The sequence below is a fragment of the Corvus hawaiiensis genome, chromosome 23 (assembly GCF_020740725.1).
Source record: "Corvus hawaiiensis isolate bCorHaw1 chromosome 23, bCorHaw1.pri.cur, whole genome shotgun sequence".
In the NCBI taxonomy this organism is placed as follows: domain Eukaryota; kingdom Metazoa; phylum Chordata; class Aves; order Passeriformes; family Corvidae; genus Corvus; species Corvus hawaiiensis.
Genome location: NC_063235.1, coordinates 7,561,731 through 7,837,575, shown reverse-complemented (window position 1 = coordinate 7,837,575; position 275,845 = coordinate 7,561,731). Strand labels below are relative to the sequence as shown.

At 55.9% G+C, this 275,845-nt stretch overlaps 13 protein-coding genes, 2 long non-coding RNA genes and 1 other non-coding gene across 25 annotated transcripts; 9 read left to right on the top strand and 7 right to left on the bottom strand.

The window, feature by feature from the left end:
* Window positions 1-4,321: 4,321 nt before the first annotated feature.
* Window positions 4,322-6,164, top strand: ID3 (inhibitor of DNA binding 3, HLH protein). The gene is made up of 3 exons (XM_048327370.1): window positions 4,322-4,874; window positions 5,062-5,133; window positions 5,617-6,164. Exons 1-2 carry the CDS (start codon window positions 4,554-4,556, stop codon window positions 5,116-5,118), a joined length of 378 nt encoding a protein of 125 aa, XP_048183327.1. The 5' UTR covers window positions 4,322-4,553; the 3' UTR covers window positions 5,119-5,133; window positions 5,617-6,164.
* A 6,480-nt stretch (window positions 6,165-12,644) lies between these two features.
* On the top strand, window positions 12,645-21,190 carry LOC125337396 (transcription factor E2F2-like). 2 transcript variants are annotated; one of them, XM_048327090.1, is made up of 6 exons: window positions 12,645-13,251; window positions 18,198-18,285; window positions 18,644-18,863; window positions 18,976-19,134; window positions 19,290-19,404; window positions 19,643-21,190. In XM_048327090.1, the coding sequence occupies exons 1-6, from the start codon at window positions 12,967-12,969 to the stop codon at window positions 20,126-20,128; spliced, it is 1,353 nt and encodes a 450-aa protein (XP_048183047.1). In that variant the 5' UTR covers window positions 12,645-12,966; the 3' UTR covers window positions 20,129-21,190. The 2 variants fall into 2 exon arrangements, with proteins under 2 accessions (XP_048183047.1, XP_048183048.1); XM_048327091.1 differs by lacking the exon at window positions 12,645-13,251 and adding an exon at window positions 17,205-17,377.
* A 2,242-nt stretch (window positions 21,191-23,432) lies between these two features.
* ASAP3 (ArfGAP with SH3 domain, ankyrin repeat and PH domain 3) lies at window positions 23,433-41,159 on the top strand. Of its 2 annotated transcripts, none has more exons than XM_048327089.1 (26): window positions 23,433-23,617; window positions 27,506-27,578; window positions 28,135-28,280; window positions 29,797-29,871; window positions 30,156-30,205; window positions 30,463-30,589; window positions 32,607-32,692; window positions 33,476-33,551; window positions 33,682-33,768; window positions 34,028-34,137; window positions 34,380-34,449; window positions 35,050-35,137; window positions 35,667-35,715; window positions 35,804-35,991; window positions 36,106-36,239; window positions 36,637-36,731; window positions 36,998-37,178; window positions 37,552-37,637; window positions 37,748-37,863; window positions 37,952-38,019; window positions 38,186-38,293; window positions 38,486-38,657; window positions 38,745-39,018; window positions 39,505-39,649; window positions 39,799-39,921; window positions 40,198-41,159. In XM_048327089.1, exons 1-26 carry the CDS (start codon window positions 23,495-23,497, stop codon window positions 40,270-40,272), a joined length of 2,925 nt encoding a protein of 974 aa, XP_048183046.1. In that variant the 5' UTR covers window positions 23,433-23,494; the 3' UTR covers window positions 40,273-41,159. The 2 variants fall into 2 exon arrangements, with proteins under 2 accessions (XP_048183046.1, XP_048183045.1); XM_048327088.1 differs by having other exon boundaries at window positions 23,434-23,617; window positions 38,414-38,657.
* A 982-nt stretch (window positions 41,160-42,141) lies between these two features.
* TCEA3 (transcription elongation factor A3) lies at window positions 42,142-48,932 on the top strand. Of its 2 annotated transcripts, none has more exons than XM_048327092.1 (14): window positions 42,142-42,313; window positions 43,786-43,848; window positions 43,925-44,045; window positions 44,374-44,539; window positions 44,807-44,875; window positions 45,075-45,143; window positions 45,270-45,344; window positions 45,615-45,692; window positions 45,811-45,965; window positions 46,260-46,316; window positions 47,184-47,338; window positions 47,839-47,985; window positions 48,070-48,141; window positions 48,279-48,932. In XM_048327092.1, the coding sequence occupies exons 1-14, from the start codon at window positions 42,245-42,247 to the stop codon at window positions 48,285-48,287; spliced, it is 1,305 nt and encodes a 434-aa protein (XP_048183049.1). In that variant the 5' UTR covers window positions 42,142-42,244; the 3' UTR covers window positions 48,288-48,932. The 2 variants fall into 2 exon arrangements, with proteins under 2 accessions (XP_048183049.1, XP_048183050.1); XM_048327093.1 differs by having other exon boundaries at window positions 42,143-42,313; window positions 43,940-44,045.
* Window positions 48,933-64,441: 15,509 nt separating this feature from the next.
* On the top strand, window positions 64,442-76,872 carry OPRD1 (opioid receptor delta 1). The gene is made up of 3 exons (XM_048327288.1): window positions 64,442-64,829; window positions 71,698-72,047; window positions 72,767-76,872. The coding sequence occupies exons 1-3, from the start codon at window positions 64,576-64,578 to the stop codon at window positions 73,297-73,299; spliced, it is 1,137 nt and encodes a 378-aa protein (XP_048183245.1). The 5' UTR covers window positions 64,442-64,575; the 3' UTR covers window positions 73,300-76,872.
* Window positions 76,873-80,600: 3,728 nt separating this feature from the next.
* Window positions 80,601-91,215, bottom strand: RCC1 (regulator of chromosome condensation 1). 4 transcript variants are annotated; one of them, XM_048326900.1, is made up of 11 exons: window positions 91,186-91,215; window positions 90,826-90,884; window positions 85,710-85,787; window positions 85,420-85,607; window positions 84,697-84,876; window positions 84,519-84,615; window positions 83,820-83,942; window positions 83,475-83,630; window positions 83,108-83,227; window positions 82,561-82,713; window positions 80,601-82,004 (listed from the first exon to the last, which is right to left on the bottom strand). In XM_048326900.1, the coding sequence occupies exons 2-11, from the start codon at window positions 90,857-90,859 to the stop codon at window positions 81,829-81,831; spliced, it is 1,305 nt and encodes a 434-aa protein (XP_048182857.1). In that variant the 5' UTR covers window positions 90,860-90,884; window positions 91,186-91,215; the 3' UTR covers window positions 80,601-81,828. The 4 variants fall into 4 exon arrangements, with proteins under 4 accessions (XP_048182857.1, XP_048182858.1, XP_048182861.1 ...); XM_048326901.1 differs by lacking the exon at window positions 91,186-91,215 and having other exon boundaries at window positions 90,826-91,179; XM_048326904.1 differs by lacking the exons at window positions 90,826-90,884; window positions 91,186-91,215 and adding an exon at window positions 86,366-86,457.
* On the bottom strand, window positions 90,207-157,231 carry PHACTR4 (phosphatase and actin regulator 4). 4 transcript variants are annotated; one of them, XM_048326897.1, is made up of 17 exons: window positions 157,192-157,231; window positions 134,143-134,189; window positions 106,840-107,016; window positions 106,342-106,422; window positions 103,237-103,401; window positions 102,749-103,108; window positions 99,021-99,591; window positions 98,187-98,410; window positions 97,621-97,771; window positions 96,993-97,048; window positions 96,024-96,085; window positions 95,106-95,243; window positions 94,118-94,194; window positions 91,896-93,528; window positions 91,632-91,681; window positions 91,186-91,225; window positions 90,207-90,884 (listed from the first exon to the last, which is right to left on the bottom strand). In XM_048326897.1, the coding sequence occupies exons 2-14, from the start codon at window positions 134,156-134,158 to the stop codon at window positions 93,513-93,515; spliced, it is 2,094 nt and encodes a 697-aa protein (XP_048182854.1). In that variant the 5' UTR covers window positions 134,159-134,189; window positions 157,192-157,231; the 3' UTR covers window positions 90,207-90,884; window positions 91,186-91,225; window positions 91,632-91,681; window positions 91,896-93,512. The 4 variants fall into 4 exon arrangements, with proteins under 4 accessions (XP_048182854.1, XP_048182855.1, XP_048182856.1 ...); XM_048326898.1 differs by lacking the exon at window positions 157,192-157,231 and adding an exon at window positions 154,841-154,863; XM_048326899.1 differs by lacking the exons at window positions 134,143-134,189; window positions 157,192-157,231 and adding exons at window positions 131,852-131,950; window positions 132,230-132,285.
* LOC125337555 lies at window positions 91,330-91,534 on the bottom strand. Its single transcript, XR_007208088.1, has one exon. It is a non-coding gene; the product is annotated as a small nucleolar RNA SNORA73 family (small nucleolar RNA).
* A 1,037-nt stretch (window positions 157,232-158,268) lies between the features above and the next one.
* Window positions 158,269-163,404, top strand: LOC125337392. Its single transcript, XR_007208032.1, has 3 exons — window positions 158,269-159,285; window positions 162,563-162,923; window positions 163,115-163,404. It is a non-coding gene; the product is annotated as an uncharacterized LOC125337392 (long non-coding RNA).
* Window positions 161,031-188,181, bottom strand: LOC125337391 (sestrin-2-like). Its single transcript, XM_048327070.1, is given in 20 exon segments — window positions 161,031-162,072; window positions 162,151-162,295; window positions 162,711-162,901; window positions 163,673-163,788; window positions 163,958-164,108; window positions 164,857-165,066; window positions 165,344-165,526; window positions 165,894-166,088; window positions 166,227-166,411; window positions 166,414-166,460; window positions 166,889-166,953; window positions 177,140-177,241; window positions 177,695-177,830; window positions 182,859-182,990; window positions 183,747-183,833; window positions 184,235-184,392; window positions 185,308-185,460; window positions 186,026-186,080; window positions 186,886-186,950; window positions 188,068-188,181. Coding segments are annotated over 20 exon segments (2,544 nt in total). The 5' UTR covers window positions 188,149-188,181; the 3' UTR covers window positions 161,031-161,985.
* Window positions 188,182-194,384: 6,203 nt separating this feature from the next.
* On the bottom strand, window positions 194,385-200,183 carry LOC125337464 (digestive cysteine proteinase 1-like). The gene is made up of 11 exons (XM_048327205.1): window positions 200,010-200,183; window positions 198,895-198,954; window positions 198,557-198,649; window positions 198,296-198,468; window positions 197,332-197,575; window positions 197,068-197,260; window positions 196,776-196,969; window positions 196,074-196,165; window positions 195,828-195,989; window positions 195,062-195,251; window positions 194,385-194,752 (listed from the first exon to the last, which is right to left on the bottom strand). Exons 1-11 carry the CDS (start codon window positions 200,059-200,061, stop codon window positions 194,565-194,567), a joined length of 1,641 nt encoding a protein of 546 aa, XP_048183162.1. The 5' UTR covers window positions 200,062-200,183; the 3' UTR covers window positions 194,385-194,564.
* Window positions 200,184-201,123: 940 nt separating this feature from the next.
* FGR (FGR proto-oncogene, Src family tyrosine kinase) lies at window positions 201,124-210,768 on the top strand. Its single transcript, XM_048327206.1, is given in 16 exon segments — window positions 201,124-201,306; window positions 205,164-205,727; window positions 205,822-205,924; window positions 206,201-206,299; window positions 206,455-206,558; window positions 206,629-206,778; window positions 207,200-207,364; window positions 208,274-208,315; window positions 208,318-208,370; window positions 208,373-208,457; window positions 208,565-208,641; window positions 208,720-208,866; window positions 209,244-209,250; window positions 209,305-209,436; window positions 209,593-209,630; window positions 209,632-210,768. Coding segments are annotated over 15 exon segments (1,833 nt in total). The 5' UTR covers window positions 201,124-201,306; window positions 205,164-205,267; the 3' UTR covers window positions 209,803-210,768.
* Window positions 210,769-216,074: 5,306 nt separating this feature from the next.
* On the top strand, window positions 216,075-264,937 carry AHDC1 (AT-hook DNA binding motif containing 1). The gene is given in 7 exon segments (XM_048326942.1): window positions 216,075-216,194; window positions 216,691-216,811; window positions 258,192-258,354; window positions 259,122-259,162; window positions 259,649-262,230; window positions 262,232-264,707; window positions 264,817-264,937. Coding segments are annotated over 2 exon segments (4,938 nt in total). The 5' UTR covers window positions 216,075-216,194; window positions 216,691-216,811; window positions 258,192-258,354; window positions 259,122-259,162; window positions 259,649-259,725; the 3' UTR covers window positions 264,665-264,707; window positions 264,817-264,937.
* Window positions 229,544-230,990, bottom strand: LOC125337344. Its single transcript, XR_007208024.1, has 2 exons — window positions 230,023-230,990; window positions 229,544-229,921 (listed from the first exon to the last, which is right to left on the bottom strand). It is a non-coding gene; the product is annotated as an uncharacterized LOC125337344 (long non-coding RNA).
* On the bottom strand, window positions 231,039-233,282 carry LOC125337343. Its single transcript, XM_048326943.1, has 2 exons — window positions 232,240-233,282; window positions 231,039-231,460 (listed from the first exon to the last, which is right to left on the bottom strand). Exons 1-2 carry the CDS (start codon window positions 232,843-232,845, stop codon window positions 231,353-231,355), a joined length of 714 nt encoding a protein of 237 aa, XP_048182900.1. The 5' UTR covers window positions 232,846-233,282; the 3' UTR covers window positions 231,039-231,352.
* Window positions 264,938-264,998: 61 nt separating the features above from the next.
* LOC125337530 (basic proline-rich protein-like) lies at window positions 264,999-266,451 on the top strand. Its single transcript, XM_048327367.1, has 2 exons — window positions 264,999-265,482; window positions 266,064-266,451. The coding sequence occupies exons 1-2, from the start codon at window positions 265,036-265,038 to the stop codon at window positions 266,277-266,279; spliced, it is 663 nt and encodes a 220-aa protein (XP_048183324.1). The 5' UTR covers window positions 264,999-265,035; the 3' UTR covers window positions 266,280-266,451.
* Window positions 266,452-275,845: the final 9,394 nt, after the last annotated feature.

Genomic DNA, 275,845 nt, shown 5'->3' with positions numbered 1-275,845 from the left:
CTCCCCCAGATGCTCCCGTGAGATAGGGCAGCAGGAAGCAGCTGTGGGGAATCCCAGTGCTGGGAACAGCTGCTCCTGCCTGCCCAACACCGCCTGGGCCTGCGTGACCCCCAGCCCTGCTGTGTCCTCCTGCTCCGGGTAACTACCCGGAGATGTTCCAAGTGTCCCAGCCTCTCCTCTGCAGGGAATGGAGGTGTCCAGGGTTTGCCTTGAAGAAGCAGCTCTGACCCATCATGGGAATACGTGGTTCCTTCTGGCTCTGAAGGTGATGGAGACGTGGCTCTGCTCCTGACTGGGCTTCGTATGGGAGGAAATGTGGGGAAACTGAGATATAGGCAGTGACCGAGCAGCTTGGCCACAGCCAATGCCATGGTTCCTGGTTCCCCTCCAGAGGGATGAGAGTGTTCCTCTCCTTCCCCTGAGTACTCTGGAACAAGGTAATGCCTCATGGGGTTCACTCTGGTCCCTAACGATCACCAGCAGGGAGTGTCCTGGGTGCCGCCTCCAGGCTGGGTTGGGATGGGACACTCAGGCCGAGGTGGGGTCCCTGGGGCTAATCCCCTGCACAAACAGCCGCACATTCCCCAGGGCCGGATCAAGTCTCCTGGTGACAGGGGTGGGGGGGCACCTCACTACTGCTTTTTGGGTGCACATTTCCAGCGGTGCCACTCCGTTTCCCCCCCAATTCTCTGCGATTTGTCTGCTCATCCAGCCCCATTCATGGCCCATTATGGAACCTCCGGCATTGTCTGGCTCTAGCCTGTGGTGGGTGAGGGGGGTAAACTGAGTCACAGAGCAGATGGGTGGCTGGGGCCGGGCTCCTTTCTGCATGGGCTGCGGACGCTTCCATCCGTCCGTCCATCCAAGTCTGCCAGCTCCAATTTATAATCCCCATTGATCCTGAAACACCCCAAATCTGGGACATCACAGCTCAAGATACGGGTGTTACTGTGGCTACAGGGAGGGTTTGCCAAACTTCACGGGGACCTTTCAGCACATTCTCTGTGCGACCAATGCCCCAGCACGAATTGGGGTGTTGAGAGAGCTGCCACCCAGTGTTCAGCAGGATCACCAAATGCCACTGGGACTGCCTCCCCATGCCAAACATGGCCTTGGGAATAAGGTGGGAAAGAGATCTCAGAGCCCTTTTAAGAAGCTAGAATCCCTTTTTTCCCATTGAGCATCCATCTAGATTTCTTCTCCGGCACCAAAACTCCCTCGGATCACTGCTGTGCCATGCCATGTGGGTGCCCAGTCTGCAGGGCTGGCTTGAAGCATCTCCAAAAATCAATGAATTAATCTCTGAGCTCTTGTTCGCATGTTGTGCTGAGCCGGGGCACAGCCAGCCAGGTCCCCCAGCTTCCCTTGCTCTTGAAGGATCCTGAGGGTCTCCAAAGATCCCTGGTAAGTGGGATTTATACCTCAGCCCCATCTGAAAGTGAATCCAGATGACTCCTGGGGAAGAACCCTTCCCTTTGTAGCTGCCTTGGGCACCCTGCCACATCTCTGTTCCTCCCCTCTCCCATCCAATTCCCTTCCCCACAGCCAGCACTTCCAGGCAGCCTCCAGCTTCCAAAACTCACGAAATTCCCCCCAAAACGCTGGTGGTGTTTCCCTGGGACACAGGGACCCTCACGCTTGCCCTCCCTGCCCCGCAGCAGCCAGGCCGAATCTGGCCCTTTCCGCTCCATGTTACATCCTGCACATCCTGCCACCTGTACCGACTTATTTCAGGGGAAAAAAAATCAACCCAAGCCCAAGCGGTAGATTATTTAGGGGTGGGGGGAAGGAGCTGCTTGTGAGCCACCCCCGCAAGTTGCAAGGACCTCTGCAGGTATTTGCTGTGTGGGCAAATCCCCTGGGATTTACAGTCCGTTCCCAGGAAAGGGGGGAAGGTGGTGGGGAGCAATGGCTGAGCTGTAGGGGGGTACATGGTCACCCCTCCCCCAGGGGACTTGGGGAAGCTTTGTATCATTTTGGGGTGCTTGCCGAGGTGGATAATCTCAGGTCTTGCTTTTTCTCCTACTTGTTTTAGTTTTCGTTTTAATAAAACACCCAGTGTGGGCCCTTTCACCATGAAATCATCATGCTCCAGAGCATTCCCACTCCCTTCCTCCCCCATTTTCTCTCCTCCACGCCGAGAAATCCGCTCCCCCTGCAGCCGCTGCGTGAAGACACCCCAAACCCAGAGCTGCCAGTGTGACAGCACCCTAAAAGCGACCCCCCAGGTCAAAAGTGACCCATCCGGGGGGGTGGGGGGTCGTGACACAAACTTGGGGTGATCGGATAAAAACATCCCTGTGCTCCCAGCCCTCTCACACACTCGGGGTACCCAGGATTGGAATGAATCCCTCCGGAATATGGCGGCAGCGTGGCCGTGGTGGTGCGGGGGGGCGCGGGGGGAGGAGGTTGCCTTGGCCACGCATCCCTCTGTGAATGCATGACGTGCGCAGGGCTGGCGCCAGGCTGTCTGGGGCCGGGAGTTAGATCAACACAGCTGGAGGGCCCGGGCCACAGCTGGGCAAAGGCAGCGGGTCCCGCCGCCCAGGCAGAGCCTGTGGGAACCGCCGCCAACAAAACCCCCCTGCAAACAAAAGCTCCCCCCCGAGTCCCTCTGAAGCCTTTCAGGCGCCCCTAGCCCCCCCCCCATCCCTTGGGAAATGAGAGGGGGTGTATGGGAATAAGCAGAGGCTCTACGCTGCTGTTTTGTGTTGAGGGGAAGTTGTAAGAAGGATTCAGGTGGTGGTCTGAAAAGAGTTTTTAAATGTTTTGTAAGCATTTTTAAAATGTGCGTTAATTTCATTAAGTTTTACATTTATTATTTCTTTTTAAAAGATGTTTAATTATTTTTTAACTTTATTTTGTTCTTATTTTTTGGGGAGGGGGGTTTGGTTGTTGGCTCTTGCCCCAAAACAGGTTAATGAGAGCAATTATGCCTCTTCCCTAGCCGCCATCCTTTACACGGAGGTAGTTTCCCAGGAAATTCCTAATGGGGGGGGGGAGAAATAAAAGGTACAAAAATAATCCAACCTCAGAAAGTGTTGGACGCTGCTTTCAAGGTTTCTTGGGGGGGGGCTGTTGAGCAGCTCGTGGCTTGGGGGAGATGTGGGGAGGAGGGGTGTCCTCCAGCCTGCAGTCCCCAGACCCCTTTGAGGGCGTGGAAATAAACCCCAGCACTACCGAACCGGGATTTGGGCAGATCTAGAATAAATCGCTGCCGTGGGCAGGAGTAATTTGGTCCAGGTGCCGGTACCCCCACCCCCCTGCACCCCTCATTAGCTGGGACCCCCGGGCCGAGCAGGGTCCCAGGGTGCCCTCCCCCTCTCAGCTGTAGCATTCCCTTCCTGCACTTCCATAACTAAGCCCCAATAACACCCCCCATAACTAAATCCCATAGAAGTCAATATTTGGGGCAGAGAGATTTTTCCCCTTGGGCTCATACAGATTCACAATCTGGGTGTTGTGGGGCTGTCACTTCTGCGGGACCCCTCCATGTGGCACCCGCTACAGTGACACCCACTTGGGGACCCCAGATTGCTCCAGCTTTGGGCTTTTTCTATGGACGTTCTCTGATTCCGTAAGTTTTGAGGCAGCGATGGGTCGGGAAGGCAGTTTTCTTCATCCTCGCCCACCCCCCCCCCCCCCCCCCGCCCCCCCATCACTTCTACTGGGATAACCCCTTTGCCTATAAATCTCCTCTCCCCCCTCCAGAATAAAAAACCCTCCAGGCCTCTTGCAGGCGCTGACCTAAATCTGGTTTCTCCATCGTAACCTCAGTTTTACCGCAATTAATTTTTTTCTGCTGGTCACAAGATAATTCCTGACGCCAGAAAGTCTGGAGGTCAGATGAGAAGCGGATTGAGGAACAGGGCGGCACTAATTTCCTTAAAACAGGGAGGTGGGGAGGGGGGAAACCCCATCGTCCCGTCCAAAAATAGGGGGAATTCACTGCAAAAGGGAGAGGGGGGGGGGGGGGGGGAAGACAGTTTGGGGGTGCTGGGGTTGGGGTGTCGAAGGGGTTTAGGGGAGGATAGTCCCCAAGAGGTTTGGGGGTCCGGCCATGGGGCGGGGGACCTGCGCGGTCGTGTCATCCCCCGTCGGGCCGCTCTGGCCATCAAGGGTCAGTTTGGGGGGCTGGGGGGAGCGGGGGGGGCTGAGGTAGAGGGCGTTTAAGGCTTCATTTAGGTGTAGGGGCGGGGTTTGATGTTCATTCACGTTCGGGGGCGGGGTTTAGGGATTCGTTTACAGAAAAGGGACGAGATTAATGGTTATTTTACACAAAAGTGGGTTATGTAGTTCATAATTTGCATGCAGTGGGCGCGGTCAAGTAGCGCTGCCTATATAAAGCCGGCGCGGGGCCCCGTCGCCTCCCCAGTCTGCCAGCGAGGTCCGAAGGTTTGGCGTGTGAGGTGTGGCAGTCAAGGCTCTCAAGAGCTGCCCGCTTTGGCGGTGCTGGTGCTCGGAGGTCCCAGCAAGGCCCCCGGTGCCGCGATAGCCTCTGAGCCTCCTAGGCACCCCCTGTTCTGTATCTCCGGATCTGTTCTGAGCCCACCATGAAAGCTATCAGCCCGGTGCGCTCCGTCCGGAGCTGCTACGAGGCCGTTTGCTGCCTCTCGGAGCAGAGTTTGGCCATCGCCCGGGGCAGCCACAACAAGAGCCCGGCCTTGGAAGAGCCCATGAACTTGCTCTACGATATGAACGACTGCTATTCCAAATTGCGGGAGCTGGTGCCGGGCATCCCTCAAGGCACCAAGGTGAGCCAGGTGGAGATCCTGCAGCACGTCATAGACTACATTTTCGACCTCCAGATCGTGCTGGAGGAGGGGTCCAAGGGCCGCGACCCCTCCTCCGAGGCCACCCTACTCTCCCTCAAGGTAAGGGTTGCTTCGGGCTGGGGGGGGGGATAGGTACGTCGATTTGGGGAGGGTGTGTTAGGTTGGAGGTGATAATACGTCGAGATGGGGTTGCTGCAGGGTCCCCGAGTGTGTTGGTGCGGAATGGGGAGGAACGGGGACCAGCAGCCGCCGGGGTGATCTTAAGCCCTGTCCACTCTCTCCGCAGGCGGCTGAACTCGCCTCAGAGCTCCCCACCGAAGACGAGAGAAGTTTGTGTCACTAACGCCGCCGCCATCAGGTGAGTGTCGCCCCCAATCACCACCATCCACAGCCCGCTCCTCCCCATATGTCCGTACCCCAGGTGGCCTCCCGGGCCCCCCTCCCGCCCCTCAGCATCAAAATCCCCAGGGACCGATCCCCAGCAACCCATGCTCCCCTCTCCCCAATTCCCCCTCGCACCCCAATTTCTCACCACCCGCACCCCAGTCCACCTCCCCCAACCCACCACCGATACCGATCCCAATAACGCAAACGCGTGCTCCCTCTTTCTGCAATCCCCCCCCCAAGTCTCCCACCTGCACTCCAGTCCCCCACCAGCACCAACCCACCCCCAGTATCCCCAACCGGGGGCCACATACCGGCCCCGAGCAACTTTGTTTCCCGGCTCCCACCCCCTCTTCCCAAATGTCCATCCCCAACCCCACTTATCACCACACTAATTACCACTATTATTCTTTTTCCTCCCTCCCCCTCTCTTCTCTCCTCTCCCGGTGCCAATTAGCAAACAGGCAGCGAGTGTCGGTTCCTGGTTCGTTATCAGCCGGAGGTAAATAGCAGCTTCCTCCGTGGCGCCGGGCTGTCTGTGACCTACCGGCCCCGGCATCGCCTCCCCCGGGCCCGGGCACCGCGAGCGGGGAGCGGCTGGTTCCGACCCCCCCAGCCTTCCACCGCCAGCATCCCACCCACGGAGCTCAGCATCCCAGCTTTGGACCCGAACTCACATGAGATATTTTTAATGATAGACTGACGATGAAGAGAAGGTTGTCTGTATATTTTTGGATTATAGCAGCGAGTCCTTTTTTTTTAAAGGTGTTTAATGGAATGGTGGGGTGGGGATTAGGGGGTTTTGGGGAGGGGGGGACAAACATCCTCGAGTATGAACCAAACTCTCTGGGGCCGCGGCCTCGTGTATTGTGGAGCTCTATACTAGAGTATCTTTTTGTACCTTTTGTGCAGGAAGGTGAATTTCTGCGAATGTGCCTTGTACTTGCTTTATAAACTTTTTATAAAAGTTACCATTTTTACATAATAAAAATCAGATCATTTTGATTTTTTTTCCCTCATCAGTGGGGTGGAGGGAGTTGGGGTGCACCCCTGGGTGGGAAAACAAACCCCTGGGGGGTGGGAGCCTCCCAAACTCTGATGGGAACTTCTAGGGTTACTGTAGGAATCTCCGTAATTGTGTAATAGCGTTGAAATGTCAGCTCAGGTATGGGAGGAATTAACCCTGGGCTGCCGGCTCCTGGCCGAGGTGGCTGCCAGCTATTTTGGGTGCTGCTGTGCTTATCTGATGTGGAAGGAGTGAAGACGGTGCTGAGCCCCGGGGACCATCTGGAGGTGTAGCTGGAGCCCTGAAAAGGACGGGAAAACATGCTTTTTCCACTTTTAGCCTTGTGAAAATGGGCTACTGGGTGCCCTGAGGTTGGACTTGAGCTTCTACCGGGCTGGAAAGGGTGATGCTGCTCCCCCAGGATACACCCCATAGGAGTAGAGGTGTTTCTGGGCTGCTTCTGCTGCCCCAGGTGATATCCAGAGAGCAGTCCCTGCCTGGCCTGTTCTCCCTGGGGTCAACACCCCAGGAAAGGGGTGTTTGGAGCAGAAATGCTTTTCCCTCCCCTTGGGTAATGCTGCGGTTTCCCTTTGGCCCGGGAGCAGATATGACCCGCGGCTGGCTCAGCTGTGGAGCCAGATCATGCTCCCTGGGGAAGGTGCTGGCCTGCCTGGGATGAAGTTAAATTAACTTCACCCCCACCTGTAGCAGCATCCTCTTTATCCCCTGTAGCTGGGCTCTGGTTTTGCTGCCGTGGGCTTGGCCAGGCATGATGTGGGTCCTGCCCTGTGGCGTTGGGGTGTTCCCAGGGTGCTCCAGCATCTAGGGGAGCTGGGTTAGGGACTGCAAAGTGGGAAAAGGAAGAGGAGGAGGGAGAAGACACGGGGGTCTTGGAGCACAGAGTGATACAAACCTTCCCCCACGCACACCTGCTTCAGCCTCTATCCCCAGGACAGCCAACAGGAGCTTGGGGTGCAGCTGGCACCTGCCAAATGCCCCCTGTCCATGGGCATTTCCACAGGGAAAAGCAGCATGCGGAGCTTCCAAAAAGCATCACCTGGTCCAACTGGATCACCAGCCCCTGGGAACTTTCCTCCCTCCTCCCAGCTCGACGTCCCTGGGCTCCCCAGGGCAGGGTACCCTCAGGCACTCCCGGGTGGAGTGGGATGCAGCAACAGGGGCTGTCCAGGCACGGTGGGAGGCAGGTGATGGTGTCCCTCCGGAAACCACTGCATCTGGGAACGGAGCTGCTGTCATGCTGACAAGCTAAAAGTAGGCTTTTGCCATTTCCAATGGCTTTTGGCTCTGGAGGAAAAGGCAAAGGGTGGGTTAGGGGTGAGTGTCCCCACGTTCACCCCGGTGTCATGGTCCTCCAGCTGTGCCAGTGCTGATGTGCCAAAGGGATTTGAGTGGGACGGGTGGGAAAAGCACCCTGGGAATGAGCCAGGGGACGGGAATGTGTCTCGGTAGCTGGAAGGTGGGGCTTCTTGCAGTGTGAGCACTCCAGGTCCTAATGGGTCCCCCATCAGGGATGATGGTGGTGGAAATCCTGGACTCGTGGGAGCATTAATGAGCCTACTTTGGGGCTGGGGTTACTGGGAGAAGTGGGGCTAGGCACTGGTGGGGTGGGAGAAACCAGTCCTGCTGTGGCTTTTTGGATGGAAACAGCACTGGGGAGGTGGAGGGGGACTCCAGCCCCCGGGGAGTGGAGGTGACCCCTGTCCCGCCTCAGGGATGAGGGCAGGGGATTCCCGACGCCGGGGGCTGCGCCATTTGGCAGCGCGTAGGTTTGGCTCTAGCTCCCAGGAAGCCTCCCAGGGCCGTTACCTCCTCCTTCGTGGCGGATGGATCCCAGCACCTTGCCCGGAACAGCCACCCCGACATTCCCAGACTCTGGCACAAGCCTTGTTCAGACCCCACCGGCTCCCTGGACTGGGCTGTGGCTTGTTGCCAGTGCTTTCTTTGAAACCCCTGATTTAAAAATAAAAATTTTTTTAAAAAGAAAAAGATAGGGAAACCCTCACAACTAAAAGTAACTGCTGGGGCTTGGATTTACCTCGGGGGATTGATGGGATTTACCCCGGGGGGAAGATTTACCCCATGCAGCAGATTTACCCTGGCTGTTGTGGGATGCCGATGCTTTCCAGGAAAACCCTGATTTAAAAAAAATTAAAAATAAAGAAAACGGGGAAAACACACAGCTAAAAATAGCCGCCGGGGCCGAGATTTACCTCGGGGGGAACAGCTGGAACGAGAAAAATGCTCCTGGCCGAGCAAGCCCGGCTTTACTTTTACCACCCCAGCTACACTGCAGGGGTGCAGAAAAGAGGGTGAGGAGGGCAAAAACGAACACGGGGGGGAATGGTGAAGGTCGAGCGCGGCCCCGCCGCGGTGCCGGTGGCCCCTGGGCTGGCTCGTTCGCCTCTTGGCAAGCGCCGGAGTCTGATGCAATCGCTGCGCTGACGGAGGCGGCGGTTCCCACCTGTATTTGCCATTGTGTGCCCGGAGCTGTTTGCAGGTGTTTGCTGGCGCCGCGCTGTCTGAGCCGCACTTCCCTCCACCTCCTCCTCCTCCTCCTCCACCTCCTCCTCCTCCTCCCGCTGCTGCCCTGGCCAAGGCCTGGCCCCCCTCGGCCCCCCCGCCCGGCTCTCCGCCAGCCGCCGCTGACACAGATGCTGCGCGCACACGCGTGACCTTGGCCAGGCGCGCTCACGCGTGGAAGAAGGGGGTTCTGGCCGCTGACCGTGGGTGCATACACGCACATGTGTACTTACACACATGGCTACACCGACACGTGTGGTATGTGCATATTCACATGTGTGTGCATGTATGCACACATGGCTGTGTGCGTTTGCACACACCTGTGTGCACTTACACACGTGTTTACAAACTGACACACGTCTGTGCATGCTCACACGTGCAGATACGCATGCACGACTGTGTTCAGTTGCAAACACCTATGTGCACTCACACACGTGTATACAGACGCTGACACACGTGTCCGGGCACACTCACACGTGTGCATGCATTTACACCTGTGCCCATGTGTATTTACAACATGCCTCCAGGCACTGACACACGTCTGTGTCACACTTAAAATGCATGCACACTTACGTATGTGTGCATATATGCATGCATGCCTGTGTGCACTTAGACACCTATGTGTACTTACACACGTGCCTACACTGACATGTGTCTGTGCACACACACGCGTGCATGTATGCACAGGAGGGCTCATCCTACAAACCAACCTGTGTAGGGGCTCAGCACCCCCTTGGCTGGAACTCCCAGAGATGCTATGGAATTGGAGGAGGCTATTCCTGCCCCCTCCCCACCCCCATGGAGACTACCCTCTGTCGTGGAAGCCACCTCGCATGTTCCTGTCAGCCCTTGCCTTCCCTCTCCCACAGGTGACATCGGGGCTTTGTCCCATGGTGGGACAGAGGCTTCACACACGTCCCAAAATCTGCCGGGGACGATGTGGGGTGGAGCCGGAGCGGTGAGGGCTCCGCAGCCGCGGCTCGCTGCTGCCGTCTCCAGGGCAGAGGAAGAAGAGCCCGGCTCACCGGGAAGGTTCTCCCCTCGGGAAGAGCTGGGATTTCAGATTTCCTCTGCTGCAGCCTTGGAAACGACCAAGGCTTCCTCCGATGCCTACCCCGGGAAGAATTGGGATCTCCTCTGATGTTCCCCTTGGGAAGGACCAGGACCTTCTCTGGTGCCTTTCCAGAAAGGACTGGGACCTCCTCTGTTGCCCCCATTCCAGGCACAGGGATGTGTGGCATTGGGCCGTGGGGGCTGCTGGCCACCTGTGCTTGCCTAGTGGCCCATCGCATGCTCCCGGGACAGTTGTTCCCGCCACTCTGGGCAGAGCCATAGGCCACCAGCACCCCTTGTACCCCCTCTCTCCTGGGAATGTTCCTGGGGGAGGAACATTAGGGGATGTGGTCTCATTTGGGGCCCACAGCCCAGCTTCAGCCCCCTGCTTCTGGGATATAGTCAACCTCCTCCTTGTGCTCCGCATCATGATGAGGTCCCTCATCTCCAAGCTGAATATCCAAAAGATTTTCCAGATCCTGAGGTAAGCGAGGGTTGGGGTGCTGTACCCCAAAGCCTCTGGTGGTGCCATCTTGGTCTGAGCAGAAATGCAGTGGCCCAGGTGTGGTGCCACTATCTCATGTGCTGAATCTGCACTGGGAAAAGCAACATCATTGCTTGTTCTTCACCATCACCTCTTCACCCTGGTTTGGGAGTGCAGTTCAGACCCTCCCAAGACCCTCGGGGGGGAAGCTAGGAGGGGTCTCCTGGCTCCTCCCCCCCACCATGGCCAGCACAGTGATGGGATCTCTCATCTTGCCCCAGGGTGAGGGGGCTGGTCAAGGGGCTGGTTGGGATGCTTCAGGCCATCCACAAGGTCATCCCAGACCTCTGCAACATCACAGAACGAGATGATCTCTAAGGTCCTTTCCAATCCAAACCCCTCTGGCTTGTAGGGTGGAAGTTGGTGCATGGCCCACCCTTCTGGACACCTTGGTGTCACAGGAAGATACAAGTCTGTGTCTTCTGATATGGTAGAGGACTTTGCTGGTGGAAAGCCATGGCTGGAAAGCCTGTAAAAGGCTTATTGAGCAAATATTAGGTAGCGGAAAGATGCCCTTGACTCCTCCCTCAGCTGTTCCTCAGCACAGCTGAGGGGGTGAGAGCCAATAAGTTTTCCCACCTTCTGGGTCAACCCTTACCCCAGTGAGGTCACACTGATGACATGTGGGGACATCACCTCTGCTTTGTCCAAACCGCAGGAGTTGAGGACACAACCTGCCAGGCCCTTGCCATACCCTTATGTCCTTATCCCAAGGGTCACCCGCTGGAGTGAGCCCGAGGCAGCCAGTCGACACAGATTTATCCACCCTGCCAGGCACGGCCTTCTCTTTGTGCACTGGGATGGAGACGGCAGTTGTCTTCCTCCCACACAGGGGAAGAAGAAGGTCTAGGCGGGTTGATTTGCCAAGCTCAGCCACACTCCTGGCACAAGGGCCGCACCACCCAGCTGGGGTGGCATCACTGCTGCCAGGTCTTTTGTTCTGCCTCAAAGCTCTTGCACGGTGGGATGCAAATGTCTATCCTGGATCCGAGGCTCCTGGCACATTTCTGGGCGTCCCTCCCAGCTGAGTCAGAGTCTGGAGGTCTGGTGTCCTTCCTCATCCGCAGCAGAGGCTGTGCCCAGCATGTGTGTCCATCTGTCTGTATTCCAGGAGGCTTCTTTGCACAAAAGTCCATCTCTGCGCATGATTATCCTTATCCCAGACCTGGGCATGGAGTTGGCTCTTCCTGGAGAGGAGAATGATGGAGAGAAGAGCAATGAAGAGGAATGAATGGATGGAGGCAACCAGGTGATGGAGAGGAATCAGGGAATGGGGAGGAACCAGGGGATGGAGAAGAACCAGGGGATGGAGAGGAAGGACATGATGGAGAGGGACCAGGGGACGAAGAGGAACCAACCGCTGTGACTTGGTGGCCTCGGCAGGATTAAACCCTGGCTTGTCTCAGTGGCTGTGGTGGCCTTTTACTGGTGCCAGTGATGGTCAGAATTGCCCTCCCTCGGGTGTTTGCAATTGCCTCTGTGATTCCTGCTATTGCTGCACTCTGAAATATCCCATAGGCCAGCTTGGGTGCCCTTCATCCCCATCTTCTCTCTCCACTTTGCCAGAAAGACCTGATGCACTCCAAGGAAATGCGGGTGGGACGCATGGGGAACAATGGACGGCAGGTTGAATGAACTATGAGTGAACCAGGGGCCAAAACTCCTCATGCTGAGCCCCTCTGAGATCACTGCCCTCCCCCGACAGCACTGTCCCCTGTCTGCAGGGTGGGGAGGTGCCAGACAGCCTCTGACTGCTGGACCCCAAAATTTTGGTTTTAAATACATGCAGCCCCCTCTCCCCTGCCCTGGGTTGCTGTAACTGGGGATGGGGGAACGATGGGAAGGGTGGGATGAGGATGGGAAGATGAGGATTGGGCGTCGATGGAGATGAGAGGACGATCAGGAATGCGGGATGAGGGGGTTGGAGGGTCGAAGCCCCCAGGCTGGAGCCCACCAGATTGATTGGGGGGGGGGGGGGGGGGGTATTGTCTAAAAAATAAATAAATAGCGGAAAATGTGTGCTAGTCCCGATCCCCAACCCGAATGCCCTCCTCCCCCAAAACGAGCACCCCTCCCCCCAGCAAGTGGTCTCAGGAAGGCCCCTCCCCGTATTTGCATAAATGACCCCGCCCGCCGCGCGGCCGCTTTAAGGCCCCTCCCGGCGCGGCGCCACCGGCCGCAGAGAGGGGGCGGGACCACGGCAGCGGCAGCCAATCAGCGCGCGGCATTTTCCGCGGGAAATCCGAATTTCGCGGCACGGGTTTTGGCGCTTAAAAAAAAAAAAACCGGAAAAAAAAAAAAAAAAAAAAAAAAAAAAAGGAGCGCTCGGGGCCGGGCGCGATCGGGCGGGAGCGGAGCCGGGCGCGGGGGTCCCGGCCCAGGCGGGGCGGCGCTCCGGCCGCCCCGGCCCCATACGGCCCCAGTGCGGCCGATTTTTGGGGCCAAAAGCGATTTTTCCTACGGTTTTGGCGGCATCGCCGTCGCGTTCTTCTCTGCAGGTTTTTCAGGGGGAATTTGGGGACCGGCCGGTGGCATCGCCCGCCGGAACGCCTCCCCGCTCCCCCAAAATGCCACGGCTGAGATTGTGACCCCCTCCCGGCTACGGAATCGCGGGGTGCTCCTGCCCCCTCCCCCGGGCCGGGCTTCTCGGAAAGGACTTTGCAATGCTGCGGCTCCCCAGGGGAGTGTCCCCCGCCCCGGGGAGGGGGGGCACCGCCCTCCCGCACCCCCCTCCCCACCACCACCCGAAGAAGGCCATGTCGGTGATGGGCTCCTGTGATCCGGGGGCTTCCAGCTTGGGCAGCCCCCCGTTGTCCACCGGCTGTTTCTCCCAGGTCTACACGCCAGCGGCTGTCAGCGTTCCCGGTTCCCGGGGCGGGTCTTTCTGTGACACCCCCCAAGGCTCCGAGCTCAGGACCCTCTGCTCAGCCTCGGCGGGACGGCTGCCGGTAAGACGTCTGCATCCCATCTCTTCCTCGGGCATCGCTTCGGGGGCACGGGAGGCTGGGGATCGTGCTGGGTGGGGAGCAAGGAGTGGGTGACCCCAGCATGTACAGCCCCCTCCCTTCCAAATTTTGCAGTTTATATTGGAGTTTGCACCCTCTAATGCGTCTTTCTGGGGGTGGGGGAGGGTGAAATCAGAAGTCGCAGTGAAATGGCTCAGATGTTTCTCAACTTCCCCTCGCCCCTGCGTGCCCGCGGCTCCGGCTTCCGCTTCTCGGCCTTTTTCGGCCTTTTTTCCTCTCTTCAGCTTGCAAAAAGTCCCGGTTGCGCCTCAAAACCCGGTCAGCAATCCCAGGCCCTTTGAGAAGCCCTTTTTGTGGTGGGGAAATGAGGAATGGGTACAGGCAGAGCTCCTGCCTCCTCTGGGTGGGGGGCAGCAGCCCTGTCCCCTGGCTCTCCCCACTTTAAAGCTGTGACCCCTGGGGTGACCCGTCACTCGGGAGGTGGGGGGACAAGGGACAGGGGTGCTACAGCGTCGCTTTCCAAGCTTGGTTTCTGCCCGTGGTTACAGTGGGACTCGCAATGGCTGTTTTTTGCGGGGAGGGTCTCATCCTCCGTGGACCACTCCAAGGTTTTGTAGCTCGGACCCTGATGCTGGGAGTTGTGTAGGGGCTTGTTGTCCCGTATCTCTGCCGCCAAGCCGCGGGGTCACGGCTGTGTTTACAAAGCCCAGCACTAAGCTACAAAGCTACCTCTAAACAGAGAAACTGAGGAGCAAGTCGAGTGCTGGTCCCGCGCCCAGTGTCAGGGCACACAGGAGACTCTGCCCAGCCTGTCCCTGCTCCCGGAGGGCCCCCTCCGAGTCCCCGGCCCGTCGGCCCCGCTGGCAGCTGGCATTTAATTCCTGCCTGCTCCAGCCTGGGCACACATCCAGCCCTCACTGTGAGCCTCTGTTCTCCCGGGTCCTGGGAGGGATCCCAGACCCCGCTAACACCGATTTAGTTTTCCCAAAGCTTGATTTATTTATTTATTCCAGCCCCCGCCCCCTCTTTCCCCAATCCCTGATGCTTGGTGCCCGCTGGGGAGATTGCCGCGGCGGGGGGAGAGGGAGTGTCTTTGCTTCCCCCTTTATGCTGTGTCTGGGGGGCCGTTTCGAGTCCCATCCCGGGGGACTTCGGGACCACCTGTCTCCTCTCCAGCCTCTTTGTCTCTGAACCGCGTGAGATGCCACATCCTGCACTGCCGGGGGCTGTTGTTTAAAGAGACATCATCGTTGCTGCCCCCTCCCTTAAAAACACCCCACAAGACTCCCAGTACCATTTCCGTGGATCTGCAGAGCTGGTTTTGGGCTAATGGCCCCTTTGTCGTCATCATCATCATCATCATCACCCGCTCCAGGAGGTGCTCAGGGTACTCCTTCCTGCCACTTGTGTGACACTTGGGGACACAAAGTCCTTGTCCTTCAGTGACACCTGGGATCAAGAGGTTTTGGCCTAATGGCCTCTTTGTCATCACCACCACCATCATCATCATCATCATCACCCACACAAGGAGATATTCCGGGTGCTCCTGCCCACAGTTGTCCCTTGAACAGGGTCTGGGGGGCTCATGTGACAACTGGGGACATGACGTGCTCCTCCATTCCCCTTGGTGGCTTGCGAGAGGCGTGTCCCCCCCCCCCCATCCCCATCTCATTCCCTGATGCCACTATCCCATTCGCGGTGCTGAAGATACTATTTCCAGCCCCGGTGTGGCCCTTGCAGTCCTGACAGCTGGGGTTCCTGCTGCACACACCCTGTTCATGGCACAACCTTTGTGTGCAGAGCCGAGGGAATCAGATAATGAGCGTTTCCTCCCAATTCCCAAGCAGGGCAATTGCGGCCGCTCCCACCGGCTTTTTGCCACATGAGTGATCTGTGATCACACGGAGGAGCCTATCCCTCCGCGGGAAAGAAGGATGGGTTGTCTCTCATGGTCCAAAAAAGCCTTACATTTACCATACTCTCCAATTTGAGAGTTCTGGAGTAGTTAAATGAGTTTTCCTCCATGGAAAATGTGTATTTTGGAGTGGTTTTAGCACATGCCAATCCCATCGTCAGTGTTCGCCCATCTGTAGGATCTGTGGAGTCTCTATAGGGGCTTAGGGCTATGCAAGAGCACTGAAGAGAGAGGTGTTTCTGCTGTGGGACCCCAGCTCCCCACCCTGAACAAGGGCGTCCAGAGTCCGCTGTGGTTCTGTACGAGCTGGCAGGGCTGAGATGGCCGTGCAAAGAGCACCCAAGAGTGGCAGCCCCTGTGGGTGCTGGGTTGGCGGGAGAACCTGCTCGGCAGTACCCCAGATTCTACAGGGGTGACGTAATCCCATCCCACCCTGATCCCATCAAAGGGTTTTCTGCATGAGCAGAAGGGGGGATTTTTGCGGGAGGGATAGGTGGGGAAGTGGTGATTGTGCTGCTGCCCTTGGAGGGGCTTTTTTGGCTATGGCTTTTAAAGCCACCAACTCCTCTCTACTGGGGAACATCTCCTGGGATGGGGCTCTTGGAGGGGATGCAGATGTCGGCTGCACCTCAGAGTAGGGAGCAGTACCTGGGGTGAGGGTGCTGCCTTCCTCCTCAGCACAGGGTAGTCTCCCTGTCCCCCAAATCTGGGATCAGCCTCCGTTCCCCTGTCCCCATCTCGTGCCCTACTAGCCCTCAGCCACCCCAAGGCAGTGGGGGCTGCACCTAGGGGGTGCAGCAGCCCCTTGGCACAAGCAAGCAGCAGGATCCTGGAGTGCCCCTTGGCTCCCTGCGAGTTCCGAGTGCCCAGCTCCAGGCGCTGCGTTCCCACGCCCCCGTGGGGGCGGTGGGGCTGGCAAAAGGGGGAGCTGGGGGGAGCCTCATAAAGGGCCGGGCAGAGCCCGGGCAAGCCCGGAGAAGGCAGCGAATGCTGTTGAAAGGGAAGGTTGGCAGGAGAAGCCCCCCGCGGGGGGGCTGAGGGATGCTCTGATGCTTGGGCTGGGCGCAGGGTGTAGCCCCTGGCGCCAGGGTTGGGCTCAGGGCTGCTTGGCAGGCAGAGCTGGCAGGGGGCCCAGGCTGCCCCCTCACTGCCTTACACCCCCCTGAAATTTTGGGGTCAAGCCTCATTTCCCACCCCCGCCATCATATCGGGGTGTAGATGGTGTGTTCCCACATCCTGGGGAGCCATGGCTGGGGGCTGGCAAGTGGCATGGGGTGGTTCTGCCATGTCTTGGGGGGGGTCTTTGGGTTCGTTCCCTGCTCCCCTACCTGCTCTGGTTCATCCCACCCCCCCTCAGTGCTGGCAGGGTGCTGGGAGCCCCTCGCTGTGCCCCACTCAGCTGTTGTGTGCCTAATCCTGCCCGGCTGGGGGGATGGCAGCTGGGTCACAGGAGGGAGCCCCTTGTCCATTGTCCCTTCCTGGTGGGTCCCAGAACTCAGGGTCCTGCCCCTGTCTGAGCCCACCAAGCCCCTACCCCCCAAAACTGCACCTGGGTGAGCAGGGGTCCCTCTTTATCTCCTCCTGCACATGGGGAGGGGAGATTCGGGGGGTTTGGAGGTGTCTGGAAACACCAGGACCTGCTGTGGGTTGCTCTGTGCCTCAGTTTCCCCGTTGCTTGGGGCAGGTGGGGTGCAGCTGACCTCCCCAACAGTGACGGGAACATACATTGGCCATGGCCATCCATGCCGGAGAAGCAAGGGATACCAGTGCGGGGGGGCAGGGTGTTGGCCCCCCTCCCGTGCTGGCAGATGGATGGGGTCTTATCTGAGGCAGGTGTTTCCCATGTGCTCGGAATTAACCATTATCATGCCGGCAGCTCCGGGGCAGATCTGGGGGCACGAGGCTGGGATTGGAGGCATGTTCACTGGGAAAAACCTGCTCGGGGAAGGGCGGGAGGGAACAGATTCCCACAGGAGCTCGGGACCAACCTGGCTCCCTGGGGGGGCGGAAAACAGCCCCTGGCGCCTCTCCCGCCAGCCCGCTCGTGTGGGAGCTACGCCGAGGTGCCCAGCCCTTCCCCGCAAAGTGCATTGTGCTCCCGAGGGAGCCGCCATCGGAGCCGGCACAGGGACCTGGGCATCATGCGGGATGCGCTGGGGGGGGACCCTGTGGGACAGCCCGGCCTGGGAGCAGGTACTGGGGGAGGTCGGGATGGGGCTGGGGGGCTGCTTTCTACTGCCGAACCGAAACACCCTGTGCGTGTTTGTGGGTGTGGAAGGGTCCTGGGGGATTTGTTTGCATTGGTGGGGGGGTTGGTGACACCCTCCAGTTCTCCTCTGAATTTACTCTGCTGGGTCCCTTCTGCCCAAGTGCTGCTCGGGGCTCCTTGGGCGGGATTTCAAGGAGCTGCTTGCCTTGGTGAGAGGACAGCAGGTGCAGGGATGTTTGTCTCCCCTCCCCTCACCCCAGTTTCCCTCCAGCTGGGTGCATGTGTCCAGGGCACCCAGGGGCCCCGGGGGGGCTGAACCCGGCTGGTCCCAGGTGTGCTGGTGGCAGCTGGGTGCCCTCGGCTGCCTCAACCATGACCCGGGTGGAAGGGGGGGAAGTGAAATCCTGCACCCCCGTGAGCCAGCTGGCAGGATGGCAGGGTGAGGATCTGGCTTCGGAGCCACCGTGTTCCCAGGGGTCAGCTCCATTGAGCCCTGCCAGGAGCTGGGGGTGAGGGGAAATCCCGGTGGGTTGGTTCTCTGTGACTGCCGGGGTGGGCAGGAAGCCATGGGGCATGACGGGACCCCGCGTCTCCTCTCCGTCCGGTTCTCCCAGTGGCTTCTCACACTGCTTGGTGCTGCTGTGCCCCTTCCCAAAAGGGGTATTGCAACTGGATGAGCCTCTTGCAGGATTCCCCCACCCCAGGATGTGGCACCCAGGGCTCGGCTAATGACCCTGGGGGCTCTGGGGACCTCAGAGGGGTGTCTGGCTTGGCCACAATGCAGGGTTTTCTCTCGTGCTCCAGGCCAAGAGGAAGCTGGACCTGGAGGGCCCCGAATTTCGCACGCCCAAGGGGAAGGGCTGGACACTGGCACAGGTCCCCAGCCCCAGGAGTAAGTGATGGGGGGTGAGATGGGGCAGGGGAAGCTGGGGGGAGCAGACCCCACTTCTCTTCCCTCTTAGAACCATGTCCCCTCTAGCACTACCTCATGTCACCTTCATCCCACATCCTACACTAAGGAGAGGATGGGGGGAGTCTCTCATGTCCAGCCCAGTGATACCTCCGTCCCATGGCCCTGGCTAAGGAGAGGATGGGGAGGTCTCTTGTCTCCAACCCTGTGTAACCTCTGTCCCACATCCCACACTAAAGAAAGGAAAATGTGGTCTTTCATGTCTAGCCCCATGTCACCTCCATCCCACATCCCAAACTAAGAAGAGGATTGGGGGGGGGGGTCTCTTGTTTCCCCACAGCCCCCAAGTCTCCTGGGGAGAAGACTCGCTACGACACCTCACTGGGGCTGCTCACCAAAAAATTCATCCGTTTGCTGAACGAGTCTCCCGACGGTGTTGTGGATCTGAACCGGGCTGCCGAGGTGCTGGAGGTCCAGAAACGTCGCATCTACGACATCACCAACGTGCTAGAGGGCATCCAGCTCATCCGCAAGAAATCCAAGAACCACATCCAGTGGATGTAGGTGGTGCTGGGCAGCTGAAAATGGGACACAGAGCAGGGTGGGGGACAGGTGGCTTGGGGACACGTAGGGTGTGCTGTGCCATCGCTCAGATGCCATCTCCATTGGCAGGGGGACAGGGATCTTTGAGGACACAGCGATGATGGTGAAGCAACAAATGCTGCGGGGGGAACTCGCCGAACTGGCTAGGACAGAGAGGACACTGGACCAGCTTATGCAGGACTGCGCCGTGCAGATCCGGCAGATGGCTGACAACGAGACCAACCAGAGATATCCTTGCTGAGGGAGATGGGAGGGAGGGCAGGGTCTTGGGGACCCCTTCTCCTCCCGTTGGATTCCCTTGGGCTTGGGGGGTGTTTGGAGGGATGCAGGGGTTGATGTCCTGCTTGCAGCTCCTCCTTTTCCTATGCCTCGTTCCTGTCCACGCTGGCATACGTCACTTACCAGGACCTCCGTGCCATCAGCAGCTTCCAGGAGCAGACGGTGATTGCCGTGAAGGCTCCCCCTGAGACGCAGCTGGAGGTGCCAGACTTCAGCCAGGTGTGTGTCGCTGCTGCTGGACCCATGCCACACTTGATGGGTCCCTCTGGGGCGTCCCAAGGACACAGCCCAGCATGACCCTGGGTGGTTTCAGGGTGTCTCCACAGGGCTTTTTGACCCTGAGCTGGTCCTTCAAGAGTTGCAATGCCCCAACTGGATCTCTCATGGGTTGGGGGTAGTGGAGTGGGATATGGGTGACCTTCTGGATGCCCCCCTGAGCCTTACTCTGCCCTCCCAGGAGAACTTCCAGCTCCACCTGAAGAGCACCAATGGCCCCATCGAGGTGTACCTCTGCCCGGAGGAGATCACGGACGAAAGCCCCACCAAGGACCACCCTGTCCCCTCTGCTGCCACCTCCCTGCAGGACTGCCCCGTACCCCTTTCCCCGCCAAACAGCTCCCCTTCAGCCTCACAGCCACCCCACACCGTCTCCCAGAGCTGGGGAGGCACAGGAACTCCTCTCTCAGCCCCATCTCTACCTCTCCCCATCCCGGGGGGACCCAGCTCACTGCTGGAGGTGGAGCCTGGGCTCCTGGGCTCCCCCGCCCACCTTCTACAGCAGACGGAGGACCAGCTGCCCTGCACCCCCTCCCACCTGGACTTGGGACCCTTCGTCACCTTCTCGCCCCCCCTGGAACAGGATGACTATCTCTGGGGGCTTGAGGACGAGGGTGTCACAGACCTCTTTGAGACATATAACCTGGGGGACCTGCTGAAGCACTGAGTGTCCCCCCAGTCCCCATTGCCTTTGTCCCCTCTGGCCACTTGTGTCCTGAGCACACGGGGTCTGTGTGGGGTGACTGGAGAGAGTGGGGTGTGTTGGGGAGTGCTGGGTTTTCTGAGGATGGGGGGGAGGGGGGGGACTTGTGTTGCTCACCCAGTGTGGCTTCTCTGCACTCTCCTGGGTTGGTTGTCACCTCACTGGGCTCTGGGAATGCCCTGGGATCCATCCGGGACCCATCCCAGCATCCCCCCATAAATCCATGGGGCACTGATGCTTCCCACCATAACCCCCCACCACCCTGGGGATGCTGGTGGACTGGGAGTGCCTTTAGGTGCCCCAGATGGGTTGGGGGCACCCCTGGGTGGCAGAGAAACCTCTGCCTAGAATGGCCTGTGTCATGTTTCAGGGTCACTCCAGTTGCTCCCCAGTTAAACTGGTTCTTCATGGTCATGACAGGTCATTTCCAGTGGCATTTTCCCCACCATGGCTGGAATATCCTTGAAAAAACATGCAGGCAGCAAAGCTGAAGTCACCTTTGGGTGAGGGAAAGATGAAGCTCATGTGGCTCTGGCAAATCCCTGGCCAGGACACGGAGCCGCATTCCCTGAGGGGCTGCAGCCCCTCCGTCCCAGTCCACACCAGCTCCCTCCAGCCTCTTGGAGCTACTGGTACTGGGAGTATCAAAACTGGAATGTACTGGGAAGAGGTATGTCTGGAGGAGGCAATGTATTGCAGAGAGGGGCTTGGAAAACAGCTTGGGACAAGCCCTGGGACACAGGGTGGGATAGGGCTTTTAATTGTGCCATTCTTTGTGAAATATCTGTAATTATTGCACTGTATTTATCTGCGCACCACCCCCCCCCCCCTTTGGTGTGGGCCTGGCAGGGCCGGGAGGGGTTGGATTTGTCAGTGGGTGTATTTAAGTTGTCCTTCCTTGGGTTGTTGGTGCTTCTGTAGGTTGGCTCAGAGATGGTGTGGGTGAGAGTGTGTTTTGGCCCGGAAAAACTTGCGGCGCTTGGTGTTTTCTGCCCAGGAGGGGTTGAAATAAAATAAAATTTTGGAGTTGTAAAGGGCTGTTTTCCTCTAAGCAGCAAAATGCTGGAATGGTTTGGGAGGAGGGAGGAGCTGGGCTGGTTTTGCTCCTGTTTTCAGGGTAAAATAGCCTGTTTTGCGGCTTTTTAACGGGCCAGCGTGCTCTGTAGGCACTTGTGGAGAAGGGGTTTGAGATGATGCTTTGGCTGGAGTGAGGAGAACAGGTCTGACCTGTTTGGTCTCTGATTGGTGATTTCCAGCCCAAATCTGGCTGGGATGAGCCTTTGCCTGAGCTAGAGCCCCTTCAACCAGAAGTGTGGGAAAAGCCCCAGGGCTGGGGGTCAGCTCCCTATGGATCTTGGGGCTGGACAGGCTTGTGCACCCCGATTTGGGGGCTGCAGAGAAAGATCCTGGAGGAGCTGTGTCCATATAAGGTCCTTCCCCATGTGTTACCTGTCATGCTGTGACCTGGGGATGCCACCACTGCTGGACACGCAGGTGGTCGGTGGTACCAGCTGATGTCCTGTGGCATGTGGTGGTGGGGGGTGGTACCCAGTGATGGCTGGTGGTACCTGATCTTCATTGGGACCGAGTGATACCCGGTGGTACTCAGTGACGTCTGATCGTACCTGGTGGTGCCTGGCGGTACCTGGTGATGTCTCGTACCTGGGATCATGGCACATGTTGGCGTGGCATAGTTCGTCTGGTGATGTGGAGGAAGAGGAGGAGGAGGAGGAGGAGGAGGAGAGCCCCGGGCCAGGAGAGCCGGGCGAGGGGCACAGAGTCCCCCTCCCCCGTGGGGATGAGTGTCCGGCAGCAACGGGGCTGTGTCCCCGGGCCGTTTGCCTCCGCAGTCCCCAGGCCAGCCAGGAGGTGGCAGGGCCACACCAGCCAAGGGACCGGAGGGACCCCTCGGGGCAGCTGAGAGAAGCGGGAGTATCGGGGGATGCCTGTCTGCTGAGGGGCTCTTATCCCAAATCCCTCCTGCTCCAGTCCTACCTGGGCTGCAGCCTTTTTAACCCTCTGTCTGCCAGAGCCCTGCCGACGAGATGTCCCGGGAGCTCGGCAGATGTTGAGTCCCCCCAAACTGGGGGAGGTCACCCCAAACCGAGGGCTTCCCTGCCTGCCGGTGCCTGAGGGGTGGAACCTTTCAAGCGTAGTCGTTCACCCATGGCTTGTGATGGCTCTTCCTGTACCCCAGTCCCCCGCAGCATCCCAGTAACAGTGGGTTAGAGGAGGGCTTGGGCTGGCCCTGGTTAGGCGCAGACCTGAGTTTTAGTGAGCCCCACTCCTGGCTCAGTAAAAGGGTCAAGGGTCTGCCACCCCCTGATCCACCGTGGGTAAGGGATGCAAGGGGCATGGAGGGGGGTCTGCAAAGCCCCCTTGCACCATGTTGGCCGCTCTCATGGCAAACCAGCCCCAATGAGGCTGTTTGCCCCTTTCTGTTCCAGTTTGTCCACCAGCCCCAGCCCTGTAGTGGGACGTACTCAGTGTCTGTTCAACCTCATTGCTTGGTCCTGGGGTGTCCAAGCTCCCCCATCCTCCGGGAAGAGCAAATAAGCAGGAATGGCGCACCAAATTCCGTTTAAAGGTGGGACGAATGAGGGGACAGCAGAGGGAGCAAAGAGGTCGCCTCCAGCGGGACAAAAAGCCAAGGGCTCCAGTAATTATCCCCTGTCCAAGGATTGTCCCCTCGGGGTCCTAGGAAGGGCAGGCTGGGGGTGACCTCCAGTTCAACCGGTGTTTGGGGCGGACTGGGCATCATTGTGGGTGTCTCCATCTCCTACCAAGATGGGGAGGGGTGGTTGCTGGGGGTCCCTGGAAGAGGTGGGTACTGGAATGCTGGGCTGAGGTGGGTTCCGGGCTGAGGTGGGTGCTGGGGTCCCTGAGTGCTTGGGAAAGGTGGGTGTTGGCGTTAGGGGCGTGCTGGTGCCTGGAGAATGTGGGTATTGGGGTTAGGGAGACGCTGGGTGCCTGGAAAAGGTGGGTGCCAGGTATCGAGGCAAGGCTGGGGGCGCAGATCCAACCAGACCCTAGGGTTTTCCCTTCGTCCTACCACAGCACGGGGGAACCCCCGCACCCCCCACGTCCCCTTACTCTTGGGGAGTACCGCGGCTCTTCGCCTTTAACGCGGGGACGGGCGGGGCCGCCGCGTGACGGCGGAGGGGCGGAGGGGCGGGAGCGGCTCCCGGTGCGGCGCGGGGCGCTGAGCCGGGCCGAGCCGGGCCGAGCCGGGCCGAGCCGGCACCCCGGGGCGCTCCGCAAGGGAGGCCCCCGCGCTCCCCCTGCCCCCTCCCGGTGCCCCCTCCCGGTGCCCCCCCTGCCCCCCGCACCATGCCCGAGCAGCTCAGCGTGGCCGAGTTCTTGGCCGTGACCGGCGAGGATCTCAGTTCCCCGGCCGCCGCCTTCGCTTCCAAGATGCAGAAGTGCCGGGCGGCCGTGGGGGCTCTGGAGGAGGTGAGCGGGGCCGGGGGGGGGGTCGGGGGGTCAGGCTGCGCATCCAAGCTGGGAACATCCCACGCATCCCGCCTGGGAGCGCCTCTGCGCCAATAGGTGCTAGTCCCTTGGTGCTTGTGCCTCCCTCTGGCTTCTGTTTTTTGAGGCCCACCCTTTCACCCCGAGACTGCGCTGGTCATCCTAAGTGGGTGGTTTGGGACCCTCGGGTGGGGGGAGGGGGGGGGGGCGTTTGCATCTTCTGAGCAGCCCTAGCGTGGTTTTATGGGGGGCTAAGCCTGTGGAAATGGGCAAAGGCTTCTTTAAAGCCTGGTGTCCCCCGGGACCAGGACATACCCCCCAGGACCCCGAAGCCAGGGCGGCCTATTTCCCTATTTCTAGGGCCAGGACATCGCCACCTGCCCCTTCTGGAGATCAAGGCATCCCTCCCCGGGGCCAGGGCATCCTTCTTTCCCACCGGGACCAGCACACCACCCCTGTCCCAGGGCCCAGGACATGTCCCCAGAGAATCAGCCCCACGTTTCCATCCACTATCGAGCTCCTGTGCTGGAGCCAGCCCCGATGGAATGTGGTGTCCCTGGGGGGTCTCCTCCTTGATTAAAGCCAGGGGAGTATTTTTAGCCTCCCCCCAAAATCCTCGGCAGCTTTCGTGGGAAGGGCAGAGGTGGTGGGGTGCCTTCGTCCCCCTTCTCACGCCTGGAATAAAGGCAGTTTCCAGCTGGTCCTGTGGCCTTTGCCAACTCCTCTTAGCTCAGGAATGGCTTTGAAGGAGAGCCAGGGCTAGCAGGGAGTGGGGGGCCCCAGGTGCCAGAGCTGCTGGGATACCTGGGGGCAGTGGGATGGGTGTCCTGGGCCTGGAAATCTGGGAACACACCATGGAGCATCCTGGTCCCCATCAGCACATGCTGGTCACTGCCATGGATCTTCCTCCCAGTCGGAAAGGGGGAGGCAGCTCCAGCCAGGAGGGAGTAGCAGGAATTTTGTTTGGCTGCTTGGAGAGGCTGTGGTTAAGGGACGCAGGGATGGGGGGGAGACGCATCCCTTGGGAATGACAGGGGGGTCTCTGGGATTGGCTTAGTAAAGCTGCAGCAAGCACGAGACGGAGCTGGGAATCATGACTGCTGTTGTATGTGCCATGGAGGGCACAGGGCTGAACCCCCTATCCCACTGGAGGCTCTGGGGAGGGGGCCAAACCACTGCCAGACCTTTGGCATCCTTATGTCCCAGCGCAAGGGTAGGAGGGAAATCCAACCAAACCAGCTCCACGCTATCCTTGGAGCCCCAACGGGTTGATAGCATGAGGCAAGGGGGATAATCAGTGGCAGATTTGGGGATCACTGGGGCATGGGAGAGACACTCTGTGACCAAACCGAGCCATGGTCTTTCCTGTTACCACCCCACGTCCTGGGTGGTGGCTTGGCGAGCAGGAGGGAGCGAAGGATGCCAGTCGTACTAGCAGCAGTCAGTGACTGCTGGGTGGGAAGGGATGACTGTATCTCATCAGGACCCTGGGACAGAGCATGGCCACACGCACCCAAGGTGGGAGCAGGTCCCAAATTGGGGGCAGGAGCGAGCAGGGAGAGGACTGGAGATTGCTGCTCAACATTGAGGAGACATCCTGATGTTGGCCGGAGCTACTGTGTGCCTCAGTTTACCTCCTGAGATTCAAGAGGGCTCTCCCCTCCCACGGGGTTTGTGTGACTTCAGAGTCCTTGGGGCTGCTGTGGAGACAGAACCTGAGGTCTCTGGAGTGGGCTTGGAAGGTCAAATCCAGCCCTTGGTGGTTGATGCTGGGTGCTGTTGGAGGAGAGGGGGAGTGCATGATCCTCGCATGTCAGAGGGGACTGGGCACCTCTGGGCTGGGGAAGGGTGACGTGGCAGAGGCTGCCGGCAGATGAGCTCCCAGGTCACCCTGTCACCAGGGCAGTGCCACATCTTGCTCCTGGCCTGGCAGCTTGGCACCCCGGCTCTGGCACCCATGGTGGCTCCTTTGCTGGATAGCACAAGCTGGCAGCGGCGGGGAAGGTAGAAGAATGGCCTCCATTGAGCATCCTGCCTGGGGTCCCCAGGCTGCGAGTCTGGCTAGCTGTGGTGCAGGTGTGCATTCATCCCTTCCTCCGTCCCATGGGGAATTCCTCCTGCTCCTGTCTCTGTTGTGCTCAGCTGCCCCCTGACCAGAAGCCCTTGAGCTGGGCCTGGGGGATGATGGGTGCCACCGGGGGCTCCAGACATCTCTGCCCTTCTGCTGCTGAGCAGCCAAGGCTCCTGTTCCCGGCAGCCAGCCTGGTACATCGGGGACACAGCTGCAGGCAGCACCGGACAGTGATTCTCTCTGCATTTACCACCCACGTACTTGTCTCTGCTTGCCCTGTGCCCACTGGTCGACTCGTGGACCCCTTCCTGAAAGCCCTTGTGTCCTTCCCTGGATCATCCCTGCTCTGTACCAGCCCTGCATTCTGCATCCTGCAGCTGTGAGCTGGCACCAGGATGAGCTGCTCTGTCCTGGGCACTTGAAGGAGTTTCTTCCCACACTTGACCAGTGATGCTTTCAAAGCATCTCGTGCTGCCTCAGTTTCCCCTTCCCAAGATTCTGCCAGGGTTGCAAGCCTGGAGCATCCAGACATCCAGCCCTGGCTTCCCCCAGAGGCAGGGAATATCTCTGCTCTGGAGAGTTTGGTGCACCTGGATTTGACACAGAGAAGGGCCGTGGGGGGCTTTGGTGCACCCCTACGTTCTCCCCACCGTAGATGCATTGCAAGACTCCCCTGAGCAGGGGGTTTGGCTCCCACCTCAGCCCCAGTCCCCTCCCAGCCAGCTCATCCTGGCAGCATCCCATCCCACGAGGAGAGCAGTGCTGAAGCCAGGCTGACCCTGCTGTCAGGAAATCAGCCTTGACATAAGCCTGAAAACCTTCGACAGAGCTCAAGCAGAGAGAGAGTCTCTTTATTGTAATTCCTCCGAGGTTTCATCCCTGCCCTTTTTTGCTGTTCACGCCCTCTAAATATTTCCAGCCTGTTATCATGGCTCTGGTACCTGCAGCCAAGCCACCCTTAACCCTTTCCTGATGCTGGGGCTGGTGTGTGCTCAGATCCTCGGGCTGGGAGCACCCCAGCCCCCTGCCCTTGGGTTGAGTGGGGCTGAGTTTGTCGTAGTGCTTGGGTGGGGTAGAATTTGTCGTGGTGCTCAGTGGGCAAATCAGGGCTGTACAGGTAGGAAGAGATGGGGGGATGGGAAGAGCTCTAAACCAGAGCAGGATGTGGCCCATGGGGCTGCAGGGAGGCTCATGGTGTTGGGGACCATGGGTAAGACCCTGCATGAGCTGGGGGGGCTTTGAAAGCCACATTCCTCCTTGTGGGATTGTTGTGGTTTAGCACACAACCGGCACAAGGGTTTATGGGATTTAGGTCCCCATCAGCAGGAGGTGGGTCCTATCTTTGGCTCTGTGGGGAGCTGGGCACCCTCACACATCACGCCTGGTTCTGAGCCATGGGGATGGGCTGATGTGCTACGTGATGCTTCAACCCCTCCCTTGTTGAAAGTCCCTGCAAGAGCCAGCGAGGCATTTTCTGTGGTTAATGGAAGCTGCTGGGATCCAAAGAGCCTCTCACCTCCTGCTACTGTCTTGCTCAAACCCTCCTCCCTGGGGCCAGCCAAAGTCCTGCCTGGCAGCAAAGCCACGGGGACCACAGTCCTGGCAGGGGACCGGCTGGACGCTGTGGCTCCAGCATCCCCAGGATGCCTGCAGCTCCTTTCCCAGGCCTGGGAGCTTGGATGCTGCCCCACACATCTGCACAGCAGAGCTGCAGCCTTTCCAAGGGCCAGCTGGGCTGGGGGAGTGGCAGCCGTGCTTGGCTAATGAGCTCCATTTGTTTTCTCTCTTTGCTTTTGCAGAGCCTGGATGGGGACCAAGCTGTGCTCCAGAGGATCAGGAAATATGTGAAAGCTATTCACATCTCTGGGCTCAGTGAGTTGGGCTTTGGGAGGTGATGGGCATTCGCAGAGCATGGGGCTGGGGGGGTTGTGATGGTCCCATCTTCCACCAACAATGGTCACACGGGTAGCAGGGTGGCCATGGGTGCTGGTGAGCCTGGGGCTGCTTGCTACTTGGGTGCTACCAGCCAGCCAGCTGGGCAACATGCTAAGGTGCCAAAAATTGTCTTAAAATGATATAAAAAGGGAAATGGAGAGCCTTAGGAAGGTTGTTTTGGACATTCCAGTGCTGTCCTGCCGCAGGATCAGCCCAGCTTTGCTACAGAGGGATGGGGAGGTGGGCGCTGGCTGCTGATGGGACCTCATGATGTGACCTAGCAATGTACTTAGATGCCAAAAACTGTCTGAAATATATATAAAAAAGAAAATCGAGAACCTTAGGGAGGTTGTTTTGGGACACTGCTGCTGTCCTGCATCAGGATCAGCCCAGCTCTGTTACAAAGGGATGGAGAGATGGTGGGAGCTCACGGTGTGACCATGATGTGTCATGGCCATGACCCCGTGTCCCTCTCCGGTGTGTCCCCATACAGGCCACGTGGAGAACGAGGAGCAGTATAGCGAGGCCCTGGAGAACTTTGGCAACAACCACCTCTCCCAGAACAACCATGAGCTCTCCACCGGCTTCCTAAACCTGGCCGTCTTCACCCGCGAGGTCACTGCACTCTTCAAGAACCTGGTATGCTGTCCCAAATCTACTTGGATTTGGAATCCCCCACCAACCAGTGCAGCTCTCCTCCTTCCAGTTTAGCTGCCCTCCATCACATGCAGCAATTCCTACCTCCCACCCTGGGCTCAGAGACACATTCCCAGTGCTCTCAGACCATCTGATACCCCCGTTACTAGATTTATAGCTTGCTCCCAGCTCCCTGAGGCCATTGACTCTGGGATCTGATGGGAAGCTGGGGCTGCTATTTTCATTTTTTCCCTTTTTTCTCGCTTTCTGTTTTTTTCTCACATCAATTGCATCTCTGATCTCGCTTGCCAAGAGTAAATCAAAGCCACGCTGGGCTGCACAGTGGGGCCATGGGGAGCAGGCAGAGGCAGCTGTGAGCCGAGCCACGAATGGCTCAGATGGAAAACTCAGCTCATGAATGGAGCTGGGTCCATGCATGCCCAGCAGCAAGTCCCTGGGCGGTCCCATGTGGCCCCCTCTTTGTTCACTTTCAAATCCCCCTCTCCAAAGGGTGTTTTTGGCCCCTGTCTCTGCTTAAGGAGGAAATTGATTTCTGCTGCCCTTCCCCCAGCAAGAATTTCAGATTTTTGGCGTCTTCCTCTTCCAGTTACCCCAATCTGGGCCTCCCTGCTCCTCCCCTTCCCCATCCTGGCTGTCGTAGCCTGCTGGATTCCCGTGCTCCAGTAGGGCTCTGCAGAACTGTCCTGATGGAGGAGTTGGACAGCTCTGAGGGTCCCCACCTCCTGCCCCCCATGCTGCTGAGTGAGGTTCTGTGCCAAGACCCTCAACCAGATCCAAAAAGCTGTTTTTCCCCTCCTAGAGTCTCCCTGGTGCTCTCCCGTTATCCCTGGTTTGGGGGTGGTCCTGTGTCCTGGGGCTGGGTTTCTTTCCAGGTGCTGCGGAGGACTAAAACCCTTTAAAAGAAATCTGGGTGCACTGGGGAGGTCCCATGGGGGTGCTGGAGCTGTTCTCACAGCTCTAAAATGGGGTGCTGCTCCATGGGGTGCACGGAGGGATGCCAGGACAGCAGTGGCCTCCCATGTCCCCACCTCATGGACCCCTGCCCAACACTGGTAGGGATGGTGGTGGCTGCGTTGCTGTCCCCAAACCCCAGCAAAGGGAGACATTTTGGGAAGCCCCTTTTGGGAAGCCCCTTTGACATGGGTGAGCTCTTTGTATCACAGGACCGTGGAGGGGCTGGTCGTGTCGCTGGGTGCTGGGGACAGGGGTGGGGATAGGGACGAAGTGCCAATGGAGGGAGATAGCTTTGGTTTTGGCAGCTGTAGCGCTGATGTGGTTTGTGGGAAGGGCCACATTTGTCAGACATCTTGCAGCCAGCTCCAACAAGCCGCAGCCTGCCCTCTGCCAGGAGCCTGGATTCAGCCCTACTTCCAGCCTCTTTAACCCTTCCTGAGGCAGTGATAGAGTTGGGGGGAGGTCCCTGGCACTGAGAAGGACCTGGAGCTCCAGCTTCCTGACTTCCCCCACCATGGGGTGACCCTATCTCTACCTTCTACAGGTGCAGAACCTGAATAACATCGTGTCCTTCCCCCTGGACAGCCTGTTGAAGGGGCAGCTGAAGGATGGCCGCCTGGTGAGTCCTGTTCCCAGGGTCACTCATTTGGCAACGTTCTGCAGCGAGACCCCTGGTATGTACTCAGCTCATGCCTGTGGCCAGGAGAAGGAAGGAGCCAGTACCAGGGGCTGGAAGGAAGCAGTGAGGGTTGGGAGTGACAGAAATAAGGGGTGAAGACCTGGTAGGGACACCCCTCACCCCCAAGGGGTGCAGCAATGCAGAGCAAGACTCTCGGCCCCTTCAGTGCCACTGGCTCTTTCGCTTTCCCTGACAGCTGCCACCCCCTCTTTCCTTTGCCACAGGATTCAAAGAAGCAGATTGAAAAGGCCTGGAAGGATTATGAGACCAAAGTGTAAGGAACATGCTGCCTCTGGCAAAATCTACTTAATTCCACTCTGCACAAAGGTGTTTTGTCCCCGGGGTGGAGCCGGGCACTGATGGTGCCAGTTTGTCATGGGGCGGGTTCTGGTCCAGCTTTTCCCAAAGGGGAAAGGGAGAGGGGCTGGAGAGGGCCTGCAGATGTTTTTCCTGATCCCATCCCCACCGTAGCCTCCCACATGGGACACCCCTCAGAGCAAGGTCCCAACCCGCCACCATCCCATTCCACAGGGGGAAGATGGAGAAGGAGAAGGAGCGAGCCCGCTTGGCTGGGGTCGTCCAGGCCGAGCCAGCAGCCACGGAGGTGGCCGAGGACATGCAGAAGGAGCGGCGGCTCTTCCAGCTCCACATGTGCGAGGTGAGGGCTGTGCCAGGGGGATCGGGGACTGTTCCCCCCGGAACTGAGTCCCAGGGGGACGTGGGGGACCGCTCTGCTGAAAGTTGTGTAGGGGCATCGGAGCCTGTCCCCATATTCAACACCGAAGCAGCCCCACCTGTGTGCTGTGGAGGACCCTTGCCTGTCCCCATCCCATTGTGTCCCTGCATGGTCCCAGCTCAGGGATCCCCATCCCATCCCCATATTGCGGGCCCTGAGGGATGCGGCTCCAAATGACACCCATGGTGCCCCATGATGGTGGCCTGGGGGTTCCTTCCATGTGCCCCCAGCCCCGCTCCTACCCCTTCCTTGGGTGGCGTTTGGGTAAAAAGTGAGCTTTTTGGCTAACATCCCTGAGGCTGGCTTTGTGGTTTTCCCCCATCCTCAAAACTGCTCCTGGCTTTGGTGAGGGGGTCACGAGTCACCCCAGATCCTTGGCAGTTCTGGGTCCTTGCAGTCCATGCTCAGGAGGTGACGTGGGAATAAGCGAAGGACGGAGACTCAATTTCAGAGCCCTACAGCAAGGAGGAGCCCAGCTGTCCTGGCTCCAAACACTCAGCAGCCTCATACACCTCAAGGGTGACAGAGCAGGGAACAAGTCCATAGTGGGTTGTTGCAGAGGTCTCCCACGTTCCCTACGGCCAGATCCCGGTGCTGCCCCATGCCCGCCCAGCAAAGAACAGGGGTTCTGGGGAGGAGGCTGCGCCTGCCTCAGAGCTGGGACCCAGCCAGATGAGTCACTCCCTTGAATAGCTCCACAGCACACAGAGAGGTGGGAGCTGGAGCAGGGCATGTGCACCCGTGTTTCTGCATGCATGAGAGCTGCTGCTGACCCTGGAAACGAGGGGGACAGTCCTTCTGGGGAGCTGGGGGCCATGTGATGCACATGAGTTTCTAGGAAAGTGGGTTTTGCTGCTTCCTGGGCTGGGAGCAGGGTCCTGTTTGACCCCATTGGGTGGTTGGGTCTCCCCATCGTGGGCCATCTCACACCCTCAGGGCTATGGGAGCAGTTGGACATGGGCCATGGGGTGCTGGGAGCATCCCTTTGTTCATGGGTCCCAGCCAGCACTGGCTGGGACACTCTGCTGCCACTGTCACTGTGGGATGTGGGTGGCAGGGCAGGGACATCCCATGCGAGCCAGGCACATGTGGCCTTTTCTAGGTGGGACATGGTTCAGGGGTACAGTCGTGCTCCCTGACATTGACTTGGCATCTCCAGCTTGCACGGAGCAGTTTAACAACTCTCCCCAGCCCACTGACCCCTCAGGGTGTCCAGAGTGCCTGGGGCATGGGAAGACTCCATTCCAGGAGCTCTGTCCCACCCTGGAAAGCCCCCAGAGCTCAGGGCTGCTTCCCCCCTTCCCTCACTCCCCACTCAATACCATTCCAGCAGCTGGAGAGGAGCTTGCTGGGGGAAAAACTCTTCCCCTCCTTATTTTGCTTAGGGTGAGCGAGGCTCTGTGTCTATCCTTCCCTGCCTGCAGCTGATGGATGGGTTTGATGCATAAAGCTGAAATTCCCCATCCCACGGGGCATCTCAGCAGACCTCCGGTGCTGGTGTGCTGCAGGTGCTCACTTCTTAGAATCTGGTTTTTTGGGAATAAAAGGGCCATCTCTTAAAAAACATTTGGCCTTTTTTGTTGTGCTTTTTTTTTTCCTTCACAAGCTGCCTTGGAGTTTCGGTTATTTATTAACTCCAGAAGTAATGAGCAGCAGGAGGAGCATGCTTGGCTGGAAATCCTGGAGGCCTGCCTCAGTCCTTGAACTTTCCAGGTCTTGGAGGACTTCCAGAGCCAGGTTTTTTGAGGGTGGTCCCCAGCGAGCTGCCTTCAGATCCAACATCATGACTCGACTTCTTGAAACCCAGCCAGTGTTTTAACCTTCCTCCCCATGCTGGGAAAGGAAGCAAGTGCTGGGCAGGCTTTTGCTCTTTCCTCTGGGATATTTTCAATTGGTCCTTGTCTCTTGTCACCTAACCAGGTGTCTTCTCCCCCTCCAGTACCTGCTAAAAGCCACCGAGTCTCAGATGAAGCAGGGACCAGATGTCCTGCAGAGCCTCATCAAGTTTTTCCACGCTCAGCACAAGTAGGTGCCACCTTGGTCAAGATGGTTCATCCCTGGGGCTGGTTGTCACCCGTGGGTGACACGAGGGTCTGGGGTCTTCTACTCTCATCCCAGATCCATGAAGCTGTTGATGGAGATACTGGGCAGAGCCCATCACTTTCCAGTTTTCTCTGGGGAGTTGAAATGTGCTTTGTTGGCTAGAGGAGCTGTAAATGTGTCCATGGGGCTAGGGGAGGGACACTGGCTTGAGATATATCTGATGATTTGGTTTCTGGATAGATTTCCAGGGATGAGCTCAGCTGAGCAGCTCTGGCATTAGCCATGGGGCTCGTAACAAGGGTGTTTGGAGTGAGGATCACCATCCCCTTGTCTTTCCCGTTGCTCCGTGAGGCTGGAATAGCAGTGTGTGGGAGTCATCATCTCCTCCAGCTCTCAAGTGGGGAAACGGAGGCAGGTTGAGACAGTCACTCTGGTTAAAAGCATGTCTTTGACTGGGCCTGTGACCCAGGGACCCCCCAGATTGCAGCTTTTGGCAGCACTGCTCCCCAGTGAGTTGAGCTGGGATTGAACAAGAGGCCAATCCTGCATCCCAAACTCCCCAAATACTTGGGGTATCCAGACCCCATGGGCTGGGCTTGGCCTTTGCTGCGCTCTCTCCAGATCCCCGTAGCCAGGGAGCCACAAAGCAAGCGCAGCTTTCCAGGGAGGGGATCGCCATGATCTCCTGCCACGTTTTCTCTAAAACCCCTCTTTTTTCCTCCATCCTCCCCATCTGCATCTTAATCACCCTCAACAAACACCCAGTTTCTTCCAAGACGGCTGGAAAGCTGCCCAGAACCTCTACCCCTTCATTGAGAAGCTCGCTGTGTCCCTCCACGCGGTAAGGCCTTCACACTGCCATCCAATGCCCCTCAGACATGTCTCCCAGGGTGCCACCCCCCTGTCCCCGTGCCAGCCCCTGAGAACACCTGCGCTCAGCGCAGCAGTGAGGGCAGCTGCTCCCTTTCCAGCTCCACCAAGCACAGGAGGAGGAGGTGAAGCAGCTCACGCAGACCCGCGACTCCCTCCGCAACCTCCTGCAGCTGGAGAACAAGGAGGTGAGACCCCCAGGATGGGCAGGGTAGAGCTGAGAAGGAGCATGGGGAGGGTCCCCTAGGGTTAGTTCGGGGATGGGGAGCAGAAGGGAGAGGATAGCTGTGTTAACCTCTCCAGGGACCTGGTGACGTTTGGATGCTGTGAGGGCATGGGGGTGTCTGGCATCCTGCCAGGCACATGGCACCCACGTAAGGACAAGGTCGCTTGGGGCAGCAACCGCCTCTGTGCCTCTCACTTTGCTTTTTAATTGTCTTTTTTCAGGAAAACTTGAGCAGGAAGAACTCTGGTAGTGGCTACAGTATCCACCAGCACCAAGGCAACAAGCAGTACGGGACGGAGAAGTCAGGATTCCTGTACAAGAAGAGCGATGGGTGAGGATGAGAGTTATCCTGGAGAGCTCCCGGCTTCAACCCAATGTTGTTAATGCTCATGGGAGGCCCCAGAGCTGGAATCCAGCTCACAGGACATTTAGTGTTCTGTCAGTTAGAGAAAGCAAAACCCCATGTCCAGAACACCATGAGGCCTCTGCTGAGGGCTGCCATGGCTGGTTTGGGATGTGGATGTGGGTGATGGCAGCTGTGCAATCCTCACTCCTCCTCTTCCTCCTTCTCAGGATCCGCAAAGTGTGGCAGAAGAGGAAGTGTGGTGTGAAGTATGGCTGCCTGACCATCTCCCACAGCACGGTGGGGACCGTGGGGGCTGCAGCCCTGACCTTTCTTTGTGCACCCTTTGGGACTTGGTGTCCATTGGATTTCAGGTTTAGTTTTGCCCAAAGTGGTCACAAATCTGCCTGGCTTAAAATTCAATACAGGATGGGACTGGATGGTTTAAAGAAGGCCCCCCATGTCTGACAGGGGTCCAAAGGAGGTCCCCCATGTCTGATAGGGATCCATGGGAGAGGAGGGTGGGCTTGGTTGGGGCAGTGAGATGGATGATGAGGGTCCAGACAAGCCCAAAGGGGATGGGGCTGGTTGGGAGGAGAGGGATGCCCCCTGGTGTTGGAGGCTGGAAACTGCAGCAGGAACAGAGGGACATCTTGGATCCATGTTCTCCTGCAAAGTGTTCCTGTTCTTCTAAAATGGGTCAGACAGGGTCCTGTGGGAAGAGATGGGATGTCTCAATCGTTACAGGGTCTGATTTGCATGGTTATCCCAAGAGAAACCATCTGTGGTGGTGGTTGTACCGCCACAGTTTCCATTGGAGAGGGTGATGCCCATCCTTTGGTGATGCCCATCCCATCCCTTCCTGGTCCTTTAACCCACGTCGGTCCTCTCGCCCTGCAGATAAACCGTCCCCCTGTGAAGCTGAACCTTCTCACCTGCCAGGTGCGGCCCCATGCCGAGGAGAAGAAATGCTTTGACCTGGTGACACGTGAGTGCCTGCGGCGAGGTGCTGTGGCTGGGGTGAGGTGTTTGACCTGGAGGTGGAGGCTGTGGTGGGACCTCTCCCTTTTTGGAGTGGGTTTTCCCTCTGAAACACTTTGGCACCCTCTTGAAATGCTTTTAATCTGGTTCTGGGTGTCTTCCTGGCTGTCTTTGCAGATGAAGGACTGATCTCTCCAAGGAGATCTAGAAAGCTGAGACAAAAAGAGGGTGTGACAAGGCTCAGGTGATGGAAGAGTGATGCGCAGTGATTTAACTTGGAATTAAGCAGCTCCTTTGAAGAGATTTCAGCTGATTCCTGCTGTCCTGGGCATCCCTAGATCATAGAATACTAGAATGGTTTGGGTTGGAAGCAACCTTAAAGATTGTCTTGCTCCACCCCCCCACCATGGGCAGGGACACCTTCCACTAGACCAGATTGCTCCAAGCTCTGTCCAAGCTGGCTTGAACAATTCAAGGGATGTTGCAGACACAGCTTCTCCCCTTTCACCTTCTCTCCCCTCTCCCCATCCCTGCAGACAACAGGACGTATCACTTCCAAGCGGAGGATGAGCAGGAGTGTGTTGTGTAAGTGCCACAGCCCATCCCTCCTCCTTGACGTGCCAGATCCTGCTCTGCCTTCCCCATCCTCCTCTTCCTCCTCCGTCCTGCCCAGGTGGGTCTCAGTGCTGCAGAACAGCAAGGACGAAGCCCTGAGCAATGCCTTCAAGGGGGATGGGGGCGGTGGCGGGGCGGCGGCAGGCACCGGGGTGGACGGCGGCGTGCAGGAGCTCACCAGGTTGGTCATCAGTGAAGTGAAGAACATGCCAGGAAACAAGCAGTGTTGTGACTGTGGCGCCCCAGGTATGTTACGGCCTGGGGTGTCCCCCTGCCCTGGGTGTGGGTCAGCTGTCATGGGGGTCACAGCATCTTGGGAGGCTGGGTGTGGTGCTGAGGCCCTCACCGCTCCCACTGCAGATCCCACATGGCTCTCTACCAACCTTGGCATCCTGACGTGCATCGAGTGCTCGGGTATCCATCGGGAGCTGGGTGTGCATTATTCCCGTATCCAGTCCCTCACTCTGGATGTTCTCAGCACCTCTGAGCTGCTGGTAAGCTGCTCCCTGAGTCTGGAGGTCTCCTGGCCCCGGGAATCACCCTCTGCGTCTCCCAAACCTCCTGGGACACAGGGTTCATTCCTTCTCCTCCATCCCATCTGTCTCCAGTTTGCTCCAGGGCTCGCAAACTTGCCTCAGTTTCCCCAGCACAGTGATCTGGGCAAGGGAGGCTCTGCAAAGCCATTTGCTGAGCAGGGGGCTGCTGGCAGCTCCGCAGGATTTTCTCCCTCCTAAAACAGATTTCCCTCGCCACAAGAGAGCATCATCCTGGCAGAGATGCTGCTCTGGGAAAGTCCTGGGTGGATCCAATGGATTCCTTCCTTCTGGGATGGGATCTGGCTGGAGCAGGGTCAGTGTGGAGGGCTCGTGTCTCTCTGTTCTCTCTCCCTAGCTGGCTGTTAGCATCGGGAACACTCGCTTCAATGAGATCATGGAGGCCACGCTACCCACACAGGACTGTCCCAAGCCCTTGGCCAGCAGTAATATGTGAGTCGGGGACTTGGGTGTGCTGGGAAGAAGAGGAGGAGGCGGAATTGGAGTGCATGGTGTGCGCCCTGTCCTTGTCCCCATGCTGCCACTGCCCATAGGCTCTAAGACAGCCCTGGGATGAGGCATCCTGGTGTCACTGCCGGATTGTGGTGGGGATCTGCACCTCTTTGGAGGTTTACCCTTGATCCTGAGGCTTGAGGAGGAGGCAGGAGCACAGGGCTCCACCCCCAGCTCCATGCCCATCCAAGCCCCCCTTCCGGCAGGGCTGCACGCAAGGAATATATCATGGCCAAGTACATGGAGCGACGCTACGTGCAGAAAAGCGGCCGGGACAACCCCCACAGCCTCTGGGAAGCCATTCGAGCCCGTGACCTCTTGGCCCTTCTCCAGGCCTTTGCCGAGGGGCATGACCTGACCAAGCCCCTGGCCAGCCCTGAGGGTCAGGTGAGCCCTGCAGGGAATGGATTTTCCCTCTCTGGATGCCTGTGCTCAGGGTTTTCCTGGGGTTTGGGCAGGGGTGTGCTGGTGGGAAGATGAGCATCCTCAGGTCCAGCTTTCTTCTCTCCTACTTGTAGAAGATGAAGCATTGTTGAGGCCAGCTCTCCTCTCCCTTCCATATCTTGGGAGATGAAGCATCCTTGGGTTCAGCTCTCCTTTCCCTTCCATCTCGGGGGAGATGAGCATACATGTGTCCAGCACTCCTTTTCTCTCCATTCAGAGAGGAAGATGAGCATTCTTGGATCTGGTACTTCTTTTCACTTCTTCCTGAGGAAGATGAGCATTCTCAGGGTCATCTCTCCCTCCCATCTCTTGGCAGGATGCAGGCGAGCTGGCACTGCACGTGGCCGTGCGCCATGCCGACAGATCATCCCTTCCCTTGGTGGACTTCATCATCCAGAATGGGTGTGTCCCAAGTGCTCCCGGTGTTCCCTGCCCCTCTCCCTCACGGGAGGAATGTACAAGATGCTTGTGTGTTCTCGAGCCTTGACTTTCCTGCTGTTGGCCTTGCACAGGGGAACACTGGACCGGGTGACACAGGACGGGAACACGGCCTTGCACTATGGTGCGCTCTACAACCAGCCCAACTGCCTCAAGCTGCTCCTGAAGGGCAAAGCTGCCTTCACCATAGGTGTGAGGTTGGGATGGGGGTTTTGGTGTTCTTTGGTGGGATGGTAGGGCTGAAACCTGGATTTTTCCCCCTTTTGTCCCTTGGGCAGTGAACACGGCAGGCGAGACGGCTCTGGACGTGGCGAGGAGGCTGAAGCACAGTGAGTGTGAGGAGCTGGTAAGTGGGATGGAGGAATGGGAGAGAAGCTCAGCATGGGGAGAGGGGACCAAAGCGCCTGAGGAGGGCTGGCATGAAGGTGGGGGGCTTCTGGGATGTGTCCCTCCAGTGCCCTATGGGCTGCCCCATCCTGAGATTCCGCTGACCTGCCCCATCCCTCTGGCAGCTGGAGCAGGTGCAAGCAGGGAAGCTCTCCCTGCAAATCCATGTGGATTATGACTGGGAGCCCCCATCAGAGTTCCCCTATGACAGCGAGGATGAGCTGGAGGAGAAGGTACCTGTGGGATGGTGGTGGGGGCCCTCCACATCCCCAGTGAGGGGGCTGGGAGAGTGCAGACCCTTTTGGGGGGCTGGTGGCAGCGGGACATCCCTGGAGCTGTGTGTGTACCCCCAGGTGAGCCCCCTCCAGCGCTCCTTCAAGGGCACGTCACCACTGCCCGCCAACCCACTGCCCGCCTGCCCCCAGACCCGCTGGAGCTGCATGGGGATGGACATCACCAACAAGACCTACGAGAGCATCCTGGTGCCCTCACGCCCTGCACCCCGCCGGGCCCACAGCGAAGAGATCCCCCCGCCGTTGCCCCTCAAAAACCCTACGCGGGGTAGCTCTCGCCCCAAACCCAGCCACAGCCCCACCGGTAAGCCGGAGTGGGGGGTCATCATGGTGGGGCTGTGCCTTCCCCTGAAGACCAAGTTTATTGTCCCCATTGCATGTGTTCCCCCAGAGCGCCCTGAACTGCCCCGGCAGGCGTCAGAGCCCCACTTCTCTGGGGCAACAGAGGCACTGGCACCACGCAGCCTGCCTTGTGCCAGCAGCACGGGTGCCCTGGATGGCACCCCCAGCACCTGCAGCCCCACTGAGAGCCAGCGGGCAGCGTACTGGGAGACCCGCTCCGAGACGGACACTAGCAGCAGTCGGCGGGGGCCAGAGCTGAGTCCCCCACCCGGGCAGCTCCTGCCAGGCAACATGGCCCCCGACATCCCCCCTGTCAAGTTCAGGTAGGGACCCTGCTCCAGACAGGGGTTGCACTTGGTGTTGGGGGGCCATTGCATGGTGCTGGTGGGTTGGCTTCAACCCCTGCCACCCCCACGGGCATGAGGAATCCCTGTGGAGCAAAGGGGTCCCCACCCTCTGGGGTCTCCAGAGAAGTTGGTGGTGAGCCTGGGATGCAGGAGGAGACAAGGGCAGCTGAGGGGATGCTGGGTTGTCCTTGGAGATAATGATGCAGATTATTTGGGAGGACACCAAGATCCTCTGCAAGTTACCATATATATTTTTTCTTTCTTGGGAAACTGTGGTGGGATGGGCTCATTTGAGGGAGTTTGGGTGCTGGGGACCTTTTCCGTCAGCATCCGGGGGCTGTGGGTGGGATCCAGGTCCCATGGAGGAAGCCCTGACCCCCCTGAGACCTCGCAGGAAGGAGGACAGGGCGGAGGAAGGCACCTGCAGAGGGGGGGTGACACTGTTCCCCATGTCACCCACAGCTCAGAGAGCACCCGCTCGTACCGGCGCATCAGCGGCATGGTGGGCAAAGTGGGGTTGGCCGGGTCCCCCCAGAGCCCTGGTGGCCCCGAGGACCCTGCTCTCAGCAAGGTGCCCCCTGTGCCCATGCCCAGGAGATTTGCTCCGGTAGGTGCAAATCCTCCTCTCTGCATCCCCAAACATCCCAGCTCCTCTTATCATGGGGTGGCAGACGGAATGATCGGGGGTTGTATCCCTGTTGCTGCCCTTTGGGTGGCCTCGGGGGGTTCTGTCACCCCCTTTTCATCCCATTTCAGGCCAAGGGGAGGCAGAAGCGGGTGAAAGCAGTGGCTGACTGCAAGGGGGACAAGGCGCGAGATCTGACCTTCTCCAAGGGGGAGGTCATCGTGGTGACACGCGAGGAGGACGAGCAGATCTGGGTGAGTCACCATGGCACGGACAGGTGCTGGCATCCAAATCCTGGTCCTTTTCCCACTCCGGTTCTCTTCTGAAGGAGGCTGAGTTCTTCTGGGGGGGCATGGATGGGGGACTCCTGCCCCATGTGTGCATGGAGGACGGCTGGGAGGGCTCCACTGATGTGTCACCACAGCTTTGCCTCTCTAAGTCCCTGTTGGAATTGGGCAGGGGAGAAGTTTTGGGGCTGATATCTCGAGATAAGACTCCCACCCTCCTGAACCCTCTTTCTGCACCCCCAGGTCGGCTTCATCGAGGGCGATGGCTCCCGCACCGGCGTCTTCCCTGCCAGCTTCGTCCACCTCTTGCAAGACTGACCGGGTGGGGGTGGCCCATTTGTCACTGTCCCATTGGCTGGGACTAGAGGCAGCTCCCTGCTGGGGGCTTGCTAGAGCCAGGCCACAAGGGACATGTGCCCAGGATCCTGGCATGGGACCACTGCTCTCCAAGGGGGCCCAGAGACCCCCTGCATTGGGAAAACCATCCATGGATGGTGGCGGTGGGGAGCTGAGGGGCAGAGAACAGACATGCTCGCTGCACTGGTGGGCTGAGGTTTCTGTGCCAGCCCCTGCTCCCACTGCTCTTCTGTCCTTCCTGTGGACTCTGCCCATCCCTTGGGTTTTCTTCTTCCTTCTCTGCAAGGAATTTGGGATGGGGGAGCTGTATTCGGTGTCCCCTACCCTCTGCCAGGTAGTCATGAAGCGTCCTCCTCATCCTGGGGGCAGCCATGGACCCCCAGCCTCCTTCTGTACCCCAACTGTGAAGCCTTTGGGATGGGCAAGAAATGGGGGGGCGGGGGGGGAGTGGGGTGTGTTTGTGTCCATCCCCCACCCTGGCTTCCAGGAGCGGCCTGGACTGGTGGGGCTTGGGGATGCTCCAAAGCTTCTCCAAAACTGGTATCAAAATGCCATTCCCTGATTTGGAGGAGGATGGATGTTTCAGGTGGTACCACAGGGCCCCTGCCACGTCCTTCATCTGGGATGGGTGCTGGATCGCCGCCCCGGCACTGGGCGGGGCTCTCAGATGGGCTTTTGCAGCTTTTTCTAGGACCAGCATATGCCTGTACCAGTGTCCTTTGTGACTCGCCTGCCTCTATACCCCCTCAATTTACCCCTCTCATTTCTGTGTCAAATGTTTCATCTCAAAAAAGTCCTTTTTTTAATGTTTTCTGTCTCCAATTTATAATAAACCATCATTTTTTTAAGCACCTGGGAGTGTGTGGGGGGCACAGCCCCTGCCCTGGGACACAGCCCACAGCCCCTGGATGCTGCTGCTTTGTGTCCCTGAGGCTCCCAGTCACTGGCATCTGTGATCACCCTTGGGGCAGCCATGTGGGGCTGGGCTGGTACATGGGCATCTTCCCAGTGTGCTGGGATGGATCCAGAGCAGGATGCTTGTCCTACAGCCACCCCTTTTGGGTGCTGGAGCAGGGACAAGCAAGAATGGCAAGGTTGTTGTCACCTACACATCCCACTGGCCTGTGCCCCATTGCTGCCCATCCAGCCAGGCCTGAGGGGCTCCTGGCTCCCACCTCAGGCAGGCACACCATCAGCCAGCAAGGCTCTGCTGTGCTTCAAAGACTGCAGGACATGTTGGCATGTCATTTGTCATCGCACAATCATGGAATGTTGGAAGGGGCCTTAAAGATCATTCCTTCCATCCCCTGCCGTAGTGGGAACACCTTCCACTAGACCAGGTTGCTCCAAGCCTGTCCAACCTGACCTTGGACGTTTCCAGGGATGGGGTATTCAATGTATGGAGTACTCCAGTATAAGAGCTATTCCTATATACTGGAATCCCACGTATATTGGAATATTCCAATACATGGAGGATAAAAATTATTCCCCCAGGGGTCTTGCTGCTGCAGGACACCAACTTTGGGAAGAACAGAGCTTGCGACACACTGCACTGGACCCGTGCCCCCCAGGATTCCCTGTCTAAGCCATCCCGATGGCACAGCCCCATCCCGGGCCCCGTCCCTCGGCACGCCGGGCTCCCCGTGGCCGCCACAGCCGCGTGTCCCGGAGCGCCCCGACGCGCGCCTCCCCCGCTCCTGCAATCGTGGCTCTCGGCTATATTTAGCCCTCCCCCGTGCTATTTCGCTTTCCTGGCAGGAGTTTATAACTGGCCGGGACAGCCCCACCTCCTTTCTGCTTTCTCTCCCTTCCCTTCCCTTTCCCCCTTCTCCCCTCCTCTCTGCTCCCTCCCACCCGGCTGCCCAGGGCCCCCCATGCCAGCAGTGCCCAGCTGTGCCCGCAGCCACCATCCTGCTCCGCTGGAGCCCCCGGCATGGGGCCCGCTGAGGAGCTGGTCCGGATTGCCAAGAAATTGGATAAGATGGTGGCCAGGAAGAGCACGGTAAGGTGGCCGAGCTCCTCGGGGCATGTGTGCATATTTACACACATATGTATTTTCACATGTGCATATTTACACACATGCTTATTTACATGCATGTTTGAGTGTTGTTGCGTGGCTTGGGAAAAGGGGGGGGGGGTTTGCTCTTCACACTCCTCATGTTGTCCCTGGAGGGGCTGAGTGGGTTTAAGGGGTGCTGCCTATGTCCCCCAAGCCCAGCCTCAGGACATCATAGTCAGCACCCAGGGGATTTAATTTTGCCTCTAATTTGGGGCTCTCCTGCACCCCGTTGCTCCCAGACATTGGGATTTGGGGGTGGGGGGGCGGGTTTGTCCCATGGGTGGCAGCTCTAGACACCGCTCGGCAGTGCCGGACTGTGCGCAACAGGTGTTTGGCCCCCGGCCTGTCCACCAACACCCCATCAGTGCCAGGGCCAGAGGCTCGTATACAGGCAAGGAAAAGCTCTGGGGTGGGGGACATAACACCCCCAACGCCCCCAGCACAGCTGTGCCTGTTGCACAAGTGTTGCAAAGGGAGGGGAGGGCATCAGTTGCTGTTTCATGGGTGGTTTTGGTAGTTGTGTGCTGGGGGAAGCTGGGATCCAGCCCTGCCGCCCTTGTGCCAAGTGAGAATCCATCCGGGGATCCTGGTGAGCCAGTTACATGTGCCAAGCCCAGCCCTCAGAGTTAATATTTGACCGTTTCCACTGGCCTTTGCCCCGACAAGGTGCAGGCTCCTGGCTGGGGGGCAGCACTGCTGTCTCCCTGGATCTGGTGGCATTTTGGGATGCCAGTGCTTGGTATCAAACCAGATCCCATGGCTCTGCTTGCTGCCAGGAATTACCCAGGGGTCAAGGGACAGGGGTGCTCCACAGCTTTCCTGCTGCACTTTGGGATGGGACAGAGCCAGGATCCAGCTAGAGCACGGGAATGTCCCTGCACCCATCAAACCAGGGGGGTCTGATCCAGCCCCTCAAGGTGGGACTCCATGGAGCTGGGTCCCAGTGGCGGGGGATACCTGGGAGCTGGTGTCTGCTACTGGGGCTCTAAATATACCAAGGACGAGGAGGAGGAAGAGAGGGAGGAGGAGGAAGGCTCCATGCTGGACTATCTTTAGCCCAGCTGCTGCCGCAGGATGCAATGCTGGGGCTTGTGTCCCATGGACCTTCACACCCCTGGGTGGAGGACACTGGGGGGTCCCCCAGCTCTCCCTAGCTCCCACCAGCCCAGGTTTTTCTTGTGGATGGGGTTTTCCCAAGTTTTAAGAAAAGCTTCTGCTACCCGGCTGGAGATGTGACCTGGTGCTGGGATGGTCCAAGCAGGATTTGGGTGTGGGACTTTTCTATCCGTGTGTTGACACAGAGGGTCAGGCATTCCCAGGGAGCAGCCCAGGGCTGCTTTGGGTTCTCCTGTCATGCCTTTCCTGGTGCTGCCTGGAGCCTCCTCAAGGGCTCCTGTGGCTTCTCCCTGCTGCAGGAAGGGGCACTGGATCTGCTCAAATCCCTCACCGGCTACACCATGACCATCCAGCTGCTCCAGGTGAGGGGGTTTGGGTGGGGGGACACCCCATGGGGTAGTTCATCCTGTGTCCTGTGCCAGCCAGCACATCCCTAAGGACGTGTGTACCCAGACCACACGGATCGGAGTGGCTGTGAACTCAGTGCGGAAACACTGCTCAGATGAAGAGGTGGTGGCCTCAGCCAAAATCCTCATCAAAAACTGGAAGCGGCTTCTGGGTGAGTGATGCCGGGGGAAGGCAAGAACCCCCAAAAGCCTCAATCCTCCCTGGGCCATCCCCGCACCTCAAGCCCCAATGCTTTCTGGGGGGATGGAGTGGGATCAGTCCAGAGCTGGGATGTGCAGACTCCCATAACCTGTAACCCGGATGCATGGGTTTGGATTTTCCAAGGGCTTGTTTTCACTCTGGGATAGAGTGGTGTAAATCAGTGTGTGCCCCACCAAGGGCTGAGCATCTCCACAATCATTCCCCACCCCAGGATGCAGCTCTGCAGGTACCCTGTCCTGGTTTGGGCTGTGACTGTGACACCCAAATCCTTCCCCCAGAGTCTACCACCACAAAGAAGGAGAAGGACTCAGATGGGAAGAAGGAGAAGGACACAGATGGAGACAGGGAGAAGAAGAAGGGGCTGGATGTTTCCAGCTGCCCCAGTGAAGGGCTGAAGCACGGCAAGGATACGGCTGAGAAGCACAGGGAGAAGCACAAGGAGAGGTGAGGGCTCCTGCCTGCTGTCGGGGGGCACGAGATCAATGAGACCAACCTTTGCTTGGTCCTTAAGAATTTATCCATCTCTGCCTACCCATTGATGCTGGCAGCACCTCTGGAGACCAAACTGCCTCTGGGACAGCACCAGGGCAGTTTTTGGAGGAGGGAGAAGTGGCAGTTTTTTATTTTCCCTTCTCTAAAGCAAGCTAATTATTCCTTGGATGAGGTCAGTTTGGACAGTGCTCATCTGACCCCTGCTCCCTCTGTCCCTAGGAAGCCCAGCAAGCCTGACTTTCATGCCACTGCCACCCAGGGCCACTCTGCCGATTCCAACCTGGAGAGGTACCTGCCAAAGGCTGCCCTGCCCCTCACGCCAGGCTGTGCCAGGCACTGCCAGCCCAGGAGAGGCTTTGCTGGCAGCCTGGGGATGGTGGGCTTAGGGAAGGGGAATGCAGATGGACAGACTCCAGCTCACAAGTTGCCAGAGTATGCTGGGGTTGCTGAGAGCTTCTCTCCCTTCCTTTGGGCCTCCGTGGTGAAGAGAGTCCAGTGATGGCCAGAGCCCCATTGCATCCTCCAAGAAATCACCTCTGAATGGCAAGAAAGAGAGGTGGGTGCTGGGCTGGGTGAAGATGGGAGAGGCCAGACCCCAGCCCCTCACTGGACTGTGGTTGGGGGTGTGGACCCACCATCTGGTCCCAATCACTGCCCTCTGACATGGGGTTTGTCCTGCCAGGAGAGCCTCTGCTGACTCCAGGTCGTCAACCATCTCCTCCTCTTCCTCCCCACAGAAGAGACTGTCAGGGGAGAGGTAAGGAGGGGGTGTCCCTGGGCAGCCTGGGGATGCTTCTAGGGCCCCCTTGGGGATGCCCTGACCGTGGAGGGGGTGAGAAGAAGTGGCTGGGAGCCCTGATCCTGCCACAGCACTGGGATATTCCCTGGGAGAAGCAAATCCTCCCCTGGGGAGATTCCTGTTGGCTCCCAAGCGCTCTCATCGATGTGCTGGTGCCTGAGGTCCTGCCACCACTCCCTGCCCCCTCTCTGGTGTCATCCCCACTGTCCCGTTCTGTGCCACTCCCAGGAGAGCCTCTGTGGGCACCAGCCTCTCTCCAGCTCCCACTGGCTCCCAGAGAAACTCCGGTGACAGCAAGGAGGAAAGGTAGGAGAGAGGAGGAAAGGTAGGAGAGACCCACTCCATTTCCAAGGGACCCCGGCAGGTCCCTGTGGCTGTGCCAGGACCCTGCCACCTGCCCGTCCCTCTCCATGTGCCCCTGCAGAGCCAACAGCAGCAAGGCCAAACCTGAGATGCCACGAACCCCCACCAGCCCTTCCTTCTCTCCCAGCCCCTGCTTCCTGGCCCCCTGCTATCTCACGGGGGACTCGGTGCGGGACAAATGCATCGAGATGCTGACGGCTGCACTCCGCATGGATGGTGAGCAGTTCTGGGGGTGCTGGACCCCAGACTGGGCTGTCTCTCCTATGGGACAGTCCTAGCGGGAGCATTCAGCCCCAAAAGGAAAGAAAAGGAGGTTGGCAGGGTCTCTGATAAGGGGGATGGACATGAAAATGCATCTTTGTAAGGTTCCAGATGGATAAAAATAGGTATTTTAGGGATGGAGTGTCTGGGGCGAGTACAGTGGGAGAGGTGAGATTTTTTGGAGGAGGTACAGTGAGACCTGGCTGGTTTCACACCTGAAAGTCACCCCTTAACCTCTCTACTCTTTAGATGACTACAAGGAGTTCAGTGTCAACTGCGAGAAGATGGCATCGGAGATTGAAGACCATATCCTTTGGGGGGCTAGGGGTCCCCAGGCTCCATCTGCGGGGCGGGGGGGTCGTATGTGGGCTCAAGAGTGGTACTGGGGACCGGACAGGGTGACAGGGACAAGGACAGAAGGTGACAGGCTCTGCTGTGCTCGTTGCCTGCAGAGGGAGCCCAGACCACAGTTAGAGGATGCTGAGGCTGAGGCTGGAGCTGATGCTGAGCAAAGCATCCCCTGAGCACCCGCGGGGGTCTGTGTGTTCCCCCCAGGCCCCTCTGGTCGGGGACCTGCCTTCATTCCCGGGGAAATAAATCCAAACCCAGCCAAAGCTTTTTCCTTGAGCCTGCTGTAGGTGCCTGTATCTCCTGCCAGACCCAGTCTGTCACAACATCCAGGCTGTGCCATGCTGGCCAGGATGGAGCCACCTTTGCCTACCCCCAGCTCAAGGCTTGAGGTTCTCCTGGCAGCCCCCTGAGACTGGAACCAACCCCAGGGTGGTTCCCCTCCTGGGTGCACTTTTTGGTGCATCCCAGACTCTGTGCCCAAAGCTGCTACATCAACCTGTCCATATCCCTGTTCTTTGGGAGGAGGGAGTAGACCGAGTCCTCTGCACCGTGAACTTTTGTCCCAGCACAGGGCTTGGTGACAGTCCCTGAGGTGACAGCCTCACCTGGATGTTAGACATTCCAAGGCAATGCAAAGTCATTTTCCTCTCCACATCTCAAGCTGTGCTTCATCCTCCTAAAGCCAAGGATGAGGACGCTTCCCACAGGGAGGAAAAGCCCCACTGAGATCAGCCACCTCCACATGACCATTGGCCCTGGTGACAGCACCACCCAAGCTGGCATCTCCTCACCTTGCCCCCTTGATTCCTTGACAGACCCCACATATCTTCCAGGAGCTGAAGAGCACAGACATGAAGTATCGCAACCGGGTGCGGAGCAGGATCAGCAACCTGAAGGACCCCAAGAACCCTGGTCTGCGGAGGAACGTGCTGTGCGGGGCCATTGAGCCTGGCCTCATCGCCCGCATGACTGCTGAGGTGGGAAGTGAGGTGGTGGTGCCCATGGATCTCATCCATGCTGCCTCCGTGCTGCCCAAGTGCTGGGTCTTGGCTTGGTGCTGTCCACAGTGGGGTTGTCCCAGCACATCCCCGTCCCACCCCGGTGCTGGATGAGGCACAGAGAGCATTGGGAGAAAGCTGGCAGCACTGCCGGGTCCCCTCAGAGCCCTACAGACCCCCAGCGCATCACAGATCTGGCTGTGGGATGTCACACTGGCAGGAATCGGGCTGGAGAGTCCCCATTTGCCCTCCTCAACCAGGGTCCACAAATCGGGGTCCTCAGAAGCCCAGTTTCAGGGAGACAGATCCCTGGAGGTAGCAGTTTTAGTTTGAGGATGGAGTGATTTTTTTGCCTGGGTGGGTCTGAGCCCTCCAGCAAACAGAGAACAGGATTAATCCTGGTTTGGGAGAGGATGGGGTACTTGGCTGTGAGCAGAGCCATGGCCACACTGACCCATCCGGGCCAATGCCGGTGGCAGGAGATGGCCAGTGATGAGCTGAAGAAGCTGCGGAATGCCATGACCCAGGAGGCCATCCGGGAGCACCAGATGGCCAAGACAGGCGGCACCGTCACCGACCTCTTCCAGTGCGGCAAATGCAGGAAGAAGAACTGCACGTACAACCAGGTCAGGCCTGGTCCCCAGGGGACCCTGGTTTGGGGCACACCAGAAGGGTCTCTGCTGAGCTGGTGTGCTGCTGCTCCACCCCAGGTACAGACGCGCAGCGCCGACGAGCCCATGACAACATTCGTGCTGTGCAACGAGTGTGGGAACCGCTGGAAGGTCTGTAACCATCTGGGGAGAGGCTCTGGGCAACCCGACCCTTTCCTAGCCTTCAGAGGTGGCAGAGCCCCCTGAAGTCGGGCTTTGGGGACTGGGTGAGGGCTCACCACCTGCCCTGGGCTCTGCTTCTCCTGCAGTTCTGCTGACGCTGCCGGCGATTGGGCTGGAGGGAACGTGGTGCAAGACAAGATGCTGTGACACCATATTGGGCAGCTGGGGTGGGGAGGAGGGTGGCAGGGTGGCACCAGTCCCTAAACCCCAGCTCTTTGTTCCCTTGCATTGGGCTCCCTCGAACATCCTGGGGAGCCGGCCTCCTGCAAAGTCAAGTTGGCTCGAGAAGGTCCATGCGAATTCAGTGGTTCTTCCCTGCAAATACCTGCCCTTTGATTGGGGTGTGCTGGGATCCCACTGGGATCAGACTCATTCCTGGAAAGGGAGACTGGTACAACCTGGGCAGCATGTCCTTCCCTGAGAGAAATCTGGATGATTTGGGAGCAGGAGAGACACTGCCCCATGGACATGGGGCTATGCCTGGGAGCTGAGGGTGGGAGAGGGCCAGGTTTTAACCCAAACACCTTCTTCCTCACCTAAGTGCACACAGAGGGAGGACATGGAGGGGACAGGATGGTTGCTCCAGATGCTGTTGGGATGCCGCCGTGTCCCTCTGCTCTGTGACAAATGGACCATCATCCTGGCTTCAAGGCACTGTGTCCCAGAAAAAATAGGAAGGATGGCAGGGAGAGGAGTGAGGAAAAACCCCTCCAGCCAGAGTAATAAAGGTGTGAACTATCTCTGCAGCACAGACTGTTTCCTAAGGTGGGTCTGGGACCTCTGTCTCAAGTTTATAGCTCCCCAGCTCGAGCCTCCAGGTCCTCCAAGATCCCTCACCAAATTCCGACACGTATCTCAAATCCATCAGCCCCAGCCTGGGATATAATCATGGCTTGATGCTCATCTGTCACCTGACTGGTGATTAAAGACCTTAAGGCTGGAACAGTTCCCTGGCTTGGTCTGGATGCTGCAGGCTGCCCCATGGCAGGGCAGAACTTCCACCAACGGCTGGAAGGATTTTCCAGGTACAAGGCATCAGGGACCAGCTGGGAGACATCCCTTTGGCTACAGGAGTTCTGGGATGGAGCCTTGTGGCACCAAGCCCATCCCTCGTTACCACCAGCCTCTTCCAGTGGCAGTGAGGTCTGATGGGGACACCGGAAGGTCATGGTGACCATGGGTGACCATGGATGGGGATGAGGGTGCTGTTCTCATGCTTGTGTGAGCCAAAGTGTGAGAGCAGAGAAGGATGGTGAAGCTGTTAATTAACCTATCATTAATGTTTTAATCTTGGGCTGAGGTGTGAATTTTTTGACAGGCAGTGCATTTGCAGCCAGACTTGGGTGCTAAACCCTCTGTGTTTGGGGATCCTCACCACCCCTGAGCCCCCTGAGGGAGCTCTCTGGGCTGTGGTGCTCGTTAGAATGCTGAAGTGATTAATGAGCCTCCAAGGCAATTATTTATGCTTGTGACAGTGCGTGTGGCTGCAATTAAGGAATATAGCGGATTGTAGGGGATGAATAAAACATCAGTGTGACCTTGAGCTGTGAGGGGAGCACAGCAAGGGCAGGACTGGGACTCCCAGCTGCCCCCAGGGTGCCTCAGGGCACATTTGCCTGGGACAAGGTTGAAACGGGGGGATTTGGATCTATATTTTTTTGCAGTTCAGTCTAATAAAGGTGTTTAAGTGATACCAGAGGGAGCCGAACTCCAAACGTGTTACGATGGATCTCCTAGCATCCCTCTGTGTCCTTCTGTCCCCCTGTGGATGTCCCCAGAGAAAATGTCACCCTCTGCCCCCTCCCCAGGTTCCCTGGGAAATCCCAGAGGAGGAAGGGGAGAGGCCAACTGGGGAGCTGGGAGAGCAGAGGCTCCACTGACATCCATGAAAGGGTGTCCCCCCCACACCCAGGGAGAGCTTTTCCACTTGCCTGGGCTGGAGGAACTTATGGTCCTGAGGAATGCTCCAGCCTCTGGAGGGGTGCAGTGTGTGTCCCCCTGCAGCACAGTGGGTGCCACTGGGGCAGGGGACAGTGAGGGGCTCTCTGGTGTGCAGCTCTTTACAGGCTCCATTCCCCAGGCTGAGCCTCTGACCTGCTCCACAGGAAGGGCACAGACACGTGTGTGTGCGTGTGTGTGTGTGTGTGTGTGTGTATTTAAAAAATCCACTTCCCAAACTTTCAGTCCCAAACTGGGGACTGAGCCCCCCAGGATATCCTGCCATCCCCTCCCCACCCCTCAGCTCCAGAGGTCCCTGGAGCTTTCCCCTCTCTCCTCCCCAAATGATGGTCCCCTCCTCCCCTCCACATCCCCCAGCCTGGCAAGGAAGAGGAGCAGGGAAGATCCCTTGCAGCTGCCCCTCCTGCCAGCACTCAGCTCTCTCTTGAACTTTGGGGAAGTGGGCACTTCAGTTCTCATTTCTCATCAGTGCTGGAGAGGTGGAACCATGGCTGCACCAGCAAATGCTAATACTGGTTCCCCCCTGCTTTCTGCAGGCAGGAGGTTCAGACAAGAGCCCTCAGGGCCTCTGTCACAGCTCCAGCCCCACCTGGGGCTGGTCGTGACCATGCAACGATGGAGAGGCCCTTACGGTCCCTGCCAGGGGTTGATTTACCCACCCTGAAGCTTCAGGTTTGGATGCTCCAAAGCTTCACCAGAGGTTGGTGCCACTCCCTGCCTCTCCCTGCCTGTCTCTGCACGAATCACAGAATCATTTCAGTTGGAAAAGTCCCCCAAGATCATTGAGTCCAACTGCACTCCCACTACTGCCAAGCCTGCCACTAACCCCCTGTCCCCAGTGCCACATCGACACATCTTTTAAATCCCTCCAGGGATGGTGACTCCAGTGAGATGCTCAGTCTTCTATCTGATGGAGTTTTTATACTCAACCTCCAACCTGCAACACTTTAAATAACCCCACAGAGTGTCCAACCCCAGCCAGGCTTCCCCGTGAGAGGACAGCCACTACAGATGCCACCAGACCATATCCCTTCCCCAGGGACTGCCCTCAGCCACCTCAGGGACACCCTGTTCCACAGAATCTGGCACATGGCCAGTTTTACTTTGCAATCCTGGCTTGCCCAGGGGTCACCCCCCCATACTCCAGCCCCCCCAGCTCGCCCACAGCACAGGGCTTTGCCGCTGCCCTTCTCCCCCGCATTTTTCCAGCCTTGAGAAAAAAATCAGCACTTTGCTGTTCTGTGGTTTCCTTGGCAACCCCATTTCCCCATTCTCTCACTTTATGCATCTATAACTCCCCTGGCCCCGGTCACCAACCCCCAAAGCACAGTGGCAGGACTCTGTGCACAGGGATGGAGCGGAAGGTGGCGTATCCTGTCCATCACCAGGATGGCTGATCCTGGAGGGACCCTCAGCCAGGGATTCCCAAGCACTTGGGCTTCTTGGAAAGGAAGTAGCTGGTGGTGGTTCGTGTCTCTGAACTGAACTGAATTAAAGCAGTTTTGGAGCCGGTCTTTACCTCTCTGTGTGGGTCCCAGTGCTCCTGCTGTGCACAGGTTGCCCTGAGCAGCTGTGGCTGCCCCATCCCTGCAAGTGTCCAAGGCCAGCTTGGACAGGGCTTGGAGCAACCTGGGATAGTGGAAGGTGTCCCTGCCCGTGGCAAGGGGTGGAACTGGATGAGCTTTAAGGTCCCTTCCAACCCAAACCATTCCATGATTCCATGACTGGCAGCCTCTGTGACAAACTGAGCAGATTCCCCTGCCCATTCCCATGCTTACTTCCAATCAACAGGTAATGATCCCTTAGGCACAGGCGCTCGCTGCCTCCCCAGATCTCAAACCCACATGCAATACTTATCTGGTGAAAGCCACAGGCTCTCGACATGACTCACTTTGCTGTAGTCAGTAGACAGGATTCAGATCTCCTGGGAAAACTACCCATCACTCCCACCTCCACATCATGACTGCTCTCACGGGTGATGTCATGGGGTGATGCTCAGCATGGTGGGCACAGGGCAAGGAGACAGCCCTGCTCAGGAATTGGGATGACTTCCTTTAGAAAGCAGGAAAACACAGCACTGGGTGGTTTAGGGAAGGCAGAAATGATGCAGAGGGTGCTGTAGGGGTCAGGGGTAGTCCAGAAAACTCCCTGTCCCTTGGTGACCTGGGAAAGGTGCCCGATGTGCCTCCCAATACTTGGACTCCAACAGCTCTTCCCCAAATCCCAGAAGGCTGGTCAGTACCCCAAAAGCCAAGCAGATCCTGCACCAGCCTGGGACTTGATGTTAAGTGAAGGCAAGAGCTTATAGAACCTAAATTTTTTAGGGAAACCTCAGCTGCTGCACTTACTTTGAGCTGTGGCTCAGCCAAAGCCTTCCAAACTCTGAGCTTTTTATTCAGCTTTTTGTTTTAATAAACCCCTAAGCATTGGTTTTCCTAAGCACAAAGTGCTGCCTCTGCTACAGGAGCAGGGGAAGATGGGGGATGCAGGACTTTGGGTCTGGATTCCTTAGGGGCGGTTGTCAAAGGATGCAGTGGAGTGGTGGTCTCGAAACACCTGGAGGAACCAGGCAGGGGTATCTGGCAGGACACTCCAGGCACTGAATGACACACAAACAACACTGAAATAGGAGGAAAAAACTGCTGAGCCTCCCAGTTCTGGTTCCAGGCCCAGGCTGGGATACAAATGGAATTTCCTTTCTCTTTCATTGTTCTGCCTTGATGTGAGTGATTCAACTGCTTTGGAGCAGCTCTGAAAAAATTAGTGATTGCCCAGGACAGCCACATGATCCAGCCTGGATCTTCAAGCAAGCCAAAATACTCTGAGCAAAGCCATGGATTTGAGCTGACTGGGTATTTGCTTTGGTGTGTTTTTCCTGAAAAAAAAAAAAGGAAAATCAGTTTTCATCTGCAGTGTTTGCAGTCCATTGGAAGGAAATGATTTGTCAAGGTGTATGGCTGTGATTCTGCAGCCCAGGCATTGTGATGATTAAAAGCATCGAATGAGCCCAAACTGGACCCAAGCCTTTATTTCTAAAGTGAAATGTGTTGCGTGGAAAATTACAGAGTATACTTTTCCTAAAGAAAAACCCTGTGCCCTTTTGTTTCCTGGCCAGAGAGGTTTGCTGAGTCTGCAGAGCACTTTGATCTCAGCCTTCCTAAGATCACAGTGCTTGTCTTTAGCTGAATAGGCAGAGAACTGAGCAAAGATCCCCCATTAAAAGCAAAAATGTCTCCACGAAATACAATTTTTCCTCACTTTCAGCTGGAATCATGCACACTCTTCCCTCTTACAGACAGGATGGAGGAGACACCAGGGAAAAACTCCAATAAATGCTGTAAAACCCCCCAACTCCCTCAAACCGCACAAATTCCCATCCCCTGTGCTTCCCACATCAGTAGGTTGACCTAAATATTGCAGAGAAAAAAAAACACGTTGGCTTTTTTGCCTGACACTTTTTTTCCTCCCTGCCAGGAGCTCTCGGGCGCTCGGCAATTAGGAGCCGCAGATTAATCTTGAGTGATTTAATGAAGTGCCGGGTGGCTGGAGGACAGCGCTGGTGAGCAGGGAGGGTTTGCTCTACAGATTAACATGGTTTAGGACAGGTTTAGTGCAGGTAGAGCACCCAAGGTGATGGGAAGAGGAGGGGCCTGGGGGGCTCAATGGGATATTCAGGCTCATCCCCATTCCGTGATCCTCTGCATCCAAAGGCGTGGACTGGGCAGGGCTTGTGTTGCAGAGGAAAAATGTTCTTTGCACATTTTCTAACCCTGATTTGCTTGTAATGTCCCCAAGGTATCTTTCCACCTGCTTTGCACCATCCCAGAGTCTTCCAGCCCTATGTCAATTATTTATTGGGGAAAAATGCCCCAGGAGGGCAGGTTGGACAGGTCCCAAGCTCTTCCCCCAGCCATATCTGTGCCCCCTTCCACAGTCACAGAATCACAGAGTTGTTAGAGTGTGAGGGGACCTTAAAAGCTCATCCAGTTCCACTCCCTGCCATGGCAGGGACACCTTTTGCTAGACCAGGTTGCTCCAAGCCCTGTCCAACCTGGCCTTGGACACTTGCAGGGATGGGGCAGCCACAGCTGCTCTGGGCACCCTGTGCCAGGGCCTCCCCCCCCTCACAGGGAAGGATTTCTTCCCAATATCCCATCTAACCCTGCCCTCTGGCTGTGGAAAGCCATTCCCCCTTGTCCTGTCACTCCAGACCCTTGTAAATAGTCCCTCTCCACCTTTCTTGTCAGCTCCTTCAGGCACTGGAAGGCCACAACTAGGTGACCTCAAAGCCTCTTTTCCAGGCTGAACAATCCCAACTGTCTCAGCTCTTTGCCTTTTCTCCAAGGTCCCCGGAAGCCGAGGGCCACATTCTTCCAACAAACCGCCTTGTCTTTCCAAAATGGGGATATAAATAGCTCGTCCTGTAACGATACCATTACCCAGGAGCTGTGCCACCGCCAGCCACTCGCAGCAAGCCCATTACCCACAGCAGCCAATTTATTCCCGACTCTGGTAGGGTCAGCAACCATCAGGGAAGCAAATGCTAATTAATAGCACTGTGCAAAGCAGCCTGCCTGGGCATGGCATGTAATTAGTGAACCAACTGCACCCGCCACAGTGCTGAGGCTGTGGGGAAAGGGGCGACAGAGCAGCCATGGAGGAGGCACCTGCTGCAGCTCCTGGCTGTAACTCGGGATGAGGGCACTAATTGCACTGGGGAGATGCGTGTCATGCTGCCATCAGCGAGGCTGTGACGCTCCATGTGTCCTCGCATCCCTCTGATCCCTACACCACCCTCCCTGGTTCAGCACCCATCCCTGCTGTTCCCTCAACGTGCTCCCTCTGCCCAGCCATTTTGCAGGTAAATGTGACATTTCCTCGTGGCAGAAGAGATGTTTGGAATATAAAAACTCCTGGCGGTGGGAGATGCAGAGCCCAGGGAGGAATCGTGCTAATGCCCTGACATCTCTGCCGTGGTGAGTCATCCAGGCCCTCCGAGGGCTGTGCTTGGATACGGAGAAGGTAGAAGCACAAGGCAAGAGGAAAAATTGCTTCGCTCAGAAGACGTCTTGGTTACAGCAAGGAATAGAAATTGTCCCTTTGGCACCCACCCCCAGCTCTGGTCCCACAGCCTCAGGAAAGAGGGGATGTTGTTCTGTTGGGTGGGCAAGAAGGGCCTCATTTATGAGAGAAATGGGAACGTTTAGCCTAGAACACTCTAGTTGTTAATGGAGTGCAATTATTAGTAGAAGGGAGGAGGATGGGTCTTTCCGTCAGGCTGATGGGAAAAATCCACTCTGGGATTGGGAATTAGGTTGGACCATCACCTTGAAGGTGGTTACAGGCAAACACTGCCTTCCTTCATCCCTGGCAACATTGCTGCTCCAGTGCTCCCAGTCATCCTGCCACATCCATATGGATGTGTTGCTTCTCAGTGGGGACAGGAGGGCAGCTCCTGGGAACTGTGGGCACCCCCAAACAAGTTTTGCTCCCTACTGTGCCATGGGAGGGCAAGCCAAGAAGGGCAAGTTAAAAACCCAAAAAATAAAAAAAAATCCTTTAAATCAACAAAATTTTATCTAAGCCAACACCTCCCTGAGCCAGGGCTGCTCCTGACGTGGCTCTGCCTCTGCCAAACCTGACAGCAGGAAGGGATTTACACATCAAACATCCTCTCCCTCAAACTGCTGAAGCTGAAACCTTGAGAGAGAGGAAAAAATCTGTTTCCAGCTGTTTTCCTCTCCATATAAGCAAGTATCTATTGGCAGAGCATTTCCTTCTGCCTAAGGCTTTCATTGGACATCAGTTATTTAATATTGCTCTTTTAAATCCTTGTGTTTGGCTCCCAGCTGCTTCACCCATCTTGGAGCAGGGATGTTGGCACTTTGTGTTTAGAAAATATATATCTATATTTAGATAGGCAGACAGATAGCTGTGGAAGAAGAGCTGTTCCAATCATTAAATCACCGCTTTCAATTTTTCCTTATTACTAGTCTTCATTTAACCACAGGCCGGGCTGGCCAAGTGCTCCTTGGGGACAGCCCAGCTGAGCCCAGCAGGTTTGCAGCTCTAAAAGGGGTCTTAAGAAAAAAAAAATTACCTCAATCTGATAATCAGAGAGGAAATCTTCCCTGAAAATGTCTTCCCAAAGCAGAGGCATTCAGGAAGGAAACAATGACGTGGCTGGAGTCTGCCCTGGCTTCCTGCTAGGCAGGAAGAGTGGGAGAGGGTGGGAGGAAGATCCAGCACGTGTACAAGATACAGGGGGTGAAAGAGGGGGTTTTGTGCCTTTCAGAAGAAGAAAGAAAAGAGGGAGAGAAATCACCTTCTCTGATCAGCTGTCTGAGGTTCTGCAGGCTGGAGAGGCTGGAGGAGGAGGAGCTGCCTTTGAAGCTGGGAGAGGCTGAGCACAGCAGCCTTTGCTGTCGCTACTCCTCTTCCTCCAGCTCTTTCCTGTTCCCTGTCCTCATCCTGGATTGGGAGCCCAACCCCAGCATGGGCAAAGCATCCAACATTGGGGTGTCAGTGGCGCTCTCGTGGCAGGGTACAAACAGAGCCAGAGATTTCCTCTAAGACCCAGCACTGATGGGTTTCAACTCCTTTTCCTGATGCCTCTTGCTTTTCCCTGGGTAACACCATGACCGTGGAAGAGCTGTGCCATCCCACCTGCCCTCCAGAGGCTCCCAGTGCTGGTTGATGGACTGGGAATGCTGGCAGAGTTTCTGCCCCATGGCTTGGCATTGCCCCTGGCAGCAGGGAGGGAAGCAGGTGGCCTTGGAAAAATACAGCATTGGGCAGCCACCATCTGTGTCCCTGTGGATGGAGGGCATGCTGCCCTCCCTGGGTGCTCTCCTAGGAGCAGCCAGGACAGACGGGAGCAGGCACCTGATGGTATCATGCTGGGAACTGAAGCGAAGCAAGATCCCCAGTGCTGATAAAGGGCTGGAGGAGGAATCTCTGGAGGCAGCTGCATCAGGGGCGGCATCACCAGGAATGTCCATCACCAACAAACAAGTGATGCTGTTGGCTTTTCTGCTGGAGATCCAGCTCAGACAAGTCAGGGATGAGCTGGGTGTAAAGCAGGCAGCTGGTGACCAAAGAGCTTTGCTCTGTCTCTGGCCACAGCTGCATCCAGCCTGGCTCTGGCCGATCTCAGCTCCTGAGCCCTTCAGAGCTTGATCAAACTGTCAAGGAAAAATCCTGAGGTTTACTGAGCTTTTTGGAATGAGCCCTGCCCCAGTGCTGAACCGTCCATCACACCTCCTGACATCCAGGACCAAAGCCATGCAGGTGAGGGATGCTGCAGCCAGATTCCCTGAACAACTCCTGCCTTCAGGACCTGCTGAGCATCTTCAAAACCTCCCAGGATCCTGTTGTAAACCTGAGCGTCACTTCGGGACCTGCTGACTGTGAGCCCACACTGTGAGGGGACACGCTGGTCCCTGTGCTGCCCCACAGCCAGGCAGCTGCCCCGCCCAAACCAAGCACAGGATATGGAGAGCTCCAAGATAACCAGGAAATAGCCTTAATCACATGTTTAAAACACCCTGTAACCACTACTGCTCCCATGCCATTGCTTCCCTGGCCTCCACATCTTGGGTCCTGGCAGAGAATGACTGGCACAAAAACAAAAAGCTGGTGGGAGCTGATGCTCTTTCTGCAGCGCCTGATGCCTCCAGATCCGAATCAGTCAAATCTCAATCCTTCAGCCCCAAACCAAAACTGATTCAAACCTTCCTGTGATTTTCCACCAGGTTTCCACTGAAAGGAGGTTTCCTGTCCTCTCCCAGCCCCAAACCAAATCACCCCACGGACTTTTGCAGGAGCATGAAGAAGTGGAGGGAAGACCCGGGGTCTGAGTCCAGAGCAAGAGGCACATAAGCTGCGCTCTCCGATTTGGCACAGTTAGAGAGAAGCAGGATTGCAGCTGACCTGGATTCCCAACATCAAAGACAAGACCCGCTATCTCCCCAACATCTCCAGAGCCCTCCAAGGAGGTCAATCAAAAAGCTGAACAGCCACGTATCCATCCCATCCTGGCACTGGCACCCAGGCCTGTGGGTGATGGCAGGACCATCCCCCCTGCTCTGTGGCTTGGAGCTAAAAAGCTGCAGAAAATGTAACACTTACATGCTGAGAAGGAAACCTGTCTCCTCCATGAACAGGATGGTTGAAGGTGGCCCGAGGGGTTTAACCCCCATCTGGCATGGGTCTAACCCCCATCATGCTGGTACAGTAACAGACACTGGCAAATCTCCTGTCAGACTCACAGGAGACAGACAAACAGACCTTAACCCTTGGGAAACCCAGCCCTACCACTCCTCTCTGTCCCGTGGTAGTGCTACATGTGTGTCTGTCCATGTGCACAGGGTCCTTGGCCCCCCATCATGTCACGACCAGCCCCAGGCACCAGGACACATGGTCCCCATGTCTCAGTCTCAAAGGACCTGCTCCCAGGAAAACCCAGCCCCTCGGTGAGCCCAGGGGTCACATTGACACCAATTCCTTCCACCAGCAGCAAAAAGCTTTATTTTTGCAGCCCAATCCCGCCCTGGATCCCCCCCTTCCCACGATGGTTCATTTATGAGATGACTCACAGGCTGTTAATGCTCCCGACGCGCATCGGATGGAAGCAGCGCTGCCACCTCTGAGCGCCAGCTGAGGGGGGCACAGTTCAGGCTTCCAGCTCCCCAAAATCCAGGGAGACACTGCCAGTTCCCAATCAGTGCTCCACTGTCAGACAAAGGCAGCACAGAGGGGGGCAGTGGGGTGGTGAAAACACCTAAATAAGCAACAATCAGGGGAAAAGGCTCCCATGGGTATTGAGTTCCCTGGGGATGGGGTGTGATGCCCGTCCTTCCTTTGCTGCCAGCACAGCCTGGTGCCCACGAGCCATTCGCTATTGCTGTCCCCGTCCCTGTCACTGCCACGAGGCCAGGCACAAGCCTGAGTGAAGGAAAAGAGCTCATTAACCCCTCCAAATAAATAATCATCTTTTTGGAGGCATTTTTCATGGAAAAGGATGAACCAGCAGATGCATTCACCCTGTATTTGTAAGGAGCCCCGCTGCCCCCAGCCTTGGGTAGGAGCAGCGGGCATGGGGCAGGCTGGCACTGTCACCAGCTCGAGCCCAGCAGTGGGACAGCTCCTTTCATGTCCCAATAACATCTCAGGGATACTGGTGGCATCACTCTCAAGAGATCACCGACCTCTGGGAGAGGGATTGTTTCCTGCAAGGTGGTGAGCAGAGATTTTTCCATCCAGCCTCTGGACTCAACCCAGACTCTGGCCATCACAGTGTGCAAACACCCTGCCCTCAGAGACAGCCTCTCCACACACAATGCTGAGGAAATAAAGCTGCAAACCCCCCACCTCACATGCAGCCACGCAGAATGGTGAGGCAGAGAAGGATCTCATCTAATTTTAACTCCCCTGACGGATGGGCTTTGTTCTTTGCAACAGCTGCCCCGCAAGGTATGAAAACACTCAGATATGTTGACATGGGAAAACAAAACACACAAATCAGCCCATTTTCCTCTTCAAGGCCGATTTATCTGGAGCTGTCAGTGGAGGAAGGGAAAGTGATGAGCCCTGGGGAGATGGGGGAGCAGCCTGGACTTGCAGCTCGGTGGTTACCAGTGCAGTTGGGCTGATGCTCATCAAGCACCTGGTCCATTCTCTCCCAAGCCCCAAAACATCTCAGTTCTACAGAAAACAAAGTGACGTTTTCTGCTGCAATTCCCCAAGGTGTGATTCTGCACATGTCCTGGCTCATCCTTAAAAATGAGGGGAGCTAGATGCCAATGCCCCCCCCCCCAAAGTGGTTCATCACAAGCTGAGCTCCATCCTGGTGCCCCCATCGTGCTGACTACTTGGTTTTCTGAGTTGAGATGGGTGGGATCAGACCCTGGAGAATGGTGACAGCAGCTCAGGGGGAGGAGGGGAGGCTGGTAAATCCCTCTGCAAGGGTTGATGCATCACTTCTATAAGGGGAAGGATGGAAGGATGGCAGGATAGAAGGATGGATGGATGGACGGATGGATGGATGGATGGATGGACGGATGGATGGTGCAAACACAGCCCTGCTCTTTTCACATGTTGTTTTCTGGGAGGTGCAGCACTTGCCTGGATTTCCAGCTTTGTGGGAGCCTACATGCCATCTCCAGTTTCCCATCTTTGACCTGGAAAATCCCATCCGCTCAGCCTGATGAGACTCCACCTTTTTGCACTGGCTCTGCTCTGCCCAGGTCTCCCAGGTTAGCCCAGATCTCTCCCACACCATGATCCCTCTCCCAGTTCCTGTTACACATCCTCCTATGGACAACACTGGGACCAGGATGCAGCACTGATGGTGGCATTTCAGCCAATCCCCATCCCCAGGATTGATTGCAGATGCTGAGCTCCAGGTTTGCACAGTATTTGCTCTAAAAACAAAACCCTGCACAAAAAAAATCCTGCTTGTGTAGCATTGGGAGGCAAGAGAGCAGCACAGGGACTGCAAGGGAAGCAGGAGAGCCCACGGTCTGACACTGAGGGCTGCTCCTCTTGCCAAAAACCACCCTCACCCCAACTGAAAGCCAATGCACCTGGTGTTCCCAGCACTGCTTCTTCAGACTTGGGGCAAAAATCCATTAAAAATGGAACACTTTCGTCCCTGGAAGTGTCCAAGGCCTGGCTGGGTGGAGCTTGGAGCAACCTGGTCTAGTGGCAGGGAGTGGAATTAGACGGGTTTTAAGGTCCCTTCCCACCTAAATCGTTCCGTGATTCTATGAAGATAGACACTATGGAGGGGGAATAAGAAATGGAGTTTCCCCTCTCTGCATCACAACTCTGAAATGTCACAGGCAGGACTCAAGCTGGCTGCCAAACTGGAAATTATATCAAATTATCAAAATAGTTTTAGGTATTTGTATTTTAGATATCTGTATATTTCTATCATAGTTCTATACCTGGCAGAGCTGCCCTGGCTCCCACCTCAGCACAGGACACAGCCGTCCCAGCGCCATCAGAGCTCCAGTGCAAGGCTCTCCCTAACAGTATCACGGCAAGGTGAGGGGCACTTAGAGAGTCTCAGTGTCCTTCTGAATTCCCAAAAATATTCATGGAGAACTCATCTCCCCTGTTTCCTCCTCCATTAACCTCCAGAGATTGCCATGGATTTTGACTGGAGTCCCATCAGAGCAGATTCGCAGCACATGCACATTATTTTTATGTCCATTTTAATTAAAACAAATAAATTCCAGAGAAGAGGGTCTTCTCACCGTGAAATACACTGTCAAGTTTGCAGCTTCTGAGTAAATCAAAGCACCGCCGTTAGTGGCTCCAGCTGTAAATCCTCTTGGATGGACCTCAGCTCAGCAAGCAAAGGAGCAACATGAATTGTGCTCCTCGACAGCCTCAGCATTGCTCTCACCACCTCAGTTTGATATATTATTTCTTTTTCAGGGTGTGGGGGAGAAATTAAGAGCTAAGGCATTGCCACAGAGAATTTCCTAAGAGAAGCAATCCTCGCAGGAGAGCAGGACTTGATCCAAGATCACAGAATCACAAAGTGGTTTAGACTGGAAGGGAGCTTAAAGCTCATCCAGTTCCAACCCCTGCCATGAGTGGGGACACCTTCCACTATCCCTGGCTGCTCCAAGCTCCATCCACCCTGGCCTTGGACACTTCCAAGGATGGGGCAGCCACAGCTTCTCTGGGCACCCTGTGCCAGGGCCTCGCCACCCTCCCAGGGAAGATAAAGTGGCATCGATCAAACTCAGGATGCAGACAGAATTCCCAGCACCAGTTCTGGGGGTCAGGACCTGCCAGACCCACCAGGCTCCATACACTGCAACAGGGTGATGGTCTCCCCTCCAACATGCCTCCTCTGCCTCAGTTTCCCCAATTTTGAGAACTCCATCTATGGCAGCAGCTGGGCTTGGCAGCTGGAGCAGCAATAGCTGAGAGCAGGCAGATGAACACAGAAGCCCTTTAAAGATTTTCCATTTGTTTTATGTGTCCACTGGGTTTATTTTTAACATTCCAGCTGAAAAAAATTTATAAAGAAGTGCTGTAGCTGAGCTGAGAGGACGTGTTTGCTGGAACCTGCCAGGATGATGAGTCGTTTGCAGATAACCCATTGGAAAAGGGTCAGTGTGAGGGCTCTGGCCATGCCGGGAGCCAAGTGAAGGGATGAGTTCTCTTCCAGAGAGCTCCTCAGCCACGCTAAAAGCTATTTTACACTCCCCAACCTGATGTTTCCTTCCCGCTGGGAGAGATCAGCAGCCGGCCTGCGTCAGAGCTGGGCACAGCAGATACTCAACACCTTGCTCTGGGTCTGGGACACTGTTTTCAGCCAGGAAGGTGTTTAAATCCTGTATTCTGGACCACACACAGATGCAGGACATCCCCCTCTGTCCTGCCTGGGCTTGTAAAACCATTGCAGGAGTGGGAACACCCTCCAGGTAAGGAGACTGATGCATCTGAAACGCACGACCAAGATATTCTTATTAAATCTATCCCTGTGCTCCCAATTCCTGCCTTTACCCATCCCACCAGCCCTGTGGGACAAAGCCAGGACCATGGCCACCTCACACCATGAGGACAGAAACCCACAGCACATTGTTCCTGCCTCCCTGCTCAGGGGCCCTGGAGCTGGTTACCATCTGAACCACGGGATGAATGAAAAGCCATTAATTCCCTCCTGGGCGTTTTTATGAGGCTCTTGACGAAATGTCTGGATGCTTCAGCACTGCAGGAGTTTGATGCTGGCAGAGCTCTGCGCAGACTGAATACTCCATCTCCAGGATTGAACAAGCTGCTGGCCTCTCCTCCATGTCCTGTGTCCCCTGCTCAGTCCCTCTGGAGCCAAATGTACCCAAAATTGTAGCAAATCATCCTCTCTCTCTGAGCCACTTCTGTCCCAGGGCACAGGACAATGAATTAATCCATTCCCAAAGCAAATAGGAGCTGGGGACACCCCAAATGTGGGTACCCACAGCCTCCACATCCAGTGGGGCTCCAGGAAAAGTAAGGCTCCTGCCTCTCAGCTTTGCAGACCCTGAAAAGGGGGAGCCTTGCCAGAGGAAGGTGGTCCTGCCCCATGGCTGGCAAAGATCCTTGGAAAGGGGAGGGTGACCCTCAACATCCCACAAAGCCCAGCTCTGCTAAGCAGGTGCTGCTGCTGGGTCTGTGTTTGCATCTTCACTCTGCAGCATCTCCCTAAATCCCTTAGCCTGCAGCAGCATTCCTCTTAAGCCCCCCCGGAATCCTCTTCAGCACCACCCCCAGCATCCCTACTTATTCCCTCCCAAGAATTCCTCCTAAATCCCCCCAACATTGCTCCCCAAATCCCTCCTCAGCATTCCCGCATCTTTCTCCCCCCAGCACCCTGTCAATTCCTTCCCTCATCCCACAATATCCCTCTTGAATTGCCCTGCAACATCCTCCCAAGACATTCTCAGCACCCCCAAACCCATCCAGCACCCTCTAACCCGACAACACATGGTGGGGAGAGTGAAGGAGAGGAAGAAAAAGCAGAGGGCAAGAGGGAACTGGAGACACCCCGGCTTTGCTTTGTGGACAAGGGGGCTGTTTGTCCCCCTGCTTTCTTACAGACAAAGAAAACCCAAAACAGTCGTAGAGCCGGGATCGATCGCACTTCCCCTCCAGTTCGGGAACCCCCAGATGCTCGGGGCCGCCCCCGAAGCCTTTGCCGGCTCCGGGGATGGGCGACAGGCAGGGACGGGGGGGAGGCAGGAACCGGGAGGAGCTGGGGGGAGAGACAGGGATTGGGGGTTGGTAAGACAAGCAGGGAGGGGAGGTAGAGGCAGGCATGGGGGAGAGGGGGTGCAGGTAAGGAACTGGGTGCTAGGAAAGGAGGCAGCGACTGGGGAGAGCGCGGGTCAGGCAGGGGCTGAGAAGACAAGAACCGGGAAGGAAGGCTGGCAGGGATGGGGAGAGAGAGCGACAGGCTTGGGGGAGGGGAGGGGAGGGGAGGGGGGGGCGCAAGGAGGGATCTGTGGGGGAGGACGGGAGGAATGGAAGCATGGGATGAGGCAGGCAGGGATGGGGGGAAAAAGGGACCCTGGAGGGAAGACAAGGACCTGCCAAGTGTGGAAAGGCAGGCAGGGTTCGAGGTGGAGGAAGGCGGAGACGGGGGGGACAGGTAGGGAGCAAGGGGGAGAATAGCAGGCAGGGATCTGGGGAGCAGGCAGGGAGAGGGAGGGGTGCAGGCGGGGGGGGGGGGGGGGGGCTGGGGGCGGGCGGGCGAGCAGGGCCGCCCCCAGCCCCACGTGGCGTGGGGGACACGCGGGTTTATAAAGCGTTCCCGGCCCGCGCGGGTGCGGGAGGCGGCGGCGTCACCGGCCGGGAGCGGGGCTCGAACCCGCTGTGCTCGGATGTGCCCGGCGGTTCCAGCGGGGCCACGGCCGCCCGCGGGCCATGGAGCTGCCTACGGATGTGACCATGGATGTGCCCGCGGAACTGCCATCCGTGCTGCCCACGGCCACTGCCACCCCCTGGGGCAACGGCACCGCCTGGGTCCCCCTGCCCGAACACGGGGTCAACGGCACGGGCCCGCAGCGGGCCAAGAACGCTACATCCATCCTCATCGCCATCGTCATCACTGCGCTCTACTCCGTGGTGTGCGTGGTGGGGCTGCTGGGCAACGTCCTGGTCATGTACGGCATCGTCAGGTGAGAGCTGGGCACCCCGGCCGCTGCCCACGAGGGGTGGGGTGTGTGCAGGGAGCGAGGGGGCACTTGGGGTGAGTGGGCACCCAAGTGCGAGAGCACCGATGGAGCCAAGGTGTGCCAGGGGTGAGCGTGCAGCACATGGAAGGTGTGGGATGTAGCACTGAGTGAGTGTGCACCAGGAGTGGGTGTGCACCAGGATCGCCTGTGCACCAGGAGGGAGTTTGCACTAAGAGAAAGTGTGCCCAGGGGTGAGTGTGTGCCGTGTGCCAACCAGCAGAAGTAAGCGTGCACCAGGTATGAGTCTGCACTGGGTGTGAGTTTGCCCCAGGTGTGAGTGTGCTCCGAGAGTGAGCCAGCAGCAGGAGCAGGGTTGGGTATGCATCGGCTGCTTGTGCCCAGGCAGCATCGAGCCGGGTGTGATGTGTGTGGAGCAGTGCGTGTGCAAGCTGGGCAAGTGAGGGAGGGCAGGGAGGGGCCGCAGGTGCTGTGCGAGGGGTGAGAGCAGAGGCCATGTGTGCCTGGAGCAGCTCGGGTGGTGCAAGGGAGCTGTGTTTGGGGGGCACGGACAGACACAAGCGGGTGCCCCTTGTCTTTTGTGAGGAAGAGAAGCCGCAGGGCTGGTCACGCTGCGGGCTGGGAGCTGCCCTGTTTGCAGGGTGGGTCCAGACCCCCGCCTCAGCCAGGGGCTGGTGGGTTCCCACTGCTGCCACCCCACTCCATCAGTGGGAATTACCCACCCAGCCCATTCCCAGTTCCTTCTTGTGCCGGCACCTCCTGCAGCTGCCTGACGTCTGTTTTTCCCTAGCAAAGAGCAGAAACTGCATGTCCCAGCCCCATCTCCCACAACAGCTGAGCTGTCCTCTGGTCCCCTTAATGTGGGAGAGACCCACTTGGGCTCCATCCAAGACCTTGGCACCTGTGGTGAGGCTTTCCCTGGGCAGAGAGGGGGTCTGCGGGGTCTCTGCACCCCAAGACAAGCAATGTGACCCAAATATCCCCCATTTTAAAGATGGGGCATGGCAAGATGCTGCTGTATCCAGCCTGGCACTTGTGCTAAGGTACAAAATCTCATCAGTCCCTTTGTGTGAGACACTGGTTGGTCCTGCCTGGATAAGATGGGTTGACATGAAAAATGGGACTGATGCCTTTTCCTGGTCTTAAAATCAAGAGTCATACACGGTTAGAAGGGAAAAGGGATTTTACCTTGGTATTTATTTTAAGGATCCTCAGGTGCACACGTCCAGGTCAAATGCACCAAAATGCACACTGCAAAACGGACCCCTAAAAGATCTGGTATAACATAGATTTTACTAATTAGCATATCTATCAGAAATTCCCTAATGAGAGGCTCGAGTGAGCCCCCCTCCCCAAGGAGCCTTCCCCTGGATGGTTCTATCTGAGCTTACAGAATGTGTTCTGGAGAGGACCTTGGGCTCTGGGGCACACTGATCCCCGGCTACGAAGCTTCTAAAATGTTTAGTCTTGACAAACAAGTCCAAGAATGGAGGCAAAAAGCACTAAGAATACAGAAGTTGTAAAAAAGGTATAACAGGGGTATACAAGAAAAGGCAAAAAAATCTTCATGGCATCAGGGCCATGAAGTCAAATCTTGCAGAGCACAGGAGCAGTGCCAGCAGTGAGGGCTGACAGAGCCCCTCCACAGCCCTGCCAGCAGCAAAGGATGGAGCTGTACTCGCAGTCACACTCTGTGAGGGCACAGACCCCTACACCTCCCGCCTGGCAAGAGGGAGCAGAAGGGTCTCACTGCGTGCCTGGGCTTCGCAGCCACCCCCTCTGCACTGGAGGGGGCTTGATCCTGGTGGCCCAGAACTTGTGGGGTAATCCCAATTCCCATTGCCTCAGGTGGTGCTGTAACCCCAGCTTGGCCAAAACCCTGGAACCAAACCAGAGCTGGTGGCTGGATTTAAACAAACCCCCCAGAATTCACATTTTTTTAACCATTTCCACCCTCCTTTCCCCATGCCTTTCAGTCCATAGCTATTGTTACAGGAGGTCAGCACAGCCCGGCACTGTCTGTGCATAAATAATTATGGTGACTCACCGGAGGGAAGGAAACCATCCTGAAACCTGTCCATGAGCCACCCCGGAGTGCTCATCACCCTGGTATCAGGCTCTGCTGTCCCTGCTCCCCATTCTCTGCAGGGCTCTGCTGTGTGTTTTTAACCATCCAAGAGGGTGGGCAATGGGGAAGGGGATGGGGGAGTCACTCACGGACCCGACCTGACCCCTAATGGGATTTTTCATCCACTCAAAGTGGCATTAAAAATGAGCCCTGGTCTGAAAAAGCAAATGGAGGTAATTGCAGCAGAGACAGATGCCATGAGTGATGTCAGGGTGAGGGATGAGTGTTCTTAGACCCCCTCCAGGTGGTTCTGCTCAGAGAGGAGGGGGAAGGCATTTTAAAGAGAGTGATTTCATGTGCAAACAACATCCTCCCTATTATACTCCCTGCATAACCACACGTTAGCCAGGCTTTAGCAAGCCTGACAGATCCACAGATCCCATCACCACAGCTTCTAGCCCCCATTTTCCAGCTGATGATGGAATTAAGCACAGAATCACAGAGTGATTTGGGTTGGAAGTGACCTTATAGACCATCTTGTTCCACTATCCTGCCATAGGCAGGGGTGCTTTCCACTAGACCAGGTGGCTCCAAGCCCTATCCAAGCTGGCCTTGAACACTTCCAGGGATGGGGAATATCTCCCATGAAATGAGCAAATATCATCCTCCAAGCTCCTGGAACAGGAGGGGCTGCGGAGACATGTGCCTTCGCCCCTTCCATGGCCAGAGCCACATGGAGTTTCCCAGGGGTCCTTGTCAGAGTTCCTCCATGTCGTCAGGGTTTAGGCCAGGACTAGGGGAGACCTGTGTCCATGCAAGAAAGGACTGTGAGATGGGATTGGCTCGGATTTGGACATCACTGCCAGGGAGATTCTGGGTGTTTGCCTTGTGGTCTTCTCCCAGAGCCACCTCCCAGTGCTCTTGGGATCCAGGCAGTCTGCAAGAACAGCTGGAGCACATCCTAGGGGTCAGGGACCTCAGGGACTACACTGAGTTTGCCACAAAGTCCATGAGTGCCAGGAGCTGGCAAATGCAGACACAGGACCCTGGTACGTAGCTCTGTGAATGGGCACACCGCGAGCCGAGCACAGCCAAACCGCAAATAAATCCCTCTCCAGAGGAGCCAAACCCACCCGCACAGCACATCCAGCACCCACCCCACCTCAGCTCTGACCAGCACTGCCATTGCCACTGCATTCTCAGATGCTTTTAAAAATACCCATGGAAGTAATTTGCAGCTTTGAGCTCGGGGCTGCAAGTGCCCTCATGCCCACCAAGCCCATCAGCCCCCCACCAGCTCCCGCACAGGCTGCAAGGACACCTGGGCGCAGGCTTTGTCAAGCCAGGCTCTTTCAGGCAGCAGCTTTTAGCAGCTCCGGGAGTTTTTCTTTCACTTATTATTCACTTTTCTTTCACTTATTTATTTTCCAAGAGGTTTGGAGAGGGGGTCCCTACCTGGGAGTCGAGACTGGAATGCGGAGCTGCCCTGTGCTTGCCCCATCTCCTCCCATCTCTTCTCTCCATCAACACCTCCCACATTGTTCCGTTCAAGTGCATAACTTCCCAATCAAGGCACTCACTTAATTGCAATGGGTTTGGCAGCCTGGGGAGCTCCATCAGCAGCAGTGGATGGTTTGCTCTAATGTGGGCAATAAACCTCTCTCCTGGAGCAGCAGCTTCATTTGCAGCTCAGGAGGGTCATCAGGATGGACGCCCCACCCTGTGCAGGGGGTTGAAACCTCAGAACAAGCCTGGAGGGGGATGCATCTTGCCCAAAACCCCAGTGCTGGAGGCTAAATTGCCATCCTTATTATCCCAGTCATCCCCACCACCATCCCAAGTCATCCCCATTATCCCAGTCAACTCCATCATCCCAGTTATGTTCTTCATCATCCAAGTTATCCCCATCTTCATCCCAGTTATCCCCATCATTGCAGTCAAATGCATCATCAGAGTCAACCCATCATCCCAGACATTCACCCAACATCCCAGCCATTTCCATCATCATCCCAATCATCTCCTTTATCCCAGTCACTGCTTTGCCCTCACCAGCCCCATCCTGCCTGGGGATGGGTGACAGCTCCAGCCCTCCAGTCCCCCACCCCATGCACATCTCACAGGGGGTTGGGAAGTGCTTACCCAGCACAGTCAAGCACATCTGGCAGACTGTGGAAGGAATAACTGGTTTTTTACTCAAAAGACATGTGAATCTACCTGAACTGACTGTTTGTTCACATAGGAGAGGCAAAACCTGACAATACCACAAATTCTCAGCTTTTTGTTTAACCTGGAAGGAAACTTTTCTGCAAAAGCGCTTGGAAAATAACACTAAAGAGAACTGAAAAGGACTTTTCAAGGACAAGACATTTCTAATGCCATATTTAAATTTAAAGAAAAAAAAGCTCAGCTCGAATATTTCCGCCCTTGGGCAACGGGCTGCCATTTGCAGCCATGGTGAAGGAGACGGGAATGCTCTTGGAGCTGGGAGCTGGGTTAAACTGCTATTTTCTATTTTCTCCCAGAGAAAAATTAGTTTTTCAGCTCCAGTTCCCAGTTCTATCAACAGTGGTATCTGATGGGTCTCTGTCCCCACCAATACACTCTACTGACCCTGCTGAGATGGAGAAAGAATAAAGGGAAGAGATTGGGTACCACCAGCAATCCCAGGAGCCTCTTTCCCACACCAGCCTGCATTTCTGGACTCCAGCCAGGGCAGGCCCACCTGAGATGGGAGCTACTCAATCCCCCCACTTCAATTTGCTCCATGTAACCCTGACATGTAATGAGCTGTGCCAATTATCACAGAATCCTGGAATGGTTTAGATTGGAAGGGACCTTAAAGCCCGTCTAATTCCACCCCCTGCCATGGGCAGGGACACCTTCCACTAGACCAGCTTGCTCCAAGCCCCATCTCGCCTTGGACACTTGCAGGGATGGGGCAGCCACAGCCTCTCTGGGCAGCCTGTGCCAAGGCCTCACCACCCTCATATCTGATCTAAACCTGCCCTCTGTCAGTTTAAAACTGTCTCACCTCTATCACACACATTAGAAGTCACTTTCTATCTATTTCATAAGTACTCCAAGGAAAACAATCTTTTCATCCCAGCAACAAAGGGGTCATCTCCCTTCTCCGTGCCCTACCCCAGTGCTGCTACAGGCAGGTTAGCCATGCACAGAGAAGGTTCTGTGCAAACTGACCCTGTTATTAATTAATTAGGCTGCATCTAAAGAAACTTGGGGCTGGGGAGGATGCTCTGAGCAATGGAGATTCGCTGGAAGGGAGCCCAGGAAGAGTTGGAGCTGATAGTGTAGCCCTGCAAAGAGCAGGGTCTTCCACAGAGCTGCTCCCACCCCACACGTGTTGCCCTTTGGGGGTGCCCAGCAGATCCCTCAGTATCTATTTCAAAGCCACCACGCCATTCAAAGCATCCCTTTGACCAACACTTGCAGGACTGGATGCTCCTGGGACGGACACACACCCACACCCACACCCACACACATCCCTGCTGCTCTGGCATCCGCCGTAACTTTGCCTCATCCCTTCAGGAAAGGTTTGGACATGAGGGACCAGGCATTTCTCTTGCCATGGTGTGACAAGAACCAGAAGCAGAGCCAGCCCTTCCCAAATGCCCTGGGGGACACAGCCAGGCTTCCCCAAAGGCTCTGGAGCTCCAGGCTGGCTAATTGGGCTGCTTCCAGATGGCCTGTTTCCGGGCATAATCGATCCAATTTCTGCAAGCAAACTTGACAGGGAAGCAGGCTGGATAATCACAATTTACTGGGCAGAAAATCAGATGAAGGAGGGTTGAGGGGATAAAGGACATTTTGCAACTGGTTCAGAGAAATGGAGCAAATCAAACTCATTGGAGAATTGACTCCTCTGGAAAGTTCTTTATTCCTTTGAACAAAAGCAGGTGTGGAATGAGTGTCACCTCCCTGGTCAGGCGAAGGAAAACCACTGTGGCAGGGGGCAAGCCATGCTCTACAGGTCCCAGCACAGCACATACGAACGTCATCCCCTGCTCAGATACCAGGATGTGGTGTGTGGCTCCCTGCCCATGGCTGGCAAGTGGAATGAGATGAGCTTTAAGGTCCCTCCCAACCCAAATCACTTTGGGATTCTGTGATTTTATGAATTCAACACACAAGAACACAAGTATAGAATCATAGAATGGCTTGGGTTAAAAGGGACCTTAAAGCTCATCTCATTCCACCCCCTGCCATGGGCAGGGACACCTTCCGCTAGACCGGGTTGCTCCAAGCCCTGTCCAACCTGGCCTTGGACACTTGCAGGGATGGGGCAGCCACAGCTTCTCTGGGCACCCTGTGCCAGGGCCTCACCACCCTCACAGGGAAGGATTTCTTCCCAATATCCCATCTAATATCCTGTCACTCCAGGCTCTTGTAAAGAGTCTCTCCCCATGTTTCTGGTGAGGTCCTTCAGGGACTGGAAGGCCACAATTGGGCCACCTCGAAGCTTCTCTTCCCCAGGCTGAACAATCCCAATTCTCTCAGCCTTTCCTCATAGCAGAGGTGTTTCATCCCTCTAGCCATCTTGGTGGCCTCCCCTGGACTTGCTCCAACAGCTCCATGTCCTTCCTCAGTGTGCTCCCTGGTGCACCTGGAAAGTTGCTGAGCACATTGGTGCTGCAGAAAGGCGTGTCACAACACGTACTTTTGCCTACCAAGGCTGGTGTCACTTTGTGAGCAGCCAGGCTGTGCCCCCTCCTCATCACGTCAAGTGTCCTGACCACCTGTAACATCTCCCTTCTCGGCCACCCCCAGGTACACCAAGATGAAGACAGCCACCAACATCTACATCTTCAACCTGGCGCTGGCCGATGCACTGGCCACCAGCACACTGCCCTTCCAGAGCGCCAAGTACCTCATGGAGACCTGGCCCTTTGGGGAGCTGCTCTGCAAGGTTGTGCTCTCCATTGACTACTACAACATGTTCACCAGCATCTTCACCCTCACCATGATGAGCGTGGACCGCTACATCGCTGTGTGCCATCCAGTCAAGGCCCTGGACTTCCGCACGCCAGCCAAAGCCAAGATCATCAATGTCTGCATCTGGGTGCTTTCCTCCCTCATTGGGGTGCCCATCATGGTCATGGCAGTCACCAAGTCAAAAGGCAAGTGGCTTTGGGGACACATTCCCCTCCTCTCCCATTGGTCCATCCCAGGGGTGACCTGGCAAACTTGACCTCTGGTCCTGTAGCAGATTTGTGGTCAGTGGTGGGCACCTCTCCATGACACCATAAATGTTCCCTGTCTTGGAAAAAGCATTGTGGTGCTGTTTCCTGTCTTGGAAACTGTCCCAGAAATTGTCCTCCCCTCCCCTTAAGGGCAGGGATGCCAAAACTTTCCCCATCTCCAGTCCAACCAGTGCCTCTCCCCAGCTCCTGGAGTGCAAATCATCTGCCTATAAACACCCCCAGGGATGCTGCAAAGTTTCCAAGTGGCCCACACTAAGATCTGCAGCTCCTGTGTGGGGATGCTGGCCCTTGGCTGCTAGGGAAGGCTCTGGGCATCTTGAGGAAGCAGACAGATTTCAGTGGAGGGTGACATGGGGATGTGTCCACCATGGGGGCTGAGAGAAGGCAGGATTGGCCTTGAATGGCCCAGGAGGCTCTGCAGGGAAAAGGTTCCAGGGTCACTGCATCCACTGCATCCCCTCAGCGTCTTGTGGGCAGGGGTCTGATGGCACAGAGCTCCTGGGGAACCTCTGCCAAGAGCAGGCAGGTAAGAATGCATCTCCCTGGGGCTTTAACAAGTCATGACTGAGCAGAAGGCAGAATATTCTCAGCAGACACTCCACCAGCTCCCTCTTTGACCCTCCTCTCTCCTACAGATGGGATGGTCCTGTGTACTCTCCAGTTTCCTGATCCTCCCATATACTGGGACACCGTGACCAAGATCTGTGTCTTCATCTTTGCCTTCCTGGTCCCCATTTTGGTCATCACCATCTGCTACGGGCTGATGATTCTTCGCCTGAAGAGCGTCCGGCTCCTCTCAGGCTCTAAGGAGAAGGACCGCAACCTACGGCGCATCACGCGCATGGTGCTGGTGGTGGTGGCAGCCTTCATCATCTGCTGGACACCCATCCACATCTTTGTCATCATCTGGACGCTGGTGGACATAGACAAGAAGAACCCCTACGTGGTGGCCAGCCTGCACTTCTGCATCGCCCTGGGCTACACCAACAGCAGCCTCAACCCTGTCCTCTATGCTTTCCTGGATGAAAACTTCAAAAGGTGCTTCCGAGAGTTCTGCCTGCCTTTCCGAGCCCGTGTGGACCAGAACAGCTTCTCCCGTGCCAGGAACACCACGCGGGAGCATGTCTCCACCTGCACCCCTTCTGAAGCCCGCAACAAGCCAGCATGACTAGAAGTGGGCAGCCCCCAGTGGGGCTGCCGGGGACACGGAGGAGACGAGCTGCGCTCAGAAGTCACCCAGGTCACCACCACAGAGTTCTAGCAGAATGGTGGCCTGGCCGCTGCTCGGTAACACTGCTGGGTTTGCATACAGACTGACTGCAAAAACTTTTTTCGTCCTGGGAGAGTGGGAGAATTGGGACTCACCAAATGATGCAGGGAGAGGACCAGAAAAAGAGGCAACTTGGGCAAAGATGCTCCACTGCTGCTACCACCTCAACCAACAAAACCCAGCAAGGGCTGTCACCCTCCGACACGTGGCTCTTGGCAGAGCCCAGGGCACCAGGACTGCAATGTCCACATGCTTCTCCTCCTGAATGGGCCAGGATGACACCACAGCCCATGGCGAGAGTGGAAACACTCCCATGGCAGAAGGGAACTGTGCCAGGAAGTGATCACTGGATCACAGAATCATTCCGGTTGGAAAAGCCCTTCGAGATAGATCATCAAGTTCAACCGCTCTCCCACAACTACCAAGGCCACCACTAGCCCACGTCCCCGAGTGCCACATGCACACAGTGATGGTTAAATCCCTCCAGTGATGGTTACTCCACCACTGCCCTGGACAGCTGTGCCAGGGCTGGACAACCCTTTCAGTGAAGAAATGTTCCCTAATATCCAACCTAATCCTCCCCTGGAATGACTTGAGGCCATTTCCTCTACCGCATCATGGGACCTTATTCCATCCCACTCTGAGCTGTGTCCAAAAGATGACCAGAGATGGGAAGAGAAACTTATGCCACTTCAGAGATACTGTTTTCAAAAAGCTCCAGATCCATTGTAAAAATTCTCCCGGAGTCCTTCAAACTGGGACTGCTCCCGGAGAAAACTGTCTACTGTTAATGTCATTACTGTGTTATTTAGAGACCTCTGAGTGCAGCTAAGGCTGCCCTGGACATGGATGTGATGAATATGGATATGGGCAGGGTATGGAGCAGGCCACATCTGAAGCTGACCCCATATCCGTGTGCCAATACCAAATTCCCTATGCCCAGCATCCATCAGGGTGACAGGGAACTGATGAAGTCATTAAGCCCAAGAAGAACCTCATTAAGGGAGTAATTTGTAGGAACTGGAGTTGTTTCTTGCAGTGCTAAAGTAATTAGAATGGAATAACAGGCTGCACCAAGGACTTTCCCTCCCCTGCCCACCAGGGGAAGGATGAAGGACAGCACTGCCCAGCTTTCCATAGCAGAGACAAAAAGGATAGGATGGGGTTGCGGGGGTTTTTTTAGAAGATGACAAAGATTTCACCTCCCTTTCACAATTCCCCAAGCAGAGACAGAGGTTGTGCAGGCAACAAGGAAGCACCCACAAGAGGCAGAGATTTGGGTATTTCAACTCTCATCTGGATGGAACAGCGTCCCTCCAAAGGGATGGCTGAACTCCAACTCCCAATGCATCCTGCAAGAATCACTGTCCAGGGAGCTCTTGACCACATTATCTGCAGCTGAACAATGACTGGGGGGTTCTCCCACTCCCTGAATCTCCCCTCCAGCCCTGCACCACATTAATGAGCCACCACTTTTCCTTTCCCTCATCTTCCCGCTGTCATTCCCAGGCACTCAGACAGCCCAAGGAGAAGCATGCTTGGAGGAAGCAGTAATAGCATTGAGAGAACAAATTGATACAGCTGGAGGAAGCAGACAAGTACCCAGATGCACCTGGGGCTAACGGGCTGGATGCAGAGCTTGGCTTGTGTCTGGTTTCTCCAGTTGTATCAATTTAAGCTAATAAAAGCCATTACCTCTCCTCACCAGCCCCACCTTTCTCCAGAACTGTGGAAATTGCAGCCCTCCTCGTTAGAAAGACAGAGCCTGCAAGGCAGTCAAAACCAATTTCTCTTTCAAAGGAATCAAATAGGGCGAAATTGCCCATTAGGGTCTCAAATCAATTGCGCCGATGCACGTGAATGATCCTCCCCATCTGCCTGCACCGTGTCAATGTGCCACAAGCAAAAGCCTCTTGCTCAGTGCTGCATCCCCCCGGACATCTCCAGCTCATGACTGGGGCTCTTCAGAATCCCTTTGTAGGCATGAATGGAGTCCTGGACTACTGGCATGGCCGTGCTTGGGCTCCTCACCCCAGCTGCTCATGGAGCATCAGATAAGGGAAAGCACGATCAGTTCCAGGGCAGGAACTGGGGGAAATCCCTAGGGTTACATAAAGCTGAGCTTCAGCTCTGTGAGAAGAGGGACTAAGGTATCCAGAAGGAGTTGGAGACCATCCTTCAGCTCTCCACCTCTACCCACCCTGGGGCAGAACCCTCAGCAGCATGTGGTGGGTTTGGAGCTGGTTGATGACAGAGACCTGGCCACAGTCACACATTTCAGGGTGTCCCAGCAGGCTGGGTGCTCCTCCAGGGGTGGGATGTCCCATGCTGTGAAGCAGGACCTTTTGGAGTTCACTCCAAGCTCCAGCATGAAGCTGAATTCCAGCTTGATGTCTCAAGCTGTGGAGTACCCCTAAAACATGTGATGACCCCATAGCAGTGATGTCTTCAAGCTGTCTTAGCCAGTGCCTCAGTGTCCCGTGAAAACCAACCCCATGTTCAAGGCTGGGAATGGAACAACGGAGAGCAGTGTTTCCCACAGCAGCACAGGGAGGAATGGGGGACACAGGGGAAGTGAACCCCAGCATCAGGGATGGAGCATCCTTGCCCTGGCAGAGTCCCATCGAGGACGTGACATTGGGGGGGGGGGCAAGAATCCCCCCCCACCATGAGTGCTGGGAGCTGCAGGTTGACTTGGGGCTTCATGAGCAACTTGGTCACCCCACAAAGCTCAGCCCCTGCTTTTCCCGTCTCCACAGGGCCTTTGTTTTCATCTGCTGAATTCCCAGCCTGCTGGAAAGCGTGACTGCCATGGCCTTAAAGTGGGTTAGAAGGCTTCAAGTCATTAGTTTTTAAAATGCCACCATGCTTGGGCAGAGCTTGGAGCCCAGGGCACAGCAAAGAGTGTAGCTTTCCTGAGCTTCAGGTTTGCTGACTTAAAGAAAGATAGAATATTGCTGGGAAAAATAGGTGGCAAGCAGCATGCCAGAGCATATGGGGTGACATGGACCTTGATCATCCCACTCCAACAGCATCCCAGCAGGGATCTGGGGGATGATCCAGCTTCTTTCCACCTAAAAACCAGCTCCTCCAGCCCCTCATCTGGGCTGGGAAACTGGGGACAAATCCTAGTCCAGGGAAACAGCACTGGGAGATGCTGCCTGCCCAGACTGAGCCATGCTGTAGGCAGGATGCTCAGAGGGAACTCTCTGTGTACTTTTATAAATATATATGTATGTCTGTCTATAGCTGTATGAAATTAAGGTGACCCCAAGGCCTCCCATCATGCCTCCCACTATAGCAGCTGCTCCATGCGTGATGGAGCTGAATATGCCGGATCCACAGCACCTCACAAAGTACTTCAGCCACTATTTCCAGCTCCAGCCCTCGGGATTTTGGCCTTAGAATGGCATTTCTGTACAGGAACCCTGCTTTCTAAAACTTAAAATAATAAAGTAAAATAAAGTTGGAGTTAGGAAGCAGTTTCCAGCTGTCTTGTGATTCCCAGGCATTGAAAATGGGCAGGGTCTGGCTCAGGGTGGTCTGAGGACTGATGGAACTACCTCTAAATTTACTCTTCACTCTTCCCTGTGAGGGTGGTGAGGCCCTGGCACAGGGTGCCCAGAGAAGCTGTGGCTGCCCCATCCGTGCAAGTGTCCAAGGCCAGGTTGGACAGGGCTTGGAGCAACCTGGGGTAGTGGAAGGTGTCCCTGCCCATGGCAGGGGGTGGGACTGGATGATCTTTATGGTCCCTTCCAACCCAGGCCATTCCATGATTCTAAATTCAAGTTCTAAAAACTCACCTGGACTTGGAAAAACACCTTCGTGAACCCCCAAAGCCTTTTAGCTGAGATTGTTTGCAAGCCCTAGTCACCAAAAACCTCTTCTGCCACTGGTCATCAAGATAGAATTTTATTTTAAAAGTCTAGCAGCTCAAATTCTGGCCCAAATTACATTTGTAATTTAAATGTAAATGTGGATTTAGCAAAAAGCAACAGAAACAGGTGTTGGAGCCTGTAACTTTGCTCTGGCTTAATGAGACTTTGGATTTTAAGGTATTTATCACTTCTGCTGTGTAGGTTTCTGAGTTCCCAAAGAAGAGGAAACCATAAAAGAGCACAGAGTGGATGTGGAAACCAGATTTCCAGCCTGGGGGTGTTGTTTAGCCAGGGCATCACTGCTCCAGCACCACTTGAGGACCCCTCTCCATCACCCAGCACCCTGGGAAAACTGAGCCAGGCACTGACTCCAGTGATTTCACAGCCCAGTTAAACCAGCAGCCAGCCCAGATTAATTATGCAGCAACCTGTGCTGGCACATGGGAGCTGCCACACACCTACCAGCTATTTCCAGGGACCTTTGCAGCCCAAAAACCCGTGTTACTGAAGGAAACATGCTTTTCCCCATTTTTTTTTTTTAATCCACCAAATAATGAACCCTGATGTGTTGGGCTTTATTATTACATGTGTGATTAATTATGATGATGCCGGTTTCTTTGTCTGCAGGTTTAGGCTGACTTTGGAATTGCATTAATATGTGGATGGCGATGAATGGATCTGGCTTTCCTGGGGAGGACAGGAGCGATATCTCCCACCTTCCTCACCCCAGAGCAGCCTGAGGTGGATCCAGGCTCTCAGCCCTACAGAGATTCTTGTCTTGCAATTCATCATTTAACAGGGAAAAAAGAAATCACTATGAATTATTCCTAGAGGATTTGTTTTCTTCTTTCAGGGTTACAAATTCTACTTAATTTATACTGTTTTATTCTCTGAGCAAATGCGACCGGGAGAGACATGCAGGGAGGGGATGGGGGCTGGCTGGGACCCTGTGTGAGCGCTGGGGCTCATCCAGGCGAGGATAGAGCCAGGATCCCCTTCCCCAGCTCCCAGGAGTCGTGTGAGCCATGTGAGACTTTCCTTACTTTTGGCCTGTTGTAATGAGAGAGGAACCAAGACTTCAGCAGTTTGGGGAGGGGGCAGAGACACCTCCACATCACTATTTCAGCCCAATTCTCATCCCAAAGAGACCCAAGACACTCTTCTACCAGAGCATTGCACACGCCAGTTATCCTGGGATATACTGGCCAGGTACCAGCCTTAATGATGGGATTCAGGGAGAGACAGCACAGTGGAATGACCAAACTCTGTCACTTGCAGACCCATCATTAAACCCCGTCGCAGGCAGCTTGGCCATAATTAAGGCTCATTTCCTCTTACAGGCAGGAAAGGAAGAACAAGAAAACAATCTCAGTACCTTCCAAACCCTCCTGAAAGATGCAATCCCCTCCCTGCAGATCTTGCAGCACCACTGCATAGGCAGAATTTTTGTATCTAAAACAGCAACATGTTAAAAAACATGAAAAAAAAAATCCCTCACAAACACACAAACCCCGCAAACAACACTCAAAGTGCTTTTATTCTGGTCTCAAAAGAGCCTCACACCACCAGGCTTCATCCTCCATGGATGCTAAAGCCCTCAAATTCCACTTTCCCAGTTTTTGTCTGTAAATCAAAAGCCTTTTATGCACTTCCAATAGCAATGATGGAGACCACAGTGTGGGATTGGAGCTGCCAACTGGGGATGAGGGAGGGTCTGGAGGTGTCAGCACTGGAAAACCTCCACCGTGGACTGAGGCTGGATCCTGACATAGCCAGGAGTCCATCGGCTCTACAGGACCCAAATTCCTCCTTCCTCATCCTCAAAACGCCCCCAATTCACTCTGTGAGCACAAAAACTCGTTAATGAGACATTTCCCTTTCCTCAATTAAGCTGTTTTCCTTCGCCCACCCTCTCCCCCCTGTGTGGGGGCTCATCCTTCCCCCAGTTTCCAGCAGTTTCCCACTGAAGCGTCACTCTGGCTCCCAAGACAACGGTTGATTCATCAGTTCTGAATATTTTAAATCTTACTGTTCTCCCCCAGCCCTTTTCCCCCCGTTTCTTGAAAATACCAACCAGCTCCCCATTCACAAAGACATGTTTTCCCCTTTCCAGGAACAGGACCAGCCCCACAAGGATGGGTACAATCCCATCTCATTTGGGAGTGATCTGGGTTTTCTCTGCACCTGCAGGAGCTGGAGCAGGGAATTGCATTGGCTCCTGGCAGGATCTAACCCTGTGGTGACCACACAGTGGTGCCACCACTGATCCTGTTCCTGTTGCAAGGAATTGCCCAGATGTGGGAGATATAGATGTAAAAACCTGCCAGTGTTGGGGCTAGGGAGGAACTGGAAGCACCGAGATGTGGGGTCTTGGCTCCCAGCTCCCCGGCAGCTGAGGCTGTGTTTGGATAAATGTTGTTGCTGGGAATCAAGCCCAAGACAGGGAGCCGTTTCTCCATCGGTCTCCAGCAGGTCACATTTCACGGAAGAGCATCAGATGGTAGTGGTCCCCAGGGAGCAGAAGTAGCCATGGGATCAGGGAGCACTTGCCCTTGGCTCAGCCTGCAGTGATGGCAAAACACGGGCTCGATCCCTGGCAATACAACGTTCCCCGTGGGCCCACATCCCAACTTCACGCTTAGAGTCCTTTGCAAGCCCAGGACGGCAACCACCAACACAAACCCACCTGATGGGGGGTGGGTGCCCCCCAGCTAGTGCTGGACCTGCTGAGCCATCCCTGATTGTAAATCCAAGCTTGTCCCACATGGGAGCAGCAGAGCTGCCAACAGCCTGAGGCACTCCCAGTGCCCAAAGCCCATCTCTGCCCAGAGGCTCATTAAGGAACCTGCTCCTGCCCAATGAATTAAGTGTAAACAGGACCTGGGGCTCCAGTCACACCAGGATATGGAAATTTGCCCCATGGGTTCCAGTCTCCACACACGTCTGGCTCAGCTCCAGCTGGGAGCACCCAGCAGAGACACGCCAGGATCCTTCCAGCTGTGCCACGGCTTGGTTGTGTCCCTGGAGACCCAAAGACGCCGCGGTGCCCCAGCAGACAGGCAGGGAACCAAAGAGAGGGTGACAGAGACGACGGGGACCATCCCCTCTCCCTGTCCCGGTTCTCCCAGCCGCGTGGCCCAACAGCTGCCAGAGCATTCTCCTGCTGCCATCCCGTGGCCATGTCCCCCCCCTGCACAGAACACCCAGACACAGCTGGGACCGACAGCACCCCTAAACGCAGCCACCCATCCCGACTGTCCCGAAGAGCCACAGCAGGTCCCACGGGAGAAGTGTCCATCCAAAGCACAGGAAAAGCCTGGGTTTATCAAAACTCAGTTTATTCCAAATGTTAAAAGATGAGTTTTCTGTCCTTTCTGCCTTGATTTATCAACCAAAATACATTTTCTTTTTTAAAAAATCCAACCCCTTCTGAACCATTGTACAATCCCAGACCCCCCCCCTCCGCAGCCACAACCCCCACCTCCTATTGCTATAATTTAGCTCTTCACAGACCCCTCCTCACTCCAGGCACCTGGAAGGCACCTCCTGTAAGGAGAGGATGGGGCAGGCTGGGCGCAGGAAGCAAGACCAGTTGGATCAGGGAGGCGACGGGGAGGAGTTGTCCTGTTGTTTCCAGCGACTCCATGCATAGCTGAGGTCTTTGTCTGCTCAGCAAGGCCCTAACAGCAAATGAAGCTCCTTCCTCAGCAAGCGAAAGAGAAAAAAATTAAAGTAACAGTGTTCCCACCCGTGGGATGGATTTGGTTGGGTTTCCAAAGGCAATGGGAAAGAAGGATTGTCCAGGACTGCAAAAAGCAGTGCTGGAGATGGCTGCTCCAGGCCATGGGGAGTGAGGAACCTGCTCCTGGCCTCACTGCCTGGGGGGAGGGGGGTCAGCTAAGATACTTGATGGATGGGAGGCAGGAGCCTCCCTTCCCTTTTCCAGCAGTCACAGTGTGCTAGGCATCAACCAGCAGCATTCTTCCTCATCAGGCAGAATATCCCCGCAGCAGCCACAAGTTCTGGATTAGATAGAGCTCCCTGGGAACATTCCCGTTGGACTGAGATGCCCTTGGAATGGGCTCAGAGGGGTTTGGGGGGGCGGCAGCAGACAAATCCAGGCCAGAGAGGTGTAAGATACTTAGGTCAAGGGGGTGGAGGAGCATCCACGTCTGGGGAACAGTGGGACCTCAGGGAGACTGATACCCAAACCTGATTGCAGAGTGAAGAACAAGACCCTTGGCTTTGCTGGGCCGGGAAATGTTAAAAAACCAGACAAGAAGTGGAAATCCATCCAGGCACAGAACTGGGATCAGTTTAGGACCAAGCTGACCCGGGGAGCCGACAGAGCACCCAGAACCACAGGAAAACAGACAAACGCTTGCAGGGAGAACCCATGGGCACCCCTGTTCCAGCCACGCATGTGCTGCTGGGCCCAGCTCCACGAGCCTCCTGCCCTCCCCAGGAAATCGGCTCCCAAGCCAGGCAGAAGTTGTGGGGGGTCTGGGGATGCTGTGATCCTGCTGGGCTTGGCTGCGGCGTGGCTTCATCAGCTCTGCTCCTTGTCACTGACCAGCAGCACGGTGTGCTGCCCACCGCTGGACACAGCCAGTACCCGCCGGTTCTCCAGCTGCTTCCCCGTCATCTCCACGGGGCTCCAGACATCATCCTCCTCCCCAGTGCCCAGCTGGTAGTTAGTGCCCATTCCCCAGGCAAACGCTCGTCCTGCAACAGAGTTGAAGCAAGTTTTGAGTTCCAAGTGGATGCACAATGGGAAGCATTGTGGGAATGGGAAGGGGAGCCAGCACCCAAGGGGACCTCGCACCCAGGCAGTGAGTTTCTGTGTGTCAGAAACACAAGCAAGAGGAAGAGGAGGAGGACTTGCAACTCCAACAGATGTTCCATCACAGAGCCAAGGCACTTTTATCCTTTTTGGGGAGAGAACTAAACCCACAGCCCACTCCAAACCTTCCTTCCTGCAGACACTGCACACAGGCAAATGCAGCCCCAGAGCACAGAGGTCTGCCATCAGCAGAGTCAGAGAAGACACTGTCAGGCCACCAACCCCCTCCTGGTTAACACCACATGACCAACGCTGTTGCCACAGGCCCACAAACACATCTGAGCGGCCACTGCCCAGCTGCCCCCAGGTGATCAGCACCAGGACCTGGCTCCAGTCCCAACCCCGCTGGCAGTGTGTGGTGACGCTTTGCAGGGCTGGATGGAGGGATGAGGGGTGAGGAAGGTACAGAAGTCAGTATTCCCAAACCCGGGCACTCACCATCAGTGCTGACAGCATAACCGACTGACGCTCCGCAGGCCACCGAGGTGATGCTGGGGAGCTCCGGGATAACGGTGGGTGTACTCTTCTCCTCTGCCCCTGTCCCAAGGCCCAGCCGGCCATACTCCGCCCTGCCCAGGCTGTAGGCTTTACCTGGAGCACAGTGGATACATGGGAGAGGTGACTTGAGGGGGGCAGAAGCTGCAGCAGGGCCACAGCTGGACCCTCTTCCCAGGCCCGAGTCCTGAAGGAGTATCACTCCTCCATACCACACCCTGAGACCCAACCAGAAGGGGGAGGGTGGGATAGAGACCCTTGAGCTCCCCAAAATCAATAACGTGGATAGGTGCAAGAGCAGAGTTCACAACTGAGTTGAGGTTCCTGTAGTCAGCTTCCCTTTGCTGCCTTGTTGCCTTGAACACTGAAGGCTTGGAGGGCTCCAGCACATCACCCTAATCCCAACAGCTCCTTGGCCAGGATGAGAGCCATGGGATCTCCCCATCCTGCTCTGTGTGACTCCCAGCCCACCTGTCACACTGTTACTCACCCTCGGAGTCTACGCAGACTGTGTGGTGCTGCCCGCCAGAGAACCCAACCCAAGACTTGGTGGAGTTCTTGAAGCACGTGAGGTTCTGCGGGGAGAAGCAGGGCTCGGTGTCCTGGGTCCCTGCAGGGTGGGACGCACAAACCCGGGCGGATCAGGTCCACGGGCACGGACAGCCCAGGCCAAGCTTCGGCACTGAGCCATCCACCCTGGGGCTCACCCTGCCAGAGACCAATATAGCCCCTCCAGCCCCATTTCCAGCTCCAGTGTGTCTAGTGTTTAGAATTTGGGGCACCCCAGCAGCTTTCCCCACCAGACCAGGGCAGCACTAGACTGGCAGGAAATCTGAAGGGACACAGGTGAAGCTCACCCAGCTGGTGGTAGTTGGAGAGGCCAAATCCATAGATGTGTCCCTCACGCGTGACGGCGAAGGTGAAATACGCCCCACAGAAAGCGTCCTGGAAGCGCATTTTGCCTCTTCTCCCTTTGCCTCTGACAGGGACAAGCTGGGGTACCAGCAGCCGCTCTGGGAGCAGAAGACAAGGTGTTATACAAGGACTAAGGATTTACACCCTCTCCCTGCGTCTAAGGATCTGGCTCACTGCGTTTACATCACTGATTACACATGAGCATCAGGGACTGGGTCCCTTTGTTCCTCTGCAAAGGGCAGAACTAGAGCCAAAGGATGCACCTCAGAGAACCAAATCTAACTCACGCAGCCCTTTTCGTCCTCCTCGGTTGGCAAAGAATGCTGGCACTCTGCCCAGCTGGCCCTGTTCGCCGCAGCCGCACGTGAACAGGTCGCCGTCCACTGTCAGCATCACCAAGTGGTCATTCCCTGGGAGACGAAGGAAAGGGAAATGAGGGAGAAGTCTTCAGCAAGCCCTGGGGGCTGAGATCCCACAGGTAAACCCCAGTTGTCCCAGCTTGCGGGGTTTACTGCACCGGATACCCTGACACCAATTGTGCCACCACCTAAAACTCCAGGATCTCCCTCTTCCCAATTCCCAGGAATTCAAAGCAGTTTTTCTGGGAAGGTGTAAGGACACAGGTGTGCCCCAACTTCCCCTGGGCCCTGGACAAGCTCCCTGGCTGCTGTGCTCAGCCTCCCCAGGCCTCATTAGAGGGCAAGTGCTCTGGCCCCACGGGGTCACAGTTCAGGCCACTCTTGGAAGGCATTCCACATCAGACTGGTCAAATATTAACTCAGTATGTGAATCCGGTAGGGCTAAAACATCTGTTTGGACTAAAAGGTCTGTTCTCTGGAGAGTCAGAGATGAGCAAGTACATCCTTGTACTGGGCTCTGAGCAAGTCAAGGGGGAGGAAAAGGTCATGGATCTTCTGGCCCTTCCTCAAGGGTTGCAACAGCCTTGTGTACCTGCCTGACCCTGCACACCCCAGAGCCTTGCTCACCTGAAACTATTTTTACAACAGGTGCCTCGAGCTGGAGCAACAGAGGAATGGAGCTTGTCTTCATGGGCTCCAGCAAGCCAATCACTCCATTGTTATCCTGAGGGGAGAGAGACACAGGGATGAACCACAGGAGCAGCAGCCACCAGTGGAGCTTCCAGCATCTGAGGAATCAGCGTACCCGGAAGGAGCCCCAGACAAAGACCCTGCCATCCTCAGTCAGCGCGGCCGTGTGGCTGTCCCCTGCTGACACCTGCACCACCTTCTCCTGTAGCTCCACCGGCCCTGGAGAGGTCTCAGACCCTTCAGCCGAGGTGTCACGTCCCAGGGCACCTTCATCGTTGCAGCCAAAGGTGTAGATCTGCAGATAGAGTGCAAGTGGTCAGGATGGGGCCCAGGGGGGCAACAGGCTGAGTATGAAGTAAGGGGACAGAGACTCACCAGACTAAATTATCATAGAATGGTTTGGGTTGGAAGGGACCTTAAAGCTCATCTCAGTCCATCCCCTGCCAGGTATACCTTCCACTAGACCAGGTTGCTTGAAACACCATCCAACCTGGCCTGGTACGCTTCCAGGGATAGGGCAGCCACAGCTTCTCTGTGCCAGGGCCTCACAACCCTCACAAGGAAGAATTTCTTCCCAATATTGCACCTAAAATGGCAGTGTCGCCCATCTATTCTCTGCCAGTGTAAAGCCATTCCCCCTTGTCCTGTCACTCCATGCTCTTGTCCAAAGTCCCTCTCCAATTCTCTTGCAGGTTCCCTTCAGGTCCTCCTTTTGACCCCCTAAAATTTTGTGATCCATGTGAGACTATGCTCACTCCCAGAGCTGGAACAAGATGTAGGCAGAGCAGTGATTCCGACCCCCTGCTCCAGAACACACCCCAGAACTCCCTGCACTCACCTTTCCTGTCTGGCTGAGGCACACCGTGTGCATCCCTCCAGCTTCCACCTGCACCACCATCTCCGGCAGCGTGACCAGAGCTGGCTTCTTCCTCTCCATGATGTCCTCACCCAGGCCCAGCTGGCCGACATTACCCTGGCCCAGTGTCAGCACCAGCCCAGGCTGTGAGCAGTGTGATGGGTGGCTGACTGTGGGGTGGGAGGGGGAGAAAGAACATGTGGGGGTACAAGATTCCTGGTAAAGATCACCCCTGGGAAAGTGGAAGGAAAATTCCCAAGGCTTTTTCCTACCTTTAACCTTCTTCCTCTCAGGAGACTCTTCTTCTGGCACCGGGTTTTTTGCACTGCGTTTCCCCGGCATCTTGGAATCTAAACACCAAAAAGAGCCTGTCAGGAGTCACCCACTGGGCTGTCACTGTTTGGGGTGTCCCCTCGCACGTTAAAAAACCACCTGACGGAGTGGTGACTGAGTTGGTATTTAAACATCGATCCCTGCTCCTACTCTGGGAAAATGGAAAGTTTTCCCTTGTTTCATCCATGCTCCCTACCTCATGCGGACGTGAACCCCTCCAGATTTCAGGTCCAGGCAAGCGAGAGGGAAGGGAAAAAGAAAGGAGAAGAGGGAAAAGGGGGAAAGGAAAGGGAAGAATCCGAGCCGAGCCGCGTCCGCACTCCCCGTTCCACATGGCCCGAGCACCGCCCCCCGCCCCTTCCCGCCGTTCGAATTCCCCGCGGCGCCGCCTCACGTGGGGCCGCACAGGCCGCGGCTCCGACCGGCCGCTTCTCCCGCCGCCTGCAGCTGTCTCTGCGGGCCGCTCGGCTGCGCCGAGGGCGGCCCGGGGCTCGCCGGGACCGCCGCGCCCGCGTCCGTGTCCTCATCGCCCTCCCCCCAGTCCGGCCGATCCCTCCCGCCGCTTTCCCGAGCCGACCCCGCCGCGCTCCCTCACCGCCCGCCAGCGCCGCCACGCTCCGCTCTGCGCATGCGCGGGGGCGCGCGCAAGGGCTCCGCGTGGCGCAGCGCCCCCTGCCGGCCGGCGGCCCCCCGGCCAGGTCACTCCTCCCCGCAGGTAGGGCGGGACAGGGGGACAGGAGGGACAGGGGGACAGGAGGGACAGGAGGGACAGGAGGGACAGGGGGACAGGAGGGACAGGGGGACAGGAGGGACAGGGCGGGACAGGAGGGACAGGGCGGGACAGGAGGGACAGGGGGACAGGAGGGACAGGAGGGACAGGAGGGACAGGGGGACAGGAGGGACAGGGGGACAGGAGGGACAGGGCGGGACAGGAGGGACAGGGGGACAGGAGGGACAGGAGGGACAGGGCGGGACAGGAGGACAGGAGGGACAGGAGGGACAGGAGGGACAGGAGGGACAGGAGGACAGGGCGGGACAGGAGGACAGGACAGGGCGGGACAGGGGGACAGGCGGGACAGGGCGGGACAGGAGGACAGGGCGGGACAGGGGGACAGGCGGGACAGGGCGGGACAGGAGGGACAGGAGGGACAGGAGGACAGGAGGACAGGAGGGACAGGAGGGACAGGCGGGACAGGCGGGACAGGCGGGACAGGAGGACAGGAGGGACAGGCGGGACAGGCGGGACAGGGCGGGACAGGAGGGACAGGAGGGACAGGAGGGACAGGGGGACAGGAGGACAGGAGGACAGGAGGACAGGAAGGACAGGAGGGACAGGGCGGGACAGGAGGGACAGGAGGGACAGGAGGACAGGAGGGACAGGAGGGACAGGAGGGCAGGAGGGACAGGAGGGGCAGGAGGCACAAGGAGGGGCAGGAGGAGCAGCAGGGACAGGAGGGACAGGGCGGGACAGGGCGGGACAGGAGGGACAGGAGGACAGGAGGACAGGAGGGACAGGGCGGGACAGAGGGACAGGAGGGACAGGAGGGACAGGAGGGACAGGAGGGACAGGAGGGACAGGGGGACAGGAGGACAGGAGGGACAGGAGGGACAGGAGGGCAGGAGGGACAGGAGGGGCAGGAGGCACAAGGAGGGGCAGGAGGAGCAGCAGGGACAGGAGGGACAGGAGGGACAGGGCGGGACAGGGCGGGACAGGAGGGACAGGAGGGACAGGGCGGGACAGGAGGGACAGGAGGGACAGGAGGGACAGGAGGACAGGAGGGACAGGAGGACAGGAGGGACAGGGCGGGACAGGCGGGACAGGAGGGACAGGAGGGACAGGCGGGACAGGCGGGACAGGCGGGACAGGAGGGACAGGGCGGGACAGGGCGGGACAGGGCGGGACAGGAGGGACAGGAGGGACAGAAGGGACAGAAGGGACAGGAGGGACAGGGCGGGACAGGGCGGGACAGGAGGGACAGGGCGGGACAGGGCGGGACAGGAGGGACAGGAGGGACAGGAGGGACAGGAGGGACAGGGCGGGACAGGGCGGGACAGGGCGGGACAGGAGGACAGGGCGGGACAGGAGGGACAGGGCGGGACAGGAGGACAGGGCGGGACAGGGCAGGACAGGAGGGACAGGAGGGACAGGAGGGACAGGCGGGACAGGAGGACAGGAGGGACAGGAGGACAGGGCGGGACAGGAGGGACAGGAGGGACAGGAGGACAGGGCGAGACAGGAGGGACAGGAGGACAGGGCGGGACAGGAGGACAGGCGGACAGGAGGACAGGCGGGACAGGAGGACAGGAGGGACAGGAGGGACAGGAGGGACAGGGCGGGACAGGAGGGACAGGAGGACAGGAGGGACAGGAGGGACAGGAGGGACAGGAGGGACAGGAGGGACAGGGCGGGACAGGCGGGACAGGGCGGGACAGGAGGGACAGGGCGGGACAGGAGGGACAGGAGGGACAGGAGGACAGGGCAGGACAGGAGGACAGGGCGGGACAGGAGGACAGGGCGGGACAGGAGGACAGGGCGGGACAGGAGGGACAGGAGGGACAGGAGGGACAGGAGGGACAGGAGGGACAGGGCGGGACAGGGCGGGACAGGGCGGGACAGGAGGGACAGGAGGGACAGGAGGGACAGGAGGGACAGGGCGGGACAGGGCGGGACAGGGCGGGACAGGAGGACAGGGCGGGACAGGAGGGACAGGGCGGGACAGGAGGACAGGGCGGGACAGGGCAGGACAGGAGGGACAGGAGGGACAGGAGGGACAGGCGGGACAGGAGGACAGGAGGGACAGGAGGACAGGGCGGGACAGGAGGGACAGGAGGGACAGGAGGACAGGGCGAGACAGGAGGGACAGGAGGACAGGGCGGGACAGGAGGACAGGCGGACAGGAGGACAGGCGGGACAGGAGGACAGGAGGGACAGGAGGGACAGGAGGGACAGGGCGGGACAGGAGGGACAGGAGGACAGGAGGGACAGGAGGGACAGGAGGGACAGGAGGGACAGGAGGGACAGGAGGGACAGGGCGGGACAGGCGGGACAGGGCGGGACAGGAGGGACAGGGCGGGACAGGAGGGACAGGAGGGACAGGAGGGACAGGAGGACAGGGCAGGACAGGAGGACAGGGCGGGACAGGAGGACAGGGCGGGACAGGAGGACAGGGCGGGACAGGAGGGACAGGAGGACAGGGCGGGACAGGAGGGACAGGAGGGACAAGAGGGACAGGGCGGGACAGGAGGACAGGGCGGGACAGGAGGACAGGGCGGGACAGAACAGGCGAGGCAGGATGGAACAGGGACACAGGACAGCTAATGCAGAACAACGGGACAGAAAGACAGGACAGGCAACACAGGGCAGGGCTGACAGGTGCCACCCTTGGCCAGAACGCTGGCCCCCGGGCAATAAATCCGTGTCAGTAACTTGCCCTGCTGCTTTTAACATCCGGAGGTGCCTCCAGCCTGTAAGGCCGCAGCCAGCCGTGATGGAACAGAGCTGCTGCAAAAAAATGGCAATTTAACACACAGAATGATGATAACAGACTACTGCAATCCAGCAAGTCTGAGCTCCCACCTTTTCCAGAAATCTGCTGCTGCTTAATGTGGAAAATCCATTTCCTCTTGAAACAGGAACCAGACTGAACTTCTTGGATTAACTGGAGGTCAGTTAACTTCCGAGTTTGCCCTTCATTGCACGGGATGAATCGCCCTTATTCCACTGATTAATTCTGCTCCAGCTAACATGTAAATCCAGCCCCCAGGACGGTCCAGACCAGAGGATCGCATTTGGCCATAATGGCCCTAATTTACTCATAAAATCAAGCTCCTATTTGTATTTTGGTTGATACACCAGCCTCATCTGCTTATTTACAGACCCTGATCCCAAGGGGTCACCCACATCCCAGGTGATTGGAAAACCTTCCAGGAGAGGCACAACCATAGTGTGTTTATCCCAGGTTTGTGTTGGGACTTTTTTGATGAGCAGATACACATGCATCCCTTGATCCTGTCCCTGGGGAATTTTACGGTCAAGGACAGGACATCCCGTCAACTGCCAGTACCCATTTCACCCAATTCACACCAGAACCTCCCACAAACCCACCCATCAGCATCACTCCCCTTACAAAAAGGTGCCAACAAGGGATGTGTGATCCCTCGCCCTGCTTCCTCCCCAAGCCACACCCCAGCAGACTTCATTAACCCTTCTCACTTTAGAGAACATGAAGGGTTTTGTGCCATGACATAACCCAAACCTGAAGGTAGGTTCTGCTCCCAGTACAGCCCAGAGCGTCACAGTGCATTTCTACACCCTTCATTTCTTTGAGATGGGTCAGCGGCACACAAGAATCACACTGCTACACAAGGAAGAGGCACCACCAGGAGCATGAAGTTTTTCGTAATATTCCAATCACTCACCAAAAACACACACCAAGCCAAAGCAAATTCAGTTTATTGAGTTGTCTACTGTAGCCAGATACGGATTTAGATACCAACAGAAGAGTACGGCTGTATTTCAGGGCTTGAATACGAACTGCTGCTCCCACCCACGTCCTATAACCCATCCACTTTCAGTATCACCTCCCCTGTAACATCCTGGCCCCACGAGGTCGAACAGATGGGAAGGTTGTCAAGTTAGTCCACAGGAGAACACATGCCTTTATCCCCCTTCCCATGCATCCCCAGTTTCAAGCACCCCAAAAGCAGCTAGTTCTTGCTGGGCCAGCCAACCCCAAGTCTGCCCTTGACTTTCCAGGTGCCTTTCAACCAATCCCACATCCCATGGATTGGCTTTCCTTCCCATGCAGCTTACCAACAACGTACTCAACTCCAGGCCCTGCTCCAAAAAATCCAGGAGTGCACATCCCACCAAGGGAGCACGGACACACACAGCAGTTTCTCGTGTTCCCAACACAAGCTTTGAAAGGCCACTACATTCACGTAACCCCTGGTTCCATCCCGTTTTGATCCCTGTGACTAATTTTGATTACACACAGCGCACCAACAGGACTTAGGCAGCCACCTCATTTGGGCAGACTCTTTTAATATACTCACCCTCTCCCACTAAAGGCGCATTTTTCTTTGTCATTTTGTCCCAGCAGTTTCTGCAGTATCTTAGAAAAGAAAGATTTTTTTTTTAAATTATTTTCTCACATCCTACATTAAACAAATGAATAACTTTATTCAACTTAAAGCCCTATCTCCAGCAAGTTTTTTTTTCTTTGTGCTAAGATTCATGACCAGTTTTTTTTCCTCTTTAAAGATCACCTATATTATCTGGAGTAGTATCACTGAAAGCCGATTCAACTTTTTTATAAGCATCTTCGAATTGCAGATTTAACTTATTTGAAGTGTTTAGTTTTAAAGAAAAGAGTGAAACTACACACAATATTACATTTTAAACGCAGTTATTACCTTCAAAAATCCTGCTCCGCTCAAATTTTCAATTTTGGGACTGGAAATATAAAAAAAAAAGGTACTTTAAGGATTTGCTCAGGAGCTTCTCCTTTTCAGTCTCCCTCCCCGCTCCGCACGTGTCCCCCGTCCCACCCCGCGCGTCAGTGTTTCCTGCATGGTTTGTCTCCTCTGTCACGGCCCAAGGGCTCAGAGAAGCAGTAGGAATATGCAGGCTGCAGGCTCGGGGCCCGGCTTGTTTTCCAACGTCGTGGAAGGGGACTGTACGTCATGGGCCCGAGGGCCTGCGCTCCCGTGCGCCACACGGACAGAGCCGAGAGAGAGCGACTTCTCCGGATATCCACGTCGGACCTTGTTTAAAATAGTTTATAACCACCTCGACCGCCAAGCCCTCATGCGTCCCCGCTCCGCCGACCATACGGCGTGGCCACACAACGGATACTCACGGTGGATCGAGCTGGGCGAACCAAGGCAAACAAACAGGCTTTGGTGGAACCTGCAGGAAAAGCGAACGGCTGTGGGGGCGGCTGAGATGGCGTGGGGTGACCCCGCAAAGCCCACAGCCACGTGTAACCCACAGCATATTTTTTGCGTTAAAAGGGGGATGCAGCGGGCATCCTCCGACAGCGCCGCGCTGCGCGGCCACTAGAACCTCACGCCGCAGCAAGCTAAGGGGTAAAAAGGGTTCAAGTCGAGTGAGCTACACTTACCAGCTCCAGCGCTCCTCAGGGAGAAAGAGGCCCGGCTGCGCCGCGCGGCGGTATTTATAGAGCGCGGGGCGGTGCCAAAGTGCGCGTGCGCTGCCGGGTAAGGGGCGGGGCCAAACCTTCTATGGGCATGCGCGCCGGGGCTAACGCGCGGCGAAAGGGGCGGGGCCAGCAGCGCCTGCGCACTGGATGGCAGGGCGGTTGGCGCACGCGCAGTGGGAAAGGCGCGAAAAGCCGCGGCCTCAGGGGGGGTGGCGCCATGGCTGATCCGCCCCCCACCCCCTCAGGAGCCGCTGGTCCCGGCCCTACTGAGATCAGTTGATAGGACACGACCACACACGAGCAGGGTTTAAAAAAAAAAAAAAAGATCTAAAATACTTTTATTTAATAATTAAAATCTGTTGCTGAGGAGACTGATATACAATGTAATGGCGGCTGAACAGGGGATGCTGCGAGGGAAGAGCCCCCAGGGGGCGCCGGGCCAGGGCCCGCATGTTGCCACACTGGTCTATGAACAAGGCAAAGTTCTTCTCTCCCTTCCCCCCTCTCCCACCCCAGTGGCATGCTCACATGGTTTCGGTTTGGTGTATAATACAGCAGTGGCCCATACCAGATTTTTTTTTTAAAACCCACATTTAGGACGAATTTTTCTCTCAGAAGAGAAATACCATCTTTTTAAGGTCACTTCTTAAACCTATTCTTCCCCTCCTTTCAACCCACACAGTGAAATTTTCAAGTTTCCAGTAGGTTTAGCTGTAAAAATGAGAAAAAGGCAAGCTTCAACCCTGATTTGGGAGAGTAAAAAAGATCTGAGAGAAAGCCACAATAAAAAGGACTGACTACTCTCACACAGTTTTCTCAAATTAAAAAGCTTTTTAAAGGCAACAGTCATTTTTCCTGGTTCTGTAATTTGTTAAACAAGCCTAGATATCTCAAGATCTGTTATTAAGATCACAGCAAGTGTGAGAGAGTGCAGAGCAAATGTTTTATACATCTATTGTTTTTCTTTTTTTTTTTTTTTTTTTTTTACAAAAAGATGCAGCATATGTTAATATCTATACAATTCCCTTCCAGGACAACAAACTGTTGGTCAGTAGTGATTCAGGGCATTAAGGACATGACAGAAACAAGCAAACCCTCCCCCCAAAATAACGAGTCCCATGTCAGTTGTCTGCCAGGGTTCTCTGTACATAGCTAATATACACACACGTGCTTCCGAGCACACGCTCTCCTCAGCTTCCCAACACTAGAGCTGCCTTTTTTTTTTTTCTCCCTTCCTCATGGAAAGGAGAAGGAAATGAGGAATTGCACTCCCAAGACAAGTCTGTACAACTGGGGAAGGAAGGGGTCGTTCCCCTGGGCACAGTCTCCTGGCAGAGCCATATTGCTGAGCCACACGAGGTATAGTGTCAGTTCCAGCCTGATGGCATGAGAGATGTGTTTGTTCCAGTGAAATGCTACATTCAGACAGGATTCCCCTTCCCCGGCCGAAAGCCCTTTTCCAGATATGTTTGGAAGGCAAATCTTGGAAGAGCCGAGGTTCCACCCTCACTGTACTGCCTAGGACAGGAATGCAGAGTACTTCCAGGCCTCCCGGTTTCTTGCTCCCTCCTTGGAATATTAAGGTCGATGGTACCTGAAAGCCAAGTGAAAAATCTGAGTGTTATCCTTGGAACTCAGGTTAAATGGTTACTTGGGCACTACAGATGGCCAAAGAGAGTAAATTGAATTGTCTCAGAACTCTCAGCCCTCAGGGAAGCTGTTAACATCAAACAATTTCACCTCCTGTGCTCTGCACTCAACTTTGCCACATAGAGCTGGAAGAAAAAGAATCACTTGGGCCATGATCCAGAGGTGACTACACAGATAACATCCAAGGTAACTCATTAGCAAGGTGTTTCATGGCTGTGGCTGCAGCTCTCTAGCCCCAGAAAAGCTCACTCCAGCTGCAGCTTCACACTGGTTTCAGACACACCTCAAACCTGCCACTGGTCACTCTGACCAGTGGATGGAAGCCCCAGTTGAAGGAAAAACAACCCGCTTTGTTGTTGTGAAGCTACTGCTTCAGTCACCCCCCAGGACCGAGACAAAAAGGGGCATTCAATCTCCAACTGCCGCACAAATAATTCTTCTAAGGTTTTAGTGTTTTGCCCCTGAGCACTGTCCTTGCAGCACAGCTCTGACAGCTCCAACAAGACTGAAACTCTTAAGTAGCACATTCTCACCTGGTGAACTGCTTGCTCTCCTCATGCACTTCCATTTCACAGCTCTTAAACTCATTCAGCTCTTTCCTGATGGCCGCCTGCACAAAGAGGGAGATTTTTTTGTAAAGGAAGGGCTCATATTGCAGCAGCCACTCCAGCTTTCCGAGTCCATTAACACCAAGCTGAATTTAATCTGCCCCTCCACGATAAGGGCTGGGCAGTCCCCAGAGGGGGCTGGGGAGGACAAGGACAGATGGCTCCCTGCCAGCTTCTTGAGCTGGAACGGAACTGCATTGCTATGACCAACACCCAGTATCCTTGGTGTGTCCAGAAAAGGGAATGCGGCTGGGGAAGGGGCTGGAGTAGCAGGAGTGGCTGAGCTGGGGGGGCTCAGCCTGGAGAAAAGGAGGCTCCAGAGGACCTTCCTGCTCTCTACAACTCCCTGACAGGAAGGTCAAGACAGGTGGGGGTCAGTTGCTTCTCCCAGGTAACAAGTGACAGGACAAGGGGAAACAGCCTCAAGTTGAGCCACAGAAGTTTAGATGGCTCTAGTTTGCCCTTTTTAGGAAAAATTTCTTCATGGAAAGGGCTGTGGTAGAATCACCATCCCTGGAAGCGTTCAAAAATGCGCAGATGGGGCACGTGGGGACATGGCTTAGTGGTGATCATGGTGGTGCTGGGTAAACAGTTGGACTCCATGATCTTCAAGGGCTTTTCCAACCTTAACCTTAATTCCGTGATTTTATGATTCTTACATCACTCAGAAGCTGAGACAGAAGGCATGCTGGCCTTCAGACTGTGCCCACCTGGGCTCCACCTTGCCATGAGGCAGCAGGAAGCAGAGCTGGGACAGCGCATGCAGGTGAAGGGACACTGGTGGGGTGGCAGAGGGAAAGATGAAGAGGTGAAGCCGGAGGAACAGAGCAAATCTCCTTGGCTCACACCTTTTTGCATGGGACACCCTGGTCTGGCTCTCCTTGCCATCTGGGGACAGGACACTCTCAGTTACCTTGTCAGCTGGTGTCAGCTTTGTCCACGGCTTATCTGCTCGTCGGTCATAGTCTTGAGCATCTGTTACTTCCACATATTCATTAAACCTCAGGATCTTCCTGGCCTGCAGCTCTGCCACTGTAGGCCTTTGGCTAAGCTAAACACCAGCAAAAACAAAGGAGGTTAGCCTGAGCATTGTCCACAAAGCAGATCCAGGACTAAGCAAAACTGAAACCAGTTCCCTCACTGGGCCTTAACCACAGACACTACCAGATCCTGCTCGCAGCCTGCAAAGGAATAGGTAAACCTCTTACAGACTGGATACTCCCATTTGGATCACAAAGCCAGGCTAGGGCGCAATCTGGGCCACACTGCCGTAGAGAAGGACAGTGAGGGGTTTGGGAACAGCCACTACAAGGGTGAGCCCTGCGTGACACCCCTAAACACAGCTTCAGCAAGGGCAATACTCACGCTTCACACCCACAGGCCCCGGGGAAGCTTTTCCCAGCCATGAGTAACAATCACAAGCAACTTGGTCGTAACAGTGACAAGCAGCTGTTACTCTGCTCAGCTCCCACACTGCTGTTACTTTAGAAATGGATTTTAGGGAGCCTGGTGTGAAGTCGTGGCTGCTGAAGAGCTGTGTTAAAGCAGCCAGGCCAGCAAACCTTTCAAGTGTCAGGTGCCAAATTTAGTTCTCATCTCGCTTGTTACACTTTCTGCCAGCTCAGATCTGTCACTAACAAACATGGCCCTCGTGCCAACGGCTCACCGTGGGTGACAGTCCACATTCCAAAGTCACTGCACTCCGAGGGCACTGGGGACACTTACACAAGAGCCCTGTGACCTCCCCCACAGCACAGTACCTACAGCGTGGTCATTGCCACCATGCCCAGCAGCCCTGCCAGGTGGCCGTCACCGTGGGAGCCAGCAGTACCTTTCTGGTGAGCCGGCGCTTGATCTCGCGCTTCTCAGCTTGACGGTCAGCTTCATTTTTTGCTGCCAAGGGGAAAAAAAAAAAACCCCATTTTTCATGTAAGCATCAGGCTTTGAAAAGTGCTTTCTAGGCTTGAACAAAGGAGAGTATTGAGCTGGATCAGATTATCTACAGATCTAAAGGCTTAGGACAGGCAGAGAGTGCAATACAACTCAATATCCTGTGTCACCTCCTGAACTGGCAGGGGCAAATATGCCCCTTACACAGCACCAGTGAGTCATTCTCATGTCCAAGATTAATGGCCATATCGCCAAAATACATCCAAGCCACTGTGCAGCTCACTCCTTCCCAAGGCTATTATAGTTTAAAAGAAAATAACAGCACGGATAAATATTTTAAATGGAAACTTCCTGAACTGACATTCCCATTTCCTCGAGATGTTTATTTAAAACTTTTCCAGAACAAGATATGGCCAAGAGAAACAGTCCTGACTTTGTGATGCACTGCGGCTTTTGAGATCATGCAAGGCAACGCTGTAATGTCTGGAACACAAATGAAAGTCCAGCCCAAACAAAAACACCTTTAACAGTTCTTGCTGTGTAACAGCAGAGTCTGAACCAGCCCACACACTCTTCCCTGGCAGGCATGGGACTGCTATTCTGTCCATTATCATATGATCCCAGAATGGGTTTGGTTGGAAGAGACCTCAATGATCACCCTGTTCCACCCCCTGCCATGGGCAGGGACACCTACCACTATCCCAGGTTGCTCCAAACTCCATCCAACCTGGCCTTGGACACTTGCAGGGATGGGGCAGCCACAGCTTCTCTGGGAAACCTGTCCCAAGGACCTCACCACCCTTACAGGGAAGGATTTCTTCCTAACATCTAATCTAAATCTCTTTCAATTTAAAACCATCCCCACCTGATAAAGTAAGATGTTAAAGGCAAGATGTTAAAGGCTACTCACGCTGAAGAATGTTCCTCTGTTCCAGTTCTTCTGCAGTCGGTCTCTGACTCAGTCGCCTGAAGAAAAGTGTGACAAGTGCAGAATGTTGTATCTGGTCACTCATCAGTAGCAGATGAAGGATAAAACTGCCTGGTTTCAGTGCATTAGACAGCCTCCTCCACACTCCTCACTCACCACTGAGGACCACTGCTACCCTGTTTTACACTCTGCTTTTCTCAAACAGCTGCTTGGCCACTGGCAAGCTTTGGGAAGGGCTCTCCAGCTCAGAAGCAGCTTTGCAGGGAGCTCAGCAGAGCCTGGACTGTCACCAGCCCCAGCTTCATCCACCACCAGCACCCACCCTGCATCCATCCACACCTTTCTACACCATCTGTGTTTTACATGTCTGTAATCCTTGAGATCTTCCCCTCCCAGGTTTGGGATATAGTTCCAGCTCCAGGAGGAACTCCCAACCTTTCCAACAGAGGAGGAACAGCAACACTCAACCTCCCAGCCCTGCTCCAGCTGCTGTGCCCAACCACCCACCCTATTCCAGCACAAGCTGCTTGGACAAGGGACCAACTTTGCCCAGTCCCACCCCGCAGACACTTATGCCGGCAGCTCAGCTGAACATCATCATTATCTGTACCTGATCAGCGTTGTCCCAATCTGGTGACGGATTTCGTTCCACTCCTCCTTGCTCTTCCGAGGGAAGACGATCTTCTCCTCCTGTGGCGCAGTTGTGTTCCCCAGCTTTATAGCGAGTGTATCTTTCCTCTTCACTTTGTTGGCCAGCGTGCCTGTGGGGAGGGAGAGCAACGGGATGCAGCTCAAGGCTGCCGAGCCTGCCACAGCAGTCCCAGCCCTGTGCCCCTGGCAGTTGTGATCTCCCTGAGGGAGAGCTGTCCTCTCTCCTTGCTCTTCCCAAGCTCTGCACTGCACAGCAGCAGCAGCCAGCACTCTTGTGTAACACCACATGCTCACCTAATGCTGTCCTACCTGAAGGGCTGGGACAGCACAGGCTGGCACAGAAGCCATCTGCAACTGAAGGGGTGCACTCAGCAGGTTTGGCTGCAGAGCCTTGGAAAAAGCGAGGCAGAGGACATGTGCTACATCATGCAACCAAGAACCAGTGCTTTGATCCAGATCTCAGTGCTGCCAGGCATGAGTTCAGCAGAGTAATAAAAAAAGCCAGCTGTAATGTCAAAGCCTTACTGTTATGGCTTTCATCTTCTTCCTCATCCTCATCATCTTTATACAGGATGGGCCCCTCCGAGTCAGAGTCGCTCATCCCTTCGTCTCCTTCCTGCTCCTCCGGGAGGACCTGGGGTACCAGTTTGGGGATGACTGTGACAGATGGCACATCTCCAATATACACACGAGGACCTGAATTCTGCTCCTCTTCCTGGTCATCTTCTTCCTCTTCCTCATCGTCTGGACTAACAAGAAGCACACTATTACACCTCTGAATGAACACATGGCACAGGGGCTGGGGAATATCCCTAAAATCAATACCTCCTTATCTCTCTTCAGGGAAGTCCAGAAACCAGAGGTGCAAGAGCCACCACAGGATTCTGCACTGTCCCCTCTTTTCAAAGCACAGGGAGCTCTGGCCGAGGAAATGACAGAGGCAGGTTCTGCAGAACCAAACAGCCCTCTGACCCCACTACTTCGTGACATGGAGATTCAGCTCTGCTATAACACAAGACAGTCCTTTTCCCACTTATGTTTAGCAAAATGAAAGGCTAAGGAAGGCCACAGATGGATGGAATCTGGGACCTTGTTTGGTCTTGGTGCAGTTACAGACAGTCCAGGCCTGGATTCCTGGCATCAGCCTGTGCTTATAATCTGGAACTCATTTCCCTTTGTGAGCAATAAAATCCCAAACCCAGGGGTAATTTCATGGGGAAGATGCTCTGGCTCTCAAGAGGCTGAAACACAGATTTGGCCAATAGGGAAAATGGTTTCAGCAGAGACCTAAGCCCTGCTCAGAGCCATCCCCACCACCACAGCACTGCAGGAGTTGGGAGAGCCAGCACACATACTCACACTTTGAGCATCTCAATGGTGACAGGCAGGGACCTCGTCCTGCCCAGGGTGCTGTTGTCTTCTCCGAAGCCATCATTCTCAAAGAGCAGCGAGTGAGCCCTGTGGGACCCCTCGGGAGGTGGGGTGACAGGCAGAGGGCTGGCCAGAGCCTGCTGGATACGAATGTGCAGTGGGATTTGGGGCAGGCGAGGCAGCACGTGGGGTTCGCCAAACCCTTGCTCTGCTGTCCTCTTCGACACTTCCACGGACCTGAAGTCTTCAGGAGGGGGAGGAGTCTCCTTGGGCAGGTCCAGAGAGCACGGGGGGTCTAGGATAGGGGTGGAGGTGGGCAGGGCCACACGTGGAGGTTCAGGGGGTACATGGGTGGGCAGCGGCGGCGAGGGTGGTGGATAAGCTGAGGTCACGTGCAGTGGAAGCGGTGCGGGGCGATTCACTGTCGCTGTCCTGTCATTTGGGGGCTTGGATGTGACAGCCTCTGACACGTTGTTAGGCAGGAGGCCTCTCTTAGGGGGGAGAGGAGGGGAAGGCTTGGATAAGGCTGTACCACTGGTCATTACTTGGGAAAGTTCAGCTGAAAATAAAAACCACAAAAGCCACAATGTTTAACAGGGTATTTTTCCAGATATCCTTCACCAGTGTGGAAAAAGCACAGCAATGCACTCAAGAGCCTTGGACTAAGCAGTCTCTGCTGTTTTTTACTGGAATGTCATACCAGAAATACCCAGGTTGCAAGGCTCTAGTTTGCCCTTCCTGCAGCAAAGGTAAGACTTGGGGGAGCAGCCAAAAACAAGCAGGCTGAGACAGGTTTGTGCATCCTGCTGCTTCAGAGAAAGAGGAATGGCACCGGCCCTTGAATGACAGCACAGGAGCCTGCCTAGGAATGCAGTTATATGGGCACTTTATGGCTGTATTTACAGCATGAAAGGAATCCAAGACATCCAGGACACCCCAGATTCCAGTTGTGTTAACGGCTCCCCTGCACATTAAAGAACTTCTTGGGAATTCTCAGAAAGTCTTAAAGTCTTATTTTTTGCTTAGAGCTGCAGGCAGCAGTGTGCTCCCCCCACTACTGTTCCCCCATCAGACCCAATCTAAGAACACCCCACTGCCAGCAACTCCTCAGGATGAGGTTCTGCTTTACTGCCTCTGAACTCTGTTCCTTAAGCCCCATACAAACTCATCTGCCACTACAAAGTACCTAGAAAAACTTCCAAAAATACCTAAAACCATTTAGTCTAAATATTTGTTGCTTGATGGAGGAAAGAGAAAGAAATGGAGACATGAAAAATGCCTGCAGTGGGCAGTCACAGGATCTTCAAACCCCTCTGTTCCTAGGGAAATTGCACCAGTTAAGACTGCTCTTGCTTTAGGAGTTCTCAGCTTTTAACATCCATGTATCCATGGCTTCTGGGGCTGGTAGAGGCTTTGCTGCACATTTCCCTGGAGCGGGTGATGGTGACACATGGGTGTCTCCAGAATAGAGCTGGAGGAATCCACGGCGCAGACGCCACAAGAGGGTGCTGCAAGTGGGAGAGTTTTCAGAGATAAGGCCACATAACTGGAGAGAGGTGGGCACATTTTTGAGATGTTTAGCATTTTTAGACTTTCCCCTTGTAGATTAAGGGCCAGATTGTGCAAAACACAGAGTGCCCTCAGCTCCCGGGCAAGGGACTCCAGTGTCTCCTGAGCAGTGCTCCAAGCCTGGCAGGACCAGGCTTGAGGCACCTCTGGATAAGAGCAGAATTTGAAAGGGAGCGAGGAGCTGGCAGAAGGAAGAAAGAAAGGGCCTGGGTGGTGCTTGAAGCACCCTCCCGAGCCAGCCCGCTGCCCTCCAATGCAACAGGCCCAATTTCCAGGCTGGCACAGCCCTTGTGACATACGAGCATGGGTAGACCTGGTGCTCCCACACATGCTGTGTTGCCTGTGGCCCCTGAAACCTGCTGGAAGCACCAAGCCCCGAGGGTGCCACCAAGCTTTGGGAAAGCAGACAGCACGCTGTTCCCTCCTTGCTTGTTCAAGTTGATGCCGATTAAATTCCCACTCCCCAAATATTTCCTGAGATTTATTTTCAGCTGTTGCTTGAGGGGATAGACAAAGGGGTGACCTGCACCGTAATACCCTCCCCAGCCTCAGGCTGTAACAGCAGCACAAAAGGACACCCCTGCAGTCAGGGCAGGCATCAAAGACGGGTGGAGAGCTCACAAAGCCAATTCCACTCCTGCCACTCATCCACAGTGACAACACAAGGCTCACACAGCAACACCACAGCTCCAGCTCCATCCTACTGGACCAGAGGCCTGTGGAGCCTCCTCTAAATCTGCCTTCTTATCCAGGAGACAAAAGAGAACTGCCTGTTCTCTCCTCCCCCGCACACTCCACAGGTGCTCTGAGCCCAGCCCATGCTGTTGGGAAGAGGCAGGATGGCTCTGAACAGATGTTGGATACACTGCTGTTTCCAGCCACGTTTTTTTGTTCCACAAGTACCTCCTGCAATTAGCGCTGGGGCATTTCAAATGCCACCTGCACTGTGTGCAAGCAGCTTAAAGAAAACAAAAAAGTATTTTATGGAGTGATCAAGCATGGTCAGGCTAATCAAGCTGGTCTGACACACAGGGATTGTTAACACCATACCAAGGTCACTTGCAAAACCTGCCAGAACAAGGTGAGCCCCAAGCAGAGCAGAGCCATCCATCCACACTGAAAGCAGTGGCCCAGGCTACTTCAGATCCAGCACTTGCACATCCAGCACTGCCTCTCAAACCACACCTGGGTAACACCTCCAGTTTCTGTGATAACAGTGCAGACCTGTCAGACTGAGCTTCCCAGGAGCCTCCCTCCTGATCTGTGCTAACCTCTGCTAACCCTGTCCAAAGAGTAGGAGGTGTCTGTGCAAGAATTGCCTGAAACGCCAACAGGCCATCACTGCATGGAAGTCATCCCAACTCTCAATGTTGCATCTTTAAGATCCCCAGAACTCCCACAGAGAACAGAGACTAAATGAGCTTTAAGAAACTCTCACCAAATCTTCTGCTTAGAAAAGTTACAGAGATAAAAACATTGAATTCTCTAAATTGCAGGATTCAGTTCAAATTACAGTTGAGCTGATTTATCCATGGGACAAGACTCGTATGTCAATAGCCCAGCCACAGATCTTAGAGGAGGTGCCTGAGTATAACCACGGAAGTCTGAATTATCCCTGCCAGCTCCTGGTCTCTGCTGTAAGTGGAAACCACATGGCCTGGCAGTGACAGCCACGACAGACATTGTTTGGTGTGATGTGGATTTTTTGGGTTTGTTTGTTGGTTTCATTCTTTTTTTCCAAGAGCAGCTGAAAGAAGGAATCGTCACTAACCACAGTCTCACAAAGCAAAACCTCATCCATCATTCTCCAATCCCAGCTGAATCCCAGCCCCCAGTGAGGCATCAACATTCAGACACTGTCTTAGATTTGACAGAGAACAGGCAGGCAGGGATTCCTTCCTGCAGGTAGCTGTTGGGAACAGATTGGACAGCTCATGGCAGAAGACTCCAGCAATTACTATGTTCCCAGAATACGTGTGTCCTCACTAAACACTGGCAGATCTGAGTCCAAACTGGACTGTTTTCAGGAAAGATGGTCAGACATTCATGACGCAACTAAAAATCTTCCCTTATGAAGGGAAGAGTGTCTTGGAGCAGTGGCTCCAGAACATCTCAGGGTACAAAAACCAGCTTATGGGGTCACTTACCTATTAGTGAGTTGCTATTTCTGTTGACGGGTTTGGGAGGAGGGACGGGAGGCTGTTTGGCAGGAGCTGTGCTGGTTGTACTGGTGGGAACAGTAGTGTTGGCACTGGCAGGAGCAGGGAGCAGAGTCCTGGGGGCTGGGGAAGGGGCAGCTACAGAATTGACTGTCTTTGCTGCTGTGGGGGCTGTGCTGAAGGGGGCAGTTCTTGCAGTGCTGCTGGCAGGCGTTGTATCCTTTGCCTGTGCTTCGTTCGCCTCCTGGGAAGTGGAGGGAGGTCTTTTTGGAGGAAGTAGAGGTTGTCTGGGAACATGTGGCTCCTGAGGTGGTTCCAGTTCGGGCCCAGGGTGGCTGCTGGAGGAGCCTGCAAAGGGAGGCAGCTCAGTTTAAGGCACCGGAGGGCCTAGTGAAGATGGGAAGGATCAGATGAGAATTCAAAACTGATTCCAGGAGAATGTGAAGCCCTGATTTTGCGCACATCTGGTTTCTTACCTTGCCTCTTCTTTGGTTCCTCCACTGGAACAGGCTTCCTAAGGCTGGATGGCTTTGTGGCCTCTTCCTCCTGGCTGGGCAGGTCACAGACCCCAGGGCCCCCAATGGGGATGGTGTGGCCGTTCTTCAGTGCAGGTGGGTTCAGCTTCTCTGGCTCTTCACCGTCTGCAAGGGGACGGGAGGAGAGAAGCAAAGAGAAAACACTCAGAAGGCAGGAGAGAGGAGAGGTGGCTGAGCTGACTGAACCACCATGGAGCCACACCAGCTTCTCTCTGGCTTCTGAAACAGCTGGTCTTCAGTCACCTTCTGCACACGACAGCACAGCAACCCAAACAGCTGGAGCTCAGAGCCCTTGATGTCATTATCAATGAGTAAATCACACAGCACTGTATGCCATCAAGGGCTTTTCTTCTCCCTGTCCTGCCCTTCCTCCTGTGTTTCACATTAGTGTGCCCAGTGCTGTGCTGCAGCACAGGGAAGTTGTAACTGAAGTCATAAACCTCCAGCAGCTTTTGTATCCACCCTCCATCACGGAGCAGTCACCAACTCCCTGTTGCAATGCAGATTCCAACATGAGCCAAGTCATCTACTGCACATGCAATAATAGACTTTCATAAAGTCTTCAGATTAGTGGAAGCACCTCTGTTTTCCTTGTTTCTACCCTGAATTTGGCACAAAAACCACTGCTCGACCCAAAACATCAGTAAGGCAGATTTCCTCACTTTACCTTTGTTTTAATCAGATGTAATGACACAGCTCTAGAATTTGATGTAGCTCACTTTGACTATTTCTGCTTTACAAATTCTAGCATGGAGTTTCCCAGTGTTAGAAGCAAGATCTCTTTTTGGAAAAAACCCATCCAATCCAACCCATGCTTTTGAGGGTCCTTAAACTCCTAATCCCCATGAGGAAATACTCCACCATTCTCTGTAATTGCCCTGACAGGACAAATTTTTGATAGTATTACTCTCAAAAAAAGACTTGGCATATACCTATAAAGGGAAATTGCCCATTTTGACTGATTCTCAACTCAAGAAAACTCAAATAAATATATCACCCATTTGATTAAAAATCCTTTTCAGTTCAGTCTGCTGTCTCTGAAGGAATTGAAGTGTGTGGCACCCCAGGCCCTCCAGGTGCTAGACCCCAGCACACTCTGCTGCTCTGATTTTTGATAATTTATTCCATTGCCCTCCTCACCTTTCCTCTCCTAAGTATTAACCCCCCCTTCCCTAACCTGCTGTTATTCAGAAGCTTCCCAGGATTTCTTTTCCACAAGAAACAGCCTTGGCTCCTGTGAGCAGCTGGTAGACGGTGCTGCCTCACTCACTCACTGCCCTTCCCTGAAATGCAGGAGGCACCAACAGCAACAAGAGGGAGTTTCCTCCCTAGCCAGGGCTGAAACTCAAGGGACAAGCCAGAGATTTTTATGGCAGCAACTGCCTCTGGTTATCCAGAGTTTTCAGCAAGGGAGACAGGAACAGTATGATCCAGCTTTCATTACCACTCAACCTTGCCTGCACTTCTCTGGCAGGGAGCTGCAGCTCCTGATGGCCTCTCACACCACCTCACTATTCTCAACTTCAGCTCCAGTGACCTTCTTCAAGGTCAAGAGAATCCAATGCCACCTTCTTTCCTTACTCTGAGCCCAGTACCCACATCCTGGAGCCCACAGCCTGCTGACCCTGCCCCCCCCCCCCCAAGAACAGCAAAGCCTCCTCTCCCCGCTTCTCCTCCACTTACACCTCTTTCACCTCTACTCCTCTCTTCCTCATCTCAAAGGGTTTCCAGCATCTTTCCCCCTAAGAACTCACCTAAGAAAATTAACTGACCTTGTACAAGCAGGTTTTAAAACTGCAAACAAATACAATAACCCACCCTTGCATCTTATGACTGCCCAAGTATCTTAAACTCCCAGAGGGATTTAGATAATGCGCCTCTAATCTACCCCTCCTGCCAACACTGCTCACTCATGCCAGGGGTTTGCACTTTGTCCAGATTATACCCATCTTCCGTTTCTAAAACCAGAGCAGGTGTCTCAAAGAAGAAAATTCCACTTCTTAGCCAGGCTTCTGTTACACCTGTACAGCATGGAAGATCTCTGCCTCCTCTGCCCTTTCTAGTTGGAAGTTTGGTACCCAAAGTCTTTGATCTCTCTTCCAGTTTCACCCCTGTGACCTCCCACCCTTCTGTACCTGGTGAGCTCTGCAGTGAGGCACTGACACCCTCAGGCAGGTGTCGATGGCATCACTCCAGCACAGCTGTGTTAAGACTTTCTCTCAGTTTTGCCTTCAGTGGTTTGGTCTGAAGGCCACTTCTTCACCTCCAGTTTTCCACTTAGAATCAAACTTGTGCTAGGCCAAGACTGTCTCTGCAGTGTGTGTCCTGAGGTGCAGCTACACGTTGCTCTAAGCCAAGGGCCACACTCCCGCCCATGGGAGATGGGGGGGCTGCTATCTCCCCACACCTTCCTGCCCCCTCCCTTGGACCACATCACACAAATCCCAGCCAGGTGACTGGATGGTGATCTGACAACTTATTTTGGCAGCATGATCCCAACTTGGAGACATCAAAGATGAAAGAAAAGGGGATAAGACTTCTTAGACAGCACCACAAACTTTAATAAGCCTAGTGGTGACTATGACACCATACCAGGAAGCATCTCTTGGAAGAAATGCCCCTACCCAAGCAGCTCAGAATTCATCCATTTGTGATTCTTCTCCCAAACTGAGCCCCAGGGGCAGCACCTCTCCAATTTGGAACAGCAGGAGATGATGAGTGACAGTGTGACAGCAGAGGCTGGCAGGACAGCACAAGGGATCTGGAGCAGAACACAGAGAGGGACAGGATGGGAAGTGACCACAGCAGAGCCCTCCCTCCCTGCAGGAAGGTGTCCCAGATAGGCACTGCACTTCCTCCCTGAGCAGGCTGCCTTCCTCCCAGGTGGGAAAACAGACAAGAGAGAGCACTGAAAAGGGTAAGCCAGACAGGAACCATTTTAGCAGAAAGCCCTTAAATTTGTCTCCCAAGAGTGAGGTTTGGCCAGAGGAGGCCAGAGGAAGGATCAGCTACACAGACACAGGAGAAGTTCGTTTGCAGACTCACCCTGCTCAGGCTCTTCCAACAGAACCCCTCTTTTCACCAGCTCCTCTCTTGGCTTTCGCATAGAAATCTTTCGTTCTAAAACTGACATTAAATTGAAAAAAATCACTCAGAAAAAGGGAAGCTTGAAGTTCAAGAAGATTTTTTTTTTCTTTTAAAGAGATTCTCTTGAGGAAATAAAAGGGCTTCAAATTTCACTGGTTTTACATGGATTAAGAGAGAGGAGGAACTGCATGTTCAGACCTGCATTTCACACTGCACTGCTGATCATGGAGCAAATCCTCCCTCCTCACAGCTGCTTGGGGAGCTTCCTTGAAAGAAAGGAATTAATCTGTCTGAAACTACAGCTCCATGGAAAGATATTTCTGGAGAGATTGCAGGTGCCAACCCATCACCAAAGTCTCATTTTGGTTCTTAACACAGCAGGACTCAGGCTTGTGACAGCAAGCCCTTCTCAGATGGATGGAGGAAGGGATACCCACACAGCCCCTGTTACTTTACCTTCTGAAGTCTCCTTAAATTTGTCACTGCTTTTCTTTTTCCTCCACTTCCAGGGTTTGAAAATCTTGCCAAAGCTTGAGAACTTGCTTTTCCTCTTTGTTGGAGGTGTGGTGTCACCTGATTCCAAAACATCTACCCCCATGCTGGCATCACCTGGAGCGTGATCCACCTCTTCAGCTGCAAAGAAAAGAAGAATAAAGAATTACTTCTGTGCTGCAAGTAACAGCTCTCATCTCCCACCAACCCACCCCACACTGGGAAATGGTGGCACATGTTCATGCAAAGAAGGGAACAAGATTCTGTCTGTGGCTCCACTGAGCCCTCACATCAGCTTGGGGAGACACAAGTGGGGTTCCCAATATAAACAGGGCAAAGGGAAACTGATAAGGGCCTTCCTGATGAGACAAAGGTTACAGAATCCCAGAATCGTTAAGGCTGGAAAAGACCTCCAAGATGATTGAATCCAATCTGTGACCAATCCCCACCTTGTCACCAGCCCAGAGCACTGAGTGCCACATCCAGTCGTTCCTTGGACGCCTCCAGGGATGGAGGACTCCACCACTGCCCTGGACAGCCTGTGCCAGGGACTGACAACTCTTTCCATGAAGAAATTCCTCCTGATGTCCAACCTGAACCTTCCCTGGCACAACTTGACGCTGTTTCCTCCTGTTCTGTTCCTTGTGCTCTGGGGGCAGAGCCTGACCCACACCTGGCTGCACCTGCCTGTCAGGGAGTTGGGGAGAGTGAGAAGGTCCCCCTGAGCCGCCTCCTCGCCAGGCGGAGTCCCCCCTGTTCCCTCAGACACATATTAATTTAATTTTGCAGTGTCACAGCTTCACCCATGAACACAAAACACTTCCCTAAGTTTTCTCATCTTCATTTAGAAGCAACTGGTGCTGGACACAAGTCATTACATGAAACAAACACCTTCCAGCCCACTGAGCTGATGTTCACGACTGTCTGCACCCCAAAATCACCAGACCCATTCCAGCAGCTGGAAGTGCCAGATTTTCCCCTCTCTGATTTTCCATCTATAAATAAGGGCAGCAAAGCTGGCCAAGAGCAACAGCTCCACAGGAAAGCGACACAATACAGGCCTGTGCTCCACCTACTGCACTGGAGTCTCTGGAGAACAACACAAGAAGGACACGGAGGCGGGAAGGGACATGCACAAAAACCAAACCAAAGCAAAAAGCCCCACCCCCAACTCAAAGAAACCACTTTTGAAGCAGAACCAGAGCACAAAACATGAATCCAGGGTCTGTTGATCCTGCCTTGCCTGATGTTGCTGTTTTGGGGTATTTGATGGAACACAGAGGAGCACTTACAATGAGCATAATCTAGCACTGCCTGCAAAAAAATAAATCGGTGTGCATGAGCTAAGTGAAGCCAGCTGGTGCCCACTCCATTGCAGAATTTCCAGAGCCAGAATCCCTCAGCTTCAGGACTAGAGACAGAAGCACTGCAGAGCTCCATGGAAAAATCCTATGGAGAAGAGAGACATCCCCCAGCCCCCACCACGTCCAGCAGGCTGGAGTGTCCTGATACAAACGGCACTCAAGTGTCTTCTTTTGGAGCCCCCTAATCAGACATTGTGGAGCTTGGGAGCACAACAGACCTTTCAGTCAATCTCAGACAAGCCTGTGTGATATGCCTGCAGAACAGGCAAGGCCCCATAAGTAACAGGAAAGTTCAGCCAAGAATCCCATCTCCTGAGACAAAGAGATTGGGAAAAGAATTTTAGGGGAAAGCTGCTTCACACATAGGACAAAGAGCAAATAATGCATCTTCTGTATCCTACAAACCTCCACTGAGGATACAGGCCCTGATGTGAAAAAGTAGATTCCTGTCAGCATAGGGAAGAGCATGTTCAGGACACAGACGAAAAAACACAAAAAAATGCATTGTTTGATGCAGCTTCACCTGCAACCCTGTAGTGCTTCCCAGCATGAGATTTCAGATCCCAGGAAGCATGAAGCACAGGTAGCCACAGCCATGGGCTCCTGAGCAGCCTCAGGCCACGGGGCTGGGGACAGACTACCACTGTGTCACTGCAGGACAGACAGACCCCAGGTTTTCAGTCTGAGCACAAATGGAATGGAAGATCACTGAAACATAGGGAAGAAAAGAACAACAGAGGAAACCAGAGAGCGTTTGAGCCACTGTTTGGTTGTTGGATGTACTTTTGTTTAAATCAGCCCCATAACAGTAAGTCCCTCACTTTCTACCAGTCAAAACCTGATGTCAGCCAACATTTATTTGAAAAAGCAAGATCAATTCAGCATCTGAGATGCTTTTAAATAAAAAAAACAACAACCCTGACTTCATAACAGGAGATAAACTGGGTGGAAAATAACATATACCATGTCAGCACTGATCTGTGATTTTCTGCAGGGATGGAGGGAGGGATGGATGGAAGTGGGGCAGAGAGGGGGAGATGTGGAAGGCATTTCAAGCTCCCAGAAACCCAAGAGGAATTGTCTGCATGTTTAGAGGCACTTTCTTCAGAGACCAGAGCATTAGCCCTGGAGTTGTATATGCAATTTTAACAAGCAGTATTCACTGTGCTCAACAGAGCATTCCCAAACCTCACCAGGCAGGCACAAGCACTTGCCAAGTGCAGGCTGTAGACTGAATTTGAATCCCAAGTGTCATCAAAGGCATTTCCCTCACCTTTCCAAGGAGAACAGTGCTGAACGTAGCAGTACCAAGCTTGCCTTATATCTACCCTTTCCCCGAGCTGCTCTGAGGAATGTCACTTACGTGCTGCCTACCACCCAAGATGTCAGAGTGCTGCACTAAGCAAAGTAAGTTATTAAGAGAAAACCATCAGGTCCAGGGATTAATGAAGAGCCCTTAGCACGCTGAGATGTCTCCATTTCCAGTTAGAGGGAGAACAACAAGCATTCCCCTGCCACAGTCCCCTCCGAGCAGCCAGGGAGGAGCAGAGGACATGAACAGATGAGCCGCAACTGCAGGAGACACAGGATACCTCCAAAGGAGGAGCAGCTAACAGCAGAGAGGGTGGGGAGAGCCCACATGTGACTTTACTCCTGGCAGAACCTCCTCCAGCAGCCCAGGTCCAGCTGTCAAAGCAAATACCATCCCAGGGTGGAGTCTCACTGCCAGAACAGCAACCATGCAGGTGAACATAGGAGGTTTCACAAGACCTTCACATCAAGAGCAAATCACTCAGTCCTGCTTCTTCGCCTCACTGCTCCCTCGGCCGTGTTACAACTGCTCGTAGGATCCTGCCAAGAGTCAGGTGTTGTCCAACACAGAAACACTTGGTTTTGTTGGTTTATAATCAGTGTGATCAGTTCCGTGCCCAAAAACAGCCAGGCAAGAGGGGGAGACAGGCACACTAGAACACAAATCTGTCCAAATCCTTTCCACCACCTTTTTGCTCTGTGTAGAATAAAACTTGACATGTTACTATACATTCTGAGACCATTCCAGCCCACTGGTCACACTGATGCCAGGGAAGCAATTCCTTCCCTGATCCCCACTGGGATTCCTTCTGTCCTGTTGTGCAGATGACAGGAGAGCCTGTCCTACCTTTCCACAGCACTCTTCCTTTTCCCATCCCTAATTATCACAGGGACATAGACATTTAAAGCAGTCTGCTGTGAAGCAATTATGAAACTGAGGACTAATGAGCAGGTGGATCAGCAGCTGGAGGTGAGATTTACAGATCTGCATTCAAATAACCTTATTGTTCAGTGATTGTTCAAGTTAGATAGTGCTCACACTCCCTCCAAAATGAACCTTCCCTTCCATTCACAGCCCATTTCTAGCTCAAATCTCCACAAAATGCTACAGAGGACATTTCTTCCTTAGGAAGGCAGAGAATTCACCTTGCTGAGGCTGTGCCTCCTCCTGCTCTGCTCTACAAGGTACAGGAGGGTCCTTAAGCTGCTTTGCAATGCAAGGGGGAAACCCTTCCTTATCCGAGTCATGCACTGGGAAACCGGGAAAGAACCACAGCACAGTGCCCAGGGAACGAAATGGGGCAAAGAAAAGAGGAACCAAACTTTGAGGGAAGGGAGGGACGCATCAGGAATCTGATGCCTTCACCCGACCTGTCCCTTTCTCAGGAGCAGCAACAGACCAGCCTCACCCTCACCATGGTGCCAGGCTGGAAAACCCATTTTAAATACATGGAAAAGGTTAAATGAGGTTACACAGCCCTGGGTGAAGCCAGCAGAGTCCTCATGAGAAGGTAAAGAGATTCCCAGCTGGCAGGTCCCTAAAGTGACCCCATGCCAAAGCGGGGCCTTGTTTAACCCTTCTGGAAGTGGTAGTCCACGCTTTGGAAAAGTGACCCTGGAGGTGGGAGAGCCCCACAGAACCCACCCTGACAGCTGGATGCTGTGGCTTAATGTTCCAACAGAGCCCCAGCTGAGGAAAAACCAGGAATAAAATATCTGCTGCCACTTCAGCACGTTGCCTGATGCTCCCGGGGGAGATGGCCTGGAACACTTGGAGCTCAGAATCCAGCTGGTCCAGGGACAGCGTGATGCCCCAGCTGCTTCCCAGCCAGAGCCTCCTGCCATTTCAGATCCGCTCTCCCAAACACTTAAGCTGTTCTGATCTCATTTTATCCAAACAAGCAGGTGAATTTGAGCTGTTTAAAACAGCAGATTTGTGTTAACCCAAAATGTTTAGACTGAAATAATCTAGGGAAACGTCACAAAATTGGCACAGCCTGAACACACAAGAAGGCAAGAAAGCTCCAGCAGTGCCAAGCAGCTTGGGATGCAATTCTCTATCGGTTTGCCTGGCCAGCTGGTCCTTCCAACCCTCCCCTGCAGACATGTTTTTGCTCATGCCTTGCAGTTAAATATCATGCAGAAAAAAAGCTCTTTTCCCACTGCGTCTTGTGGAGTTGCACGACCCCAGTCTTTTTTTTTTCCAAAACAGAGAACCCACAATTGGTCTCTCACACCCTCAGCAAGTGGCTGTGGTGATGTGTCACCTTTTCCCAAAGGTCCTGTCAGGCTTGAGGCTGCCATTCCCATTAAACAGGGTGAAGCTTTCACTTCCACCACTGCTCTCAGTGGGTCAAACTGGCACAACCAGGATCCAGGGGGTCAATTAAAAACCCCACACGTAGTCACACCATGGCCACGCACACACGACACCCCAGCAGGCAGCTCCGAGCTGGCCCTTAGGAGCCCCACCTATAAATGTCACAGTTTAATGGTCACACCATGGGCCAGAGAGAGAAAGCCACCATGTGAGCAAGGAGAGTTAATCCCCATCTTCAGGGATCAAGCCCCAAAACACCCTTTTGTAGAGCCAAGCACTGCCAGCCTGGAAACAGGCACAGCAGGGACGTCAGGGACCAACAGGAATAACTAAAAAGCATTTCTTCCGTTAAGGATCATTTCTCATGTGGAAGATACCTGCAACGGTTACATGGAATAGTGGCACCTCTGATGCACAGCATTAAAGAATCAAACCCAACCTGGATCTAGTGCAGGGCATTCCAGAATTAATCCCGGTGAGTTTTTAAACTGTTTTAACTCAGGCCACACATCCTCAAAAGTCACCCTGGCTATGGAGAAATGTTGTTTTTAAGCTAAAAAATCACTTCAGATCCAAGTCTGAGACCACAACAAAGCAAGGCTGAAGGCTGTGAAGAAATCAAAGGATTGCATCTCAGATAATGACAGTTCGTATCATCTTGAATATACCTAGGAGAAACACTACTGATTTTCAATGTCCATGAGGAAAATGGCACAATCCTTTAAGGATGTAGGGTCAGTGAGCCCCAGAACAGGACCGTAGAACGGAGCTGCTTTTCTCCCCCAACCACTTCTGCAGACACCCAAAGGCTGGTGGTGCAGTCTAACTCTTAAGAGAAGCCAGGTATCACCCTCCTTGCACTACAGTGGGCTCTTTGCCCCAGGCCTTTTCTGAGATGGTAAATTCTGGTACACCTTCATGAAGAGACCTCTTCATGAGGAAACATCCCTATTTTGATGTGTAAACAGACTTGCACAGTGTGTAAATTGTGAGCTTGGGCCAGATTCCTTCCACAAACCAGAGTTCACCCGATCCATCTCTTCTTGTAGGAGTTACTACGGGATTTCCACAAATCCCAGGAGTTTCTGTTCATAAGGAGCTTGCTGGGCATTTCTGTCTTTGGGCAAATGAAGTACTTCAGTGCCACAGCAGCAACTCTGCTTAATCACCCTTATTTCCCTAGGGAACGCACCTCCCTGAAGTTCTGCCATCGAACAAGCCCACAAGGTGCATCGGGAAGTTCTACTGGGAATGTGGCTGCTCATTACACACCTCAGGTACCTGGAATACATCAGTACCTGTGGCTCCAGCGGGACCATGGCAGCCCTGAGCTAGCACCGAGGCACTGCCACAAACCTGCTCGTTGCCACCACAGTGTGGATGCACAGGCTGGAGAGCAACGCAACTCCCTCCTTTCCCACCCTGCTGTGTCCAGCAGGGCAGTCAAGAATCCCAGAAACTTCCAAATGGTAACAACTCAAAAAGCAAACACTCTTTTGAGGGAAATGCTGTTAAAAGGATCCAAAAAGCACTTCAGGTAAATGTTTCTAAGCTTCCCTAAAACAGCTTTAAAAACTTGGTGTGTGTTTTCCTGAATCATCCAGGGAAGACGTGAATCCTGATCTTAAAGGAATAAAAAGTTGTGGTCACAAAAGCCTCAAATAGTCCCAGCCCTTGGCTTCCCTGTGTTTTTTATGTTTCTAATCACCATAATCTTCACAGGACTCTCCTTAACAGCATCCTGCCACAGTTAACGCAAGAACCATCTCTTCAAGTTCCAGATTTAATCAGTAGGAACTGTGAGAGCGGTGCCATGAAAAAAGACTTCAGAGAGCAAATGAGCAGTTGAGGAAGCACCAGGTCTGCTGGCCCCAGTCTCCAGAAAGCACATCATTACACCAAGCCCACTTCCCTGGAAATTACCACTGTTCTTGGTGTTTGATGAAAGAGCCCAAGATTGACCAGGCCACCTTCTAACAGTGAATAAATCCAAGCAGAAGAACTTTTAATCTCCACTGTATGAAGACAACTGAAGTTTTACTTCTCCCTTCCACTCTCTCCATCACTTTACTTTTAGCAACTCTTGAACAAGACTAGCTGGAGTGAACTGGTGGTGAGGAAGAGAATCTCTGGTTTCATCTGAGCCCTTGGAAATGCTTGATAGGCTCAAAGATATAGAAGTGAAAAATAATGAAAATAATAGACTGTATCTTGAGGGTACTCTGTGTGCCAATGTCAATTTCTTCTCTAAAAATCAGGTAATTCCATTTTACAGATGAGGGTGAGCAACTGAGCCCAGCCAGCTGACAGCAAGTGGGAATGAGAGAAAGGCAACAGCGGGATGTGGGAAGTCTCCTCCTAGCCAGTGCCTCCCCAGTTCCAGTGCTGGGAACAGCACCCATGACAGACCTGGAATAACACTGACACACACAGAGTGCTCGGGAAGTGGGGCTGCACCTAGAGCTTAACACAGTTGTGCTGTCTCCAGCCTGTTACTGAGATACCTCACAGTGAAGAGGGAAAACAAACAGGGAGATGATTGCCAAGCCCTTCTTCCCCCAAAACTGCTATAGCTGCCCCAAAAGCTGGGTGACATCACACACAAGGAGGCAATTCTTGGTGGCTTTGGTCCAGGCTCACTCTCAGGGCTGACTCCTGCCCCATGCAGGTGAACTTTCCCACTATCCAAGTGCTTTGCTAAGGTAGTATCCCTGAATCCATGCCAGTCAGAGGCTGTCCCTTAAAACAGCAGCTTGGAGCCTGTCTGAAGATCAGAGAACACATTGCACAGCGATTGCATGGAAAATAAGTAAGAGAAAGGAAGGAAATGGAGTTATTTCTCTGGTTTCTCTCCCCAGCTGGGCACAGGTTACACAAGTCCCACATTCCACTCCTCCCAACTCCTCCGTTTCACCTGCAATGCTGCCCTGCCACAGCCCCGAAGTTCCCTCGTCTCCCCTGCCCTCCATTACTCACCAAAAGCACCCGGATTTACCGGCCTCGAGAAGTGCGGCTGCCCCATGAGATTCTGTTCAGAGCAGCTCTCCGGGAAGAGGCGGGAGGGGGAGAGAGGAAAAGTCTACGCTGAGAACACTTCAATCCTTTAAAACAATAAAGCCACACTTCGGATGAGGAAAGAGCCTGGCGAGTGAGGCAGCTCCCAACTCTCATGCCACGGCTCCGGTGTCTGATGGTCCAGCACAGGTCCTGCTCTCCCTGTCCCCCATGGCTGGGCACTTGGTTCTCATAAATAGGTGTCCGTGCCAGCTCCCTTCACGCAGGAATGCCTGTCATTCCAGAGCCGAGCTGGCTAGGGCCGAAGCTCAGGAAGGGGAGGAGACAGCCAGCCACGATCCAGCCACTTAGCTGCACAATCCAAATTATCAACACCCCTCGCTCCTTCCTCACATCCAGTTTAGCAAGAAGAGAGAAAAGCTGGGAGCGAGGACAAGGAGAGCAGTGTTATTCTCAGGGATGGGCTTGGAGAACCCATGCACGGCAACACACCAAGGGATTTCACCTCCCAAAATGGGATTAAGGAATTTACAGCCTACCTGTGCCAGCTAAACAAACCAAGGCAGTCAGGGATGAGACAGCCGTTCTCTAAGTGCTGTGGGAGCTGCACTACCCCTTCAAAGAGAGCCTGAGCTGATATGCATCTAGCCAAATATATAATAAAAATACAATTTCATAGCAATTCCCCTCTCTGCTAAAGTTACCAGGAAGCATGTCTTCTCGCTTAATTTAAATTTAACAAGGAAAGTAAAAGTTTAATTTCTATTCATGTGTCACAGCTTGATGGTTAAGGTAACAAACATCCCCCTCAATCATCTGCCTCACAATAAAAGATCTCCAAAGTTTAAATATGTCCACTTGGATTCCTTAATTTATCATTAAAATTTGGGTTAGGACTTCTGTGAACCTGCAGCTTGTTTTCTCTGTACACCCTACAAGAGAGGAGCAGGAAAATCTTTAAGCATCCAGAAGCTTAATCTTAGTTCAGGGAAAAAGGAAAATCAATTTTCAAAAATATACAGGAATTTCCTGCAGCATAAAAGGGATTAAAATCAGGAACCTGACCCCACATGACACATCTAGGTTGGTTTTTCCCCAGTGTAGGAGAAGTTTTAAACAACAGGATTTGCTGCAGCACTTGGTGTCCCTGTCCTTGTCGGGCCAACAACAGGAGGACTTCAATACGACTGAGTACTACCCAGGCAGCAACCCCAATAGGAAAATCTTCTATTCTGGGAAACAACCAGATCCAAGATTGTCGATTTGGGCTGGTGCAGATGGGAACAATCAATGCTGCACATTGCCCACAGCAAATGCCATGGGATTGCAGTTCCCAGCCCCATGGATGGGGGATGCAGCACTACAAAAACATATCCCAAAAACAGGGCAAGGGGTAGTTCTGAAGTTCTGTAACACCTCACCTGAGCCACAAACACACCACGAGGACCTTGGTGCTCTTGGTTCCCCCACTAACCTACTAAATGTACCACTGGGCAACTTGCAAATCCACTCCTCATTCAAAGCAGAGCCGTAAAAACATAGGAGGAAGGAGAACACTTGTGCACCTTCTCCACCTGCACTGTGCTTGCCCTCAGTTCCTGGTGCCAGGCAGGTGACCCTCATCCCACAGACAGCCAGAGCAGGTGGAGGAGCTGGAGATCAGCAGAGCTGTGGAGGAGGACAGCAAATACCACTGTCCTCCCTCACGCAGGGCACACGGACATTCCTGGAAGTGTTGCTCCTCCCCAACTCCCACCATGGACATCTCCATGCTCAGGCTCTCACTGTAGGCAATGAACATCCTGATTGCCAGGAATGCTCCTCCTCACTGAAGACTTTTGCTTTGAAGCAAGGAAAAAGCCATTTTTAAAGCCATTTATATTCACTGCCATCTGGTAGAGACCCATAAAGGTCAGAGATAAAGGCAGGAAGATTTCCCCATGTCTGTAAATCAACTGCCCAGCTTGGAAGGAGGTCTGGAAAAAACATCCCTGCATTTGGGAATGCTACAGAATGCTGCCTCTAGACCTGCCTGGCTTCTAAGGAATTAAAGTCACTGCCTTTTCTAAGGCATTTGCTGTGAATTCAGAGTGCACAAAAGCTCTGTTGCAGAACAAATGACATGTAGTAAATTGTTAAAGCACGGCAGCACAATCATATCCTGACCCTTTATTTCTACATTAGTAAAACATGAAACATTAGCCTAAATTTCAATAAAAGATATTTAAATAAATGGATTTAAATTCACAGCGGCTGCAGCCCGAGAGACGCATGACAGTTACTCAGGCACTGGTCCTGCACAAGGAACCCATGAGGCTGTGAAATAAAGTCCTTTACATTTCTGTATCCTTCATCAGGCCTCAAACACCAGCACAGAGACACTAACAAGATTTGGCAATGGTTGTACCAGAAGTGTTAATATTTCCTCCTGAAAGGCAGGGCTGTGGTGCCCAAGGAGCAAAGAGATATAAATCTGTGCTTCAAATTGCAACTAGCTGTGGACTTAGGCATCATTCAGGAGTACCAGCCACAACTCTCTCTTTTGGGGGAGAAAGCAAAACCCCACCAGAAAACAGCTGACAACGTGCACAAAAGAGCAGAAACCCAGAAGTAACACCAGCATCATTGTTTTCAAGGGTACTCCTGGCCAGGAAAACCTCTCAGTCCGTTCTTCAGCTCCACCTCTAGAAGGAAAGGTGCAAATTCTGTCCCAGGAAACAGAACTCCAAAGAATGTCTCTGCCTCAACTGCAGCCTGAGGTCAGAGCATGAGAACAGCTCCTAAGAAACCCTCTGCTTTCAGAGGGCTTTGTTTCACCACTGGGGAAAAATACAGGACAAAGGAACCCGCCCTTGTCCCACAGGACATCCAGGACAAAGGAAAACCCACATTTCAAGAAAGGAAGAGTAATAAATGCCAAAAATTCCCATAATAATGAGAAAGGCCATCTGACTTTGCCGTACAGCAACCAGAAGAAACCAGAGCAACTGTTTTACTCCTCAGGGACAGGTGAAGACCTTTCTAAGATTAAAAACTTGGAATAGCAAAGAGCTTTCTAAAGGAGAGCAAAATGGGAAACAGCTGATTGTCCCTTCAGCGTTTTCTTTTAAAATATAGTAACCAAGAAACCCCAGTTTCATGAAAATTTTACACGATTTCAGGAGAGGCAGATGGCTGAAATAAAAAAAGATAGGCAGCAAACACTCAAACATGGGGTACATGGCCTTCCTCTGAAGTTTCATTTCCTCTCCATCCAGCCCAGCATCCCATTAAACCCCTGGCATTTCCATGTTAATAATCTGTTTATATACATTGTAAAAGGAACTCTTCTGGATTGTTTCACTTTAAAATCTAATGAAAGCCACAATGAGCCCAATATTAGCTCCTCTAATAAAGCCAGTGTTGTTCACATTTCAGTTCACACCGACATGAAATGCTACATTCACCCGTGGTGACTCAGACATTTGTGTTCCATGATTCAGCCACAGGAACATTAAAAAGGACTCCAGCATTATCCCATCCCTGCCGACGACGGAGCTATTTAAAACCAGTGATACTGGGCGTTTTCCTTCAGAGTTCATCACCAAAAAGTCAGCAGGAGCTACAGGGCCTTTAAGGCTCTTTCACTGCAGGAGATGCACCCACTAAAATCCTCACGCGGGGACCACCTCACCAGGAGGGCTGGCAGGGAGGAGAAAAAGTGGCAGCACCACAACTCTGGAGGTGTTTCATTCCAATCATGGAATGGTGGTTTAAAGTCTATCTCATTCCACCCCCTGCCATGGGCAGGGACACCTTTCACTATCCCAGGTTGCTCCAAGCCCTGTCCAACCTGGCCAGGAACACGCTTCCAGGGAGAGGCAGCCACAGCTTCTCTGGGAAATCCATTCCATTCCCTCACCACTCTCACAGGGAAGAGCTTCTCCCCAATATCCGATCTAACCCTACTCTCTGTCAGTTTGAAGCCATTCCCCCTTGTCCTGTCACCCCAGGCCCTTGTAAATAGTTTCTCTCCACCTTTCCTGCAGGCTCCCTTCAGGTACTGAAAGGCCACAAGTAGGTCACCCTGAAGCGTCTCTCCTCCAGGCTGAACAACCCCAGCTCCCTCAGCCTTTCCTCACAGGAGAGGTACTCCAGCCCTCTAATCAACTTGGTTTCACCACAGTTTTTGTTTTCAGTTTTGGAAGAACAAGAAAATGAAAAAAATCTTGTATGTATGCATAACAGCTCTGGCTGCCTCCAGAGATGCCCCTTTTCTGAGCTGTGCTCCAACACTGAGCATGTGGAGCCATTAGCGAGGGCAGCAGAGCAGGGGGAACAGGCAGCAGAGGCCAGGGAGTCACTCTGAACAAACGAACACAATGTGACGCTTTTCCTCTCTCCTCACATGGAACGAAAAGCCGGTGTGGAAGTGGAAAATTGGTTATTTATAAGGCAGCTGGCATCACATTGTTTGGGCCCTGCAGACTTTGATGGTTCAGATGAGACAAACGTGAGCTAACTGCTCCTGCACCACATGATTTCCTTCATGCTTCCTGTGACATTTCCAAGAGGGAAACTCCTATTTCCCAGAGCATTCCAGTCCCCGTGTCCCCGCCAGTTAGTCAGCACGGTGCTCCACCTCAGACAGCAAAGGGCAGCAGGTCCAGCACATCAGGGACTCTTGGCACCACCATCAATGTGCTGGTGTCAGGGAAGGTGAGCGTGCCATGTCCCACAGCAGTCCAGATGTTGACCACAATGGAGCACAGCTGGAGGAAGAGATTGCTCTGCCAAGGAGCCGACTGACAGCACTTCCAGCCCCACCTTTGGGAAGGTGAGGCCATGCTCCTGGAAAGGCCTGCAGTCACAGTAGGTAGCAGGAACAAGGAATTGCTCCATTGTCACAGGGAATGGGCTTAAAAAATTGTAAATTAAACTGGGCTTTGGGCCCATAGGAGCTTAGGGCAAAAATATCCCCCAGCCTTGTTTTCCAGTGGAAATACAACTTCCATTGGAAGTAGGTTTTAGCCAGTACTGGAAAAGTCTCACCATCAATGCCTCCCCACCACTCCCTGCAATTACAACACAGGCCAAGTATTTTCTTGTTTACTAGTGAGGGAATGCTGAGGAATGTAATCTTGACAAAATTAAAGATTCAGTCACATCTTGGCTAACTTGACTAACCCTAACTTGATCACTATGGTGATTCATGGCTTTGCCATCTCCAGGCAAGGGAAACTCCAAAGCTGTTGAACAACTTTTTGGAGCACCTTGAAGCAGCATTAAAAGAAAGTCTGGTCAGAAGCCAAAGGAAGCATACATATAGGATACATTCCAACAAAGCATCAGGCATTAGCAAAGCATCAGCGTATTCCCAACAGGGAAGCATTCAGAGGCAGGATACCCATCTGCCACTTCCAGCTATATTATTAGGAACACGTGAAGCAAAAACACGGAGAAGAAAATTACATTAATTATTGCATTGTTTAGAGAAGAATCAGGAATGACATTTAGCTTAACTCTTGTTTAACCCTCTCCTGCAGCAAAAACGCAAGATACTCAGAGAAAAATGTATAAACTGACATCATCTGAGGCTCCCCACTTCCAAACATGAGGATGAAGAAAATCAAAATATATTCCCCTCCTTCCAAAGCACTGCCCAGCACAAGCTTTTAGGGCTGGCCCAGCACAGCACACAGTGCTCTTCCCAAGCAAGAGGCTGCTGCACAGTCACATCCACCACAAACAGCCTTACAGGACAAACCTAACTCATAAGACTTTACAGCTTTGTGCAGGCAATATCCAAAATAAACAAGTCCTCCAGCAGAGTAAGTACATCTATGCCACTTATAAAACCAATGGGACAAAGTTTGTTAAGCACAACACTGGAAACTGCAAGCTAACAGCAAGAATATCAGTAACTGTGAAACCTCTAAATTCAGATTAAATTGCAGTTAACCTTAAGGGGTAGAACTATATTTGACTCTAAGCCAGTCTTCAGTGTATAGGTCAAGGTCCACACACTCGTGATCCCAAATTTCTCTTCCTACCTCTAATCCTTCAAGATGCCAAACTTCAGCTGCAAGCCTCTCTGCCCACACAGTAACTGAAAAGAAAGGCAGCAAGATTTCTCTGTAAAAGTTGTTTCCTCTTTCAAACGTTTCACAAAAATCTTAGTAAACGCATTTGCTCTTCATACCCAAAGCTGACCACCTTTGTTCTGCCAACCCAATGGGCTTGCAGCAGCCGCACCACACCAATAATCCAAATTATCCTTCAACACCTCCAGCTCTCCAGTCTGATGTTACGTTTTTTCCAAATTACTGCACAAGCCAGGCAATGCCAGGGCATCCTACCACCCCTCACTCGCCTGGCTCTGGTCAGGGAGACTTACAAAAGCGCCTTGGTTTAGTTTTTGGGGAACACCCAATTTCCCCACCGCACCTGCTCTGCTTTAATTATTGACTAGGCGAGGAGCTCCTGATTAAAATGCAAGGCAAGCCTGGCACACAACCTCAGCTTCTGATCATCTCCCACAGATACAGTTGGAAGAGAAACCCAAATTCCCTGCCATAGTTCAGGAATCAAAACAAAGGGTGGATCAGTTTCAGTTGGGGCACTTAAATTCAGCAAGGAAAATACTTTTTGTGCCCTTGCAACTGAAAACTCTCATAAAATTTGAAATTTTAAACCACAGCTTTAGGTCCACACACAGAGAGAAGGTTTAAAAGCTTCCTTTCAATTGTACTGTGTTTTTACAAGCCATTTCTGCCAGAGTAAATCTAACAGGTAATTACAGGTCTGACCTCCTTCTGTTGCACAAATATGCCTTTGGAAACAATGTGGATAAATATTTGCCCAATACAAGAAGACAACTCCAAGAGGAACCATTCCAGTTTATCAACTCTGTGATTCATGTTGATACAAGCTTTATTCTCTATTTAAGGAACAAGATAACGCTTAGGAAGTGCATCTGGCCAAATTATGTTTCATAGATCTACCATGGGCCACCCTAAACAGTGGCACGGCCAGACCTCAGGTCACACCCAGACAAGAGCCATCAGCAAGACAGGGAGTGAACCTCAACCTCAACTCCAAATATTGACTCTTGCTCAACCACCAAGGTATCTCCGAGCAGCAGCAAGGCTGAAGATGGAAACATGATGAGTAAGGCATTGCTGCTAATGTGAATAAAGCAGTGCTGGGGTTGTGCTGTGTAACATCCCCTTCTTCCCCTTTGGAACTGGGGAGAGAATTATGGAGGCCCAGAGCAGCTGAAAGCAAAACAAGAGCACTCCACCAGCCTCCTTAGGCTCATCCGGAAATCCCAATCCCAGATGCTCCTGTTTTCTGCCAGTACCAAGAGAACTTGGGAAAACACGACGGTGGCAGCCACAGGCACAAAGAGCCGCCCAGGAACAAGGCACAAAAATCAGACAGGATGATTGTGTCCCAAACCATACCGACCTTGGGTCCCCAAACCAAACACTGTTTACACATCACACTGACTCACATGAGTGCAGGGACAATGCCATGGGAATTGTTTACAGTGTCAAGGTCGTTTCATATAATTAAAGGAAATGTCAAGAGATGAGATAACACCAACAGTTCTGATGGTACAGCTAATCCTAACCTTGTAGGAAGCTGTTTCTCCCCGAGTTGCTCCCCCTCTTGCAGACACAACCCTTCACAGATTCCCAGATTCCTCATTTCACCTCATTCCCTTCATCCTGTGTCTGTAGAGGACCTGCAGCGGCCTTATTTAGGAGCAAACAGCACCACACCAAAACAGCAGCTGAAAACCATTTGCAAGACTCTCAAATAATGCTCCCCCCTCTCCTCCCAGTGGCAGGGCTGGACGTGGGGCTGCAGTCGGAGCACTGCCACAGGCACTGCTGCCAGCAGGAAATGGGGTTCCATTCACAGAATCACAGAAGAGTTGGGGTTAGAAGGGACCTCTGGCTGGACCCAGTCCAACCCCCTGCCAAGGCAGGGTCACCCAAAGCAGGTAACAGAGGAATGCATACAGGTGGATTTGGAATGTTTCCAGAGAGGGAGACTCCTGGCCCTCCCTGGGCAGCTGTTCCAGGGCTCTGCCACTCTCATGGAAAGAAGTTCTTCTTCATGTTGGGGTGGAACTTGTGTTTTAGTTTATGGCCATTGCTCCTTGTTCTCTCCCTGGGCACCACTGAACAGAGTCTGGCACCATCCTCTGGCTCCCCTTGGAGATATTTCATAGACTCAGAATGTTAAGGGGTTGGAATGGACCTCAGAGATCATCTAGTCCCAATCCCCCTGCCCTGGGCAGGGACACCTCCCACTATCCCAGGTTGCTCATTGATGAGATGCCCTCTCAGCCTTCTCTTCTCGAGACTAACCAGGCCCAGCTCCTGCAGTCTCTGCTCATCAGAGGGATGCTCCAGACCACTTATATCTCTGCGGCCTCCGCTGGACCCTCTCCAGTAGCTTCTTGTCTTTCTCACACTGTGAGAACCAGAACCAAACACAATGAATTAAAGCAGGGCACCAAGAGCTGTGAGCACAGCCCAGCACAGCCACCACAGACCATCAAGGATGGGCTGTGAAACAGCAGCTCAAACCCACCCGTTGAACAGCCTCAAGCTCAGCAAGAATGAGCTCCTCAAATATTTACTCACCCTCCCAGACAAATTCTGCAGCATAAGAATTATAGCACAGGACTGTTTCAAGTATGTCAGCTAACAAGCTTCCAGCCAGCCTAATGGCAGCTGCAGTCCCACCTTCACTCAGATGCAGATAACTCACACACCAGCAGGATAGACAGAGGAGGATTCACCCCTTTCCTGCCCAGGGCAGTCTTTGGGAGCCTCACACCTGAGTTAAACACTTTGAGATACAGGCTGCAATCAAAGAATGATGTGATGGCAGAGATTAAGCAGCCAAAGAGCTCCACTCTACGTCCCATGGCTCCGTGAGACACTTCCCAGTGCTCAAAGAGGGAACACTGTTGATTAGGGAGAAAGATCTTAAAGGTAAGTATCAGTAAAAACTTCCCACCGTGGCATCCACCAAAATCTCCCTCCTCATAATCCAGAACACACCAGCCTGAGCAGCACCAAAACTCAGGTTCAAGGGTTTTCAGATTGCAGGAAGAATGAGCAAGATCTAGCAAGAAGTTCAAAGAGAAGTCACTGGGAAAACCAGTGGAAAACATCTGGATTAACTAATTTATCAAGGGTCTGTGCCTCCTCTATCAGCCTGTCTTCCAGGAATGAAAAGTGGCTCCAGTAAGTGTACTCTTCAAGAGCAGTTATAGCAAGGATACCTTAGAGCAAGCGTATGGTGTGCAAAAATTATGGTGTATAAACACAAATATTAAAACTGTTTTCCTGTGCACTTTAGGTTTGAAATCAGGAATTTTTTCTTGTGCTGAATTCCCATCTCAAAAAGCTTGTGGAAAGTGCTGACTCCTTCGCTGTAAGAATTACCCCCTGAGGTCCCTGGAATTACAGGCTAGTGTGATGCCATCTAAATCCATCACCTTATCAACAGCAGGGCTGGCTGGCCTCTGGGCACTTAAACTGGTCCAAAATCCCAGGTGGCCCCTTGGCTACACCAGCCCCCACATCCTCTGGCTGCCTTCTTTGAGACAGCCCAAACACTTTGTCATTAGCAACCCTGAAGCTCATTTCTGTAGTAAATGAGCTCCTTGGATCTTCCAGAACAATTCTCACCCTCCTCAAGGGAACAGAAAAGAATAAAATAAAACCTTTAATAACAGAAATTTCCTGTATTTATGGAAATTTCTGGTTTGGCACAAAAACATCTGCTCATTCAGTGGGTGTTATAAAAATCACTTCCATACTCTGGTGATGCTGAAACCAAGAGGCCTGATTTAGTGGTAATTGAGCAGAGAAAAACATTTTCCATGACTTTGAAACCCTGCAACAAATTCTAGTTCTCACTGGGATACAGAACTTCACCTCTCCACTGTACGTGGTCGTCTTGAATCCCTGTGCTTTGTGCTGCTGCAACCACTGCTGGAGCTTGACCTGGCAGTGACAACGCCACTGTTCCAGCTCATCCAAACCCTGCAGGGAAGTCAGGCCAGTACAACCTGGAGGTCTGTGCCCAACAGGAAAACAACCCCACCTGTAATGACCACAGCCAGTGACTGAACATGCACTACGGCTCTTCTCTCCTTCTTACAGGATCATTTTGGTTCCAGAGCTTTCCTGACACTGGACCTTGCAATTTATCCAACTCCTTAAAACCAAGCTCGAGATAATCCCTTTTAAGCACCCCACCAGCTACTTGCATTTAGAACAATCACCACAGGCTATCACAGATGCAAAATGAGACTTTCAAGCCAGAACTAATTATTCTCTGCAAATATGATGGCCCAGAACAGTCTCCATCACAGAAACTCACTCAATGGCAGATCGTTGATGCCAGGAATGTGTGACACAGAGAAGTCTCCTCATAAACTTGTCCTTGTTCTTCAGTTCTTTTCCTAAACATCTATTTACGGATGGGCTTAAGGGATTCTTGCTGTGGAGAAGTGAATGGCTTCAGAAGGCCACAGGGTGTTCATTATCAAACTCATTTAAAAAAAATAACCCATCAGTGCTGCAACAAACTGTCCCAGACACCACCTCCCAACATTAACTCTAGGAAGCTTGATCAATACTTTATCCTGAAAAGTAAGAAAAAGCCCTGAACAGGGCAAGGGTGCCACATAATCCCATTAGAGTTATCCAGAGCACTCAGTTTGCTCAGTATCTGAGAGATAACAGGATTAACTTCATGTTCAACATCATTTCAGCCTAATAATTGTGGAATCACTCCTACAGCTGTAAAATCATTGATTCAGCAGGGGATTCCCATCATCCCCCACCAGTTCCAGCCTTGAAAGCCCCTTCATTAGCGTCAGCATCTTAAGTTAATTACTTGGAGAGATTTTCCTTTCCTCTCCCAAAGCAAAATTTGACTTAACCCCTGCAACGTACAATGCTCAGGCAGAACAAACTCTTGCCTTCCCTGCAGGAAGGGACCCTGTTTACTTTCCTAATCACCACTTCAGTTTCCAAGATTTAATGTTAAGACCGAAGAGCTGGAAGGGGGGAGGGCAGGCTTTTCATCATTTTGGTTGAATTTCAACTAAAATCATGGCAGAGGCTGGTTATAGCCCTCTCAAAGATCAAGGTTCAGCCCCAGATCCCTGCCTAACTCTGTATTCCTGGGGAGAAGAGGTTGATCTGCTCTCTAAGAGCAGAGCTACGGCCAGCCAGGATCACCATGGAGCCTCCAGGAGTGATTTTCCTTGCCAAGCCATGACTTGCTGCTCACCTCACCTTGGAAACGAGTCCCTCAGTGCAGCAGGGCTGGGGAAGGAAAGGGAAAGCATACAAAGCAAACAGTACACAGAGCTGCTTCCGACCCCCCGGGGGAACACACTCAGGAACCAGGATGTGTTTCTATAGGGAATTTTTTTATGGAGTGCAGAACACTGTTAAATTCTACCTTTCAAGTGCAGCAGGAGGCTGTGCTACACCAATTAGGCCAGTGTTGTTATGCTGGCACTAAGCCCGACATGGTGCCAAATCAGACCCCACTGCACTGCCTGTGGAAGTCAATGTCCACAGCCACTGCTCGGCTGCACCGTCATGGGTTGTCTCTTTTACCCCCCCCAAAAAAGGGGAGAGAGGGGAGGGGGGAAAATCTCATACAGAAAAGCAATTCACAAAATTCTAGAATGGTTTGAGTTGAAAGGGACCTTCAAACTCATCTCATTCCACCCCCTGCCACAGTCCACTATCCCAGGTCGCTCCAAGCCCTGTCCAACCTGGCCTTGAAAACTTCCAGGGATCCAGGGGCAGCCACCGCTCTCTGAGAATTCCTTCCCAAGGTCCCATCCATCGCTGCCCGCTGGCACTGGGAGCCATTCCCGGTGTCCTGGCCCTCCAGGCCTTGTCCCCCGTCCCTCCGCAGCTCCTCCGGGAGCCCCTTTGACCCTGGCCCCCCCGCTCTCTGAGAATTCCTTCCCAAGGTCCCATCCATCGCTGCCCGCTGGCACTGGGAGCCATTCCCGGTGTCCTGGCCCTCCAGGCCTTGTCCCCCGTCCCTCCGCAGCTCCTCCGGGAGCCCCTTTGACCCTGGCCCCCCTCGGGCCGGGCCCGCGCGCCCTCTGGCGGCCCCGCGCAGCTCTGCGGCCCCTCGCGCTCCCCGGACATTCCGGGGGCTCCGGGGCGGTCGAGGCCGAACCTCGGACATGGAGGGGCTGCAGTGTGTCCAGAGACGGGAAACGGACCTGAGGAGGGGTCTGCAGTACCAGAAGCGGCTGAGGGGGCCTGGAGAAAAGGAGGCTCGGGGGGGATCTTCTTACTCTCTCCAACTTCCTGGCAGGAGGGCGCAGGCCAGGGGGGGGGTCAGGCTCTGCCCCCATAGAACAAGGAACAGAACAGGAGGAAACAGCGTCAAATTGTGCCAGGGAAGGTTTAGACTGGATATTGGGGAAAATTCTTCATCAAAGGGTTGTCGGTCCCTGGCACAGGCTGCCCAGGGCAGTGGTAGCGTCCCCATCCCTGCAGGGATTTAAAAGCCGTGTGGATGTGGCACTTGAGGACAAGGGTCAGCAGTGGCCTTGGCAGCACTGAGGGAATGGCTGGACTTGAGGATCTTGGCGGGCTTTTCCAAACTGAAGGATTTTGTGATTCTGTGGTAACAAAATTGCACAGCTGAGTTACACCAGTGCACAAAGCTCTACCTTACAGAGCCTTAAGACTAGAATCTGCAAAAATCAGCTCAGCACCTGCAGAGCCTGAGCACCCGCAGGCTCTGAACAGATCTATACATGGAATTTAGCAATTCCTACAAATGTTCTTCATGTGCCAGGGAATACAAATTTTCCATAACCCGGACAGTAAATCCTTTTGAAATCTTAAAATCTCTGCTTCACAAAATGAGACAAACCCAGGCTGGGTTGAAGAGCCATGTTCTCTCTAAGCAAGTCATGGTTATCCACTCATCCCATCACAGCTGGATGGGCCCAACCTGTAAAAAAGCCACCTCGAATCTCTGGTTTCCTGTTTGTTTCAGGAGACAAAAGACACCTTCAGCAATCAGAGCCAGGGCTCCTTTCCAAGACCAAGCAGATAAAGTGGTGATGTCAGCAGTGACAACATCCAAGTGTTCACACTGGGACTGCACCTCAGGACCAGCCTGAGGGCCTGGGAGTAGCTTTGTCCAGCCAACAGCTCAGCTAACATTATTTACAGCTCACAAAGGCAGCAAGATAATGAGAACATTCAGTATTTTGTTTTTAAAAGGCCGGGTTTGCCACTCAGCCTGGACACATTGCTGCTGTATGAAGAAACAGTAATAACAAAAATCACATTAATACTAAACCTGTTCATCTCTGGTTCCAGCTAGGCTCCTCTTCTACTCCCAACCCCAATAAAATCAGCTACTAAAATCCCTGGACAGAATTTACAGGCAACATTCCAGAAGCAAGGTGAATTTAAGGTCCAACAAGTTAAAAAAGAAAACTAGAAACTCTGGAAACCTACTGCCCTGCTCTACGCCCTACTTACTGAGCCACAGGAACTCCACACTCACTGTTTCACAGCAAGTCACCCTGAATTACCCAGAGGATTGATTGCATGTCTCCTATAAGGTCTTATCTCTTCGCACAAGAAATGATTGTTCAATTCTGTCATGAAGCACTTCAGCAAATGACACTTCTCACTCAACATCAACCTTTGCCACTATCTTGCTCCAACCAGCCTGGAGGCCAAAGCATCTCCATCCCAACACATCCACAGCTGAGCCAGGAAACCACAAAACCAGCAGAATTAACCTCTGCTTTCCCCCAGTCAGGGATATGGGTACAAACTACAAGACCACTTACCACAACAGCTTCAAAAGTCACTCAAAATGGGGTGTCACAGAATTATGAGGTATCTGGCAGGTCAGCAAATAATCTCTGTAAAACACTTGGCTTGCAGCTCAAGAGGGAAAGGCAGCAAGAGTTCAGACACTGCCTCAAGTTGTTCAGGGAGGAATTATCGGGTATTAATTTTCAGAAATGCCACGCTAACTAGATGGATGGCAGAGCTGAACCACTTGCAAATACAGCAGGCAGAAAAACAGTACCGACATGCCATCGAGTGCCCCAAGCACCCTGACAGCACTCAGTACATTAATTACACTAAGAACTAGAACAAATTTAAGAACAAAAGGCTGTCAGGATAATGTCCCAAAGTATTTTGCTAACCTGTCAAGTGCACTCGACTTCTTTACAGTAAATGCTCTCAGGTAGGTAAGGAAATGCTCTATGCTGCACCTTGTTTAAAAGTCGAATGGTCTCTGCTGAGATCAGTTCCAACCTCTGGTAACCTGCCTAAGGAATAGTAGGAATTTGCCTTTCTACCTGCTTGCAAATTAGTGCCCATCAACTGTAATTAAGGATTTGATCTCAGGCACTTTGGCCACTCCAGTTCTTCTGCTGTATCACACAGAGCAGTGTTAGTGCTGCACACACAACATGCAGCATCTGAGGGGAATCACAGCTTGTGTGTCTTCCCGGAAGAAAAACCCGTTCTTTTGTTCTGGAACAGACATTATGAAGATATTTCCATTGGCTACTTAGCAGCGACTGTTCTTCTCCAGCAGACCTGAGCTGGTGACAGCAAAGCTCCCAACCCCGCAGTGCTCCGCACATCAAACCCAGCGCACATTGCTGGCACTGACTGCCAGCTTCAGCAGCCTGGCTTAAATTGAGACCTTAGAGCCCCTTCCAGTGCCTAAAGGGGCTCCAAGAGAGCTGGAGAGGGACTTGGGACAAGAGCCTGGAGTGACAGAACAAGGGGGAATGGCTTCCCATTGACAGAGGGCAGGGTTAGATGGGATATGGGGAAGGAATTCTTTCCTGTGAGGGTGGTGAAGCCCTGGGGTGCCCAGAGCAGCTGTGGCTGCCCCATCCGTGCAAGAGTCCAAGGCCAGGTTGGACAGGGCTTGGAGCAACCTGGGATAGTGGAAGGTGTCCCTGCCCATGGCAGGGGGTGGAACGGGATGAGCTTTACAGTCCCTCCCAACTCAAACCATTCCATGATTCTATAATGGTTCCCATAATGGTTTTGAATCTCTGAGCATCTGAAGGTATAGCTCTGATTTTTTGGGGATAAAGATGGGAGTCAAGCAGCCAGCCATGCATCCTGCTGGGAAAAAGCAGCAGAGCAGGTGGGATAAGAACCAAGTATTCATGTTTTCAGCCCTTTGCTCTACTCAGACTATATTTGGAGTCCAAGCCTCCAGAAGCAGCACATTCATATCACACTGGTTTCTTTCTGAGGCATGTAACCCAAGAGTCAGCTTAGATGCTAAAACAAATTACTTCTGTGTTTGCACAAAGGTGAAGGACTTGAAGAGTATTTCCTATTTTTAGGAGGAAAAGAATTGGGAAAGAAGTAGCACAGCAGGAGATAAAGGGGATGAAAGTCTGCATGGAATAAAGCGGTAGCTGCAGAAGATTCTTAAAGCATCCATAAACTTAGTATTTCAGGAGCTTTCTAAAAAAGCAGCTTTGGGTAACAGCCTCTGTGTGCAAAGGCTACTTCACTAATTTCCCCAAATGTTTCACAGTTATCCCACAGACATTTAGACCTTTAAGGGACTTAAAGGTTCATATGTGAATACCTGCAGAGGAAGTGTGTAAGCATAGGCAGAAACTGTCAACAGAGTGCAAAGTACAGGAGGTCAAAGGACCCAACAGCAAACACTTTCCATGAAAAGGCATTCCATGCTCCCTCTGAACGTGTTCATTAATGATTGCTCGTTACTGGGCAAGTGAACTGCAGCTCTGCTCCCACCTTAGGTCGATCTAACATGGCAGCAGAGCTTTCAAGGAACCATGGGCATAAGGCGAGACTTGCCCTGCCAAGCACAAAGCTTCCACTTCAATATTTTGCTTTTTAGATCTCACAGACTTACAGACAGATGAAATACTAGATAGAACACAATCCCCTGACAAAGAAAAAAGTCCAGACCTAGCTCAGATCATGGTAAGGTGAGTGAGTGGTCTTTGGGAGGGGCCTGGGCAATGTCAGCACAGGCAGTAGATGAACAGCAAAAACAGGCTCCGAAAATAGAGTGAGTTCACCTGCGCCACAGGGAGGATCTGAAGAAGGGAAAGGTATTCCAGAGCCATTTCCCTTCAACAGATCACTTGTGTAGGTGGGACCTTGAGGAAGCTTGGCCTGGCAGCATGTGTATATTTAGATTTCATTTATTCCCCTCCCTAATCTCCATCCTCCCACCGGCACCTGCCCCGCCAGCTCCTCCGGGGCAGTGCTGTCCCTCCAGCAGGGACCACGCGGGGCTGGCGCAACACCTCTCATGTCCTCAGAACAGTGCAGGTTCCCCCACTTCAGAACCTCCTCCATCTCCATGTCACTGCAACCTGAGCAGTCTGTACATTCCTAAAGCAAATGCCAGTGACACAGGCACAGCCTACAGGGAAGGAATTCCGTTTTAAGTCCAGCATTAGTGACAAACAAGGACATGTGAGGCTGCCCTGGCAACAACACACACACCCCAAATTTACTGCAGAGAGCTGATCTAAAATTGTAGAATCCCAGAATGGTTTGGGTTGGAAGGGACCTTAAAGCTCACTCATTCAATTCCACTCCCCTCCAACAGGCAGGGACACCTTCCACTAGACCAGGTTGCTCCAAGCACCATCCAAATCGGCCTGGAACACTTCTAGGAGTGGGGTAGCCACAGCTTCTCTGGGAAATGCATTCCAGTCCCTCACCACCCTCACAGGGAAGAATTTCTTCCTAATATCCAATCCAAACCCATCCTCCTTCAGTTTAAGGTCACATGTGGCAACTTAACCTACAGTCACTTGCTCAGGGCCACATCCCAAGGTTTGCTGGAAGTTTCTGTGGATTCTTCTCTATACTTAACTCAAGGCAGGGTCATGAGCAAATTTTAAGCTGCATACCTGTTCTAGAATACCATGTATGGACAGCTCTGAAACTTCACTGCAGCTGCCTGGAGACCTGGCTTCCACTTGTCCTCAGGGATGAGCATGAATTAAAATCTGAAGACAACAGCAAATTTCATTTTTAATTAGCCAGGGCAGTCAGCCAAGGAAGGCTCCCCCACCCACCCATGGCTGGTGAAGCCTGACAGCTCAAAAGGATTTATGCTTCCCTGTGCATTCCCAGTGGCCATTCCAAGCACACCAGCTCAAACAAGTGCCAGCCATGCAGCATCGTGAGTGCAGTCAATATTCAACCAACGGAGGACAGCAATGCATCCAAAGCACCAGGCTTGAAGGGAACAAAGGACACGGACTTGGACTTCAGCTCCATCTTACCTCATCTCTGGGATCAACCCAGGAGTCCTGAGCTTAGCAGCACTTGGAGAATGAATATCCTTAAAAGCAAAGGAATTTTAAGGAAATTACAATAAAAGATTAATCGGTTTATTCTGTCTTTACTATGGGGCTCTTGGCTTCCAGCACGAAGGAGGTAACACGTAAAGCTTCACAACCAGCCATGGGGGGTGTCTGTGCATGCAAAGACCCAGTACAGATATTCCATCCTAAACTGGCACTGCTCAAGTTGTTCAGAGGGAAAGGGGAGGTAACTTTACTTAAGTTGGCAAAATGCAAACAGAACATACAGCTTTTGACATCCCAGGCCACCAGCATTCCTCAAATCAGGGGCTCTCAAACCCTCAACAGGCTCCAGCCCTGTGTCTCACTGATCTAGCCAAAAAATGGGGTTCAACTGCACATGAGAAGGGACACAAAGCTTTGTGATGTGAACAGAGGTGGCTGGTGGCAGTCCCAGCACAGGCTGAGTCCTGGTGAGTAAGCAGAGCTAACTGATCACAGAATGGTTTGGGATGGGGAGGGACCTTGAACATCTTGTTCCATTCCCTGCTGTGGGCAGGGACACATTCCACTAGACCAGGCTGCTCAGAGCCTCATCCAACTTGGCCTTGATGTTGCTCAAAGCCATCTCAGTAATTCAAGCTCTAGAGACTGAAAAATGGCCCTGGCTCCACTGTGCTCTGCCCCAGGGCTGAGTAGGAGCTGCCATCTCCACAGCCACTCCTCCAGCCTCAGCTGCCAGTGCCACACTCACTTCACCTTCCACCTCCTCCACAAGTCACCATTTGGAATTAATTTGCCATGAGCAAATCAGAAGGGAAAGCAAGCACCACAGATTAAATGTGCACCTTTACAGCCTGACAAAGAGAGGGCAACAGCAGTTCTTGCCACCAGGACTACAAGCACATTATGTTTCTATGCAGGAACTCTTGGCTCGCAGATGCCAGGTCACTGGGCTCCAACACACCAGCTCTGTATGAAGCCAAAAACTGGCCTTAATCTGCCTTACCAAGCACACTGCCCTGCTGACAAGTACATCCATTCCCAGAGTTTTCAGCATGGCATCACCTGACTGCATACAATAACCTAGAAATGTCATTTATGAGTTAGAAGTCACCAACTGCAGTATCACAGTCCAGAAGATGTGAGGTCAATATGCTGCATGGATAATGGTTTCCCACAGTGCAGGTAAGAGCTTTCATGCAAATCTCATGTCAATAGCAGGGAAAAAATGGGCATTTAACTCCTTTCTTGGAGCCATTTTAGGCAAACAGATAGAAGAGCTCTTCAAGGCAATCACTAAGCCAAAAATCCGTGCATTTTAGTTACAACCATATCCTTGCATCAGTTAAGCCTACCAGTGATGAATTTGCTTGCCTCAGGGCAAGCACTACACACTGCCTAAAGCAAGAGATTTAAATTTTAATTTAAAAAAATTTAATTAAAAAAAAATCCTCTATCTTCTGCAGGACAGAGCAGCCTAAAGGAATAAATACAGAACCACAGGAACAACCAGGAGCTGATCCTCCTTTATGCCTTGCCATGTGCCTTGTTCAAACCAGCGCATGGCTTCTGGCCTCTTCCCTATTAAGAAAGGGGATGTTACTCGTTTTTAAGAACTTGGGATAGCCAAGAGACCTGTATTACAGGTTTCACAGATGGGAGATTCCAAAAACGATCTTCCATATGAACAGAGCTTCAATTAGATCTGGTCCACACCACGGTACAAGTGCAGCTGATGCATCTGCAAAACTACATTATTTTCTTAGCACCTTCTACACTTGAAATGAAGACACCAAGTTTAAAGTAATCAGGTTTTTTATGATGCTTAATGACCAAGGAGGACAGGTCAGGTCCATAATCTGTGGCAAGATATCCAAGGCCGTACTCACCAGCGTTCTCTTCCATTCCTCTTGCACACCAGTGTCTGCAGTAATTCCTACAAAAACAGGAAACAAAGTCAACACACAAATTAAAATTCCAAGTGTGAACAAAGCTCAGATTTAGTTTCATTTCTCTATCAGCTCTGCTCAGCCTACACAAAACCAGCATGGAGGGAACCTAGAGCAGAACTCCTGCCCCAAACTAGGAAGAGTGAGACATTGTCACCCCTCTTTGAAGATATCAGAAGCTTCTAATCACACACATGCTGTGATGGAAAGAAAAGAGAAACAAAATTAAGGTGTCATAATCACAAAGCAGCAATATTTGTTCCCAGGGAAAACATTCCACATCTGCCTCTTCAGGAAGGGATGTGCCTGCTGTAAAAGGGAACAGCCTACTGCTTATCTAGCAAAGGCAGCACAGCACGTGCACAGGAAGTATTTCAGATGCCACACAGCATCTGAAAATGCTGAAAACTTTTGAACATATTGGGGGGGGGGGGGGGGGAGAGGGGAGGAGGAACCAGGATTTTAATAGAAAAGCCAGTTTTTCTCTGGAGAAAGTTCCGAAATGAAGTGCCAGAGGAACAAAGTTTGGGGAAATCATTATGTGTCCTGATTTTGACAGATTCCGTAGCACAGTAAAAACAGGCTCCATCTTTTAGAAAACGGGAGGTTCTGTCCTCAAAATCTTGCAGGTCAAACTTAGACAACCACAACTGGACATGTCAGCAGGAACAGGATGGGGTGACTGGGGAAGAACTAAAATAAGGTTGCTCCAGTACCAAGGAGTCAAAGCCAGCCTTTATCCATAGCCCACTTCAGCCTAGCCTTTTCCCCATGAAGCCCAGGCAAACTCATCACCTTTGCCCTCAGCAGCAAAGCACAGTTTGGTGGCTTTAATTTAACGTCAGATCAGCTGATCATCTTCATGTGACAACTTGCTGACTGTGCAGCATGTGCTCATGTTCAAGAGCACTGGAGCATCCCAGGGCTGCAGTGTCAGCGGAGACAACCACAACACACCATCCATGGAAGCTCTGGCCAGGGGGGCTTTTCAGCTTTGCTTTGCTCAGCTATGTGGGGAAAATGCTTCTTTGGATCAGACAACCACGCTCCAGGCTACTTCTCTCTGCTGTAGCTCAAATTCCATTGCAGTGATGTTCTTGGAATGGGGAGGGGGGGGGGGGGGAACACCTCAACAGAGCCACTAAACCCTCAAAGCATAATTGGTGATCACAGGTTCAAACGGCTCAGAAAAGGTAACAAGTATCTGTACAGGCTTCTGTGCAGCAAGTGAGTGGATCAAGATCAGAAGGTTTTGATTTCAGAGGTAGACAGCCACAAGTTGCTTATGAAACACCCTCAGAATCCCTACAGCCTGATCCATTAACACTGTTAAAACACAGCTTTCACACGCATTTGGATGCATGGTTTGGCGCATCCACGTGCTGCATCAAGGACACGGTTTGTGAGAACGTGAATGAATGAACTGCAGAATCACTTAGGCTAGAAAAGCCCCCTAAGATGACTGAGTCCAACCATTAACCAGCGCCGCCAAGGCAACCACTAACCCATGTCCCCAAGTGCCACATCCACATGTTTTTGAACACTTCGCTTCCAGGAATGGTGACTTCCAGAACGGTGACTAAGCAGCCTGTGCCATGGCTTGACAACCCTTTTGGTGAAGAAATTTTCCCTGATGTCCAACCTGAACCTCCCCTGGCACAACTTGAGGTTGTTTCCTCTTGTCCAGTCCCTTACTCCCTGGGAACAGAGCCTGACTCTCATCTGGCTCCAAACTCCTGTCAGGGAATGCTCCCCCACTGAAGGCAGAAGAGCCACCCTCCCTGCCTGCCGTTTCAGCAAGCCCTTCTGGGAAAGGAAAGCAGAAGGGAAACAGAAACAGCCAACTCAAAGCCTACTTGAACCTCAGCACAGATGACAGCAATGCTCCCACTCCCCCAGAGCCACCAGGGAGTTGGGTTTCATTTATCTTTCAAGGGCATTCCTGCACAGGCTGTGCTGAGCTTTGCATACTACAAGGGGCACATTTGTGCCTGGAATACTAATCCTGGCAGCCTGTCACTGCTGGACACTCACTGCGCACACTAGAGACATCTGTCACTGCCTGACAGCACAGCTGGAAGCACCTCAATCCGTGCTGGGAGGATCTTTCTGAGCAGAACACTAAATCCACAATATCTGGTTATTAACAGAACAAGCATATAAGGCACACTGGGGGAAAAAAAAAGCGATGCCAGGGTGGAGGAAGAAGGAGCAAAGTCCACACACTCCCGCAGCATTGCCACAGGCTGCCAAAGCAGGAGCGCACGGCTCTGCCTGCACGAAGGAACGGGCTCTTCTCACCAAAGAAATGGATTAAGCAGTGCAGATCCTGCTGCCAGCATTAACTAGGACTGGATAATTGGAAAGCTGTATTCTGGAATTGGTGGTTTGAGATAACCTACCCCACAGAACAGAAATTTGCTTTTATCCCCTGCTACCACAGGTTTCCCAGATACCTAATCCTGAGAAGACCTGGATTTTTCATTTCCTCTAGCATGACATGCCACAGTTCCTCTGAATATTCATGTCCTCTGAGTGTTCCCACATTCCCTGGGCCCGAGAGCTGTGTGAAATCCCTGTGTTTCTGAGAGCCCTGTTCCCGGCACAGCTGAGGAACTTTCAGCGCTCAGGACACTCCCCCGCCCCTCGCTACTCTGGCCATCCACAGCAGCAGAACCACGGTCTTTGTCTGCCTCGAGACTTCAAACACTTCACAGCTTTTCCCCCAGCTCTTTGTACCACTCTAAGAATATATTCCTGCTCCATTGACCCGGCTCTGAACTCCCGGCAGCAAGGTGATGGCTTTTTTCCAGCTAGGCAGCTAATCCACACACAATAGAAAACGACTGCTCTGCAGCCATGCTGGAGTATTTTCCACAGTTTTCCACCCTATTTCTTCAGTCTTAACACACTCCCTGCTGCACAGGGAATTTTGTCTTTCCCAGGTCTGCCCATGTGCTCAGCTCTGTCACATCCTCCCACTGCAACACAAACCAGCCCAATTCCAGCCTTTGGACCTCCTCCCATGCCTCCCACCCATTCCCTGCACCAGCACCGATCCAGCTGCTCTGGGAACAGTCAAAGCTGACCCAGATGCAGACCACACACGGCCAGAGGAGTGGGCTGGGAAGGACAGGACCTCGACAGCCCCAGTTCAAACTACCACGAAGCTGGCACACCAAGGTGCCGCTGTTTGTTCCAGCCTTGCATGGGCAATCCATGAGCTTTACTGATGATCCCTTTACAGCTTCCCCCTTTCCTCACGGTCTCATTTTCAGCAATCCTTCCCCGGACCTCTGCAACATTAAGCATTCAGCTTCCTTCAGAATGAAGCTCATTAGCTGGACCCCTCTGTCCTCACTGCTCATCTCCTCCAGTAACATGAACGACTTCCTTCAAAAAACTACAACATGCTTCCAAAAGTCCAGCTAACGCCTAAGCCAATGTTGGTTGTTTTTCCTCAACTGAACTAGAAAAATGACAATTCTTCCAAGCAGAAGTGGCACATTACTTCTCCACAGTGGCTACCAACAGGCATGCCTTAGGCATGGAAAGGCAGTTTCCATGCTGGCTCAGCTCTAAATCACCATTCCATAGGGACACGACAGCAGCTGGGCAGCTACTACAGGGCTTTTACTATAACGAGACAAAAAACCCAAGGCTGTCTTGGAAAAAAAAGCATGTGGGAGAGAGAAAGGATGCTCTTGTAACAGTTTGGAACTATAGCCATCAGCTGGAGGAAAAGGGAAGGGTTAACACACACCCATAGCTTGAGGAACATGGTCCTGCATTAATACAGACCATGACCCATGAAATTAAACAAGCTCACCTGACAACTCCCAGATGATTATTCATTTTGACCTCATATGGTGCTAGTAACAGCCAATAAACAAATATTATTATGCCACTTCAGCCCTTTGCTTTACACCACTTAAAAAATTACATTACTACAGCAGCACCCAGAAGGGTCCCGCTGGGGCAGATGACAAGAGGCATGCAAAGGGTTGATGCTGCCCACAACAGCTCACCATCATAACAAGAAAAAGCGGACACCAGGAATAAGGCCAGCTGAGAGACGTAGGCCAGGCACAGAGCAGCCTACTCTTCATCACACAGGGAATGTCCTGAGTCTTCCTTCCTGATTTGCCAAACACCGCTCTAATAGTTGATCCAAGCCATCACGACTCTCCCCAGCTGCAAATGTTTCTCAAGGGCCAGACTCACAAATGCTCCCCAACTGCCCCAGGGATCTGGCTGCCCTTTCCTTTTTATAAATGCAGTTTCAAAAATAAAATCAACATTTTATTCTCTCACCAATCAATTACTCCTTCCAGGAAGACAGATGAGCGGATTTTTGCAAAGCTCAGATAACTCCACCTAATGCCATGGGTCTGTTGGCCATGAAGCCCCATCAGGTCCTCTGGGGAAGGGCTAAAGAAACTCATTTTATCTGCCAGTGGTGAGATTAAGAGCATGGTAAACAGTATTAGAATTCTGTTCTACAAAGCAGAATACCTCCACAGCACCAAACTGTTCTCCCAAGGGACAGATTACAGCACCGGTGCACAACTGGAGTTTAAATACTACAAGGGAAATTCTTAAAAAGCCTAAACAGATCAACTGTGCCAAATGCCCTAGTACAGATTACAAGACAAGGTGTAAAGGTATAATTAACCTCTTGTTGGACAGAGTGGTACAAAAGGGAAGAGATGCACAAGCCCCTTTTCAAGTCAGTGGATGCCAAAAAGCTCATTTATTTTTCTGACTTTGTTTAAAAACAAACCAGTTCCACCTAAAAATCTTGGTTTGCTCATCTCCTTCAGTCATATGGTTTGAACATCATTTGCTGGTTTCTACAAATTGCTGGAACTACAAATGCTGGTTTCAAAATCCTCTGAGCAGCCTCAGCTGACCCAGTTTGTTCTGCATTAATCACACACTGAGCAGTGGAGAGGTCACTTGGAGGGAAATCAGAATATTCCCCCTCAATAAAACCACACAGATTAAACCCAGTTGTTCTGCAGCCTAATCTGGCAACGTGTCAATTAACGGGGTGCACCACTAATTAACAGCTAGGCAGTTTCCCTCTCTTTCCAAGGATCCCAACACTTCAGGCATTTTTGCACTGGTTGGGAAGCAATGACTTTGAGCAGGAACACAGCAGCTGGCTGGCACGAGGAATGGGTTTTGTGGAAGAAGTGGAAAAAATCAGACAACAGTATAACTCTACGTGCAATTTAAATAGAAACTGGAATAACCAGGATTGAAAACCTCAATACAGTTGATATGAAACCAGTGGCTTTTTGTCACAGATTTAACATTTGATAAGTGGCTCCCCATGCACACAGCAAATGTTTTCCAGCAGCTCAGCAGCTGCCTGTGGGTGGCACAGTAATATAACATTACCGGAGAGGAACTGGAAAGGGAAAGGAGCTGCATCTTCCGGGGCTGCGCCACGGGGAAGGTGAGTGGCTTTTTCCAACATTTGGGCAAAAGTAAACCTTAAAAACACTCACGGACATGCTGTGCAGAACACTGGAGTCAGACTCCAGACCCCACGCCATTACTGCTCTGCTACTGACCAGCAAAGAATCTCTGCGGTTGGAAAAGATCTCCAGGATCACTGAGTCCAACCTGTGACCAATCACCACCTTGTTAACCAGATCAGAGCACTGAGTGCCACATCCAGCTGTTCCTTGAGCACCTGCAGGGATGATGAACACTGGACAAGTAACGCAGTACTTGTGCAACAGACAAGGCCCTTTGTTTGTCTACACCTCAGTTTCCCCCTTCTTTGGTAAAGCAATTCAAACCCAAATTACAACTTGCGATACTCCATTTCCTATAAACTTTCACCTTATGTAGGCCTCCACAGTAGCACCTGGACACTTTATTCATCTCACAAACCAAACACAGTAAGTTCTTCCATACTTCTATTTGAAACAGACCATACGAAGTCTGAAAAAGCCACTCTAGCCTCTCCCAGGTGTTTCAGTTCACTGAAGGAGCCGTATTTACCAAACCTTGAACAAAAAGCCAGCAGCCTACAGGAAAGTGTAGCACATACGAACACAGCACGACATCTGCACCAGCCCCCAGTGACAAATGCTATTTCTATTTAGCTCTCAGTATGGGAAACACCTCTAATTCGCCTCCAGACCTGTTGACAGCTGATCCACCACTCTGGAGGTGCAGATACACGCAGGGCAAAAATTGCAGTACGAACAGAGCAAACCAGCTTCTCTCTTCACTGTCCTTGAAGCGGCTGAAGGGCTTGTCTGGGACCAAAATTATCTTCCTGATAAAAGCAGAGGGTAAAATTAAAGCAGAATGGTCCGTTCATGCAGGGGACAGATGCTCTTATTACTGTGGAAGCTGACATAGGAGTAGGAGGATCCAAAGGGAGGGAGCAAGGCATGGCTATTCCTTGATCAACTGCTTGATATAATGAAACCCAGGAGATTAAAGTAGTTCTGGACACCCGTAAGACCAACACACCCCACTTGATCTATTGATACATACGAATGCTCAAAACACATTAACAGATTCTTGTACTGAAGAATGCAATTCCTATAGCTCGCTGTTACCCAGAAAAGTTTGGGCACGGCAAATGAAGGGGAAAAGGAAGGGAACTGTAGAAAGTAGTTTCTATAGAGCATCCCAGTTATCCAGGACCCGACGCATTTTTGCACAATGGGGCTTAAGAAAAGGAACCAGCTCCACCAGCATCTGCTTCAGCAAAGCAAAAAACAATGAATATTTGAAGTTCAGAGCTAAATTGCCCAAAATCTAAGCTGTACTTTCTGTTTCTCCCTCTTTCCAAAACGCAGAAGATGACAAACTGAATTCTTGACTACACAAATCCGTATTAGGATAAACTTTATTGCTGCTGAAGCCACTGGGGCATCCCCAGTTAGTTACAAAAACACCAGCTGGGCCTCTGCAAACCCAGGCCACAGCCCAATCACAAGGCCTATATAAATTAATTAGTGCAGTAATTGAAAGCACAGGGGAGATGGGGAAATGCCTCCAGTACAATCCACCTTTCAGAGAAGGTTATATAAGTGTAAAGGGAAAACAACCAGGAGTGTGGTCCGTATTTCTCAGACCTATGAATGTTAAGAACAGGAAGTTTGGAGATGCCTTTTTTTCCTGTAAAGGTTACAAAACAGTGCACAACTTGTTAAACATTGAGCATCTAATATTCAAACCCAAAAATAAGCTTGAATGCCTTAACCGACCCAAAATGCTGGTCACCAGTAGAAGGGTTTCTCATCCAGATCCTTTCCAGCTTCTCATATTGCCAGAAAGAAATGAATACCAGGGTTTTTTTAAAAGAGAGAAAAAAAAAAAAAACACGTTAGACACAGAGCTGTAGAAGGTTCCCCTTCCAAAAGCAACTGAGATCAGCTTGCAGCCCTGTGAAATCCTAGCCCCAACAGCACCACACTGGTTTCAGCTCTGGAACTGGCACATTTCCCTCATGTCTTTCTGCACAACTGATTTCAGGACAATAGGGCTTGTCAGAAATTAAAATTCCTTTGTGGTCTGCAAATATCTGCTCACGCAACAGTGCACTCTCGTACCACACATCACAGGCAATTTCAATTCATGTGGCTGTCCCATCCCTGGAAGTATCCAAGGCCAGGTTGGACAAGGCTTGGAGCAACCTGGGGTAGTGGAAGGTGTCCCTTCCTGGGACAGGATGAGTTTTAAGATTCCTTCCAACCCAAACCATCCCAGAATTCTATGGTTTATACCTGATGAATGCTAAGCAAACACAAGCTCAGTCCTCTGCTTGTGCCTGTCTGCCATGAAGGATCCAAATGAGCTTGTTTGGATATATCCAAGCAAACCTCTCATCCTGGAACCACTGTTACGGGGAACAGCTGAGGACTGTGGGTTGCATGTATCATCTGGGCTATAACAGTCTGTGTCAGTTCTGTAACACACCCCCAAAAAGCACAAAATAACAGGGTTACTTATTTACCTCTGGCTTCTGGGGTAAAATTCAAACCATCTCTGCCTTCGTTTTGTGGTTTTCATTTTCATCAAACTTTGAATAAAAACTAAGCAGCTGAGTAAGTACTCATTCAGTGCTGTGGTCATGCCCCTGTAATTATGATTCGATAGACAATCTCATTTGCAACCACCATTTCCTCCCCCAAATGAGGCCACTTTTAGTCTCAGCCACTGCAGAGCCAGTTTGAAAAGTCTCTCTTTTCACCTCTACTTAAGAAGCGAGAGGAATGAGCTTAACCACCATCAAAGCACTAAAATGAATTTGTTAGAAAGCTCACCTGAACTCCCAAAAATTCTGCAGCAGCAGAGCTGAATTTGCAATCCTGCCATATGGGTCTTTCCCAAAGCACTCTGAATGCCCAACTGCTTCCTGGGATAAACAGCCCACAGGGTTTGTGCAATCAGATAAAACTCCATGCCTTCCCTGCTGCACGTTCCAGCACAAACCAGGCACCTCTAACCAAATTCCACACTCAAAGGCAATGCAAAGTTCCCACTTGAAAAAATGTGAGATGCAGGAAACCTGTGCTGTGTAGGTGTCATTATCAACTTACAGAGTCAACACTTTTTAACTGGGAACAGCTCAGCTATTTGAAATGAAAGCTCTTTCTGAATGGACACCCCAGAATTATATCACTGAGTCTATAGGAGCATTAAATTTCACCTTTTGAGGCAGATTTTGCCAAGCAGTTCAGGTGGTTTGAAATTCAGTTGTAGCGTTATTTTTTTCTTTCACAGACCCACTAGCATAATTGCTAATTATTTCTGATTAAGATATCAAATTTCCTCAAAGAGGTCTTCCCCAGGCAATTTTCTCAAAAAGCTCCAGCGTTAATAAAAAGGTGCCCAGGCTTTAACTAGGACAACAGAGAAATTAATTCCCATTACTGATCTGGCAAAGTCTTTTTAACATAAGCGCAGGCAGCAAGACATCCCCTTGTGAAAATAAGCCCATAAAGTTTCTGAATGAGAACATTTCCTTAAAAAAAAAAAAAAAAAAAAAACAGTATTTTATAGTTCTCATGGTTATGCACAAAGTTTATGAAGCAGCAACACTGATTGCCTGGGGATGGTGCTTAGTGCAGCCATCTGACCTACTGGGCCCCAAGTGGATTTTAATCTCAGGGGGAAGTTGTGCCTTTCCTAGTGCTCTTCCAAATGTTTTCAGATCGGGACACAGAATCATGGAATGGTTTGGGTCAGAAGGGCCTTTAAAGATCATCTAACTCCAACCTTCCTGCCACAGGCAGGCACACCTTCCACTAGACCAGGTTGCTCAGCACATGACCACTCATCTTTTAGGTTTTGGTCTGATAGATTCCTCCAAATGATCTTAAATTAAATCTTAAATGGGATAATCTTAAAGACAGTAATCTCCTGGAACTCCCCCAAGAACAGGAATGTTTCAGCTCTGTTCTCTTATCGCCACTCTAACTTTCCATTAGAAGTGACATTTTCCAGCCAACACATTTGAGCATTAAGAGCTCAACAAAACTATCAGGGCTTCTTTCCAGCCACAAAAGGACCTTCCACAGTAACAATGGTTAAAAAAAACACCCAACTGAAGCGACAAATCGCTCCTCATGCCCTGCAGGCAGGCGAGCTGACGTGGGCCAGGAAGGCAACCAGGGAAAACTGCTCTCCTCCAACTGCGCAAATTAAACCCGGGAAACCTTTGTAACACCAAGGAGCAGAGAGGACTTTAAAATTACAGAAAACATCAATGTCTCAAACATTCTCAAGGCACAGGAGCTGAGGAAATGCCTTGGGATGGGCTGTATTTAACAGGAAGGTTGCTGGAGCTGGCTCTGCATACCTGGCATGAGGAGCCCCTGGTTCACAAGCAGTGGATCCTCCACAAGACATACCTTAGACAGGAGCACTCCAGGTACATCCAGTAGCTCCCAGCCCTTCCCTGTACAGGAACCAGCACACCCGAGTGGTTTGATCACCTTGAATCAATCCACCTAAGAGCTATTGAGAATTACAAACACCTCCCAAAGTTATATAATAGGAATCCACTATGACAGAGCCTGCGAGGAGCTTCCGAAGAGAATTAAAATCCAATGACAAAAAAAAAAAAAAATCCTTAAAAAATAAGCAGCTTGAACTGTAAGCTGACACCTTCTGGTGACTTCTCTTGTATACCAGACTCAGCCTGTTGCATTCAGCTGCTGTGCCCTTGGACATCACAGCAGGTTTGTTTTGTGACCCCATTCCCCAGCACAGTTACTAACCAGCCAGGAACTGCTAGTTTGCTCAGCAAACAGGACCTTTTGATAGGTGCCAGAACCAAGAACAGTTAAAAATGTACCCCCCCCCCCCCCCACTCCCTCCACCTACATCAGCATTCCAGGTAAATTCTAAACAAGGTTTCTGGAAAGGGAATTAATTGTATCAGAGCAGTAAAACAGATGAAATATAGTCAAATTGAAGGAGAATGTAATCACAAAACGTAGTATGGAAAAGGCATATTAAGGAAAAACATTAAAACTAGCAGGACCTAAATTCATACTGAGCCATATAAACAAAACAAAAAGTACTTTGCAAGGTTTTTAAGACTTCAAAGGTAGCTGTGAGTGAGCCCAGGAGTTTGAAACCTGCACAGGTACCAGGCAAGCACTGGTATAACCCGACAGCATTTCTGGAAATGTAAAAATACACTGGAATCGGGGGGGTGTATTCTTACCTACACCTGGAAAACTTGCTCATTTTAAATGGAAAATCAGTCAGCAGTGACAGGTCTACTAAAGGGAAACTCGGGTCTGCAGTAAAAATGGTATTGAGGAATAGTTGTTTTGTTGTAAAAAGGAACTGAAGCTTGATCCAACCTGACCCAGCTTCACCCAGTAAATAATGATGCTTGCAGCAATCTGAAGGATTGAGAGGTGACCTTCCCCTCTGACATAACTCCAAGTTGGATGGATGATATCATTCATTTGAAGGCCACAGAGTGTATTTATCAGCCAGCCTTGGGGTTTGCCTATAAATGGAGATTTACTGACTTAATCTGAGGAATACTTCAATTCACAAAGAGGTGCCCACAAAACACAGGGTTTAGATACACAACATCTACCCCAGAGCACAGGAACTGTGAAACACCCACACACCAAACACAAACTACAGCAGCTTTCAGAGGGACTTCAGCCCACAGGTTTGCACCCTCCCATCCCAACAGCCAGGAGCGACACACAGAAGGCTGCAGGAGCTCTGCCAACTCTCAGGAATTTAATTCATTGCAAATTTATTTGCTGGAACCTGTACCTGCACCTCTCTGCAGCCTCTCCTGCTCTTCTGGATGGGTCAGGGAGCTCCAGGGAAAGGCAGCCCATGAACTCAGACCACTCAGCTGTAACACAGTCCTACTGCCATCCCAGTTTCAGCAGCCAAAGGGTCTGTGGTCATGCCCCTGTAATTATGACTTGATAAACAATTTCATTTGCAACCACCACCAAGACTGGTTTCAGCTGCCCTCTCCATCACTACAGCTTCCTTTCGGCTTTGGGTTAGGTCTGCTATTAACTATCCTGCTGCAGAGTCAGCTTTGAGTAGCTTTTACCACAGAAGTAACTAATGAGGTCTCCAATTGCTTTATTTCCAGCAAAGAGAGCCCACTACAAAGAACCAAAGCACCCCAACTTTCCCGATGTCTTGCAAAAATATAACTTTGTCGTGTATTTGGGATAAAAGTCAGCTTTTAATTAGGAAAAAGCAACCTGGTCTAATGGAAGGGGTCCCCCTGCAGGTGTCCAGCAGGCAGATTGAAACTAGATGGTCTTTAAGGTTCCTTCTATTCCAGGCCATTCCATCATTCTATGACCTATGTGAGCCAATGGAAAAAAAATAGTCTTCCCACAAAAATTAACAGGCCTGAAAGCCCCCAGTAACAAGCACCCCCAATCTCATCGAGCTCAGCACAGCCCTTCCACAACTGCAATGTCACAGCTCTTTCAGGTTAGTCTGACATGAAAACTAAACTGGAGAAACAGCTCATCCTGAAAATTTCCTCAAGGGAGCAATTCCGGGCAGGCACCAGGTGAGGGGATGGCAGGCATAGCAGCACCTGCACTAGAACCCCAAAATACCCCTGTGCAGAAGGCAATGAAAGCTGTGGTTCCACGGGCTCTGCCCTCCCTCCTCTCCACTGGCACCAGAGATCTCACGGAGCAGCTGACCCCAGCCAAAACCAGCCTGGTGCAGAAGCAGCTGGTTTGGATCCAGCTCAGTTCCTCAATTTGTTTGTCACATGGGCCACAACCAGTCGGTGGAGAATAAGGGAAGGGAGTGAATACACAGGACCTGCTAGGCAGCTACAGCACTTTTGGATGTTTACACAGCTGCAGCCCCACACACAGCTCCAGTGTCTGTCCTCACAGCCAAGGGCTAGGACTGGGCTTGGGAGGCAGAGTCAGGCTTCCCAGCACCCAACAGGCTTGAAAAATCTGACATGAATCATAGTTCTTGCCTCCTCTATTCCTTCTCCCATTGCAAACACCACAGGGAAGGTGCCACCCATATCTCTCCATGCTGGTTGAGCCAGGTTGATCACCAGGCCATGAGTACCTATCCTACATAATCTCAGAGTATCTGTGGCAAACCAAGATTGTTTACTCATATTTACAAGATTGAGTTCTCTGCTACAAAACTATCCTTAAACTCCTCCAATACACCTAGAAGCAAAAACCTAAAGCACCAACTGATCCCAAAGCACCAGGATTTGTCAGCCCTAGGTTTTGAAAAAAGCAGGACCTTGCTGATCATAACCCAAGGGCAGGCACTACCCAGGAATTCCAGTTTAACCAGTTCCACACTTTCTACCTCTCATTCCTCCTACTGTATTGGAACAACAGGCAGCAACAAAACCCTGCCCCTATCTATACCGGAATAAACAAATCACGGCAATGAAAAGCCACCTGCTCCCCCCACACAGTTAAAGGCATTTCCAAATTCCAGCTCTCTCTCAGCCAGCCCAGATGGACACACCAGGCACACAGACACCCGCTTGGCTTCCAGCACAGCCTTTGTGCTGCTGAGACACAAAGCCCGATGGCAGAGGCTGCCTCCACCAGAGCTGTTTTGTTAAAGGATCACGACATAAATCAGCAATCCTCCAGCCACAAAAACAGCTCAGACTCACTCCGAGCCCAATTAAATTGCAATCTGCTAAAACACACAAGTACACTCTGGCTTTTGGGGACCATGTCCACTGGCAGATCACATCCTGAGATCTGATTAATGCATCACTTGCCCCACATGTCCCCAGATGACTAAATTTAACATGCAATGGCTCAGTCATCACCAGAGATTTTCACTTTCTTGCACACCCTGCTCCCATCCAGGGCGATGCTGCAGGGAGGAAATAACCCCTTTGCAAAGGAAGTGATAGCCCTGAGAGCAGGCAATAAAACACTAAAATGGAGCCTGAATTCTGCCTTGCTCACTCCTGCCAGACCTGCCCTGTAATCCCTCAAGTGTGGTGGCATTTAAGGTGGCCTTAGATTCGCAGCAGGAACAGGACTGTTCTAGGCAAACGGAGGCCTGGCCACCAGAGACTGCTGAATACTCAGATACTGCTGCCTTTGCCAAGACAAAATCAGTGCAAGAGGCTGTTCCTGCAGTGCACACTGAGCTCCACGAGCACCAGACACCAACATCTCCTTCCCTGCTCCCCACTCCTTGTGGTTCCTGTGCTGTTTGGCAAGTCTGGCCATCTGCAGAACGCTTCCATTAGGAGCTGGCTACCCACAGGATGGATTCCTGCCGTGGTTAATCATTGCCCCAAGCACACCTAATGCAGATCTGGTGTCCCACAGCTCCTTGCCCCTGCAGGAGCTGTGGGCTGGCTCAGCCCTCCTATCCACACAGCACTGCCCTGGTGCAACCCCAAGCACAAGGGGAAGAGTTTCTGAGCACAGTGATCATGTTGCCCAAGACCAATTCTCCTCAAGTGTATGGGGATCTCTATCCACAAGATCCATTCATCCCATCAGAACAGCTCAGGAACTGCTTCTGTCAACTTTTGGCTTTCAACTTGGCTTTCTTTGAAGACAAATGCTAATATCCTTGAAAAAAAATCCAAATCTGATCCAGATTCATCACTGGTATGAATCACACAGCATTATTAATTCTCCTGCCCATCAAAAGAGAACTGTCTCACCTTGCGAAACAATTGTGGTGCTTGCCCAGGCTCACAGAAATCTGTCCCATCTGCTAAAAACCTGGGTGCACTAAATGAGACTATTTGACAAGCACTCCACTGAAAGGCAGCAAACATTTCACCCCACCATGGCTACTTCAAACCTAGACGGTGATTACAGGCAGCTCAGCTAGGTTCCTATCAGCCAGCACAAACACAGCCTCCCAAGAAAGAATTCTTTTTGAAGACAGAGCTTGTAGGGACACTAAATTCCAGGATCAAGCCTGCAACTGTGAGAAAGCTTCACAAAATCAAGCTTGGAAGATCTCGCACTCCAAACTGCTACAATCAAAAGCAGGGAACAAAGTGTTCCTGCCTTCAACACTAAAAGAAATGGCAAATAAACCAGGACTTCCACTTTACCTGCACACAGTGTGCCTAATATGCAAAGCTTCTCTGATCTCCAACACCAAGGGACACCCACAATAAAGCGGGAGCTACTTACTATGGAGGAGGAGACAGGAATAGCACCCGCAGAGCTGAGCAGTGCTGGCATCCACCAACCCCAGTTCCCCATGCACTACATTGCCAAATGCTTTAATGCTGCATTTTGAACAGCAGGTTAACCCCATACATGATTCACCTCAGGGACATGGGCAAAAGTCAGCCTTCTGCTGCTGCTGAGCCCCACGCACAGGAAGTTAAACACAACGATTTTTAGCCAACATCTCCAACAGACTCTCGGCAATGGACACGTTCCCCTCCTGTTTAGTGGAGATACAAATCCATTCCCAACAGATTCCTGTTTCAACTCCCCTAGTCGTCACAAGCAAGTCACACGCCACATCAGAACCAGAATTTTGGACGAGGAAGCTTTATTTGCTTTTAAAGTGCTCACGCTCAAAAGAGGGGAAGGATGAAGAGGGTATGATCAATGCAGGCAAGCATTAAACTGTCACTCTTCCCCAAAAGCAACCGTAACACCAGCTTCAGATGAGGTTTTATTGAAGCCAAACTCAGCAGCAGCACTGTCAGCCATCCCAAAGGACTCTCATCCCACTGAGGGACCCAACAGCTAGTGCCCTTCTCCAGGATTGGTGTTCTGTTCCAAGTTCAAGAACTCAACATATTTTATAGGACACCAGAGCAAGGTGACATGTGGCTCTAAATCCACACAAAACCACTACCCACCACATTATCAAACCCCTTGATGCTGGCATTAAGAATGAAAGCTGCTTCCTGCAGCAAAGTCACCTTGGAAATACCAAAGAATTTGAGCTTTCAGTCCAACAGGACTAAACCACAGTCGTAAAAAGTGTCCCAGTAACTTAGAGGCAACAGATAATATCAAACCCTGAGGGAAGGGTTTGTGGAGAACACAGGAAGACACAAGTCTACAATCACAGGTTCAATTATCTTAAATGATAATCAAAAGGTAGTAAGATAAGGAACATCGACATAAGGAATCCTACCCTGCATTTACTCAGCAGTGCAGCCACACATCACAGGACAAAGCAATGCTCATGCTCATAATATTAAAAACAGTAATACTATTAAAATGAAAGAGCTGTTTCAGTACTCATTACACGCACCAGAAACGCAGAATAGCCTTCAATATTATCCCCTATGAAACAACTCTGCTCAGCAGAACACAGGAATGAATCGGCCACAACATTCATGCGAACCCGCAATGGACTAAGAGCAAACTCCACCTGCTCATTAAAGATTTCACTGCTATAGAAACTATGATTAAATACACAGAGCCATGAATCAGCCACATGAAACAAAGGTACACCTCAGCAGGCACAGCAGCACCCAGCACACCGATATTTCAGCTGCCACCAGCCCCCCAAAACTGTGGCATTATGCAGAAAAACAGCTTTATCCAGACATTTCAGCTCCCACAAATATTTCATCTTTCTTACCTTTGGGGTTGGTTGTTTTAGGGGCTCTCTTGGTTTTGGCAGTGCTTAAAGCTGCACATGCCCCTTACAGGAACAGCAAACAGGCTCCAAATCCATTTTGCCACAACTGGATAAAGCACCTAAAACCAAAGCCCTGATGCCTCTGGACCAGCTGCGTCCCTGCACTGCAACTCCAATCAAGCCCACAGAAAAGCAGTAGGAAGATGGCAGGGCTTACCAGCAGTTCCTCAGTCTAGTCTCTGAACAAAGTGGATTTAAAAGAGGTTTAATTTTCCCAGAGGCTAATGCTCTCAAATCTAAATAAATCCTCCAAAAGAAGAGATTATCCATAAATTTACTAGTTAGAAATGTTAGTGTACCCAGTGTTTATGCAAGGACTGCTGCTCTCCATGCAAGAGTATCACCTATACAATTCCATATTAAAAGAGAAATGGATTTCTGGTAGTTTCTCCCCCACCTCCCTTTCCATGCTGAAATGTAGCACAGCAGCGTTACAAATCCCACTTCCCAAGAGCAGCAGAAATTTACTGCAGCATCAAGGCAAACTTTTTTCTATTTCACTGAAAAAAGCTCTTAAAAATCCCCCCTTGCAAAAGAACTTAATACAAAAAGCAAGATCCACAGGCAGAAAAGCCCAGCGCAAAACCTGAATAAGCATTTAAATTAAAAAACTGCAGAGTTAAAACTTAAAATTACACATTCACAAAATACAGGACAAGGTGAAAATCAAGAAACAACTCCTTGAACGCAGTTGATGCTGGACTTACCCAACATACCTGCTATTCAAACACTTCCTCCTGTTATTCATATTCCATTTACTAAAGGGCCCACCTACACACCATGCGACACGGAGCAGGATGGGACTAGACCAGTAGAACCTGGCTGCTAATTATGGCCCTTAAGGCTGAGATTAATTAATTTGTCCCTCTAGCTATAAACAGGAGGATGACTACACCCTCACTAAGCACAGGTAATTTTGGAGAGGATAGACAGAAGGATGAAACAAGGAAAAAGTGACTTGCCTGACATCAAACACCACAGCAGCAACATCGCTGGGAGCTAAAGCAGGCCTCCTGTCCACCTAAGCATCCTTATTTTCCCTGGACTCACAGTTGGTAAGGAGAGAGAACACAGTCATTAAAACACAGATTGAAGGCTTCATTTGGAGGCTAGAAGCAGATGTGGAATAATACTGATTAGTGTAATCACTAGTGTCACGTTGATTTTGGGGATCCAGCAGCCTCACAACAATCCATCCCACTTCCCCAGCCTGATGCACTCACACAGGTTTTGGCAGGTGACCAGACTGCAGCACATTCAGGATACCTCACACAGCCAGCTTAATAAATTCAACCTGAAAATTCCCCCCTTTCTTTCCTCCAGATGCATTTTGTGTAAGCCCACCAACACCCCCAGAGAAACTGGATACTTAACAATGCCAAATAACAGCCTTGCTGGCTGATGGACAGAAGAATCCAGCCTGACCTTAGGTATCAGCAACTGAGCAGTCCCTGCATGAACGAAGTTTTCCAGTCCAGGAAAGTTCTTCCCTGCAAACTGTTTATCCTCATAGTCAGGAAAAAAATCCTGTATTTATAAAAGACAAGTGAAATGGAATAATAATAGCAAAACCCCACTTTTTATAATGTTAGGTCCCAGGTAAGACTTTTTCTCAAGTTTCCCTTGCTGCTCTGGCACTGCTGGCCCTCTATTAACTGCCTTTACCTCGATCTGAACAGGTACAGAAAAGCCAAGTGGCCTGAAGCCATTACTAACTCCAAAACTGCTGGAAAACAGTATGAGCCAAGAGAACTGGACACACTCATCTGACAATTTCACCCAGAAGTAGATACTGCTTTAGGAAGGTGCAGTTGAGCCAGGAGAAATCCCATTTACAGACATCTGCAATCACAGGGCTTCTGTCCATAATTGTGGGTCTGTTAAAAACTGATTTGGAAGTACAAGATGAAAAATTCTATGACCTTGCCCCCCTCTGGCCCTGATCCACAGGCAGGAAGAACAGGATACAGAGCAAGTCAGGAGCAGGATATAAGCACTAATTTAACTCTTAGCACAAGGTAAATGAAGCTTCTGTGGCCCTACAGGGAACATGCCACTTCTCACCTGCTGCTAATCAAAAAATGTAAGTGAAGAAGACTTTGCTTCTAATTATTTGTTCTCCTCTGGCATCACACGAACACCCTTTACAAGGGAACAAATCTAGTGGGAGTTGGACTCCATGACCCTGATGGGTCCCTTCCAACTCAGCATATTCTGTGATTCTGTAACAGCTCTTTTCCTGCTTCTCCTGTTTCCCACATAGCAGTAAATTACACCTGGTTTGCAACAGACACTAAACTTAATATTGCCAAAAATAAAAGCCAAAATTTGCTAGCACAAATCTGACAGCTTGTCACCATTTCAGTAATTATCCTCCTTCTCAGTCTCAGCTGATAAAGATAACCTCATCAGCACAAGGTCATCCATCCAGGAACACGGAGCAAATATTCTGTGGATCCATCCAGATTTCCACTGTCAACATTGCAGCAGAGCAGCTTTAAAAATGCATTCCCACAGAACCTGAGGCAGCCAGCAAAGACCAGCTCAAACCCTCCTGACCTTGCTTCTATCCCTGCACAAACGCAGTCTCCCCTGCACTGGGATCCGAAGGCTGGCAGGTGTCAGCTGTACCTGCAAACCTGCTTCCTGCGGATCTTGGCACTGCAGCAAACCAGCAGAAACTTTTAGACAGCTCTGGAGAGGAGAGGAATCAATAACACACCACCAGCAGCACTTCTGTGCATCTGCAGGGGAGCTCTTGCCAACACAGAAATAACATTGACCAAATCCCCCTTCCAGGAGGCACAGTGAGAACAGCCAATCCCACCGACCTACAGCAGTGAGTTCAGTTGGTGACAGACATCCCTGATTTGATTTTGAGTAGGAGAGAAGGATTAGTCAAAAGAACACAGCCTTCAAAGGCATGTGAGTACAGCCAAAGTCCCCTGAAAACAGGCACAGTGACATGCTCTGTTTAAAGCTCAAATACTCCAAAGGCAACAACCTTTGGCTTTATCCCCCATCCATAAACACCTCTGGAAGCTTCGCCTCCATGAGCACAGCCTGAGACACAGCTTGTGATCCCAGCCCCAAGGCCACATCCAGCAATAACCTCTTTTTTTGCTAAGTCACCCTCTGCAACACAGTGTTCATGCACTGAGAAGTCTGAACATGGCCCACCACTAAACACTGTGCAGACACCAGCCAAGTCAGTGCCTCCCAAACTTGGATCAGAGTTTACAAATCAAGGCTTTTCTGTACGATTAGGGCCAAATTTTCTTTGTTTGCACCCATAAAAGCTAAGGGAGAGAACTGAGGCGAGAAAAGCACGTTAAGAGAGGTTCACCGTTCCCACAGACAAGTGTGAGGTGATGAAGGAAGCCCATATGGGGAAGCCTCTGGTTTAAATCAATGGTGGGGATTAATCTCGATGGATTTTGGACAACTAAGTCTGTGGCAACGCAGCTCTAATTAAGGGGTTAATTCTTGGGGATTGGTTAACTAAAGGAAAACCTTTAGGTACTGGCAGCCAAGAGATTCCTGCTTTTAGCAGCAGCTTTCTGGAGCTAAAAGCTCTAGAAAAGTGAAAAGGTTCAAACCCTCAGGTCTAACAGCACTTAAACTTTACCGAAGTCCAATGATCTTTCCCAAAAGTGTTTCAAAAGGACAGACTGTCTGTTTAGCACAGAAGTGCCAGGCTTGCACAAACCGACCTCATCAGTATGCACCTTGTTTTGCCCCATGACACTCAGCAGCTGTGGCTAATTAGTCCTTGATAATGAATTTCCCATCACGCCTGCCGAACTTCCCCATGCAGCTGGTAGGTGAGCAATTCCTAACTGTGCTTTGGAATCAGTATGCCAAAAGCACAAACACAAAAGAATAAAGTTAACAATCTGTTTACCCCTTCCCCCACTCCTCCAAAGCTGCTGCCAGCCAAAGGCTGGGGGAAAAGAAATAATAAATCTATTTTCAGGGGTCAGCAGAGAGAAACCATTCGGACTGCTCTCAATTTTCATATCTTTGCCACCAGTGCTTCGTGTTAGTTCTCTCAACTCATTCAAGTTAGGAGATGAGGCCTGTTCTTTTGGCTAATAGCATTTAAAGCCTCTCTCTGGAGATAATTAGTCCTCCCTCCCCCATCCCATCCTCAGCAGAAAGAGCAGAGAGTCACCAATAAACAAAGAAATTCAGGCAGCGACAACCAGGGTATAGCTGGGACCAAAGCTGCCTCTCACCTCCCTATCTCAGCACAGCTGAGAATCAAAAACAAGTGACACCACAAGCAGTAGAATGAACAACACAAGAATTTTCAGGTTAAGGGCTTTGTCATTTTGAAATCAGGAAAACAGCAATTCCTCATCTACAAGGAGCAAAATACCAATGTGTCACTGCTAGATGTTCTGCCTGGTCACCTTCCAACCCTGACGGATCGTCCTGAGTCATTCAAAACCAGCAGATAAGAGCAAGAATTGGGAAATCTGCAGCCCTTTACCTCTGATTCCAGGCCTGTCACCCAGCTACTGGCAAATCACAGCAACCTCCACACCTCAGCTCTTACTGAGGCACAGTAAGTCCTCCGGGGAGAGGAAAAAAAATTAAGGGCAGTCACCATTGGGAAAGCACCTCTGCTGAAGACTGACAAAATTCTGTATGTCTGTCTGCCAACTCCTCACGTGGAATCTGCCCTTGAATTCAGGGGCACAGTTTGGAAGGAGTTAACCTTCCAGCCATGGGGATGAGCAGCCATGCTGGCTGCTGCATTCCTTGCCTAACCATGACCCCACTGCGCAGGGAAGAACTGGGACTAGTTATCACCACAGCACTGACACGTCAGCAAGAGCGACTAATTAACTGATAAAAATAGATCTCTGAAACGACTTTTTTCCCCTCGACACAAAGCTGAGGCCCAACGCTGCCGCAGTTGCACATCCATTAGTCTTCCACGGGCTCCAAACTTGCCAGCAAAAAATAAAAGCATTCTCACACTCAGAAAAATAAACCCACATGGCACTTGTATGCCAAAAATCACTGTTAAAGAGAAGTAGGGAACTGATTATGAATTACCCAGGGCATCTCCACTCCCACCTTAATGGATGCTGGAGCAACATGACGTCTTTGCCCCCAACAGCCCTACCAGCTTCCCTGCAGCCCAGAGCTCCAGTTTTGCCTGAAAAATGACGTTTTGAGGTAATCCAAGTGATCCCAAGGATATTGGCAGCTTTCTTCACTCATTGCATCACTGAGACCAGCCAGAAAAACCCAGTTGTGCTTTAAGTCCCCCCACCCCCTGCCAGACACAGGTTTTGTACAGCTTGTAACTGAATATTCATCACCAGCTAATAAACCTGCAGGAACCACAGTCTCAGCGATTTTTAATACATATAATGCTCCAACACATGCCAAACACAATGAAATTTGATCAAAATAGAAGCCATTTGTTTAAATACAAATGATTTGGCTCTCAAAACTGTCATCAAATTAAACTGGAAATCAAATTAACCAGTGATTGAATGAAGTAGAAGGCTGTATAATCACAGATCACTGATCCAGCAGCATGGAAACAAGGATGCAATCACATTCCCCTTGTTTGTGGCACTGCCCTGTGCTCCCAACAGGACTCCTGCTCCACCTCCCAGGACCTGAGTATGCTCCGTGCCTCAGACACAGCTCATTTCTTGGTAATCCAGAAAGAAAACGTTCCTTGCAAAAACACTCTGATACATTATCAGATAAGAGCATCACCTGTGAAAGGACACACTGACACATTTGAAACCACCTTGACTTGGCACAGAACAGTACAGTCATTTCCAGCACTGTTTGCAAGAGCAGGTTTAAACCTACTCTGAATGAGAGAGGGGTTTTGTTGCCATCACTGTCCAGATACTCAGCTTCAGTTGTTGTAACTGTGCCAGCCTTGTCCCTCACAATCGGCCTCACTCTGGCTCTATTTTGCCCTTTTTTGCAGTCTTCACAAATAGGAATTTAAACCATCTAAGTTTACAATTTAGGTGTTGTTTACTCTTAAAAGCAATTTGGATTCATTTAAAAGGTCTGTTTGAAGAGCATCAGGCATTCCTGAGGAAATCACAGCAGCGAGAGGAATCTAATTACACCCCCTTGCCACTTCTATAGCACATGAAACGAACTCAGCTGAACATCCTTTACCCACCCCAAGAGTGGACTATGGAAACGTCATCAATCCCCTTACCTGATTCTGCCCAGGACTTGCTTTTGAAAAACGGGAACATTGGAAAACTTCAAGTTTAACACTCACTCCTGCACAATTCCAGGTTTCTTTAAGCAATAAAGAAGCAATTACAGGGAGAAGAGAAGGCTCCTGAGAGATCTCACTACAGCCTTCCAATACTTGAAAGAAGATTATAAAAAGGAGAGTGACTTTTTACGCAGGCAGAAAGCGATAGGACGAGGGGAACAGTTTTAAACTAAGCAAGGAAATTTGGATGGATATGGGGAAGAAATTCTTTCTTGTGAGGGTGGGGAGGCCCTGGCACAGGGTGCCCAGAGAAGCTGTAGCTGCCCCATCCCTGGAAATGTCCAAGGCCAGGCTGGATGGGGCTTGGAGCATCCTGGGAGATAGTGGAAGGTGTCCCTGCCCACGGCAGGGGGTGGTACAAGAGGAGCTTTAAAGTCCCTTCCAACCCAAGCCATTCTGGGATTCTTTGACTCCCATTTCTCTTTCTAGGCTTGTAGACGCAGCACTTAAATATTCTAAAGCTTAAGAAGCTTTATAGTTCATTTCATCCTCAGCTGAGCACCTTCTCACATCATTCACTTTTGTTGCAGTATTCCAACCCCAGAGAAGGGCACCAAGCCTTCACCTACCTCCACCTGGACAAACACAAGCCAATGCAAGGCACAGAGGTAAATAATTCATCTGCATGCAAACAGAGGGAAAGAACAATTAAGCCAGAAAGCACAGGGGGGACGTTTCAAATTTCAGTCAACATTAAGGCAGGAGAGAGCAAACAAAGAAATACCAACGGGCTGCCTCAGAGAGAACTTTGGGGAAGCTGGAAACACTCACAGCAAGGCACAGGACGGCAGCAGGGACAAAAAACCGAGTTTACTGTAGTCCCAGACCAAGCCGTTCAGAGTTTCCGAATTGTCCTTCGGAGGACAGCAGCGAACAGGGACGGGAACTCCGCTTGTTGCGTTCAGAACCGGCGTGCGCGGTGTGCTCGACCCGCGAGCCGGTTCCCGTGGAGCGTCCCCCGGGACGCCCCCGGCGCGGTCCGCCCGCAGCGCCCGCACAGCCCCAGCCCTTCCGCGGCATCCCCGGGTCCCCCGAGGTGCCCCCGGGTCCCCCCTAGTGACCACCCCCTCCCGCCCCCGTCCCAAAGCGCTGCCCCTGGGCGGGGGGCTCGGCAGGGCCCAGCCGGGGGTCTCCAGCCCCGTCCTTCCCCCGGCGGGGCTCCCCGGCCGTGCCGGCGCTCGCAGCCCCCGCCCGGCCTCACCTGCTGCTGCCGCCGCCGCCGCCGCCGCCGCCGCTCCCGGGCCGCCCCGCCGGAAGGCGCGCGTGGGACATGCCGGGAGATGTAGTGCGGCCGGGGGGACACGCCCCGGGCGGGCGGACACACCCCCCGGAAAAGGGAAGAGTGGACACGGGGGGTTTGGCGCTGTGGGGTCAAGGGACGAGAGGGGATTTGGGGAGGGGGATGATGGGGTGCTGGGCGAGGTTGGAGGGAGACTCTGAGGCCAAGGAATGACTGGTCGGGGGGGGTTGGGGTGAGGTTGCTGGGAGTGTGGGAGTGAGGCTTTGGGTTTGGAGATGGGGGGCTGTGGGGGCTTGCTCTAGGGGGTGATGGGGGTGTAGAAGTGGGGCTTTGGGGTCAGAGCGTGACAGGGGTCATGGAGAACTGGCATGGGGGTGATGGGGTGTTGGGAGGGCTGGGATGAAGTTTTGGGTTCGGGGTTTGCCCGCAGAAGCCTGAGATGATTCCCTGCGTTACGTCGGAGGTGGATTTAGCCTCTTAACACTCCGGGCAAGGAAAACCTCACCCTGAAGATCTCAGGGCTCCGGAGGGAGCGGCTGGCACGAACACACACACACACACACACACACCCCCCCACAGCCTAGTACAGGGGAAGGTGTCTCTGCCCAGGGCAGAGGTGGAACGAGATGAGCTTTCAGGTCCCTTCCAACCCAAACCATCCTGGGATTCCGGGATTCCAAGGTTCAGAGCGGGCATGCGGGGCAGGATCGTGGCGGGGCTGATTCCAGCGGCCGGTTCGCAGCTCCCGCCGACTCCCAGCGAGCGGCGCTGCCGAGCCGGGAAAGCCGTGGAGCGGCGGGGAGGAGGCGCTGGCGGGGCCGGGGGACACCGACGGGTCCCGAGCCCAGCCCCGGGCCGGTCCCGCCTGCCCGTTTTCGGAGTGGTTTGGGCTGTAAATCCGGGCAGCTCCGGGCTGTGGAGCCCGTCTGTGCCCTCGATTGTCTCAGCAAGTGTTGGGGACGCCCTTGCACCCACCGCGGTGCTCATCCCCCCGCTGTCTCAGAGCTGGGGGTGCGGGTTGGGCACCCCGATCCCGGGCGGTGACAGCAACTCGGGGACACATCCTGAATTATAGCTGGTCCCAGCCCTGGCCGCACCATCCCTGCTGCGTGGATGCTTCCAAGGACTTAAATGCTCCAGCAGCCATCTGAGGTGCCCAGAAACCCGCACATTCCCCGGGATAAGCCAAATTTATCCCCAGCGAGGACAGGTTGTTGGCTACATCATGACAGCCCCATTATCACCTTAAATCCAAAGCAATCAGCTTTTTACTTGCAAAGGGCTGGGAGCTTGTGGACCCCCACCCTGCCAAGCTCTTCTGCTGTGTCTGCAAGGACGGAGCTCGTTTTGGAGGGGCTTGTGGAGGGACCCCGATTCCCAGCCACCGCTGGCACTCCAAGGACCCCAAGGTGCCCACCAACAGGTAGGTTATGCCAGGGCTGGCACTGGGCACAGAGGGTGCCAGGGCATATTTTGGGTTCCATGGGCCAGATACTTTCTGCTCCTATGAGCTAAGGCAGTGACAGAACTGGGAGCTCTGGTGCTCAACTCTATCGCAGTCCGAGGTGACCACAGCAGAGGCTTTGCTGAGGTAGCTGCTCTCCACTGGGAAGTATGTGATCCCACGGAAACACAGGGCATTGATTGCCCACAGCAGACATGGACACCGGGAAGAGCTGGGACAGAGACCTGTGCCCACCCACCACTCACTTTAGCCAAACGTCCCCCCAGTTCTTGTGCAGCTGCTTTGTCTTAAGCCTCAGCTTATCCCCTCCCATGACAGGGGCTTGGAACAAGATGATCTTTAAGGTTCCCCCCCAACCCAAACCATTCCATGGCTCTATGATTATCCATCTCCAGCCCATGCAGTGGATCCAGGTATCTGCTTGCATCTGTAGGGAATGAGCTGTCCACACTCAGGGCACAGATATTTCTCCTCGTCTCCAGCCCCACATGAACCCCTGCACAGCGAGGGCAGCTCAGCCCCAGTAATGCCAATTTTGCAAAGCACATTGGGCCCCATCAGTCTTTAAGTGCTCCTTCAGCACAGATTATTATTATTACTACTATTATTATTATTTCCTGTTGCTTTGATGTGTTTTAAACACCACTCACACATTATGTTTTTAAATTGAGGGCAAGTGGAGTGAAAAACAAATAGCATCTGTTGGGATCACAACTATCAGTGACAGGTAGGGAGATTATTAGCACACCGGCCCTGCAAGATAACAGTGAAAGCTGCTGAGAAATTATACATATGTACACAAATTGCAGGCTTTGGTTATGCCCCAGATGAGGAATTTATTGGTTTATAATTGTGACCAACTGAAAAAACAAAGGGGGTTAAACTGATGCGATGACCCAGGCTATGAGCTAAAGGAGACCCCAGGACTGGCTCAGCTCCCCAAGCCCCCCAGGCCCCCACACAGTGTTCTCTGGTGCTACAGAGTGACACCCTAAAAGTACAGCTGTTATGTCCACCAGGAACTTTGGCACAACCAGCAAAGCCCAGGGAGCCCTGTCCTCCTGCATCAGTTTCCCAGAAAAAGCTGCCCTCAAACCTCTTTCTCCCAAAATAGAGACTCTGCCCTATACATCCCCAGCAAACCCTCACCACGCCTCCCTTCTAGCCCCACTGCCCTCCACATGCTTGCTCAGAGGGGCAGCACGGCAGGTCCTCCATGGCCACAGGGGCCAGAGGGTTCCAAGCAGCCCCAGAGCCAGGATCCTGCTCCTAAGGCACGCAGGGAAGCACCTCCCGTGCAGAGCTGGCCCCTCCTCAGGGATCTTATCAGCAGCTTCCAGGGGCTCCTGCCCACACCCTGATAAGCGCTGGGCTCCACATCATGGGGTTGGGGTGTCCGCAGTGCTGCTTCACCCACCCAGCACCACAGTGGAATGAGCGTCATGTCCAAATCCTGGCTTTCGAGGAAGATGTTACAGCCAGGAAAGACTGGAAACAATCACCACGGGGAGGGTTTACTGAAGCCAAACCCATCCCCCTCAGGCAAATGGGGAGTACTCAGGCCTCCCACATCCCCCCTTGGACAACTCAGGGATGCTCCCAGGCACTCCTGGAGCAGCAAGACTCCTGCCCTCTATACATGCCATACAGGATCAGCCCCTGGGCTGACCAAGGGGAAAGTGAAAAAGGAAGAAGAGAAAGAATAAAAAAAGAACTATTTTATTTTTTCAAACAAGATTCATAGCAAAGTTACAGAGGCATTTCCATGCCTAGCCAGGAGTTAATATACCCAAAAAATATAGAAATAACTTAACTGGAGCTATGATTCAACAGCCAAACCAAGGGTGGTGATGCTGCTGGCCCTGGATCCTGCTCCCCGACAAACACCTCCCAGGCAACCTGCGCTGCTGGGAATGCTCTTGCATATCCAGATAAAGCCTTGGTCACCCCATCCCACCCTGCCACCCTCACAGCAGGAGAGGGGCTGAGGGAGCCTCATGCCCCAGCACAGCTCCCCACCTCAGCCCCTAAAGCTGAGGCAGTGGAGATGTGCCAGTGGTTGGAAAACAATGCAAAAAGGTGTAAAACACACTCGGGTATTTCTACCCTTTCCCTGCTCCTGCCCTGGCACTTAGGTTAAAGGCACTTCACATCCCAAATCGCAGGGGATGAGGCAGAAAGGTGGGGAGGGTGTGCCTGGGCAGCACCCCCACCAGCAGCTGTCTCCCAGCACGGCAGGACCCAAAAAGCAGGGATGAAGCCCATTATATCCTCTGGCCATCTCTGGCAGGGGGACAGTCCTCTGCAGTGGCAGCCTTGGTGCCAGAACATGTCAGAGGGCTGCAACACCAGCACTACACCCACAGACATCCCAGTTTGGCTTCATTTGGGCTAACCCCAAAAAGGCACGGAGCAGTGGAGCACGCACAGCTCTGCCAAGCCCAGGGCAGCACTTTAGGGTCTTCCCAGCACTGAGAGCTTCTGGGGGGCTCCCCTTTCCTGGAAGAAAGCGCAGGGAAGCTCCCACTTTCCTTCCACAGCTCTAAGCCCATTAAGCAGGGAGACAATACTCCAGACGAATTCTCAGGGTACCAGCTGCCCCCTGGCCTTTCCCACACAGCCAGGGCAGGAGGAGGAGGAGGAGAGAGCAGAGGCAGCTCAGGTCATGTAGCGGGTGACGGCCCTGAGGGCGTAGAGCAGAGCCGCCTGCATCCGTGCCTCCAGTAGCAGCAGGTTGATGTGCACCTATGGCGAGAGCAGGGTAAGGGCACGGGGTCCGCACCCCCAAACACCGTGCCAGGAGGGGAAGGGACAGGGCAGCACCTTCTCCGAGTGTTTGAAGTGCCTCCAGAACTGTGTGTAGATCTGCTTGGTCGTCTTCTCCGGGTAGCAAGCCACTGTCTTGATGTAGATCTTCAAGTTGCGCTCCAGCAGCTGGTTCACCTCCCCGTAGTCGTAGTCGTCATAGCTGGAGAGAGGAGGATGTGTTATTCCAGCCACAAGCCTTGTGCACTCATAGAACCATGGAATGGTTTGTGTTGGAAGGGAGCTTAAAGCCCATCCAGTGCCACCCCCTGCCATGGGCAGGGACCCCTTCCACTATCCCAGGATGTTCCAAGCCCCATCCAACCTGGCCTTGGACACTTCCAGGGATGAGGATTCCACCACCTCTCTGGGCAAACTCTGCCAGAGCCTCACCACCTTTATATTTTCTTACTAAATTCTCCTTTCCCAGGGCTGTTCTGAACCTCAGCCAAGCCCACCAACAGCATCACTTTGCCTTGGGGAAGCAGCAGCAACACTCTAACCAAGACCAAATCACTGGACCTCCTCCTGGGCTCTTGCCAAGGCAAAGAAACTCCAGCCACGTTTTGGGGATGTACCGGATGCCAAAGACGCAGTGGACGTAGTTCCAGATGGCCCGGCGCAGCATGGAGGTGTCCACGCCGCAGTGCATGGCGATGGTGTTGTAGGTCAGGTTGTAAACCACCTGGAACTTCTCATCCAGGAGCTGCCCCACATCCGGGTACAGGCGGTTGATCAGCGAGTAGCCATGGTCCTCCCAGGTGTAATCCTGATGGAGAAAGGATGCTGGGGTAGGGGTCTGATGGGGAAAAGTGGGGTGCCTCTGTCCTGGTTTCAGGCAGAGTCAATTTCTTCTCAGCAGCTGTTCCAATGCTGGGTTTTGGATTTGGAATGAGAAGGGTGTTGGTAACACACTGATGGTTTGGGTTTTTTGCTAAGTTGGGTTTACCCTGGGTCAAGGACTTTATTCGTCTTGTTTCAGGCTCTGCCAGTGGGAGGAAGCATAGCCAGGACACGTGACCCAAACTGACCACAAAGATATTCCACACCAGAGAACGTCATGCCCAGTATATAAACTGGGGGGAGTTACCTGGAAGGGGCCAATCTGGGTTTGGGAAGACGGCTCTGGCATCGGTCAGCAGACACTGAGCAATTGCATTGTGCATCACTTGTTTTTTCCATTTTCATTGTCATTATTATCATTTACCATTATTATTGTATTTTACTTTATTTTCAATAATTAAACTGTTCTTACCTCAGCATACAAGTTTTATTTTGATTCTCCTCCCTGGGTTGGGGGGAAGAAAGTGGGGGCTGAGTGAGCAGCTGTGTCGTGGTTCATCTCCAGCTGGGCTTAAACCACGACACCCCCCAAAGCCAGGGACATAAGTGGGGGTCCCCCCCTAAGTTGACACCTCCCCCCAATTCTCAGCACCTGGTTGCTCAGCTCCAGCCCTTCACCCACTCTCCACAATCCTGGGAACAACCCTGAGATAAGCAGGAGCTACCCCCCAGACCTGAGCCACGGCTGAGCACCCACCTGTGCACGGAAGGTGGGGGGGGCCTGCTCCCCCCTCCGTGTGAAGTCCTTGTATCCAAATTCAGGGTCCTCCAGGAAGCAGCGGATGTTGGACTGCAGGGAGGGATCCAAAATATCTACAAGGCACCACCGCAGTGGCCGTGAGCCCAGACGGGAGCCAGCGCTGCACTGGAGAGCGGATCCTGCTCTCCCTCAGGCAGGTTCTGGTTCCTTCCCCCCTCCCCAGGCTCCCCTGGCCCATGGGGACCTCCTGCCCCCAGACAGTTGCCCCCTGCACCTCCTCACCTGAGGAAGGGACCAGCAAACTCTCTGTCTTCTCCAGCTCGAAGCGCGTTGCCATCTCCTCCTGTGTGACTCCTTCCTCCTCCCACTGGTTTTCCTGCAGCAGCTTCATCCTCTCCATCAGCACCTCCACCTCCTGCATGGTGTCCGTGCCCTGGGGAAGCACAGGGCAGGGTCAACCCTGCCCCTGGTCGACCAGAGGGGCCCCCAAGCCCAGATCTGCGGGCACTTGGGGGACCTGCATGGCTGCTCAAACGAGCATCTCCCTCTGTGTTTGTCCTGCCAAGATTCCAGCAGCTCCTATGACCCATCCCCGGGCCTGGGAGGAGGGGGAAGTCCTGTGTAGGACATGGAAGGTACTGCATGGCTCTAAAGCATCTGCTGTTCCCAGCAAAGGCCACAGAGCTGCTCCAAGAGCTGGGCCCCTCTGCTCTGAAGCCAGGCTGGGAGAGAGGGGGGTGTTCAGCCTGGAGAAGAGAAGGCTCTGGGGAAACCTTAGAGCCCCTTCCAGTGCCCAAAGGGGCTCCAGGAGAGCTGGAGAGGGACTTAGGCAAGAGCCTGGAGGGAAAGGATGAGGGGAAATGGCTTCCCACTGCCAGAGGGCAGGGATAGATGGGATACTGGGAAGGAATTCTTCCCTGTGAGGGTGGGGAAGCCCTGGCACAGGGTGCCCAGAGCAGCTGTGGCTGTCCCATCCCTGCAAGCGTTCAGGGCCAGGCTGGATGGGGCTTGGAGCAACCTGGGATAGTGGAAGGTGTCCCTGCCCATGGCAGGGGGTAGAACAAGATAGGCTCTAAGGTCCCTTCCAATCCAAACCATTCTGTGATTCCCAGGGGAAGCTCCATAAAGCATGCAGCACCCCACGGTGCACTCACACCCCTGCAAGGCAAAGCCCCTCTTACCCCAGAGCCCCCCATGCTGTCATCAGAGGCAGGACTGCTGTCGCTGTGGGGCGAGGGGGGCCAGCAGCTGTTCCCCACATCCTGGTCCTCCTCGGGTTTGATGCCGCAGCCGAAGACAAAGGATGCGAGCGAGTGGTAGTGGGTGAGGAGCACCAGCGCCTGCACCAGCTCCGCCAGCGACCAGCTGTCCTCCCCTGGCTTCAGCAGAGCCTGTGACACACAGCAGGAATTGGAGAGACCCCCCCAGCCCTCAGCTGTACCCTCACCACAGCCCAGTGCCAGGGCAAGCCAAGGGCAGGGATATAGGAGCATGTTTGGGAAGTGCCTCACCCATAGACCTGTTGGGGGCAAGTCGCCCCTTCCCATCCCACTGACTCCCTCAGCCCTGAAAGGGTTAAACCCCGGGAGCTGTGCAAGCAGGAATGTGGCCTGGGGTTAAACAGTGTGTTTTGGGGGGAGGATCTGTGCTGGCAGCATCAGCTCTCACCTCGATGTGCTCCTTGGTGATGAGCCAGGGCCGGTGCGCCAGCAGCTTGTTGATCTCACTGAGGTTCCGGAGTTTTTGGGGGGCACAGTGCAGCCCTTGCAGCCACACAGGGTTGCCCCCTACCTGCAGGAACTCCCCCATGTGCAACCCCACCAGGTAGGAGCACCGGTGCCGGGCTGCTGCCTGCAGGGAGAGCCAGCAGTCAGCCCCTGGCACTGGCCGGGGGACCCCCACCCTGCTCCAAGCCCTTGAAAAAGCCAAGGCAGGGAGCCCACTCCTCCCACATTGCTCCTGGAGGATTTTCCCTGGGGATACAAGTTCCAGACAGGAGGGATTTCCCCCCTCACTATCAATGCCAGTCCCCAGGGGTCCTGGAGGGAGGGTGTTGGGGTACCCTAGGTGGGCACCAACCCCAAAGGGGCTTCCAAGCTTTTGGGACGTCAGATCAGAGAGGGGCCCATCTGTGGAGTCCCAAGTGCCTCCCAAGCAGCAGTGCTGGGACCCCACATAGCCCCCTGTGTCCCCACACCCCAAGGGCCCCACTGCTCACCATGATGGCAATGTAGTGGCGCTTGTGGTAGGGCAGGGGCCCGTCCATGCGCAGCAGGAGGTACTGGGTCTTCCAGAAGCTGCTGAGGTACTGGGGGTGCAGCCCCATGACCATGGCGACGTGGTCCACCCTGCCTGCCGAGACGAAGGCCTCGAGGAGTTGGTGAAGGCTGTTCTCCCCACCTTCCTGCGGGATCTGTGGAATGAGGAGAGGAGGGAAGTGAAGGGCTGTGAGCTGTAGGCCCCTGCTCTTGCCAACATCCCCCTAACCTAAATGGAGACCCCCCAACAAGCAGGATCCAGGCACCCAAGAGCACCAAGATCAGATCCTCACCCCATTGGAAGTGCCCCGCCTCCGGAACGGACACCGCCGGCGGCCCCTGCTGCCCGTCTCCCTGTCCCCAGCCCCAGGGGGCAGGGGGTGTTTGGGGGTCTCCATGACAGATCCCACACAGCCCGTCCAGCTCAGCCCATGGGTTGGGTTGTTTGTCTGGGCTCTGGAGCGCAGGGGAGGAGATGGGGGTCAGCCCCCCCAGCGCGGTGACGAAACCACGGCGCTATCTCTGCCGGAGGAGGAACATCTGGGAGAGTGAACGTGGGTGCTCAGATAGGGCTCAGGTGCCCTGGGGATTTCAAGGTAGAATTTTGAGGGGGGCCTTGAGGCAAGGGTGGAGGTCTTTGCATCGCAGGAGAAACACAGATGTGTTTGGATGAGTGGGGAAACTGAGGCACAGGCAGGGTAGGCAAACACCAGGGTGAAACACAGCTGTTCCCCCAACCTCCAGAACGACTCCCCCACAATGCCACAAGGATCTGCCCGGGCTGGTGACCCCTCTCCACCTCTTCCTCCTTCCCCAGCATCCCACCCCCACCAGCCACTAAGAACTGGGGGGGGGTTGGGAATCCTTCCTGTCCCCCCACCCGCAGCAGGGAAGGGTGAAGGAGACCCCCAGCAGGGAGAAGACCCCCACCCACGTCCATCCCCATCGCTTTACCTCTCCCAGGGGAATGAAGGTGCTGGGGCCCGTTGCCTGTTCCCGGGGAGCCTTGATTCCTCTTTCCTAGGAAGGAAGGAAGGAAGGAGCAGCCGGGAGTCACCGGAGCCACGGAATGTCCCCGTCAGCGTCACCGGAAGGGGTGACTCAGGCAGAGACACCCGGCACGGGCCACGGGGCCATCGCCCCCACACCCCTCGCGTCAGGCCGGCAGCGCTGATGAAACCGCGCCGGGATGTTGCTCCGCTCCCGGGCGGGTGTGACACAGCGGGACAGCGGCCCCACGGGTCAGGAGCCGTGACACCACTCCCGAGCCGTGGTTTACCACCTCCGTGGGAAAACAGGGAGAAACGGGATGCGGGGGTCCCGGGCAGTGGGGATAAGGAGTAGCAAAGCCACAGCACTGTTCCTCCACAGGAACAGGTTACGATCACCAGCAAAGACACGGCGCCCGGGGGTCCCACTAACTGTCCCTGGGCACAAAATGCTACTAAATGTCACCATTTCCCCCCACCCCTCTCCAAATTAATTAACACAGTTAATCCAGAAATGAGCCCTTACTTACAGGGGCTCCCCCTGCTCCAAGCACGGGGTTCAGGTCCTTTCTGCCCCACACTCCTCAGGGCTGGAAGTGGGCAGCTGTGCTCCCACAGCACCCAGTTAGTTACTGGGTGAACTGGATGAGCTGCTCCCATAGACCCATAAAGAGGGACATAATGGCATAATTCAAACCCCTGTGGAGGCGGAAGGTGCAGCCTGGCACCCTCTCCTAAGCAGGAAAGGGGTGTAGGATGGCACGAAGTGACCAGAGCAGCTGTCAGTGCAGCCACGCGCTCCCCATGCGCCGGGCAGCGGGACACGGCACCGAGACAGAGCCAGGGCAAAGCCAGGAGTGCCCTCATCCAATGGCTCCCATGGGATGCTCCTGCCTTGAGTCACCATGGAAGCACTGGGGTGACAGCGGGATCAGGCTCCTGCTGCTGAGTTGGCTCCTTTGTTCCGTGCTGACTCAGGGTTTGAGGAGAAAGAGCTGTCTGACTGCCCAAGAGACTCCCTGGCAGGGGGACAGCAGCAGACCCTGGCAAGGCAAATCCATGGGACAGACAGCAGGACTTCCAGCCGGCTGGAATTCCAACCCCCCAGCCCAGCCACTGCTTTACAGTGGCATCTCAGGGTGACCTTGGAAGGTGCTTTTAATCATTCCTGCAAGAGGCTCCTAGTGTTTTGCTGAATTAAGGAATCCTTGGGGCGCTGTGCTTAACCCTTGCTGTGCCACCACCGGATAAGATATCCCCTCCTGCTTCCACCAATGGGGAATCAGAACCATGCAATAGTTCAGGTTGGAAAAGCCCTCTGAGACCGTAAAGTCCAGCTGTTACCCCAGCACTGGCAAAGCCACCACTAACCCTCGTCCCCAAATGCCACATCCACATGTCTTTTAAATCCCTCCAGGGATGTGGACGCCACAACTTCTCTGCGCAGCCTGTGCCAGGACTAGACAACCCTTTCAGTGAAGAACTTTAATATCCAACCTCAACCTTCTCTGGTGCAACTTGAGACTGTTTCCTCTTGTCCTATCAAACTGAGGGGAAACTGAGGCACTGAGATGCTGTGACTGGCACCAGACACACAACCTGCTCCCAGCTCCAGCTGGCACAAAGCAGGCTGAGGGTCTCGACAGAGGTACCAGGGGAACGAGATAATTCCCCGGGAGCAGGAAGATGGGTGTGCTGAGTACTAATCCCACTGGTGCCAGTGCTTAGTCAGGTGTGGGGAAACCATCCCAGATAAGGTGAGGTTAAATAAACACCATCAGAGCCACCCAGCAGAGTGGATTGTGCCTCCTAACCGTGTTCCTGCCAAAAACTGCTCCTGGGGACAATAGCAGCATCAGGGCCACCACCAGTTTCACCCCAGCCTGCTCCAAAGCACTGATTTCAGGCTTTGGCTCATGTCAGAACAGGTGCCAGAGTGAGTTCCCTGCTGTTCTCTGCTGCCTGGGGTCTGTTCCATCCACTGTCCCAGCATTTCTAGCTTCCAGCCCTCCTCTGGAGTAACCATCCTGCTGTGACAACTCCCTCCAAGCAAAGCCCCAAGCTGCAAAGCAATCCCGCTGTCACTAAGGAAATCTGGTGGAAGGGGAATGCAGGAGCAAGAGAAAAAAAAGCTTTTTTTTTTTTGAGGGGGGAAAAGAGGTCTTGCCAATAGAGGCAACTCCCAGCTTTTCAGGATACTCAGGATGTTGGTGGACTGATGTTGCAGACTGATCTGGTTGCTTGGGAAGGTCAAGGAGATCCTGCAAAACTCCATGGACACCCCAGGACCCCAGTTTTCCACACTGGACTTTTCCACACAATGCATAAGCCCTGGGCGACACCAGATGTTTTCCAGATGTCTTGGTTAACGGGGACATCCGAGATCCCATACCCAGCCTGGGAACAGCAGCACGAGCCAAACAACAGGACAGAGACCCTGAAGCACCCAACCTCCTGTCAGCCCCTCACCTACCCCGACAGGCACATCCCATCACACCCGTGCCTCACTTCTCTTTGTGCCCGGCCATTCCTGTAAGCTCTGCCCGGCTCCCACATACAGCCCAGCTCCTGGAAGCTTCGGAGACCCCAAGGTCTCCCCTTCCAGGCGCCCAAAGTTCCCCCTGCCTGCACAGGGCCGCCCCATGCCCAGGACACTGCAGGAGCTCCCAGCACCCAGCCTGCTCCTCAACACCCCTGGTTTTAGCCTCGCTGCAAAGTGGATGAGCCAAAGGATTGTTCCTGCACCCCGGCCGGTTTCTGGACATGTCCCGGCTTCTCCCCTCCCTGCAGCCAGCCGGGGCCGGGTGATCCCGGGCAGAGGGGAGACAGCGGCCGCGGGTCAAGGGCACACCCCCAGCGCTTCCCCGAGGGACTCCCGTGGGGGCTGCACCCCGCGTGCCCCGGGGATGGGGCGATGCAGCCCGGGAGCCCTTACCTGGCCGCCCCGCCGGGCCCCGCAGGCCCGGTGCTCCTCCGGCCCCGCGGGGCTGCACGGCGAGCCGGCCACCAGCATCACGGCGGGGCTGGGCGGTGGGGATAGCCCCGGGTACCGCCGGAGGCCCCGGACACCCCCGGACACCCCCGGACACCCCCGGACACCCCCGCGCTCCGCAGCAGCCCCGGGCCCGCGCCCGCCACGCTTACATAGCGCGGGGCGGTGGGACACGCCCCCGCCCGCCCCGGCCAATGGGAGCTCGCGGGCGTGACCACCACGCAACAATCCGACCAATGGCAGTGCGGGGGGGCGTGGTCAACACGCAGACATCAGGTCTACCCAGCGCCAGCCGCACTTTACCGACCATTGAACACTGGGAGTACTGGAAATATGTCCCCGGGCTAAAGGGAAAAGAAAGCTGAGGGAAACCCTCTCTGTTCCGCTCAGGTGAGGCCCCGCCTGCCGTGCGGGGCCAGCTTTGGGCCACCAATATCAAAAGGATACGGAGCTGCTGGAGCGACCCCAGAGGAGGCCACAGAGATGCTCCGAAGAGGGCTAGAACCCCTCTGCTCTGAAGCCAGGCTGGGAGAGCTGAGGGTGTTCAGCCTGGAGAAGGCTCTGGGGAAACCTCAGAGCCCCTTCCAGTGTCCAAAGGGGTTCCAAGAGAGCTGGAGAGGGACCTGGGACAAGGTCCTGAAGTGCCAGGTCAAGGGGGCATGGCTTCCCACTGCCAGAGAGCAGGGTTAGATGAGATATTGGGAAGGAATTCTTTCCTGTGAGAGTGAGGAGGCCCTGGCACAGGGTGCCCAGAGAAGCTGTGGCTGCCCCGTCCCTGGAGGTGTCCTAGGCCAGGCTGGATGGGGCTTGAAACAACCTGGGATAGTGGAAGGTGTCCCTGCCCATTGAAGGGGGGCAGAACGACATGAGCTTTAAGATTCCTTCCAACCAAAACGGTCTGGGATTCTGATTCTTTTGCTGGGTTTGGTGTTTCTCCAAAGGGACAGGAGAAAAAAAAAAGGTTGAAAAGAAGAAAAATAATAAAGAAAAAGAAAAAAAGGTGAAAAGAAGGGAAAAAACCCCACCCCCACAACCATGGGCTGTCCCAGACACAGAGCTGGTGCCAATCTGGTGCTGACTGACAGCCCGACATGGCAAAGTCCAACAAACAGGAGTCGCTGCACAAACAACTCAGGATTTGCCTGGCAACAGCCTCCTCTGGCTCCGGGCTGAGCTCCTGCCAGCGAAGGGAACGTCAGTGCTCCTTACCACTGCAAGGCCTCACAGCCCACGGCTGGAACAGCCACGATCAGCACAGCCCACAGCCCCAGCCTCTGCAGGGAGGGAGGACACAGCCAGTTTCAAACGTGCCTGGTCATTGCTCCTTGTCCCCTTCCTGGGGCTATTTTTAGAGTGTTTTGCAAACATGGCCCTGTGCTGAGGCTGTGGGGTCTGGGTGGCTCTGGCCACCTCAAGGTTTCTGCTTCTGTATTTCCATTTCTGTCATTTCAGAGGCACGGTTCGGGCGTTTAATTTCATCTGATCCAAGGGAACGTGGCCCCGCCCTGCCGTGGGGTCAGAGGTGCTGTTTAGTCTGTCACCCCAGTCCAGCTCCATCACCTGCTCCTTTGGCACTGTCACAGCCCACAGAGCTGCTGAACATGGGGCACGAGCAGAGGTGCTGCTGGTCACCAGCCAGCCCTGGGGCTGCCCAGAGAAGCTGTGGCTGCCCCATCCCTGCAAGTGTCCAAGGCCAGGTTGGATGGGGCTTGGAGCAACCTGGGATAGTGGAAGGTGACCCTGCCCATGGCAGGGGGTGGAACGAGATGAGCTTTAAGGTTTCTTCCAACCCAAACCATTCCATGATGATTCTACAATTCCACCCTGAGGCCATCAGCTCTGTGTTGGCTCTGGCTGAACACGTCAGCCTGGAGGGGAAAATCCATCTCTTCCTTTGCATCAGTGGAGGCAACACAGAGCAAGCAGAGGGCGGGGGGCAGAGGGAGGGGGGAAGGCTGTCTCTGTTCTTCCCTTTCTGCCCCCCTCAAAAAGCACTGGATATTAGAGGGACAGGGCTGTGGGTGTGCATCAGGCAATGATCCAGCTGGAGAGATGGGCTGGCGATGCTGCCAAATATTTAATACAAAAATATCCCATCAGAAGACACAAAGAGCTGTGCCAGGAGGACATTTGTCCCACAGATGACTCCTGCATGTTGAGCAGGGACAGAAGGGGCCAATCACGGCTAGCTGGGCAGAGAGCTCCAGGTTTCGGAGCAGCACAGGATCCCCCATCTGCTCCTCACCCCTCGTCAGCCCACCCGGCAAGTGCCAGGTAACCTGCAGTCCCAGCACTTTCCTGGCTGGCTCCTGATGCTCCTGCTCACGTAGCAGCCGGCTCGGGCTGTCAGCAGCATCTCCCTCCTCTCACAGCAGCCTGGTACAGGGAGTGTCCAGCCACCACAGCTGAGCTGCCAGGGGCTCAGACCCTCCCATGATGGGAGCCAGGAGCTGGCGATGCTGGGCAGTGCAAAACAGCTTCAGCATTCCATAGAATCATGGAATTGCTCAGTTCAGAAAAGCCCTCTAAGATCATCAAGTCTAACTATTAGCCCAGCACTGCCAAGGCCACCACTAACCCGTGTCCCCAAGTGTGCCACATCCACATGGCTTTTAACTCTCTCCAGGGATTTAAAAAACCGCAACAGTAGGCAATTATTTTGGAATTGACAGTGTCCTGGTTACCATCCTGCTGACTGGACAAGTCTGGTGCTCCAGGAAAGCTAAACAGCAAGGGAAGTCAAATTGGTCAAGGTGTGTTACCTCAGAGGAAGGTCGGCTGCGGACAACTCCTGCCTCTTTCACTAGCTGGTGGTTTTGGGCAGCCCAGATTCTGAGGACCAAGGGAAGCAGCACAGACCATACAGGGACACTCTGAGGGAACACCTGGGGCAGGTAAGACATGGAATATTGTTTCAGTGTTTCCTTTCCTTACATGCTCTGCTAGAAGATCAGGAGCTGGACTGTCACTGTGGCTGGTCACCCCATTACAGATTCCAGTGGGAAAACCCACTGGCATTAGGGCTTTGTGGGCTGGAAGAAGGAAGCCCAGAGCATTTGTGGGGTGGAGAAGGGAATTAGAATTATGGAATCATTTAGGTTGGAAAAGATCTTTAAGAGCATCGAGTCCAACTGTTCCCCCAGCGCTGGGGGCTACCACCTAACCCTCGTCCCCAAATGTCACATCCACATGGCTTTCAAATTCCTCCAGGGACGGGGACTCTACAACTTCCCTGGGCAGCCTGTGCCAGGGCTGGACAGCCCTTTCCATGGAAGAATTTTCCCTGATGTCCAATCTAAACCTTCCCTGGCACACCTTGAGGCTGTTTCCTCTCATTTCCTCTGCAGCTGAACTGTTTCAGAGGCGTGGAGGGAAGGTGACTCCCAAGGTGATCCTGGCCCACAGGAGCTGCCAGCGCTCCATCAGGATTTCTGCCCTGCAGGCAGATGGATGTGGCTTCAGCAACATAAACATTACAAACTATGGTTTCTACTGGTTTGTACTGGTCAGTGGTCCTCATTGCTCTGGGAGTAGCAGCAGGAGGGAGCTGCTATCCCCATGTGCTCCAGGAGCAGGAACTGGAGATGAGTAAGGGTCACAGCTAAAACCCCTTTGGACTCCCGGACCTCTGGAGATTTCTTTGGAAAAAGACAAGGGGCAGCTGAGCTTTCTTCATGGAAATCTCATGGGAAAAGGGAAAACCTCCATGCCAAAAGAGCAGGTCTCTCTCTCCCCTTGCCGAGATCAGGAATAAATCTTGTCGGATACAGCCGGATGGGTCCTGGGAAGCTGGATGTAACCAAGTAACCAGGATCCTAGCAACAGGCTTGATGGGAGGATTTAAAGATAGAAAGAAAAGTAGGAACAAAGCAAACAATGGGAAAATACCATCTCCTTCCCATAACTCCCAACCCCAGAGCAGGAGATAAATCAGCTCCAGGCAGGGAAAGGTGCTTTGGTTGTTTTGGTTTTTTCCCTTTTCAAAGCAAACAAAGTATCAGCCACAGATGAGGATTTTTAAAACCACTTTTACAGGTGTCATTTATACAAATCAAAGCATCCCTTGAAAATCTCATTATTACAAACATACAAAGAAACGATGTTGGTGCTACAAATCAGCTACGCGACGGCAGGAGCAATTTATCACGATTAAAAACCCAACTGAACAGTATTTACAGGGCCTTTCTCCCTCTTTTTATTTCTGTATGTTGAGGGAAGCAAAAAAAGCAAAAGCCCACAGTTAAAAAAACTCCCACCAATGCACTTCATTTTCTAAAAGTATAAAATTGGGTGAGTTTTTCCTGCTGCCACACTCAGGCAAAGTGTAACAATTTCTGATTTTGCTTGTTTTCACATCAAAAGTCCCTTAGAAAAGCCAAAAAGAAATGCATGGCAGTGTCAAATGAAACATGCTCCTTCCGTGCCAGAAGCCAACATCATCCCACGAAAGTGCCTTTGAGTAAAATCAACTTTAGAAACAAATAAGAAACAAAAGGATGAAAAAAATAATCACAAGCTCTAGTTAAAAGCTTCATCAAAGCCCTGACGGAGCAGCCATCCTGCAGCAAAAGCATGAGTTCTCTTACCTACCTTCAGCCCCTGCTTGGGGGTCTCCAAGCCCTGAGATGTTTCTCCACTCCCTGACCAGAGTTCGGGATGTCGAGGAGCTCCTGCCAGCCTGGAGTTGTGTGGTGCTCCCCCTCCAAGTGCTTTTATCCATCACCACCACCTCAAAAGAGGTGTTTGGGGGGACCTACCCCAGCTGGCCTGGCTGTAAGGGTCAGTGGTGGCCATGCTGTTTCAGGGCAGCACACCCCTGGTACAGGGAACGCTCATAGCCCTTTGATCCTGCTGGTTTGGAATCAGCAGTGAGAAAAATCCCTGGAGTGCCCCAAAAAACACTCCCTGGCTCAGGTCGCTGCCTGAGTAAGTGCTTTCCTGGAGCCAACCTGGCCCCTGCATCTGGAAGGGGCAGGGAAAGGGGGAAGAGAGGGAATATCCGAGCCTTGAACTCTTTGTGTAAAGAAATGGAGTAAGAGACACTTGATCACACCAAGCTGCAGAAATCATCGAAATCCCAGATGTCACCACGTAACCAGGGCACTGGGGGTGGAATTCTGGGTGGGTTGGGGGCTGTATCATTCCACTCTGGCTCCCAACTCAAAAGCTCTCATCAGAAAAACAAGGAAACACAAAACCAGGCAGTTTGGTTTGCCAAGTTGACAGAGAAAAGAAGAAAAAACAAAACATAAAAATTTTCCAAGATAAATACATGGCCCCCATTTTGGAAGCATCTTCAAAAAGCTGGATCAACCATTGTCAGCAGTGGCACAACCTTCCAGGAACATCTGTTGGGCTGGTGAGTTCGCAGCTCTCTTTTGAAGAGGAAACAGTTCAAGGAAAAAAAATCCAGCTCCCACCACACGCAGCTCCCATTTTATCTGCAGAACAACTGGCCACAGCAATTGCCACACAGCAGCAGGTTGGGAACCAGCAAGGAGCCACTAAGCAGCAGGTTCCTGTTTGCTCATGGAAAGGGCTGGCAGTGGTAGCAACTGGTTAGGAAAAGATTTCTTCCAGAAAACAGTACTTCAGGGGGGATTTAGGAAGGCTGGGACCTCTCCCCATGGATCGAAACCGGCCACGCTCAAGCATGCTGTCGGAAGTAACACCCATCAGGAATTCCCGTGGAGTCCACAGCACGGGGCTAGCGACAACACAGAGGGTTTGGCTTCCAGCGATCCAGCAGGCCTCCCAGACTCCTTGGCTAATGCTGAGGAAAGCTCCCAGGTTGGGGGTTTGGCTTTAAGGGGAGGTTATTGCTCCTGACTTCTCAGGCTTTTTGCCTTTTGACAGGGCAGCTGCTTGCTTCAGGAGTTCTCTGTTCTTGGCCTGGAAATGGGGAAAATGGGTATTTAACGGCATGGATCATCATTAGCTCTTGGGATCCCTGTGTAGGAGCTGCTGACATCCCACGCACAGGTGGAAAGGGGGGCAGATGCTGAGCTCACCTCAAACCACCTACAGAGGGCTCTCCCATCCCAGCCCCACAGGAAAAGACAAAGACAAAATAATAAAACCCATGAGCCCGCTCAAAAAATTAATCATATGAACAGTTCAAGGCACCTACAATACACTGAGAGATCTGAACTTTGATTTTGCAATCACTGAAGGTTTCCAAAGACTCAACCAATACCAGCAGAAATAAAATGTCTGGACACCAGAGAGATCAGGGCAGTCCCAGCCTGAGCTGAGCACAGACATGGAAAGCTGCAAGAGAGGGAGGTGGCTGGGGCACACCTGCTCCTGGATCTGATGCTCCTTTCCCTTCAGAAACAGCACATCCAGCCCTCTCCTCACCACATACCGACATTCCAGCCTTCAGAAGGATGTGCATTGTGAAGAGATTCTCACCGACACTCTGACAGCAGCTGGAGGCTCCAAACCTGCCCTCCACCGGGATACTTCCCTAGAGTGTGTGTGGATGGAGGAGGGGCTGTTTCCTCAGGGGCAATAGAAGCCTTTTGTCTCATCCCCTCCCGCCTCTCATTGCTGGGGCTTTAGATCTTTATATACCCAGAGTAATTAAAGGGTGCAAAGTTCATTTCTCTGTCTGATTTCTTCCCCTTTGACCTGATCCCTTCGGTGGCTCGAGCTATTAATGCTGATAGTCTACTGTGTTTCCACAGCCATGACAAGAATCCTGCTCTCCCTGCTTCTATCAGCTCAGGGACTTCTTTATTTGGACTAGAGATACAGGGCTAAAAGAACTGCCAATTGTTCCTTTGTTCTCTCTGGTTACTGCTCACACAAATCACAAGGAGGTGATTTAGAGGTGCAGAGAGCTGACAAAGGTTCTGCAGACTGGAGAAACAGGTTCAAACCTGATTTCGACAGTAAGTAAAATGAGTTTGATGGTTCCCATCTAGTCCATAAGGGATACAACATAGCACTTTACAACACAGTAAGTGTGAGCCTGAGTAGAGAGCAGCAAGATAGGTGTAAACAGTGGTTGGGATGCAGTGCAGAGCTGAGGAGGTGCTTGCCTGGCAGCACAGAGGCTGTAGGACAGGGCTGAGAAGCATTAGCAGGGCTCTGTGTGCAGGAGCTCACGGGGTGTTGTGATCAGGCGTGTCCTCAGTCCCTCCTGGACACAGCTCAGGAATGTCCTTGGTCACTCCTGGATACAGCACAGCTCAGCAAATTAAACCAAAAATGCTGTCACCTGTAACTGTTCCATGACCTCCTTGTGTGTCTTCTCCATTTGGTTCATCTTTGCCCTCATCTGTGATTCCTGGTACTGCAGGTCGGCTTTCAGCTCTGTGATCTGTGCAGAAACCAGGAAGGAGCAAGTGAGCTTGAAGAGGCAATGACTTCCCTCGCCACAGACCCCCCTGCCATGGAAAATGCCTCTAAAGAAGGTTGTGACCGCTGGCTGAGGTCACAGACATGCTGGGGGTGCTGGGGGACCGCAACGAGACCAGAACTGTGTCACTGAGAGCACAGAGCAACAGGAAGGGCCAGCACTGTATTTTCTCCAAGCAACAGCATGTTTATTCCCAGTCTTCCCCACACACAGAGGTCTCCAAGAGAGTGGTCAGGAAATGACCCCTTTCATGAGATCTCCTGGGTGGGTCCAGAGAACCTCTTTGGCTTTGGAAAGGAGGCAGCCTGGAAACACCCAGACATGTTAACTCCAAGATGAAAAGCCAGGCTGTGTCAGAGTGTGATCTGTGAGAACATGTCAGCCTGCTGGGGGGAAGCAAGCCAAGGACTGTACCTTCTTCTCCTTCTCCAAAATCATCTGATCCTTCTGGTGAAGCATCTTTTTTAAAGTAGCCACTTCCTCCTTCAGCTGGGCAATGATGACAAAGTGGTCAGTGCCAGGGGAGTCCAGGGCGAGGTCTGGAGAAAAACTGCAGCAAAGAACAGGGAGAGGCTCTCAACAAAACCCTCCTCTTCACTGAGGCAGGGAAACTCCCACGGATGCACTCAAAGGAGAATGGGAATCATTTCATGATCATTCATGATCCTTTTTCAAACCAAAGAGCTGAAGACAGCAATCAGAGAGATAATTAAACTTTATGCATCCCTTTGGAAATCTCTTTGCTCACAAGCAGTCCTTGGATGCACTGCAAAACTTCCCACTGAATGTAAACAAGCATTCTGGCAAGGAGGGGACATGAAAGAGAAACAAATAACCTCCAAGTTCAACAAACAGAGCGAAAACCAGATAAATTGTCCTGAGCAGGGAAAAGGGGTAAAAAACATACTGGACCTTGTAATAATTTGATTCTGCCACGATAAAGCAATTTAGGTAGAAGCTTCATTATTTCAGAGTAGGAAAAACTCTCCAGGAAAACAGAGAAATAGCTGAGCACATCACCTGTACACCACCAGGTATTCTAAATCTAAGCAAACATCTGCAGAGTTACCTGTGCATGAGTCACTGCTGCACTGGTAAATCACAAACCTCCCTACGAGACACCCAGTGACCCAGGCAGGCACGTGCAGTCCTGCGCTACAGGAATATGCCAGATCATAAGATACAACAAGCTACAGGCCCAGGGAGCCCACCCGATTTTTCCCTGCCTTCTGTTCCATCCCTAAAACTGATTTTTATCTCCTCATGCTAAGTGGGCAGCACCTCCCAGCCACACACACCTGCAACTGCTGTATAAAAACCGAACAGTAATAAGACAACAAAGCTTCACCTAGAAGAAGTCTGAACCCAAAATTCTGCTTCTCTCGAGGATGTTTCTACCTCTGAACTTCCGAGTCCCCCACCTGTACCCTAAGGCAGAGAGTACTTGCTGCTCACTTCACATGGGGTCTCCTCTAGCACCTGGAAATGATCCATTTTCTAATTAAAAGCACCACAGTCTGCTTTGACGGGACTCATTAGTAAGGATGTGGCAGGAGAAAAGGCTCTTTCCCCCACTGTGCTGGGGATCTACAGAGGGAAACTAAGCAGAGGCAGCTTCCCAGATCTGAGAGTCAGAGGATGGCCCTGAGGCACTGGGAGAGAAAACCCGGCAAAGGAAAACTCAGAACTGAGGGTCTGCAGGAGACCGCAGCAGAAGAGCCCTGCATGGCTAAAACATGCTGACAGCAGAGCCCACAGTAAGATGTGGCAGCTCTCTGGGCACACTGGATCCAGCTCTGTGCTAGGCAGAGAGGTTCATACCCACACACAAGCACAGAACAACTCCATTTTAAAACTTTCCCAAATAGTTTTCCCAAGTGGAGGCTGTGCAAGATGATGGTGGGTGCTCCAGCACCTTCCTGTGTGCAAGCACATTACTAACAGCAGCTTTAATTTCCCACTCAGTGCAAATATGCCGGGGAGGAGAGAAAGAAATTAAAAAAAAAAAAAAACAAACAGCCAACAGCCTCCACAGAGAAAAAAAGGCTTCCTCACTGATTCCCTCTGGCTGAAAACAATCCCTTGACACACCATTCCTTTGCCCAGGCACGCTTCCCTCCTGCCATGCCCCGGGGTGATAAAGAGTGCCAGGAGATGTCCCCATTTCCCAGAGCAGCTCCAGCAGGAAAAATTCCCTGCCTGGCAGCTCCTGCTGCCCAGCACATTGCAAAGCCAGGAAGGTGAGAGCCAGTCCTGCCACCCAGTGGGGAGAAGGAAGGGACAGGATGGTCCCCAGGGCTCCGAGGGTTCTGCATCTGCCAGCGGGGAACAGCCGGCTTGAGATCTCCTCCTGGGGGTATAAAATACCAGGCAGGTATTTTCCTGTTCAGTTGCTGCAAAATGCCCCCTCAAATGTATTAAGGTGCATTAAAGAAGCAGATTTTTTTTTTCTTCTTTTGTATTTTTAAAAAGACTGACAAATCAGCAATGAAAGGTTCCTCTGTCTTTAACCCCATGTTACAGAAGCAGCCTAAGACTCCAAAATTCGAAGGAAAACTGCCAAATGGAAGACATTCCTTTCCTTTAACAAACAGATCAAGAATTAAAACAACCAACCAAAAAAAAAAAAAAAGCCATTTCCTCTACAAATAAACTCAAGATCCAGCCCCTTGGGATAGGTCAGGGGGACATGAGCTCTCCATGTTTGAACAGCCTGAAATGCACACCGCTAATTAAAGGAAATTATGAGCTCCCGTTGTTTTCAGCAGAGACAGAGGACAAAAATGGAGCTGTTCCCAAGGCACTTGCCTCTCTCTATTGACTGGAACAGAAACCAAATGGACTGCCTTAAACTCCACACCTGTTAAATGGCTGAAATTAGGCAAAGCAAATGCCAAGCTTAAAGATTCTGCTGTTCAAGTCAGGCTGGTGTGAAGAGGCACAGACCAGGCACTGAATGACCATCCACATTTTACCTTAGACAAAAACCACCTGCAGAGCTGCCTCCAGCTCTGGGCCACCAACATCAGAAGGATACGGAGCTGCTGGAGCGACCCCAGAGGAGGCCACAGAGATGCTCCGAAGAGCTGGAACCCCTCTGCTCTGAAGCCAGGCTGGGAGAGCTGAGAATGTTCAGCCTGGAGAAGAGAAGGCTCTGGGGAAACCTTAGAGCCTGTTCCAGTGCCTAAAGGGGCTCCAAGAGAGCTGGAGACGGACCTGTAACAAGGGCCTGAAGTGCCAGGACAAGGTGGGGTGGTTTCCCACTGCCAGAGGGCAGGGTTAGATGGGATATTGGGAAGAAATTCTTTCCTGTGAGGGTGGGGAGGCTCTGGCACAGGGTGCCCAGAGCAGCTGTAGCTGCCCCGTCCCTGGAATTGTTCAAGGCCAGGTCAGACAGGGCTTGGAGCAACCTGGGATAGTGGAAGGTGTCCCTGCCCATTGGAGGGCGTGGAATGTGATGAGCTTTAAGGTCCCTTCCAATCCAAACCATTCTGAAATTCTATGAAAAACATCCTCCACACAGTGCAGTACAGCCCAAGTCACAGAGCTTTAAATTGTGCCAAGACTTTCCTATGCAAATGAGAATCTTTTTACAAATGAACTTTGCTGCTGAGCATCCTGAGGCACCGCTGCTCTCCCCCTGCCAGCAGTGCTGTCGCTGCCTGGTGTTACAAGCACAATTTAGCACCTTGTCTGCAGTGACAGGAGAAGGGACCGCAGTGCGCTCGTCTGCAGAGTCAGAACACTTCGCCAGCATTGGCACAAGAGGATGGGGACACCAAGACTGCCCAAATCAGGACCAGCCCAGCTCCAGGGGCTGGAGGTGAAGCCAGCATGCTGGGCAGCACAGGACCGAGGGGCACTGGCAGCACAGCAGGATTAATAAGGCCAGGTCTGCTGCAAGATGTGCTGCGAGTCACTGGGAGGGAAAACGACTCCCAGTGCAGCAGCACCAGAGCTGTTTGCTCCTCCCAGAACTCATCCAGAACAAACCATTCAACACCACCCTTTAAATGACTGTTGGAAATCATCCTGTCCACATATCATAGCCATTGTGAGCAACAACCACTCTGAAATACATAAACAAAAACACACAGAGGGAATTCAGTACGACACAGTAAAGGAATTTCTACCATATCCAAGAAGAAGCAATCATTTCAGATAAGCTGGACCCTGACTGAAGGTGTTGCCGAAGTAACTGAGCTCAGACATGCCCAAATTTTGCCCAGCTGAGGGCTACACCAGAGGTTTTGGCTGAAGCCAGGAGACAGAGTACAGGAAGTTGGGGTTGATCTCAGCAGAGAGGAGGTGCTGGTTGCGTCACTTTTACTCCAGACTCTGCTGCTGCTGCAAACACCCTTGTGCTGCAGCAGACCTTAACTCCATGCTCAGGCTGTGCCCCAGACACCAAGGTGACTCTGGGAGGGACAATCTGGTAGTTGTACAAAAGGGGAGGGTTTGGGGGGTTCACCCTCATAAAAGAACCCTCAGCAACTCCAAACCCACACTTAAGGAACCCCCATTATTATTCCACTCAAGACACGCAGTCATGCGTCTGTTTAAGGCAGCTGGAGCTTGCCTTTTCTGCTGCACGTCGCTGAAGCTCTTTAGTTGCTAAATTTACACTTGGTTTGTTACGGAATTCATCAAAAAAAGCCTGTGGCAAGGCCTACAGCCTTGTCAGGAGCCAGACTGGCAACATCTGACATGAGAGCAAAAGGAAGGCCCTTGATTCCTTCACTACATGCTCCTGTTTTCCAAACAAATGGCTGACCAACCCAGAGAACGGGACATTTTGCTTTTTGGGTATTTTCAAGCCAGCAGGGCTGTTACAATGAGGTGTGAGATCTCAGCCCAGGATTTACTGAGGAGATAAAAACACCTGGTACTGTCCTACAGCCCGGAGCAGCCGATTCTCTAGAGGGAAAGCTGTACCAGGTACTGATGGGCTGCACCAGTTCTACCAGGGCCCTGTTTCCATCCTCTCCTCTGGCTCCACCAGCACTCAAGGCAGCTGAATTCTAACCCCTCTGCACTCAGCCACAGCTCCTAAGTCACAATTAGTCCTTAAATTTTTCCAGCTTTTAATTGAAAATGCTGTTCAGATGATAAAAGGTCTTTCAGACCACTCTGTGGGAGCCACTGCCCTATAAAATTATTAAAGTTCTATTTCATAGAATCATAGAATCCCAGAATGGTTTGGGTTGGAAGGGACCTTAAAGCTCATGTTGTTCCGCCCCCTGCCATGGGCAGGGTCACCTTCCACTAGACCAGGCTGCCCCCAGCCCCATCCAACCTGGCCAAGAACACTTCCAGGGATGGGGCATTTCCCATGGGAGCACTTCACAGTTACAAGGTGTCAACAGTATCTGTAGGAGAGATCTGTGATCTCAGAGACATTCAAGGCAGGTAGTGAATAATTAATTACCAGTGGCTTTAATGAACCCTTTGGCACTAACTATGCTCTGGTCCATGCTCCCAAATCCCTGCTGTCTAGAAAGAGATCCATTGAGAGGGAGAGTGCCCGTGTATGAGGCAGTTCCCAGGGAGGGAGGGAGAAAACAACAGGTGATCTCACTTCAGGATGTCAATGCCTTGAGCAACAGGACAATGGTGGGCCCCGAGAGTCTGTTGGGAAGCAGCCCACTGCGCCAACGTGGACCGGGCCCTCTGGATAAGGGGGCAAAGCATCTCGGGAGAGGAAGGAACGCTGAGAATCAGAGAGGAAAGGCAGGAATGAAAATATGCATGTACAAGACCATAAAAATACAAATCCATCTCTATCTCCTGTTTCTGCTAGTGACTCCCATTCTGCTGCACAGGCGGCTGGCATCAATATGATTCAGCACCAAGTGTGACAGCAGAATGGGGCCAGATGCTTTCCTAAAATCAGAGAATCATGGAATGCTTTGGGCTGGAACGAATCTTAAAGACCATCTTGTTCCATCCCCCTGCCATGGGAGGGGACACCTTCCACTAAACCAAGTTACTCCATGCCCCATCCAACCTGGCCTTGGACACCTCCAGGATGGGGAGTCCACAGCCTTTCAAGCAAAGCTGTTTGATTGCTTGTCTCTCTTCTCCTGTCCTCTGAGGTTCTCCCTCTCCCTGCAGATCAGTCTGACAGACCTCAAAGCACAAAACCTGCAGACCTCACCAGCCCCTCTCTCCCTGTGACTGCAGAGAGAGGATAAAGTTGGTCTGGCTGCAGTTCTCCTGACTGTTGGGGAGTTCAGCCAAACATCAGTTTCCATTCGAGCAGGTACAGGTGCTCAGTACTCTTTTCCTCTTCAAACCTATGTCTAGATTCCAGGTAGCACTGGGCTGCCAGGTTCTAGGGCAGCCCCTTGAGGTCTCAAAGCCCAAGGCCCCTGCTCTAGCATAAGGTATTCACACACAACTCTGTCTTATATAAACTCAGCAAACAAAGCCACCCGCCCACAATTTCCCCATGTAACAGGCTCACCTGTCACCATTGGCAGATATGGCATCAAACTTGGCTTTCTTCTTTGGGATTTCGTTCTGAATGGAAGACGTGGATAAGGTTTTCTGGCTAGAAAAATGAGGAAATTGTATGTCAGAACCTGAATGACTTTCAGTCTAAGACAGAGAGGCAGATAAATATTCCCACCCACTTTGATCCTATTAAAACAGTATTTCCCAGGGCTAAAATGATAAAAAAATCATTCCTTGAAGAGTAGCTGGAGACTAAAAATAAACAGAAAACAATGAGTCAGAGCAGCACGTAGGTGAAGAACTCCTGCTTAAAATCTGCATTTTAATCATTAAATTTTACAAATGCAACTCTGCTTTCATTGTGTACAAGTTCAGTAAGTTGGATCACTAAGAAGCGCAAGGCTGCACCAAGCACAGTGAGGTTTGCAAACAAGCGAAGCGTGACTTAGCCAGATCCTCCTGAACTCAGACCCTGTCCAAAGCCCTCCCCAAGGTTACCTGTTATAGTGGCTGCCACTGCTGAGCCTACTGAACTGCTCCTTCTCCTGCAGACTGGCTCGAGAAGAACTGCTCAGGTGTTTGCACTGTTCTTTGGTCTTCTGCAGGACCCGTTTATAGGACAACGTGCACAACCAGCACAGCAGCTTTCCATCCACCTGGAAGGGGAGACAGAAAGAAGTTTTGGTCTTTCTTCCTGCCCACAAAGCAAATACAGAAAAGACAAGAAGCAGTTTCAAGGTTAGGGTCACATATGAACAAGCAGGGACTCAAAAAGAATCTTCTGAATGGACAGGCAGCCACTGGAGACCAAAACAGCAAGGGTGTCTGCTCCAGGAGGCTCAGCAGGGCAGGGATTATCAGTGTAGCATCCCAAACAACAGATCTTTACACTTTGCCTGGGAAAGACACACCTCCTACAGAGCACTCAGGGTGTTTAAGCAAAGGGTGTACAGAAGCCACAGAAGGCGTTTCCTGGTGGAGGTATGACACTTGTAGCTCCTCAGGCTATGGAACAAATATCACTCCCCATCCCTCTCCCCAAATAGCACCTCACACTTCATTCAGAGGTCTCTGCTCCTCTGCCAGCTCTTGGGCCAAAGTCAAGAGATCTTTCTCAGAAGGTCTGGCAGAGGCACATAGGGGTTCAAAGACCAAACAGCTCTAAACCAGGGCAAAGCTCAACTCTAGAAAAACACTTCATAACCAAGAGACATGGATCATGGAATGGTTTGGGTTGAAAAGGACCTTAAAGCTCACTTAGTCCCACCCCCTGCCATGGGCAGGGACACCTTCCACTATCCCAGGATGCTCCAAGCCCCGTCCAGCCTGGCCCTGAACACTTGCAGGGATAAGGCAGCTACAGCTTCTCTGGGCACCCTGTGCCAGGGCCTCACCACCCTCACAGGGAAGAATTTCTTCCCAATATCCCATCTAACCCTTGCCATCTGGCAGCAGGAAGCCATTCCCCCTTGTCCTATCAGAAATGCTGCAGAAGATGTAAAGAAGATGAACAGAGGATCACAGTGACCAGCCCTTTTAACTTTTCAGCCTTCTTTTACACAAATACTGACCTTCTTCCTGTCATCCTTCCGGTCAAATGCACACTGCTGCTTGCACTGCTCACACGAGTGAGGAGGGCCATACTTCTTCTCTGAGTTGGTGCAACGCTGGCACTTGTTTCCAATAAATGCTGCTATGATGTTGCAGTACTGGCAGGGTTTTGGCTTTAAAAAACAAGAACAACTGCTACAGCCTTCTAACTACAATAGTACACCGCTCCTTCCCATTCTCCCCATAATTTCAAACTTCTATTTCCTTATTCTAAGCAGAGTATAATGCTGATCCAGGACACAAAACTCCATTTGGATCCCTGGTCTCCAGCTAACTGTATTTAGCCATGGCACTCAGACCATTTATCAGGTGCTGTGAAATCTCTAGAAAAATGTCTAATACCAAAATAGAACCAATCAAAATCTCTATTTCAGATTTCAGGCAAGCAGGAAATAAAGATTTATCACTGCTTCCTGCAGCAATCTCAGTCTGTGTAAGCACACTCTTGTTTCTACTGGGTATCGAACAGATCATTTCCTGGCCTCAAACGATGCAAAGCTCTTTTTTGTGCTAAAAGAAGGAGAGAAAGTCAAAGCTTCAGCTTGAGTGACCCATATTATTGACCGGTCATGCTCTTACAGCCAAGCCAGTCCATAAATTGCTCTTGGATTTCAGCAGGATAAAGACAAGAGAGATGAAAGAAAAAGAGGGTGGAGAGGCTGAGCCCCGCTCACTTACTGTGCCATAGAGCTTCACATTCTGAGCACACTTCTTGCATATCGTGTTGGTTTTGCTGTTAAGAAGGACACATCATTTTATTAACGCATTCCAACAGATGAAACAAATGAAACCTTTGTTTAGGATGCCTGGTTCAGATCCCAGGATCCCTGGTTAGGATCCCAGCCTCCCCTCGGCTCTGTCTCTGGTGATGAGGCTGGATTCAACCTCCGTAGGGACTCAGATACCAAAGTGCTTTTCCTATCCCCATCTGACTGAGAATAAATGGCCAAAAAACAGCATGCCCAGATGACACCAGTTTTTTGTCCGTACATACACAGGATTTGATCACTGACTAACTGGCAGCACGAGTGATTCAGCATCAGGGCAGGCTCCATTCTGGAGGTCAAGGCAGGAGAGGACAGAAGTATATTTGTCCAACAAACACAGGAAGGAACACCCCACACAACGGCCACATACAGCTCTGGGACTAGCAATCCTCCCTCTGACAGTTACACAACTTGTCAAAATGCAAAAAGACAAGAGCCCAGCTAAAGGACACACAGCAGGAAATAAATGTTGGATACCAGACATCGGGTAAGAGGAAAACTCATGGGAAGATGAACCCAGATCCTTCCCTGGAAGATGAATCTGAGCTCTGACTGAAAAAAAACCCCAAGCAAAAGGTGTAATCCAAGTGCACTGCAGATACTCCAACTCGCCCAGCAGACCTTTGGAGGCGGCCAAAGGTCCCCCCAAGTCTTCCACAGCAACAATCTACAGGTTAAGGCTCAGTCACTGATGGTGTGGAAGCATTATCGTTCCCCAGGTGTGACTGTTCTACACGAAACATGGATCTCCCCATTTCAGCAAGCATTTACCTTTCCTGTTGGAATTCAGTCCTGCAGTAAGTGCATTTAACAATGGGATGAGCAATCCGGCACTCCTGCAACAACACAAGTGTTCCATGAGGTGCAGTGCTGCTCCCCAAATCCCAGATCTCCTGTTGTCCTCCACTCCCACCACATCCACATACATGCAAACACTTCCTCCCTGTACAGTCATGCTGAGAGAAGAGGAAAGGTGATGGGGATGGCATGTGTCACAGGTGAGCCAGGCATGAACTGAGATCCATCACCAGGGCTCATTTGTGCTTCACACCCACAGAGCAGGGTCAAGGGGTGGCCCCAGCTCCCGGGGCAGGAACACACAGCTTTGCCTCAGGTATTCACCAGTTTCCTGTACCTCTCGTCGCACTCCCATCCCAGCTTTGCCAACATTCACCTGCTTTGTCCCAGCTTCAGTGATCCCAGGCTACTCCAGTTCCTGCCCCTTGTTTCTTATTTCATCCCTGATCTTGTTCTTCCCCGTCCCCTCAGCCTGTCCCCAAAACCCACCTTACTCCTTCAAGATACCATCAGACCTCCCATAAATATGCCCAGATCCTCCCAGGTCTTTGCTCAGGAACAGCTCCCACCTCCCCTCTATTCCCCACAACAACCCCATGACTTCCACTCCAACACCCTCCAAATACCCCCAGCACCTCCAAACTGCCTCCAGTGCCTCAGGTACTCCTGACAAACAGCTTCCCTGAGAAGCCCTTCAACATACTCCCCTAACAGCCCCCAGGCTTTATCCCCGTGCCTCAGCCTCTCAAAACCCCCCCAAAGCTCCCAGGCCCTCATCCACACCCTCCCACTGCCCACCCACAGACCCCAAATAGACACCTCAAGGCCCCAGTCTTCATAAATACTCCCAGGATCTCCCCACAAACAGCCCCCCAATTATCTTCAGTCCTAAGAGCCCCCAGAGCCCCTAAAACAGTCCCTTGCTTGCCCTCCCTCACAAACAATGCTCCAGGAGGCCCTTTACCCCTCAGACACCCCCCAAATCCCCTCACAGCCCACGCCCTCAAATCTCCTCATAGATCACCCCCCATTTCCCTCACAGCCCCCCTCAGACTCCTCTCCCATCAGTCTCCTCCCAAACTGCCCCCCATAAGATCCTTCACAGACCTTCCCTCCTCGCCCCCTCACAACCCGCTCCCAGCCCCTCTCCTGGACCTTGCAGAGCTGCTGGCCCTGGCTGAGCGCCTCGAAGGGGAAGCGCTGGTGGCACTTGGTGCAGGCGTACAGCGCCGCCATCCCGCCGCCCCGCTGACAGGCGCGGCCCGCCGGCCCGCCCGCCCGGCCCGCGCGGCCCCGCCCCCTCCCGCCGTCCATTGGCGGCGCGCCACATCAGTCACGCCTCGGCCGCTTCTTATTGGCGAACGGGCCGTCACTCACAGCGGCGGGGCGGGGCGCGCCGGGGAAGCGTGAACGTCACGGGAGGGCCGCGGTGACGCAGCCGCTCGGCCCCGCGTGACGCGGCGCGCGGGGGAGGTCGCGCGAGATCGCGCGTGGAGACGATGGGGGGGAGGGGGCGGGGACTGGGAAAAGGGGCGGGGCTGGACTGGACAGGGCCGGACAGGACAGGGCCGGACAGGGCCGGACCGGACAGGACAGGGCAGGACTGGACAGGGCCGGACCGGACAGGACAGGACAGGGCCGGACAGGACAGGACAGGGCCGGACAGGGCCGGACAGGACAGGGCAGGACAGGGCAGGACAGGACAGGACAGGGCCGGACAGGGCCGGACAGGACCGGACAGGACAGGGCAGGACTGGACAGGGCCGGACCGGACAGGACAGGACAGGGCCGGACAGGACAGGACAGGACAGGGCAGGACAGGACAGGGCAGGACTGGACAGGGCCGGACCGGACAGGACAGGACAGGGCAGGACAGGGCCGGACAGGACAGGGCAGGACTGGACAGGGCCGGACCGGACAGGACAGGACAGGGCCGGACAGGGCCGGACCGGACAGGACAGGGCCGGGGGAACGGACAGGACAGGACAGGGCCGGACAGGACAGGACAGGACAGGACCAGACAGGGCCGGACAGGACAGGACAGGACAGGGCCGGATAGGATAGGACAGAGCAGGAGAGGACAGGACAGGGCAGGAGAGGACAGGGCAGGACAGGACTGGGCAGGGCCGGGGGAACGGACAGGACAGGACTGGGGGAACGGACAGGGCAGGACAGGACAGGACAGGACAGGACAGGGCCGGAAGGAGGCTGAGCTGGGTCGAGGAAAGAGCTGAGGGGAGGTTGAAGGGGGTGGTGGCAGGGCTGAACCAGGACAAGGTGAACAGGAGATCCATGGCTGGCCTATGTTAGGGGAGGGGAGTTGGATTAGGGCTGGGGAGGAGGAGGATGGGAGGCTGGATTAGGGCTGGGCTGGGGAGATGAGCTGCTGCAGGGAGGGAAGGTCTCTGTGGAGGTGGGTGAAGGAGGGTCAGGACTGGGGAAAGGAAGGAAGAGAGCAGAGGAGTGTGGGGAGGAGGAGGAGGTGTGTCCGCCTTGAGAATGGAGGTGAGGAGGAACAGAGCCACCTGCTCTGGGGAGGGCTGGAGACACCAGCAGGGCAGGGGCAGTGGGAGTATTGTGGCTGGAGGCTTGAGAGAAAGAGAATAGGAGGAAGAGGAAGGGAAAATGAGGCAGGAGGTTGTGTCTGCAGGGAAAGGAAAACCTTCACGTGAACCTGCTTCCCCTTTGCTCTGACTCCAGCAGCTGCTCATCCACAAGTCCCAGACACAGCCATGGCTGATTTCACGGGTGGATCGACCTCTAATGGGGAGCAGGGTCAGAGCAAACTGCAGCTCCCTGTGCTTACACTGCAGCCTGGGAGCAGCTCCAGGTGGGAACACAGGAAAGATTTGGCCCCGTTTCATTTTGGGAATGAGGTTGGACTCAAGTTGCTGCAGCAGGGACAGATCATACACTGTACACGTGCACTAATTGCTCCTTTTTTCATCAATTAGTTGTCATTTTGTACAACGTGACACAGAACAGGTGCTTTGAGAAATGGGGGAAATTAAGGCATTTTGGTGTTAAAAGTTCACTGTAAATCCAAGATGGAATGAGCAAAAGGCAGTAACTGCTCACAGTTGTGTGATCTGCTCCGTTTGCTTGACATTCCCGTGCTCCTGCACCCTTCCCTCTTTCTCAGACCTTAAGGGATACCTTGAAATCTTTGGGAAACTTCTATCCTTACCTTTTTTGCTACACCAGATGACAGAGTATTCCCACTCCTGGCTGGTGCAAGTGGTGAAGCTGAAATCTGAGCTGCTCAGGCTTTCCCAAGAAGGACCGGGGGAGTGTCTTGGGTTTTTAGCTTGGCTGCGTGGGTGTGCATAATGAACCGGAATTCTGCTGTGCTTGGCTACCTCGGGGACTCGTTCTAATCACCGGGCAAATGTGCTGTGTGTAGGAGAAATACTTAATTTCATGACATTAGTTGCATTGTGCTGGATGCTGGGTTGTGATTGGGAAATGTCCGTCGGTGGGAAGCAGGAGGCAGAGCTTGGCAGAGGCGGCGGATGGCTGGGAACAAACCCCTCCTCGCCGTTCAGGGGCTGCAGTGCTCCAGGGGAGGGTTTTGCGGGATGAGGAGGTGGAAGACTGGGGATGCTCAGATTTTGGGGCTTGACAGCGCACCTGGAGAAGGGAAACGCTGCCTGCAATCTGTTACAGTAAATCATGGAATCCTGAAATGGTTTGAGTTGGAAGGGACCTTAAAGCTCCTCTTGTCCCACCTCCTGCCATGGGCAGGGACACCTTCCGCTAGACCAGGTTGCTCCAAGCCTCGTCCAAGCTGGCCTTGGACACTTGCAGGGATGGGGCAGCCACAGCTTCTCTGGGCACCCTGTGCCAGGGCATAACCACCCTCACAGGGAAGAATTTCTTCCTAACATAAAATCTAACCCTGCCCTCTTTTAGTTTGAATCCATTCCCCTTTATCCTATCAATTAAAATCTACAAGTCAGGGTGTGGGGGGTACGGAGTGGCAAATACCTGGGGCTGAAGGAAAAGGAATGGTTCCGTTTGAGAACATGAGCAACAAACCTGCCAGAGCAGTCACGGGCGCCAAGGGAGAAACATTTGGCTGAGGAAGAGCATTTGTAAAGCTGCTACTGAAGGAAGTGTGAGAAGAAACGCTTGGAAAGCCACTGCCTCGGTGATTTTCCAGCAGAGACGCATTGGCAGCAAAGCAGTTTCAAGCCTTCAGAGTTTAGAAGGCTGTTCAGCTATATCAGATGCACCCTTTCACTATGGAATGGTTTGGGTTGGAAGGAATCGTAAAGGTTGTCTCGCCCTAATGCCCTGCCATGGGCAGGGACATCTTTTTGTGCCGCAAAAACCTCTGGTTACTGTGTAAGACAGCAAAAGCCTCCCCTGGGTCATGGTCTTCACCATCCTAAAATCTCAGGGTTTTATGTAAAGCATGTCCTTCCCCTTCATGGACCACCTGGTTCTGTCCTGGGGAGACCGAGACCCCCAGGAGCCCCTTCCCCCTGGCATAGGAGTACTACTGTGAGCTCTCCATCAGCCCCTCTGGGTCGCCTGGAGCGTTTGGGAGCCACGAGGTTGCCAAAGCAAGTTTGATTCAGCTGCTGTTCCTTGACACCGTCTGTGGTTCTCTGTAAATCACTAACAGATAATAATTTCATATTCTGGCTCTGCGTGTCCCCTGCTCGCTGAATAATTACCTTGTTTTGTGTGAGCCATGAGAGGTTTTCACAGATAATTCATCCAGCAGGGAAAGGCAGCCAGATTTTGGGCTGGAGCACATTTTCTGGCCACCTGGCATTGCTGCACAGAGGTCTGTGCCGGAGCGCAGCTGCCTCCGGAGGGAAATGCTGTATCCAGGACAGCCGAGGGCAGGGCGAAAACCCAAACCCAGATGAAATCCCAGCCGCCCTTCCTCGGAGAATAATTTAGCTTGGCAAACTCAGCCCACCCTGGGTTTCTGGATGTGTGGACAGATTGATCCCACAGATCTGGATGCTCTCACCCACAGAGGAGCTGTTTCACTGGAAACAGAATTCCTCCCAGGAGCTGTTTGTGGTGGTGAGCTTCATCTCACTCCCCATGTCCTGCCTGGCCTTGGGTGGGTGGGTTGGAGCCCAGCATGGACCTAAGATTGCCCCAAGGTTGCCATCCCTATCCCGGGGTTGAGTTGATGCAGGGCAGGAGGAGGAAGGGTCATCCCTGTGCCAGCTTATCTCGGCAGCTCCCAAACTCAGGGTACTTGCTGGCATTGCTGTGCTGAGGGGCTCCAGTCACAGAATCTCAGAATCACTGAGGTTGGAAAAGACCTCTGAGATCATTGAGTCCACCCTTTGACTGATCCCCACCTTGTCACACAGACCAGTGCCATGTCCAGTCATTCCTTGGACTCCTCCAGGGATGGGGTCTCCACCACATCCCTGGACAGCCTCTTCCAATGCCTGACCACCCTTTCAATGAAGAATGAGACGTCACAGCCCTGTCCTACAGCCTCCACAACCCTGATGGAGAGCAGTGTCCTTACCTTTAACATGGGTCATGAGGAGCATCAGCACCTCCATCTCGTCATAAACCGGGATATTGTTGAGGTAGAAGCCACAATTCCAGTCACTCACCTGGGTGGTGATGACTGACAACCATTTGGTGAGCATCTTCATGGATCAATTCCTAAAGAAGCATCAGGAGAGCATCAGGCTGGACTAACAAGCTGTTTGGAGGCTCAGGAAATCCTGGGAGGTGGCCAAGCAGGCTCCCACCTCCAGCATGAGCCACCACTGGCTTGGACAGCCTCGAAAGGGGTCAGTGTGCAGGCAGACATCACCTATGCCCAGCCTAAGTGCCCGAGCACCAAGCTCTTGGTTGGCAGATGCCAAAAAGGGGCAGCTGAACAAGGAGGAGGCCCTGAAGGAGAGGAGACCATGACAAACACCTAACAGAGGATGGGGGCAGGACTGGAAGCTGACCACTGAGGGCTACCACCAGTCCATCCCATAGACTAAGAGGGAGATGGGGTTCTCAAGGTGGGATATGGAAGGTGGGTCCCAAATCCTCTCAGCTTCCACCCTGAACAGTGCTCATTTCCTTAAACACCAACCTCAGCTGATGTTTCACCACCAAGGTATCAAATTTGGGGGGGTTTTCTGCAAGGTGTCTCTTCCAAAGGAAACCTTAAATGCAGAGCTTCAGGCCAGCTTTGCTTCCAATAAATAGCAGGGTTCAGAGTGGCTGTGCTTTGCTGTGCTCTGCAGAACTTGGAGCCACTCTGAGGTATGGGTGTCCAGGGAAGTCTGGAGGTCACAGCTCAGCCGGGCTGGGAGCCAGAGCCTACATCTGGCTCTGCAAACAGCAAACCTCCCTTCAGGTATGTCCTTTCTTATTTTTTCCTCTTTCAAATATAATAAACAGATATTTTTTTTTAAGTTCCCAGCCATCCAAACTACCCACACTCAGGACCGCAATATCCCTAATGCCATGAATGCAAAATTTCAGTAAATGCTTCCTGGGGATGCAAAACCTCCAACTCTCAAAGCCACCTTCGTGTTCAGCAGCAAATTCAGGACATCACCTATCCAAAGGGAGCCTGAAAGTCACGGTTCCCTGAAAGTCAAAGCATGTTTTATTGACTGCAGTCAAGAGAATCAAAGAGACCTGGACTCCCACGGAATAAACCACATTATTCCTGTGCGGTGATCATTCCTCTCCCAGACGTGAATTCCAGCCAGCCTCCCTGCCAGGAATGATTAAAGACCCCTTCAGCAATCAGCAAATTGTCAAATAAGCAGGTGAACAAGAGAAAGAAAACAAGGGAATATGATGACCTGCCACCACTGATGAGAGCAGTTGTATCACCTGGAGGGAAGTGCAGCTCCCTAAGTGCTGCCAGTGGTCTGCTGTACAAAATTGGGGTGTAGTCATGGGGGATGTCACTTCTCAACTATCAAAACCCCATTTTGGGGGAAGGTAGAGCCTGTGCAGATGCAGCTACAAGTCAGGGATGACTTTTCCCCTCTTCTAGGTTTCCCTTCCCACCCTGTTTTAGTATCCTCATGCACTGATCCTGCTCTCCAGGATGGCTTGAGCCCAAACTAAGAGCACACAGCTGAGCCACGGCCACGGTGTGAAAGGGGAGCACCCCCAGAGAGTGAAGGTGCCTGGCTGGTGGCATTGGCAAACACCCTGATGATGACGTCCCCACCTGCAGCCACAACAGGCACTTTGGCTGTGGGGCAGAGGGTGGAGGCCTTCCCCCTCCCCAACACTCCACGCCAGGAATTTCTCATCTCAGCAGAAATCCCTGGGGTTGTTTGTGCTCCACCTCAGAGCTGGAAAAGCTGCTCCCCTCGCCCCGGGTGTCTGGGACTGGCAGACTAGGATCCCACGGGACCAAGAAAACCAGCCTGGGGACAGGGACCTGTACAGGATGTGTCACTGGGGCACAGGGGCACAGCTGTGTGGGCAGCAATTGAATCCCTCCTGTAGAAGCCATCCAGTATTTTTCCAGCGTCTTTATTGGCAAGCCCAGTGCTGTGTCCCTGTCCTGCCCCATGTCCAGCACTGAATGGGCCTGTCCCATTGTGTCCCTGGCTTCCTGATGGTTCCACTGAAGGGGCTGATCCAGGGCTGAGTACCGAGAGTGTCACCCAGAGCCCTCCCTGCAGAGACAGGGTGGCTCAGGCCAGGATGGGGTAGGTGGCCTCAGTGGCCACACCACAATTGTTGTCCTTCATGGCCATGAGGATGTAGCCATCATTGCCCCAATACGTGGACCAGGAGTTCTTGATGAGCCAATAGGTCTCTCCCTGCAGGACTCCGTAGCCCACAGCCAGCACTGCGTGGTCCAGCGATCCCGGCGTGTTGTCTGCAGGGAATGACATGGGAGAGGGTTCACTTGAAGACCATCCCTGTCTGGAGACTATCCCTGTCTGGTGAGCATCCTTGTCCAGAGACCATGCCTTTCTGGAGACCACCCCTGTCTGGAGAAGATCCCTGTCCAGAGAACATCCCAGTCTGGACAGCATCCCTGTTCCCAGGGCTACTCTCAGTGCTGCAGAGGACTTCAGGGCTCATCCCCTCCACCCCTCCCTTGACCACAAGGATGGGACCTGGGTGCTCTGACATTTCCTTGGGCACCCAGGTCCTCCCGTGCCCCGCGTGCTGCTTGTCTCACCGCATTTGGGCTCGTAGTAGATGCCGTTGGAGTAGAAGGAGAAGGTCTTGTGCGAGGCATCGATGCTGACGGCCACGGGGCCGTGCTTGTAGATGGCAGCTTTGACTGCTGTGATGTTGCCCGAGGTGACATTGACGTAGCCCGTGATCTTGGCCAGCATCTCAGACTGGTTGTAGTGGCACAAGCCATTCTACAGAGCCAGGGGACACACAGTGTCACCAGGACCCCTAGGATCCCTCGCTGGGACCCCGCCCACTCTGCCTGACCCTGTGGATGCAGGGAGTGATCTGGAATTTGGGCTGTGAGAGCATCCTGGCTCTGACCCCGCTGTCCTCCCAAGCCCGGGGTGGTGGGCATGTTTTCCCAGTTGCTCAAGGACACAATGCGGAGGGCTGGCTCTGCACCCAAAGCCCTGGAGGGCTGTTGCCTGCATCTTGCTGTCACATCCCTGTCCCCAGGCGGCTTTGCTCCATCCCTGGGTAGCCCGGGGTATGGAGTGACCCATGGCACCACGCATGGGTGGAGGAGTCTTGTCCCTGTTTTGCAAGAAGAGAAACTGAGGGACGCGGTGACAAAACCACCTGGCCGAGCCCTGGGGCTTGACTTTGATGGTACTTTGAACCACAGAAGCCTGGTGCCTTGGGGACGAGGTGACATCCTCATCTCCAGAGCCTCTTTGTGCCTCTGACACATCCAGGTGGGTCTCACTATGTCTTAAAGCCACAAGATGTTGGGAAGGCCATCAGGGACAAGGGGCCACCCTCACCTGTCCCTTGTAGGTGCCATAGGACTCCGTGCTGGCGATGCCCCCGTGCTTTTTGATCCACTCGTACGCTCTCCACTCCTCGCCCCCGTCGCAGGCGTAGTTCCCAAAGCCCCAGGAGCAGTCAATGAGGACTTGTTGGGACAGGGGGGTCAGCACGCCGGTCTGCAGGGGGGACATGGTGAAGGGATGGGAATGGGCACCCTCCAGACGCCCCATCCATGCCGTGGGGCACAGCCCTGCTCCCACCTTGAGGAAGAGGGCACCTTCCATGGCTCCTGTTGTAGCGAAGCTCCAGCACGACCCGCAGACGGCCTGATCCTTCACGGGGGTGACAGCACCTGAGGACAATGGGGCAGGGGATGAGAAACCAGGTTGACACCGAGGGATGGTGGCAGGTGGAAGGGAAACTGAGGCAGGAGTTGAGTTCCAGAGGCAGCACAGCCAGGTCTTGAAGTGGGGGAATGCACCAGCAAACCTGGGACCCCTGCCCTTGGCTAGGGGCAAGCTTTGGGGGTTTCACTCCCAGCTGATGGAGACATGGGGGAAGCCAGATGTTGCTCCAGATATCACATCTGTCCCTGGGGCACCAGAGTGAATTCAGGGCCAAGTGCTGACTCAGCTGCCTTTAATCATAGAAACGCAGAATGGTTTGGGTTGGAAGGGAGCTCAAATACCTTCTCATTCCACCCCCTGCCATGGGCAGGTGACACCTTCCACTAGACCAGGTTGCTCCAAGCCCCATCCATCCTGGCCTTGGACAGCCCCAGATTCTCCATACAGCCTGTTCCAATGTCTCACCAACCTCATAGATGTGCAGGGACAGCACAGCCCCACAGGCTCCTCCGTGTAGTGATGGAGAGCAGGGGAGCTCTGTGGGACTCAGCGCTGGCCCTGGTGAGGAGCACTCACTCCCAAAGCCCCCCGGTGTCCCTCTGACCCCGCACGTACCGTACATGCGCCAGTCGAGGCTCTCGGGCAGGATGATGCCAGTGTAGAGCTCAGTGGGGAAGGGCAGCCCATTGTTGGGGATCCCGCTGTGACGGCGGCCCCGCAGGGCTGCCAGCTCCTGGGGCGTGCGGTCGGCCAGGTGGTTCAGGGACAGCGTGTAGGAGAGTGCGGCGCGGTTCCGCGAGTGCACAAACCTGCCACCACAGTGGGGACAGCCCCAGCTGGCACTGCCACCACCTCCTCGGTGTGAGCAGCACCCCCAGAGGGTCGTCATCCCCCCGCCTGCCTGTACCTCATGTTGTGCACGAAGATGCTCTGCCTGTGCTCCAGCTCCCGCACGGAGCTGTAGCGCCGCCCCATCTGCCGGCGGTAGTCATGGAAAACCTGGTGTGCCCAGGGCTGGTGCTGTCCCACCAGGTCCTCCATGGGGTTTGCCAGCACACGATGCTCTGCCACGTTCCCTGGCAGCACCCCACACTTGGTCTCTGGGGACCGAAGAGAGGACACCGTCAGCCCAAGCCCCGCGGGCAGGACGGGGGGACCCTCCCCGGCTCACCATTGATGGGGAGGTCGAAGACGGAGGGGGGGTAGCTGTTGTCGAAGTCAGTGTAGGCAATTTCGTATTTGTCGTAGTGGGAGCCCAGCAAGCTGTTGTACCCCCGCATTTCATAGTGCACGGGGGCCACCCCACAGCTGGAGTTGGTCACCCACAGGGTGTAGACGTTCTTCTTCTGTGCCCAGCGGGTGACATTCTGCCACACAGCGCAGTACCGGCCCTCGTAGTACTCCTCCCGCAGGAACTGGGGGGGGGGGACAGGGCCTCAGGGAGGGGACCCCAACCTCCCCCAGGCACCCTGCTGCCCATCCAGCCCCTTTGCACAGCCCAGTGCACACACCAGGCTCTCTGGCTGCATCCAGTGGCTCCATGGCCATTAGCACACAGCCATGCATGGGATGGAAACGGGGGCAAGGATTTGGGGTGCAACACAGGGCAGACCCCCCTGTCTGGCTCAGCAGTGCCCTGGGGACACTCCACTGTGCACAGCACTCTGTGCACCCATAGCAGGGGTTCTGGCTGCACTAATTTTCTCCAAAAACCTCAAACGATTCCAGGTTTTTCCTGCGTGTTTCCAAGCTCTTGCCATGCAGGCATGTGTCCAGCTCAGTGACAACCTGCTGTCCCCACTGCTCACGTGCTGTGCCCAGCCCTGACGCAGGCTGGGGCCGGCGGGAGCTGACCCGCCATGCAGGGACTTGCCCAATCCATGCCGAAACGCCAGCGTTTGTGTGGGATGTGACACGTCCCAACACGGCTGCTGGGGTTGGGAAAGGAGCCAGGAGTCTGGCCCCAAGCCGGGTGGGGAAGTGACCCTCCCTGCGCCCTGGGGTGTGGGCACGTGTCCTGGCCTGTCCCAGCACCCTGCAGCCCTCGGACAGAGAGGAGCATCTCCCAGCACCCTGTCCCACAGCCTGGAGATGCTTCGGGGGGCAAGTCAGTTCCAGGCTCTGATGCTTCCCACCTTAAAGCCCCTCATGCTGGGGAAGACGCTCTGAGCCATGACCACATCCTCCTTGGAGCCGGGCAGCTGGAAGCACTTCCTGGTGTTCACCTCCTTCTCGGTCGTCTCTGGTGTGATCTTGTACCTCATCCCATAGGGCTTCACTGCTGCCAGCTGGAAGGTTATCACCTGCCCTGTGCCAGGGAAAGGGAAACTGAGGCACAGGAGTCCTGCTGGTGCAGGGATGGACGCAGCTGAAGCAGCTGGGTGCCCACCTCCTACCTCCGTAGTACTGGATCCGGCTCTTGTTCCCTGTCAGGTTGTACCAGGCTTCAAAGGGCTCCTCGATCTCGGCGTAGGGCAGCTTAATGACCCCTGTGAGCCCCCGGCACAGGACACAGGTCAGCCCCAAAACCTCAGCACCCCAACATCCCTTCCTGAGCCCCCCAGAATTTGCGGACCCACAGCCAAGCAAGCCACTGCCCCCATGGGTGAAGGGTCAGGAAGAGGCACTCGGCTGTTGGAACTTGCCCCAACTTGGCACTGGGACAGCCTGGTCCTGCCCGGTGCTGAGCATCCTCTCCTCTCCCCCAGCACAGGGGGCTGCGGGATCCCATTACCTCGGACGTGGTAGATGGAGCCGAACTGAGGGGGTGGGCGGGAGAGCCCATAGTCCTGTCCTGAAAGGCAGAGAGGGGCAGGGTGAGGAGGGCTGTGTGTCCCCCCAGCTGAGATGGGGATGGGAGGCTGCTGGGCCAGTGCTCCCCTTCCTTGCAGCTGGGGGCTTCCCTGCTTGGCCAAAAGATCTTCCTGAGCTCATCCAAAGGCACATCCAAGGGACACCGAGGCACTGACACCCTCCCAGGGTCAGCACTGTTGCACCCCCAGGGAGCCTCAGTTCCCGGGTGACTGTTGGGGTAATGGTCCAGTGTCACCCCAAGCACTGGCCTTGGATGGTATTTCCAACGTGGGACTCAGCCAAGCTGTCCCCAACACACAGGCCATGGTTGAGGGGTGCCAGGGACCTGACTGGTTCCACCTGGCTTCTTTCAGTGACCTCCCCAACCTCCCTCCGGGCTCCCAGCTTATGCAACCTCACGCCAACACAACTGCTGAGAACGAGCCCTTCCCTCTCTCAGCATCTTCCTCCTTGCCCGGAACGACTGGCAGCACGTGCCCGGCCCCAGACAGCACCTGCCCAGCCCGGGACAGCCGGGAGCAGACCTGCCCCCCAACCCTCGGGGAGGCAGGGACGAGCAGACCCCCCCTGCACCCCAGGCTGTGCCAGGGGTACCCATCACACGCCGTCTCTCGGCACCCTCAGACGGTGTCAGGGTCCAGCAACGGGTCCAGCCACCTCCCAACCCTGCTCGGTTTTATGAGCGCCCAGAAAGGGGGTCCCACGGGGGCATGGTCGCCCTGCCACCCCCGTCCCCTCCCGCTTGGCTGCCCTGCCTGCTTGGGTTAAACCCCTTGAGTTAAAGCCTCAATTTAGTCTTATTTTCACGTCCCCAGCCCCACCAAGCCCTCAAGGCACATCCCCCCTGCCCACCCACCCCAGCTGTGTCTTGGAGGAACTGTAAATTTTGGGACCCGACAAGCAATAAAACCACTTCCCCAGTCTCCAACCTGCCCTGCAGTGCAGCGGGAGGAGATCTGGTGGGGTGCCGCCATCTCTCTCCCATGCCCGGGGTGTCCCCAGCAGGGACAGTGCTAGGGTGGGGGTCAGACTCACCCCGGACGGCGATGCAGAGTGCAGAGGCCACGAGCCAGCGGAGAACACCCATCCCGGCCGCCCCGGCTAGCCCGGCGCCGGCTGCTCAACTTTAAGCCGGAGCCAGCGGCGGCGAAACCCGGCGGAGCCAATGCCGAAGTTCGGGCCCTCCCTGGAGGAGGGAAAGAACCGGCATCATGTGGTGCCTGGCGGGGGAACGGGCACCCCGGGGTGCTCGGCTGGGAGAGCGAGTCTCGGCAGGGCCCCCGTGCAGGGAGATGGAGCAATGCCGGGTGCTGCGGGGGATGGGAGGTGCAGGATGAGCCCCAAAACGCCTCAAGCAGCATTTGGGTGGGTGCACCAGATGGATCTGTGGGGGACCCCCCCAAGCTGGGGTCAGCCAGACTTCCTTCCCTTTAAGGATGGGTTGTCACACCTGGTCTGCACCTGGAAGGGAGAAATGGGCAGTGGGGCATTCGGGGCTGTGTCTCTCCTCCTGGGGTGGGAGGGCAGAGCTCCTTGAGGTCTTTTCAAGCAGCCCCGATGCCGGGGTGATGGGCAGGAGGCAGCAGAGGGTCTACAGGGTGGCATTATCGAGCCAGATCCTGAGACTGGGAGCACTGGGAACTCTTTGCTGGGGGTCCGAGCCAGCCCTGGGGCACAGGGGGACGGCTGTGTGTGTCCTGCCACCAGATGGGCAACTTGTTCCTGTCCCTTGCAGGACCACAGCGCTCTGTGCCCAATTTGATGTCCCTTTGCTGTCCCCTGCCCGGGACTCTCCCTCGGGGAGCTCAGGGAGGCACTGTCAGGCTTTGGGGACGGGTGCAGGCAGCCCCCACCGTGGCACAGGCTGGATCCGCACACGCCCCGTAAATCCCAGCGGGCAGAGCCTGGGAATCCACGCCAGTGTCCCCTTGTGTTACTGGGGACCAGAGGCCCCCTGATGCCTGTTCCCCTCTGTACCACCTCCACGGGCAGGCTGTGGTCCCCAGCGAGCGTGCCGAGGTGATCCGAGGCTGGTCCGGAGGGTGATCCAGCAGCCACCCCGGCTGGGCTGGCTGGTACAATGAAGCGTTGCTGCGAGCGCGGGGAGGAAGGGGGGGCGAGGGGAGGGGAAGCTCTTGCTCGGCTGCCAGAGCCGCCGAAGAGACAGGGGAAGCTCACGGCCGGGCGCTCCCGCTCTCCCACGGCTCCCGCCCCGACACCCCCGGCGCTGGGCGAAGCGGGGGCTGCCGTGGCTGCCCAGCCGGTGGTCCCGCCGGGAGCCCCGTGGAGCGGGGGGTCCATGCCAGCCGGAGCAGGAGGGTGGCGGTAGGAGGTACGTGTGCGGTGTGTGGTGTAGGGTGGTGGGGGACTCACCCCTGTAATAGCGAGGGGGTCTCTTAATCCCTTTGCCGTGGTCTGCCGAGAGATGCCCCCTCCATGTCTGGGGTGGCTCTGGGTCCCAGATGGGACGGGCACTGAGCTGTGGGGACAGAGGGTCCCGTGACACTGGTGGGGTCTGTTGGGGGCCCTGCCCTCACTGCACCCTCACTGCTTCCCTGGGAAATGCCTGGGGGTGGGAGCAGACCCCCGTCCTCGCCATCCTGGGGGCAGCAGGTTAGCGGGGGGCTGCCGTGTGTGTGAAGATCTGGGGGCACCCACCGGCCGCAGCTCACCATCCCGGCACTGATCGGGGTGACACCATGTCGGGGACCCTGCGGAGCATGCGGTGCCCTCACCCGTGCCGGACCCACACGCTGGGGAGGGGACAGGCCACGGCACCCTGGGGGACACACACACACCTGTGCCCTCCGTCCCTGCAGGTGCCCATGGGGTGCCAGCCCACCCAGCGCTCCGGGGCAATGTTGGAGGCTCAGCTCTCCGTGGCTGGGGCTGGGGGGAGCTGTGGGGGGCTCAGGCCCTGGCCGGAGCGGATGCTCCCCCCACTCCCTGCAGCTCTGCTTCGTCCCTGATCCTTGGTGTGTCCCAAGGAGGGACAGGAACTCGCTGCTTCCTGCCCTGCACAATTCCCTCCCCACCCCGCTCCTCCCGGGACATTGTATTTGGAGCCCTGGCTGGCTCCCTCCCTCCGCCCCTGCAGCCCCTTGGATCCGGGAATTGCTCTTCTTCCAGCGGAAATCCTGCTTTCCCAACCAGCGATGGGGCTGGAAAGCTGGGGAAGGGGGGCTTCCTCTCTCCTGAGCATCTCCTGCCAGGGATGGGGGCGAGGGGACCCCCCTGTCATGGGCCTGGTGGCTGACCGGTGGGCTTGTGGAGAAGATCACTTTTGGGGGTGTCAGGTTCTTCATTTTTCAGCCCGGGGAATAGCCCTGCTTGTGGGCATGCGGGGTATGGGTGTCATCCCTCCTTGCGCCCCTTGTTCTCAAGGAACCTGCTCCCACTGGGAGCCACAGGGGACTCACCAGGCCCTGGGTGAGCTGGGAGGACTGGAACTCGAGCAGGGCTCCGTCTCCAGGTATCCTCTGGGTGGGCTTGGGGCTGGGGGCAGTGGGGAAGGGGCAGGTACACGCCACCATCTGCCACCGTGCTGGAACAAGGAGCAGACAGGGGAGACAGATGTGGCCTCTTATCCCCTCCCCAGGTCTGTGGGGTCCTGGGCATGGGATGGGGACACAGCTCCAGGTCCTGTCCCCTAGCGAGCCACCTTCCCCTTCTGCGCTGCAGCTGCCTCATGCCTCGGTTTTCCTGCTGGGACCAGGGAACTCCAGAGCGACAGGGTGACAGAGGAACCTCGGCGGCACCAGGCTGGGCTGTGCTGTGCAGCCCTCTCAGTTCCTCTTCCGAGGGAGTGGGAGCCAGATCACCACGGGGGAGTGCAGGGTGAGGGTGTGGGACAAGGCATGGGGGGATTCAGAATGGCCAGGGGGCTGCAGCCCTGCTGTGATCCCTGCCTGACCCTCCCAGCTGCCACTATCCCCAGGGCTTGAGGTCCTGTCAGTCCTGTCGCCCCTTGGTGGCCACAGCACCATCCTCTTCCTCCCCCTCTTGCCCCGCTCCGTGCTCCTGCTATTTCCTCTTCCCACTGCGTAGGTGCCGTGTGAGTTCCTCTGGTAGCTGCCTCCTGCCCAGGGGGTCATGGCCCCCTCAGCCTGGCAAATGCCACCGTGGCTTGTCTCCACGGCACAGGGTGTGACATTCCCAGCACCCCCATATTGCTCTGTGTGGCTGCATCCCCCCAGAGCCTGAGTTCTCCACTGCTATTGTTCCCATGAGGGGAATGAAGGCAGGGCATGGAGGTGACCCCAGGGGTACCTCAGCGCTGTAGATGACATGCGGGGTGACAATGGTGTGTGCAGGGGACATTGTGCCCTGCCTAGGAGCTGGGGACGGGGCTGAGGCTGAGCTGCCCCGTGTCCCAGGGGTCTGGGGAGCAGATGGATGGGCAGTCAGGGATGTGGCTGCTCCGTGCCCAGCCATGCCCGGAGGGATGGGGGTGATGAATTGGCCGGGTCTCAGTGCGGGGCGGGACCTGGCAGCTCGGCCAGGACTGGTGCTGGTGGAGCCAGGGCAGGAAGGGCTCAGTTGCCATCTGCTCCCCAGCTCCAGCAGCTCCTTTTTGGGAAAGCTGGAGCCAGACACCAGCGCGCAATCATCGGACACGGCACCGGCTGCGTCCCCTCCCCAAGGACGGTGTGAGGGATGGCTCTGGGCCACCCTGGGAGGAGCACAGGGGGCTTTTGGGTGTGCAGGGAAGGGGAAGCCTGGGTTCAGTGCTGCTGCACAGCACCTAAACCCTCAATGCTGTGATACTGGGAGGTTGCACTTGCCTGGAAGATGCTCCGTGCCATCCCCGTCCCCATCCCTTCTGGCATCTGTGGTATCTCCATTGCCTGCTCAGCACTGAAATTCAGCAAAATGGGAAGTTTCTGAATGTGGCGGGTGGGTGATTCTCACCCAGGTGGGACAGAGTTTGTGAGAGCCAGGGTTGTTCATCAGTTTAAATAGGCACCAATTATCATCAGGAATAAAATCCCCAACCAGCCGAGTTTGCTCAGGTTTGGCAATGCTACCCTGTCAGCAATGGCTGTGGCCTTGCCACACCACCAGTGTTGAAAGCAGAGGTGGAAGGGGAGAGCTGGGCTCTTTCCACCCCTACTGAGAGAGAGGAAAGGGAATCAATGACCATGATGGGGAAAACTTGCCCTGAAACATCTCATCCACCCCAAAACCTTTGCCTCCTCCTGCTCACTGGAGTGCAGAGGACAGGACACCTTCCTGCTCCTTCCCTCTGCTCTCAGCTGGAGACAGAGTGACCTCTGGCATATTGCAGACTGGATTGCTCTGCTCAGAGCAAACTGGGCAGACTGGTGTGGGTGGGTGCCCGGCAGCCAGGGCAATGACAGGGCTGGGGATGGACGTCTCCTTGCAGCCATGACAGGAGAGGTCCGATTTCCCCATCCTCCTCCTCCTCCTCTGTGACACCTTCTCGCCACAAGCGGCCGGAAGAGCCTGTCCTGACCACAGTGATGTGAGTGGGGACCTTCCACCCCAAAACACCCACTGCCGTCAAGCAGAGGGTGTGGGGATGGGGACGCTTCGGGGGCTCCTTCCCACCCGGCCTGGCTGTTCTTCAGCCTCGGGGACACAGATGCCCTGGAGGGATGTGAGCAGTGTGGTGAGGATGAAGTGAGAGAAAAACCCACTTGAGGATGTGGTTTCAGCCCCCACCGGGGTGTTGCAGCCCTGGGAGGAGTGTTGCAGCTTTGTGGGGGTGTTTCAGATCACGCAGATCATTTCAGCTCATGCAGGGGAGTTGCAGCCTGCGAGGGGGTGTTGTAGCCCATGCAGGGGTGTTACGGCTCATGCAGGGTATTACAGCCTGTGCATGGGTGCTTCAGTCTGTGCGGGGGTGTTGTAACTTGTGCAGGGGTGTTACAGCCGATGCAAGGGGTGTTGCAGTCCACGTCGTTGGTGTTGCAGCCTGTGCAGAGGTGTTATGGCCCATGGCAGGGGTGTTGCATCCTGTTACGGGGAGTTTCAACCTATTCAGGAGTATTTTAGCCCTTGGCAGAAGTGTTTCAGCATGTGCAGGGGTGTTCCAGCCCCGGAAGGGGTATTTCAGTCCACCCAGGGGTGTTGCAGCCTGTACAGCGGTATTTGATCCCATGGAGGGGTGTTACAGCCCATGCAAGAGTGTTGCCCCCCACCTGACATCCTCCCTGGTGTCCACAGGTGCCTCTTCTCCTCCCCGAAGTGACATGGAGCAGCTGAAGTGACCTGAGGAGCCGTCGCAGTGAGTGGAGCTGCCATGGAGCACCCACGGGTGCCGCGGGGACATGGGGAGCACAGCCCTCCTCGCAGTGGGTCCCCGCTACTGGCAGTGCCCATGGGGACCCCAGTGTCCAGTGTGGTCCAGCGTGCTGAGCTGGGGGGTGGCAGGACCTCCTGGGGCCAGAGGGGTGCACCCCAGTGCCTCTACCCATGTGTGCACACACGTGTGCCCTGCCGGGGGGCGTGGGGCTCACGGACCCTCTGTCCCACAGGCGGTGCCCAGGATGGGCTGTGTGCCCTGCAAAGAGAAGGGGGCTGGCAAAGGGCAGGCAGGGGGCGAGGGGGGCTCTCTCCAGCCCCCTGCCTCCCAGTACGACCCCGATCCCACGCAGCCAGAGGCCATCTTCACCCGCATCCCTGACTTCAACAACTTCCAGGGGCCAGCGGTGCCCTTGGCCCCGTCCTTCGCGGAGCCAGGGGGCTTCACCTCCAACGTGCTGCAGACGTGGAGCGGGGGCATCACAGGTCAGCAGGGTGGCTAGATGATGGGGAGGGGTGTCCAGCTGCACCCCTGGGCTGTGGACTCTGGGGTCACTTTGGTCCCCTCCATGTGCCACAGGCAGGGGGGTGACGCTGTTCATCGCCCTGTATGACTACGAGGCCAGGACGGAGGATGACCTGACATTCCAGAAAGGGGAGAAATTCCACATCATCAACAACACGTGAGCCTCCCCGGACCTCCTGCACCCCCAGCACCCACATACCACCCCGGGGAGGTGCCTTTGTGCTTGGGTACCCACCGCAGGACCCAGGCTGAGGAGCCTGGCTCTGCCTGGCTCCATTGCTCAGTACCAGGGCCACGAGTCATGGGTGGTTTCAGCAGAGATGGGTGGGGGAGAGTGGGGTCTGGCGGGGCCGTGTGCAGGGTGAGGAGGCACATGGTGGATGGGTCTGTCTATCTGTCCCTCCTCCTCCACATTCTCTGTTTCTCTGCCCAGGGAGGGGGACTGGTGGGAGGCCAGGTCGCTGAGCTCGGGTGCCACGGGCTACATCCCCAGCAACTATGTGGCCCCTGTGGACTCCATCCAGGCAGAAGAGTGAGTAGGGGGGGAAAGGGATGGAGACAAACCCCAACCCCACCTGCCTCAGGCCCAGGTGTCCTTGTGAGCCCCAGCAGTGCCACGGTGCTGGCAGGAGGTTCCATGGTCCCCTCGGCGGTGCCTTCGTGGTGCTGAGCCCATCACCATGGCAGGTGGTACTTCGGGAAGATCGGGCGCAAAGATGCAGAGCGGCAGCTCCTGTGCCACGGCAACTTCAGGGGCACCTTCCTCATTCGGGAGAGTGAGACGACGAAAGGTAGAGGGACAGGGGTGGAGACACTGGGGGTTGTGCCCCACATCCCTCCCTGACCAGTATCCCCTCGTAGGTGCCTACTCCCTCTCCATCCGGGACTGGGATGAGGCCAAGGGAGACCATGTGAAGCACTATAAGATTCGGAAACTGGACAACGGGGGGTACTACATCACCACCCGTGCCCAGTTCAGCACCGTCCAGCAGCTGGTCCAGCATTATATAGGTAGGGTGGGGTGGGGGCACAAGGGGGCAATAGGAGGGGTAGGGAAAGCTCAGAAGACCTTTTGGTAAGAGACTGGGCTGACGGGGTTGAACTGGGGAAGGAGGGGGCTGTTCTGGTGGTGGCATTGGGGGACTCCCTGAGGGTCTCCCCTTTTCCATGTCCAGGGTGCAGGGGGTTCCCACTGTCTCCAGTGGGTGGGCATCACCCACTCCCTGGGTGTAGCTGGGGGGACTAGGGGTCCAGCCCAGCCGAGGGGTTGTGGGGCTGTCCCTAGGGGAAGGTGGAGGGGGGTGCATTTATGTGTTGGGGGTGACTGGGTGATACAGGAGCCTTGGCAATGCCTGGGGTGGTGGGAGTGGGGCAAAGGGCTGGTGGGGGTCTGTGCCCACACTGACTCCTGTCCCCTTGCCCGGTGCTGCAGAGCGGGCAGCTGGGCTGTGCTGCCGCCTGGGCGTGCCGTGCCACAAGGGAACCCCCAAACTGGCCGACCTCTCAGTCAAAACCAAAGACGTGTGGGAGATCCCCCGCGAGTCCCTCCAGCTCCTCAAGAAGCTGGGAAATGGGCAGTTCGGGGAAGTCTGGATGGGTAGGGTCTGATGGGCAAGCCAGGGTGAGAGGCAGGGGGGGTGCGGGGGTACCCCCAGGCCTGGCACTCCACCAGGAAAAGCTCCTGCCTGCCAGGACAGGCTGAGAGACACCGATTTGCTGGCATGAGGAATTACCCCATGTCCTGCTCTGGGTTCACAAAGGGTACCCCAGATGCCCCATGTCACCTCTGCATGGGCAAGCAGACCCCCATTGCAGATGGGACCACAAGACCAGGCCAGGGGGTCCCACCTTCACCATCCTCTTCCTCTGGCGTCCCCTGCTTCCTCCACTCATGCATGCTGCCTTCATCCCATCACATCGCCTCCCTCCTCCTCCCTGCCTGCCCCCCATCCCCCGCAGAGTACAACGACGGGTTGTGCCATCTGCTCACCCACCCATGCCCTGCTGTGAAGCCCCAGACCCTGGGATTAGCTAAGGACGCCTGGGAGATAGCGCGGGAATCCATCACCCTCGACAAGAAACTTGGCATGGGATGTTTCGGAGACGTGTGGATGGGTAAGGTGGGGGAGCACAGGGGGCAGGAGAAGCCTTGTTCTGTCCTGGCAGGGAGCATCACAGAGTGGCAGGTGGTACCCACTTGTGTGGGGGAGATGGAAACTTGGCACAGAGTCCACGAAGGGTTTGGGAATGGGGTGAGGTTGGTCTTGGGAGAGGAGCTCACGGGTGCCTTGGGGTGAGGGGAACTCCTTGTCCTGGGTGGGACGCAGTGGGATCCTGATCCCCGCCAAGGGATCCCTTCCTTGCCCTGTCCTGATTTCTTGCCCATCCATCCATCCATCCATCCATTCACACAAGCATGCAAACAGGCACCCACACACCCCTCCATCCTGGCCCCACCAGGCTGGCTGTCCCCTGGGCTCGTGGTGACTCTGTGTCCCCAACCCAGGCACATGGAATGGCACCACGAAGGTGGCGGTGAAGACGCTGAAGCGGGGACCATGTCCCCTGAGGCCTTCCTGGAGGAGGCTCCAGATCATGAAGCGGGCTGCGCCATGATAAGCTGGTGCAGCTCTACGCTGTGGTGTCGGAGGAGCCCCATCTACTCATCGTCACCGAGTTCATGAGCCAGGGTGAGCGGGGGGCACCTGCTTGGGCATGGTGCCAGGGCAGGGGGGCTCACAGGGGAGGGCACCCTTGGGTTTTGGGGGTCTTTGATGGGGACCCCTTCTGCCTGCAGGCAGCTTGTTGGATTTCCTGAAGGATGGGGACGGTCGCTACCTGAAGCTGCCCCAGCTGGTGGACATGGCTGCCCAGGTACCGGGGGGCTGGTACAGGGTGGGGGGTGCCCCCCAGGGGTGTACTGGGGGTGTTCACTGCTCCATCCCCCCTCAGATTGCAGCGGGCATGGCGTACATTGAGCGGATGAACTACATCCACCGGGATCTCCGTGCTGCCAACATCCTGGTGGGAGACAACCTCGTGTGCAAGATCGCTGACTTCGGCCTCGCTCGCCTCATTGAGGACGACGAGTACACCGGCGCGGCAGGGTAGGAACCTCTGCACTGCGTCCTCCCTGTTGTGTCCCACCCTTAGCCTGGAGATGGTCACCCCCAAGGCTGGGTGACGTGGGCAGTGGGTGCCCCAAATTATGGTGCACCAGGGAATGATGGACACCCCAAATTATGGGTATTTTGAGTGACAGATGCCCCAGGTGATGGGTACCCCAGTGCAGGGTGCCTCGGGTGCTGGGTGTCCCAGGTGTGGGCTGCCCCAGGCAGAGGGTTTCATGGCTGCTGGGTCCCCCCTAGTGCAGGGTGCCCCCCGTTCAGGGTACCCTGGGTGCAGGATGCCCTCAGTACAGGGTGCTTCAGGTGACGGTCCCAGGTGTGGGATGTCCCCAGATGTGGGTGCCCCAGATGCAGGGTACCCTGGGTACAGGTGCAGCCCCAGCCGTGGCTCAGCTGACTCCCGTTGCAGGTGCCAAGTTCCCCATCAAGTGGACGGCTCCAGAGGCTGCCCTTTTCGGGAGGTTCACCATCAAGTCGGACGTCTGGTCCTTTGGCATCCTCCTGACCGAGCTGGTGACCAAAGGCCGGGTGCCCTACCCAGGTACGGCCCACTGGGGCAGGGGCACCCTTGGGGTGAGCCGGGCAGGGCACAGACAGGGGCTGACTCTCCTCAGCAAGGCTTGTCCCATGCCTCAGTTTCCCCACTGGCCTGTCCCGTGGGGGTGCTGTCGCTGAGCGGGAGGTCCTTGTCATACAGGGATGAACAACCGAGAGGTGCTGGAGCAGGTGGAGCGGGGGGTACCGCATGCAGTGCCCGGGGAGCTGCCCTCAGTCCCTGCATGAGGTGATGGTGCAGTGCTGGAAGAGGGAGCCCGAGGAACGCCCCACCTTCGAGTACCTCCAGTCCTTCCTCGAGGACTATTTCACTGCCACCGAGCCCCAGTACCAGCCTGGGGACAACCAGTGACCCAGCGCTGGCACCCCCAGGAAGCTCTGGGGTGGCTTTGGGGTGAATCTCCTCTTTTCTTTAGGAGGTTGTTGCTTCCTTCGTCTGTGCCCCTCCAAAAACGCCTGTGAGGGGTGCTCAGGGTGCCCAGGGAGGACACAGGGCTTTGCACAAGGTTGTTTGACTCAGAGAGGAGACAGAACTGTGCCCCCCAGCCCCGCCCTTCCCCCACTCCCTTTATTGCCTTCACACCCAGCTCTGAACCTGAGAAGGGCTTTGGCTGCAAGGAGGAGTGTGAGTAACCCCCGTGAATCCCCCAGACACCCCCAGACCCTCAGTAGCAGAGGGCTTGGGGGGAACTCCCCATGCCAACCCCAATCTCTTCTGGGAGCACAGCTGGGTGGGGTTCGGCCCCCCAAAATCCTGGCACTGACCTGTGGGAGGTCAACTCAACCCTCCCGCCCTTTATATCTCCTTTAATTTATAAGATTTTATATGCCTCCCCCCAGCAGCCACCGCCCCCACCAAGAGGTCCCTGTATTTGGGGGACCCCCTCGTCCTCTGCCTTATCTCCTCTGCTTTATAGAAGAGCCAAGTCCTGAAAGCCATACACCTCTGCGTGCACTGGGGGACAGGGGGGCCTGAGGGGGGCACACGAGGAGTCCTGGGGGGCCCAGGCAGGGTGGGGGCAGCTCTGCCCCAGGGGCTGTTCCCTCCTGCCCCGAGGGGGCAGGAGGAGGGTACGGGATGGGGTCAGCCCCACAGCGCTTGGGGTGGTCCCGGCTGCAGCAGGAATTAAGGGGGGTCTGGGGGGCACAGTCAGCGTGTCAGTGTGACTCTAATGGCTCTGGGGGCGGAGGGGGCCACCCTGTCTGCTGCCCCTCCAGGCACTCCCATTCTCGAGTCCCAGTCCTGTGCCCCATGGCCAGTAGCACCCCTGCACCCCCAGGGCAGGGCTGTGGGTGGACAGTGCCGGGGGGGGGCGGAAGGGAAGGGCAGGGGAGGGATTTGTTGTTTATTTTTTTTTAGTGAAGTCTGTAAATACAGAGAAATAAAACCTTTCTAACAAACTGGGGGCAGCCCAGGTCCTTCTGCCCCTGCCCCACCCCAAAAGAGACAGGCTGCCCCGGATGGGCATGAGCACTGGGGGGTGCTTAGAGCTGGGGGGACAACACTGAGTTACAGGATTTGGGGTGGGAGCACCCATCCCCATGGTGGGGGCTCCCAGGTTCAGCCAAGCCAGGACTGAGTTATGCCCCCTCGCCCGCTCCAGCCCCAGGGCATGGGTTTGGGGGGTCTCCTCAATGCGAGTGAGCAGAGAAAGTCCCCCCTGCCCCCAAGTCCATGTGGGGAGGGGACACACCAACTTCCTTTGTGACTAAAAGCCTGGAAACGCTGGGTCGGGAAGCATTTGGGTTTGCAAAGCTGCCCTCATGCAGAACACCCCGCAGCCCCCCAGCACTCCCCGAGAAGGGACTGTCCCTTCCTGCCACCTGTGACAGGGAGGGGTCCCGTGCTTGCAGGCTGGGGAGGAAGAGGTTAATTTTCCTTGCAGCTTGGCCTCCCCAGCAGGGCCCAGCTGTGCCGGTAATGAACTCCTCAGCACTGATGGGAAGGAGGGACTGGCCCCCACCCCAGCCAGGGGGGGCTCAGGCTGTGGGGAAGACGCTGGGCATGTGAGGAGGAGGGCACGGGGCCAATGCCAGTGGATGTGGGGACATACCAGGGGCTTAGGGGATATGCTGAGGTGTTTGGGGACATACCAGAGGCTTTGGGGACATACCAGGAGGCTTGGGAACATGCCACCATCCCTGGGTACCACCAGGCATCTTCACAGCTCCTGCTCCACCCCAGCCGAGGGCCCTGTCCCCAGCAGTGGTGGTGGCAGGAGTGGGTCAGGACCCATGTGGATTTGCCACGTTCTTTTCCACGTGGCTGTGCCACCATAATCCCTGTGACGCCATGGTCACCAGAGGGTGTCCCCCATTTTGCTGTCATGACTGTGTCAGCTCTCGGGGATAGAGAGTGGGGCCTGAGGCTGCAGGTACCTGTGTGAAGGGGCTGAAGGGAGGAAGGGGAGACCGCTGTCCTGGTTCCCATCCTTCTGTCCTCTCCCAGCACTGGTGCCGGCAGAAGGGGTGAGGGGCTTAAAGGATTTTGCTGCGGGGTGACCACAGGCTGGGTAGGGGAGGGACATCGATTTTATGTTAATGCTGGGCGGTATTGATCAGGGGTGGAGGGACAACTGCGGGTTGGCACAGCCACCCCCCGCGCCCGGGGTCACCCCTCACAGAGCTCCTGCAGCTCCTAGCAGGGTCCACCCTGGGGCCAGAAGAGATGGGGAGGTGGGGAAAGAGGTTGGGACCCCTCCAAAGGTGCTGCAGGCTCATTTTTGCTTCAGAGCTTGGGTTGGGGGCTTGCAGGGAAGAGCAAAGCTCAGAGCTGGGGGCTCTGCTCTGGCCCCTTCCCCTCCCGGCTGGTTGCTCCCTGCAGCACCACAGGCAGCGCTGCAGCTGCAGCAGCTCCAGAGGGGAGAGGGAGCAGCTCAGCACCGCTTCCCCTGCCCTGCACCCGAGGGTTAATCCACCGCCATCAGCTCTCCCCGATGCTCCGCAGCACCCGCGTCCCCATGGTGCCGAGCCCTGCTCGCCCCGCTCCTGCCCGCACACCCTGCCCAGCCCATGTGGCCCCGCTCTGGCTGGCTGCTCTGCCAGCGCCGGGCCAGCCCGGGCCACGCGTGGCGGGGGGGTCTGGAGCCAGCGAGCCCACCCGGTGCCGGGACACAGCAGTGGGGATGCTGCAGATGGCCGGCGCTGCAGACCCTGGCACGAAGCACCCGCAGCGCTCCCACTCTGCCCGGGGGCCCCCCTCGCCCCGAGCTGCTGCTGGGGACCCCCGTGACCGGGAAGGAGCCATCCCCACCCACAGCAGGGCGGGGGTTTGTCCCTGTGGCCCCTGGCCTCAGCTCCCCAGGGACTGGCAGAACCTGCAGAGCTCCTGGGTCGTGGATCGGAGCCACGTTTCCGAGGCAGCAACGGCCAGACAACAGTGGAAAATGGCCAAAAATGTGGATTTAGACTTGACCAAGCTTGAGCCTGCTGGTCCAGGCCTTCAGGCACTGTCCCCTCAGAGGGCAAACTGAGGCACAGATGGATTTATCTGCAATCACCCAGCAGCTCAGCACCAGTCACTGTGAGGGGACACCTTTTTCCATGGAAAAACAACAGATAATTGGGAAGAGCTGTGCACTGACAACAGCAGCATCTGTGACAGCAACGAGGGAGCAGCAGGATTTGGGGACGGAGGTTTTCTGGGCGTGGGAATGGTCAGGTGACAGCGCAAACACAGGCGATGGGGAGGGGGCACAGTGGGAGCCTTGCTCTGCTGGCCACAGGGCTGCTCGGAAGTGGTTTTATTGGGAGAAATCGGGAATTGTTTTGCTGCTGCTCCGGGGCAGCCCGGTGCTGGAATTCGGGGATGGATTGGGCTCTTCTGCCGCAGTTACTTTTATGGAGGCAAAATCTGAGTGCCCTAACTCTCCACAGCCGTTGCAGGGGCAGGATCCTCTCTCCCCTCTCCCCCGCCCCCCAACCCCATCAGGGCCTCTGGACTGCGCTCTCCGCAACGGCAACTCCCAGTATGCCAGCAAAGCATCAAACACCTTTCTCTGCCCTCCTCGCCCCTCTATCCCCATGCCCCCAGATCTCCCCCACAGCACCCCACTGCCTCCTAATCCCCTGCTCCCACCCCGGGGAGCTGGTGGCTTTCGGGGTGTCAGCTGCCACCACCCCCCCCAGCCCAGCCAGCCACAGCTTTCCGGGGACAAACCCAGGCAGGTCACCCTCGTCCTGGTCACAGGGGTGGCTTCGACCCCCGGGTTTGGGGAGGGGGGGCGGGTTGCGGGGACACGGACTGAGCCGGGGACAGCGGTGGCAAAGCAGCCACTAGATGGTAGCGTAAGTCCACGCCAACGCTGCTGACACAGCACTTGGCTGGGAGACGGAACAAGGGTGCCCGGGTGACCCGGGTGGCCCCGGGGACCCGCCTCCACCACCCACCCCCCCAGCTGAAAAGAAATCCTGGCAGGGCTGAGCACTCGCAGAGCTGTGACGCGAGTGGCATGGGCACAGCTCACCCGCCCCAGTGTCCACTGCCATGGCTGGGAGCCACCTGTACCCACGGGGACAAGTGGGGGACCCCGCTCCCAAACCCACCGCATCCATCTCTAGCCCAAACCCAGACTCCAAACACAACCCCCAAACCACCACAGGGCACAAGCCTGACTTGAGAGGGAACAAACCCAGGCCTGGGGACAATCAGGATGACCCGCAAGATGCCCAGTTTAGCATGGGGGTGTGGAGCACCCACGGAAGTCTGCCAGGGCCGGGTGGGGGTGTCCATCCCACTGTGAAGTGCCTCATTTAACTCCTCCTCCTCCTCCAGCCCTGCCTGGGGCTCCACGCCAGACTGATATATATATTTTATGATAACTATAGAGATGCACTTCAAACCTGACAAAGGACTTTGACAGTTTTAAGCATCTCTTTGATTAATACATGACCTTTTAATGCTTTGGATTAAATTAATAAATATTTTACATTCTAACCCATTCTGCTTGCCATGTCATGCTTTTTGCACGACCTCTCTCTCTTCCTTGCCCTGTCCCTCTGTCCCTCTCCCCCCCCCCCCCCGTCCCTGCACAGGTACAGTGATCCACAGCCTTGCAATATTCATGGGGCGCAGAGCCCTGCAAAGCAAGAAGGGAGGGATCCTCCTCGGTGGCTTTTTTTTGGAAATGTCCCTAAAAATAGCAAGAAAATTCAAAGCTGACATTCAGGCCGAGGGGACGAGGAAGCCTGCAAAGTTGCTCACTCAGCCACCAGCAATTGCAGTGATCCTGTCTGCGTGTGCAGATTCCTCTGCTGACCGGGCTGGAGCCCAGGCCTCCACTCTGCTCTGCTTCCAGGGGCGATGCATCCTTATCCGGGCTCTGCAGAGTCCAGCCAGTCCCACACCCAGCCCTTCTGATCCCGATGGGGTGCGTGGAGGGGACAGATCTGACACCTTTCCAGCTGCAATAGGTCCCAGCTGAAAGACAACTCCCAGCATGACCCCAGCTCACCAGTTCATCCCAGTTTAGCAGCGAAGCTGGGGTGACCAGCGTGTATCTGGAGTTCAGATTCCTTCCTTGCTTCCTGTTGATCCAAAAACACATGAAACCCCAACCTGCCCCACACAGGCGAGGCAAAGGGCTGCTGTAAAGCCAGGTGCTGTGTCTCTCCCTGCACCCATGTGTTATTCCATCTATGACTCACGTGTTATTAGCAGCCAAGCAATATTCCCAATTCCCTGGAGTTAACCCTTCACTCGTCACTCACAAAAACACGATGTCATAACAAACATCACCGGTATTATCTACTTTAATTATATTGTATCTACCCTGCTCCGGGAACATTAACAGCGACGGCGACTTGGTTCTGGGGAGATGCTCCGTGGAGCTGTGGGGAGGGAGGTTACGAGGTGCTCAGGAAGTTGGAGAGCAGCTCCCTGCTCTGCCACCACTGTCCCGAGGGGCCTTGTTCACCACCTTCCCTCCTGGCATTCCCTTTGGGACATGGCCAAGAGGGGACGCAAAAAAATTGGAGGAGCAGGGTGTCAGCAAACAGAAGGGATATTTCCAGGCCTCAGATAGAGCTTTTGATTAAAAAAAAAAAAAAAAAAAATAGTTAAAAGTGGGGGGGAAAGGAAAAAAGGACATGCTTGGCTCCATGGGCACACTTGGCTCCATGGGCATACTTGGCTCCATGGGGGTTTTGAGGGCGCAGGGGTGCTGAGTTGGAGAGAGTGACGAAGTGCACCCCAGATTGTCGGGGGGGGGGGCTGCAGAGGGGGGTGTGTGTCCCCAAATCCTGCATCCCTAAGGAGGGGGTGCGCAGTGCGGGTGCAACCCGGGAGAGGGCAGCAATGCCCCGCGCATCCCACTGGGACCTCGGGGAGGGGGGGCAGCCTGGGGGGGGGGGGGGGTTTACCCTCCCCCCGGGATATCCCCCCCAAAACATCCCCTCTCTGGAAGTGTCCCCCCCCCTCCCAGGGCGGCGCTCAACGGCCGCGCGCCCGTTGCGCCCCTCCCTGCGCGCTTCGCAGCGACTGGGAGGAGAAAAAAGGGGGGGGGAAGGAAGGAGGGGAAAAAAAAAGAGGGGGGGAAAGGAAGGACTACAAGGCCCGGCATGCCCCGGCGGTGCTGCACGGCTCCCCGGGGTGCCGGATGCTGGCCGTGCCGCTGACAGCGGAGAGAAGCGGAGCCGCGGTCCCCGCCGCGCACGGAGAGAGGAGCGAGGGGCTGGGCGCGCCTGGCCGCCGGCTCTGCTCCCCCCCTTTTATCCCAGCCCCCACAAAGCCGGGAGCGGCAGAAGGCAAGAGAGAGGGAGGAGGTGGTGGAGGAGGAGGAGGAGGAGGAGGAGGAGGAGGAGGAGGGAGGAGGAGGAGGAGGAAGGGGGGAGGCAGCGGCAAGCCAGGGCTCTGCTGCGCTGTGTCTTTCTTTGCTTTCCGCAGGCGGCGAGCGGCGGAGGCGCAGAGGGGAGGTCGGTTCCCCTCCGCCTCCCGCTCCGCTGCCTTTTGTGTGTGTGTGAGAGGCGAAGGGGGGGGGAGAAAAAAGAGGAGGAAAAAAAAAAGGGGGAAAAAAGGTGAAAAAAAGGGGGAGAAAAAAAAAAAAGGAGAAAAAAGGGAGAAAAATAAGCTAAGCGGTAGAGGGGAGAGAAAATCCCGGAAAAAATAAAATAGAGGGGTGGAGGGGGGGGGAGAGGGAAGGAGGAAAGAGCAGGCAGGGGACGGAGGAGGGGGCGGGCTGGCAGGAGCGGAGTTGCCTGGGGAGAATGTGAGCAGGAGGCGCTGGAAATGCTCTCGTTGAAGGTGGCGAGCGGTGCCGAGGGCTCCGGGACCCCCGCGGCCGGTCAGGACGCAGCCCCGGCGGGCGGCAGGAGCCTCCCCAAGCGGGCGGGCTCCGAGGGGCGCGGAGCGCAGGAGCCGGCGGGTGAGTACCGGGGACCCCCGCCTTTGTGTGGGACTGGGAGGGGGGAGGACACACGGGACACCCCCTTTGGGCAGAGCGGGGTGGGGGGGGGAGGAGGCGGCGTGTCGCGTGTATGTGTCCCCCCCTCGCCGTCCCCTCCGCTGAAGTTGCGCGGCGAGTTGGTGCCAAATTGCCGGAGTTTAATGGCACTTGTGGTGGGGAGGGGCGTGCGGGCGTGGGGGGGGCCCGGGGCGAGCCCCCCATGGCGGGGGGCTGCCATCTCCACGAGTTCGGCCGCGTCCCCCCTGGACACCCCCCCACCTCTACCCCCCCGGGTGCGAGCGGTGAGTGACAGCTGTCAGAGCCGGCTCCGGCCACTAGAAGGCAGAGCCTGTCAACAGCGCGGGGGGCTAGGGGGGCTCCCCGGGGAACGTGGGGGACCCCCCGGGGCACAGCATCCCACCCCTTCCTCTGGCAGGCTGTCTCCGGGGAGCGGTGGGCCGCCCCGCGGGGGCACTCCCGGGAGGGTGCGGGGTGAGGGGCGTGCGGGAGGCTTCCCCCAGCCCCGCCGGTGAAGTTGCGTGGTCCGTGGCGCGGGGCTCGGCGAGCGGTTGTTACTCCGGTGCCTGTCATCCCCCCTCTGATTTGTTTTTATCGATCAGCTGATTTAAAAACCCCCCCGCGCGGCCCCTCGGTGCTTGCGACAGGGACCGCGGGGGACCGCGATGGCTTTGGCGGGGGCTGGAGTCACCCCACGGGGTCACGCTGACGCCAGACTCTCTGTGTTTGGTGTCCCCAAGGCCGACGCAGGTGGAGACACCTGAGTCCCCGCTTGTTTACGTGCTGGGGGGACGACGTGGCTGTGCCCAGGACCAGGTGGCCTCGTGCATCCAGCCCCTCTGCCCGTGGCTGCCAGGAGAGCCCCCCAAAAGCAGCGGGGTGAGCTCATTGTGTGCCACAGCGCGCGGTGGAGTCACTCCAGATTTATCCTGGCGTGACAGAGAGCAGAAGCGAACCCCCGGGGTGACGGGCACGGATCCTGCCCCCGCTCGCTTTCCCACCCTGGTGCCGGCGTGGTCTGAGTCGGGGGCGCGTGGTCCAAATTGGGGCCCCGTGGTCTGAATTGGGGCCCCCCTCCCAAGCCTCTCCCCCTTTCCTCGCCCCCCCAGGTGTCCCCTTACACTGGCTTCTCCTGCTGGGCTGTGGAATTTGCAGGGGAGGGTGGTGGTGGTGGTGGTGGTGGGGAGCGGGGGGGTGGAAGAGGAGGGCGGAGGGGGGGGCTGGAGAAGGGATGGCGCGGCGCCAAATTCCGCTCTGCCATGTCTCTGTAACCTGAATAGGCCAACTCCATCCCCGGTGCGAGTCCCCCGGGGCTCTGCCGCGCTCCGATGCAGTCAGGCGGGAGGTGGCTTTCGCTCGGCTGTTGGCGTGTCCCCCCCTCTACACCCCGCCAGCCCCAGTCCGGTTCCCTCCCGGACAGCGGCCGGAGCCACCGCGCGCCCGCCGGGAGCCGGTCGGGCAGGAGGTGGAGATGGTTTGGGGGAGAGGGGTTGGCACTGTGGCGGGGACGGGGTAGCCAAGGACATGCCGGGAGCGGGGCGGCCGGCGGAGGAGAAGCCATGGAAGCCCATGGAAGGTTACGGGAAGCCTGGGCGGGGGGGGGGGGCCGGCGCTGCCCTGGCCTCCTTAGAGGAGGCAGCAGAGACCCGGGGCAGGCTATTTCTGCTGAGATCCCGAGGAAAGCTCTGGGAGAATTGTGGGCTTCTATAAATAGTGTGTGTCAGCCGAGTGGAAACAGGGCCTTGAAATGCTCCTGCTATTCTCCCGAGTGCTTGGAACCAGCTCTTGGTAAACAGGGCAGCGGTGGGGAGGGCTGTTTCCTTCTTCCGGGCTCGGTAACAGGAGCGGGAGGGATGGGGGGGGATTTTTGCCTGGTGATATGGCAGCGTTCCCCCCCTGGGGCCAGCCGGCTGGATGCTGGGCTGTGGCCGGGCTGCCCGGATGCGGGATGGCCCCTGAATGCGTCGCAGATGTGTGTCCTCCCCCCGCTGCCGTCCCCCTCCCCAGCCCCACCGCCCGCCAAACTTCGTGGCTGGGATGTGCCGTGTGGTCCGGACATGGTCCTTGGGGAGCCAGTGATGCTGGGGGAGGTTTGTGGGATGTGAGGGCTCAGCTGGCCAGGAGATGCTCAGCACACCCCCTCTGGCCGGCATAGAGGTGCCTGGGGTCACAGCCCCATTCCCTCTCTCCCCACCGCGTGTCCATCCATCCGTCCATCCCGGCTGGACTTGTTCCCGCTCTGCCTCAGGGCACATGCTGAGCGATGCCTTGGCCCCGTGTGCGTGCTGGAGGGCAAGGATTTGATCCCGTGGGACCTTCCCAGGCATGTCTGGACACACAGGGTGCTGGGGACTTTGTTCCTCAGGGGGCTCTGCATGTGGAGGGGACATGGTGACATGTTCCCAGCGTGTTTGCTTGGCTCTGGGGCACATCCTGGCAGCCCCAGTGCTGTGGTGAGTGTTCAGCTTCCCACGAGGACCCTAGCATCATGCTCTTGTCATCTCCCCTCGCACCCACACCCCAGTATTCACCCTGTGCTGCAGACAGTGGCTCGAAAGCTGCCTTGTTATTATTTTCCTTAAAAATAACACAAAAGGGAAATAACTGGGCTGTGCTCACCTCCCCATTGGGAGTTTTTAGGGTGATGTACAGTGGGCTGCATGGTGGGAGGGATCCAGTGCACTTCTGGTGGGATTTGGTGTTGGATTCGGAGTTCACCAGGGTGTCACAGGGCTGGGGGGCCCACCCTGTCCCTATGTGCTGCCTGCCCGGGTGCTCGGTGCCGGCACAGTGGAGTGTGTTCTCGGCGTGGGTGGGAAGGGGCGAGCGCCAGTCCGGTGGGGTTTTTTTCCTTCTCCATCTTTCTTTTTTTTTTTTTCTTTCCTTTTTTTCTTTCTTTTTTTTCCCTCCCTCTCTGTGGGTTGAGCGTTGGGGCGACAGACAGGGAAAGTCTGAGCAATGGTCTCCGTGCTGGTGCTGTCTTCAATCACCGCGTCCCAGAATCCCTCGCTCTGGGCCTTCTAGGCACAAGGGCTTACAGCGAAAATCGGCAGCTGCAGCTGCGAGTGAAAGCACAAGAGCCCGGCTGGGTCTTTGGCATCGGCAGGAGAGCAAAAAAAAAAGCTGGGGGAGGCGAGGAGGGAAGGGAAAAGGCGGGGGGAAATGTGCCCTGTGGTTTTTTTCCAGGCTTGCCACCGAGGGTTGTGTTTCAGAGCACCGGTTCCCGGGTGCGGGAAGAGGCGGGAGGATGGGGGGTGCGGAGCGATGCCTCCGGGGAGCTCATTAAAATCTGTCGGCTCCCCCCTTTCGCCGGCCGAGAGAGGCTGGATATGGAGGGAAGGAGGGAGGGACGTGCTGGGAAGGAACATGCCGGCAAACCGGCTGCCCGGTGGGGACAGTTGCCGGCCCAGGCAGGAACGCTGCCCCGGGGGCTCACCTGTCGGAGCACGTCGGCCGCGGCGTGCCAGCGAGGCCGTGACAGGGGCTGGCGTGTGCCGGGGACTCCCTCGGGGCTGCGAGAAACCCCCTGGATGCTGCGCCAGGCTCAGAGGGGTGATGAGCTGTCCTGGTGCCGGGGTGGTGGTGGGTAGGTTATGGGTATTCAGGCGATACCGGGGGTCAGTGGGGTGCAAGCAGGAAGGGGTGTGTGAGTGGGAGGTGTCAGCACGTGCATGGGCAGCATTTAGAGTGTTGGCTGTGCAGGCAGGGTTTGATGTGCGGGTAGGGTGTGCGGACAGGGTTTGGTGCACAGGCAGAGACTGGCATGCAGGAAGGGTTTGGTGTGCAGGTAGAGTTTGGTGTGCAGGCAGGGTTTGGTGTGCAGGTAGAGTTTGGTGTGCGGGCAGGGTTTGGTGTGCAGGTAGTTTGGTGTACAAGACAGAGGGTGCAGGCAGGGATTGGTGTACTGGCAGGGTTTGGTGTGCACAGGTAGGGTTTGGTGTGCTCGCAGAGATTGATGTATTGGGATGAGGTTGGCTTGGACATCCTGAGTGCTAAGGTGGGTCTGGGTAGGTGTTGGCAGGGGACATGCCACCCTGGCAGAAACACCTCCTTCCCCTCCCCAGTGAAGGGGACTGACAGTGTTGGGGATCCTCCTTCCCATTCCAAATCCCATGGCTTGCCGGAGGGAGAGTGTTGGTGCAGCCTGGCCTGGCACAGTGTGGGGAGACAAGGAAGAGGCAGAATGTGGTATTGATCCTCTCAGAGGGAGAGTGAAGCAGTTCTGGCATCCTCCAGCTCCAATCCTCTGCCCTTCCCACAGCTCAACAAGCTCCAGGCAGAGAGAGCAGCATGCCATGCCATGCCATGCCATGCCATGCCATGCCATGCCATGCCATCCCATCCCATCCCATCCCATCCCATCCCATCCCATCCCCGTGCTGCCGCCTCCAGGGCCCCAAGCCCCACGCACACTCTCCCTTCTTCTCTCTTCCCTCTTTCCTCTTCCCTCTTCGCCTCCTGCTGACTTCAGCGCATCGGCTTGGGCTCAGCGCCTGAACATTCCTCGCAAAACCTGGGCCTAAAATATCTGGAGGAGGATGGAGCGCCTTGGGCGAGGGAGATGAGCTCCTCAGCTGCAGGAAAGAGGGAGGCTGCCGGGCTGGAGGCAGCAGGGACGCTCTGCTCCCTGCCAGCTGCCAGCCCCGCTGGCCCCCCGGGAAAACGCCAGGAATAAATCTTGCCTGGTGAAGTCAGTGGTTTGGTTTGGTTTGGTTTGGTTTGGTTTGGTTTGGTTTGGTTTGGTTTGGATGTGCCCGGGCAGAAGCAGGGGCAGTGGGGAGCACGGCACTCTGTGGAGCACCAGATGAGTGTCACAGGGAGCAGGGATGGCGTTGGGAGTGGGGTGACAGAAGGGCAGGGTGTCATGGAGTGTGGTGACAAAAAACCAGCGTGACAGGGAGAGCAGGATCACAGGGGAACAGGGTAGCAGGGTGACAGTGGATCAGGGTGGCAGGGAATGGGATGAAGGGGGAACAGGAGAACAGGGTGCCATGGGAGAGCAGTGGCAGAGAGCAGGGTGGCAGGGAATTAGGGTGACAGCGGAGCAGGGTGACAGTGGAGCAGGGTGATAGAGGAGCAAGGTGGCAGTGGAACGGGACGGAAAGGTGACAAGGGAGCAGGGTGGCAGGAGAGTGAGCTGGGCTGGGGTGGCTGAGGAGGGACAATAACTGCTGGGAGGGAGGTGCTACGCGGGAGCTGTGTGAGAACCAGTTTGCGAGGTCCAGATTGGCAGCAGATCCTGAACCAGGAGGAGCTGAGCATCCATACGGCCCCTGCCGAGATCAGACGCGACGACAGCGACTCGGTTTGGGGGAAGAAATTGGAGGCGGGGGAAGCTTTTTTGCTGAAATGAAATTTGAACCCCGAAGTGGGAGGGAAGTGGAGGTGGGGGGCACGGCTCTCTCCACATGGTTATTACTGCTGTTTTCCACCCAGCTGAAAGGAGAATGTAGCTTAATATGGACCCACGGGGAGGAGAAGCACTCGGGAACGGGGATTTGGCAGGAGGGAGCTGGGAAACAGCGAGAGGAACGTAGAGGTGAGAGTGGCCAGGGCTTTGCCCAGGGAGGAGAGGACAGAGCCGGGCTGGAACAAGGCGCTATTGTTCTTGGCGAGCAGGGGGCCGGCCGCGGCCCCCCCAGACCCGCAGAGCTGGCGCGGATGTGGGGAAGGTTTTTGGGACCGGTTTTTCCCGGCGGATTGCTGGCTGGGGAGTGGGAAGAGCTCACTGTGCTGGGGTGCACCGAAGGGAGCTCGCAAAACACCCAGGGAGGCAAAGGGAGACTCTCGCGTTTGATGGGGAGGTGACAGCAGGTGAGAGGACGGGGTGAGGAGGGGGAATTTTGGATCAGTGAGCGGGAGTGGGGGTGGTGGGGCAGGGGCTTGGTGGCCAGAGGACAGTGTGGGGATGGAGCAAAACCCGGTGTCCTTCATTTTGCCAGCACAGCAGCTCCTCCTTGATGTGTGTGTGGGGCTGGGGAGGTCAAAATGGAGGGTCTGGGGACCTTGCTGGCCTGGGGACCTCTGTCACCCCATGATTCACGTCCTGCCACGATCCCCTCTTGGCTGTTGGCATCTCTCCAGTGGTCCCCACTGAGCCCTGCTATCCCACATGTCCCTTTGGTCCCTTGCCCCAGCACCCGACATCGCCGCCTTCGGCACTTCGCCGCTGCTGTTGATGTCATGTGCCACGTTGCCACAGCCACCGGCTGTCCCCTGGGCCATGACAGTGCTTGGGGACACCCCAGGGTGCCAGTGAGCAGGAATGTGGGGAACCAGCAAGCTCATGGGGCTAGAGGAAGAGGAGGAGGAGGAGCGGAATGGAGGGATGTGCAATCCCATGGGCTCTGGGAGCTGTGGCCGGGGAGGGGACGACGAGGCAGGGGCCAGGCTCAGGGCAAAGCTGAGCTTACCCCAGCCCTTCCTGGGCTCCCCATGCCTTGGCCCTCCCAGCCCAGCTGGAAAAGAAAGACCCCCCTGCAGCACATCCCTGGCATTTGCTCCCCATCCCCCCAGTTCCCACCTCTCTGATGCTTCCAACGCAGTGATGCCCTAAAGGCAGCAGAAGCACCTTCGCAAGTGCACACTAAATATTTGAACACGCTTGGGTGCTCTGGCACTGCTGCTGCTCTCGCTCTTCCCCGTGCTCTTCCCTGGTCTCGCTGGACTCCCCAAATTTAGTGGGTACCCCTCCTTTCCTTTGGTGGGGGCTCCTCCTTTCCTTCCAGAGAGGGGTGTGATATTTGCTCGGCAGCTCTTGCTCAGAATTATTTGCTCCAACCAAGGCAGTGCTTGGCATCACCGTGTCACCCCGGGTGTGTGTCATCGCGTGTCCCCCCCTCCCCAGCCCACCCGCTGCCAGCCCTGGCTGCACGTGGTGGTACCACAGTATCCGCGCGACGCCCGCCTCCCCATCCTTCATCCCTCCTCTTCCTCCCAGCCTCAGCACCCTGCAGCCGGGCTGGGTGCCCAATGGGGCGGGAAGGGGGGGAGCAGTGTTCCCCTCCCCTCCCCGGCATTCCTTGGGAGTGAAACACAAGAGCTGGCAGGGCACTCCTGCTTTCTCTGGCCTCCGCTCCTCCGGTGCCTGAACAAAGCCCTCCTGCCTCTCCCAGGAACCTGGGGTTTGAAACAGGAGAGACGGCTGGTGCTGCGTGGCAATGCCCTCCTCGCGTGTATTTTGGGTTCTGTGGTGGGTGGGGGACAGAGGTGGGCAGAGTCCCCATGGGGGGCAGCTCTGGACAAGGTACCCCAGGGTGCCCACAAGCACTATGCCTGCCTTAAGAACTGTTGGCATCCTCCCCAACCTGGGTTTTGCTTCCCCACCATCTCACTGCCATCATATTGCCATGGAAACTGAGCCCTGAGGAGTACCAGTTCAACTCCAGTTTGCCCCCAGTTTGGTCCTAGTTTGGCCCCAGCTCTCTTCCCAACCCATCCGTGACAACACGAGTTGGTGTATCCTTCATCCCACCATCCAGGATGATGTATCCCACAGGGAATGTGCGCTCCGTCCCCCTTCCTAATGTCCAACACGCCCCCCTCCTCACCACGCAAAGCCCCCCCCACCCTCCCCACCACCCCCGGTGAAACAGGCCCCTGTTGGAGCGCAGTCCCCGACAGCGAAGGTTATTTTAATGGATGCATTACTTTAAACGAACCCTCCGCCATCTGTTCCACCCCCTAATTACGCATGCAAAAAAAAGCCCATCTCACAGCCAGCGCAGGAGAAAGTAAAGATATAAGTGATTTAAATGCATGTATCCACAGCTCCGCCAGCAGCTGGGCTGGGCTGCGCTCCTCGGCTGCCTGGCGAGCTGGGCAACTTGGAGGCAAGAAGGCAAAAGGGATGGTTCTCCTGGATCTGGCAGCGCCAACAGCTCAGGAGGGCAGCCATGGTGCTGGGTGGATGGTGTGTGCAGCAGGCTTTGGAGCACGGTGGCTGTATCCATCCATCCCTCCATCCATCCCTCCATCCATCCCTCCCTCCATCCTGCCATGGCCTCTCCCCATCACCCCCTGAAGGTTAGCGCTGCCCGCCGGCTGCCAGCCTCGGTGTGGCGGCGGCTGAGCCTTCAAAGCGCGGGGACACGCGACCGTCCCCAGGCTGCCGCTGTGCATGGCGGGGGCTTGGGGGGGAGCACCCCCCAGCTTGGCCAGGCTCCTTGTCCTGACGCTGTTCGGAGGTGACTGAAGGGGCAGGGGGTCCCATGGGGATGAGGATGGGTGTGCCTGGCCTCCGGGTGACACTGGGTGCTTGTTCTCTGGGAGAGAGGCTGAGGAGGGAGGCTTTTCCCCCACGCTGTTTTTCCCAAGCAGTAGCTCTGTTTCTATGAGCCATCCCAAGATCCAGGGGATCTTGGGCCCTGAGTGCTCCCAGATGATGTTCAACCCTGGGGGCCTGTCCTTTGGGACAGCAGAAGGTGAGAGTGGAGTGGGGGGTCTGAATGAGACCCGCTTGGAGGGGCAGAGCTCATAGGTGATGAAAAAAACCCGGTTTTACATCAATCTCCTGCTTTGCAGAGTCCCAGCAGGGACAGGGAGGTGACAACAGTTTAGGTGGCTGCGTCCATCCCCTGTCCAGGGCGAAACAGGGGGGAACCCTGTATCCAGGGCTGCCCCACTGTGACTCAGTTTCCCCCATCCCCAGTACAAACCACCCACAGGGATGGGATGGGTGACTGGCGTGGCTTTGGGTGACCCCACGGTGACAACGCAGGACCATGACCACCACAGCAGGGCCACCGCCTGGCGCCGGAGCCAACAGCAGTCCTGGGTGCCCGTTGTCCCCCCCTCTCCCTCCGTCTCCTTCTCTCCGTGCCTGACTGCAGCAGATGCGCCAGCTCTGCAGGAAGAGGGAATTAAGTTGGGCTGGAGGAATTTTAAAGATTGCTGCAGGCCTGAGGGTCTTAGATCCCCCCGCGGAGATGGGCAGTCATGCAGAATTAATCCTATCGGCAGCCTGGCTCGGCTTCAGCCGGTGCAGAGCTCCGGGAGAGCGCGCGGGAGCGCGGGGGGCGATGCTGGGGGCGGCTGAGCCAGCCCCGGCGCCTCTCAGCGTCGATGGGAAATTAATAATGAAAAATTAAAAGCCCCAATTCAGCCTTTCACCCCCCCTCCTTCCTTCTCCCCATCAGCCTGGAGGTGGGACTCGTAGGGGGGAAGGAGGTGGGTGGATTCTGCAAAGCTTAAGGAAAACCTGTTTGCCGTAGCCAACAGAGCCCGTGGTGGGAGAAAATGCTGGGGCCACATCCTGCTCCCGGTGCACGGAGCTGTGGCACAGCTGGGGCTCAGCCGTGCGCCACAGGGGGCTGGCTGGGCCTGGCATGGGGACAGCCCTTTGCTGCCATCGCCCAGCTCCATCTGCAGTGAGGTCACGCAGAGGCAGGAGCAGGCTGGGGTGACAGCGGGCACGTTGGGGTGACAAGAAGGAGGTTGAGGTGGCAAGAGGGAGGTGGGGTTGCAGGAGGGAGGTTGTGACAGGAGCAGGTTGGAGTGGCAGTAGGAAGGTTGAGGTGGCAGGAGGCAGGATGGGAAGGTAAGAGCAGGTTGAAGTGGCAGGAGGCAGGTTGGGGTGCTGTGCCAGCGCAGGGGACACAGGGACACACCAGACATCCCCACGTGCTGCACCAGCTGCCCGCCACATCCAAGGGGACGCCAGGGTGACATCTGGGTGCCCCGTGGCTCTGCCAGCCCCACAGGCAGCCTTGTCCCTATCGTCCCTCCTGGCTGCCGGGGCCGTGGTGCCACCGTGCCAGTGGGCTCGGTGGCTTCGTGACGCCGGGCAGGGCGGCCCGCAAGGGCTCTGCAGCTGCTGCCGAACCCTCTGCTCCTCCAGTTTATAAATAATGCAGCACCGAGGCGTGTTGGCAGTGCCCGCACACGCCTGCAGCCCTGGCATGGCGGCGGCGCTTTGGGGGTGAGCGACGGGTGCTCTCACCCCGGCTGGGCGACACCGAGCCATGCCATCCCGGCGGGGAGGTGGCAAACCCTGGTGGGTCCCCCGCTCCCCTTGCTCCCCAGCCTGTCCCCCAGCCCCACATGTCCGGGGTGGGTGGTGGCGGTGGTGGGTGCCCGCGGTGACCCCACGCGTGGGGACGTCCCCAAGCCTCACGACAGTGGCGCGGAAGGCGACGCGCAGCTTGCGGGGTTGCCATGGCGATGTGCTGGCGCTAACGAACCCGAGTAAACATTAACGAGGGAGAGCCCCACGCGGGTGGGTGCGAGCGTGGGGACCCAGGCGTCCTGCGGGGCTGGGTGCTGGCGTGGGGACACATCGTCCCCGTGTGGGGTGCACCGGGAGATTCTCCCCAGGTGGTCCCTTCCAGGTGCTGTGTGAGGCTGTGGTTTAATCGTCAGCTGGGACCTACTGGGAGCTCTGGGTGCTGGGTGAGGTCCTTGGGGGCAGGATGTCAGTCCCCTTCTCACTTCGGGGGCACCCAGAGTGGGAAGGTCCCCACCTTGAGGTCTCAGGGGTCCTGCCGTGTCCCGGCACTGCTACCCCGCTCTGGCCACCGTCACCCTCTTTGCAGCGCCCGTGGGTGCTGGCTCGGAAGGGGATGAGTCCCCAGGGTGCCCCCGGGCGCTGGTGGGGACCTCGGGGTATTCCTGGCAGCAGCTGCCACCGCTGTTGCAGTTGTCACCGTGACTCAACTCCCCGCGTTCCTCCTTCCCCATGGCCACGCCGGCACAGGGACCCACACCGTACTTTGGGTGGGGGTCAGGGTGGGGGCAGCCCCCGCGCCGGCACCTCTACCGTGCCCGAGGTCCCCTCCAACATTTAATGGTGCTGCAGCTCATTAAACGGAGGTGCAGGTGCCCCCGGTACCTTCATCCTCCCGGAGGGCTCTTAATGAGCGGCTGCTAACGAGCGCCCGCGCTCCCCTTCCAGCCCCGGCAAGAGGCTGATTGGCGAGAGGCACCCGCGGGCTCCTTTCAGGGGCTTCGAGGGGTCCAGCGACCCCTTTGCCGTGCTGTAGACGTGGCCTTTGCACCGTGCACGAGGGTCCCACGTCACCGACACTGCACAGGTGTCACACCTGTCCTCAGCTTCTCAGTGTGTGCATCATGGGCACCTGGTGCCCTGTGCCTCAGTTCCCGACCCCCTCTCGCCCCATCCCCGGGACACAGGGCCTTGGGGATGGGCACCAGTGCTCACAGACGTGCAGAGGTGTGGGTTGAGGCTGCTGTTGGTCCTGCCAGCCCCATTTTTGTCCCCAGAGTCACACTGTACAAAGCCACCCAACCCCTGGGAAGACCTGCTTGGGTCTGTCTGCACGGGGGACTCCAGGGGGTTTGGCAGAGGGGCTGTGAGGGTCCTGTGCGCCCCAGAAACAACCCAGTGGCACTGAGGGTGCTGGGCAGTGGGTGCTCAGAGGAGGCGGGCTGGGGGATGCCTGGCTCAGGGGGACTCTTAAGCTCGTCCCCCTCTTTTGGAGGCTGTAGTGGGGAGAGCCCATCCTGCAAAGAGCCATCGACCCACACCAGGGCTGGGTCCCCCAGCTCCCCACCGAAGGGAGCCCTAATCCTCGGTGACACGGTGCCCAGCTCCATGGTGGCTAATTGCAGTGTCCCCAGCTGAGGATTACAGTTTAAAGCAGGAAAGGAGCAGCAGGAGCAGATGAGCTCCTGAGCAACAAAGCTCCTGTTCCCCTGCAAAGCGACTTTTATTAGGGGTATAATTAAAAGCTGACGGGAGGGGAAAATCATGGGGACGGTCAGGGTGAGGGATGAAGCCACCTGAAGGTCCCTGTGTCCCCCCAGGCGTCCCACTCGCCAGCTGCCCTCTCTGACCACAGCGTTTCTGGCAGGACAGGAGGCAGCGAGGTGCTGGGCTGGCAGAGGAAATCCAAACTCGGCCCCTATGAAAGGGGCTTTGTGTGCCCAAGAAGGAGCAGCCCTCCTCCTTCTTCTCCTTCTCCTCCTCCTTCTTCTCCTCCTCCTCCTCTTCTTCCTCCTCCTCTTCTCCTGGCCACGGGGCCACTTTCCTGCTTGGGGGTGGCCTCAACATGGGTGCCAGAGGAAAACTGAGGCACAGGGCAGCATGGCGACCCTGTGGCCTCCTGCCCTGCTCAGACTCCTGAGATTTTCCCCATTACTTGTACCCATAGCTGGGGGTGAGGAAGTCCCTGGGGATGTGCTGGGGACCCCCATGGGTGCCCCAACTGGTGCCATCCCTGCAGAGTCCCTCGGATAGGTGCTCTGTACCAGGGCTGGCCAAGGCACTGGCAGTGGAGGAGGAGCTGCAGGGACAGACAGACACGAGGACAGAGGGACATCTTCCCCTGTCCCCTTAATGCCACCTGGACTGCCCTTTCCCAACAGCACCACCTACCTCAGTTTCCCTTTCCCCCCTCATGAGTACTGTGCCTGCCCTCTGGCACGACAGGACCCCAGATCACCCGGGGGGAGTTGAACCCTCCTTGGTGACCCCAGCTGCCCCCGCAGACATGGCTGATGTCCCCTGGGAAGGGAACACTTTGTGGCACCCAGTGTTTGGCACCTTTCTGGGTTTCCACTCGCAGGAACATCGCTCCGGTGCCAGTCCGGTCCTGTGGCAGGGAGGAGGGTGGGTGCAGGCAGGGACCCCCAGCTGGGAGCTGGGCACCGGCCACCTTGGCCTGGCCCAGCCCCAGCCCCAGTGGGCAGTGGGGGGCTTGTTCTTTGCCTGGACAGGAAGATGAATGAATTCCATTATGGGATCGCGATTTTATTCCACGTGTCAGGGAGCCTGAGATTAACTTGCTCACCAGGCTGTGACAAACCCAGACACCCGCGTGCGCACACTCAGGCGCGGGGGCTTCGCACACTTGCCGGGCACGGAGCTGCTGAGACCCTGCCATGCCCACCCGGGGCAAGCAAAGCTGTGCCCATCCACACTGATTCCAGCTGGGAGCCCTTTGGCAGCTGGGGAGGTGGCAAAGACCAAGGCAGGGATCTGGCAGTGCCACTGTGTTCTCCCATGTCCTAAAGGTCCTTTGGCCGCCCAAGGACCTGTATTTTGCAGACAGGCGAGGGGCGAAGCATGATCCCAGCACAGCTCTGGGAGGCCATGTGCTGCCAAGTGACAGGCTGGGAGGGAGGAAGGAAGTGGGACATGGGGGTTTGGGGGCCTTCACGATAGCTGATGACACTGGGGACTTGACAAGACCAATGGGCTGCTCTTATCTCACCTCAGCCAGGTGGTTGCCCACTTTAGGAGGACATGAGGGCTGCGCAGTTGTGTCAGGGCTGGGCTGTGCTGTGCTGTGCTGTGCTGTGCTGTGCTGTGCTGTGCCGTGCTGTGCCGTGCTGTGGCGCGGGGCCGGCTGCTCTCCCCTCACCACCCCCCTGCGCGGGCGCAGGCAGCTGGCTCTGTTTGCTGGAGGCTTTGCACATTCCAGTTCGTGGGTCACTCGCCTTCGAAACCTCTCCAGGGACAGAGGCAGTTGGGAGCCGTAACAAACAACCCAAGGGCTCCAGTGACGCCCGCGCCCGACGCTGCCTGCCAGCTCTGGGGTGGGGGGGCTCAGGAGACGGCCCCCTGCTCCCCTGGGGTGCTGGAAGGCAGCTCTGGGGTGGTGCTGGGAGGTCCCAGTACAAGCAACCAGGAAGGAGGGACACGCCGAGCAGGTTTCCTTGCAGGAGGTGGGAGTGGTCACTTTTTGGGGAGCAGTGGAGAGCGCAGGAGGAATGCTGTGGTCACCTCTGCATTGGGGATGGGGGTATGGCAGTGGGGCATCATCCGTGATCCATATGGGAAGGGGTGGTGGAGTTGGCCAGGCACGGTACGGGCAACATGGGCAGCAAGCATGAGGTGGCTCAGGGCTGGTTGTGGTGTCCTGGAATGTGCATTGGAGCCATCCCGAGGAGTTCCTGGGTCCGGTGGGGTGGTGGGAGTGTGGTGGGAGCGCAGCGTGGCTTGGGGAGGCTGGGCGGTGCAGGGAAGGTCAGCCTTGGCCAGATGCAGCCACTCCACCCTCCTCCAGTGCTTTGCACATTAATGCAAATGCACTGGCCTGAGTGGTTCATTAGCAGCATGTGGAATGGAATAATGCATCCGCATCCCATTAGCCTAATGAAAAAAAGGGAGCCGGCACCTGGAACAAAGCTGCCGACTCTTGGCTAGTGCTCTGGCTCGGCCATGCTGGGCCGTGGGGGCCCCCCTTCCCCTCCCCTCTCCTCCCCTCCCTTCCCGTCCCTTCCCCTCCCTTCCCTCTGCCGCCCCAGCCATCGCCTGCCCAGCCCTCTGAGCATCCCTGTGCCCAGCGCTGCCGAAGGGGACCCCATCCCCAGGGTGTCACCATGGATCCCATTCCCAGGATGTCACCACGGCAGGGTGCAGCCCCAGGAGGACTTCAGGGTGGTCCCAGCATCACCCCTCAGCATCCCAGGGTGGGAGAGGGATCCAAGCCAGTAGTGCCACAGAGGTGTCCACACAGATGTCCCCACGTCCCTGGGGCTGGCAGTGCAGAGCCTGAAGGATTCGGGTGCACCCCAGGGTGGGCAGAGCCGGTCGCAGCATCATCCTTCTGCATCCCCGGGTGGGAGGGGGTCCAAGCTGGGAGTGCCGCAGTGGCGCTGGCCGGGTGTCGAGATGTCCCCATGTCCCTGGGGCCGGGAGCGCGGAGCCTGAAGGATTAGAGGAAACATTGCCAAACAAACCAGGCTGTGCCGGAACCAATTAGCCTCCAGCAGGCAGAGTTTCAGATGCTGTTATTTCTGCCTCTTCTCTTTTCTCTCCCTCCTTCTGTCTCCCTCTTTCCCCCTCCCCGGCCCTCCCCAGCCCCTCCTGCCCGCCCCCAGCATCCCTGCTCTCGCCATTCCTCTCCGTGTCGGAGCTTGTTTTGGGCACTGGCTCTGGAGTGAGTCATGCCGCGCGTAGGGGATTTTAAAAGCTTTCTGCTGTCGCTGGGAAGCCGGTTTGGGCTGCTCCGACACTGGGGGTGGAGCGCCATGCCTCGCAGACAATCCTCGTCTGGGGAACCCAAAAAAATCCCCCACCCCGATGCCCCGAACCCCTGGGATCCCAGGGCCCCCCCTTTGCGGGGGTCGGCTCGGTCACCCCAGCCAGCCAGCGGTTGAGTCACAGGCGAAACTTTCGAGCCGTTGGAGCTTCCTCCGCCGGGCCCCTCTCCGAGGAAGTGGTCTGCCGGGGCGTCGAGCCCGGCGGGGCGGTTGCCCCGTCCCGGTGGGTGCAGCACGCAGGCGCGGGCGGCCGGCGCTGGAGCTCGAAGCGTGGGAGATTTTTTTTTCCACCCCCCGTTTCCCTCCCTCCTTCCCTCCACTGCCGCCTCCGCCGGCCCTGATGCCAAACCCGGGGTGGGGGCCCTCCGGCACGACCCTCCCGCCAGTCCGCAGCTGGCCGCGGTCCCCCCCTTCATCCTCCTCCTCCTCCTCCTCCTCCTTGCCTTGAGCTGTGCTGCTGAGGGACTGCAGCTCCCGTGGATCAGGAGGAGATTTAGGTCAAGCGCTCGACTGAGTCGAAACAGCCATCTGTGTGCGGAGGAAACCGGCCACCCAGAGCCCCCGGCGCGGCTGGCCCGGCATCGCCCAGGGTCCCGGCACCGCCGGCACCCCCGGACCCTGCGCCTGGGCACACAGCCTGCCTTTGTCTCCAGCAAGGGAAAAAACCCACCCAACGAATAAATAAATGGGGAAAAAAATCCCCCTTCCTGCCGATCCGTCACCCCCGGCTGGGCCGTGGGCACCGCCGGGAAGTTTGGCACGGAGCGGCCGCGGCAGCGCTCCAAGGTCGCCCTGACACGCGGTGGGAAGGTGTGTGCCGGCGTGAACCGGGCAGGGATGCGGGAGCGAGGGCCGGAGCCGGCTGCGGGCGCCCGCGGAGCAGGCAGGGCGGGAGGTGCAGGCAGGAGGGAGGCCCTGGCTGCCTGCCCGGAGCCCGGACTCCTGGGTTCCTGCAGGAACAGGGTGGAGCGGGAGGAGGATGGGGAGCTGGTGTCATCCCGGCCGCGGCGGGAGCGTTTCCCTCCCCGGGAGAGCGGGGCGCTCCGCATGAAGCTGCGGCCGCCGTGCCTCAGTTTCCCCGGATGATGAAGTGGAGCAGCCCAGTGCTGGCAGTGCAGCCGGGCACCCCGGCCAGGTGGGGACCCCTAGATGCCCCCTGGCACCCCGCACCGGGGCGGAGGTGACCGCGGCCCCTCCTGCTCTCCACCTGCCGGCTTCGCCTTGCTTTCTCCATTTCCTTCCGGAGCCTTTTCTCGCCCGCCGGTGTCTGTGCCGCTGCGCCTGTGCGCACGCTGGGCGCAGGGAGAGGAAACGCCGCCGGTGCCGTGGGAGGGCTGGCCCCGGATGGGCCTCCCAGGCCCGGGCGGTTTGGCACACCCCAGCCGTATGACGAGTTGTGCCTGGTCTTAGGCCGGAGGCCGGCCGGGCGCGGGGATGCTCCCCGGCACCTCGCCCTGCTCGCTGCCCGCCCGGAGCCGGGCCCGCGCCCCGCCGGGCCCCTCGGGAGCCCATCGATCCGCCCGCCGGGCCTGGTAAGGAGCTTTGTCCGGCTGCGCAGCCACTTTGCACAGTAATCCCGCCTTGGTCGGGGGGATTATGCGTGGGGTGAGCTGTGGGGGGCCCGGAGCACCCAGGCAGACGGGGTTTGGAGGTCAAGGTTTCCCGTGGTGCAGTGGGTTCTGGCCAGGAGAGTGACGGGGACATCCTTGTGCTCAAGCGGGTCACACAGGGACCACAACGTTTGCCCCCAGCCACGGGGCAAAGCAGGCAGGAGCTCGGCGTCCCTGCAGAGCCCTGTGCCAAGCCAAGCCAAGCCAGAGCTGTGGCCGGTGCTTCCCTCTGGGATGGTGTGGAGCATGCCTGCATCCTTCTCCAGCATCCTTCCCTCCCAGTGTGGCAGCAGCAGGCATGTGCAGGCAGCGGCGAGGCAAGAGCTGCCAGGAGGTGCGGGTCTCATCCTGGGTCCCTTCCCAAGGTCCCATTCCAGGGTCCCATCCCAGCTTCCCCACAGCGCTGGGTCCCTGGGCAGGCTCGGAGGGGGCTGATGGATGCTGGGAGCTCAGCGGTTCTTTATGGTCTCAGAGGGCTCCATTAATTCTTTAAATATCCAGCCTTTCCAGGTGGGTTTTGTTGAAAATTAATTTCCGGAGCTATTTTAATTTTGCTGTATTTAATTTGCTGTTTATTTTAATTAATTAACGCCGGGAAAATCTCTTCTCCCCAGCATACTGCAGCCGTCTGGGGTGGCTGCACCCGGGAGGTGAGAGCAAGGGGGTGTCATGGGTGTGAGGGGCACTGACAGGGAGGGTGCCCAGCCGCCACGGTGCCCACCTGGCTCCATCCCACCTGCCCCAGGTGATAGGGTTGGCATGGGAAGGCAGCGAGCCGGGTCTCTTCCCAGCTCCATCCCTACTCCTGGGCACATCACAGGGTTTGCTGCTGGCTCCGTGGGATGTTTGTCACATCTCCTGGTGGGAGATGGCTCAGGTGGTGCTTGCAACCACCTTTCTCCTCCTCCTCCCACCGATGGCCAGGGACCTGAGGGGGTGCATCCATGAGGATACAGTGCCATGCTGTGCCATGCCATGTGCCAAGCAGGACAGTCTTGGTTTAATAGCCCAGCATGGAGCTGTTCAGAACCACACCCGCACAGAGCAATGCGGGGCTGAGCCCAACCTCCCGCTCCCATCCCCGCATCCCTCCCAGTGCTCCATCCTCGATGCTGGCCAGACCCCAGCGAGGGGGTCCCTGTGGGGCAGGCGGGCAAGGAGAGAGGGAAGGGATGGAGCCGCCTTCCTCCAGATCAAGGCCTCTGGTCTCTCGCATGTCTAGACGCTGCCACACACACCTAATGTGGTTCTTGGCAGGAGCCGCGGCTGCTCTCTCGAGGTTAATTGCTGCGCACGGAGCTCTGCAGACAGATAACCCGGCTCCATGCTGCCCCCGGACCCCTGCCTCAGCCAGCCCTGCCTTGGCTGCAGTCCCCAGATGATGCTCGGATTCCCCCAGGATGCTCACACCCCCCCAGGGAGCGGCAGACCGGGGGTGCAGAGGGGGTGATGCTGTGATGCTGTGCCCAGGGGGTGGTTTGGGCTGCAGCACTGAGCAATGGGGGGGGGGGGGGGGGGGGGGGTTCCCGGTTTTGGGGAGCAGGCAGGGATGGAGGAGAGGTTCTTGGCAAGGGGTGACAGTGGCCACGGGGGCTTTGGGACGGGAGAAGGAGAAGAGAAGGGCCCCACCAGCCCCGGGCTGCCGCCATCCTCTGCCTGCTCTTGGCAAAGCGTCTGGGCCAGATAAGGAAAGCACGGCGGGGGGAGCCGGACAAAGGCTCAGCCTTATTCAGCCTGCGTGGCCAGACCCAGGCTCTGGAACGGGAGCTGGAGAGAGATGCGGCGAGGACTGGGGTGGGAAGAGCCATTTCATCCTCCAGCCCCAACATCTGGTGAAAAGAGGGGATGGGAGAAGAGAATGCTGGGCAGGCTGCAGGGGTGAGCCCCAGGGCTCGGCCACATCCGGACTCCCTGGGATGGGCTGGATGAGGCCATTCCCAGCAACTCCTCTTGCAGAGCACCTTCCTGGGAGCAAACACTGCCGTAATGATATGCTTGGAGCCACTGGCACCCCAATCCTCATCCCTGCTTGGGCCCATCCATAGGGACCAGCTTCCCTGTGGATAAATTTGTGCTTTGCCAGGGCTGGTGCCGGCTCCCAGGTGCCATCACCAAGGCAGGGTGGTGTAGAGCAGGGCTGGTAAGTGGTACATTCCAAGGCTGGAATCACATCGGGTCCCTGGAGGGATCCCCAAAGCACGACATCCCCTCACCTCACACATGGCTGGGGCTGGCGATGGGGTCTGGGCTCGGTCCCATGTCCCAGGGCTGTGTGGGGGTGATCCCCAGCCCTGGGACCAGCCCCACACGGGATCCACGGGGAACTGGGTGAAGATTTCAGTCCAAGCTGTGTTTTGGTTTGGGGTTTCGTCATGATTTCATGGCAGGGAATTTCCGCTCGTAACCAAAGACAAGAACAAAAAAAAAAGGAAAAAGCTGAAACCAAAGAAAAAAACCCCAACCCTGCCTTGAATTTTTGCCAGCAAAATGGGATGTTTCCATTCTTGTTTTGGCTTTTGGCAGCCCCAAACTGCAGCCAGTGGAAGAAAATATCCATGTGGAAATGCTGCTGGCCTCCTCCAGCAGTGCAACGGCCAGGCTGGAGCTCCTGCCCCGTGGCCATGCCGTGTTGGGGGATTTTGGGTGCAGAGGGAGGAGAAGGAGCATGGCCCCTCCAGAGCATGTCACCGTGCTCCCTTCCCTGTGCTCTTTGCAGAGGACATTGCCATGAGAACGGGCTTGTTGTTTTGTGGGGAGCATTGAGACAGAGCAGGCGAGCGTTTGCAAGGACACCAGTGGCACGCCGAGCTCGCGCTTCCCACTTGTCCTTGCAGCGGGTCGCTCTCTCCTCCTCAGCTGGCAGCAGAGCCATGTTCGGCTCCAGCATGTGCTGTGCCATGCCATCCTCCCTCCGGGCATTGCCTTCCCTCCCGGCATCACCCAGCCTCCTCCCGCTTCACCCCTTAGGTTTTGGGGGACCCTCTGTGGGGCTACAATGCTGTGGATGCCAGGGAAGAGAGGAGCGGCCACTGCAATGCTTAAATGAGGTTGAGTTTTTTTCCACACATCCCCCCTTCCATCCATGCTAGGAAGAATTACAGTCGCCCAGGCATCTGTTCTGGCAGAGTCGAGCTAAAGAGCTTGTCCTGGGCTTGGCAAACCAGCCGGCGCAGCCGACAGCTTTTCCAAGGGCAGCCTTGGATGTGGAGCAGCAGGTTGACATTGCAGGGAGAGGAGTCTTGTGCTGCAGGCACCGGTGCTGTGCCCCTCAGCTCCTGCTTGGATGGGTTTTGGCAGGGAGTTCTGCAGGGAGGACGCTGAAAACCCCCTTCCCAAAAGGCAGCATCCCCCAGCAGGTCTTTGTCTGGAGCCGGGAAGAGGGCGAATGGTGCCAGCACATCCCAGGGTCCTCGTCCCTGCACAGGGAGGACAGCAAGTGTCACCCTGCAAGGGACCACCGCCAAAAAAAGCCCTTCTAAATTCTTGAAGCTGGAGAGGCTCCTCTGTGTCCCCAGGCTGTGCAGCATCCCTGACACTGCCACCCCTCCCCATTTGCCACACCTTGAATATCACCCACAGTCCTCCAGAACACCGTGGATGGTTTCAGTGGTGGCACCAGGAGATGCCAGGAGCGTGGCTGCCCCCTGTGCCAGCAGCACCGGGCACAGGCCGTATCCATGCCCTGAACCATCAGCAGTCGAGGCAGGGGGAGGCGAGCTGGAGAGGCTTGGCAGGGAGGTGTGGGAGCCCTGCCGGAACGCTGGGCTCGGAGCTGGAGCGTGTCAGGCACAGATGGGATCGTTAGTGGTGGTAAAAATTATCCAGCCCCTCTTAAAAACCCAGGCACAGCAACCTGACCCTGCAGCTCCAGTGGTGGCAATTCCCACTGGAGCAGTGCCGGTGTTTGCTTCCCCTGCCATTACCATCCATCCCTGAGATCTGGGGCCACAGCTGCCCATCACATGCCGCATGTTCCCAATGCCCCGTCCCCCCTGCAGTGCCAGGGTGATGGATCTCTCCTTCCCCCTGCCCCAGGGACAAGCACCCTGACCTCACACCCACCCCAGTGCCACCGCTGCTGGGCAAACCCCATCCCTGCGGGTGCTCCCACCCTTTATGCCATTTCCTATTTCTTTTTTAATGCACCCAGGTCTCCTGTTTGCTTTTTTAACTGCAGTAACCACAAGAGGGAAGTTTCAGAGCAGTACAAGCCTGTCTCCACCAGGAAGGGAGAGCCACCACCACTCTGTGCCCATCACCACAGCACTGCGCCCGGGGGCTTCGCCGCCATGGTCCAGCGGCTGGTGGCTGTTGTGCTTTCCATCCCCCTCTTTCTGCCGCTCATCCCCAGCTCCTTTTCTCTTGGAAGTGAGGAATTTGAGGCTGGTCTGGCGTTGCCAAAGGGCCTCAGGCCCCCCCAGCGCCAATCGATCGCTCCGCGCGCTCCTGCTCCCTGTTTTTTCTGTTTGTTTGCAGCCGCTTGAGGGCTCTTGTGATGAATCCAGCCTGGACAGAATTCAACAACAGCTGAAACGCAGCCCGGGGTGGGGGTGGGAGTGGGAGGGCAGCAGGGCCGGCCCACACTGGAATGTGAAATGGGGCAGCAGGCAGTGCTGGGATGGCAGGATGGGATTGCTCCAGATCCCACTCCAGGGGTGCGGAGGGACAGGGAGCACTGCCAGCACCGTTCCAAAACTGGGGGTGCTGTAGGTTGGCAGCGTGGGGACCTGCTCGGTTGAGCGGGGTGAGCAAGTGGGGTGTCTTCCCGTGTCTCCCTGCTGCCCATGGCTGCTGCTGGGAGCTGGGCAGCAGGGAGAAGGGCTGGTCCCACTGGTTGGGCTGCGGGATCACACCTGTGAGGGGCCAGGCATCTGTGCCAGCTCCACCGCCCACCCTGCCATGCCAGGTGCTGTCCATCCCTGAGCATCCACAGGGACTGGCCACCTGGCCTACCCGCCATCACTGTAAAATGGCGGATTTTAATAAAAAAGGAAACATTCCCCAAAACTCCAGTGCAAGGAGGGGGGTGAGCACCACCCTGTGCCCCCAGCACGCTGCTGCCAGCTTTGCCAGGGAGCCATGTCAGCAAAGTGGGGGGCGCAGGCACATGGGGGGCGCAGGAGAGGAAGAGGAGTCTCAGAGGGAATCTTCCCCGGCCAGGATGATGCCGGTTGGCGTGGCCGCCGTGGTGCTCGGTGCCGGGGTTGGCTGTGATTTTGCAGCTGTGGCTCCAGGAGGGAACAGGACGCGGCTGCGCCGGCGTGCGAGGGTGCGCGCAGGCGGGAGGGATAATTAGTTCCTACTATAGCACTTCTCAGTCAAAGTGCTTTTTAAAAGCCTCCATTCATTAGTCTTCACGGCTCCCCCGAGGTGTCGTGTCCTGGTTCTCTTCCCCCCTCCAACTCCCCACCTTCCCTGGAGTGATTGGGGATCCTGGGCTGGGGAAGGGGAGGTTGATGTTGCTGTCGAGGCTGGGTCCTTGTAAAACCTGCAGATGGGGTGTCAGTAGTGGGGACCGTCTCAGTGTCCCCCTTCCCAGTGGGCTGGTGGGGTCTCATGGCCGCATGAGCATTGTTGGGAAGTTTCCATGGAGGCTGAGCTGTGCCGGGTTTGCAGCACCAGGGAAGAGAGTGGGGTAGCAGGGAAGGGCTGTGGGTCCAGTGGGTGCCACCGCCAACCCGCCACCTTCACCAGCATGCCAGGGAGCAGCGCGGTGGTCCCAGTTCCCAAATTACCCAGTGTGTGCTGGGCTCCCAGGGGTCACCAGCTGGAAGGACAGAGGGTGGTGGAAGATGCCAGGGGGTGCCAGTGCTGCTCAGCCCCCAAACCTGAGCATCCCATGGGTGCAGGCATGGGGGTACCCAGACGTGTGCCCCCGGTGAGGTGGCAGGGCCGGAGGGGCGCAGAGGCAGGCAGGCTGGCAGTGGGCCTCCGCTGCAAACCCTAACCTTATTTTCCGAGGTCCGACGCCAGTTTCCATGGAAACAGCCGGGAGCAGAAATGGGAACCAGAATCCAGAAATGCGAAGCCTTGAGCTCCAGTTCGCCTTCCTGGATTCCTGCTCCCTGTGACCCCAGCTGGGTGCTGGCACCCACACTGCTCCCACTGTGTGTCGGGGTGCAGGGCTGCCCCGTCTGGGCACCCCCTGGGGTTGGGGTGCTCCTCTGTCCTTGCATGCTGCAGCATCTGTGGGCATGGTGTGTGGGGATGGGCATGGTGTTCCAGCAGGGATGTGCAGGGGGCACTGTGGGAAGGGGACATTGCAGGCAGGGGACATTGCTGGCAGCCCCATGCACAGACAAGTTCAAACAACACCTGCACACATCTGTGTGTCAAGGGGGTGCACAGGGGTGGGCGTGATAAGCCCACAAGCTCTTGCATGCACATGCACTTTATAGGTGTAGGGGGGCTGTAGGCACAGTATGGATCAATATGTGGTCTCTGTATTACTGGTTAGCACTGGGAAGACCCCAGTCCCGGGGTGTTCACCTGCCCTGGTGTCTCCATCCCCAGGATGCAGAGGGGACAGGGGACCCCACAGCCTGGAGAGGGGCAGCACCAGCTGTCGTTGCACGCAGGGGCCTGGGTGCTGCCCCAATTCCGGGTGTATGTGCGCGACTGTGGGGGAGCCCTGCTCAGCCTCCTGGGGCTGGGAGTCCCCTGGGCTCTTCCGGGCAGCTCCTGCCAAAGTGGAGCCTCATGGGACACATCTGTGTCCTGCAAAATCAAGCTCCGAGCCCTGTGCTGTGCTGTGTCCATCCATCCTGTGCCATGCCGTGTCCATCCAACCTGTGCCAGTTCCTCGTGCCATGTCCATCCAACCCGTGCCATGCGTTGCTGATCTATCCTGCACCTTCCCTGCTACCCACTGGCCTCCTGCAGTCCCTCAGGTGTGCAGTGACGTGTCCCATTCCTTTGTGAGCTTGTAGCAGCCACCATCAGTTTCCACAGCATGGGACATCGGTGTGCCCTGGCACCTCCTGGCCAGTGACAGGGATCACTCAGTGCCATCCCAGTGCCAGCTGGCCCCATCCTCCCCGCAGCACCCCGCCGCTCCCCACGTGCCCATTTCACCAAGGTGCCAGCAGGCTGGGATACACTGGAGCAGCTCACGGCTACCAGATCCTGTCCCCATCCCTCTGTCCTGTCCCCCGTCCCCATGCCACACCTCGGGGGTGATGGTGGCACCGCCGTGACGCCTGTCCCCCCTCGGCAGCGCGTGGAGCCAGGGGCGCGGATGCTCTGTAATACATCATTTACCGACGGACAGGTATTAAGATACATTATGGATAACTCACGGAGAGAGACGCTATTAATAATACAGACACATACAGAGGGAAGAAAGTGCACACTTGATTTCCATGTTGCTACCAGGAGTTGTGAGGCTGGCTCTGGCTGCCTCTTCCCACACGTGACTGCAACACAGTGGGTAGCTGACAGCCCAGAGAGCCTGGCTTGGGGCCAGGAAAAAGCAGAAAACACAATGTCTGTGCATATCCTCTCTCTTAAAATAACACTCCAACACCGTCTGAGACGAATTAAAATAAGATCAGGAGCGGTCTCGCGAAGAGAGGAAGACGAAGAGGGAAAAGCCAGGCAGGGGAATGGCCGGAGCTGGGCGGCTTCAGTCCTTGGCGCAGATGGAGACGGGGTGTTTCGGAGGGTTAGAGTTGAAAATAATTGAAGGGGGGAAAAAAAACAAAAACAAAGGAGAAAGAGAAGGCGAAGAGGGAGAAGTAAATCCCGTTTTTGGGAGGGGAGCGATGGCGGCGGTGCTGGCTGTCCGGCACATGGCTGTCCTTTGGAGGGGAGCCGGGCAGGGCGGGGGATGCAAGCGCAGGCTGCATGATGGAGAGCATCAGGAATTTCCTGCAGCTGAGGAACACACCAAATACCAGAATGCAAGAGCGAGCAGAGGAGAGCAGGGTGCCGGGAGGGAAAGGGGAGGAGGAGGAGGGGGGATGCAGAGGGCTGGAGATAACCCGTGGGGAGAGCAGTAAGGGCAGGGGGCAGCGTGTGGGGCTGACCTGGGGCTTTGGGGCTTTTTCCAGCTCTTTCCCTGGATTTTTTTGCTGCTTGTCTGCACCACATGGTGCCTCATGTGCGTGAGCGGGTGTTTGGGGCATTTGGGGAGTTTTATGTCTTTCCTCCCTTCTTTCCCCCCTTCTTCCCCCTGGTTATCTGTAATCAGTGATAGCTGGACACAGGGGTCCCACAGCCCTCTGCCTGCCCCCTGGGGCAGGATCCGGGCTCGGGGAGCCAAGAGCAGCCTGGAGAACAGGCACATCCCTGAAGAACGGTGTCCCAGGAGCGCGGGGGCCCTTTGGGGGGACCCTCCGTGTAGGCAGCGAGGCCGAAGGCTGCCCCAGGAACCACGGCGGCACCTCCCACACGCACAGCGAGTTTGCCAGGGACTCTGTGACCATGCTCCTGCTTTTCCCTGGGCCAGGCTGGGTTAAACACAACAACCCAAGCCTCCTGAGGCTGGTCTTGCATCCAGGTGCAGCCCGACCTCTCCCTCCTCCTCCTCCTCCTCGGCCACCCCCAGCTCCCCCCTGCATCCCGCTCCTGGCTGCATCCAGCCCCGGCTCCCCCGGGGATACTAGGGGGCCGGAGGGGAGGGGGGATCAGAGGGGGCATCTTGCAGTGCTGGATCCAGGTAGCCAGAAGGTCGCACTGAAAATCTGGAAGTGGAGTTTGGAGCTCAGCAGAGCGGTGAAATCCGTCTGGCTTTAGGGCAGACAGGAGGAGGAGGAGGAGGGTGGAAGATGCAGCGAAAGGAGCAGGAGGGAGAGGGGCTGCGTGCCGCCATTTGGGGTGCGGGGTGTCCCCAGGTTAGTGCCGTGTCCCAGCTGGGGCTGTGCCAACATCACTGCGGAGCAGATTGGGGATATTTGGGAGACAGAGGGTGATGAAGAGGAGGCAGAAGAGCCTGAGTGAGTGCTGGAGCCCATCCAGCCGAAGCCGAAGTCTTTGCAGCCCCTCACCGGGTGCCTCCCGTTTCCACCGATCCAGACCACGGAGTCCCTGCCATCGCGGGGTGAGCGGTGACCCACACCTGCCGGGGCCACCCGGGACCGGGATGCTGGGAAAGGGCCGAGCTCATTAGCAGGCTCCAACCTCCCCGCACAGGGGGTCAGGGAGCAGCAGCCGGGGGCACGGGGAGAGGCTGGAGTGGCTTTGTGTGGGCTGGCGGCTCCCACCATCCTGCTCAATGGACCCCGGGAGCTATTCCAGTTCCTGGGAGTCTGGGGGTGCAGTGCTGTCCAAAGGGGATCTGACAGGAGGGTGCTGGGGGCTCCTCCCACCCAGTGTTGCACCCACTGTGTTTGTTCCTTCCCCTCCCCGCCAAATCCCCCTATTGCCTTCACTGCAGACCGGGCCATCCCCGGCCACTGCCCTGTCCCTCCCTGCCCACGTGGAGCAGGGTCTCTCGGCCGGTTTCGTGCCAGGAATCCCTCCAGCATCCCTTTGATCTCCAGCCTGGAGGGGTGAGAGGGCACGAGAGACCCTGCCGAGGTGCAGAGACAGGACTGCAGCCCGGGGGGGGCTCTGGCACCCTGGGACCCCTCCCTGGGCAATGAACCTGGGGACAAGGGGCTGTCATGCCCAGTGTCAACCTGCCTGGGTGGGAGATGCAAAGCCTGTGCTCCCCCCAAAGGTGGGCCATTTCTTCTTAGGCATCAGCTAATTGCCCCTCTCTGCAATCAAGGGGAGGGGGGAGATCCTTTCTCCAGGTGTGTCCCCCAAATCTTCCAGGTGTGCCTGCCCGGCATGGGGCAGGGTCCCCCATCATTTTGGGTGGGTGCTCACAGGCGTCACGGCATCTTCACTTGCACCACGGGTCCAGGGTTGGGGGTCGAGGGGCCCCAAATCTGCCCTGGCAGGAGACACTCAGGGTGCTGGTACCTCAGGGTGGGGACAAGGTGGCATTTCGCCTCCCAGCAGATCGCAGGGTGTCCCACTCCCCCCATGTCCCTCTGCCCAGCCTGCCCCCCCCTCCCTGCACATGCCTTTGCGCGGGGGCTGGAGGCAGGCAGTGGGGGGGGGGGGTGGGAATACTGGCTGGAGCGAGTCTGAACCTGGCATCTGTCGAATGTCACCTTACCCAGACAGTCTGTGCTTCCCTGTCTCCATATCAACCGTTCTGCTCCAGCCACCTGCGGGGGGGTGGCAGGGAGCGTCTTTGGGAGGAGGAGATCTCGCCACTCCCCTCACTCCCTGCAGCCTCCCTTTCCTTCGCTGCTGCCCCCGGGATGCCAGAGCCTGGGCTATAAATCATGGGCGATGCTCGTCCAGCCTGGGAGCTGGGGGTGACCCCGGCGCTCGCGGCTTAGTGACCCCACATCGCACTGTCTGGTTCCATCGTGCCTCAGTTTCCCCTCCCCGGTGCAGCTGCAGCGCAGGAGGGATGCTGAGGCTTGTTCCACCCCAGCCGCGGCGGTGAGGGCCTCTTCCAAGGGCTCGGCATTTTCCTTGGACTTGTCCCTCTTCCCTGCGACCAGATGTTCTCACCCTCCTCCCTGCAGCGGGGTCCGGGCCAGAGCTGGGACGGCAACCGCCTGCCAGCACCCCCGCTCCTGCCCCGCACCTGGACAGCGGCTGGGGACAGGGGACAAGGGACACTTCATAGCGTCCTCCCATGGCTGTGTCTCGGCTCCCAGGGGTCCTTAGTACCAATCCTGCCCGCCCCAGCTGAGTTGTGGCAGTGCCAAAGGCAGCGGGGAGCTGAGCCCAATGTGGGGCAGTGTGTGGGGCAGGGGGTAGTGGCACCAGGGCTTGGTGTTGTGGGGATGCTGGAGCCTTTGGGGGATGCTGGAATGTTTGGGGAGATGCTGGAGTATTTGGGGGGATTTTGGAGTATTTGGGGGGATGCTGGAACATTGGAGGGATGTTGGAGTACGTGGGGTGGGGATACTGAAGTATTGGATTGATGCTGGAGGACTTGGAGAAATGCTGGAGCATTAAAGAGACTGCTGGAACTTTTGGGGTGGTGCTTTAGCATTTGGAGCGTGGGGGCGGTGCTGGAGCATTTTAGGGGGTGCTGGAGCATTTGGGGAGGTGTTGGAGGACGCAGGGAGATGCTGGAGCATTGAGATCAGGGCTGGGCACCCGTGTGCGGGCAGGGCCCTCGCGGTGCGTGGCGTGTGCCGAGACACGGGATGGGATGCCAGGGTGTACGGGTGGCGTTTGTGGGGCTGCATGGGTGCTTCCATGGGGTTCATGGATGCTGCTCCTGGGCCATGTGGATGCTGCTCATGGTCGCGGTGCCTTGGGAAGGCTCGGGGCATACAGCAGGCGGGGCGGATACACAGCAGCCGACGACGGACACAAGCACCGCTCCCTCCTCTCCCAGCCATGCGCAGCGGCTCCTGCAAGTGTGTAATTTCACCACAGTGCCTAAACGAGGGACAGAAGTAAATTGACCTTTTCACCCGTTTTCCTACCAGGGGGATTATAGCCTGTTTCCTGTTAAATCTCTCCAAGAACTGGCTCCATCCTGCTCATGGAGTGGGGCGGGGAGGGAGGGACAGACACCCAGCCAAAGTGGGGGCTTTAATTTCCCTCCTCATCCCCCTGCACCGCGCCTTTTCCACCCCATCCCATCGCTCCACCACCTCTCATCTCATTAAAGTCTTCGGGGTGATTTCACCAACCCCGGGCTAAACCAACGTGGAAAAAATTGCTGGGAGGAAGGAACCGAAGGCGGAGAGTGATAAATATTGAAAGGGTGGGATTTCGATGTAGGCTGCAACAGCTGTGCCGGTTACAGTGTCACACTATCTCTCCACAGGTTTACTGACCCATTTCCATTCACACGGCTGCCAGTATCTTAGCAACTGCAACAGTCCCCCAAGAACAGGCATATTGCCTGCTATTAGTGACTGCTGCAACTGTGTCAAGGTTAGCTCTCTCCCTCCAAGCCCTGCCGGGTTTGTTTTTTGCCCAAAGCCAGCACAGTCTGTTCGGTGACATGTCCCCCGGCAACCATCCTGGGTGTTGGGTGTTCATCCCTGCCATGGAAAATGCCAGTGGGCCTGGAGCGGTTGGTGGGATGGTGATTGTGCAGTTGGGTGATGGATGGGATGAGGGGTTAGGTGATGCGATGGTTCAGGATGTGGGTTTGGGTGGTGGGATGCAGCAGAATGTGGGGTAGGGTGCACTGGGAGATGCTGCAGGGTGTCGGTGATGGGGTGGGGTGCATTATGTGTCCCCAAAAATAGAAGTGTTGCCATCTGGTTGGGTGTCACTGTCACCCCTGTGCAACTCTGAGCCCTGAGAAATCATCTGGAGAGGGTTGGGGGCTGCGCTGATCCTGCTTGGGGTGTCACCCTGCCAGGTTTGCTTTTCACCCAAAGCCAGCATGGGCTCTTTGGTGACATTCCCCTGGCAACTGTCCTGAGTGTTGGGTGTTCATCCCTGCCATGAAAAATTATGGATGGGATGTGGGGTGGGGTGGTGGGGGGGATGGAATGGTGGAGCTCAGCATGCTGGGGGATGCTGCAGGCTGTTGGGGATGGTGCAGGGGCACAGTGTGTCCCCAGAAGTAGGAGTCTTGTCATCCAGCTGAGTGTCAGTATCATCCCAGCCTCGGGAAGTCACCCAGAGGGGGTTGGGGGCTGCACTGATCCCGCTTGAGTGTCACAAGCTGGATTGGCCTCATCCTGTGCCCTCAGGGGCTCAGGCCTTGGCTGGGCATGGGCAGGGGATGGCACGTGTCCCTGGGGTCCGCGGTGGCACCAGGGGCTCGGAGGATGAGACTCGTCTGTCCTGGCGAGGCCAGGCACCACCAGGCTGGCACAGCAGTGCCACACAGGTGACATCCACTGTCACCATCTCTGTTCCCACAGCACCCGGCCCTGAGGGGAGGTGCAAGTGGGAGAAGGGATTTGTGGTCCCTTGGTGTCCCCAAAAATGTGCGATATTGGGGTGACTGAACCCACACAGCAGGGAGAGGGCGAGCAGCTGGTGCATCCCCAAAACACTCCATGCAGGGAGGGAAACTGAGGCATGGAGCCCCCACCCCGGCAGGCAGAGCCCCCCTCACCCAGCTCCCGGGGGCTGAGGAGCAGCGGGGCGGGTGCTGGGGTGGGCAGGGTGCATCCCGATGCCCCATCCCGGCCATCTCCCCCGGCAGCGCTGCAGACAGCAGGCTCCACACCGGCACGGCCGCGGGGACGGCTGCGAGGGAAGCCACAAAAATGATTTAAGGGGCTGGCGGGATTGATTTATTAAGAACAATTAAAAGCGCTAAATACGCTTAGCTCAGCCAGACACCGAGCAGGGAGCCTGGGGGGGAGAGACCTGTCTGCCGGATCCAGAGGGCGCGGCTGGCAGCAGGATACTGGTGGCAGTGGTGGAGGACGGGGTGGCATTGGGCTGGGCTGGGACAGCTGGGGAAGGAGAGGGGTGCTGGTGGAGAGGCGATGGAGTGGGGTGCAGCACCCTGGGGCTGGGTTTGCGTCCAGGGTGGATTTGGGCTCAGGGATGGGTTTGCATCTAGGGATAAATTATCACTCCAGGGTGGATTTTCACCCAGGTGTGGGTTTGCACCCTGCAGTGGGATGAATTTGCACCCGGGGATGGGTTTGCATCCAGGGATGAATAGTCACCCAGGGAGGTTTGTATCTAGGCGTGGGTTTGTATCTGGGGATGGGTTTGTATCTGGGGGGGGGGGGGTTCACCATGCTATGGGTATGCACCCTGCAGTGGAATGAATTTGCATCCAGGGGAGTGTTTGCACCCCAGCTGCAAGGGATGGAAGGGATGTCAGGGACCGGAAGGACCCCAGGCAGTGCTGCACTGAGGAGCTGTTTAGAGCCAGGGCCAGCTGCAGGGTGCCCCGGAGGAGCAGCGAGCCATTCTGGGCAGGGTGTTGCTGTCCCAGTCTGGCAGTGCTGCCCTGGGAGCTTTGGCAAAGGGGTTCCCCACCAATGGGCACCCACGAGGCTGACACGTGTGTGGGTCCAAGGAGCTCATGGAGCAGAAATCCCGGGGTGTTGTGACATCTGCAGACCTGCATCCCTCACAGGAAATCCCAGCCGAAAGTCCTTGGAGGCTGGGAGAGTCCTTGGACGTGTCCAGACCTGCCCAGCCCAGCTCCTCCCGGGCACCAGCGGCGGCTGTGAGGGGACGGGGAGAGCTGGGGTCTCTCCTGGGCTCCCCGGTGCTGTCACCCTGCAGGATGAGCTTCAGCCAGCAGTTCTGTGTCCCTGTGTGCTGCTGGGGCGTTGGGATACCAAGAACGGGGGCAGGGCTGTGCCCTGCATTCTTCCAGCCCCAGTGGCTGCCTGCAGTGGGAGCACTGGTTTTGTACCCATCTTCCAGCACCGTGCAGGATCCATCCCCTTCACTGGGCTCGACAGGCTGGCTGTGCTTTGGGATGGCAGTGGGGATCATGGGGATGGCTCAGGGACACTGGGATGACGAGCCATGCTGCCTCCCTCCCCTTAACCCCTCCCAGGGCTGTCAGGGAGGTGGGGGTCAGGTTTTCAGGTTTGGGTTCAGATCCCCCACACAGACCCCCCCACAACCTCCTCCAGTCTCCCCACCTTGGGGCTGGATGTGCCCACGTCCCCATCAACATTTGGGTCCCTGTGCCATGAGCCACGCTGGGCACATCCTGCTCACCAAAACCCACAGTACCGGAGGGGGCCCCTGCCCTGGCCCCCCGGATGGGAGCCCCGGGAGTCAGGAGGTGCTGGGAAAGGTGCTGAATGGGAACAAAAGGTCCGCGGAGCGGCTGGCAGGGGCGAGCGGAGCCGGAGGCTTTCTGCTGACCCCGCTCCGGCGGCCCCGGCCCCGGCCTCCCCCCGCCACCCCCACCCGCTCCTGCCGACGTCAGCGCTTCCCGGCAGCGCTCCCAGGTCTACCTGGAGCTGGCTGAGAGGTGGAAAAGCCATTTCTGCCTCTGCCCCGGTGCTTACGCCTCTGCCAGCCCTGGCCAAAGCCTCCCGGGGCAGGGTGGGTGCTCATGCCTTGTGCCCAAGCGTCACCGTGGGGCCATGTGTCCTTTTCCCATGAGGATGGAGCCGTGGTGAGGTGTGGAGTGTGGTCTGAGTTGGGTGGTGGCCGTGGTATGGGTGCGGGGTACCCCTCTGTACCCCACTGTGCTCGCTGGGTGTGCCTGTGGGGACAGTGGCTGGGAATAGAGATGGATAGAGGTGGCCAGGGGTAGCGGTGGAGGAGGTGACCAGGAATGGAAGTGGCCAGGGATGAAGGTGACCAGGGATGAAGGCAGCCGTGGATGAAAGCGGCCGGTGATGGAGGTGACCCCGCTCAGTGGCCCTGGCACTGCATTTGCCTCTGTGCTCCTGCTTGTCCAAGTGCAGGCACAACCACGGGCAGCGGGGACAAAGCCAGAGCCCATGGGACAAGTGGGCTGCCCACGGTCACCAGCTGGGACACACTGGAGTCCCAGTAGCCTCGCTGGGGGGAGGTGGCTGCAGTGACTCGCCCAGAGCCGTGCAAGCGGGGCGCTGGCAGAGGTGGGACGGCCCCCGGGCACTCGGCCGTGGGTCCTCGGGTGCCTCCGACCCCGCCAGCGCTCCCGCCGCCGGCTGCCCAAGGGTTAACGAGAGTTTGCTGCTCCTGCAGACAATTAGTGACATCTTTGCTGACAACGCCACATTGAGCCTCTGCCGCCTCCCCGGCAGCACCAGCCCGGCCGCCCCCGCGCCCCACGCGGCCCCCGCTCCGCCGCCTGCCTTCGCCACCATGGATGGCCCCGTGGTCCAGCCGGCCCCGCGCCCCGACACCTCGCCCGGCGGCGTTCGGCAGCGGCGGCAGGACTGCAATCCCAAGTGGAGCAGCCGGCTCCCCTCGCTGCCCTCTGACCCACTGTTGCTGTGGAAACTGCATCCCACGTAGGATTATGGAGCCGGAATCCGCAGGCTCCAAACTCCCCTCCAAATTCACACGGTCACCGGGGTCCCCCCTCCCGCAGCACCAGCCCCCCTGCCCGCGGCGCCTGCAGGGTGCCCACAGGGTGCCTGATATCCCCAGTGGGGTGGCATCTGGGTACAGGAGGAGGTGGCAGCAGCACTCCTGCGTCCCCTGGTTTGCACCCACTGGCTGGTGACACTGCTGAAGATGTCATGGTGTCACCACGAGGCCATCAGTGACCCCTGACCCATCTGCTCCCTTGTGCCATCGCCTGAGCATCATCTCCCAGTGTGCCATCACTGCATCTCAGGGGGAGAGGGTGGTGTGCTAGCAGGACCCTCACCCTCAAACAGCACCCCAGGAATGGGAGTCCTCACCAAGGACCCATCCCCAGCACCTCTGAGGCATCAGCAGGAGCTGGACACCCACCAGAGCCCCCCACATCTGCAGGGACTGGCAGTGTGAGCCCCCCACGGGGGGGAAGGGGTGGGCACAGGGGAGAGCAGAGCCTGTTTGGGGAGCTCTGTGGGCTGCGCTTGTGTCTCAGCATCTCTCCTGCCACCCGAGGAGGTAGGAGCTGAATTAATCGCGATCAATTAGTGCTGCTTGCAGTCCCTGGCTCCCTCCCTGCACCAGCTTTGTGCCGTCGCACCCAGCGAGGGGGGCCCCGGCGTCCCCCGCAGCACCTGCGTGCCATGGGGGACCGCAGCCCCTCTGGACCTCCAAATGGGGATGGGGAACAAGCAGGGTGTCCCCCAGCCCATGTGGCCACGAGAAACATCCCTGCTGTAAAATTTGGTGGAGGGGACAAGGAGGGGGCCTCATGAGTCCCTCGAGGTCCTTCTGCCAGGCTGGAACAGGGTGACGGGGGTGTCCAGAGCGAGTGTCCGGATCCTGCAGGATACTGCAGCAAATGCCCTGCAATCTGCAGCCGGATGAATCCCACCTTCCTTCCCCCGCAACGTGCTGCCCTGGGCTACAGCTAATCTATTGTGCGCTGGGCTGCAGCCAGCACAAGCTGCAATACAGTAAATCCTTCTGCAGTATCCTGCAAGGGGACCGAGCCCAGCCGCAGCCGCCCGCCGCCGCCAGACAAAGCCGGGGGGCCCCCGCGGGGATGGGGCGCAGGGGACGAGGGCACCAGAGGGTGGCAGGACCCCTGGCGTCGTGCCAGCAAAGATGGGAGAATGAAGCCCTTGAGCAGGGTGGGAAGTTCTCCAGGGAGTTTTGGGTGGTGCTGTGCATTCTCCTGGCCCCCCAAATCTGCGGGTAGGGAGATGCTCAATCCTCTGAGTGTGAGGTTTTCCATAAAAGGTTGTCACCACCGTGTTCCCCTTTCAGGGTCCCAGTGTGACGCAGGGGTTTCCATGCCCGCCCTCTCCCTGTGCATGGTGCATTCTCCCCTGTGCCTCAGTTTCCCCACTAGTAAAGGGCCACCAAGCCCCTCAGCTCCCTCCCTCAAGCAGGCTCCATCACATTGTGAGCCCCGCTGCCCTTTTCTGGGGGATTTTGCTTGGATACTGTCATTATGGTTATTATTACTATTATTATTATTATTGGGATGTTGGTGGGGCTCTGCGGCTCTGCCGGACCCGTCTTTGGCGAGCAAGGCATCCTTCAAAGGGAAGGCGCTCCGTCACCGCCCCACAGCAGCTGCGTTCTCCTCAATTAGAAGAGGTAATGAAGCAATTTATGGGCATCTACAAAGTGATGTGTGAGTGACAGGCTGTGTACGATCCGCGCCGGGGCTCTGCCGGCAAGTTGTGTTCTTCCAATTTTAATGGAAAGCTCCCCGGCGAGGGGGGAGAGCAAAAATTGGTGTGTCTATAGGTGTGTGTGCTCCGAGGGGACTGGGTCGGTGGTGCCAGTGCGTCGTGGGTGGGTGCAGGGAGACCTGGGTGCTCCAATCCCCATCCCTGGGGAGCCCGAGCCGCGGTGTAACCGGAGCCGGGGGGCAGCTGGGTGGGAGCCGAGCATGGGGCTGGGGCACTACAGGACGCCTGGGTCCTCTGGACTAGTTGGCTGCAGCTCCCTGTTTCCATCAGCACCCCGGGCACTGCCCACCCTGCTCCTGCCTCAGTTTCCCCATCGCTATCCATGTCCCTGCTGCATGGCACTGGCAGACCCCTTCTTCACACCCCCAGCTTTTGGTGGACCACCGTGGCCTCTCAAAGGGGAGGGTGAATTGTGTTTTGGGGTCAAACCCCAGCAGCTTCCAGTGGTGTGGGATGAGAGTCTGCAGTGCTGCCCTGGTGTTTTTGGGTGCCTGGGGGGGTCCCTGGAGCTTGCGGGTGCTGCCATGGGGCATTGTACCCCCCAAGTGGGTGTGATCCTGTGTGCACACAGAGGCGGGTGCTGCGCATCCAGGTGCCGGCACACCTGCGCGTGTACCTGTAACACAAGTGTGCACCCCCTGTGTGCTCGCCAGTGCCTGTGCGTGTTCCTGCACCTGTGCGTACCTGTACACACTTGTCACATGTGTGTGACCCACCCGTGTGCTCACTGGTGCCCACACATGTTCCTGTCCCTGTGTGTGCACCCACACCACTGTAGGTGTGTGAGGTGCACCTGTAGGAGGCCTGTGTGCACACACGTGTGCAAATCCTCCCCCATGCATGTACCTGTGCACACACCTGTGTGTGCACAACCACGTTGTGCACATTCAGGCCTGTTAGTGGGTGCATCGCCTCCACGCCCACATATTTGTGGGTGCCAGGCTGCCGGCATGATGGGGCAGGGGTTGCCCCCACCTCCCCACACCCCTGCCCCGTCACGCCAGCGTTGGCATCGTCCTCAGTGGCTCCCACACCCCAGCTCGGCCCCAACCGGCCGCATCTCCCAGGAAACAGGATCCACAGCCAGGAGTTTCCGCTCAACTCGTGTGTGCCTCCCACAAAAAAAAAAAAAAAAAAAAAAAAAAAAAAAAAAAAAAAGGAAGAAAAAAACCCACCCTGACACCAGCACGGCCGTTAATCCTGCCCAGCTCATTCTGCTTTTCTTGTCTAGCCTGTTTCTAAAATTGGCCAAGGGAGGCAACTGGCTGCTCTCCCCCCACCCAGACCCCCCCTCGGTCCCCACCTGGTCGCCCCGGCGCGGTGTCAGCACCTGGACCCCGTCACCCCATTGCCTGCGTGCTGGGGCTGCGATGGGGGCGGCGCTGGTGCCCGGCATGGGGTGTGGGTGGGCACCAGCTGACCCAGGACCCCGGTGGGCGCATTGTCAGCATCCTCCCATCCCGGCGGGCGCCCCTTTGCTGCCCTGGGCAGCCCCCCAGCCCCAGCGCCGGGGGAGCATGGCTGTGCCGAGCGAGCCTTCGGCATGGGCACGCGTCCATCTGGCGCCTTCCAAATGTTACTGGCCTCGCAGGATCCCGGCTCCGCTCGGCGTTAACCCGCAGCGCCCCGGTGGGGAACGGGGGGACCTGGGCATCGCCGCTGCGACCCCCCTGGGGGCTCCAGCAGGGTGTCGGGGGGCTGTGCAGCTGCCCGGGGTGCCCCTGCTGGGGGTGGGGGTGGCGTGGGCAGCCAGCAGAGCCCCCTCCGCGCCAGCGCGGCCACGGGTGTTACATGACCCGGCGTGGCCGGCGCTGGGCAGGGACACACCGGGGCTGTGACTCATGCTGTGGCTATAACAGGGAGCCCGGAGAGGGGGGCCGCGACCATCTGCGCAGCCTCAGGGCTGCCAGCACACTGCGGGGCCCTGGGGCGCGCTCCCCACGCCGGGGCACAGCACCCGCGGCACCGCCGGGAGCAGCCGGCGCACGGAGACGCGCGGGCAAATGCACCCGGCACCCCGGGGAGCGCCCGGTAGCCGGAGCTGGCACCCCGAGGGAGGGGTGCTGGTGTGTCCCGTATCCTCCCGCAGGCAGGGAGAGGGCAGAGGAGGGGGCCCGGAGGCTGCTCGCCTCCCGCGCCGGCTCGACGGGGCGGGGGAACAAAGCTGGCACCGAGGGAAGAGCTAAATTTAGCCCGTTTCCCTGCTAGCTCTGAACTGCGGCGCTGGGCTCCAGCCGGCCGAGGTGCCACCATCGCTGCGGTCCATCTGTCGAGCCGTTCCCCAGCCCCCTCGAGCCCCCCCAAGCCAGGGAGGAGGGTCAGACCCCTCCAGGGCCAAGGGGGTTGGGGGCTGCATCCACGCTGGGCGTCACCTGAGTGCCTCCCAGCCTCTGGGGGACAGCGGGGTACCCACGTTTGTGGGGCAGGAGGGGAGGGTCCTCTCCTGGGGGAAGGGGTTCTTGACTGGGAGGATGATTGCGGGGCGAAATGGTCGCTGGAGCAGGGGTGGTCATTGTGGGGAGATGGTTTCTCGCGGGGCAGATGGGCATCACAGGGAGATGGTCTTTGAGGGGGAATAGTCATTGAAGGGGAAATGGTCATTAAGGGGGGGATGATCATTGCAGGGAGGATGGTCATGGCAGGAGAGATGGTCCTTGTGCGGAAGATGGTGCTTGAAGGCAAGGTGGATCTTGCAGGGGAGATGGTTGTTGCGGGAGGGATGGCTCTTGCAGGGGAGATGGCTTCTTGTGGGGGAAATGGTCATTGCAAGAGAGATGGTCATTGTAGGAGAGATGGTCCTTGTAGGAGAGATGGTCCTTGCAGGGGAGATGGTTCCTCCTGAGGGAGACGGTTCTTGCAGGGAAGATGGTTTATTGCAGCAGCAGGAATAGGGGCCTGACCAGGCATCCCCACCCCTGCCCACCTCAAGGGCACCGTGCCATGTTCTGGTGCTGAGGGCTGAACCTATCAAGGGTCCCACAGGCTCCAGGACTCCCAGGCCTGGCGGATGCCACCAGCCGAGCGGGCGCTGCGCTACAGGAGACCCCAGTGGCAGTGGCACATCCAGGGCCAGGTCCAGGAGAAGGGCCACATCCCCTGACTCAGCACCATCCCCAGAAGCATAGGGGTGTCCCTGGGGTCCCTGTTGCTAGGACCAGGGGGATTGCAGGGAAATGAACTCCCCAGCCACCTTCCCGCAGCGCTGATGGGGAGATGCCAAGATCTTTGGCACCCTGGTTATAGCCCAGTGGTCCTGGATCCTCCTTCCCAGTGCCAGGGCGGGTGTCTGAGCTTGCCCTGGGGATGTGACACCCTGGGATGATGTGAGAGGGCAGAACCCAGGTGTGTTTGCCCCACGTGCCAGCCAATCCCTTCCTGGCACTGCCGTCTCTTCCTGCAGCACCCCCAGAGAGCGTTGGAGGGACGTGTCCCCTCACCAACTCCCTGCTTGGGGGGCACCCAGAAAAAACCTCTGGTAGCCCCACGAAGGGAACTGGCGGCCAGGCAGCTCGTCTGGACCCGTTACCTAAGATGAAACCCAGGCGCCATCTGCTCCATCTCTTAATTAAGAGCATGGCAGAAGAGTCAGGGCGGCGGGGGGACGTGGTGACGGCAGGGGAGATGTGACAGCGGGGTTCCAACCATAGGGTGACAACTGAAGGAAGGGTCAGGGCTGCCTGCAGGCACCGCGTGCCCCAGCACCCATCTGTGCCCACCCTTCTGGACCCCCAGCTCTTGCCCTGCTCCCAGTCACAGGCTGGCGGGTCCCCAAGGTGGGTGTGTGCTCTGGGAGCTGCCAGTGGTACCCAGAGAGGACCCCAAACACCGCTGGCGCTGATGGGTGCCCCACTTCAGAGGGGGGCAGGGTGCTGGCAGGGGATGAGGTGTGGGGAGGAAGAGGAGGGAGCAGGACCCGGGTGCTTTGGGGTCTGTGATGCTGATTTAGAGGGGACGTGGAGGTCGGCGTGGAGGGGGTGCAGGCGGAGGGACCCCCCGCGTGGCTCAGGGAGGAGGTGGCCAGTGGGGGCTGGCTGGGGAACACGGAAACCCTCGGCAAGCGCCTGCCAGGAAGCTGTCACTGGAGGGGATTTTCCATTGGTGTCAGCAGGCGCAGGACGGGCTGGGGGGAACTCGTGGGGCGGGGGTTGGGGGCGCCTGGGAGGGGACCAGGGGGGTGCGAGGGGCGGGGCGCAGAGGGGACAAGCTCCCCGATGCCCCAGGGGCGTGTGTGGGGGGAGCTGCACCCCCGTGGTGCCCCCCGATTGGCGGGAACAGGGGAGGGAAACCTCCGCCGTGCCCTGTGTGTGTGAGTGCGCAAGGAGAGGCACCGCCACGGCGTCCCCGTGTGGGACACGAGCGGGACACCCCCGATGCCACTCGCGGGGGGGGAGGCAAGGAGGGCAGCCCTGCAGTGGAAGGCCAGCTGTGCACACAGGACACGGGTGGCAGGGGGAGCCGGAGAGCCCCCTACGCCCACGTGGGGGTACTTAGGGCCACCCCAAACCCTCGCAGCGCCCCGCGGTGCCCAGGGACCCCCGAGGCGGTGGGGAAATAGGGAGGACGCCCCGTCCCCGCCGCTGCCGCCGCGGGCGGCTGGGCACGGCGCCCCGGCGGGGTGGGAGGCGTTGGGCCAGCGTGTCCCCATCTGTGTGGCGGCTGTGTCCCTGCCGCCTGCCTGTCTCCCGGTGGCATCTCCGGCCCCACCCTGACGTCTGGGTGGCCTCGGAGCCGGGCACCAAACCACGTCCGTGTCCTGCGGGGCCATCCCTCCATCTCCCCGCCGCCACGCCGGTGCCAAGACAGCCCCTCCGTGCCCGCCCTGTGCCAGCGCTGGGGGTCGGGGCTGGGTGCCAGCAGCCTCGGGGAGCTTAGGGGGGCTTGGGGGCTCCTGCAGCCCCCTGCACCCTCGTGCTGCCACCCCACGGCACGCTTTGCACCAAAGGGGGACCCTGTCTGGGTGGAGTGGGGGAGGCGGAGGTACATTCTGCCGGGTTGGCCGGAGCTTGGAGCAACCTAGTCTAGTGGAAGGTGTCCCTGCCCATGGCAGGGGGTTGGAACGAGATGAGCTTTAAGGTCCCTTCCAACCCAAACCATTCCATGATTCTGATTCCTCTCGCCGCCAACCTCCGTCAAGCCTGAAACCGTTAAACTAATTAAAGCTTTGCAGCAGCAGGATTAAGCCCGGGCAGGGGAGGTGGGAGCCCAGGTAGTCGATTAGTTCACCAGGCGAGGATATTGGATTTCTGCGAGGCGAGTCAGCAGTCTTCGGGGGCTGTTATCTTTGCAGGGCTGCGGGGTCAGGAGGTGGGAAGCGGAGGTGACTGCAATCTCGCCCGCTTCATCCCCCCGCTCTTCATCCTCACCCCCCCGGCCCCGCCGCAGCACCCGGTCTGGCCGCCTCTCCCCCGCCCGCGGCGCCCATCTCTATCTCTCCTTCTCCCTCCGTCCCTCCTCGCTTGTGTGGTCTCGGCTGGTGTTTTGTAACCAGCGAGGAGAAAAAAAAAAATTAGAAGAAATTTTTTTTAAAAGGGAAAAAATAAAAAAAAAATAAGGAAAAAGGCCCTACCCCTGGCGAGGAAGCCAGGAATGGCGAGGTCCGGAGAGCCTAATGGGAAACATGTGGCGGCTGCCTGGGGCTGAGCGGGGAGGTGAAAGTGAGCGCGGCGGCGCGGCGAACATCCCGGTGCGCCCCGCTGCCCCCCCCGCAGCCCTCTCCGCACCGCAGCCCCCTCCGCACCGCCGCTGCCGGGCTCCCACCTGCGCCCCGCACCCTGGTGGGCGGGGAGGGGATGGTGGGTGCTGCCTACGCCGTGGTGGGTGGGTGTTTGGGGGGTGCAGGTGGTCCCCGCTCTGGGGGTGGTTTGGACGGGGTGAGGGCGGAGTCCCGGTGCAGGGAGTGTCCCCCGCGTGTCACGGGACACGTGGCCCCCTGTGGGGCCGAGGGCAGGAGCCGGACACCGGTGGTGTGGGGTAAGAGCCGCGGGATGTGTCCAGCGCTTCCAGCACCCGGGGTCGCGCACCGGGGATGAACGTGGGCAATGCAGAGCATGGGCCGTGGGGCGTCCGGAGACCCCACACACCCCGGTGGGGACCCCACGGGCATCCCGCAGTGTTTGCCAAGGCATCCGCAGCTCCGTGCGGCACGGACGCACGGGGAGGGGCGGCGCAGAGCTGGGGGGTTGCATCCCGACACCCCCAACACCCCGAACGTCCCCGTCGAGCCGTGCGCAGCGTGTGCAGCGGGGACCAGCTCCCGGCGGCTGTTCTGGAAAACCTCCCGTTTGTTTCCTTCCTGCCTGCCTCCCCTCCGACAGCTCCCTGGGCACACCAGCAGCCTCAGCAGAGACGAGACCGGTCTTTCTAGCACATATTTTCCTGCTCCACATAGCCCTTGGTGTAACTTTGCACCGAGGTGCCCGCATCTCCGCGGTGCCAGCGCTGCGCCCAAAGGCTGGCGAGGAGACGGGGAAAGGGGGGGATGCGGATGGACTGACAGGTTTGAATTCTCTTTCCCTGCCTTGTTGATAAGTTGTCACGCTAATCCAGACACCGGGAAGAGCCTGGATCACGCCGAGCGGCTGCGTGTGTGTGTCTGCGGGTGTGTGCTGGGGGAGGGAGCCAACCGGCAGGGATTCACACGCGGCTCTGGGGAGGGAAAACAGGCGGACATGCTGGCACGGGGGGACTGCGAGGGACCGAGTGGCTCCACCGTGCACCCCTGTGCCACATGGGCAGCGGCTGTGGGTGCCTCAACCTCCTGCAGGAGAGCGAGGGGCCAAAGCTTTATGCACACGCGTGTGCAATGCTCACATCCGTGTGGATTATGCACACGTGTGCCTACAGCCTGGTGGGGAGATGCTCCCCCTCGTATGGGCAGTCCCGGTTCAAGGCATGGACACGGTGGGGAGGAAAGGGTTGTCCTGCCCCAAAACGCCACCCTGGGCATCCTGTGATGGGGGGAAGGGCACAGCGTGGGTGTCCCCGCGGGCTGTGGCTTCGAGGGGGAGGCGTCAACGGGTGGCACACGGCGTGCCCAGCCCTGCGGGCACCCACGGCGGCCGGGGCAAGTGGTGCTCCCAGGGTAGGGGGCCACTGGGCTGATGTGCGGGGGTCTCTCTCGAGCAGATGGGAGCTCGGTCGCCTGCCAGCCCCTCGCACTGGAGAACGGTGCCAGCCCGCCAGCCGAGTGGTTCCCGCGTGCCCAGGGCTCCGGCCCCCGCCAGCCCGGCAGCGACGGCGACAGCAGGAGCTTCCGAGTGAACCTGCACTGCAAACACCCCCGGAACAGGTACCTGGGGGCCTCACCCCAAAAATGGGGAGCGGCACCAAGCGGCATCTTGCTGCCGATGTTCTGTCCATCCTGTCTGGGAGATACAGGGCAAGGGGCTCCCCCGCTCTGCACGGCCTCCCGGCTTGGGATTTTGGGGCGCATAGAGGGGCTGCAGCCCCCACGGAGTGCAGAGTGGGCTGTGCAGTGGGCACGCGGTGCCCGTCACCCACCCGTGAGTGCCTGAGCCACCCCACTACCACCCTCGCTGTACCCCATTCCAACGAGGGGAAACTGAGGCAGACGCCACAGAGGGGCGTCCCGGCGAGTGGAGGGGTGGCACCGGGCAGTGTCGCCGTCAGTGGGGGTTGCAGCTGTGCGTGGGGTGTCCGCGGGTGGGTGGGAGCCGGGGGGGGTGTGGGATGTGCTGAGCCACCTCCTCGGGCGAAGACCCCCCCCGTGTGTCCGGAGCGCGGCTCGCCGGGGACACCTAGTGGCAGCGCCACCAAAGGACCCCCGCCACCCCCCGCCCCCCCCGCCCCACGGAGCGGCTGGTGGGGATGGGAGGGGGGCGTAAACCTGTCCCCTCTGTCCCCCAGATCAGAGGCGGCCTCCCCCTCTTTGCCCACCCCCCCGCAGCCCCGACGCCACGGTGATGGGCGGCCGTGGGAGCTCGGGAGGATCAGCCCCTGGCATGTCCCGTGGAGGGACTGGCACAGGGGTGGTGAGCGCTTAAGTGAGTCCCCCCCCCCGTGTGGGGCTGACCCTGAACACCCCTTCCTTTGCAGAGAGCTCAAGTGCAATAGCAGGAGCAGCAGCAACGCCGAGGGTAAGTTCCAGTCCCAGCCCCCCCAGACACCCAAACTCTGCCCTATGGCGGTGTGGGGAAACCCAGACCCTCACGGGAACCAGCTACCCCTCTCCACCTGGGAGGGGGCTCCGTGCTGGGGGCTGGCATGGGTGGTCCTGGTGTGGGGAGGACATCCAGCCCCCTGCTCCTGAGCTGCGGAAGGCATCCAGACCCCCTTGAGCTGGGGAAGGGGTTCAGCCCCTCTTGAACTGGAGAAGGGGGTAGACCCCCTGAGTTGGAGAGGGCATCCAATTTCCCCAAGTCCCCATTTTCCCAGCTGTTAGCAGGGCTGACAACATTCCTGCAGTGCCAGCCAGGTCCTTGCTGGTGACAGGGCAGGGTGAGCTGGGGGATGGATATGGGGACCTCATCCCTGAGAATGGGGGGATGGAGTGAGGCTCTGCTGGCTGCTTTCGGCTGGGAGTGCCTGTGGAGCCTCACTGTCCCCCTCTCTGCTGCCCATAGGTCCTGGTGTCACCTTCCCTGACCCCCATGTCAGCAACTGCTCGGCCAAGCGGCACGCGGGGGAGGAGGAGGTCAGGATGCGCGTGAAGCCCCCGGGCCCAGTGGTAACGACCAGCGTTGTGCGTGGCTCGCCTGACTACGTCCGAGAGCCCAAATTCTACCCGCCGGGACACCCGGTGCAGCGGCCCCCAGCCTGCCCGGCCGAGAAGGCGTTATCCTGCAGTGTGCTCAGCTTCCCTGAGGGGTCGTGCCCCGCGCTCGGCCGGGAGCACCAGGCAGGCTCGCTGCTGCACGGCGACCCGGCCGACCGCTGCCAGAGCGTCCACGGGGGCACCAAGGCGGCCGAGGACCTGCTGGGCTGTGCCGGGGAGCCCCGGATCCTGGGGGGTAGCGCGGAGGAGGCATCCGCCCGCGATCGGGCGCCCAAAACCTTCCCCAACGCGACACTGGCCTCGGGCCGCTGCAACATAGACAGCATCCTCGCCTTGCTCCGGAGCAAGTGCGGCAACGGGCACATCAACCTCCACCCCGTGGTGCAGCTCATCGACATCATGAAGGACCTCAACCGCCTCTCCGAGGACCTCAAGAACAGTGGGGTGCACCTGGACTGTGGCAGCCTCCGTGGTGGCGGCGGGGCTCACGAGGACAGCCGCCTCCTGCCCGCCGACCGCGACCTCCAGTACAGCTTCTTCTCCTCACCCTCCCTGGCCAACAGCATCCGCAGCCCCGAGGAGCGGGGGGTGCTCCTCAAATCCGACCCGTCGCGGCACCCCCGGCCCCCGGCACGTGATGGAGAAGCTGACGGAGGCGGGGGGAGCACCCCGCAGCCCCCTGGACACAGTGGGGGCGTGGGGGGCATCTCCAAAGCGCCGGCGGATGAAGCCGGCTGCTCCCAGCCCGATGCCAGCGATTACTCGGAACTGGCCGAGGCGGACATCCTGAACGAGCTGGCCTCCCTGGCGTGCCCAGGGACACAGCTGCTGGAGTCGCAGGCGATGGAGCCACAGCCCCAGTTGCTGCCAGCCCAAGAGCTGGACTCCCAATCCCGGCTGTTGGATTCCCAGTCCCTGGAGTCACAGCCCCAGCTGCTTGATTCGCAGAGCCTGGAGCCGCTGCCAGAGTCGCTGGAGCTGCAAAACCTGGAGCCGTTGGGGCTCCAGTCGCTGGAGCCGCTCTCTGAGTCGCTGGAGCTGCAGTCGCTGGAACCCCTGTCCGAGTCGCTGGAGCTGCAGTCGCTTGAGCCGCTGGCGGAGCCTCTGGGGCTGCAGACCCTGGAGCCGCTGCCCGGAGCTCTGGAGCCCCCACTGCTGCCCACTGAGCCCTCGCTGCTGGAGCCGCAGCCGCTGGGAACCGTCTCGGAGCTGCTGGAGGCACAGCCAGGCGCTGGGGACCCTCTGCGGCCCCACGGGCTGCAGCCCCGGCTCGGGGGGTGTCCCCTGAGCACCATGGTGAAGCGGGGTCCCTGTGGGGGTCGGGGGGCCGGGCGGTGTGGCGAAGACCACCGCAAGTACGCCCTGCGCCGGACAGACAAGCCAAAGATGCTGTGCCGCCGGAGGAGGGCGGGGCGAGGGCGCCGGGTGGACGTCACCCCCGAGAGCCGCGTCCTGTCCCCCCTCGCCCTGCCCGCTGAGATGCCCCCCGGGCCCGAGGAGCCTGACACCCCACTGCTGAGCCCCCTGCCGCCACCGCCCCCCACCACTCTGGACCCCGACGAGATGCCCAAAGCCCCCACGGCGGGGAAGAAGAACAAGTGCCGGGGGGTGAGGAAGATGGTGGTGAAGATGGCCAAGATCCCCGTGTCCCTGGGGAGGAGGAACAAGACCACCTACAAGGTGTCATCGCTCAGCAGCAACTTGAACCTGGAGGGGAAGGAGCTGGCAGCCAGCAGCTCCATGGAGCCCACACCGCTGCTCAAGATGAAGAACAATGGGCGCAACGTGGTCGTGGTGTTCCCCCCTGGCGAGATGCCCATTATCCTGAAGCGCAAGCGGGGCCGGCCTCCCAAAAACCTGCTGCTGGGCCAAGCCAAGCCCAAGGAACCCACGCCGGAGGTGAAGAAGAGGAGGAGGAGGAAGCAGAAGCTGGCCTCGCCCCAGCCCTCCTACATCGCTGACACCAATGACAGCAAAGCCGACTACTCGGATGTGTTGGCCAAGCTGGCCTTCCTCAACCGGCAGAGCCAGTGCTCGGGGCGCTGCTCCCCGCCCCGCTGCTGGACCCCCAGCGAGCCCGAGTCCATCCACCAAGCCCCCGACACCCAGAGCATCTCCCACTTCCTGCACCGTGTCCAGGGCTTCCGCCGGCGCGGCGGCAAGGCGGGGGGCTTCGGTGGGCGCGGGGGGGGCCACGCTGCCCGTGCCGCGCGCTGCTCCTTCAGCGACTTCTTCGAGGGCATCGGGAAGAAGAAGAAAGCCCCCACCACCCTCCACGCTGACCCCGTGCACCCACGCAAGCGCGGCCGGCCAGAGCCCGATCCCGTGGGAAAACCCAAGCGCAAGCGACGGGCGCGCAAGAACGGGGCGCTCTTCCCCGAACCCAACTCCGGGCAGAGCTTTGGGGACGGCCCCACCGGAGAATGGGGCGGGGGGGGAGAAGGGCAGCCCCTGGACCCCCCACCACGGCCACCCCGGCAGCCAGGCCGGACGCAACGGTGGCTACCAAGGGGCCGAGGCGAGACCCTTCCATGCGGCGGGGCTGGAGTCGGGCTCCTCCAGCCGTGCTGGTTTCTATGCCAGCAGCGCGCCGTCCTCGCAGACAGAGACCGGTCCGGAGCGGCACAGCCTCTTCACCGGATACTTCCGCTCCTTGCTGGACTCAGATGACTCCTCCGACCTGCTGGACTTCGCCCTCTCCGCGTCCCGCTCCGAGTCCCGTAAATCGGCGGCTGCCTACACGGCCCCCCCGGCCGCGCTGCCCGGCCAGCGGGGCATGGCTGCCTACACAGCCCGGGGTGGCAAAGTGGCAGCGGCCAACCCTGGTGCCGAAGCCGCCTTCCATGCAGCCATGCAGGGCCGGCCGGCATTCCCGCCTGGCCGTGCCTCCAGCGGCTACGGGGTGACCCAAGGCTCGTCAGAGTGCCGGGGCACCGAGTCCTTCCCCAAACTGGCCCCGCCGTCGGCCGTGTCCCGGTCACCCACGGCTCACCCGGCGGCCAGCGGCACCCCCGGCTATTCCCCGTACGGCAGCTATGGCAGCACCGGGCAGAGCGTGGCACCCGCCAGCGTGTTCCCACCAGGAAAGCAGTACCCATCAGCACAGGACTGCCCCAGCAGCAAGGACTGCAGCTTCGCCTACGGCAGTGGCAGCAGCCTCCCGTCCTCGCCCAGCAGTGCCCACAGTGCCGGCTACGCGCCACCGACAGCTGGTCCCAGTTTGCCACTGGGAAAAGCCGCCTTCTTCAACAGTGCCGAGCAGGGGGGGCAGTTCTCCAGCGCTGCGCACACCCCCCTACGTTGTGACAGCCGGGCCAGCACCGTCTCGCCCGGCGGCTACATGGTGCCCAAGGGGTCAGCATCCTTCCAGCCCTCACCTGAAAATTGCCGGCAGTTCCCCAGCGCCGCGCCATGGGCCTTCCGGCAAGGCTACGGTGGGTTGGACTGGAGCTCAGAAGCCTTCAGCCAGCTCTACAACCCGGGCTTTGAGTGCCACCTCAACGAACCCAACGTCATCCTGGACATCTCCAACTACACCCCGCAGAAAGCCAAGCAGCAGACGGTCTCCGAGACCTTCTCCGAGTCCTCCTCTGACAGCACCCAGTTCAACCAGCCGGCTGGCTACCGGCGCGCCAACAGCGAGGCATCCTCCAGTGAGGGCCAGTCCAGCCTCTCCAGCCTGGAGAAGCTGATGATGGACTGGAATGAGGCATCCTCTGCCCCTGGCTACAACTGGAACCAGAGCGTCCTCTTCCAGAGTAACTCTAAGCCCGGTCGAGGCCGACGGAAGAAGGTTGATATGTTCGACACCTCCCACCTGAGCTTCTCCTCCTCTTCCTCTTCTTCCTCCGTGTACCCCTCCAAGAGGAACACAGGACCCCGGCAGCCCCGGGGTTCCCGGGGGGCTTGTGCCTCCAAGAAGGAGAGGGGGACAGGCAAGGCCAAGTTCCCCACCAAGTCACAGGCAGTGAACCCCCTCTTCCAGGAGAGCACGGACCTGGGCTTGGACTACTACAGCGGGGACAGCAGCATGTCCCCCCTGCCCTCCCAGTCCCGCGGCTTCGGGGTGGGTGAGCGGGACCCCTGCGACTACGCCGGCCCCTACTCCATGAACCCCTCCACCCCCTCAGATGGGACCTTTGTCCAGGGGTTCCAGAGCGACTCCCCTGGTTTGGGGCAGCCGGATTTGGAGAGCAAGCACTTCCCTGCCCTCCCACACCAGCTGGCAGCCCCTGGCCAGCAGACTGTGTTCGAGGCCGGTTTGCAGAAAGCCTTCTCGCCCAACTGTTCCCCGACCTTGGCCTTCAAGGAGGACCTCCGGGCAGGCAGCATCCGAAAGTTGCCTGCCTGTGACTCGCTCAAACACAGCATGCAGGGGGGGGCCCTGCCACACGCCCCACACCTGGCTTGCCGCGACCTCCCCATGCCTCAACCACACTACGACTCCCCCAGTTGCAAAAATCCCCCGTACTGGTATTCCCCCAACGCCAGCACCCGGAGCCCTTCGTACGACAGCAAGGCGGGGGCCGGGATGCTGGCAGACTTCATGGGCAGGACGGACCCCCCGTGTCTGAACCCCCATTTGAGCAGCCCAAGCAGCACCCACCCCTCCAAGGGCGAGAAGGAGCCCTTGGAGATGTCCCGGGCTCACCACCGAGGACCCTACGCTTGTCCCTTGATCAATGACTTGAACATCTCCCCCGTACCAAGAGACTCAATGTTGCAGCTGCAGGACAACTACAGGTACCCCAGTTTTGCACCCCAAGGGCACCCCGTCATGGCCCCCACTCAGAAGAGCGGGTTTTTGGGACCCATGGTAGAGCAACAACACCCTGAGGACACTTTTACGGTCACCTCATTGTAGTGTCTGCTGACGTGCCAACCGGACAACGAGGTTTTGTTACAGGGTAGGTGGGGAAGAACCTGGGGGTGAGGGTGGCAGAGGGGGATGCAGGAGACCCCCAGGGCCCTTCTCATCATGTCGCCCTCTCTCTCCATGTTGTGTTTCTCTTTCAGAGGTAATTTAGCCAGCACTTTTTTCTGGAACACTTTTCAAGTTCTGTATTTAACTGGGATTGGAACCGTTTGTTTGTTTTCTAAAAAAAAAAAAAAAAAAAAAAAAAAAACAAAAAAAAAACAAAAAAAAAAAAGGAAAGAAAAAAGGAGAAAAAAAGGAAAAAAAAAGGAGAAAAAAAAAGATAAAAAATAAGTGAAACAAAAGGAAAAAAATTAATAATGATGGATGAAGAGAGAAACCCCCCATTTTTCCCCCTCCGCACTCAAACCCGCTCTGCCTGCCAACCTCCGGCTCTGCTTTCCGGACTGCCGCCCCCCCCGCCCCGCAGCAGGACAATCGGATGGACGGACGGACGGACGGACGGATGGACGGACAGACAGCGCAGGCCCCGCCAGGCCCGGCGCAGGGGCGCAGGCAGGGAGGGCAGGAGGGGATCTGGGGGTCAGCGCTGGGTGCCCCCTGCCCACAGCCCGGCCGGGGACCCCCTTGGCCGCCCCGGGGGAGGCTGTTTGGGGATTCTTTTCTTTTTCTTGTCCCTCCCCGTCCGCTCGCTCGCCGCGGGGGTTGCTCCTGCTGGACGGACACCGATGGGTGTTGGGAAGCGCTGGCCCCCACCAGGCTCTGGCAGCGTCACCAGCGGGGCTCGGAGACGCCACCATCACCAGGTAAGTGTCAGCCGCGTTCCCCGCCCCGTACGGGTCCCCCGGGAGGGTGTGCTGGGTGCTCCATGCTCTGGTGGGTTCTCCGACCCACCTGCACCCCCGCTCTGGGTGCCCTCAGCCCCTTTTGGGCTGCGAGCAGTTTCCCCGGGTGTTGCCCCACCAAGCATCAAACTGGGGACCCTGTCGGCTCCGGTGTCTGGGGGTGGCTGGAGCCTGGGATGTGGGGTGCAGGACCCCGGGTGTGCCAGAGCTGAGGGGGTGTGGGATGCCCCAGACCCCTGAGTGTTTGGGTGCCAGATGGGGGGAGCAGGGCCCGATACCCCCAGGTATGTGGGTGCCAGACAAGAATGAGCAGGACCCTGGACTGTTGGGTGTGGATGGGAAGGACCCCAGATCCCCTGGGACATGGACGCCACATTTGGGGTGAACAGGACCTCGGACCCCTGGGTGTGTGGGTGCCACATTTGGGGTGAACAGGACCTCGGACCCCTGGGTGTGTGGGTGCCAGGCCCCCGGGTCCGTGTGGGTGGGGTGGGCAGGCACCCCATGGTGGGACCCTCACCCCTCTCTCCCTCTCCCCCCAGCCACAGCACCCCCGGCCCTGCGCCCCCCACCCATCCTGGCGGCCGGAGCAGAGAGCAGAGGAGAGGAGGGGGCCACCTCCGGAGGGGACCCCGCCCCCGCTTCGCCCCCGCTTCGCCCCCGGCCCCCGCCTCGGCCGTGGCGCCGGCGCCGCGTTCTCTCTCTCCTCCCAGCCAGAAGCAGAGGGACTCTTTAAGTTTTATTTTTTATTTGATTAATTTTCATTTTCTGCACAAAACCAGCAATTGTAAATACTTTTGAAGAAAAGAAGTTAAAAAAAATGTTTAAGGATAAAAAAAAAAAAATTTAAAAAGCTGAAAAATCATACACACAAAAAAAAGAGAGAATCACGCACCGGAGGGAGAATCCAAAAATGATGGAGAACAGGCCTAAAGCATCCAAGAGCTGAATATGCAGCAGAAAAGAGCAAAAACCCCCCAGTATGCACTGAGAAAAAATTTATTTACAGATCGAGCAACAAAAAAAAAAAAAAGAAAAAAAAAGAAAAAAAAAGAAAAAGTAACAATAACCTATTTATTGTATATAATGTTTTATTATAAATTGTGTCTTGTATATTGCATTCTGTACATCTGCTGTGGTTTTGTGGTGTGCAACTTCCGCATGGGTTCCTTGGGTTTCCGTTGCCTTTTTTTTAATGATTCAATGATGATTTGAGTTTTATTTTTATTATTATTCTGAAGAACGAAGGCGGGTTTTTGGTTTTTTGTTGGGTTTTTTGGTTGGTTTTTTTGGCAGTACACACCCAAAGATCCAAATTTGTATAAAAACAAAAAGGAGTTAAAAAAAAAAAAAAAAGAAGAAAAAATTTTTAAAAAAAGGAAAAAAAAAAAGGAATAAATCAATCACAGACCCTCTTGGTGGGGAGGGGGAGTGGGGGGGGCTGGGGCAAAGGGGGGTCCCTTTCCCAGGGTCCCCGAGGCGGTGGCGATGACAAGCTCAGGGTGTGGGTGCGTGTGTGGGTGCCAGGTGGGCTTTGGGGTCCTCTCCTCCCACAAATTCCCTGTGTGTGTCCCCCCCTCCTCAAGAGTTTAGCAACCTCTGTACAGCTTTGTGGGTTGTGCAAAAAAAGAGAAAACACACGCACACATAAAAAGAGGAAAACCACCCTGAAATGGATAAAAAAAAGGCAAAATTCACAAAAAAAAAATAAAAGGGAAGAACATCCGAATTTGGTCAAGATACCCCCTCCTTCCCCCGCCCCCCCCAGCTGCCCTGTGCAGTGCTTGTGCTGCCCTGGCCAGAGGGGCCCCCCCGTGAGCCCCCCCCGGCCCCCGCTTTGCCCCTCAAACGGTCTTTTTGTGTTATTTAGGAAGGAATTTTTAATAGGCACTTTTTTTATATTAAAAAGAAACCTATATATTGAGCGATGCCCGCTGCTTTCTTGCTTCTCTTTTTTGGGGGAGCACGGCCTGGCTGTGCCGGGGGCGGGTGTTGGAGGGATGCTGACCCTCCCTGGATTTAGGGGGGATGCCAGGATCTGGCTTAAGGTGGGAATTGCATCAAGAAAGCTGAATTTTGGTACAAATTGGGGCGCGGTGTGACCCGGGGGCCCCCACTGCTGCTGCCCTGCGGGTGGGTGGCAGTGGGGGCCGGGGGACAGGAGCTGGTGGCACCCTGGGGACCCACGGCGGCTTTGCAGGCAGGGGGGGTGCCCAGCCCTCCCCGGCACCACTGGCGGGGCAGGGGGCACAGGCACACGCGCGTCTTCCCGGTGATGGATGGGAGAAGCACCAACGCCAGAAAGTAGCAAAAATAAAGGAGGAAAATAAGGACAAAATAAATAAAATTCAGAAATCCACCAACTTCCAGCCTGGGAAGATGAAGGCGGCAGCGTCCTCCGGGCGAGGAGAGGGGGGGTCGGGGGATGGGGGCGGAGCAGCTACCTGTGGGTGGGAGAGGTGAGCGGTGCCGGCGGGGTCAGGGCTGCGGCAGAGGAGGGTTTGGGGGGGGCGGGGGGGAGCAGGGGGGTTGCTATGGAGAGGAACACACTGCGCATACTGATGGATGGGGGAGCGGGGGGGGGGGGGGGGGGTCGGGGTTGCCAGCGCTGCCGCAGCCCGGGGAGATGCTCAATGGGGTGGGGGGATGCTGAAGGACCCCCTCTTGGCTGGGCTGGGGGAGCAGCAAAGCCAACGCCCCCCCATGATAGGGGCGAGGGGCACTCTGAGCACCCAGGGGGGCTCACAGGACCGCCCTACCCAACCTCGAGGTGCTGGAAGCATCACCTGGCACAGCCAGAGCCAGAGCCAGAGCTGGGTGTGACCAGCTGCTTGGACCACAGCTGGATTTTACTTATTTTATTATTTTTTTAATCTTTTTTTTGGGCCTCAATTATGTCTCTCAAGCAGCGTGAGCCACTCTAGAGCCTGAAAAACCTCATGATGGGGCTGATTGCTGGGGGTTGATCAGCACAGCCCAGCATTGCCTGGGTTCGCAGGGGGAAAGGAGGAAAAACCTCAAAATTTGGGGGGAGAATGATTGTTTTGCTATTTCTTTATTTGTTTAGCACGGATTTTTGGAAGGTTTCTGGGAGCTGCTTGTGAGGGCACCCAGGGTGAGTCCGGCATGGCCACATGGTGCCCAGGGATGCCAGATGAGCCAGGTCCTGGTGCCTGGCTGCACCTCAGGATGGAAATGATGATTTTAATTAAGCAGCTCTGCTGGGAGGAGGGTTCTGGCCTCTCAGGGTGCTGGAGCTGGGAGACCAGGGATGCTGCAGGACCATGGAATGAGGGATACTCCACGTTGGAGGGGCCCAGGGCTGGGCCGCCACTGAGCCAGAGCGTTGAGCACTGGATCCATGGGGAAGACGGATGTGAGGATGCTCGGAGGGCTGCGCCGGGATCCGACATGCCCCTGGCAAAGGCAGGTCTGCCCCCATTTCCACCTTCTCCCATCCCCTTGGAAACACGGCAGGAATTTGCCCTCCTGCCTTCCCTCCCTGCCCATCACCTGGGGCTGGAGCCGGGGGAACTCCTCCTCCCGGGACGATGGCCGGGGCAGGGGATGGCGTGCATGGATGCACACACGTTGCACACCCATGGCTCCATCGCCCTGGCACGGGAAGCACGTGGGATGCCTGTGCCGGTGCCAGGCTCCCCGCGAGGGTCGCGTCCCCCACCCCGGGCAGGACCCGCCCTCACCCCGCAGTGCTGGGGCCGGCGGATCCGCCGGGAGCTGCCGGGAGGTTTGGACGCCCCGTTCTCCTTCAAATTAATGGCTGTGCCGTGAAGAAAATTGAAGCCATTATTCTTCGCTCGCATCCTTTATACCCACCAACTTCAACCACTTGACATGCTAATCACAGCTAACGAGGGAGGGAGGCGATTTCCCACGTCAGACCTGCAATCCAGCGCAGCCGGGCGGGGAACAGCTCCGCGTCGGGGACACCGGCACCCCAACAGCGGCACCTCTGCCCCAGCACCGGCCCTTCCTACCAGCAGCACCCCAGTAAACAGCCCCGTCAGCCCCACTGCAGCTCCCCATGGCTGGTGTCACGCCAAGCTGTCTTTGTCCCTCTTTCCCAGACAGGAAAGTGGTGTGGGGAGCATCTCGGCGCTGTCACCCAATCCGTCACCCCTGCTGCCACAGCAGCCCTTCCTGCCAGCAAACATCCTCTTCGAACACACTGAAGCCCCCCACGGCTGGCGTCACCCCAGGCTGTTCTTGTCCCCCAGCTCAGGACAGCCGGGATGGGGGTGTGGGTGACGGTGGTGCCACCCCACCATGGGCAGCCTGTGCTGTGCCACAATCCCGGCCCCTGCACCAGCAGCGGGGGCGGCAGGGCCCAGCTGGAGCGCCAGACCACCCCTGCTTTTCCCAGAGGAACGGCCAGGCCCTTGGAAGATACTTCCAACCCCCCGTGTGTCTGTGCCCCCCCATCCTCCTTCCGCTCTGCCATGTGCTCCGGGGTCCAGCTGAGCCCTGACGCACTCATTGCACCCGCCTGTCCTTCCAGGGCTGGATTCATCCCAGCCGCCAGCCGGGCAGAAAGCTCTGGAGTCCATTAACATTCCCCGGAGCGATCTAATCCCCCTCTCTGCCCTGGCTCTGGCTTTCACTTGGTTTTAATCAAGCCCAGCCTGGCGCCTCTCAAATAAGGGGGGCGGATGGCACCCAGCTCCCCGCATGGCACATGGGTGCTGCTGGCCCCGCGGCGGGTGCCAGGGAGGAGGGGGCAGCCGGGGGCAGGGTGATCGCAGGGGTGTCCACTCTCTGGTAATTTTAAAAGGCATTTTGGAGCTGGAGGAGCTGAGCTCAGCAGAGCCAGGGCCAGCAAAGCCAGGGAATAAAAGCACAGGCGGTTGCAGGGTTGTTATTAATATTTGCTGGATGGTGATTGAGGGAGGGCTGGGCACCAGGGGGGAAATGGCAGGATGGGGTCTCCGGGAAGAGAGGGGGATTTGCCAGCTGCGTTCTTTCCCAGCACCCCAGTGGTGGGTGGGGGTGCAGGATCTGTGCCAGCACTTCTGGGGTGCAGGAGGTGATGCTCCCCACACCAACAGCCCTAAAACAAAGCACTGGGGCTCAGCTAGGGCGCCCTGGGGGGCTGTGGGACCCCCCAGATGTCTCCTTGGGGACAAGGAGGGTGCATGGGGGCACCCATGGCACTGTCCCTGGGGAGCAGAAGGTGCAGGGGCACCTGGAGTGCTGAGCTTCCAGGGGCTTTGCCACTTCCCCACTGCAAAGAAAGTAGGAGCCGAGAGGGCAGAGCCTCCATGGGGGTCCTGGATGGGCCCCTTTGGCTGAGTTTGGGGGCTCTGCAGGGTCACGATGGCCTCGCCGAGTGGGAAGGAACCAGGAGTGCTGCTGGATCCTCCCAGGATGGCAGTGGGGATGGACGGGGGTCTGGGGTTGCTGGGAGGTGGTGCCACAGGGCAGCACAGGGAGTTTTGGGGGGCAACGTGTGAGCCAAAGCGTTTGTTTTTCTGGGGACCCTGGGTGTGAGTTATCAGCGGCAGCAGAAGCACGGTGCTTCCCGGCTGGGAATGCGTGCTGGCTCCTCGGGGAGGGATTAAGGGGATTATATTATTATTTGTTATCACTGAGGGGGGGGAGAAAAAAGAAGAAACCTCCATTGCCGGGAACTCTGCCTAATCAGAGCACAGATTAGCTCCCTGCCTCCGCCCGGCTGGGATGGGCTCCCCTGTGCCCATCCCACTGGCAGTGGGAGCCCAGTGGGGTGACATGGGGTCGTGGGGTCCCCAGGGATCCGCCTTGCCTGCGAGCCACATGTGGGACCAGTTTTTGGACATGCCAGTTACTGCCCGGAGCAGTTGTCAGAGGGAATGGCAGCTCCTCTTCCAGCTTCCCCCAGGACTGTGGGGACCACCACCCCCATCCAGGCATGGGAACATCCGTCCTGGGAGACCATCCCCAAGGATGATGAGAGCCACCTCGAAGGCTGTCAGAGAGAGGGAGCTTATGAACATGGCCAAGGATTTCCATCTCCTCTGGCCGTGGTGGGGGGATCTTGGAAGGTTTGGGGGGGATCTTGGCAGGCTCGGGGGGAGAGCTGGAGCTCAGCTTGGAAGCACAGGCAGGGGATTTGAGCCTCCCTCCATAGTGGGATGAGGGCGAGTGCCCCCAGTGACATCCCAGCATCCCCAGAGGATGGGGACAAGCTCAGCCCTGGTGGGTCCTGGGCTGCTCCCTGCACATCCTGAGCATCCCCTGCCCAGGGGTCTCTGGTGGGCTGGGGATGGAGATGGCCCTGGACACCTGGCACAGAGGGGTCCCCCTTGTCCTGCTCCATGGGTGCAGGGTGGCACACCACGAGGCAGAAGAGGTGCTCCGGGAGCTGGTGCAGCCATCTCAGAAGATCCAGCTATTTTCCCTCCACTCTTTAAGCCCCCATCTCAATCTGCAGGGCCAGGAGCCCCCCCAGAACAGCCTTACACATGCACATCTTGAATTTCCCTTCCCCAAACCCCCAGTTCCCAGCAAGCAGAGGCTGAGCCAGGTTCACACATGGGGTGTAGGCACTGGGACAGCCCCTCTCCAATTTTCCCTTGCCTGGAGCGAGGCTGAAGCCACTACCCCACCGCAGAGAGCCCATCATTAGAGCCCCTTCCACACACCCCATCCGCTGATGGACCCACGATTTCCTTTAGTCTTTTATTTACACTTTATTGCTCTTGTTTTTGCACTGGCAAAGCGCTGCTGGAGAGCACAGAAATCCTTCAGATCTCGGCTGGCAGCAGAGCTCTGCCTAATCATAGTCATTATCTGGAAGCAGGTAATGGGCATCTTTCCCATGTTAATTTGAAAACAGAATCAGCGAGAGCAGGACACCGGGGACGGAGCATGTTCCCAGCACCAGCCACTCCCTTTGGATGATTTTAGGTGGCTTCCGTGGATGTTGGGGTGTGGGTTTGGGATGGGGGAACACAGAAAAGCAGGCAGAACCACGTGCCAAGCCTCGTGGCTCAATAAATCAGCCAGGAAAGGGGCTGCTGGCCGGAATCCCGCATGGATGGAGCCTGTCCTTGCTGCCACAGCAATAAAATCCCCCGGCCTTGTTTTTTTGGTGGCGAGGAGGATGATGGTGGCTCTCCCTCCTCCCTGCGCCACCGTCAGAACTTGCCCCCGTGGCTGGGTCCTTCGCTAACAAGGACTTGTCCCTTTTATCCCCAGCGGCAGGAGGGGATGGGGATGGAGGTGAGAGGCGAGGATTTCTCCCGGGGCCGGGAGGGGAAGGCTGGGTGGCGTTGGAGTTTCGTTTGCTGAGATACCATTAACGAGTGAGCAAAGGTTGCGGAGTCTCCATGGAGACAAGACAGCAAGAGAAGGGAGCGGGTGTGCGCTGGGTGAGAGCTGATTAGTAAATGTCAGCGGCACAGCCACTGCCCGCGCCACGCTGGCGCGGGGACGCGCCGGGCACCCGCACACCAGGCACCTCCTGTGCACCCCGGACACCTCCTGTGCACCCCGGACACCTCCTGTGCATCCCGGACACCTCCTGTGCGTCCCGGACACCTCCTGTGCATCCCGGACACCCCGGGCACCTCCTGTGCATCCCGGGGATCCCACGCATCCTGTCCGTCCTGTGTGCCCGTCGCATCACGGGCACCCCGGGTATCCCATGCACCCCTTCCATCCCGTGGGCTCCACTGCCTCCGGGCGTCCCGTGCGTCCCATGTGTCCTTGCAGCCCATCCACCCCGGGCAGCCCATCCACCCCGTGTGCATCATTTCACCCTGGTTATTCCGTGCATCCCAGGCCCCCCGTGCACCCCACGTATCCTGTGCATCCCAGGTACCCTGTGCCTCCCATGCATCCCAGGGGTCCTCTGCATCCCAGCTCCCCTGCCCATCCTGTGAGCCCTATTCCACCCCTGCTATCCCACGTGTCCTTGTGCATCCCAGGTCCACGGGAATCAGGGATGCAGGAGAAGCCTGGGTGCATGTTCCCAAAGCATCCTCACAGCTCTGGTGCTGACAGCCCTGGCTCCTTTCCCACAGGGAGCAGGGATGCAGCTGTGCCTGCTGGGATAGGGGCAGTTGGCCAGCGAACAACAAGCTGCCATCTCCTCCCTCCCGTGGAGAACGTCCCCTTTCCCAGTCCCTGCATCACACAGAGAGAGGATGAGGCTGGACCTGCTGGATCCCACCTGGTTTTCAGCAGCATCCAAGCCCAGGCTGAGGGAATCAGGGTTGGGATGAGGCACTGATTTGTGCCAGGGTCTGTCTGAGGTTATCAAGGGCTTGGACATGGCTGGAGCCCACCTGGGAGGGCAATGGGAGGCAGGAGCAGTCTGGCTGCTCTTCCCCATACCCTGGAGCATCATTTACTTCCAGCAGAACACAGGAAAGCACCTGGCAGGCGAGAGCACCAGGGAAAAGTGTCGGGGGGCACGACTGCGGGGAGGGGGGGGCTGGATCCTGCAGTTTAGCAGGTTTTATTCGGCAGCTATAAACAGAGCAGGAGAGATAAAGGTTGCAGTGCAGATACAGATTAGGAAGGTCCCTTGAGGCTGTGACACCTTGAGATAGAGGCAGATCTTCTTCAAGGGAAGGGCTCACTGGCAGCTTGGAAAACATGGAGCTGAGCGGCCTCCAGCAGCACCTCAGCCCCTGGTCTGCACCCACAGGTGAGAACTGGGGGTGCTAGGGCAGGATGCGGGTACTGGGGCAGTGTCCCATGTACCCCATCCATCCCGTGTGCCCCACTGCATCCCGGGCACCCTGGACATCCCGTGTGTCCTATGAATCCCAGGCGCCACATAGATCCCGTATGTCCTTTGCCTCTCAGGTACCCCATGCACCCCATGTGCCCGTGCATCCCAGGCCCTGGGCACCCCATCCATCCCGTGTGTCCCATTTCATCCTGCCAGGATGCAGTGCAGGGCAGCAGGCAGCACCAGAAGTGCCGACCATCCTACAGAGGTGGGACTCATGATGGAAAGTGATGCAAAAAACAGGCAAGAAATGGCTCTTTCAACATGCTTGTGTGTCCATCTCTCCCAGGAGGATCAGGAGGGATGGCAGCGCTGGCAGAGAGACCCCCGGAGCAGGCACAGGCTGTGTCACGGGGCAGAGGAGGCATGGCCATGAGGGACAGGCACGGCTCACGCCAGAGTGACCCTGGGACGCTGGCTCCGCCATCACGGCTCCGCCATGGATTTGTGTGCTGCCTGGCGGGAGCGCTGGTGATTTACTCCCTGTGGTTTGGTTTAAAGCAGGAGCACAGAGCGGGGAAGAGATGGATGTCTGTGCCAGTGGCCTTCATCCCTCTTCCCCCTCAAGCCCACAGGTTTGGTTTGATCATCAGGCAGGGAGGGAGGATTTAATATCCAAGTGCACCAGCAGAAACATGGAATGCCATGTGGTGGAATTTCTCATCAGACCTCTGCTCCTGCAGTCTCTGGAGGGCATTAGCATCACCCTGGCCCTGCCAAGGACCAGGATGAGTTGCAGGATGCTGGCCCCATCCCTGGAAGTGTTCAATGCCACACTGGACAGGGCTTTCAGCAACCTGGTCTGCTCAAAGGTGTCCCTGCCCATGAGTTTTAAGATGAGCTTTAAGATCCCTTCCAACCCAAGGGATTCCAGGACTCTGCTTCTACGCTGCGCTGAGGCCGGGCAGGAAACAGGGCTTTTCCGAGCCCTGGGGTGACCCCCCACATGCTTCGATGTCCCTGTGGGACTGGGATGCAGGACACCCAGCAGGGCCTGTCCCCGTGTCCCCAACAGCCCTATTCGTTACTCCAGGCTCCTTTAATCCCTGACTCCGTTCCCAGCTGCATCAAGCCACGGAGAAACCCAGGTGGGAGCGAAAGTCAGCATCACCCGGCTTGATTCCAGCTGCCATCGCCCCTGCGTGGCCAGCCAGGAGGGCGGGGGCTGTCCCCATGGCCCAGCTCCGGGGACCCCCGCGATGGGAACCTGGTTTGGGGGCTGGGGACGCCCCCCTCACCAGGGGGCTGGAGGTGGACGGGGGCTGGGGGTCCTGGGAGTTGCGCCAGGACTGGCAGCGGCCAAGCTCCGGTCCCGCTGGCCAGCCCAGCACTGTCCCTGTCACCGCACCCCCTGCCCCACTGCCACCCCCGCCTCCCCCCGCGGCCCCCCATCCCTCCACCCTTTCTCCTGCAGTCCTGTCCCACAACTCCCCACCCCACACGCCTGGTCCCACAACTCCCCACCCCACACGCCTTGTCCCACAACTCCCCACCCCACACGCCTTGTCCCACAACTCCCGACTCCGAATCCCAGACCCCGCCCCGCCCTGGTTTGACACCCCCGCTCCCCCAGGTGGAACTTTC

Bases quoted from the DNA above. Each gene is read 5' to 3' on its own strand.
- LOC125337530 (XM_048327367.1), top strand. From the start codon at position 265,036: ATGATGGATGAAGAGAGAAACCCCCCATTTTTCCCCCTCCGCACTCAA. The intron at 265,483-266,063 runs GTAAGTGTCAGC...CTCTCCCCCCAG, and splicing joins GGAGACGCCACCATCACCAG to CCACAGCACCCCCGGCCCTG.
- LOC125337464 (XM_048327205.1), bottom strand. From the start codon at position 200,061: ATGGGTGTTCTCCGCTGGCTCGTGGCCTCTGCACTCTGCATCGCCGTC. The intron at 198,955-200,009 runs GTGAGTCTGACC...TCTGCCTTTCAG, and splicing joins ACTCTGCATCGCCGTCCGGG to GACAGGACTATGGGCTCTCC. The intron at 195,252-195,827 runs GTGAGGGTGGCC...CTGGCTCTGTAG, and splicing joins ATGGCACCTACAAGGGACAG to AATGGCTTGTGCCACTACAA.
- TCEA3 (XM_048327092.1), top strand. From the start codon at position 42,245: ATGGGGCCCGCTGAGGAGCTGGTCCGGATTGCCAAGAAATTGGATAAG. The intron at 43,849-43,924 runs GTGAGGGGGTTT...CACATCCCTAAG, and splicing joins TGACCATCCAGCTGCTCCAG to GACGTGTGTACCCAGACCAC. The intron at 44,876-45,074 runs GTACCTGCCAAA...TCCGTGGTGAAG, and splicing joins GCCGATTCCAACCTGGAGAG to AGAGTCCAGTGATGGCCAGA.
- ASAP3 (XM_048327088.1), top strand. From the start codon at position 23,495: ATGCCCGAGCAGCTCAGCGTGGCCGAGTTCTTGGCCGTGACCGGCGAG. The intron at 33,552-33,681 runs GTAAGGCCTTCA...CTCCCTTTCCAG, and splicing joins TCGCTGTGTCCCTCCACGCG to CTCCACCAAGCACAGGAGGA. The intron at 38,294-38,413 runs GTACCTGTGGGA...GTGTACCCCCAG, and splicing joins AGGATGAGCTGGAGGAGAAG to GTGAGCCCCCTCCAGCGCTC.
- ID3 (XM_048327370.1), top strand. From the start codon at position 4,554: ATGAAAGCTATCAGCCCGGTGCGCTCCGTCCGGAGCTGCTACGAGGCC. The intron at 4,875-5,061 runs GTAAGGGTTGCT...CTCTCTCCGCAG, and splicing joins CCACCCTACTCTCCCTCAAG to GCGGCTGAACTCGCCTCAGA.
- OPRD1 (XM_048327288.1), top strand. From the start codon at position 64,576: ATGGAGCTGCCTACGGATGTGACCATGGATGTGCCCGCGGAACTGCCA. The intron at 64,830-71,697 runs GTGAGAGCTGGG...GGCCACCCCCAG, and splicing joins GTCATGTACGGCATCGTCAG to GTACACCAAGATGAAGACAG. The intron at 72,048-72,766 runs GCAAGTGGCTTT...TCTCTCCTACAG, and splicing joins GGCAGTCACCAAGTCAAAAG to ATGGGATGGTCCTGTGTACT.
- LOC125337396 (XM_048327090.1), top strand. From the start codon at position 12,967: ATGCTGCGGCTCCCCAGGGGAGTGTCCCCCGCCCCGGGGAGGGGGGGC. The intron at 13,252-18,197 runs GTAAGACGTCTG...CTCGTGCTCCAG, and splicing joins CCTCGGCGGGACGGCTGCCG to GCCAAGAGGAAGCTGGACCT. The intron at 19,135-19,289 runs ATATCCTTGCTG...GTTCCTGTCCAC, and splicing joins GACAACGAGACCAACCAGAG to GCTGGCATACGTCACTTACC.
- LOC125337343 (XM_048326943.1), bottom strand. From the start codon at position 232,845: ATGCGGAGCGCCCCGCTCTCCCGGGGAGGGAAACGCTCCCGCCGCGGC. The intron at 231,461-232,239 runs GCAAGGAGGAGG...CTAATCCTTCAG, and splicing joins CCTCAGCAGCACAGCTCAAG to GCTCCGCGCTCCCGGCCCCA.
- RCC1 (XM_048326900.1), bottom strand. From the start codon at position 90,859: ATGACAAAGAAAAATGCGCCTTTAGTGGGAGAGG. The intron at 83,228-83,474 runs GTGAGCTTCACC...CCCACCCTGCAG, and splicing joins CTCCAACTACCACCAGCTGG to GGACCCAGGACACCGAGCCC. The intron at 82,005-82,560 runs GTGAGTGCCCGG...ACTCTGTTGCAG, and splicing joins TTATGCTGTCAGCACTGATG to GACGAGCGTTTGCCTGGGGA.
- PHACTR4 (XM_048326896.1), bottom strand. From the start codon at position 114,892: ATGGGGCAGCCGCACTTCTCGAGGCCGGTAAATCCGGGTGCTTTTG. The intron at 107,017-114,846 runs GTGAGTAATGGA...TTTTCTTTGCAG, and splicing joins GGTAAATCCGGGTGCTTTTG to CTGAAGAGGTGGATCACGCT. The intron at 98,411-99,020 runs GTGAGTATGTGT...GCTTCTTGTTAG, and splicing joins ACCATTGAGATGCTCAAAGT to TCCAGACGATGAGGAAGAGG.